The following is a 287,418-nucleotide window of genomic DNA, read 5'->3' on the forward strand; positions in this document are numbered from 1 at the left end:
CAACTCGGCGTCCACCTGCCTTTCCCTTTAGAAGACTAGCCCAGCAGGTGCAGGGAGCAGATGCAGGCGGGTGTCTGATAGTGAGGAGAGGAGACCCTGTGGAGAAAGAAAAACTCAGGGAGGGTGTGGAGGTCCTCCCTGCCCCTCTTGTGGTACCTCCCTCTTGCTCTCCACAAGGTTTTCTTTCGTCTTGGGTTTTCAGCATCAGCTTCGGTCCCAAGGAATTCTGCAGAACGTTCCACCCAAGACAACCTAGTGTCCACTCTGAGACTTGATTATTTAATAAAGGAAAGGCTTTTGGAGACTGGAAAGAGGAACAAGTGTTTTTTGTCCTTATTTCACACTTAAACAGAGAAGTCAGCTTATTTATAAATATTTTTGAACACCAAAATAGGAGTTTTTAAGTATGTACTAGGCTGAGTATGATGGTACATACTTGTAATCTCAGCTACTTGGGAGGCAGAGATCGGGAGGACCAAGGTTCAAGGCTGGCCTAGGAGAAAAATTTAACGAGATCCCATCTCAAATAACAAGCCAGGCATGGTGGTGCTGGTCTGTGTTTCTTGCTATCGGGAGATATAGGTGGGAAGAGCTCTGTCTGAGACCAGCCATAGGGAAAAATGAGAGACCCTATCCCAAAACTAAAACCACAAAAGGGCTGGGGGTGTGTGGCTCAAGTGGTAGAGCAGCTGCCTAGCCAAGTTCAAAGCCCTGAGTTCAAATACCACTACTGAGAAAGAAAACAGCATGGTCTATCTGGGTGTTCTAACTTAAGGCAAAGAGAAGTACAGATTCAACAATTAAAACTGAGACCGAGCCTTTCAGCTTAATCCCACCACCTGTACTCCGTCCCACACGGGTGAACGTCTAGTGCTCCGTGAGTGGATCGACACTCTGTGACGGAATCTACAATTCTGAAAGACGTATAAATGAGACTGATCTGCTTAACCTGACTTAAACATTGGCTCATAGGCCGGAGATGCAAGGCCCTGGGTTCTAGCCTCAGCACCGCCAAAAAGTCAACAAAGAAACCAAAGTTGCAACATTACACAATATGTACATAGTATTACGTAGTGTATATGTAATGTACAATGTAATATGTTGCATATGGTTATGCTACTCCACTAGCATGTATAGTTTTTATATATTATGTATTGGTTTAAAAAGAAATTTAATTAAAATAAAAAAGAATAGAAATTTATAATTATGAGAAACATGTGAATATGGGAAATTCTCTTAGGTCTCAGTTTGGCAGTTGGGAAGAAAGGGGACGCTGCAATAGGGCCGCAGCTTCTGTAAAGTAAGACCTAAATGGCTGTGACTGCAGCGTCCCCCCTTGGCTTGTTTTTGACCTTGGCAAAGCCCGTGTTGTGCTCCCTTATCTTGACACAGGGCAACACTAACATTGCTTGTGGGGAAGGTGGCGTGAGGCTGTGACTACGGACCCCTGGCAGAGTCTGGCACACGGAACGCACTCAGCATATGGGAGCTGTTTTTCGGATGTTCTTTTTTTAACCCAAAAGAAAGGGAAAGAAAGAAGACAGAAAGAAATGAGAGGACACGGGAAAGATGGACGCCTGGGGGAGGGGTGGGGGAGCGAGGAGAAGACGGGTGGAGTAGCAACTGGGAGGGGACACTTTCACCACTTCCCAGCATCCATCGAAGCTTGCCTGCTCAAACATTTTGTAAGATCCCTGTTCGAGGTAATGTTTGCCCCTTCTGAGTCCGGTGGCAGTGCTCCTGGGACAATCATTAACGCCAATTGCCTGTCTGCCTTGTGGGTGTATTCCCTGTCCTGGGACCCGGACGCACTGTCTTGCAGACACTGGCGGCCAGGCCTAACATGGACCACAGGGAGGTCATCCTCCTGCTTCTTTTATTTCTGAAATCAGGTAAGGACTGACGTTTTGGTTGTTGTTTAAGGTTAGTTTTTCCTAGCGATGTATTAAAAATCGATAGACCATGTGCAATTCATTTAATTGAGCTGTTGACTTATGAAATTTTTTTCAGTTCAAAAGCTAAGATTGGGGAATCTTCCAGACACAAACTTAATTTCCCTGTGAACACTGTTAGGGTGTGGGAGATGAATGGTCATAGGATAATGGGGAACTTTTCAACTCTAAATGATTGTGCCCACATGATGGTGATTTCCGTTGAAAAAAATTGCCAGTGAAACTAAAGGCCCAAAAGATGGTTAATCTCTTTGGCTGGCTCAGTTTAGTTAAGTTGTATCATTTTGGCTAAACCGTCATATTCCCACAACTTTTAAATTTAAGCAATGAAATACCTCTTGGAGTATATTTTATCCCTGACCATCTGTGTATTTGGACCCTGCATTTCTCTATTTTTTTACCATTTAAAGAAGGTTTTCTATGGTTGTATGTTTGTCTCTTATAAATGGAGAGGTCACAGGCATCATTTCTTTCTTTATTTTTGGTAGGACTGGGTCTTGAACTCAGGATTTCCTGCTTACCAAGCAGGCCTCCACTGCTTAAGCCACACCTCCAGTCCATTTTAGTCTCATTAGTTTGGAGATGGAGTCTTGAGAAGTATTTGCCTGGGCTGGCCTCAAACCACGATTCTCCTGAGCTCAGCCTCTTAAATAGCTAGACTAACAGGCTAACAGGCCTGAGCCACTGGTGCCGGGCTGCATCAGTTTTTGGAATGATGACTGTACATAGTAATTCAACATTTAGGGCTGGGGTGGACCAGGCACACTTTCATCAACACATACGTGTATGCATGTGTGTGTGTGTCCTCACGGAGCTGGTGGTATAGGTGGGTTATGTAGAGGAGGAAATCTGCGTTTAGGAAAATCATGGTTTTGGCCTGTTGATCAAATACCCAAATCAAGGAAATGAAGAAACTTGGATTTGAATCAAGGCCCTCCAAGAAAGAATTTAGTGTTCTTCTGCAATTTTCAACTTTTTTTAAACTTTAAAAAAATTCATCTATAAATGAAGGTGTTTGCTTTTTAAAATGGCTTTATTGAGATATAATTCACATAGTACACAATTCCCCCAGTTAAAGCACACAATCCAGTGGTTTTCAATATATTCAGAGTTGTTCAATCACCACCACAATACAGTTTAGAATATTTTCATTATCTCCCCCAAAAGAAATGCCACTCTCCTTAGCCATTACCCCCAGTCTTCAGCCCCCAAAAACCTTTGATCTACTTCTGTCTGTATGGAGTTGCTATTTTGAACACTTCATATCAAAGATATCATACATTTATATAAGCAAATCAATCCATAAGTTACCAGATCAAGTTTTCCAAGTTGTACTTTGTAGTTAAGTACATTTGAATGTAGTGGGAACCACTCAAAGAAACATCAAGGAAATTGAGAGCAAGAGAAGATTAAATACAGATTTTTGAGGAGGTTCAAGTGTCCTTTCTCAGCCCAAGGAGAGTAGGATTGGGCACACCATGAACTTCTGCTGGGCTACTCCCAAGGTTAGAACAAACTTCCCTGCAACAAGCTTAAATGCAGGTCTTAACCAACCCAGGGGAAAACTATTTCAGAAGCTCTATTTGAAAGGAAAGCATTTACTCTCGTTTTCTGTGGAAATGCCGTTTATCTTTCCAAGTATGCTGACTTGACAGGGGAGAAGAAAAAATTTCTTTTACAGCTGTCCTCAGTGAGAGGTGGCTAAACAGTTTGTGCTTCACAAACTATTGTGAGTTTTTTTTATACATACAAGTATGCAATCACACACACGCTGCAGCAATGAGAAAAGTCTCACATTACGAATAAAATGTATTGCTTTGATAGCAATATACATCTACATTTTCCCTATAGAATAAAAATGTTTTTCCTGCTAAAAGATTTGCTTAGTGTTTCTTTGTCAACAAACAAATTGTATTTAAGGCATTGCCACATGAGCCCTGAAACATTGATCCTCTTTAGAGATATTTCTTTGGGCCATCAGATTTTAAGGTAGATGCTGGACTGGTGCTCTACCACTTGAGCGGAGCCTCCGATCCTTTTTGCTCCGGCTATTTTGGAGGTACAGTCTTGCTTTTTTGCTCAGGCAAGTCTGGACTGTGATTCTCCTGTTTTACACTTCCTGCATCGCTGGGATGACAGGCATGTGCTGCCATGCCCAGCTTTTTTCTTTTGAGATGAGTCTCACACACTTTTTTGCCTAGACTGGCCTGGAACCATGACCTCCTATCTTAGCCTCCTAAGTAGCTTGGGATGACAAGTGTGTATGTCACTGAGCCCAGCTATTGGTTGAGATGGGGGATGGGGGAGGCCTCTTGATCTCTGCCTGAACTGGCCTCAAACTTTGATACTCCCAATCTCAGCTTCCCAAGTAGCTAAAAATTCTCTTTTAAGATATCATTCATACCTGCCCTTCTCAAGAACTCTTCACAAAGGTTGACTAAACTCCATAGAATATACTTTACGGATTTATTATGTATTTCTCAAACCACATCCCGATCTATAGAATTTACCAAAGCGCAGTGCTTCTTGAAAGTGAGAATTCAAAATGGATAAACAAGCAGCAAGGTGAAGACAGGGATGTGGGTCTGAGATTCTGTTTCTCCAAAGTCTTCCAGAGGCTCATCAAGTGCTTTGAAATGTTAGTGTTTCAGCCAACTGCTTGCTCTGTATCCACCATTCCAGGTTGGAGCATCTTAGATTGAGGAAGGTTGGAGCAGCAGAGGATGGACTTTGGAAGGAGAACTTGCTTTAATCCACTGTCTTCTCCTGTGGCTCCCACTTCCTATCCTGGTCACTCTTTAACCCACTCAATCTGGCTCTGGTCCCCAGTGCTCCCCTCAGTGGTCAAGGTTGCCATGTTGCCTAATCCCCTGGAAACTTTGCTATCTTCATTCCATTAACCTCCTCTGGCCTCTCGTCTCTGTGAAACCACCAGCGTTTACACTGAAAGGATGGAAATTGGTGTCTCCAGGCCTGGAACAGAGCTGTCAAAGCTAGGTCAGGCGCTGCATAGAGCCTCGGACCCAGGGACACTTGGCAGCCCTGTGGTGGGAAAAGGTCTGAAGGCTCCCTTGTCACAATCTGCAATGAGGGAAAGTCACAGAGTCTCTTCCTCAGTAAAACCAAGGCCAGTATTTGTCCCAGGCTCCACTTCATAATAATTTCCTCTGAAATGCCAGATGTCTGTCCTCATCACAGAACAATCATGTTATTGGAAAACACACACTGCAGGAAATCAAGAAGTGGTCCCCAAGCTCCACTTAATCCCGAGGCCTGGACAAATCAAAACCAGTTTTGGTAACACAAGTGCCACGGGAGGTTTTTTATGACAAACATATAAAAATTTTATTCATAGTTAAAACTTCATGTCTGTTAGTTTAGTACAGAAGTTGTTACAAAGTTTTAATCTACACTCTATTGAGCTAGTTGTTCTTTTAATACATTGCAGTCTGCTAATGAAACTGTTTTCCTTAGGAAATATTTTTATTCATGGCAACCCCCTGGGCTTCCAACTAAGTAGCAAGCTTTGCTTGGTGGATGTAAACCAGATAGATGGCACAGCCATGAGAATTGGACAATGGTGTTGACTAATTCGCTCAGTTATTCCACTTTATCTTCTGTTTTTAGGTCAAGGAGTCTCCCTGGAAGACTATGTAAACACCCAAGGAGCATCCCTGTTTAGTGTCACCAAGAAGCAGTTTCAAGCAGGAGGCATAGTCGACTGTGCAGTAAAGTGTGAGGAGGAAACTGAATTCATTTGCAGGTATTGTCACTGTCGTTGCACCAAGAAGCAAGCTCGCTGTTGGAGACACTATTATTTTGATGGCCAGAAATTTACTCGTGAATTTATTAACACAAGTATGATTTAAGAGGAAAAAGGAATTATGGGATTGGAGTTTGGAACTATATTTGCTCACAATATCTGAAGCCATAGTCACTATTTGTTAAGACTGATTCGTATTCCTTTTAGGAAAATACTCCAAAAGGAAGTTATTTATGTTTACACATGACATAAACATTACTAACTACTGTTTTGAGCTCCAGTTTACATTACCTTCTGTAAATACTTAGTGAGGAACACATCTGTTGTGAATGAAAGTGTTCTACGTAGCCAAAGGAGTAAAGAAGTTGGATTTGAGACCCGATGCCTGTTCCTTTGATTTCGAGTGTAACTCAAGATCCCAGAAATAATGACTTTAAAAAGGCAGCCAGTGTAGGGTATTGCTGAGAGCATAGCAATGCACACTCTACAGAGGTCTGAAGGAAAGAACCACTCCTGGGGGTTGAGACAGGTAGAGAAAGTTTCAGGGAGGAGCTGGGAGCTGAGCTTGGCTTTGGGGGACAGTGGGGTCTTGATAAGCACCAAAAAAGGCAGGGCAGCATTCTGGGTATGGGAGGGGAGAGGCCCAGCCCCACACCTGTGATAAGGACCAGGAAAAAGACCAAGGTTGTTAAAGCCAAGTCTTCACACGGGTGGTTTGCCTGAAGACATAGCTACTGATGACCTTGAACACCAGGCTGAGCCTCCAGCAGGACCTCATGGATAGGGTAGGGAGGTGGGAGGATTTTGGGGCCTGATTTCTATGGCTATAACAGAATACCCACAACTACTTAATTTATAAAGGAAAGAAGTGCATGATTCTGGAGGCCGGAAGTCCAAGTCTGGGCAGCCACACCTGGCCAGGGCCTCATGGGGAGCTATACAGCATGGCAGAAAAGTGGAAGGGGGACCAGGTGTGTGGGAGAAAGGGAGGTCAGTCCACTTCATAACAACCGCACTGATGGTAAACAACGCAGGCCCACAGGAGTGACAGCTCACTGCTGTAAGAATTAACCCAGTTCTCCCAGAAAGACATCGATCTGCTTAACAACCTAACCACCCCTTAAATGTCCTGCTACCTCTCATCAGAGGACCAAGCCTCACCATGAGTGTTGATGGGGATAAACCATGTTTGAACTACAGCAGAGGTGAAAGGGGAGGAATGTAGAGGTAAACTCAAGGGGAAATTATAGGAGTCTAGAAGTCAGCTAGGTAGACCAGCTGAGGAAAGGACTTAATGCAGAGTTGTTCCTCCCAACCCAGAATGCTGCCCTGCCCTTTTGGTGCTTATCAAGACCCCACTGTCCCTCAAAGCCCAGCTCAGCTCCCAGCTCCTCCCTGACAATTTCTCTACCTGTCTCACCCTCAGGAGTGGTTCTTTCCTTCGAACCTCTGTAGAATGTGAATTGCTATGCTCTCAGCAATACCCCACACTGGCTGCCTTTTTAAAGTCATTATGTCTGGGTTCTTGAACTACAGGCATCGGATCTCATATCTAACTTCTTTACTCCTTTGGCTATATAGGACACTCAAGAAAATGAGTGAGGAAAGGCCACAGCAATTTAAACAGAGAGAAAGAGAAAATTTGGAGAGGGAGAAGATAAAGGTGTAAGAGACAAGAGTAGCTACTATGTTGATTGATTCATTTTCAGAGCTGCACCCCATCAATCTGTGACAAAATAACCAGTAGTCAATGATTCTGAACTCACCGATCATTAGGAGATGCAATCATCTTTCAAGTGTATTGATTATTAATTAACGTTTGTTTCCATAAAGGAAGAGTTTCATGGTTTTTATGACTCTCTTCTGCAGGTCGTTCCAATATCACAGTAAAGAGCAACAATGTGTGATCATGGCCGAAAATAGCAAGTCTTCCTCCGTCATTAGGATGAGAGATGTTGTTTTATTTGAGAAGAAAAGTGAGTACATTTTCTTCTTCCCCTTCCTCCTTTGTACCTTCAATGTATGAGGTTACTTCAGAGAATGGAGGCATTATAGGGTAAGGGATTGCATTCTGAGTTATGACGGGATTTGGTACCTAGCCAGCTGTATTAATGTGAGCCCATTACTTCACCTTTCTGGTTTCATTTTTTATGTTTAAAAATGAAACAATTGGATTTACAAAGTCACTTTTATCTCTGTGACCCTAAAAGTAAGATATTCAAGACCTGGTTTTATTTTGAAGGGGAGATGGGGTGTCCAAACCCTCCTTTTGATCTTGACTTCCTATTCTGCATAGTGACCATGGTCCTTGAGCTCTAACTTCTGAACAAAAGCCTGGCTCAACAGAAATACTGAGATATTTTTAATCCTCAGCTACATTTAGATGGGGACACAAATCCTTATTAAATTTTCTGCTATTTTTGGTCATAGTCTATAGTTCCCTCAGACTGAATTACTGTCTTTTGAAAACATGCATAAGTTTCAGCTCCTTTTCCATAGTTCCTTTAAAATGTGGACCAGTTGTTTAGGATAAGAGATAGCCTGGATTCTGATGAAAATCATGCCATTTGGGGATACAAAAGTGCCCTTAAGTATGCATGAAGATTTAAATGAATGTGTTACACTTTAAATACACAATTACATTCTGTTGCTGGCTCGGTACTCCATTAAGCCTTAAGAATTCAACTCTTCAAATATTCTGTATCACAGTTACTACAGAACATCCAATTTCTTGTGTTCTTCACAGTGACTTCCAATATTGTTTCTAGTCTAACCAGAAAAACTCTAAATGAGATTTTTAAAGTGTTTCTTTGGATTGGGATAATTTCTGCACATTGATTCATCTTCTTGGGTGTAATGAGCCGTACTTCTTTTGGCCTCCCTTCCTTGTCTCTGCTTATCTCTAATTCTTGAGATTAAAGTGCAAATTAAATCTGAACCTTATCTGTTGAAGTTGTGAGTTCTTAAAAGTAGAGCATAAAGGAACAGAGCAGAAACAGGAATATGTAGAGTTGCCCAGATCTTTATAGAAAGGGGAGGCAGTGGGAAACTCTCTACACATGCTAACATTTAAACATGTCATTTGTAAATTGTTAACCAGAGGAACAGGGGGGCACTGATAGGCTTAGTTTGAAGTCAGGAGTTTGGAGGCTCAGTTTGCTTGTTTTTGAGGTAGCAAAAGGTTATATAAACTCTGGTGGGGACATACAAACAAGAGAGAGGCAAAAAGTCAAAAGTCAGTCACTTTTTGGTCCTTGTTTCTTTACTGTGGAATATGGACCCACTGCTGCTAGTTTATCAGCCAGGGTTTGCTGGGAATAATCAGGGTCAGATCACTTTTAAGCTTGCACTTACCACCATCTCTCCTGCTACCCTTGTCGCCAAGCCACCATCATGTCTATCTAGCCAAGGCCTTTGCAGTCATTGGTCCCCAAATTGTAGCTGCCCAACTGACCTCTTACCAATGCATTTTCCCAGTACACTTAGAATAAAATCCAGGTAACTGCCAGGCACTGTCAAGCTCCATACTATGTAAGGGCCACTGCCTTTTCTGTTCCTTCAACTCATCAAGTCTCACCCCTCTTGCTGGACTGTCTTCATCTTCACCTCTCTTCTTGCCATGCCAGCCCCAATTTAACTCTTCATCTTAGTGCAAACAGCACCTCTTTCAAAAGCCTTCCTGGCTCCCAGGCCTTCATTTCTCAAAGCACCTTGACCTTACTCTTCTGATACATTAGAACACCCACTGCAATAGGATATCCCAAAGAAGATACAGGGGCAAGCCTTACATGTCATGTTTTAAAGGCATTTGTCTTCTAGGGGTGTGCTGGAAGTACTTCCCAGAGACTAATCAATGAATCAGAAAACCTGACTGAAGTAGGAAACTTAACAAATGGCACAAATACAACTGTGAACATTGCTGTATGTTTTCACTGATGTCGAGCAGGCTTTCCCCTGAACAGCAGTTCTCTGCATCTCTTGCACAGACTAGGCTCCAGTGCATTATTTGCAACAGTCAAGTCACTTTTTTCATTTTTTTTGTTTTTTGCAGTACTAGGATTTGAACTCAGGTCTTCAAGCTTGCTAGGCAGGGCTCTATCACTTGAGTTACTCCACCAGCCCCACTTTCCTCATCTTTGGGGCAAAGTGAGATCTAGACATTTGTGATCACTTGGACTCTGTAATAAATACCTTTAGAAGTTTATGATTTTCCCTCGAACTCATTTAGTCAATGGTACAAGTGGGCTGCCTCAGTGCATCTAACAGCAATTTTAAAATGATTCGACCCTTTCATGCCTAAAAAGCATTCAACTTAGTTACACACAAAGCAAGAGTGTTGTCTCTTTTCACGTTCATTTCTCAGTTTAGACCATAATTTAGTGTAACTGTTTAGGATTGTTGGACAACACAAACAAATGACTTAGGAAGCATATAGCTCAGAAGTGGTGGCACACTGCTAAGGGGCCTTCCAGATTTGGGGGCCCACCCTGCTGCTGGTGGACAACAGGTGGCACCTGACTGTGAATTGCCCAAGTGAAGGCTGACTGAGAGCATGTACTGCAAACATTTAAAGTAGACATGGTTTTATAGCACTGTTCAGCCCTTTCCCATATTACTAGGAGCCCGAAAGAGTAAATGTGACTTGGGTCTCTTTGTCTCTGAAAAGCCCCCTCTCCCTACCATCTAAGGACCCATCCTCTCTCTTTCACTCTCCCTCATCGCTGTTGTGTTCTCTGTAACACACATCGCTATGAAGTGAGCTCATTTCAAAGTTTTTTCCCAGATCCCTTTGTCAACGTCCTGCCCCACTAGCACGTGAGCCCCAAGAAGGCAGGGCCTTGACTGTTTTGTGTTCCATGTGTCCAGCCCCAGCCCATTGCCAGGCACCAGGATGGGCCCAGGAAGGAGCTTTTGAATAAACGAATAAGTATGAATCGTCTGTTTCCCACAGCCCTTCCACTGGTCCCTCTTACGGCAGGCAGGTGCTGCCTTGCTTGTGAGTTCTCTCTCGGTGGGACTATGCTGTGCAGACCTTTGTTAAATTTCTTTTTTTCTCATTTTTTTAGGTTTGAATGTAGGCCCTTCTGCTTGACCACTGGAGCCATGCCTCCAGCCCTTTTTGCTTTGGTTTTTTTTTTTTTAATAGGGTCTCTTTATGCCCTGGCCAGTCTGGACCCTGATCCTCCTATTAACTTTTCCCCCATGGCTGGGATGACAGGCATGCACTGTCACACCCAGCTATTGATTGGGATAGGGTCTCTTGAACTTTTTGCCCAGGCTGGCCTCAAACTTTGATCCTCTTGATCTCTGCCTCCCAAGTAGCTAGCATCACAGGTGTGAGCCACTGCACACGACATTTTTGTGAAGTTTCCTTTTGGGATTTTGACACTGTGTGGATTTCTTTCAGTGTATCTTTCAGAGTGCAAGATTGGCAATGGGAAGAGCTACCGAGGTACCATGTCCAAGACGAAAAGCGGTGTTACCTGTCAAAAGTGGAGTGCCTCTTTCCCCCACAAAACTAAGTAAGACGTTCTCTCAGCTTTGTGCTCACTGACTGCATTTAGAATCATTCCGTTACTTTCAAAGTAAACCAGAATATATGACTGAGCAGACAGAGAGAAACTTTTGGTGTGGCTGCAAACTAGTTCAATTATTCATAGTACAAAAGCTATAAGTGGTTGCTTTCTGCTTGTCTGGTTTATAGTGCTTTCTGAAGGAGGCCTACATTGCATCCAAGGCTACATGTGAGAAAAGACCAAAGATAACTACATTTAGGCCATCTGTGTCTTAACCAAACCTATCAACTTAGAACTCTCACTGTATGTCCACCTCACAATCGTGGAGCGAGCAATACATAAAATGTAAAAATGAAAAGTACATGAGATATAAAGTGTATAGCTTGCTTGTTATTTCTGTGTCATTCTGTGTGTACTTTCCATGGTTTGGTGTTAGATGGTACTAAGTTCCCTGTCCTAAAGCCTGTCAAATAGGAACTTAGTGTCATTTGCCCTGACCCCACCCCAAGCAAGCTGCATTTGCTGTGTCACTGAGAGAAGAGTAGACCGAGAAGTCTTCATTCCATGAAGTACAATAATTCAGCCAAATGTCCAAATCACTGGATGTCTGGGGCCTTTGCAATAATCCCAGCTCATCTATCTGGGGAAACTGAGGTCTAGAGCACAGAGGATTTCCCAAAGCCATTACCTAGAAGAAACAGAAATGGAACTTGTCTTGTTAGACTCAAGTTCTTGTGCTTTTTATCTAATTTGTTATCTACATGACAACTCATCCCTAGAACTGAAAATAACCTTAATTCTTCCTCCTCCACCCATTAATTCAGGTTAGATTTCAGGGAAAAACCTGGCGTTTGGAAGCAGAGGAGACTTAAATTCTTGACCTGCTCCTTACTGGTTTTCCAAGCTTAGGCTTGTTTTGCTTTACATTGCCGGTCTCAGTTTTCTCATGCATCAAATGGGAATAATAATACCTTCCCCATAGGGATTTTATTAAGACTAGGTGGGAGAATTTCTAGGAAGATTTTAGTGGAAGGTCAAGTGTGTAGTCCACAAAAATTTATTGGCTCCCATGATTCTTACCAAGAGTAAAGGCCACTGACAAAAGCAGGCATTTGAGGCCTTTGTATTTCTGCTGTCTTCAATGAAGATACTGTGAGACCTGGCTGTCCACAGAGTAAGGACAATAGGATGGGCTGCTGTGCCAGAAACAGCCTGACAACAGGAAAATGAAGACTGTCGCAACCCAGATGTGACAGCCTGTAGTTGAAATGCACTTGGATGACAGCAATTACACCCCAGATAGGAAACAGAGAGCCTCCTTCTGACTTGCTGAGATACACTGGCTTTTAGGACACAAAGTGCTCCTTTTCTGTCCTCCACAGCTTTTACCCTGAGAAATATCCCACAGAGGGACTGGAGGAGAACTACTGCAGGAACCCTGACAGCGATGAGAATGGCCCCTGGTGCTACACGACCAACCCAGACCAGAGGTTCGACTACTGTGACATTCCTGAATGTGAAGGTCAGGAAGTCCTTTCCTATCTCCCTCACCCATGAAGTACTTTGCTGCAGAGCCATTTCCCACAGGGGTGTTATTAACAACCCACCAGTGCTATGTGTATTCCAAAACTGAGCACCGCATCACCTCTTGGAAAGGAGAGATTTGCTCAGTCTCCCAGTATTGACCTGAACGATTCTTATTAGAATGATTCTTCAACATGTACACAATAAGACCAGATCTAAACTCTACATACATACTTCTTACGCTTGATATTCTCACACAGTGTAAAACTCCAACCACCTTTGCAATTAAAGAGTCAAATTAAAATGATAAAATCAGTAACGTTCAAAGAAACAGTATTAATTTCATGTGGATGATTTTATTGTTTAGTTGAAGCTAAGTAACGAACCAGTTTTTGTATCAGCAATCTTTATTTTAATGGGCTGGTTAATTTACTAGTGTACTTCAGAGGTCAATGTTAAAAAATAAAAATATCAGGCTGGAAAACATTTCTTCATTTCATATTTCCAGGTTCATTATTAGAGTAAGGAGAATAGGTCCAGGTGGGATTTGTGTGACAATGTGAATATCATACCAGGTGACAACTCACTCCTCCTGTCACCTGTCTCTTGTGAAGAGTGGAGATCCTTTATTTGAACACTGTCACAAGCAATTTGATCTTTATATGTCCCAAATGCATGATTTTTGTATGAAGTCTATAGGTGTTTTCCTTATTACCCCAGAGAAGTTATTGTTGTATATACTCTCCCTCTCCATGTGACTTCAATAATTCCAAATCAAAGTTTCAGTGTTTAAATAAGTTAGACAACAAAAATCAATCACTTTCCAACTAGAAAAAAGGAGAAATCTAGACACTTTAGGCGAAGGTTGTTCTCCAGTGAGGTCATGGCACAAATGAAAACTCCAGCCAGAAAGTACTAAGATGGTGTCAGTCACGGGATGATCAAAATAATTTGATAGAGTTTTTGACAATCATTACTGAAATGAGATGTCCAATATTTAAAAATCCTCATGGGGAACTTACAGGCTTCTGAGGACAAGTGCCTCCCAGCTTAAGGACATGCATTATGTACTTTCTGAAGTTGGTCATGACTATTACAGTTAAGGTGGTGTTGACCAACATATGCTAATTATACCATTTGAAAAAAAACAACATTTTGGTTTGTGTTAGATCATTCTGAATTTTTATCATGAAGTGATTTTTGGAAATTACGTGTGAACAGGAACATTTAAGACGTCTCTACTGGGATTTTATTTTCTGTTCTCTGTTTTGTTTCACCTACTTGTCTTTTTCTTCTTTTCCCTTCCTCCCCATGCTCTACAGATGAATGCATGCATTGCAGTGGAGAGAATTATCAGGGCAAGATCTCCAAGACCATGTCTGGACTTGAATGCCAGGCCTGGGACTCTCAGAGCCCACATGCTCATGGATACATTCCTTCCAAGTAAGTCTCTGTGCTCAGGGCTCCTCAGATGCTTAGCGTGCCTCAAGAGATGCACACTGGTGGTTTGGGATTTCAAAGCTGGTGTCCTCCCCTAGGCTGTGAAGTGCTCATCCCGGTTGCTTGCTGTGTGGTCCATCATCTGAGTGTTTGATAGAAATGCAGAATCTCAGTCCCATCAAGAAGAATTTGCATTAAAACTAGATCCACAGCTGCTTTGAACACATATTAAAATTTGAACAAGATATCTTATTTGTGTGTGTTCCAAATATTTCCCTCTCTTCACTTCATACCTGTGAGATACAAGACTTCCTAACCTACGATCCATAGGTGAACACCAGGCGTCTTGTGAATCCCAGATATTTTTTGTGTGTTTATATGGGAACATTTTTCTGGGACAAGGAGTCACAAATTTCACCAAATTCTCCATGACCGTGAGTTGAAGAGCAGGGGTAGAGAGCAAGGATGAGGATTTTACTTCCTACTCATTGCCCTGGTAAATAGCCCTCCCCCACTCACCCAGCTGCTCTGCTCTTTCTCATTCTCTGCTGACCATAGGACAGGAACAGGACTTCTGAGAACTGTGGGAGTGAGGTCAGCCACCGCTTCCCCTGTGGAACGGACGCCACTGAATTTTTGCATTTTACATTCCAAATAGCTCACTTAACACACTTAATAGCTGTTGTTACTGTCGCTCAAAGGCCCGTGAATAGGTAAACTCACCTCCAGGAAACTGGGAGACAGGAGTGAATAGGCCACAGCTGGCTGCTCTGTGCATCCTAAGCCTTCATATTAGGGAGGGAGAGAAGCAGCCCAGAGGGACCGGGAGTGGTGCACACCTCCCAGCGGAGTCCCTGGGTCCCTGCCCAGGAGGCCTCACTGGGCAGCTGCTTAATGGACCATGGCTTCTTCCTATCCATTTGTCTAATGTTCTTGGAAGTGGCAACAGGCCTGGTAGACCAGAAGGACGAGAACTTTGTGACATGAAGTCACCAACTTCCAAGCTGACTAGGTCACTAGCTTTAGACAGTGAACATTTTGTATTTCAAAACTTGCTATTATTTGCAGTGGAATAGAGGTTGTTTACATCACATCTCCAGATGGCCCAAATGATAAGGCAACTGGTCCCATTTAGTGGTTTTTACACATGTAAACTGTTACAAAAACAGTCCTTGGAATGCTGAGCTCATCTTTCTTCCTAGATTACTATCTTTTTGAGGACAGCTTTCATCCAGCTACTTCCTCCCTTGGGTGCCTGACTGTGCCTAGCATACAGCAGATGCTCAATGTTTGCTCACCATGAAAGATTCACATCCATAGCTTGGTGCTCGAAACTCACACCTTTAATCCTAGCTACTCAGGAGGCAGAGATTAGGAAGATCACTTTTTTTTTTTTTGCAGTACCGAGGCTTGAACTCAAGGCCTACACCTTGAGCCACTCCACCAGCCCTGTTTTTGTGAAAGGTTTTTTGAGATAGGTCTCACAAACTATTTGCCCAAGTTGGCTTCAAGCCGAAGTCCTCCTGATCTCTGCCTCCTGAGTAGCTAGGATTAAGGCGTGACCTACTAGCGCCCAGCAAGATCACAGTTTGAAGCCAGCCCCAGGCAAATAGTTTATGAGACCCTATCTTGAAAAAAATACCAACACAAAATGAAAAAAAAAAAAACCAAAAACCAGGGCTGGCAGAGTGGTTCAAGTGGTAGAGCGCCTGCCTGGTAAACCTTAGGACCTGAGTTCAAACCTCAGTACTGCCAAAAACAAACTAACAAACAAAAAAAGATTCACATCCATGAATGTAACTGTTCAGGAGTATTAAAATCCTTTTTGTCCACTCAGATTTCCAAACAAGAACTTGAAGATGAATTACTGTCGGAACCCCGATGGGGAGCCCCGTCCCTGGTGTTTCACTACCGACCCCAATAGACGCTGGGAGCTCTGTGACATCCCTCGCTGCCGTAAGCACTGCTCACACCTGGTACTCGGGGGTCCACACCTGCTTGGCTCTTGGAATCAAGAAGGAGACACGTACATGGTGTCTGAGAGTAGGGCCAAAAAAGTGACCCGCAAGTCTGTGGGATGTTATTGCACTTTATTGGCCTTTAAAACAATTTACTGACCATGCGAGGTAATTGATCAGCTGTGGTCAATCCGCTTATCATGATTTTCCTATCAGAGACTTCTGCCTCGGATGAGTGCACTGAGACGCAGGTTGCTGGATGACAGCTCCAACCTTCCACTTTTCCCTGTGTTAAAGCGAGGCCACACGTGTGCTGTGTTCACAGACTTCACAGGCAGAGTTCTTTCTAACCGTTGCTTTGTGAACGGGAATCATCCGTGGGCATCCAGTTTTTCAGCATATCCACCTTGGGGAACAGTGAGAAAAGAGTCCGTAAGAAGTTGAGATGGAAGATCTAGTAGAAGTGAAGTGAGGTGGAGAACACAGTTTTATCCTCTATTCCTTGTCTGAGAATTTGAACCAGGAAACTGAAAGTTTAGACAGTCATGATGGTTAGAAAGATCCATTGGAGGATGGCTTCCTTCCTTCACTCTTCCTCGGGGAGCTGAGATTTTAAACATCAGTGTCTTTATGAATGTCACTTTGTCCTTTTGTCTTTTTTTTCTTCTTAAGAGTAGCTTGATTTCTGGTCACACACACTTTTCCTTGACGACATCCTTTTGCCTTTTTTGTTGGGCTCTTGCTCAGTTTTGTGGCTTTATGGTATATTCCTTCCGTTATGTTGGCTCAGTTAATAACATATTCTTCACAAAAGAGCTTGAGTCAAAGGTGTACGTAAGGAGTCGAGATGGGAGAGGGACTGCACACTGATCCTTCCCATGAGTGATGAACTGACCCACAGACTATAGAAAGAAGCAGTAAGCCCAAGGACCCACCCCTGGGGAAATTCCTCATGAGATGGTCTCATAGACATAGATCCTACCAAATTGGCTTTTCTGAAAATACTGAACAATTTTCAAGTGCCCAATTCTAAGCAAAGAAGCCAAAGAGATGACAGGCTGAGCATCCAGAATCCATCCTCCCATAACCTTAACGTGTGCATTCTTGATTTGAAAAATATTCACTATAATTTATTTTACCCATCCAAGCAACTCCTCCACCCACTTCTGGTCCAACCTACCAGTGCCTGAAGGGAAGAGGTGAAAGCTACCGAGGAAAGGTGTCTGTCACCAAGTCTGGTCACTCCTGTCAGCGCTGGAGTGAGCAGACCCCTCACAAACACAACAGGACACCAGAGAACTTCCCATGCAAGTATGCTGGTCCCGTCTCCTTCCTCCCTGCTCCTTTGGACTGTAAGTCCCATGGACTTGGTCTTCATTTTAGTTGCTATAGGAACCCAGGATTAATGGAATCTGGAATGACAACTGATCAAGTCACAGGCAAGGGAAGTGAAGTTCAGGAACACATTTTCCCATAAGTCTTTCTCAGACTGTGGTCTTCCAAGACAGTGACATCATCACTAGAAATCTGCTAGAAATGCAAATTCTCAGTCCCTACTCCCAGCCTTCTAAAACATAAATGTCAGGGCAGGACCCAGAAAAATGACTGGCAAACCGTCCACCAAATGCAGCTAAGGCTTGCCAGGCACAGCTCTGTAACACTTGAACTCCATGTCAAGATGCAGAGGCAGGTACCGTGTGGGAAAAACCCATTGTGTTCCTAGCATGTAACACGGTGTCCAGCACAGACAAAAGGTCTATCTTACTGGACTCTGTCTCAGTCATTTACCCAAAAGAGCATCTGTGCCATGACTCCATGGAATCCTGTGCTCTGCTTAAGCTCTGCCTCAGTTTCCTTCCTGACCCTGTCGTTCAGTTCATATGATTCTAAAGCGTTAGATGGAAATGTTCCAATATCACCATTAACAATTGTGTGTGTTCCTTGTTTTTTAGACTTTTTGAAAAATCAAACTCACACTTCTTTTTCAGAGATTTGGATGAAAACTACTGTCGGAACCCTGATGGAGAAACAGCTCCCTGGTGCTACACAACTGACAGCAATGTGAGGTGGGAGCACTGTAACATTCCTTCCTGCGAGTCTTCGGGGCCCACTCCCGATCCTGCAGATACCTCAGGTAAGAGCAGGTCACTTTTGTCCTCCAGTGACATCATCATGACATACAGTAGTGCTGATCACTCAATCCTGGTGGGCTGGAGCACATGTTCTGAATGACTTCAAGGACAATTTTCAATTAGTTGAGTTTGCTTCATGGCTCTGAATATAGTCATTCTGGAGAATGTCTCACATGCTCTAGAATGTGACTTCTGCTGTCTTCTGAAGGTCAGTGAGGTCAAACTGGTCATTACTGTTGGTCTTCTATACCCTCCTGATTCCCTGTCTCCTGTTTTATTGGGTACTGAGGGATGAATGGTGACATGTCGGACTTTAACTCTAGGTTAATCCAGTTTTCTTTTTGGTTCTAACTCTGTTTGCCTTATTTATTGTGGTGCTCTGTCGCTAGGTGTACACATTTAAAACATGCATGTCTTCATGATGAAATGACCCCTTTGTTACGACATAGTGTCTCTTGTCTCTGAAGATATTCCTGCTCTGAAATCAACTTTTGCTGGTGCAAATGCAGCCTTTGAGTGCATTTGCACTAGTATTTGGGTACTGTATCTTTTTTCAGCCTTTTATTTGAGGTATTTAGACAATCTGCATTAATTATTTGTTAATATGGTTGCATTTGGATCTACCATCAAGTTAGTTGTTTTTCTTTGTCCTCTGTGGACTCTGTTCCTTTTCCATCTTCATTTGGAATGAGTACTTTTGCAATTGTTCTTTATCTCCAGTATATACTTATTAAACCAGTTTTCCTTCATAACATGCTGTTTTTTTGTTGTTTGTTTTGGTTTTTTTGGCAGTACTGGGGTTTGAATTCAGGCTTTGAGTTTGCTAGGCAGGCACTCTATCTCTTAAGCCATGCCTCCAGCCCTTTTTTCTTTTAATTATTTTTCAGATGGGGTCTCCTGCTTTTTGCCTAGGCTGGGTTTGGACCCAGATTCTCCTACCTATATCTCCTGCATAACTGTGAGGTCCCACTAACTTTTTTTCCTGGGCTAGCCTCAAACCATGATTCTCCTTTGAGTAGCTGTGATTACAGGTGTGAGCCACTGTGCCTGGCCCTCACAACATACATCTTCAATATATCCCATTTCATTTTCAAACAGTATTATTCTTGTTGATATATTATAAAATAAGGAACTCACAACATTGTTCTTCTACTTTCTTACTCTCAAAATGCTGTTCCATGTTCTCTATAATAGATGCTTGCTTCTAGTATGTTAAAAATCTCACAATTGACACTATTTAGTTTTTACTATTTGCCTATGGTCAGTTGTGTTTTAAAGAAATTATAAATAAAGTCTTCCTTTCCCTTTCCTTCCCTTCCTTTCCCTTCCCTTCCTTTCCTCTCTTTTCCATTTCTGGTGCTTGTCATTCCCTTTTCTATGTCACTTTTCCTTCAAGAAATGTTACCTGTAGCATTGTATATGACACAGAGCACATATCTGCTGTCTTTAAACTTTTGTATATCTGTAAAAGTCTTTGTTTTGCTTTTAGTTTTTAAAAATAATTTCAGTGGCTGTGTATACTAGGCTGACAGTTCTATTGCTTCTACCACTTCAAAGATAATACTTTGGCCAGATGCCAGTGGTTCACTTCTGCAATTCCAGCTACTTGGAAGGCTGAGATTGGGAGGATCACAGTTTGAGGCCAACCCAGGCAAACAGCTCAAGAGACCCCCCTTCTCCAAAATAACCAGAGCACAATGGACTTGAGGAGTGGCTTAAACAGTACAGTGCCTTCTTTGCAAGTGTGAAGCCTTGAGTTCAAACCCCAGTCCCACCAAAATAAACAAATAAATAAATAAAAAGACAATACTTTGAACAGTTTCTGACTGAAAATCTTATCTGTGTATTCAATTTTTTTCCTGTCTGCTTTCAATGTGTTCTCTCATCTTTGCTTTTCAGAAGTTTGGCTGGGTGCCTACAGGGGAGTATGTGCACGTGTTTGCATTTATTATGTTTGGGGTTCTCTGAACTTAGATTTGTGGTTTGTGATTTTTATTATCTTTATAAAAATGATCACTGATACCTCTTCAGGCATTTCTCTCCTTCCTTCTCCTGCTTGGATGCAGCCATTTCCTGTGTCTCAGGACCTCTTCTTTGCTTCTCTTCCACCTGCTGCTTTTTCTCTTTGTGTGTCAGTTTAGAACATTTCTGTGAACCATTCTTCAACTTCACCATTATTTCTTTGCTTGTGTCTTCCCTGTGGATCAGTTCAGGAAAGGAATTCATCTGAAATTCTGAAATTGTAGGTTTTGTTCTAGTATTTCCATTTTACTTGCTTTTTGGTGATATGGGTTTTGAACTCAGTACTTCACCCTTGCTAGGCAGGTGCTCTATGCTTGATCCACAGCTTCAGCCATTTTTGCCCTGGTTATTTCTGAGATGGGGTCTCATATTTTTTCCCCAGGCTGGCCTGGACCACTGTCCTCCTATTTTTATGCTTCCCACTGTATCTGGGACAACAGGCACCTGCCACTACACCCATTTTTTTCCAGTTGAGATGGGGTTTCAAGAACTATTTACTGGGGTGGCCTCAAACTGTGATTCTCCCCATCTCAGCCTCCCAAGTAGCTGGGATTACAGGCGTGAGCCCCTGGCGCCAGGCTTTACTAATTTTTTTTTATTATAGTTTCCGTCTCTTTGCTTAACTTCTCCGCCTGTCCAGGCATCTTGTCCACCTTTACCAGCAGAGTCATTTACGTGGTTATTTCACGATCCCAATCTGATGGTTTCCAGATGTGGTCATCTCTGAGAAGCAACTGACCTTTGCCTGCTAGCCCCAGTGCAGGACCATTTCCTGCCCATCCCCCAGAAGCTCGAGTGTTTGGCTATGCAGGAGTAAAGAGTCTGCAGAATGCACAGGGTGCCATGTGTGCCTCCCTCATGAACACTGGGTAGAAGACCAGACATGGCACTCTGTGCTGGGTCCACTTATAAGCACTTTGATCCTTTTTCCCTCTCCTGAATTTTAAATATTTTCAAGAAAAGCTGGGTTATTGAAGAAGTTCTAGAATGCTACAAATCTGTTGTGTGTGTGTGAGTGAGTGTGTGAGTGAGTGTGTGTGTGTGAGTGAGTGAGTGAGTGTGTGTGTGTGTGTGTGTGTGTGTGTGTGTGTGTGTGTGTGCATGGCCTCTTATGGTTTTTGCATGTTTGTCTGCTGGCTGATAGGAACAGTGCCATTGCCCATGTCTCTCTGCTCCAGTCCTTACTTGGCTGGATTTCTTCTGTTTCAATTTCAGCACCACCAGAGGAGACCCCTGTGGTCCAGGATTGTTACCAGGATAACGGGCAGAGTTACCGAGGCACGTCGTCCACCACCATCACAGGAAAGAAGTGTCAATCATGGTCATCTATGACCCCACACCGACATCAGAAGACCCCACAGAATTACCCAAATGCGTATGTCTGACTTTAACTCTAACACGAGAAATTGCCAACTTAAATTTCTGTTAAATGAGTTATGCTTTGAGCTAACTTCCTAAGACCAGATTTCTCGGAGATCTAAAATGGAAGGCTAAATGTCTAAAGCACTCTGCTTTACAGCAAAATATCTGGGAGAAGAGGGCTACAGGCAAGCTACCTTGCCTGAGTGGTTTTGTGGAAGCAGGGGGAGGTCACACTAGTGAAAAGCTCAGGAGAACAAACGACCAAAAGCCTAGGGTCAGAACCCTGGCATGCACTGAGAGTCAATGTAGTCTTTCAGCTACAGAATTTGATCATTCAACCTCAAACCCTTAAAGGGACGTTTGTGTCTGCTATTGTGTCTTGGGTCACAAATTGATATTTGTATCTGTATCTGTATCATCTGTGAGCTCCCCTGGACAGGCTCCCTGGGTGTGAAGGGAGATGTTTCTAGAAGAGTCAAAATAGGAAGGCAGCTGAGAAGCAGGAAGCAAACAGATGCTGAATAGTAAAATGGGCAGGGAGAGGGGACAGGCCAGGTCTGACCAGACAACCTTTCTGTCAATGGCCTCAGCTGTGCAGAAGGAACTGTTTTCACAGGCAGCACCGGACTGAAAGCCAAAGGAGATGGAGCCTATAGGACTCTGGCCTCCTTCCTGGAGACACTTCCTGCAGTGCAGTACAAGGAGATGGAACCAAAGCTGATCACAGCTGTCTCGCTGAACCATGGGCAGTGGCTAGAGTTTGACATTGCAGGGGTTCTGGGGTTCCCCAGGCTGGTAGTCATGAGGAAGGCTCTGTGAGAGAAGGGGCTCCAGCCATCAGCACAGAGGCCCATCATCGCACACCTGCAGGGAGAGATGCCACTAAGGAAGCAGGACTGGAGGAAGAACGTCTGCAGGCATCAGTGAGCTATGCAGAGATTACAGAACTCACAGCCCCAGGAGGGAGCATCTTGGGTATTCCATGGAGACCTCAGGAAAACCAAGCTTTGGAGTGGGGTTAATGTATAAAAGCTACACTAGAAACACCCTCACAAGGCTTAAGGGCATACTTAAGGTATCAAGATGACCTCCAAGTCAATTAACTGCCTGCCAGAGAAAACTACAACACTCTGTAGAGGGAATCAGTAAGATCAAGTCGCTCAGTACCATGGCATCTACCCTGCCCAGTGTAAAATTCAACTTACTAGAAATTAAAAACACAAACATTAAATGTGGCCTACGTGGACTCAGGAAGTAGAGATTGGATGATCATATTTGAGGCCTGCTCTGGCAAAATGTTAGTGAGACCCGCATTTCAATAAATAAGCTGCGCACAGTGTTAACCTTCTATAATCCCAGCTGACAGGACATATAGGTAGGAGGATTGTGGTCCAAGGCCAGCCCTGGGCAAAAATGTGAGACCCTATCTGAAAAATAACAAAGGCAAAAAAGGGCTCAAGTGGTAGAGGCCCTAAGTTCAAAACCCAACCAAAAAATACCCCCAAATAACAACAACAAACCCACATGAAATGTGATGTACAACAAGGAGAAAAATCAGTTAATACGAACAGACCCAGAAACAATAAGAATGATAGGATGAGAAGGAAAACTTTAAGAAAGAACTTGAATTTGCGTATGAGTTTAGAGGACAATATCACCCTAAAAGACAGAAATGGCTAACACTAAGAAAAAGGAAAATTGCATATGAGCCAGAAAAAGACCCAATGTATTGTGAACTAAGTCTCGGCTCAAGTAGAGCACCTGCTTAGCAAGTGTGAGGCCTGAGTTCAAACCCCAGTGCCGCCCAAAGCAACAAAGAAAAAGCAAGTCACCGAGATAGAAATAAATATATTGGGACAAAAATTACTTGACACAATGGTGGCTGAAAATTTTCCAAATATGAAAAAAATTGTAATCTCAGATTCAAACAGTTCACTGAACCAGAAGAACTAAGAGAAAACAAAGTATGCAGTTTACTCAGGTACATTATAATTAAATTGTTAAAAAAAAACCAAGGATAAAGATAAAAATCTAATAAGAAGCCCGAGGAAAACAGAAACATTTGCATAGAAGAACTGTGATAAAAATGAAGATGCTTTCTCATGGGAAATTCTGGAAGCCAGAAACAATGGGATAACGTCTTTAGTGAAATAATAAGAAAAAAAAGACTGTCAGCATAGAACTCCTTAAGTAGCAAAACTATCATTTGAAAATGAACGTTCCCCAACAAAAAGTTCCCCCCAACAAGTAAAGATAAAAAATAAGCCGGAAGAATTTTTCATCAGTAGGCCTAGATCGTAACAGATGTTAAAGCAAGCTACTGAAATCAAGGAGCAATCGTACCAGGGAGAACTTCCATGGATGCTCAGAATGAAGAGCCTGGAACTGGTGAATGTAGACAGAGAAGACTTACTGATCTCACTTCTTCAGGAGGTAATGGATTCCTTGAAGCAAAATGATAATGTCGTCATGGAAACAGCACTGGAGGTGAGGCAGGCATAAGTGGAAGTACACTGTTCTAAGCTTCTCACTTTAGTTTGGAATTATGCAATCTTCACTTATAGCTGAATGTGCTAGATGAAAAGGGGGAAATTGTAAATCCTGGAGCAATTCAGACCTACAGGAATAGATAATAATAAGAATATTCAATAATCCAAAAGGAAATTAAAAGGGAGGAAATAAAGAATGAAGAAGACATGATACAAACAGAAAATGATAGTCTTAAAATGAGCTACATAATAATGATGTTAAATGTAAGAGGATTAAGTGCATTGCTTCAAGACTGTTTTGTCCCAATATTATTTATTTCTTTTTCAAGGACTTGCTTTTTATTTTTTGGCAGCACGGGGGTTTGAACTCAGACCTCACTCTTGCTAGGCAGTCACTCTACCACCGGAGGCATAGATCGTCAAATTGAATGAAAACATTAACTATAAAAAACATAATTTGAATCAGGCAGCCGTGCTTCATGCCTGTAATCCTAGCTACTCACGAGGCAGAGATCAGGAGGATCTCGGTTTGAAGCCAGCCTGGGAAAATAGTTTGTAAGACCCTATCTCAAAAAAAAAAAAAAAAAATCACCAGAAAGAGCTGATGGAGTGGCTCAAGGTGTAGACCCTGAGTTCAAAGCCCAGTACTACAAAAAAACCCGTTTTAAATATATATAGATATATATCTGTATCTATCTATCTATCTATCGATATCTATATAATTTGAGCTTTCCATAAAATGAAAACTGCTCAGGAAAAGTCTTTGTTAAGAAAATAGACAAATACAAGGAGAAAAATTCCTCTCAGTCCACAGATCTGACAGATGGCTTGTATCCAGAGCATACAAGCGTCCGTCCCACTCACTAATAAAGACAAACAATCTAACAAAATGTGCAACAGCCTGGAATAGGCATTTCCCAGGGCAAGATGTGCAAATGGCCAGTAAGCACCTGAAAAGAAATTCAACATCTCAGCCATCAAGGAAATAAGAACTACAACTCCAGTGAGCTCCATTAAACACCCCATGGAAATGGTTACTCTTAAAAAGACAGGCAGCGTCAGGGGCAGCAAGGGTGTGCAGTGCACTTGTGTGTGCCATGTGGAGTGGTCTAAGTTAAAATTATACAACTACTTTCTGGCTTCCCATAAGGTTAAATAGACATGCATGCACTCTACAAACCTACGATTCTATCCCTGAACTGGGGAAATGAAAACACAAGTCCTCAACAAGAATATTCATGGCAGCTTTATTCATAGTAGCCCCAAACTGCAAACAACTTCAGTCTCCAGCAATACGCAAACGATTCAATAGTGTGTGGCCCATTCATACCACGGATGGCTCAGCAATGAGAAGGAACGAGCTGCTGGTTTCTCACATAGCAGCTGTACTAAGGAGAGAACAGATGTGCGTACACTGGAGGAGTCCATTTATATGAAGTCGAGAAAGAGGCAAAGCAGCTGTGGTGAAATAAACCCGTCTCCTCTGCCTCTGGGAGGGCAGAAGAGGCTGTGTAGTGACACAGGAAGCTTCTAGAGTGATGACATGGTCTATGTCACGCTCGGGGTATGGCTTACACAGTGAGTGTGTTCATCCATCTGTGACATGGAGATGTGAATCACCAGGTGTAAAGTACAAGTCACCTAAAGGAAAGAGCAGGCAGATGTCTTCCAAATGTCCTTCACCCCCTCCCATTGCTTAGTGATCCACTGACTGTCTTCTTCCTACCATGGGCCTGGCATCTCTCCACACATGGGCTGGATTTCCAGGTCCCTCAGACAGTGCAGGCGTGGCTCGGAATGGAAAGGGTCTCTAACACTGAGGATTCTGAGAGCTTGGGGCATTGATGCTCCTGGAAGTCCACAGAGGGGCAGCACCTCCAGTATCCCCCAAACCCTCACCTGCTATGTCTCTTTCCTTTTCTGGTCCCATCACGATCCCTCAGAGCCCCTAGTCTGTCCAGACATCCCCCTTACTCCTCCAGTCTCGCCGTTCTTAATCTCATCCCGCATTCCCTCAGTCCCTGGGTGTCAATGGCTGGTGGAAGATGGACCCAGAGCAGGAGTCCTGTCCACAAACTCATCTTGTAGAAACAACATCCTGCCTGGGAGCTAGTTTTCTAAGCCAGCTTTCATAAGTCTTTCCAATTCAAACCCACTGGATCAGCGGGATACCATATTTATAGTGACATAATTTTAATAATTTTATTTTATTGTAAATGTGCAGCATTTTAGCTACATTACAAGTAAATAAACCAAGAGACCTGGCCTGGGAATATTATCATTTATGCTATTGCTTCCTGTGGCAATAAGTTTTATTTTTAGCTTATGCTTCTCTAGGTAGTCAGACACAGAGAGATTCAGATCGATCTGCATGTGCTTAAAAAAACCTAAAATTACACTTTTAAATCTGTTGATTATCCTGACGGGTATATTTGGCAGGCCGTGGAAGGAGGATAAGCTCAGTTTTTACATGGATACAGCGTATATGACTCTAGGTGAAAAGGACCATTTGTGCCTGTGATGTTATCAATGTATCTTTAATGGGAATATTTCAAAGTCGCTTGTTCAGATTTTCTGTTATAACACTATTCAGAGGAGCTTCTCCCCCCCACTTCTAGTGACCTTCTTGTTTTGGGGTTTGCAGTGACTTGACAATGAACTACTGCAGGAACCCAGATGCTGACAAGAGCCCCTGGTGCTACACCACCGACCCGAGTGTCAGGTGGGAATTCTGCAACCTGAAAAAATGCTCGGAGATGGGAGACGGTGTGGTGGAGTCACCTACCGTCACCCAAGTCCCAAGTGTGCAGGCCACTGCCGAGCCAGGTGAGAGGGCTGTGACCAGGCATCTGCAGACTTGGATATTGGGGTGGAAAGAGATGGAAAGTCTTACTGATGTCAAAATTCCCAGGCTCCAGGTGGTGCTGGTGTGGGCCGAGGGTCTCCTCCACGAAGGAGCGTCAACAGCATCAGCTGTGATTGGAGGAAGGTGGGCGGGCAGATGCTTTAGGACTCAGGAAATTCTCCAGGATGTATTCTGTCTTGTTACTCACACTGTTGTAAGATGACGTCATTACTACCCCCATCAAAATTCCCTTCTAACATCCTGCAAACTTGTGATTATGTCCCCTGTGATTTTCAGCATTCAGTGTTCTGAGGGATGTGATACGAGGTCTGTCCCCTTAGAGCAACCCAACACACTGCATTTACTCTGTGTCACCCTGGCTCCATGCACTGGCCCATAACCACCTGCTTTCTTTCCCACAGACTGCATGTTTGGGAATGGTAAAAGGTATCGGGGCAAGAAGGCCACCACTGTCACTGGCACTCCATGTCAAGGATGGGCTGCACAGAAGCCACATGTACATAACATCTTCACCCCAGAGACAAATCCATGGGCAGGTCTGGAAAAGAACGTAAGACACTTTGATTCAGAATCTGTTTCGTCTTTTGCTGACCAATCTTTGAACAGAATTCTGTGTTTTGGGAATCAGCCTGGATGACCTTTGGTGTTGGGGGGAAACAAGGGGAGGGACAAATCGGAGAGGTTTTGAGGGAACAAAGCCTAGACTATGTGGGCTCACTCCCTGGAGAGCAGTGAGCACAGACGACTGTCTTCTTGCATCTAGGGCCTCTTATTTCCCTTCTGTGACAATTCCTGCGTGATTCTTTTATTGTGTGTGTCTTCTAGTTTCTAGTGGTTGCGCTCTAGGTTCTAGTGACCACAACATTTTAGTCAGATTTTTCTAGAAAAAATCTTGGGAAAGCCATCAGAACTCTCCACAGTAGGGTTTCCCTTAGTCTCACACTTTCTCTGGGATGGTTTACTTTGGGAATATTTGGGGGAGAATCTCTGAGAAGTGGGAAGAACCAAAGTATTTTCCCACTTGCTCACCCCTCAACACAACAGTTCTGACACCAGCTGTGAGGAGGCACAAAGGCCAAGGCATGGGGGAAGGGGTAGGAACTTCCATGTCCTCTCTGAGCCACTACTCTCCAGCACCTCCATGTGCTCAGCCCCTGGATTCTCTCTGAACCTTGGGCTTTGTTTGTTTGTTTTTTAATGGAGGCTTCATTACATCAGTACAATTGGTTCCAACATCGGCCTTTGGTGATCAACTCAACTTTCAGTCACTCTTCCTTCCCTGGAGGTCAGAGGGTGGGGCTGAGAGTCCCAGCCATCTAATCACATGTTTGGTCCTCCTGGCAAGCTGCCCCAACTTGAAGCCACCTTGGAGCCCCCCAGGAATCACCTCAATAGAATAAAAGGTGCTCCCATCACCCATGAAGTACCAGGAGTTTGGGGAGCTCTGTGTTATGTTATCACTCAGGTAATTACAAGGTCTTAGGAGCTGTGTGTCAGAAACTGAGCAGCAGAGACTCATTATATTTATGATGTCATGACATTGGAAAAGGCAGGGGACCCTCCTGTCTTGGTCCCCTGGACAAGCGATTCCCCCTGTCCTCCATGGCTGAGCTTCTCATTTCTCCCTGGCCCAGGCTTCTGGTGGGAAGCCCATTTAACATTTTCTACACCTTCAGACTGTTCAGAGTTGCCACTCTCTGTCCAGGGCAGATGACCTCAAAGCTGGCACTTTCTTTTAACAAGGAGCCAATAATCAATGGCAATCTATGATTCAGAGGCTCTATAACACCTAGAAAAAAATAACTTTGCCAAAAAAATAAGAAGGAAAGAAAGAAAAAAGGAACACTCCCTTCTGTCTTGTAGGGACAGGAGTGAAATGTGTATGCCTCTGAACACTGTGTCCTTCCTTGGCCCTGGGGGATCGCATCTCAAATGCCTGTTTTTTTACAGTACTGCCGAAATCCTGACGGTGACGTTAATGGCCCCTGGTGCTACACGATGAATCCAAGAAAGCTTTTTGATTACTGTGACATCCCCCAGTGTGGTAAGTTGCTTTATTTTTTCTAAGGAAACTGCTTCTCAAATAAAGATCTGCAGAAAAGAGACAAACAAAACCACAACAAACCCCAGACCCACGGTGAGTGCTTGTGGGGAGGATATGACTTTGTGCTTTCATCACTGGCACCTTGAACTGTCCCATGGGAACACCTCTCCTTGTCCCCCACCCCCAACTTAAGTAAATGAAACATTAACTTCCTGAGTGCAAGCCTAGAGGTGACCTAATCAGGCCTAGGATGGTCCCACCGAACTCTTTAATGTCTGGGTTGGGAGACAGGAAAAACAAGTTCAGAGTCACCTAGATAGGTGACTCAACAGCTGAGACGGAAGAAGGAATAGCCAGATGTGTACTGAGAGCCTACAAATCATCGTCCTAAGAACTCAGTGAAACACAAGGCAGATCGGTAGGCAGCCCTACAATTCCCTTCCCCTCGGGTTTCTGTTCATAGCCTCCTGACTTGGGCTCCTTCCTCAGGGCTCTGAGACTCCTGTAGGGAGGCAGAGGCTTGCATCAGGGAAAGGAGAGTTGACCATTGATCCTAAAAGATTGGGAGAGCAGATCCATGGGTATTTCTGGAACACAATTTTAGCCACTCCTACTGCGTGCAGAGAGAATTTGTCCAGGTTACAGAAAATCACCTTGGACTTCTGTGCAGTTTGGTGGCCTATGGAGGCTGCCTGCCATATGAAGGGGCCTGGAGTTGGGCAAAGGAGCTCAACCTGCAAGGTCTTAGGAGCAGTGTCCCTGATAGTTTAGGGCAGTGGTTAGGAGTGACAGAAAAATGGCTTTGAGCTGGGCACCGGTGGCTCACTATAACGTTAGCTCCTCAGGAGGCAGAGATCAGGAGAATCACAATTCAAAGCCAGACTGGGGCAAATAGTTCAAGAACCCTACCTCAAAAAAATCCTTCACAAAAAAGGGCTGGTGGAGTGGCTCAGTGTAGGCCCTAAATTCAAACTCCCAGTATAAAAAAAAAAAAAAAAGAAAAGAAAAATGGTTTGAGGCAATACTTGGTCTCTCTCAAGTGTTTGCATTGTTTCTGTTTTTCTTTAGAGATTTTATTGCTCATTGCCGGGGAATTTTAGATTTTAAGTGGGAAATTTCCTAACAATAATTTTCTTAAACTTTATTTTTAATTCATAAGGAAAATCACATCTTAAATGTGAAAAAGTACCATTAACCAACCCGTAAACTTCTTTAACTCACCTGAAGAATTTGTGTAAATATAAAGTGTGTTCCAACAAACAGCTCTGTGCAAGTCACAGGAGAGTATCAGCATAAGTGAGACAAGCTGAAATCCCGAGTGTAATCTGTCTGGCTCAACAGCCTCCATGTGGCCAAGCAGTGGTGTGGCTTTCCTCTTAAATGTTAACTTCAAAACATGCACGAATGCCACCTTGAGCATAAAATTTATTTTCTTATATTTAAAATTATATATTTTGTTGAATGATTTGAGTAATTATTTAATTTCTATTTATTAGAGATAAATAGCTACTTAATGAATGAAATAATTTATTTAATTCTAATAAATAACAAGTGAAATAAATAGAAATCTTCACTTTTATTTTGATTATGGAAAACCAGAGTACTGTCACCTCGGTGGTTGTTCTTTTAATACATAGATTTTGCACATGCATATTTTTTAATACAAATGTAAAAAACACATCTTCAGCATGGCTACGCAGGTCTATTTAATGTAAGGCCCAGTAGCAGAAACTGAGCTACATGTTAGAGAGGTGCATGCTTGCTTTTGGAAAAAGACTATATGTAGAGTCTAATTTTTTTTGTGGTACTGGGACTTGAACTCAGGGCCTTCACCTTGGGCTACTCCGCCAGCCCTTTTTGTGATGGGTATTTTCAAGATAGGGGCTCACAAACTATTGCCAGGGCTGGCTTCGAACCTGGATCCTCCTGATCTCTGCCTCCTGAGTAGCTAGGATTACAGATGTGAGCCACAGCACCTGGCTTATGTAGAATCTTAGAATAGCACAGCAAAGAAGAGTATTTGGAAAGTTCCAATTACAGCTTCTCTGGAGTGTGTAATCTCTGTTGACCAAGATAGAGGCTCTTGGGATTGTTATGAGAAGTTGCTTACATTGGCTGTACTGGGGTTTGAACTCAGGGTCTCCTGCTTGCTAGACAGGTGCTCTACCACTTAGCCACACTTCCAGACCTTTTTGTTGTAGTTAATTTGGAGATAGGGTCTTACTTTTCCCAAGCTGGTCTGGACCTCAATCTTCCTACTTTATACTTCCTGCTGTTGCTGAGATGACAGGCACACGTCACCATGCCCAGCTTTTTTCCATCAAGATAGGGTCTCACAAACTTTTTCTCGCACAGGCTGGCCTGGAACCATGATCATCCCAATCTTAGCTTCCCAATTAGCTAGGATGACAGGGGTGAGCCATGGGCACCGGCTCAGAGAAACATTTCTGAATACCTTTGTGGCCCCATTAATGGGGGCGATAATTACACTGACTCCAGGAAACTTGCAGGCTCTTCTGGTGAAAGGTGAGCAGGCAGGAGGCAGAGAGGAAAGGCAGGTAGAAGAGAGTGAGCATCACGGGATTGGTTAGCTGTATTGAAATGAGGTTCAACCTAGGATAGTCATCCTTGCTATCTACACACACACACACACACACACACACACACACACACAAGAAAAATACATCCTCACTGGTTTGCAATAGGGACAACTGTGGTCTCACCAAACTTGCCATGGTGTTGATGTTGATGGTGATGATGATTATGGTGGTGGTGGTGGTAGTGACTGTGGTAATGATGGTGGTGGTGGTGATGATTATTGTGATGATGGTAGTGGTGATGGTGATTATGGTGGTGGTGGTGATGATGGTGGTGGTGGTAGCGGTGATGGTGGTGGTGGTGATTGTGGCATGGTGATGGTGGTGGTGATGGTGGCGTGGTGATGGTGGTGATGATTATGGTGACGATGGTAGTGGTGCTGATGGTGATTATGGTGGTGATGGTGATAGTGATGATGATGGTAATGGTGGTGATGGTAGTGGTGGTGGTGATGGTAGTGGTGGTGGTGATGATGGTGGTGGTGGTGATGATTATGGTGACAATGGTAGTGATGGTGATGGTAGTGGTGGTGATGGTAGTGGTGGTGATGGTAGTGGTGGTGATGGTAGTGATGGTGATTATGGTGGTGGTGGTGATGATGGTGGTGGTGGTAGTGGTGATGGTGGTGGTGGTGATTATGGTGACAATGGTAGTGGTGGTGATGATAGTGGTGGTGATGGTAGTGATGGTGATTATGGTAGTGGTGATAGTGGTGATGATGGTGATGATGACAGTGGTGGTGATGGTGGTGGTGGTGATGATTATGGTGACAATGGTAGTGGTGGTGATGATAGTGATGGTGATGGTATTGGTGGTGATGGTAGTGATGGTGATTATGGTGGTGGTGATAGTGGTGATGATGGTGATGACAGTGGTGGTGATGATGGTGGTGATCGTGATTATGATGGAGGTGGTGGTGGTGGTGATGATAGTGATGATGGTAGTGGTGGTGATGGTAGTGATGGTGATTATGGTGGTGGTGATTATAGTGATGGTGGTGGTGATGATGGTGGTGGTGGTGATGATAGTGATGGTGATATGGTGGTGGTGGTGGTGGTGGTGATGAGGCAGTGCTCTGAGCATATTACATCAAGTCCGAATAACAATTACAAATACTAATTTGTGCCAATCAAGTTTGTCTCAGAAAAAAAATCTCATCCTAATGACTATACTGATTTATTTTATCACTTCTCCCCAAAATAATAAAAATGTTTATTTTCTCCAAAGGAGAGAGCTCTGTGTAGTCTACTACCTCTTTTGAAACTTAAAGAAAATGTTCCAAAAATTGCTTTGAGATGACTTCCTTTCATTTCCTGGCCACGAACCATGAACTTATCTTGAATTACATTACAGAATTAATGCCTTTGACTCAAATGTGACTTCTTTGTCCCACAGGATCAAATGAATTTGATTGTGGGAAGCCTCGAGTGGAGCCAAAGAAATGTCCTGGAAGGATTGTAGGTGGGTGTGTGGCCAACCCACATTCTTGGCCCTGGCAAATCAGTCTCAGAACAAGGTAAGAACATTGTCAGAAACAGTCATTTCCATCCTTCTACGTGAGCCCTGCAAAGCACACCAACCCACACAGCTGAGGTATCAGTATCTGCCTCTATGTTCCTCTTGGGAGTAAAAAAAAGCTATAACTTAAAAAAAAAATCTTGGTTCTTTGCTTTAAAAATGGCGAAAAGTGCAATTAAAAAAACCCAAAAAAACCAAAACCCTCTCTGGGCTGCTATCATCAGAATCTGTAGTCAGCATCCACAATCAAGCTCTGATGTCATTGGGGAAATACTGAAGATGCTTTGTGGGTTTGTGTAGAAACCCATTGGCTCATTGTAACATGAAAAGAAAGGGATGCTTTTAGAAATGTGACACTTATCTAGTCTATCAGAGACACGGACTTTTAAAAATCCTTTGCACATTTTGTGAGTCATTGAATTTAATGTTCTCCCACTTGGAAAACACATGATCAAATTATAGTTTGCATTCACCATGATTTAAGAGTGATCAGTCCAATCCTAGGGAACCCAGACAATGTGGGTTCTTTTTACAGTGGAACACACCTGGAATGGCAAGCTCAGTTTCCCTAGGCGTGTCTTATATAGCTCACGTGTGAAGCAGGCTCATCGCTGGCTCGCTCAGCTCACTTCCACTCCAGTGCACCTGTTCTTCCTCCGTGAGCCTGGGGTAGCATCCACGCATGCGAGCGCGTCTTGTTGCGCTCTGCCACTGAGTTGGTTTTTCTTCCTTATGGTTTAGTAACGCCTTGCTTTACAGAGCCTTTAGCTTCCACAGAGTTGGAACTAATTCTTTCCCAAACTGTGCAGTGGTCTATTTCCTGACCAATTATTTATTTCTTTTAGCATGCCTGGTATCGTACAATTACTATTTGTATCTTTTCCTTACATTCGGGTTCTAAGCTTACTTCATTATTATGAGCTGCTGCTGGGCAAAGTGGTCCTATAAAGCAGACGGCCATGGATCAGCACTAGTTAGGGTCACAATGGTTCCCTGCAGACTGATTCATCAAGATCATTTTGCTCAGATCTTGTTTATAAGAAATAGGGCAATTCCAAGGGAAGGCCTTTGGCTGGTGACTTCTGTCAGAGTCTAGGGTTAATAGGCCCAAGCCGTGTGCGTGTGGCTTCATCCTTGGAGCCTCCACCCCTGCTCCCTTGTAAACGGGCTGTGACCCAGACTCCCGAGAATGATGTAGACCTCCTGGAGAATCTCACAGCTGGGATTCAGTGTTCCTACCATCCTGCTGATGGGCTGAGACCCTTTCCTTTGAGGACTGGCAATCTTATCAAAATTATGTCAATGTGCCTTTCTGGTTGTTTTCTCAGGGAACAGAATAAACTGATTTGAACTAAAATCCTGGCTTTTTCTTTTTTCTCTAGATTTCGCCAGCACTTTTGTGGAGGCACGTTAATATCCCCGCAATGGGTGTTGACAGCTGCCCACTGCTTGGAGAAGTATGTCAGGGGCAAATGGGCTTCTTTGTCCTCCCTGCCCCTTCCCCTCTTCCCCCTCCCTCCCTGCCTTCCTCCATTCTTCTATGGCAGAAGTCAGGACAGCAGGTTAGGCTAGGAGGGAAGTGTCTCTAGAGAGAAACTGTGCCCAATGCAGGTGATTTTGTGGGCCTGAATAATCAGAGCTGCTCACTGCACAGGCATTACCCCCTGCCCCAAAGCAGGTCAAGGGCATTTCTTAGCTTCCAGGTTCAAGCAGATCATGAGTTTTGTTTCTTGCCACTCAGAAGTCATTGGTTTTAGTGACTGCAGGTTTTGGGCACAGAAGGGCACAGATGTTTCTGGCACAGAAGGGCATCTATGGAAGGGGCTGGACTATATTTTGCCAACTGCTGTCATTGTCACGTCTCTTCTAGATTTTCGAGGGCTTCATCATACAAGGTCATCCTTGGTGCACACCAGGAAGTGAATCTGGAATCAGGTGTTCAGGAAATAGAAGTGGCTCAGCTGTTCCCAGAGCCCACCCGAGCAGATATTGCCTTGCTGAAGCTAAGCAGGTACTTGCCCCCAAGCTGAGTGAAGTCATTTGTTTCTTTCCTGGCTTTTATGAGCCATAACTGTGGCGCAGTGATGGGGAGGTGACGTCTATAATGTGGGTGTAGGGCCCATCAGAAAACCAGGACTCAGCCCCAGACATGCCCCATACCAGCGGTGGGCCTGAGAAACACCCCAGGACACAGTTTCCTCCTGTTCAAAAAGTGTGAGTTCAAATATGAGGTTCCCTGTGGCCCTACAACTCTCTCACTTCACGTTCAGCAGCTCACATGCGCGTGCACTTATGGCCAGAAAATGATCTGTCATTTCAGGCTGACAAGCCTATTTCTCAGCACAATGTATTTGAGAAAAACAAATGGGATTATGTATTTCAAGACCCTTTAAAAAAACCACAGTGTAAAACAGTCAAGTGAAACATGCACAAACAATTCACAAACGCAGATTGTATCACTGCTATCCTCTTTGGTTTCATTTTTCCTGTTGAGGTGGTGTTTTATTAAACCTGATACTGTAATAAATTTGCTTTTGCCACAGAGTTAGGAACATTTGGGAACAGGTCCCATTAGAGACAGTTCACAGACAGCTATTTTGAGCAAAGCATGTTTGGGACAGTCAACAGGCACATGGAGCACATCAGCCATGCCTGACGGGTTCCAGATGACGATGTGATGATGCTGGCAGTGAGGAGGGTTGGCCTGGGCACAAGGCTGTGGGCAAGAGACCAAGTGCTGTTCTTCTGGTTCTGGTCATAAACACAGGGCAACTTTTCTCGTCTGTTAACTGAGAAATGATTTCCTCATCGATGCTCTAGAAAGAAAGGAAAGAAGGGGCCTTCTTGGCTTAGCCTAAAAAGCAGTCATTTCCTTCATTTTCCTCCAAAGACCTCCAACAAGTAGGCAAATACAAGACCTCTGCTCCTCATGGTCCTCAGAGACCTGTCAGGGTGACGTGATGACTTGAACAAGTAATTAGTAAACTTTGGGTCCTGGTAGTGGTCTCTGATAGTTTGATGCATTTTGACTTTTCATTACCCACTCCACATCGCTTACAGTCCAAGGGTCTAAGGTATTTAATGTCCTGTGAGGGACCCTATAGGTGACACCTAGGTGAGAGGCTGGGTCCATTCTGGTGCCTCTGGGAAAGCGCACCTGCTTTGAGGTTGGCGACAATGATGATTCTCAATCAGAATAGGGCACTCCTCATTTTCAATCTTTTTTCCCCCCTTGAACTTACTGAAGTGGAATCAGATATGAAAGTCAAAGTTCTAAAGCCTGTGAGGCCATGGAGCTACAGGCACATGAAAGGTCCATGGAAATCATGCCATTTTCCTGTGCAAGGTGTCAATCCTCTTTCACTTGGTCTCCAGCATTTTGCTAGATTCTTACAACCATGGCCTTGTGACATTTGCTGATGAAGATCCAAAAGATGTAGCAACTTGCTCTGGCCACACAAACATTTACTGCTACGACAGCCTCATGGCAGTGCTATGGCCAGATGGCCCATCTACAGAACAAAGCCCTCCTAAATTAATACAAAACAATGGTCCGGGGATAAAACTCCAATTATGCACGGGATGTACACACAGAGCGAGGCTCATGTCTGTTCCCAGAGGCCATGGCCACCAGCACTTTCTCAACACAAATACTTTTAAAATGAAATCTTACATTTGTTCAGCTTGTAGGGGACAGTAGACCGATGTGAGGCTGAGTTGTTTTCTACACATCTCTGTGCCAGTGAAGTGAGGACAAACCAGCTCAGAAGGTCCTGGGGCTTCCAGGCAGGTAGCCTGTGTTGTGGAGATGCACGAGGAAGGGCAGAAGCCCCCAGCAGGGCTGCACAATGTAACACTTGATGTTTCCCTTTCAGGCCTGCTGTCATCACTAACAATGTAATCCCAGCTTGTCTACCATCCCCAGATTACGTGGTCGCTGACCGGACAGTGTGTTACATCACTGGCTGGGGAGAAACTCAAGGTGAGGTGAATTCCAGGATTCATGCAATGAATTGGTTTTGGCCTACAGCCTACATGACAGAGGGAGAATCTTGCACAAAGTTATGCAAAGTCCTGTCTACAATCTGGTCCCACCCTGCTCCTGCATTTTTCTGGGCACCAGCCTGTCTCCATAATCAGTCGTTAAGGGACAGGGGCAAAGGGAGAGGATTATTTTCTCCTTTGACTCTCTTAACCTATAGATGCAATGTTGATATTGCTTCCCCAGATGAGGATTCGGCACAGTGAGTGGATTATTTTTCTTGTGAAATTAGCCATTCTGGGTCTTTAAACACTCCCAAATATCCATGTCTCATGTGTGCGACAGGCTGACAGCTGGGAAAGGAGAGAAAGGCCCTAGGTTTGTGGGATGGCATTTGCCATTGGTTGATGAGGTGAGGGTATGGGAAGAAATCTTCGTACAGGGACTGAATCAGCATCGTGCTTCACTTTGGGGACCCCATCTCTTTGCACAATGCCCTGAACACAATTAGTCCATCAGGCAGGGCCTGTGAGAAGACTAAGGATGTCTTAGGATCTCTGCCTCCTTCTCAGAAGATTTGGTGAGGGGATCAGCTCTGTCCCAAGCTGAAAAGACTGGTTCTGAAGAAAGGTCTTATGGCTTATGAACAGACATAAAGCACCACTGGCCTAGATCACCTCGAACCTGGCTTCCCTCATCTCACTGATTTCCTGTTCTGTACTATACTTAGGGGCTGTGGCATTGAGGCCAAGGATGGGGAAGCTTGGCAAATGAAATGTCCCCTGTGCCAGGAGCTCCTGGTGTTCTATGTTACACATTTTGAAGGATACAGAGCCCTGTGAGATAGATATTATTGGTCCCTTTTTCAAACAAGGACTCTGAGGCTCAGAGAAGGTGGGGGATGGTGTGGCAGAAACTGCGTGTCCCTTACTGGGGTCCTGGAATCCAGTCTTATCCAACTTGATTGTGTCACTCTTGCAAGTGACAAAATCCAACTAAGAGTGGATTAGGTGAAAAAGAGGAAATTCATAATAAGCTGAAAGTCTGTTAGCTGTCATGATGGCCTGGGCCTTGGGCCCCGTCCTGCCACCATCTAGGTGTCATTCTGGGTACACAGGTGGCCTTTGTGGCCACAGATGCTGTGCTGGCTCTCTGTCAAGCAGAAGAAAGATCCCTTTCCCCACAGTGCAATCCACGTGGAGTCTGCGCATCTCAGAGGTCAGACTCAGGTCACATGCCCACTTCTGAACCAGTTATGACCGGCTCACACCTGCATCACCTGCTCCACCCTGTAGCTGGGACAAAGGGCCAATCCATCAACAAGATTATGGGATGTGAGATGGATGACTGACTCCTAAGCAACCTGAAAAAAACAATATATGTCCTCTACAGTATCTTAGTTAAAGATGGAGCCCAAGTCTTAGAATCTGGGAGTGAGGATCTGGCTCGACTGTCTTCCATGGGACATCGGGCAGTTATGGAACCTCTTCAGGGCTCAGTGTCCCCATCTGTACTACCTTCTAAGGTCATTCTGAAGATTAAGATTCTGCACCACCACCAGCAGCACTATCGACACCACCACTATCATCACTTCCACCACGACCACCATCCACCTCAGCGTCATCAATAAACATCACATAAGCAGTGTGGAGCAGAACCTGATGGAACCCACTCCTGCCTGACGCCGAGGTCCACTCATTGTTTCTTCTGTCCCATCCCACCCACATATCATTACCACTATCCTACACCAAACTCCCTGTCATTTCTGGTCCTGTCACACATCTGCTGAGAACATGAGTCTCAGAATCTTAACTGGACCAGGAGGACACACATAACATAACTCAGGCCTGCCTATCAGTTTTCTCCATATCATTAATGACCTAAAGTCAATCAATGTTCTTAGCTTCTCAATGAGATGAAAATTCTCTCTCTCTCCCCCTCCTGTCTCCAGACTTTCTCTGACTTTCCTATTCCAAATGCAAAGTAAGTGCTGAGTGGAGGTGCTCTTCCAGGTCAGCTGCCCCAGCTCTTCCTCCTCCGCTGTCCCTGGAGGCTTTTAGAGATCCTGCTGCTGCTGGACTTTCTCTGTTGCCCCCTCCTCACAACCCCACCAAGGCTCCGGTCCTAAGGTCACCTGCAGCCTCCAGGCCTCCAGAAATGCCTTCTCTACATTGGCCACAGGATGGCAGCACCTCCTCAACCGCCTCACATACCACACCAACTTCCTGCTACTGGTAGCTTCTTCACTTCTGTCAGGATGTGTGTTGCTTAGAGAGCAGATACAAAAGTGGTGGCACTGGAACCGATTGACTTTCAGAGAATTTGAGAGGATTCTCCGCTGTCACGTCTACTCAATTCCAGCAATGCTCTCCCTGCCAAATACTTTGGAAGTCCTGCCCTTCTTCCATGGTGGCTCTGCCCAGCCAGGGCCCAGCTTGGCTTTGGACATGACATTTAGATGAGCCTTTTAGGAGCTCCACTAATCTCCAGATTGAGTGTAAGTTCTCTGAACCCAAGACAATCATCTAAGTCTAGTCACAGTCTTGGGCAGGAATAGTATATCCCTTCTTGGCTGTTCCATGCTAGCAAAGACATGTTGCAAAACTCTGGAGAAAGCTGTGCTTGCAAAATTGGAAAACTGGATTGTCTGTGAAAACACTGAGATGGCCCGGGTGTGTCCATCTGGAAAAACAGCATTTCTTCTGGCAGTTCCACAATACTCTCCTTCAGTTCACAAAGCAAAAGTTTTTCTCAAAAAGAAAAATACGAAGAGCAAAACAAGCATCTAGGAGAACATCCCCTCTCCTTAATTATCGAAGAAATGTGAGAAAACAAATCAGGATCACTTCCACCTATTATGTTAGCTAAAAAAAATTAAAGTTATAATTTAATAACATAATGTGGACATTTATAAGGGGTGTGGTAGAATGACATTTTTCTAGTGCATTTTACACCATCTTACCCTTTTAGAAAATAATTTGGCAATACTACTGGGAGCCATAAATATGTCGATATAATTTCTGGGAACTTAAGAAAATATTCTGGAAGGAAAAGAAACTACAAACAGAGATGTGGAACATTGCAAGCCAGAGTAGGGGCCAAAGAGCTTGGTGATGAAGCATTTGGGTAAGGATTTCCCAGACCCAAGGTCAAGGTAAATGACATAACCTAAGCCTCAGTTTCCTTAACTATAAGAGGAATGATAAAGGACTGGTGTGAAAATTAAGTAATATACACTGTATTATGAGCTTGTGTCTGCAAATGCTGATTCTCAGCAAATGATAGCTATATTTTTCTGCAATAATAAATCCACAACATAAAATGTACTGTTTGAACCAATTTGAAGCGTACATCAGAGTGGCTCTTAGGTGCATTCACAGTGGTGCACTCATTACTACATTTCCAGACTCTTTTCCTTACCCCTAAAGGAAACCTCACCACCATTAAATAGTTACGTCCCACTAAAATATTCTGAAGGTTGTAGCATTATTTAAGAAGTCCTTATACTACAACAGTGTTTGAAAAACCAGGATTTGAAATTGTGCAATATGATGTAGGGAATATATGAAGCATAAAAAAGCCTGAAAAGGAATATACAAAAATAGTAGCAATTGCAATTTTCAAACCTTCTTTACACATTAAAAATTTTTGTTTATAGTTTTAAAGGAAAAGCAAAAAGTGTGAAAACAACAACCCCCCAGATACTATCAAGAAGTCTAGAGTGTTAAATTGCGTTCTTGGGAATAATAAGCAACTTATATAAGGTTTACACTTGCAAGGACCATAAAGATTTCTAACAGTGTTAGGTCTGGTTCCTCGTGTTACTCAACCACACAAGGTCTATCACTGCTGTTCTGTTGTTCTGGAAGTTTCCTTATGACCATGTGGTAGGCCTGGTTACCATTTCTTTACTCTTTCAATATAGGGACATTTGGTGCTGGCCTCCTCAAGGAGGCCCAGCTCCCTGTGATTGAGAATAAGGTTTGTAATCGCTATGAGTATCTGAACGGAAAAGTGAAATCGACAGAGCTCTGTGCTGGACATTTGGTTGGTGGCACTGACAGTTGCCAGGTAAGAAAAGACTAAGAATGGTTTGGGACTGGCCTATCTCTGCCCCTTGGACATTTCAGCCCCAAAGTAGGAAAGTCAAGGCCTTATTGACCCAAGACTCCCCATCTCAAGGCTACTGAGAAATCCTCTGGTCTACCCCCCTGAATGCACAGGCAGATAATCTAAGGTGGTTTCTCATGCCTTGAGTTCTAGATGGGCAGTCAGGAGTGGTCAGTATTGTAATGTCCTCAGGCCACACACCTCCATGGACTGTGCTAGAGGATGGCGATGAGGGTTGGAACCTTTCTTGCATCAAAGGAGGTTGAGGGTCCAGGATGGGGACCAACTTCTTCAAACACCCTTTTTTTCTCTTTGGCAGTGTGAGGGTTTGAATTCAGGGCTCCCTGCTTCCTAGGCAGGCACTCTATCACTTGAGCCACGACACCAGCCCTTTTTGCCTTTGTTATTTTTTCAATAAGCTCTTGCATTTTTGCCAGAGCTGGCCTGGACTACAGTCCTTCTATTTCTATCTCCCATGAAGCTGGGATGGCAGACATGCCCAACTTTATCAGTGGAGATAGGGTTTCACAAACTTTTTGCCTGGATTGGCCTAGAACTGTGATCCTCCTGATCTGATCTTGGCATCCCAAGTACCTGGGATTACAGGCTTGGGCCACCCCACCCAGTCCCCAACTATACTGAGGGCCAACCAGACCTGAAAGAAACCCCTGGCAGGAGGGAACAAGGACAGTATTTACACGGGGTTGTTTCCCAGGGAAAAAGAAACTTGTGGTTTTGCAGAATATGGTTTGCTAAGAGTTTGAATACTGCATGTGCTTAAATTATAGGTTCCTAAGTTCCTTTCTGATTACAAAGACTGGGAAATCTCATGCATATTTAATAGAGGATGACATCCCATAATAAAAGAGGGCAGCTTAATCCTCATATGGACTTTTCCCTTCCTTGTCCAGGGTGACAGTGGAGGACCTCTGGTTTGTTTTGAGAAGGACAAATACATTTTACAAGGAGTCACTTCTTGGGGTCTTGGCTGTGCACGCCCCAATAAACCGGGTGTCTACGTTCGTGTTTCAAGGTTTGTTACTTGGATTGAAGAAGTGATGAAAAATTACTAACCCAATGGGAGACAAAGAGAAGCATCAACTTATCTAAAAGCTGGAACTTGGGTAGAGAATTTAGAACGCTCAGAAATAGTGGACAGTAATCAAACTAAGATGCTGTACTTATACCATCTACCACATGCCCTCAACATTTTTTTGTATTATTGTGGAAAAGTTTTTTTCTGTCCATGGACTGCTATAATAGTAAGGCAACATAGCTATATTTGTTGAAAATAAACTCAGTACTTACTTTGATTTGAGTTAATTTTTTGGGGGGGAGGTCTTTGATATCTTCATGTTCTTCAGCCACACTACCCCTTCCAATGACCAGATTGAAGTGATTTATCTCATTTCCATAATGAACAGTTGTACCCAAGACTAAGCAGCCTGCAAGGTCATAGAGAAGGGAGCTGAGAACTCTAGTAAGTCACTTGTCCATTGATTTTTGTCAGCTGAAGATGGCCTGCCACATGTAGGGGGAGTCAGGAGAACAAGTTCTATTCTTGGGAATGAAATCTGTTACTGAAGACTCAACTTTAGCCGAGCCCAGGGGACATGGAGCGGAGAGTTGGTATAATGTGGCATGGACCAGGCAGTGGCAGCATAACACAGCCCATTTAAGGGTCTGGAAGTTATCACAGGTGAAATCCGAGTGCAAGTGTGGTGCCAAGAGCGTGCAAAGAAAAACAACCCCGGGTTGATGGTGGATTACTTATTTTCCAATACTCATTAGCCGCCCTGTTTGGAAATAGCACATAGCACACATTGCTTTGTTATGGTGACACACGTCCAGAAGAAAATGATGAATTTTTAAAATAATTTAAAATGTTTTATTGATGCCAAACAAAAATATCAATTCAAAATATAATCCAAAGGTGAGTTTCAAAGAGCAACAGCCATCTCACAGCAAAGAAACACAAAAAAAAGCAAAATTGCAAACATCTATGAATACAGGGCAAATCAGTCTTCCAAAAGCTGTGTGTGCTCTATTGATGACTAAAACAGTCACGTTCAACTCTGATGTGCTGGAAGGATTAAGAAACTTATTTCACATCAGCACACGCATCTCGTAAACTCCTCACACACTGTACGTATCTCCTCCACATATAAATGTCTTCCTTGTTGGCAAGGTTTCCCTTTGGTACCCATTTTGCCTGCCCATACAAAGCTTTTCATTAAAAAATTCAGCATGAGATATGTACTTGAGTCTGAAGATATAACAAATGCAACATACAAACACATAATACTTAAGTTCCACATTTCACAAGTCTTTACAACAAAAGAGGAAGGTCAAATCCCTCATTAGTATGTCTAAAGTTGCTGCTAATTCTTTTAAGCACGACTATCACTGACCTTCCCTCTAAGCAAAAGCATAAGCTTTTCCCTAAGATAAGTCAAAATTGCCAAGATCGAATGAGAACTTTTCTTTCTTACACTTATCCATGGGCACCATAGGAACTAAACTCACAAATATAACATTTGTTTTTAAACTCCTAAGACCCAGCAAATCGTAATTCATGGGTTTTGTTCAGTAAAGAATGGAATCTGTGTCTTTTGATGTCCATTAAAGAAGAACCAAAAACATCCCAAATAATCTCTATAAATAATAGAGCTGAATTCCAATTGCATCACAGCTCTGTTCTGGCTTATGGAATGAGGCCTAAACCCAGATGCTGCAGAGGAGGTGGACAGGAGAGACACCTGACCTGCTCACACTCTGAAGGGTGTGGTACTCAAGGCAAACAGAAAAGGTGGAACCTCCAAACCTTTATTCTCCATGGACTCTTCAGAGCTCTCAGTCAGGTGCTCATCCCTTGGTTGGGTTGGCTAAACGATTTTTGTACGTCCATCCTAGATCCTTGGTTTTCCCATCAACCTGCCTCTTGGTGGAGCTGTCATGAGACTCAGGTGGAGGCCTCTTGTCTCTCTTTAACCCTGTGGTCAGAGGCACCGCTCCAATGCAAGAGAAAACCTAGAAGGACTGTGCACCTAGAGGCGTTTTGCCATACCAGCCATGTTTTTTGTGTTCCCCAGAACTTCAATAGTGTGATAAATCGTAACTCATCCAATATCATATAAAAATTCTCTGGATAATGTGTCTTTATATGGTTGTAAAGATGTCTGGAATGGCACCATGGAGTAGAGCTGAAGCACCCAGGCACATCCCTGCCAGACTCAGCTTCTCCAAAGGGTTGGCGCCACACAGCCCCTTCCTTCTGGCCTTGCAGAGGTCTCAAACATAAGAGCTGGAAACCTGGATTTTCTTTTTCCTGCCACATTGATGAGAATGTGAACTGACCAAACAAAGGAGAACAGGTAAAGTCCTTTGGAAGATTATGCAATCAGTTAGAGGAAATAGCTAACTTATACAGTGATCTCATTGTCCTGTTTTCTGACACTATTTTGAAAAAAAAAATACTGGTTAACCATCCCCAGAACCTTCGTAAGGATATAGATAAATAGATAGATGATAGATAGATAGATAGATAGATAGATAGATATAGATATAGATATATCCCCAGCCATATCCCATTGGTTGCTTACTGGCAAGATGGACAAATCAGAAGATAGGAAGAGGGCGTGACATGCTTCCCTTGTCTCTATCTATCTATTTAGCCATCCATCATCTATTATTCTATCTATCTTTAATCTATCAATCCATCCTCCATGTAGCTAGATTAGTCTATTTGTAGTAGATATGATAACACATTGCTCGTGTTACTTTGAAATCATTCTTGAGAAGCTTCCCAGGTGGCTCCAAAAGACAGGCCCCAACTCTTTCCATGTCTGAGGAGTAATCCTTATTCTGAATATCTTTCCACTCGATCCCTATTAATACACATTTAAGTTGTTTTACTCTGTCACATCATCAATCTGTCCCTTTCTTTAGATCACTTCTGACTTTCAACACCTTACTTGGAAATGCTTCTCAATCACACTTTAAAAATAGCCCATATTCTTTTATAGCTTTTTTTTTTTTTTAAGCACTAACCTCTTAAATCTACTTTGAACTTTTTTGCTTAGGACATGAGATGAAGATTTAATGTGTTTTCTTTCCTGCGAATATTCAGTTTTCTCAATACCATCATTTCCCCCATGACTTAAAATGCTGCTTTTAGTCTCATATTTAAGGTGTGTTGACTTGTGTACCATACCTGCCAAGTTTTTCTACATCGTCCACTGTCTCTGGCAAGGCGATACCTTTGGTTTCAGGTAAAAGCATCACGAGACCACCACAGACAGAAGCCAGGACACCTATGGAATGGGGAAGGCACACAGGCTGACCCATGGACACACAGGCCCCCTCCTGCCTCCCTGCCCTAGACCTAGACCTCAACAGCAACACCCTCTTCATAATCTGCTGTTTCAGGATCTCAAAAGTTCTCCCTCCTCCTCAAGTCCTGCCCAGTCCCATGAGCTCTGTGCTCTTGGCACACTTTCACTATTTATTCATTTGGCAATTAATTGTGTGTCATGTACGATGAGGACAGATTCTGAGAAGTGAGTGAGAACTCACTTTTAGGTGATTTTATTGCTGTGGGAACATTATAGTGTGTACTTATGCAAATGAAAATGGCTGTGATGTCACTGGGTAATGTAACCTTATGGGGTCACCGCTATAAATGCTGTGATCTTTCTGTGGTGCACGACTGCGCTTACTGAGAGGAGAGCCCACCAAGTGCCAGACACCCCTGGCCTCACCTCATGCCTCACAGAGAACACAGAAGGCAGCAGAGACTCATCCTCCATTTCAGTTTCCCTACGTCATAGCTTCATTCCACTCTTGCCCTTTGTCCCTCCTGTCTTGTCACGCTCTGACACTTATCACCACTTCTGCCCAAGGACAAGGCTCACATACACCTGTCTTTTTGGGACTCCTCACTATATGATCAATCCACTCTCTCCAGCATCTTCAAGCTGTCCATAGAGGCATTCAAACACACTCAAACTCTAATCTTCAAGGAGCCTCTGTTAACCTCATATCACTCTCCTGTTACCATTTCCATTTTCTGTTCTTAGAGCCAAAATTCCTGAAACAGCATCCTCTCCTAGTTTTTCCATGCTAGTAAATGTTTACCACTAGCTTTGGAAAATAAAGCCCTAACTGGTAGGTAGCTTTGTCCATTTCCGTGGTGTAGACATTTCAAGCTACCAACACTGCCTCGATGAATGTGGCACATTGGGAAGAGATGAGGGGTAGCACTCTAGTCTATGGTATTTCACCATAAAGGTAGAGCAGTGCTAAGTAATCTCCAGACACTCATTACAGGAAAAAATGTAGAAACTGAGGTAGCGACTGATGAAATGTATTTATTACTTCTGCTTTTAGTAGCTTTTATATACCATAATTTTCAATGATGGCTCTATGTAACTGGCTCACAAAATTCTTGAAAATGTCACATTTGGCTCTGGTAAGCTGGGACAAGTTGCTCCAGCACCATCTTACATCACACTCATGTCAGACCCCACCTCACCCTACTGTAATATGGGCTCTGCTCCATGTCCTCCCTGGTCCTGCTCTAGCCAGCTCACTAACCACCTCCTCCCCCCAGATCCAGTGGTACTGCTGCCAGGTCCTAATCACTGGTCCGGTCTCATACCCACTTCCCCTCAACCTCCCTGCTTTGCTCATCGGATTTCCCTCCCCTCTTCTCACACTTTCCCCAGCTCCTGTGTTCCACTTTCTGTCACTGCCCCTGCCTCGCTGGGATCTGCATCCACACTGATCCCCAAGTCTGAGCCTCCTCCTGGGCTCAGAACAGCCTCTTGGATTCTTCATTTTTTACCTTGGATGTGTAGAGGCACTCATTCTGTCATGGCCTTCTGCAGATCTGCACCAGGGCCTTTATTCATCTGTGGGACCATGTGGGAGCCAGGGCCTAATTACCTAACACCTCTGCTGCCATGTTTCCTATCCTGCCCACCAACCTGACTCCTAATGTGCTTCCTGAACCTGTCTCTACCTCTCCATTCTCACTGCCATTGCCTCTTAGACCAATGGGACTGATGGTTTCTTACTCACTTACATCTTTTTTCAGTCATCACTGTCACCTCCCAATTCATTTGCATGTCTAAGAGGCAAATCCAGCTGTGCTCTCCCCAGCACACTCTCCCCAGTGGCTCCTCACTGCCACTGGATAAGGAGCAGAGCCTGTGCCCATCTGAGAAAAGCCTTTATGAGCTGTACAGTCTTCCCCTGGTGACAATGCCCTTCCAACCCCACTTTACACACTAGACTCCACCTTATAATGACTGGGGTAAGAGAACACGGTCTTCCTCTTGCTCCTGGCCTTCCCACCACTTGGAAATGAACAGTGCTTCTACCAAGACCTTGTGTCTTTCCTCCCAACCTTCTCCCCTTGGCCTAATGGCGCTAGATGTTCTTGTGATGTGATTTCACTATTAGTCACATTGTATTGGTGCTGGGTTTTAGAAACTTGACTCTTTTCTCAGCCCATTTTGGGAGGGAAGGGCTTGCCTCACCCCCTGGCCAGTTTGGGCAGCAATTATCTGTAGATCGAGTTGCAAGCTCCAATAACTAAGCCAGTAAGTCTCCTAAACCATTCTGTCCTGGATGGATTATGTGTCCTCTTTGTTTCTCCATGCTGGTCACAGAATGAACAGCGATCTTGATTATCAAATCCCATAAAATCATTTGAAATGAACTTGCATGAAGCTCTCTGGGATCAAGTGGTTAGAGTTGACTTTCTTTCCCTAGCATCGTCAAAGGAACTTCGCCTGAATCAGAAGTATGTACTCATGAATTTGATGTTTTCATTCAAATCTCAACTGTTAAACAATAAATGAAAACCTTTTTCTATCAAGAGCAATGAAGTGGAAGTGGAGGAAAGGCAGGGGAAGCAAGGGGCCCACTTGTGTCCTTTGTGCTAAAGAGGGTGGTGGTGGTGGTGGTGGTGGTGGTGGTGGGTACAGATGGGACAGTGGACCAGAACTGGAGAGGTGCTGCACCAAAGTGCTTAAGGTCCCTCCAGCAGTCTATTGCTTCCTGAGTTCTACAAAGATTGGAGAGGAAGGAGGTGGAACTTGAGGGCGAGGGTATAGTAGAAGTGATTTTATGTCCTCTTTTCTTTCAACAAAGTGTTTTTAGCATCAAAACAAATTAAGATCTGATGGATAGTGAACATTTAGACATACAATTATTCTTCAGGCTAATTTTTAAACATAACAATATGACGATCCAATTTGGTCTGAAAATGTGTGTTTCCATTCCCTAATGTTATAAAAACCTTTCATAGTGTTTGATTTTAACTCAGAACCTAAACAGAAAAGGCTAACATGAACACTGTTTAGTATCACCCTTTAATGTAACTTACAATCACTTAGCATTTCAGATTTTTCTGTAATTAGATCGACTCCTCAAAATTGAAACAATGACCATAAAAAGAAGAAATAGGTATCATTAGCGTCAAACCTAGTAATCGTTACAGGTTCTGTCAGTGCACTAATCGGTAACAGCTGAGAGTGGCATAGACAAGGAGTTCTTACCAAAGATGATCAGAGGTAGTTCCAGCCACACGGCAGCCAGTCGAAAGAGCAAAAATGGTGCTATGATTCCCCCAAAATCACACAAGGCTGAGCACAGTGAAACTCCAAAGTTTCTACAAAATGAAAAATAGTTTTAAATGAAAGCAATTTACATAAATTTGAAACAATTAAAATATTCAGACATATTAAGTTACAGAAATGATAGCACTTTGTCTCTATTGCTTTTAACTTCGACAACCACCACCATCTTGGACTCTGAGCAAACCATCTCCATTCTGCACTGTTTTGCAGGAAGGGGGTGGAGAAGTCTGCAGTGTCGGTGGAAAGACTTTGACCCATTATCAGCTCAATCGCCTGTTGTCAACTTGGTACCCGGCAAGGTGTGCCAGCTGGAATATCCCCTACCCAGGGAAGCCAAGTTGTACGAATGCATGCATGCTCTTTTGTGTATTCATTCAACAACCAGTTGCTCACAAATGCAAGACATGTGATGCAGTCAGAAGAGAGATCACAGCTTTTAAACGGGGTGGTGCTGAGGAGCACAAACTTAGCCTGCAGTCTAAGCAAATACACCAAGAGCCCTCTAGTTCCAAGGTTAATGACTCTCCACAAAACTACAGCTATGTCTGAAGACACTGACAGAAAAATACTTCTGCCACAAAATGTACAGATAGCAATGCAAAAAGCAGCTATAACTCAAAGCATATCTTCATTACTGGCCAAATTCAGCCCAGGCAAATGCATCACAACGCATGGAAGCATTTAGCTGCAGAGTCACTTATGAGAAATCATGACATATATGTTGGAATTACCGTAACGTTGTTGGGTACAATTCAGAATTTACCAAATAAACAATTTCAAAGGCCATGGTTATCCCTAGTCTTCCCAGGGTAGCAACTGTGGTCCTCAGCCATGGTAACCCTGCAAGCACAGAACATTTGGAAGGGGAGAATTAGAGGTCTGATTTCACTAACATTTTACAAAACAACAAAATGCATTTGCATAGCATTCCCCAGACTTAAGTCTGCAAATTTTAAGTACACAGGCTAGAAACTTCCAATATTTTAGACAAGCTTCAACAACGACCAGGATGATAGCTAATCTTTAGTGTGTTAGAGTTGGCCTTCTGAGCAATGATAGATTACAGAAATACAATTCAAGGACCATTTATTGAGCAGTCAATACATTGAAATAATGTTCTAAGCAGTGCCTTCTTAGAGAACCCAGGTCCACTGGTCTTTGTCTGGAAGCTAGTCTCCCACTGTGCCCTTGACAACCATTACCACTGTCAGATGCCCACCCATTCTCTTTCTGCACAGACCAGGGAAATGGCTCTCCTGAGCTGACTTTGGTTTTCACACAGTAGTAAGGCTTTGAGGACTGGGATCTTTGGAAGGGGATGTCAATTCTGTGTGCTATCCCTAAGGCATATGTCACTCCTTGTCTTCTTTATCTCCAGTCATGTGACTTCCCCAAAGAAATCGTCAGAAAAGAGCCAGATTCTTACACACCAGTTGGCTCATCTGTTTCAAAATAGTAACTATGGGAAATGCCAAACATTCCTATGAAACATCACTCCCTCACTTCTCCATCCCTCCCTTCCTCCCTTCTTTCCTTCCTTTTTGTTGACAGGGTCTCACTATGCAGCCCAGGCTGGCCTGCAACTTTTGAGCCTCCACTCTCAGCCTCCTGAGTGCCCGGTTTATAAGCACGTACCACCATGCCTGCCTTCTTTCTTTTGTCTTGAGGGCAGAAAGAATTCCTCATTTTATTTCTAAAAAGTCAGGATTCCAAATTTCTTGAGAGTCGTGCAATTTGTCATCCTTCCAGAGGACTTGGTACGAGGACCTGTGATTATCCAAACAAGGCCTATCTGCCCTCCAAAGCAAAGTTAGGGATGCTCAGTGCTCATGGTGCTCAACGATGCTCAGTTAGCACCAGCTCATTCTCAGTCTTCTAGAGAATTCTTATACCTTCCAAAATGCACTTTTTTTAAGTAAAAAAGTAGGTATGAATGAGGATGAAAGAAAACAATCAAGCTTAGCTGTGTTTATGCTTGTTCTCCCTAGAGAATAGTCAACAAATCAAAAAACCTAGAAATCCACTCAATAAAACAATTGTCAGGAGGGCAAGCAGAGGAAAAGATGGTTCAAGAGTCCAGGTTATTGCTGGGAAGCCCTAGCTTCCTGCACTTTAATTGCAAACTGGCTGAGGATGTCCTGGTGTACTTGACGTCTTTCCAGACGAGAACACCTGCAGCTGTCACACTGACGGTTACATCAGGGAAAGAGGAACATCTGAGTTACACTCACGCACTGGACCACCATCTGCTCTGGCACAGAACAGTTTGTAAACATGTGTTTTATTTAGGCTGCACTTTGTCATGAAGGCCAGGGAGGGACTGGGAAATGCATTCCACTTCTGTCCTTGGATGAGCAGGTGCTGCTGGGAGTGCTCACCCAATTCCCTGGGTCCCAGCCTGGTGGGCTGGGTCCCCCTCCTAGGGGGCTTCTGTGGAAATAACTTCGTTGTCCAGGTTAGCTGGTCAGAGGTCTCTTTTCTACCAAACCAAGACTGATTTCTCTATCCGCGAGTCCCTTGCATAAGTTCAATGCCTGTTAGGTTTACAACTGAGGCTAGAACTGTTTGATGTGGAAAAAATGAACAAAAATCAAGGAACCAAATTAACATACACACACGATAGAGAGTGTGGTTAACTCAGGAAAATATGTGGTTAATTCAGTAAAACAGAAAATGCCATGAGGTTGACAGCCATATGGGAGATGTGTCTGTCCTACATAGTGACCTTAGTCTAAAGACTCAACTCTTTCCCAAGCAGGAGATCCAGCTCTACTCTGGAACGAGATTCTGTTGAAATGTGTAACAAGAGAAGTCCCAAAGGTACTGAACTCACTGTTCATTGACTGAAGAGTGGAAAAAAGCCAATTTATTAACAGGTATAAATTATGTGCGAATAACTATGTAGACATATGAAAACCTTTAGCGATAGGCTAAATTCGTTTTAAGGTGACAATAGTTTTAAGGTGACAATAGGCATCTTTTGGTCTTAAAGAACAAAAAAATTAAAAGTGAGCTGAAATTATCACAGTTGTATGTGAACATAGACCATGATGTTCTTCCGGGAATTTGCTCAAGCTACTAAGATTATTGAAAGCAATGGCTCATTTCTTGAAGAAAGGACACAGAACTTAAAATCTAATTTTCAGCCTCCTCTGAATGTGCCATCTGCTCTGAGTTCTGAAATTACACGTAGTGAAAAGGCCTAGGAGAAATGCAGATGGAGATGCATGGATTTACTTTTCTCTTACAGAGAAAAAGTAAAAGACAACTTTTTCATTTCAAAAAGACTTACCTAAACTGTTAATTCTGTATCCATCTTAAACAAATTAAAATTTAAAATGACAGATGGCTACAGATAAGGCAAGCTCTTTATTTTCCAGACTTTAATTAGAGTTCAGAAATGTATGCCCAAAGCAGCAAGTCTTAGACGAGGACACAGCCAGAAAGACAATTTCTTCTTCCAGAATGTTATTCTCAGACTATGAAAAGTTGGGTTCAGTGGAGGGAGAGCCAGCTAAACTGTTTTCTGTGACATTATTTCACAGCTGACTTCTCCAAAAGGCTCAGCAGCATTCTGGCCAGGGGGGTGGTCCTGCCTACTGATGTTTAGCAGGGCTTGGAAGAACAGCTTTCGCATGCTAATTTGACAGTCCTGGTTCTCAAGTCCAAAAGCATCTTTAAATTGCAAGGACTGCTCCCTCAAGGGAAGAACTTCTGTTCATATCTGCAGCTCATGTTAGGGATCAGTCACAACTGATGTGACTATAAAAGCAGTCAAGTCTGCAGAATTTACGAATAAAATGTGTCCAGAATTCATTTGCAGTCTTGCTGAGAAAACTGACTGGACCAAGCAGAAAAGTTACCTCTTTGCCTTATATTCTCCAGTGTGTTCTCAGCAAAATACCTCCATTCCCACCCCACCCATTTGCTTTGACCTTGCTTGTTGTGTTCTGGGATCATGTCGAACTCAGCAGGCACTGAAACCATCCCAATCACTCTAGTAGCGCATTACTGTCGGGTGATTGTTCATGGAGAAGCAATTGGCCCCACAGACAGCACTGACCTTTCTCCCAATTTCCTGGCTCCATATGCAGTGAAGATTTCATCTCTATTCCACATGTGCTGAGAGCACAAGACCCCATCTTAGGGAAATATATTTTCAAGTTAAATCCAAAAGCAAACAAAAATAGAAAGACAACTGAACTCACTAATGGTCTTTCTCCTTTCCCCAAACTTTTATTTAAATTCTACACTTTGAATATGTCTATATTCTTCACCCCTCCACCCACCTTCTAGTTTAGTGGCTGACCATGAATACTAAGTAGACACACACTGATGAGTAGCTATTGTACAGCTACCCCAATTCTTAGACTCTGTTAATTTTATTAGGGAGTTGAATAGGGTCCCCCAAAATTCATGTCTCCTGGGAAACTTGGGACGGGACCATATTTAGAAATGGGGTCTTTGTAGATGACAGAGACACAAAGAGGACAATGTCATGCAAAAGTGGAGGCAGAGCTTGGAGAGGTGTCAAGAAATGAGAAGGCTCGTGCTGATGGAGTGACTCAAATGGTGGAGCACACCTGCCTAGCAAGTGTGAGGCCATGAGTTCAAACCTCAGTACTGCAACATTTGGATTTTGAACTTCTGTTCTCAGAATGTGGTGGGAGAATCTGCTGCTGTTTCAAGACCTCGCTCGTGCTGCTTTGTTACTGCACACACTCAAGGAAAATAAGATAAACCTTTTGTTTGTCATCAGGTATTCCAATGTGGCAGGGGAATTGCACATCCTTCTTTTTCTGTTCTGAAGATTGGTAGTTCTGTAATTTTGCTCAAGTAAGTTCTACCTGATGTCTTGGAACCCCACAAACCTGCATAATTAATAGTGTCCTGTAAATGTCCTCCCAGTGTTTCGACCTCTACAATGTGTCTTCTCTGATTCTCGGGAGTCTCCGGGAAGGACAGCCTCCTGTGCAGACACAGAGGATGGTCCAAGAGCCCAGCTCTCTGTACATCCCCACTCCACAGCCAGAACACAGAAATAACTTACTTGCTTGAATCCACCTGTCCCTGGGGAGTTTTAGAGGCTCCCTCTTTCCTGTCGTGTTGGTGGCAGAGGTCACCTGTGCTGTGTTGATCATGCGTTTAGTCTCCTCTTTCCTCTCTATCCTGAACCCCATCTCTCAGTCCTCAAGCTCTGAAAAACTTTTCCTTTCCAATATCTCTGGAAGGAAATCCCGCTCTCCCATCCCAGCCTTACTGACCCAACCTTATCCTGGCTCTCGGCATCTCTTTCCTCCCAGCAGCAGCCATGACCCAAACTGCTGCATGCAGTTCTGCCTCCTCCTGAGGCTCATAGGACAGGTCAAGCTCCTGACAAGGCCTGCAGGACAGGCATGTTGGGGACTGATGCCCTCAGGCCTCCTCTCCTGCACTCCAGGGATAACAAGAAACCAGTTTCTGAACCCACAGAAGTTTTCATGCTTCTGGGAATGTGACAGGCACTAAGAGACTCCACACTTGGGCCCGCAAGGTAACCACAAGCAGTACAAAAGCCTGATGTCCCCATGGTCAGTTTTCAAGAGTCACCTTTACTTCAGTGCATGTTAGCCAGTCTAGGGGTGCCTGTCTAAAAACTGGTTATACCCCTACCTATCTCATTCCCCTTCAAGGCTGAAGACACAGTGGTAAGAGTAGCCGAGGTCTCTCACTGTCAGCTTTTATAACCTCCTGTTCTAGACCCCTGAAAAGACACCTGGAAGTCTCCAGTCATTGTCCTAAGCCTTAGTCACTTTGGAGTCCAGAAAGAGCAGAGTCTCACAGACTCTCATCTCCTGGTGGGATCACCCCCAAGCAGGAGCAAGCATCTTGTGAGAACCGGATTGTCCCCTCAAGCATTAAGGACTTCTTCTGACTATCTTATAGAACCAGACTGAGATAAGGACCACCCAGACCACACTTTGACCAAGGCTGTTTAGTTTTGTACTCCTCTTACCCTCTGCTCCAATTCTTTCTGTTTTTAAACCTAGAGGTCATGTCAATCCCCAAAAGATGGGCTGAAATGCTTAATTTCTGTCTTCCAAAAGTGGCCATTTTTATTAAAATCCTTTCCTGCCCTTTGATCTTTCTTTTGTTTTCTTCCTTTGAGGCAAATGGCTGGACCTGACATGTTGGAACCTGCGTCAGACCACTGGCCTAATACTGTGGTTACAGAACCTTGGAAAAATTGCTCCTTTCCTTTCTATCTGGTATACTTCATTCTTTGCCCAAACCTAGTTCTCACTTCTGGGAAGCTTTTCTGGATTCCCTTATCTCCAACTCCCTGGATTAATCAATAGCTCCCTTCGTCCCCACCTTCCTCCTCCCTCCCTCCCTTCCTTCCTTCCTTCCTTCCTTCCTTCCTTCCTTCCTTCCTTCCTTCCGTTTATGTGTCTAAATCCTGTATAAATTCTGTTAGCTCATTTATCACCATGGTTTATGGCAGTATTAAAGAGTGTATATTCCTTAACATGTCATGAACCATTCAGAGCCAAGAACCACATCTTCCTCTTGTCTGAGGTGTCCATGTCTAGCATGGTGCCAGTGACATGGGAAAGGCTCAGGAAATACACTAAACAATGTCAGTCATATCACAAAAGGTAGTCAGACAGAGGTGACTAAAAGTAACCCCATCACTGTGAGCTACATTTGACACAGTGTCTATTTCACTAAAAAATGAGCTTCAAAATTGAGAAAAGAGAGAAATCTATAGAACCAATCCCTTATCTTCAGTCTTTACATTGATGAAGCAGCAAATTGAGTGACATCACCAAACCTTGCCTGGTGTCAAGCTCGTGATGCACTGGCACAGTTCCTAAAAACAAGTGACCCCTGCCCCCGTATTTGATCGTTTGACTTCAGTTTTTACAGATTCTTCAGAAGCTGCCAAACAAGTTGAAGATTACCTTCTGGTAAGAACGCGGTGACCAGACATGCCACCCCAGCCACTATATTGCTTGCTGCAAAAGGGAGGCGGCGTCCAAGGCGCTCAATGCTTAATAGGATCAAAAGGGCTCCAGGCAGCTCCACGAGTCCTGAGATGAGGAAGTCTAAGTGCAGGTTGCCTCCCACAATTCCCAGACGCATGACAAGTCCTTGATAGACCACTGCACTTGTGAACCTGCAGCAACATTGGTGGACACCAGAGAAAGGCAAGTAAGAGACAGAACCTTACCCAACTCGAAGGAAGGGCACACTGTAAATTTGACACAAGCTTTGAAATCCATCACAAGTCAGACTTACCAAGCAAACATAAGTATAAGTGTGCACTTCCTCATTTGGGGAGTTCTCACCAGATCTAAAAAGGATGGATTACTAATTTCCTCATCTGTACCAGTGATCTACACAAGAAAAGCAGATTTCAGTAGCAGCAGATAGCAAGAAACACCTGCATAGAATCATTTTCTTATGAACTAGATTCAAAGCAACAGAATAAAATTATCTTCCTGTACTGCCTGGGGCCTTTCATAATTATGTCTTAAAACCTACGGATGAAAGAGCTCATCCTCTGGTGTTTTGAATGTCAAATCCACAAAGATGTGATTACTCATTTGAGACTCTGTTCTTAGGATAATACACAGCATTTAGGCTAAACTGCTCTGTGTGAACAAGGAAAAAAAGATGTGTTTTAAAGTAAACCTCATGCATACTTATTAAATTGGGTTAAAGTGGAATAAAAGTGGGTAAACAAATGAGAATCCAGTCAAATATTTATATAGCAAATCCTCAAGTCTTTGACCAATAAAATAACAAGCCCAGGAACTTGCACCAAAGATATTGTTTTCTTTTGTCATTTATTGAAATCTGACATCTTTTTGATCCAGGAAAATTCAGTTCATCTCAACTTGGCCATCCAAGAAGTTGGCATTTTCTTCACTTCAGTTCAACAGAGACCGTTGTTGGCCTACTGTGTACAAGACACTGCAAAGGAAAGAAAGCCAAAACCAAACCTCTTAGCCCCATCCTGCTTCCAGTCTGGTAAGTTGTCACAGCCCAAATCCAAGCCGTGACCACTGGCCCACAGGTTCACATGCCTCACAGTCTGTACCTTTGATTGGATGGCCTCACACCTCCTCGGTTCCAATTCCACCCCCTCCCCCTGGAACGGGACTGCTGCCTCCTAGTTCTGTGCTTCTACTCCACAGCTCCATCATGGCTCCTATACAACTGCTTTCTCTGATTAAGCTATTTGTCTTTTCCCCCTAGGAACTCTGGAGCTCCAGAGAGGGGTGGGACTGCATCACAGTGTCTTTGCTTAGCGGTCAACAACTGTTTGCTTAATGATGGAATGTGGAAGCAAGAAGTTAAGTGCCCTGGTCTAGGTGTTCCCTCCTAGTGTTGCCCTATTATTAAGCAAGAACCCTGACTACTAAAGACAGGACCTCTTCTGGCTGTTTACTCATTTACTCAATTCCAGGTCTGACTCAGAAGGAGTGGAAATCTAGATACATTTCCCCAAGCCTTTGAGCCAAGCATCTCCCCACCTATAGTCACAGAATTTGACTTAGAACAAATCCACACTGAGAAACCTTGTCAGTCACCTATTCTAAACATTAAATTCAATGGGCCCACAAGTGCTCCAGGGAAAGCCACCCATACAAAAGAAGACTGAAAATGACAGTCTTTATATCACTTTCTTTGCCTAAGTCTTCCCAATAGAATATTTCTTCCATACCAAGTCACATTCCCCCTTTACCTCCTCCGGCACATTTTAAAATTTCTTAAATTTTCTGATAATCAATATGTCAGCTTAAATAGCATGGTTTTTCTTCCTTAGTGATACATAAAATGATTATGCATCCTAAAATCAATCAGTGCCATAAAGTCAACAAGTCATAGTTTCCATGACATTTTTGTGGAAGACTCTTGATGAGTTCCACTGTCCACTCTTTCCTTCTGTCTTATGATAACAGAATCTATGGAATTGTAGTTGAGCACATGGCTGGCTAGCTAGTCTTTTTCCTAGCCTTCCAATTATGGTGGTCCTGTGACTGAGACCTCAATAAGGAGGTGGTTGTGGCTGTCATGTGCACAAGTGTCAGGCCCCATCCTTTGGAAGGACAAACTTGTCCTTCATTTACTGTCTTCCCCTTCCTGAAGGACAGAAAAAGAAGTGAGGTTATGGTGAGGTTCAACCCCATAACCCATCACAGGTGATGGTGGAGAGACAAGACAAATGGAACACCTCAAAGAACCAAGCCACTTTGTCAGAGCAGGGCTACTTACCTCTGGGGGACATGTTACAGAGAAAAAAATACTTTTCTCTTTTCTGTCACTACATATCTTAGGTCTCTTGATTCAACAGGAAGTTGACCTGGATTCTAAGCAATACAATGCTCATTAAATGGTCCTTAGCTAACCTTTTAAATGTAAGACACCAATGAGGGCTTTTTCTTTATGTTCAGCTTTTCTTCTCCAAAAATAAGCCAGAGATCAGATAAGAACTTGGACATTCCAACAATATACTTTTTTTGTTTTTGGTGGGACTAGAGTTGGCAGTCAGGGCCACATGCTTGCTAGGCAGGTGCTCTACCACTTAAGCCACTCTGCCAGCCCCTCTAACAATATACCTTTACTTTTATATGGTTTATTACCAGAATGTTTCCTACAGTGAATTTCTATACATAACCTACAGTAAAACGGCTGACACCTAGGGAATGGTGTAAGTCGTTAGATTCGGACTATGTACGTGGATTATTTCAATCACTTCTCATCAAAGCTCTTTAAAGTTAGCACTCTTATTAATTTGAATTTATAAATAAAAAAAGCTGAGGACATTAAGGATTAAGTAGCAGGAAGATAGCTGAGTTAGGACTTGGAACCAGACAATTAGAGACCCCTGTTCTCACTCCTCACATAGCAAGGCTGAATACAGGAAAAGCTGTGATTCCTCAAAAACTCTGTAGTTGACCATTTCTCTATATTTGTAAAGAAAGACACCATGAACTTGACTAAAAAAACCCTTTAGTTCAAGCACTGTTTTATGAAAAAGTTAAATTTGATTAGAATAATTTAGATACATTAGATTTCAGTCAAATAACTTAAGGATCTTGAAATCTGGGATTAAAACAACCAACGAATGGAAGCATCATGACTTAACTCATGGCACTGCTTCTTGTCTTTCCCTTCAGGCTCTTCCACAAGATCTGCTGGGTGTGTGAGACTCAACTCTTCTCTCTCAGGACTCCCTGATCAGAGCACCAGCTCCACTGTCCACCCAGCACACACAGAGGCAACAGTCTCTTTTTTCAAAAGCATCATCACAACAATTTATTACAGACTCTTTCTCGTATTTTCTCTTCAGCCTATTTATTTTCTGCCTACAGCTATGACTTGTATCCATAGATAAGACTCTGAACAAAGTCACTTTCATTCAGGCCCAATGTCAACATCCTGGAGTTAAAGGGAAATCATACATCATATATTTCATTCAGCTAATTATTCATGTGCAGATCAATCAGCTAGTTATGCTCTGCAGCCATTTCAAAGTGACACGGTCATGGGGCATCTCTCCTCTTCACACTAGCTCTTTGGATGTCCGTGTTTCCTGGCCAGCTCTCCAGTCATCGGACAAGCACAGAGCTAAGACATCAGATGGTGACAAGACAGTAGAGGTCCTAAGGTCCAGCCAAAAAGTCAGCAAACTTTTTGTGCAAAGGGCCTGATGATAAGTGTTTTTTGGATCTGTGGGCTCTAAGTTCTCTGCTGGAACTGCTTAACTTTGCCATTGTGGTATGGAAGCAGTCATAGACAACAGGTTCCAACAAAACTTGATTTACAAGGACAAGTGGAGACTGGGTCAGGCCTGCAGGCTGTGGTTTTCTGAACCCAGAGCCAGAGGGTTAATGCTGGAGGAATTTACACAGATCTCCTGCTGCTCCCATTAGAAAGGAAGCAGTTGATGCTTAGGAAAGGCAAGTAGCTGAGTAGGATGTGCAGACAATAAGCATAGGAACCAGGAGCCTAATACCAAAGTCTGTATTTTAAACATTATTTTGTGTTATGTCTGCACTATGAGTAATGATTATAGGTTTGTATAATTTCATTCATGGTTCTTATGAGATAGTGGAATTATGGTGCTTTTACTTTTCTTTTTGATTATAAGTTATTCTCTTAAAATAAAAGATAAAATCTATATTGCTCTTGTAAATCATCTGTAAATCCATTTAAAGTAATGGATTTAAATTAAATACTAATTCACCTAATTGTTGAGTCAGTATTATACTTCTTTTCTGTTAATAGAGACCCCTCCCCCATCCATAGCGTCATAATCAACTCATGTTCTCAAGTGAGCTGTCCCTGCCTCCTGAGGCCTGAGAGCTAAGAGTAATCTTTTCCTCTGAGTGGTCATGTGACCCAATTTGAGCTCCTGAGAAGTGGGCATGTGACCTAATTTGGACCAATGAAGAAAGGATTTCTGCGAAAGTCCTTCACTCTTCTTAATTCAGAGGTTCCTGAGGAAATACTTCTCTCACTTCAGGTAATGAGTGAGAAAATGGTGGCCCAAAGAGATTGCAGCAACCACCCTACGGCCATGAGGGAACCCCTGTCAGCAGAGTGGAGAGAGGGAAAAGCAGGCCTGATGGAATTGCTGAGACCCTGTTAGGCAGACCCTGGACCCTGCTGTGAAAAGAATTCCAGACACAGGAGCCAGTGAATGTCCTTACTGTGTAAGCACATTTAAGTTGGTTTTCTGTTACTTGTTGCCCAAAGCAGAATTATCTGAAGAATCCAGTCCAGAACAATGCTTTTTGCATTAATAGTTGAATATTTTTGGCAAAGTAATTTTACTTTTAAAATAATTGCTTCAATACAGCAATTCGTTCTGCAAAATTACTTGTTAGGAGTTTTAATTTCAAACTTTTGAGATTTGCAATCAAGCAGTAACATGACCTCTGCTTTTCCAAAGTACAAGTTTAATGCTTACTAAACAATCCTCTTCCAGAAGAATATTCACTGTTGATAGCAAGAGAAAATAATTGAGACTATAAACCCAATCTCCTCAGTCCAGTTAATGAAAGGATTAATAGTACTTCCAAGTAAGTAAGTATTTTGTTACATTTCAGAACAAATCCAGCTGGTCTTCGATTTTACTACCATCTTCTCCAGAGTGACGCAGATATTCTGAAAGATGACCCACTTTCTGGGTGTCCAGAGACCTCGAGAGACTAAAAGCTGTATCTTGGACGGAATTCATCCAGTCAAGTCCAGCCAACTCATGCGCAGTGCCCACTGCCACCGTCGTTCTTTTACATAACGTCTTGTTCTCCAGCTGCTGATTTTCTATTGCCAAAGGGTTAGTAGATTTTGCCTAGGGTGAGTCAGATATGAAAGAACCAAAATGCTACTCCAGGTTTTGCTTTACTATGATATAATCTACATACAACATAATTCAGCAATTTTAAGTGTAGTCCTCAGTGAGTTTTGGCAAATGTATAGACTACCATCATGGTAGGGAACATTTCCATGACTCTCCAAAACTCCCTCATGACCCACCCCAAATTTCCTGAAGTTAGTTCCCTCCACCTCCTCTGGGTCATGCATGGCCAGGCTGATCTGCTTTCTGTAGTGAGTTTTACTTTTTCTAGAATTTCAGACATAGAACCATGCAATACGCTGTCTTCTACGCATGGCATTCTATTTTGTCCTATCTTTTATGCCATCCAAATGGGGCATGCCAGCTCTGATTTGGAGCAAAGGAAGCAGGGAATTGCTCTGGATGATATTTGTCTGTTTGGAGGCCTGTTGCCTAGTAATACCACTCACTGAACAAGGTCTTGCTCAAGGTCCCATTGGGGATGGCTGCTTCCTTATTTATTACCCAGCTGAATTGCTATTTGAGCTATCCATCTCACTGATTGTCTTTTAATTCTGCCAAGACTTTGTTTTCTATCAACAACAATGTACTCCATGTTAAAAGAGTACTTTGTTCATCTCTTTCTCTGATTAGTTCAGCTCTCTTTAAATTCTTCCTGGTGCCTCTCCGAAATATTTCATCAAGTTGACATTTTAATTTAAATTGCCAAGGAAGAGAAAGACACTACAAGTAGCCATCTGTTATGAAGATGGTTTTCAGAGACCACCCCCACCACATACACACATACACATACACAGAGAACTGGTTTCAGGTCAAAACCTGACAACCAGCTGGGCTCAGGCCAGAGACATAGTATTTTGCTCAGAACATTTTTTTTCTAACTGACATGTCATTAAAATTCTGAACCTTGGTTTTTCTCCTGAGTAAGACAAGAATACTGATATTCCATTAAGTATTTTGAAGATTCAATTAGATAGTATATACATGAACACACACACACCCCAGTACAAAAGTAAGTACTCAATAATGGAGGCTATCAACATTAGCATTATTTAAATAACATTTGGGTGTCATCAACTTGCAGCTGATAATTTAGTTAACACTGGTTTGTAGTTGGTGGTATAACACACAAAAAAATGTTGCAAAAAGGTGTCCTGTCATGAACCCCTTTTCAATGACAACTGTCACTGTACCTTTTTTTTTTAAAAAAATATTTCTATATGTGTCTTTCTATGCTGTATTTTCCTAAATACACCAGGTATACTTCACATGGATTTAGCATCACTGATCTCCCAAGCTAAAGGCAGGGTGATTGTCCACAAATGTGCTGTGCACAAGGAAATAATACTTTGAGAATCTTAGTTCCCAAAGGATGCCTCAACCTACCACACCTAGAGGCTCAGTAAGCCCGTCCTGCCCAGAATCTGCATTTTAACAACATCCCCAGAGGACTAACGTGGGAAGCCCTGAGTCAGTGCACAACTTAGTTCTTCCTGGCGCCCTTGAGTTGGGAAGAAGTGTGAGTCCCACTAAGGAGGGAAAGACACCTCTCATGTGCAGGCGGGGTGAGGGGACAATGCCAGCATTCCTAGCCTTGTAAACTCATCTGGTGATTCTCAGTAGGTGACTTTTTCACAAGGTCCCATTTCACAAGGAAAGATGGCCCTGATGAAGAGCTGTGATCTTGCTCTGAGTCCATCATGGTGATTGATCTGGTGCCTGGACCAACACAAGTTCTCTACAGGTTCTGCCTAAAAGCTTCTGATCTCCAAGAAATCTGTGTGAATAAAATATTATGTGAGAACTTGAGGACCATGGATCTGGAGAATATGGAATCCCTTCATGCTAACTTGCTCCTAGGTCTTTCAAATGAGTACCAAAAATGGGGGGCATGGTGGGGCTGGGAAGGTACCTGGAGACATGGATTTACTGCGGGTAAATCCATGGCCTTCCAACTACTGCCTCATGGGTGACCCAACTAGTCACATCAAGGTCAGCCCCAGAAGGGCCAGGACTCAGTGTCTATATTACAGAGCTGTAGCCATCTTCCGGGCAGAAATAGCCTTACCCAGTCTCTATAAAGGAGAATTTGCCAAGTTACGGTAGTGCTTTGGCAACTTTTGAAACTCCCATTATACTCTAAAACAAAAGTAGATAAAATATTTTCTATGCAAGAGCTCATAAAGAAATATTTGTAATAAACTTTGTAGTACAATGATCATAAATGTTCAAGCCCAGTCACCAGGGACAGGTCTGCCCAATAAACATATTGCATGAGCCAGGAAGGTGACACTTTCTAGTGGTCACATTAAAAACAATAAAAACAAGCAGCAAAATTGATTTCAATACTATATCTCATCAAATCCAGTCTGTCCAAAGTATTGTCATTTTCACGTGTAATACATGTGAAGTCATTCATGAGATGTCTTATATCATCTGTTTCAGATGAAAACTTTGCAATCCATTGGGCAGTTTGCTGGCAGGGGACATTCCAGTTCCAATGAGCCATGGTTCAGTGCCTCAGTGCACATGAGGTCAGGGGCTACAGTACTGCACAGAGCAGGGGCAGACAGCAGGAGGCCTGAGGGTCTTCCTGAGATCCTCTGTGGAGCAAGCCTTTCACTCCATGAGCTCCACTTGTCCTAGAGGAGTCCTTCTCTCAACTCCTGTGACTTGGCCTATGGCCCAGCACCACAGAACAGCCAAAGGCCGCCATCTGAGAGGCCCCACGGGGGACCTGAGCGCAGCCTCAGCACTAGCAAAATCACAGGCTGCAGCTGTGGGCCATGTGTGAAAACATCTCTTCATTTCTTCAAAACAAAGCTGAGGTTTTATTTTTAATTTTTGCAGGGGGTGTGTGCAAAATTAGGGGAGAAGAAGCAGGAAGGAAAATGCATTCTTGGTTCTAAAACACTAACTGGGGAGACTCAGAATGGGGGTGAGTGCACCAAACCTCACGTTAGCATGGACTAAATGAGGCATGTTATAAAACTCACCAAGAGCACTGATAGTCCTTCCAGAAATAGAAAAGTTCTCAACATCAAACGGTAGCAAGTACAGACACAATTTTTACTTCTATGAGTTGGCAAATTGAGTAAGATACTAGTTAGCCAAGGATTGGTTGGTTTGTTTTAGAAGAGGGAGAAAAATCTGGCCATAAAAATGTCAAGAAGGCAAATTGTCTGTTGTATCACAAATAAAAATTAATGCCATTACACTACCCATCACAGTTCTCAGGGCCCCTTCTTCCTAGCCTCCTGATGCTTCAGGAGGACTTTCCTTGAGAACATGGTCCTCAACACCCTGACAAGTAGCAGGCAAAGCCATCGGGTCATCTCCTGCACACTCCTGAGGTCATTTGCTCCAATTGCCCAGGTGTGAGCAGGATTCCGGTACAGAGGCAACTTGCCTCTGCTGGGCACACAGGGCTCTCCTGAGCCTATAGGATAGCAGCACTTTCTGCACAGGCAGAGGACAGCCAGGGTAACAGTCAGGCACTGATCACAAAGTGCTTGGGGCAATGGTGGTAGGGCCAGACCAGGCCAGTGTTCTCAGGGAGCCAGCAGGTGGGGCCAGCTGCCTCCTTACTCCTGCCAGCCTTTTCCTCAGGGGACATTCCCTCTCCTCCTTTCCTTCCTACAGTTTTTACCAGCTTCTTGGCCAGCCAGCAATGGGGCCTTGTATGACCCCCAAGTGTCCCCCACCCCTTGGTTCCCAGGTATCTCTTTCAAGCTCACAGCTGGGTTTTGTCTCCCTCCAGCTCTTTCCTGGTCTCTGCTGGCCAGCCAGGCCTGGACAGTCCTGGGGACTTTCTCTGGATTGCCTCTGTTTTCTACACGCTCCAGCAAGCCCTGTCCCCTGGGCACGGCCTTCCTTCTGCCCTCAGCGTGTGGCAGGGAAGTCATGGGTCTTCATACTTCTTTCCATAGGAACTTTTAAAACTGTGTTTGTGCTTTGACCAATTATATTTTATAGCAGTTGTAAAGTCCAATCTTAATCTTTGCAGTAATATGAAGCGTTTTCTTTACCAACTCTTTGTTCCTCACAGTATGTATTTTCAGTAGTGTTTTTTTTCTTCGAAGAGAGATCTGACTAGTCATCATTAACACTATTTGACAAACATTTTTGGGTTCCTTCCTTCTTCTCCACCTTACATGGCACAATAAGATTTCTCCTCTTGGTCCCTCATGATTAAATGGGGCCACCCTCCCAAATCTCCTGATGGATTGTGAATGTACAGCTGGCGCACCTAACCCTCTAGAACAGATCTTTTGGGGCAATGGTCCAAAGATGACAGGGAAGGAGCCCTGTGAACCTATGTGGCATAGACAAGAATCAAACCTTGACTGGTTTAAGCCACGGAGCTTTGGGCAGTATTCATGACACACATAACCTAGGCGCTCCCAAGTAATAAAGAGTCTGCAGATTCCATGGCCCATTTTTGGTTTTGGCAGTACTAGGGGATTGAATTTGGGGTCTCATACTTGCTGAGCAGGCACTCTGTCACTTCAGTCCACTCCCCCAGCCATTTTTGCTTTGATTATTTTTCAGGTAGGGTCTTGCTTCATGTCCAGGCTGACCTGGACTGAAATCCTTCCATTTGTGCTTTGTGACAGGTGGGTGCTATTGTGCCCAGACATTGGTTGAGAAGGGGGCCTCAAGAATATTTTTACCTTAAACAGCAATCCTCCTGATCTCTGTCTCCCAAGTAGCGAGGCATAAGCCACCCTGCTGGCCACATCTTCTTCTTGATAGGAGTTTAGTATGCTTAAGTACTAAGTTTCTATTTTGAAGTAACCAAGACTGTTCAATTTAAAATTTGAAAAATGGCAACTTTTATGATTTTGTTTGTTTCTTGTAATTAATATCTTTGACATACAATCACACCATTAAAACTCCTGAAAAGAAACAAGGATGACTATATTTCTACTGCAATTCCAATTCATAGGCACTAGTCAGTTTACCAAAGAAATACCCTGGGCAGAATAACCCTGGGCAGAGCTGCCATGCCATCCATTTTGACTTCCAGCCACAAGCTATGCCTCTGTCTGGCCATAAGAAAGTCAACAAGTCAAATTTCCATTCCTCTAGTTAAACTAACCAAGGGATTGGTGAGTTGAAAATCTTACCATCTCCTTTTACCTTTATGAAATGTACTCATCTCTTTTTGAGAGGTGTGCATGGCAGGCATTACTGATTTCTTAAAAGAAAAGCAGCAATTCTCATTCTTAAAAGAAATATTTGAGTATTGCGGGGAGAGGAGAGGAGCCCCCTGTCTTTCCATGACAGGTTCCCAGGCTTTCCTGGGAAACATGCTTTAGAGGATAAGAATTTGGTCTAGCTCCTAACAAAAAATCTACTCCTCCTCAAAGACCACATGGGGGAAGAATGACAGCTAGGCATGGGTACCTGGGTCTGAGGCTGTGCACACCTTCACACCTGTGTCCCATTCCCTGGTAACACCTGCCAACTGTCTGAGATCTGCAGCTCAGAAATGCATATTTAAGCTACTGATTATTGAACTCCTTAAAAATAGTTGGCAGATTTTAGGTTGTAAACTAGTTTAGACTCAGCATGGGAGCTAGGTGCTGATTCACTGTGCTCAGAAGACCACCTCAGCATCAGGTTCCTCCTCCCTCTCAAGACAGTGCTGGACTCGAATGACCACACCATGCACAGAGGGGTGTGACTAGCTCAGCTCTGCCCCTTAGAGCAAACAGCAATGGTCAACATCACTCACAGGAATTGCCAGAGCTAGTCTTAGAATCCCCTCCTTTTCAGTGCTTCCACATTTGCCAAACGCCTAAATTTTTCCTTCCTCATGTGATTCAAGAAACCCTGAGTTTCATTTGTGTATGCCAAGAAATTCAGGTACAGTTGGAGAGTTTAGAGGTAGTTTACACACTCCTCAGCAAATGTCACAATGCTTTGATGAATTCTGGGACTTACAGCTCTTCTCTTGTCTGAGTCTTGACTTGCAGAATATTTTCTGCATATGGTAACTCGTTCACTGGTATGTCCTTTGTTAGGGCAGGCTGTTCTTTAGAGAAAGATGAGATGCTTTTATGTGCAAGCCGTGATCAGATGGCACAAGCCATTCCTGGGATTCCAGATCTGAATATCATTGATAGTGAAGTGTGTTAGCCACATAGCTGGCCTCTGGATCACAGCAGTGGGCACTGATGTTATATTGTGTACACTACTTACTCTAACTGCGAGCTGTGACTTGATTTACTGCATTCCAACAGATAGATGGATTCATTTCCATAATGAACAGCTATCCTGACCTAGATTTCTATTTTAATGTCTTTATTTTCATACAGGAAACAAAATTAAAACATACCAAGATTCAGTCTGCTTTTCAGCTTCAAGTGAGAGGGAAAGCTTACATGTTCTGTAAGCTTATATGTTCTGCTGAACATAGCTATAGATGAAAGAATGGATCGCTAAATAAAGAACAATTATTAATAGGGAGAAACTGAAAGCAGATCAAAAAGAGAAAAGAAAGGAAGGCAGCCCTAGAGCACTGGAGAGAAGACAAGGCATGAGTGCATATGGGGAGACATTTGTAAAAGTGAATGTCACACTGAAGCTATTTAAAAAACAGATGCATTGAATACAGAGCTCAGTAACTGCCAAATCCATGGAAGAACACATGAAGATAACTTAGTGCTGTAGTGTATGTCTCCATACACTTTTGTTTAAAATGGATTTTCCAGACCATAACAGATTCTGTGACTTAGCTTTTAATGTGAAACATCTTGTAATTGCAATGATTAACACTCAGCTTATTGAACTTGAGAGGCTGGTAATTTTTAGTTAACAGAGTATACCAAATTGTTTACTGAATTCTGGGAAGACAGGCGATTATTAGCAATCCTGCATGAAGTGGTTCCTATATTTCACTCAATTGACATAAAAAGTCTGTCCCCTGCTAATTTTAGAGCAGCCTGTATAATTATAGATGTAAACTGTGGTGAACTTCAGAGCAGTTGAATTGTCCTTAGTAAATCTGTCTGGGTCAAGTCTCAAAGAGACAGTTTAAGCCTGGAGTACAACACATACCAATCAAAACCTGAGTAAGTGCTTCTTCTCGGCCTCACTCTGTGCCACTAAAGCTGTTGTGCTGACGACACTCAATAGCCTTTCTCCCCAGTCTAAGCTGTGTGTTGGCTCTGAAATGTCAGCAGGAAAAGGAAACAAATTTCACCTTTGAGAGATAGTGAAGCAATTGTGAACCCTGTTACTCAACTCTTCCTGCTTAACATGGAGAACATGTCTTAAGGCCAGTAAAGGGTTAGAATATAATGAACTCAAGTTTACCTTACGGAATGTGAAAAAAAAAATAAAGGGTTCTTAGAAATTGTCAAGAACTCTGTTTGTCAAGACTGCGTGGGGTCCCTCAGCTTTTCCTAACAGGACTTTTGAATATAAGGACTTCGGGTTAATGTCAAAAAATTTAAAGGTTGGTAGGAATTATGTTTTTAATTTCTGGTCATTGAGATCACATAAAGACACAAATTTCCTGTGACTTAATAACACATTTCAATGCATTAATAATTATTTACAACTGTATTTACCTTTATCTGAAGAAATACATGCTTATCACTCATTCTACAGATAAGGCTTGGTTGTGAACGGTTTGTAGACCTTTGCAATAAGCCCATCATCTGTGAGGATCTGTGGCCCACTGGCTACATTGGCTTTGTGATCCTTCCATAAACTCTGGAAGGTTTAGGTCAAGGTTACAGCTGCTGGAAGACAGAAGTGTGAACAGGAACCCTGCAACCCACTGGTTCAGGGTCTCTCTCTGGTCACCCTCTATGCCCATCACTAGGGAAGGTGACAAAGTTTCGCTAACACATGAAAGAGTACTCTAGGGGAAAAAAGTGTCCTCAGTGCTGGTCACTTTCCTAACACTTCTTAAGTTCTTTTCCTGCAAAGGACTTACAGTTCCTTTAAAGGGGTCTGTATACAGTTAAATTAAAATATCAAATTCAAAGACTAGACAGCACAGCCCATATTACTTGTTTCAAACTGAGAAATGGAGCCATATCTGGAATGTTTTCAGGAGCGGGCAGGATCACCGTCACCACCAACGTGGGGAAGCGGTGCCATGCCAAACAATCCAGATGTCCTCCATCCAGCCATCTATTAGGGATTCTGGCTTTAGTTTTCATTAGGGAAGACAGGACTCATCCCATGAAACCTAGCCCCGATGCCTTGTTTACTGTCTTCCTCCTGGGACCCGGAGACATTAGAACTCTGTGTTTTCTCTCATACCCAAAAGAGTGTAAATTCCTCCTGTTTTTGTCTTCATCAGGGGATGCAGTTCTTCACACTAATGCTCAATCCAGTTCTGGGGAAGTGGGATAGATTTCACCTACTCCCCAGCCACATCTCTTAGGGCGATTTTACGAAGAAAGGCAATTGTCCCAAAGGGTCAAAGATCAAGCAAGCGGGGTTGTCAGGGCAATAGCAGCTCTGGATTGAACTGTGCTAGAGGGCCTGCCAGGATGTGGCTGGCAGGGCTGTGGACGCTGAGTTCCTCATTGCCTCCACAGAGCGCTGGGCATCTAAGGAGACACATTTTCTCATTTACTCGTAGTAGGGAAGCATGATAATTTGGATTGCAGAAACTGGTTTTGCTGAAAACACAAGAACAGGCCAAATGACACAGGAACAAAACACTTGAAAAGGCCCCATCTTTATCTCACAGTTGGAGAATGAAGATTCAGAAAAGGAATGAGAGGACTGTTCCCTGGGCAAAGACTCAAAACAGAAAAATGAAAGGCTAACTCACTCCTCTATGCTATTAGACACAGACCCAGAATTAAAATAATTGAATTTGGTTCTTTCACAGTTCCCACAAAAGGGATCAACCAATATTAATGGAATAGAATAAGCCTGTGTGGCTTATTCGTCTTGTTTTGTATGTTAATCTGTTTGTTGGACCATGAGGTCTTGGGCTGGGCCAGAAGGAGGTAGAGGTGTCTCTGCACATGGACGGTTGTTAGGGTTGGGAGGAACCCTTCTTCTTAAAGGTCACAGGGACGGTCAGCCATTGAGGAGGTCAAAGGGAAGACCCCCTGCCTCCAGGTTTCCATGGCTAATGAATGTCTAAGCCCTAAATGTTACCATGTAAAGTGTGGAACTCTTCTCTTCCCCCATGGTGCAGTCACACAGATCTGCCAGAGGTTTGCTGGACTCAACGGCTGGAGAGCAGAATAAATGATTAACCAAAGGGATTTGGCTCTGGGAACAACCTAACAATGGGACTAGTTCCTCCACATGGAGAGGCCAAAGGGAGGAGGTACCTGGGTCATCTGCAGGTAGTACTGCTGATTATGTCTCGGGATTCATCTGGAGAATGAGCTCCCAGCAGCATTGGTCTCTACACAGAGCAGTTACTGTCACTTAGAGGTGCCAGCCCCTTGCTCTAGGACGAGGGATGGGTGAGGATAGAAGTGACCCAGTTCTACTTTCTGAGGGAGGAACAGGCAGGGATTAAGCAGGGGACCATGCCTAGTCAAAAGATTTAGGATTAAAAAGCAGATTCAGAATGCAAGAGCAGAAACAGATGTTGAGGAAGAAGGGCTGAGGAAACTGGTAGGTACATGGGACTCCACACCTAGTACCCGACACCAGGATCTGTCGGGCAAACCAGCTCATCTATCATCCTCCAGGCAGCCTGGGAGTCCCAATATCTCCACCTGAGCCACAGGATCCCTAGGATGGGCTACAAGGGGACACGAGGTGTGCACATCTTTGGTATCGTGCTCTGAGCATAACTGGGAAGACCAGTTCCACCCAGGTTGCCTGAGACATTCTCAGTGCTGGCTAAGATACTGCCAAGTTCCAGGAATAGCCCAGATCTGGGCAGGTAGGGTCAGATGGTCAGCCTATGAGTCACCCCCTGCCTTGGGCCCATTCGTTGTCTTGGGATATGTCAATACAAATCTCTACAGGACTTTTTGTGTATCAGACACCAAGGTCACACATTGGAGCTCCGAGAACAGCAATGCTGAGAGCTCTCCTTGCACAACTTTGATGAGTATTTTTCAAGCTTTAACTTATATTAAAAGGAAATAGAATTTTGACAAGGGTGTGACCCAGTTACTTCAAGAGGGAAGATGAGTTTGAGTGGGAGTAAAGGCCTGCCCCCGGGATGCTCACAATTCTGATCTTTGGCAAGGCATCCTAAAGCCCTCCTGTCACTCTTTAAGTCAATGACATTTGAATTTCTAATTCAATTAAAGCCATATGATGTCCTAGAACATCTTCCCCTCGGTGTCTGTGTGGCTGAGTGAGGGCCCACTGACCTATAGGCTGCCAGGCAAAATTTTCTTTCACGAAAGAATAATAAGAATCAAGAAGCCTGGGAAGGGAGTTTGGGGTCTTTGACATCTCTGGGTCCCACAGTTAATCAGTCCTGTTTTCAGGGCTACTTCATTGCAGCATAATGAATGTTCCCACTTTGTGCAACACAGTCTTATTTTAAAAAAAATTTAAAACATGGGAATTGTAGATATAGCCCATTCACAGAGCTCAGGCTGTCCCCAGGGTGAAGTGCCGTTAAATTAATTCTTGACTGCAAAGACCCATTCCATGTTGGGTCTAAGAGGTATCCTGATACTTCCTATGCATTCAAGAATATTCTAAATTAAAGCAAGTGTGATGATGCATATGCCACAGTTATCATTTTTGTGACGTCCTTGTGGGAACAAGGGCTTTGCTAGTAGAATGGCACATTCACTCTGTGAAGTGGAAGGGTGAAGATTTCGCTCCAGATGGGCCTCCAGTGACTTTCTTTCCAATACCTTCACTGGCTTCATGGCTCACACCATTCTTGTTTTTGTCACAGGACTGACCTAGAGACCCCTCAGGCGCTCCCTGGCCTACGTTATATGCTCTGGGCCTTTTGAAATGCATCCTACAGAGCTTTCAAGTCTCATCTCTGAACTAGCAATCAGACACAGCAGTCTAAAAGACAGCACAAAAATTGGACTGACATCCCACATAGTCCCCACGGGCTTCGTGAGAGTCGGCGTCACAATGACATTTTCACAGAACAAAAATTATGTTCATAAAAATCCCCCTTTAAAGCAATATCTACATCAATATAAAGGGGGCTTTCCAGATATTCCCAAAGCTGGAAAGTCCCTTTCTGCAGCAAGATCAGTATTTATGTGACAATCCTTTAAAACATGGGATAGAGGGTAGTTATTAAGAGTTAGAAGTCTCTCTGGTCACTGAGACCAGAGATTACACTTTGTAGGTTTTAATCTTTCAAATTTTTGAAATCAAAGAGTGGGATCATTGGTATTGATAATGGGCCCAAAGAAGTCCCTTTGGGATCAGAAAGCTGAATGTCACCTAAACATACCTACTTTGGGAACTGCCCATAAGCACAGCTGTGAGTGAACATGTAGTGATATAATGCCTGGAATTCAATTTTAATATACTATAGATTAGCTATAAGTAATGAGCTATCTGGTCATATCATAAAAATAAGGAAATTAAGGCTAAACCTTATGGGTTTATTGAGTCAGTGTAACATAAACATATCACTAATGCACACCGACATATTCAGTTCTGTGATATGAAAGGCTCTTTGTTAGCTAGAACTGCAACCTACCATATTCTCTGACAGCATTTCCCATGCAAAGAGGGGTGGGGCTTGGGGAAGGAGAGGGATCTTTAGGTTAAAGACTTTTAAAATTCTTGAATAAAAATTGAAACCCCGACAGTTACTCCTATGAGGTTGTACAATCCAGTTCAATCAGTATAGCAGTCAGCTATCAGCAAACAGAGCTACATAACAAACATCACTTTTTTTCTTTTTCTTTTTTATGCTGTACTTGAGGTTGAACTCAGGATCTGTGCTTGCTAGACAAGCAGTCTACCATTTGAGCCACACCTCCAGTCCAACAACTGTCAATCTCAGTAGCCCAAAAGAGTAAGCATTAGTTTAGCACATGATTGTGGGTGGTTGGGAGACTTCTGATTTAGGTTTGGGAAATCTTTGTTAGAACAACTCTAAATTCTCTGAGTTCCTTGGGACTAGCAGGTAAGCCTGGGAATGTTCTCCTCCTGGCAATGCCTGAAGCACAGAGATAAGGTCCAGCCAAACGAGCACATTCAAGCTTCAGCTGCACCACATCTGTTAACCTACCACTGGCCAAAGCAAATCACATGGCTAAGCCCAATGTCAGAGGGCAGAAAGCACATCCCACCATATTGCCAAAGCAATCTACACTGCCACACCAAGTATCAATAGAACCAGAAATATTTGCATTCCATGGAAATGAGGGAGGATGGCATGAATATGTCCAAATAGTAGCCTACTCTACCTCAATCAGAAGCACTTGAATAACAAAACATATGCTGACCCCTCCTCCGGTGATCAAACAGTACTATTATGACCAACTACATCAGCTAACTATGGCTGTGTGGACAGACACCACACATCTCTGTAGCACACTGAGACACATTTGGCATGCTATGGAAACAATGATTTCCTGGCCATCATCCAGTCTCCACTGTGCTCCTTCTGAGGCCCATGGTAGGGAACAGCATCAATGTGGGGTGTGCTGTCTTTGGGCAGATAGGAAGGGCCAGAAGGATGACAGAGATTCACGATGCCTCTTAAAGCTTTGCCCTGCATTGATGGAGTCTAATCAAGGCAGATGGCCAAGTCTGACACTGGGTGGGGAAGTATATGTGCTGTAAATCACATGGTAACGGGTGGGGCTGGTGTGCACAATACTCTTACAGAGAGTATGTGAACATTTGGCAACCTAATATAACTTATCACAGATAATACTGCTTCATGATAAGAAATGTTTGCTAAGAAACAATCCCAGCTCTCCATTACTTGCCAATAGACCAAGTCTACTATTATCAAAAATATTTGCTCAACTCCTTTTGTACCCACAAGCATTCAGCACCTAGCAATATCCTCAGATGAGTGTTAGCAATGAATGCTCTCCCCCACCCCCATCAGGCACCCTCCACTCACTCCTGTAATTTTGTAAGAGTACAAAATTGAATTGAATCATTAGTGGCCAGGTGTAAGGCAAGAAATAGCTCACTACAAGTGACAGGAAGTAATTCAAACTGATAGCAAAGGAAAATGTTACAGTTCCTAGAATACACCAGAACTTTCCTGTATAAGCAAAAGGGGGTAAGGCCAGGGCAGAAGCAGCTCTCCATGTACTTACTCCCTTGGGTCAGTGGAGGACTGCGTGCTTCTAAAAACATTGGAGGACCCTGCCATTCTGTAACTGTGCCCACGCTACAACTGTAGATGACCAACAATTGGGGCTTATTTTCTAAGAAGCCTCAAAATTTTAATACGCAAATGCTAAAAGTTGCTGTCTAAGCCAACCCTTCTTCCGCACTGGGTAACAACTCACTGTTAAAATCTGATCTGTCCTTTGATTCTCTGCATTTTCTCCAAACTTCCTATGAGCTCAAACCACATGCCTATTTGATACTGGATTTTGCTTTTGGGGCTTCTCTTTTCAATAAATGATAGTTATGCTGTCAGTCTATTCAGATCACCTATATTTTGACTTGATGGCTATTTCTGCAACAGGGCTAGAGGGTCAGCCAGGAAGTTTGGCAAATGGAAACCCAAGGACAAGTAGGCTAGAGAGACAGAGTTTGTCTACCCATGAATGTGAAATATAACTGAGATGATTTACTGTATAACAAACCCACAGAATATTCTGCCTGGTTGAATGTTGGGATCAAATCCATCACACCTAGTTCCTCCTATTTCTTTTATCCATCTACTAGGCCCTGGGGATTGGCATGATCCTACTTTGTAGTGAATTTAGGTTATCTCCTGTAATCCAGAGTATCCTTGGGCTAGGTCCTCAGGATCCCCAAAACATCCAAGGACCCTGGGGGTCAGCAATGGGACCCACTAGACTTGGCAGGTGGCCAAGGTCCTTGTGAAGAGAGGAGCCAAATCTCCTAGGGCTGATTTGAATCCTGACAGATTCTTTCAGATCTAGTCTAACCTTCTCTGCTCCCTGTGATGAGTACCTCAAAGGAGGTGGGAACTGGAACAGTCTTGAAGAATGGGGCAATTTATATACTAGATAACTTACAGAGTCAGGATTTACTGAGATGAGGTTCTGTGAAAACTAGGAGAGTGCTGGCTAATTCAGCCTTGGGCCGGAATGTCCTTGAAATTATATCCAGAGTGTGAGATACGGGCAAACACTAAAGTATGAAGTAACTGTGTAAACATAAGGTTTCATGGCAATCCCAATATTGTCAAGAACAATATTTATTTGAGTCACTGAAATATGAGTAATTAAGTAATTGATAGAGGCCAGGCCTATCATTGACTTAAAACCTATGATAGGATTCTGCTTTGAATTTGGAGTTGGAGTTCAAATAAAATGCCTGGACTGCTGGCCAGTATTTCTTGGTTATTATAAGAGATATTTTACATATTATTATGCCTAGTGGAAAAATAAGGACCTGTGAAATAGAAAATTGTGGTTTGACCTGTAGTATGACTGAATATGGCTATTAGCAAGGTGATTTTCATTGAAAATGTTAAATCCTGATGTTTTTGAGACATTTTCATTGAAAATGTTAACTGATGTTGTACAATTAGGAAGGTGGAAATGGCTTCAGTTTGAAGACATTTATTTTGAAAACCAAAGCACCTAGACAAAAGGGTGGTTCCAATTGTGAGACTAGAATTTATAAGAACTTACAATATGAGCCTGGGCAGAAGTGAGACACCTTACCCCAAACCAGTCTCCAAAATAATCAGAGCAAAAAGGGCTGGAGGTGTGGCTCAAGTGGTAGAGTGCCTGCCTAGCAAGCACAAAGCTCTGCGTTCAAACCCTAGTACCAAAACAACAAAAACCTCCACATAACTCATTGACCAATTGTGGAGGATGCAGAGAAGCAAGTCATTATTTTGAAAAGAAAAACTTGTACATGCATCCTTCCATTCCTAGATGAATATGTCTCAGGGTTACAAAGACTTGACAGGAAAATTTAGTCTCTATGTAAGCATTCCAGAAATAAATGAAGAAGTAATGAAAAAGCAAGAATACTGCCATTTTGCAACTTCTTCTGAGTTAATTCATAGAATAAATGATGATCAGTGGCAGTCAGTGTCCCCAGAGAAGACATAAGCAGACAGGAAGCAGCTCTAATGAAAATGTACCAAGTCACTTGTAAAGTAGGTTGCCACACCATCAGATTAAACCTGATCAAACTCTAGCTCAAGCTACCAACTTACAGGGAACATGAAGACAGAGGAACATGTTCAAAGATCCTAAGGAATGCAACCAACAAAACAGCCTATGGGAAACTCTACAGAATTCTTCACCCTCAGCGTTGTAAGGAAAAGAAGCAGGAACTTATGGATTAAAGAAATCTGAAGTGGCACCTCAATTAATATATACACTCCATGATGGGTCCAAGGCAACAGAAAGCTATGAAATATTGTAAGACAACAAAGAAACTGGAAACACTGGCTTGACATTTGATATTAAGGAATTATGTTTCTTTTTCTTAGAATAACAGTATTGAGATTATATCTATATGTTACATAACACTGTTCTTCCAATTTGCTTTCACCATATCTATCAGTCCTCACAACCATAGCAGAGGTCTGATTCCTTATATCACTGCTTTAGAGAGTCAAATAAATATTGCTCATTGGTCATTCAGCAGTGTCCTGAAGACAGTGCACACAGAGTCCCAGAGATAATAAATATGTACGCATGTCTGGGTCAGAGGAGAATGCTACAAGATGAAATGACAAAATGGCTGGATAGGATTCGTAATTAGCACGTAAGGGGAAAAAGTGAAATATAGAAGATACAAGATTGATCATAGGCTGGCAAATGGTGGGTCTGGATGATGTATGTATAGAGAGTTGTTAAGTCATTTTCTCTAATTTTAGAATATGTTTGAAAATTTCTACATTTTCAAAAAATGTTAAAGTAAAAACTCATTGGAATAATAAAAACAGATACCAACAAACAAGAACCCCAAACTTAGCTTTGGGGAAACTGCCAATGGTGTAGGTAGGGAGCCTTAATAAATTCTCTAGGGAACAAGTCTGGCTTAAGCCTGGCTTTTGAATGCAAACCACCTGGCCAATGGTTTAAAACTTGAGTTATACTGACTTGGAAGCCACTGGACCCACAGTTCAGAATCTGTTATGTGTAGAACCAAGTAGAGCACGGAACACTTTCCTGTTGGAAAGAACTCTGCAGTACTTGCTCATGTGCTGGACTTTGAACCAGACACTCTACAGCAGCTGCTTCTGGGATCAGACTGGGCTCTGAACAATCCTCACCATGACACATGCAGGGTGGCATTTTATTTCAGAAGCCATCAGCACATGGCTGTTGTTTCTAGCTCTTACACCTCTGGGACTATGTGTGCAATATCATGAGGGTACTACTAAGGGAGTAGTAAAAATAGTCACTTGATGATTAAAACCAAACACACATAATCTTAGCCTTGATCCAGCTGTGAGGACCTACAGACAGTGATGTGGGAGCAAGGTGGGAGAGCTGCAGAGTATTTCCTTCCTTAAAAGGAATTCACAGCTCAGATGTGTTCACTAGTGGCTCAAAAATGTCATGTTTTATCTTAGTCACACATTTCACAACTGTAGACCTTAAGGTTCTGTTTTGGGGGGAGGGTATGTACGGGGGATTGAACTCAGGGCCTGGTGCTTGCTAGGCAAGCACTCTATCCTTTGAGCCACACTCCAGCCCTTTTTGCTTTAGTTATTTTTCAGATAGGGTCTCAAGTTTTTGTCTAAGACTGACTGCAGATCACAGGTGTGCACCAACACACCTGGTTTATTGGTTGAGATGGAGTCTTGCTAATGTGTTTGCCCAGGCTGGCCTCAGACTACAATTCTTCTACCTCCACCTCCCTAGTAGCTGGGATTATAGGCCAGGTCCACCAAGTCTGGCCCCAAGGTTCATTTTTAGCCAGCTTGCAACAGTGACGACAGGTCTGTTGAAACATTTGTAAACAGAGAGGCTACTGCTTGCCATTTCCTATAAGAAGGAAGGGAGAAGGCAGAAATCAAGATATGTCTGACCATATCCTGGAGGGCTGGGGAGGGGGATGATAAAACCAACAAAACCTGTTGCTTATCAGAAAGTTCTCATCAGAATGTTTCTGTTGAAACAAACTGAACACTACAAGGAAAACAATGTTAGCAGTCTAACATTCTTCAAGGTTTAAATCAAGATTTTTATCTTCTAAAGATTCTTGTCTATATTCCTTTCATGACAATCCTCTGTTACTTTGCACTCATTCGCTTAGCCTTAGCAGCTGAAAGCATTGTGGTGTATTTCTTTATATGCTATCCCTAATTATTCACTATGTGTTATATCTTCAGCTGCATATCACTACTTCCAAGGGGCAAAGGATGGACTTTTCATTTTCCACCTATTCCTCTTAGTGCAGGAAACAGAGGCATCCAAAAGCCTTTGCTGGAACAAGGGAGGGGGGAAAGAATAAAGGAAGGAAGGAAGGAAGGAAAGAAAGAAGAGAGGGAGGAAAGAATAAAGGAAGGAAGGAAGGAAAGAAAGAAGGGAGGGAGGGAGGAAGGAAGGTAGGTCGGTAAGCACATGTATGTCTAAAGCTGAAATATTACATTATTGCTCAAGTTTTATATAAGTAACATTTCCAAGACTAAATTTAAAATCAAATCTTTAGACTAAGTTGAATATCCAGAACACATTTAAAGGGTTGGGGTCAGACTTCTGCAAGATGGAGACTAGAGGGAGGAAGCAGAAAGCATGCTTCCTAAAGTAAAATCTTGGAGAGACACTGGAGAACACCTTGCAGGAAAAACCACCAAGAAGAGGTAAAACTCCAACACCACCACACCCTCAGTCTGAGAAGAGCATCTCCACTCCACGTTAAATGCAGAAACCAGGAGGGCTCTCATGCCGCCAGATGCCAGCACCTAACCGGCTTGAGAGAAGCAGACCACCAGGTGAGCTAAGTGGTACACGGTACTCCCACAGACAACCCTGGGCCAGATCAGCATAGCCCACTGGACAGACCAACCCCCACCAAGGGAAAAAAGAAAGAAACAAATTGAATAACAATAAAAAAGACACATAGCAAAGAGGGTGGGGCACCCTGAGCGCCAAAGAGGGGGAGAGGGGCAATCCCTTACGGAACTGTAAATAAACAAGCCCGCCGGAGAAGGCAGGAGCAGTGGCACATGCCCAGCAATCAGGAGTGGGAAAGCTTGTAAAACCGGTGGTGGGAGGAAAACTCCACAGGAGAGGGGGAAGACCCACTTCCCACATGAACTGTAAATAAACATGCTGGCCTGAGAAAGCGGGTGCAGTGTCACCTCCCCCAGTGCTTGGAAAGGGGAAAGCTCATAGCAGCGGTATCACGCACAGAACTATGAGTAAAAAAGCCTGCAGGGCCAGGTGAGTGCTAAGCTCACCCTAGAGATCTGCATAAATAAAGTTTCCAGCAACAGCAGGCTGACAGCAGCAGGCAGGCAAGCCACAGCCTCAGATAGACATTCACAGACCTGTCTCCAGACTCTTTTTTTTTCTAATCCTTTGATGAGACAACAACCTAACTACACCTGCATGCTAAAAAACTTACTTAAACTCTATTGCACCTGAACTTGGGACACTTTGTTGTGTTTTGTTTTTTTTGCTTTTTTGGTTTTTTTCCTCTTGATGAGACAATGACAGAACTACTTCTGAGACACCATCTCCACGATTGGAGGCTGAGGGACTAACACCAAAATTATTACGACTGAAACTTTATCGCATTTGAACTTGGAGATTTTTTTTTAATTTTTATTTTTTAAGTTATTTATTTTTATCCTCTCTCTGTCTCTATAATGCTTGTTTAGCTTACTGTTGATTAGTACACTATCTCTCCCTGTTTATATCTTTGACATGGTGTTTTTTGTTTGTTTTGTTTTTTTTTACTTGTTTGTTTATTGGTTTTTCCCTTTTTCTTTATCTTCTTTGGTTTCCCTCTCCTCTCACTCTTCCATTCTAAAAATCACCATTGTTATTATTACAAGACAGAAAATACTTAATTGCACACAGAACAGGGACAATACCTGTAACAATACCAAGGGCAATGATGGGAAGACAAAAAAAACAGAGAAACCAGTTTTCCCATGGCAAAAAATTAGTACGGGAACCAGAGGGAAATGAAGAAAACAGATACTCAGATCTAGACTCCAACAAAATGAAGATAAACTATGCCAAAGAACCCAGTGAAGCCCACAAGAAAAATCTGAAAGATGAAATTCTCCAAGTAATCAATGAGAATTTTATAGAGATGATACTGGATAGGGTCAACCAAAATGTACAGGAGGCACTCAAGAAATTCCAAGAAAACAAAAATAGAGAATTTGAGAAAGACTTCTCAACAGAAACATTAAAAGCAAGAAGAGCTTGGGGTGAGATCTTCCAGGCACTGAATGAAAATAACTTCAACCCCAGGATACTCTACCCAGAAAAACTATCATTCAAAATAGATGGAGCAATAAAAGTCTTCCATGATAAGCAGAAACTAAAACAATATGTGACCACAAAGCCACCACTACAAAAGATTCTTCAAGGGATTCTGCACACAGAAAGTGAAACCCAACTTAACCATGAAAAGACAGGCAGCACCAAACCACAGGAAAAGAAAAAGCAAGACAGTAGAGAGTAACCTCAACTTAGGTACACACAATCAAACCTTCAAACAACTAAGACAACTAAATGACAGGAATCACCACATACCTATCAGTACTAACACTTAATGTTAATTCACCCATCAAAAGGCACCGCTTGACGAAATGGATTAAAAAGGAAGATCCAACAATTTGTTGCTTACAGGAAACCCACCTCACCCACAGAAATAACTGTAGGCTTAGGATGAAAGGCTGGGAGAAGATTTACCAAGCCAATGGACCCTGAAAACAGGCAGGGGTGGCAATACTTATCTCTGACAAAATAGACTTCAAATGTACATTGATCAAATGAGATAAAGAAGGACATTCCATACTAATAAAAGGGGAAATAGACCAAAAGGAAATAACAATTGTCAACCTATATGCACCCAATGTCAATGCACCCAATTTCATTAAACATACTCTAAGGACCAAAAAGCATATATTAACTCCAACATAGTGGTCATGGGATAATTTAACACCCCATTATCACCAATAGATAGGTCATCCAAACAAAAAATCAATAAAGAAATCCAAGATCTAAAATATACAATAGATCAAATGGACCTAGTTGATGTCTACAGAACATTTCATCCAACTTCTACACAATATACATTCTTCTTAGCAGCCCATGGAACCTTCTACAAAATAGATCATGTCCTAGGGCACAAAGAAAGCCTCAGCAAATATAAGAAAATAGAAATTATATCATGCATTCTATCTGATCACAATGCAATAAAACTAGAACTCAACTGCAAAAATAAAGACAAAAAACAAGCAAACAGCTGGAAACTAAATAACTCATTGCTTAATGAACAATGGGTTACTGATGAACTAAAAGAGAAAATTTAAAAGTTCCTGGAAGTCAATGAAAATGAAAACACAACCTACTGGAACCTATGGGACACAGCAAAGGCAGTCTTGAGAGGAAAGTTTATAGCCATGAGTGCATATATTAAAAAGACTTTAAGATCTCAAATCAATGACCTAATGATACATCTCAAACTCCTAGAAAAACAAGAACAAGCAAATCCCAAAACAAATAGAAGGAGAGAAATAATAAAAATAAGAGCTGAAATCAATGAAATAGAAACCAAAAAAACCATACAAAGAATTAATGAAACAAAAAGTTGGTTCTTTGAAAAAATAAACAAGATCAATAGACCCCTGGCAAACCTGACTAAAATGAGGAGAGAAAAAACCCATATTAGTAGAATCAGGAATGTAAAAGGGGAGAAAACAACAAACACCATCAAAGTCCAGGAAATCATCAGCGACTACTTTGAGAACCTATATTCAAATAAATTTGAAAATCTTAAAGAAATGGGCAGATTTCTAGATACATATGATCATCCAAAACTGAACCAAGAGGAAATTAATCACCCGAATAGATCTATAACACAAAATGAAATTGAAGCAGCAATCAAGAGTCTCCCCAAAAAGAAAAGTCCAGGACCTGATGGATTCTCTGCTGAATTCTATCAGACCTTTAAAGAAGAACTGATACCAACCCTCCTTAAACTGTACCACGAAATAGAAAGGGAAGGAAAACCGCCGAACATTTTATGAAGCCAGTATTACACTTATCCCAAAACCAGGCAAAGACACCTCCAAAAAGGAGAACTATAGGCCAATCTTCTTAATGAACATTGATGCAAAAATCCTCAACAAAATAATGGCAAACCAAATTCAACACACATCAAAAAGATCATTCACCATGACCAAGTAGGCTTCATCCCAGGGATGCAGGTTGGTTCAACATACGAAAATCAATAAACGTAATAAACCACATTAACAGAAGCAAAGACAAAAACCACTTGATCATCTCAATAGATCCAGGAAAAAGCCTTTGATAAGATCCAACACCACTTCATGATAAAAGCTCTAAGAAAACTAGGAATAGAAGGAAAGTTCCTCAACATTATAAAAGCTATATATGACAAACCTACAGCCAGCATTATACTTAACAGAGAAAAACTGAAACCATTCCCTCTAAAATCAGGAACCAGACAAGGATGCCCACTATCTCCACTCCTATTCAACATAGTACTGGAATTCCTAGCCAGAGCAATTAGGCAAGAAGAAGGAATAAAAGGAATACAAATAGGTAAAGAAACTGTCAAAATATCCCTATTTGCAGATGACATGATCCTATACCTTAAAGACCCAAAAAACTCTACTCAGAAGCTTCTAGACATCATCAATAACTATAGCAAGGTAGCAGGATCAACATAGAAAAATCATTAGCATTTCTATACACTAACAATGAGCAAACTGAAAAAGAATGTATGAAAACAATTCCATTTACAATAGCCTCAAAAAAAAATCAAATACCTAGGTGTAAACCTAACAAAAGATGTGAAAGACCTCTACAAGGAAAACTATACACTTCAGAAGAAAGAGATTGAAGAAGACTATAGAAAGTGGAGAGATCTCCCATGCTCATGGATTGGTAGAATCAACATAGTTAAAATGTCTACACTCCCAAAAGTAATCTACATGTTTAATGCAATTCCCATCAAAATCCCAATGACATTCATTAAAGAGATTGAAAAATCTACTGTGAAATTTATATGGAAACACAAGAGACCATGAGGATAGCCTCAGTAAAAAACAATGCAGGAGGTATCACGATACCTGACTTCAAACTATATTACAAAGCAATAACAATGGAAACAGCATGGTACTGGCACAAAAACAGACATGAAGACCAGTGGAACAGAATAGAGGACCCAGATATGAAGCCACACAACTATAACCAACTTGTCTTTGACAAAGGCGCTAAAAATATACGATGGAGAAAAGACAGCCTCTTCAACAAAAACTGCTGGGAAAACTGGTTAGCAGTCTGCAAAAAACTGAAACTAGAGCCATGTTTATCACCCTGTACCAGTATTAACTTAAAATGGATCAAGGACCTTAATATCAGACCCCAAACTCTAAAGTTGGTACAGGAAAGAGTAGGAAATACTCTGGAATTAATAGGTATAGGTAAGAACTTTCTCAATGGAACCCCAACAGCTCAGCAACTAAGAGATAGCATAGATAAATGGGACTTCATAAAACTAAAAAGCTTCTGTTCATCAAAAGAAATGGTCTCTAAACTGAAGAGAACACCCACAGAGTGGGAGAAAATATTTGCCAGCTACACATCAGACAAAGGACTGATAACCAGAATATATAGGGAACTCAAAAAACTAAATTCTCTCCAAATTAATGAACCAATAAAGAAATGGGCAAGTGAACTAAACAGAACTTTCTCAAAAGAAGAAATTCAAATGGCCAAAAAACACAGGAAAAAATGCTCACCATCTCTAGCAATAAAGGAAATGCAAATTAAAACCACGCTAAGATTCCACCTCACCCCTGTTAGAATAGCCATCATCAGCAACACCACCAACAACAGGTGTCGTCGAGGATGCGGGGAAAAAGGAACCCTCTTACACTGTTGGTGGGAATGTAAACTAGTACAACCACTCTGGAACAAAATTTGGAGGCTACTTAAAAACCTAAACATTGATCTACCATATGATCCAGCAATACCACTCTTGGGGATATACCCAAAAGACTGTGACACAGGTTACTCCAGAGGCACCTGCACACCCATGTTTATTGCAGCTCTATTCACAATAGCCAAGTTATGGAAACAGCCAAGGTGCCCCACCACTGACGAATGGATTAAGAAAATGTGGTATCTATACACAATGGAATTTTATGCAGCCACGAAGAACGAAATGCTATCATTTTCAAGTAAATGGATGGAATTGGAGAACATCATTCTGAGTGAGGTTAGCCTGGCCCAAAAGACCAAAAATCGTATGTTCTCCCTCATATGTGGACATTAGATCAAGGGCAAACACAACAAGGGGATTGGATTTTGATCACATGATAAAGCAAGAACACACAAGGAAGGTATGAGGATAGATAAGATACCCAAAAAACTAGACAGCATTTGTTGCTTTCAACACAGAGAAACTAAAGCAGATACTTTAAAGCAACTGAGGCCAATAAGAGAAGGGGACCAGGAACTAGAGAAAAGGTTAGTTCGAGAAGAATTAACTTAGAAGGTAACTCACATGCACAGGAAATCAATGCATATCAACTCCCTGTATAGCTATTCTTATCTCAAATAGCAAAAACCCTTGTTCCTTCCTATTATTGTTTATACTCTCTTTTCAACTAAATTAGAGATAAGGGCAGAATAGTTTCTGCCTGGTAGCGAGGGGTAAGGAAGAGTAAGTAAGGGAGAGAGTGAGGGGGGGTAAGGGAGGGGGCAGTGTAAAGGGGGGAGAAATGACCCAAACAATGTATGCACATATGAATAAAATAAAAATTTTAAAATAAATAAATAAATAAAGGGTTGGGGTGCAGCTCATTGGTGGAGCACTTTGCCTAGCAGGCACAAGACCTGGGTATAATTCCCAGCATTGCAAAATAAAAGATCAGAAAACTAAAAACAAGAACAGATTTAGTTTGTGCAATCAAAATGAACTGGTAAATAGTGGGGGTGGGCTAACAGCGGATAAATTATAATAATTCAGATAACCTGGTGCAACTATTAAGCTAGGACTGGAATGATCAATTTTCCTCCACTGAAGAAGATATAGTCAGACATTGGGTAATACACATATACTTTTAAGAAGCAAAATTAAATGCTGAAGTGACAAAAATTAATTCACCCAATTTAACAGTATTCAACACTGGTAAAGAATAGAATTACCTCTGAGTAATTTGGCGAAAGATACTTCCCGTTGCATTTTGCAATTCGCCTCAGAATTTGCAATGCTTTGTCCCCTTGCTTCCGAGTAATCAGCCAGCGGGGAGATTCAGGAACCACCCTGGACAGGAAACAAACTTTTCTGAGTAATGTTAGTTATTTCAAAACTTAAAAGTGTATGACTTGAGTTTCTCTAACAAAGTGGATCTTGCGATAAGGTACAAGTTGGGGCAGTTCTCAGAGCTGATAATAAGCTCTCTGAAATACAGATTATCTTTGCAAATTTAGGAGTGGAAAATGATGACTTGACAATGTTTGAATCATTGCTTATAAAGATCATCGCTATTACATTGCTCTTGCAAGGCTACCCTTTACTGCCACGTCTTTGATTACAAATATGAGAAGAACTAATGAGTATTTAGGAAAGGTTAAGAACTAGATTTATGTAAATTGATTTGCCATATATTAAAATTTAATGAGAACGATTGAGATATCTTTGTGCCAGTAAAACACAAATGTATGCACTTGAAGCTTCTTGGTGATTTAATTTTCTGATGCTCCTAACATTTTCTTATTCCTCAGAGAGCTCCTGAGTAATGCTAATTTATTTAATAGAACCTACAGTGAATCAAGTCAATTTCATTGCACTTGATTTGCATTTGAATACTGGCAGCTATAGTTGGTTGCCTCATAGTTTGCACGAAAATATTGCAAAACAATGAAGCATAATGCAACATTCTGTTTAGTATATTGTGGTTTTTGTATTATATTTTTAGGGACAACTATTAATCGAATAACTCATAATTGCTGTACATTCTCAAATTCTCTGAAACTTCTCAAAGCCCATTAGCTGTTCTGGAGATGTTAGAAAATCTCCTTTATTCCTTTCATTTTCTTGTTGGTTTGGATTCCCATTCCTGAGGAATAAGACTATAAATACAATAACTGCCAGCACCACATTACCAGTAGTAAAGGAGGAAGAGAAAGTTGGGCAGCGTTATGGCGAGCTGTATCCCTTGCCAATTGGGGATGAAGTAGGCGATTCCAGGGAGAATTATGATGCCGAGCGTGAAGAACATTTGGATCACTATCCCTACAATTCTCCTTTGTTTTGAACCTACGATTTCTGTCACTGAAGGAAAACAAACACAAGAGGTTAGGGGAGCTCACGATCAGGTCCACAGTAGACAAACAAACACCGAGACTTTACACGTGGAATCCATCAGCACTGCTGGACACCCTGGAAATCAAGAGCATGGATGTTCCCACATTTGTTGAAGCACTGGAGGCGCATTTTCCAGACACCTTGGATGCTTTCCTCTCACTCTCTCTGCCATTTTTCTTTTCCTGTGCCCTTCTGGGCATGGCCAGGGATACAAAGAACGTACATGTTGGTTTTAGGAAAGCTTCGATGACGTCTGTCTTGGAAGGTAATTGTAATTGTCAAAACAGAGGTGTAGCAAACCAGTTAAATTCCATCACTGTATCTCTAATGATTTGTATATTACAGTCTCTTTGGGAGATTCATTAACAACTTCAGTCTCTGCAAAGACTTTTCATTATCACAAGTTAGTTTGTATTAAATGATAATTCACCCCAGAAGTGTTCAACTTGTCATTTATGTGTGTGTTTTTTCTATGAAAATAATTTATTAAAACTTTTATTGCTGGAATCCTCTGTCCCTTTCCACTAATTGTTTCTTCTATTCTGGTCATCCTGGAATAAGCTACCTTATTTTCAGAGCTTTGAGCATTCCCATAGACTTGGGTTTCCTTAAAAAATGCCTCACATTTTCAAGTTATCCCTTCAATCCAACCAGTGACAATCAGTCCCTCTTAGTACCCTTTCTCCTTTTCCCACCCATAAAAAGATCTTGAAATGGTTTCTTAAGTAAGCATTGCTTGGGTCTTATACAGCAGTAATGGGGGCGAGTGGAAGCCCAGTAGTGAGGAACAGTAATGGAAGGTAAACATTCTCATTTCCTTAGTCTTGATTCCACCGTGATGAAAGTCAGCAATTGGTACTGTGCTACAAACAAGAGTCAAAGGAGGTAGTAGTAGTAGTGACTTCTCCATGTAATATCAGCAAAAGGCAGAGGGAAGATTTTCCTTCTTTCATACTCAGAAGATCAAACTTTCTAGTTTTGGGAGGCAGTAAAGCTCACAAATAAACTTCCCATGGTTAGGATGTATCTCCCACTTGGTAAAAAGTCTCCATATATATGAAAGGAGAGAAAAGAAATAATATGAGAACACAGGAGAGTAACTCAAACTATAGCACAGATAACACACACAATGCTTGAAAATGTTGTTTCAAAGATCTACTTAAACTTTGATGGAAACTAATTGTAATAAGACAAAGTTAGAAGATGTGATAACTCCCCTGAGAGTGCTCAGAAGCAGGTTGTCCAGTGTTTCATGTTCCATGTTTGATCCCCACATTAAAACAGTATCAGTTTCTAAGACAGAAAATGTTCCTGCAGCTGCAATGAGGCCTCCAAGGTTTATATTGGGGATGACCCAGAGAGGGCCACCAGGCAGTAGATCTTGGCAATATGGCCCTGGTTCGCATGCAGAAGGAGGTGAACAACCAAGTCTTACCAATCACGAAGCATGTCATCCACGTTCCCTTTCCAAACACACCTTGCAGGAAGCGGAAGATCACAAACACAGGGAAATTTGGTGCAAATGCCACCACGACACCAGTGACGCCAACACCAAAACAGGATATTAAGTAAATGACTATCCTGCCATACCTTTTTGAGAAAAAGAGAGAAAAAGAGATCACCTGAAACCCTTTCTTCAGCATAGTAGGGAAAACTACACTTCAGGGTTGTTAAAAGAAGGAGTAAGTACAGAACATGTATTTTCTGCAACTTTAATATTACATTAAACAGCAATAATATTACTCATTATTTGATAATATAATTAAAGGATTGTGGAAAACCCCAAGCTTTATTTTATAGCAAAACCAGAGCGAGTAAAACATGTGCCCATGAAGTGAATTACAAAATTTAAAGCACAGAACATGTCCTTTGTGACTGCAGTTTCCCCACAGGTGACACTCCTAAGACTGTTGTTTCAGGCTCCCTGGTGGCACAGAAATGACACTTTCTAGCATTTTTGTAGGTGCGGTCACAGGGAAAAAGGGGTAGAAGGAAGTGCAATGGTATATTACAGCAAGGAGGCCTCCCTTTGAATCTTGCCTCCACTGACTACTAGTCACATGACACTGGGCAACTTCCTAAGATATCAAAACTCAGGTTTTGTTTGCTTGCTTATTATTTTTTTCCCAGGCCTTTTCAGAGTGGGGTAGTAGACAGTATCAAGTGTGATGCTAGTGTAAAAGCTCTTTATAAACTATAACATTCACAACCAATCTGAGTTGCTTCTAATTTTTTTGCCATTTATATAACTATTATTAAATAGTTTAGGAAAAAGATAACAGGATATTGTGTACAATAGTCCAGTCTGGTGTTAATTGGTTCCATAGAGTATTGTCAAATTATTGGCTGGTGAAAGTTGGTTGTCAATGACCTTTGAGATTTGAGTCTATGGTATTTTTCCATAGACATTTCCACAAAAGTCATATGCCCTGAGCAAGCTATGTCAGCAGCATAGTCAGACATGTTTGTATTCTTCCACAATGTCAGAAGTTATTAAATAACAATAAGTCCACAAGTTATGCCAATTTTTTGGCATTAATTTGCCAAGTACTACTGATATCACTTGACAGACATGAACCATTGGCAAGCAGGTTCTTTCACTCCCATCTTAAATGTAGAGGTTACAGAATTGCTAACAAAAGGTTAAAGCAAGTTTAGGGTTCAAAGACACCTTGTGGAAGGCAAGAACCTTAGGGCTGATATAGTTGCAAAGAGGGTTCTTGCTGGTAGTTGAATAAGATATTAACATAATACCCATCACAGAGCTGTTGAGGTGTAGTGATATCAAAGTGCAGAGCTAGATCAAAGCTCAATACTGGTTCAAGGCACAGAGCCACTTCCAAGCTTAGTGGGTCTGGAGTGGGGTGGGAGGTGGGGTCAGTCCATGATGCATTCACTCACCTAATTGTCTAATAACATATATTGGGGTACTGTGCCACAGTACCCCAGTACTTAGGTGTCCCTCTGTTTATATGGTTCTGGTGAGAGGGCTGCATCATTACATGGTCTGGTGTGAAGGATAAGCCTAGTTTTTCTGATATGGGCATGCTTGATTTAATTTGGTGAGTTCATAGGTGGTAATCTTATTTGCATAAGTGTCAGTCTGCCTCATGGTTTGGGCTGGACAGATGGGGGTTGTTACTTGCATAAACAAGATGTAGAATTGCTCTTCCTCAGCATTTGCACTCAAAATGAGCAAACTGCTGTTTTATAAAATGGAGTCATTCAGAGCAAGACAAAGGCTGAAAGCTAGTGACTGCCCTGTACGATATGGAGTAACAGAGCAGGGCACAGCCTACACCACATCATACATATTGAATCTTGCTTGATCTGCAGTGTAGAGACGGAAATGGCCTTAGTTTATCCAGATATTTTTAAGTGACTTAATTTTTTTAAAAGCAATTTTAGGTGAACAGACCTTACTCTCACACACATGTACTCCGCCCATGGAGTGGTACACTTGTTACAACTAACAACCCTACACTGACACATCCTTACGTGTCTATAGTTCACACTTGGGTTCACTCTTGGTGTTGACCATTCTATGAGCTTGGACAAACGCAGAATGGCTCATGCCTACCATCTCAGTGTCATACGGAATAATTTCACTGTCCTTGAGAAAATTTGTGCTCTACTTGTTCATCATTACCAGGCTGCTCCTAATCCCTGCAGTGCCTGACCTTTTTATTGTCTCCATAATTTTGCTTTTTCCAGAACATTACACAGACGGAATCATACAGTACATGGCCTTTTCAGATTGGCTCCTTTTGTTTGGCAGTGTTTGAGGTTCTTCCACATTTTCACGGATAGTAGCTTATTAGTGCAGAATAATATTCCACTGTCTGGATGCATCATGGGTTCCTTATCCATTCTCCTACTGAAGGATATCTTAGCTGCTTCCAAATTTGGCCAATTAAAAATAAAGCTGCCATAACATCCATGTTCAGGTTTTTGTGTGGGCATACATTTTCAGTCCCTTTGGGCAAATATTAAGGACTGCAATTGCTAGACCATATATGTTTAGTTTTGTGAGAAACTGCTAAACTGTCTTCCCAAAAGGCTGTATTGCATCATTCCTACCAGCAATGAATGAGCATTTTTATTTCACAGACTTTCCAAAATTTGTCAGTGTTCTGGGTTTTGGCCACTTATGGGTGTATAGTGTATGTCCTTGTTGTTTTAATTTGCATCTCCCTGATGACATATGACATGGAGCATCTTTTCGTATGCTTATTCACCATCTGTGCATCTCTTTTGGCAAAGTCACACATGTGGAACCAAAATCCATTTTCTTTTAGTTAGGTTGTTTATTTTATCCTTGAGCTCTCAGAGTTCTCTGTATATTTTGCTGGTTTTTTTGTTTGTTTTTTTGCAGTACTGGGGCTTGATCTCAGGGCCTTCACCTTGAGCCATTCCACTAGCCCTATTTTTGTGAAGGCCATCCAGCTCTTTATATATTTTGAATAAGAGTCTTCTATCAGATAAGTCTTTTGCAAATATTTTCTTTCAGTCTGTGCCTTACCTTTTCACTCTTTTGACAGTGGTTTTCTTAAGAAGAAAATTTTAATTTTAATTAAGCATAGCTTATCAATTCCTTCATGGTTATGCCTCTGATGTTGCATTTAGAAAGTCATAGTCCCTGTGCTGTCCTCAAGAAGTTTTACAGTTTTGTGTTTTACATTTAGGTCTGCAATCCATTTTAAATTAATTTTGTTGATGGCTTTGTATTGGTTGGCTTTCTTATCACTGTGACAGAATGTCTGCCACAAACAATTTAAAAGGAGGAAAGATTTATTTCAGCTCATAGTTTCAGAGGGTTCAGTCTATGGTTGCTTGGCCCTACATGCTTAAGTGGAACATCATGGTGGCAGGAGCATGTGGACAAGAAGGCTGCTCAATTCTTGGTGGACAGAAAGCAGAGAAAGAGGAATACAGGAATACAGAAAGGGGCCAGGGCAAGATACAGCTTCCAAGGACTATAGCACTATAGCATCCAGTGACTGACTTAATTCAACTAGGCCCAACTTCCTACTTTTTATCATATCCTAATAATGCTATCATATTATGAATTCATCAAAGGATTAATCCCTCATTAGGTGAGAACCCTCATGATCTAATCATCCCTGTAATAGCCACCACAGCCCCCCTCCTTTACCTTTCACATATGTGCATCTTTATATGCAAAGCAAGTTTCTTGTAGGCAACACATAGTTGGGTCTTTAGTGTTCATCCACTCTGATAATCTGTCTTTTAATTGATGTATTCAAAGTGATTATTGATATAGTTGAATTAACATCTACTATATTTGTTACCATTTTCTTTTATTTTTCTATTTTGTCTCCCATACTTTTTCGGCCTTTTGTGGTTTTAATTGATTATTTTATGTGATTCCATTTTCTTCTTTCTTAGAAAGAAGAAAAATACCTCCTTCCCTTCCTTTCACTTATTTTTAGTGGTCTCCCTGGTGTTTGCAGTATACATTTACAATTATTCCAAGTCTACTTTCAAATAACATTAAACAATTTCACAACTAGCACAAGTACCTATAATAACAAAATAATCCTATTTTCCCCTCCTGTCCCTTGTACAATTGCTGCCATTCATTTCACTTGTACATAAGCATAAACAAACATATACATATATGTGATATTTATGATAAATATGTAAACATATATAATCAAATGCATCACTGCTATTATTATTTTTAATAAACTGTTATCTGCTAGGTTAAGAATAAGAAAAATAAAATTTTTATGTTACTTCCACTTATTCCTTCCCTAGTACTCTTCCTTTCTTTATGTAGATATGAGTTTCTGGCCTATATCATTTTCCTTCACTTTAAAGAACTTTTTAATATTTCTAGCAAGGTAGGCCTACTGGCAACAAATTCCTTCAGTTTTTGTTTGCTTAAGAAGATCTTTATTTCTTTTTCGATGGATAATTTTGCAGAATACAGAATTCTAGGTTGGAAGCACTTTTCTTTCAACATTTAAAATATTGTACTTCAGTCTCTTCTTGCTTGCAAGTTTTAAAGGAAAAGTAAAATGTAATTTTTTTTATATTTGCTCCTCTCCAAAGTAAGGTCTCCCTACCTTCTAGCTTCCTTCATGAATTTTTCCTTACTTTGATTTTGTGTCATTTGAATATGATAAACCCCTGTACACTTTTGGGGAGCATTTATCTTGCCTGGTGTTCTCTGAGTGTGCTGAATCTGTGGCTTGGTGTCTAAGATTAACTTGGGGAAAATTCTTGGTCAGTATTGCTTCAAATATTTCTTTTGTTTCTCTCTCTCTTCACTATGCATAGGTAGCTGCCTCACAGTTATTGAATATTCTGTTCTGGACTTTTTTTTTTTCAGTCTTTTTTGTGTTTTCAGTGTTGAAAATTTCTGTTGAGATATTCTCAAGGCCAGAGGTTGTTTCTTCAGCCATGTCTTCACCCAGTGGCAGCAATTGGGTTTCATCCCCAGCATTCCTCTTGGTTCTGAGACTTTCCATATCTTTGTTTCCACTGGCCATCTGTGTTGGCATGCTGTCTACTGCATCCATTAATCCTTGCCATATTAGCCATAGTCTCAATAATTAGCTCAATAATTACAATACCCTTACTACATCAGAGTCTGGTTCTGATACTTGCTATTTCTCTTCAAGCTGTGGTGTTTTCTGTTTGTCTGTCTGCATTTTAGTATGCCTCTTATTTATTTTTTTTTTTAGCTGGATGTACTATCCTGGGTTAGATGAACTGTGTAATGGGTCTTCAGTGATATGACGAGAGGTAAATGGAAAGAAGACGTGTTCTGTAGATTATGGTCAAGTCTCAGTGATTTCATGAGCTCTAGACTTTGAACATTACAAGTATTTTCTTCCCTTTAGTTGGAACCAGGTGGTTGGAGTGGGCTGGATTTGGGTATTTCCTCTCCCAACATGGCAGGCTAGTGCTAACTAGAGTTGGGTGTTTCCTTCCTCCAGCTCTTCAATGCCCTGATAAACCCCAGCAGGTTAGGTTCTGGTTAACTTGTTTCTCCTGAGGCCAGTCCTTGTTAAGAAAAACAGAGTGCTCTGACATATTTTGAAATGGTTCTTTTCACTCCTCTTCCTTCACTCTGCTGGAAACTGAGGGGATTTCTCTTGATATTCACTGTGAGAACCTGGTAGAGCTCCAGGAGGTTAGAAAAAAATCACAAATACATGGGGATCTTTCCATTACTGGGTGCCACTGTAGTAGTTCTCCTCTCCCTTCTGCTCCTCCTCTTCTTTTGTGGTGCTGGGATGGAACCCAGGCAAGTTCTCTACCACTGAGCCACAACCCCAGCCACCCCCTGGAGTTTTTAACTTTTGGACTTGTCCACACTCAGTCCAGGAATTCACCAATTCAATTTGGGTTTTCCTTATCCAGCAATTTCTCCTCAGGTGAGTTTCAATTCTCTGTATCTGCCTACCTGCCTTTCCAATCAGTGGTAGCAGTTTACCCTGGGACCTCACCCCTGACAGAGCTAAGAAGAGCTACTGACTTTTCAGTTTTCTTAGCTTTACACGTGTTGGGATTGAGTGGCAACTTCCAGGCTCTTCATCTACAGAAACTGGAAGCCCCAATCTAGGCTTTTAAATTCAGATTATGCCCCTGTACACTTTCCTCTCAAATGTATGTGGCCTATTAAGTGATTTCTGGTCCTTTCATTCAAGGATAGAAATCACAGATGCAGAACTGAAGGAGTTGAAAGGCGGCAATGCTGACAGGAGGCAGAGCTAATTAAGGCAAGTCATCTAGAAGAACTATATCTGGGCTGGGGACCAGTGGCTCACACCTATAATTCTAGCTACATGGGAGACTGAGGATGGGCAGGATTGCGGTTAGAAGCCAGCCCAAGCAAGTAGTTCATAAATCCCCATCTCCAAAATAACTAGAGCGAAATGGACTGGATGTGTGGCTTAAGCGGTAGAGTGCCTGCTTTGCAAGCATGAAGCCCTGGGTTCAAACTCCTGTCCTGCCAACAAAAAGAAAAAGAAAGAAAAGAAAAAAGAACTGTGTCTACTTCACTCCTGACTAGAACACAGATTTTCTCCTTCAGTAGAGTTACTTTGGTGTGAAGATATGTTTATTGCTTGTAAAGGAGAAAAATGCAAAACAAGCAAAATCTACTTTAATATTCTCTAGCTAGGCATGGTGGCATGTGCCCTGATAAAAGTATTTGGGAAACTAAGGAGGGAGAATTAGGAGTTCAGGGTCAGTCTTGGCTATGTTGCAAGACCTGGTATCAAAATATCAAAATTAACCAAACAACAAATTCAAATTAGAAAGAGTAAGAACAAAATAAAATAAATAAATATTTTAAAAATGTAACCCAATTCCAAATTTTAGCCATCTAGGAAGAAAGTGATGATGAAAGCAATGATGAAGTTTGAAAGCTTATAAAGAGAGAAGGAAAGGAGGAAGAGCAGCAGACACAGAAGGGTAAAGGAAAAGCCTGGGTGCAGAAGACAGCACAGGGAAGGATGAGAGAAAAGAAGAGGGAGAAAGAGAAAGTGACAAAAGCAGAAAGGAAGGTCTACCACCAGAGAAACACCAGCTTGTTCAAACTTGGATTTTTAATCGGCTCCAACATTGGGGCATTTTACTGTTGAATTAGCTAATTAATTGCTGTTTACAGTTCTCTAAAAGGGACCCTGTGTGTCATTCACTGAGTGGTGGGTCCACAAGGACAGGCACCAGAGAAGTATTAGGCCATACTTAGCCAAAGACTCCCATTCTAAGGTGTACAGAGAGAATGGTTCCAAGTATTTTTGTAGCTAGAATTGGGAGAAAGGAAAAGAGTTGAACGTGGATATGAAGACCAGTAACAATAGCGTCAGAAACCAGAATATTCCAGTAGAAACCAGAATATTCCAGTAGAAAGCACGACTATCTTGAATAGACACACTCACCACATCTGCCTCTAGCCAGTTACGTTTATGTATATAAAATAATATGTAAGAATCCTTTAACAGTTTTGGTAAGATTTATTTTTCACAGTTTTAAATTTTGTAGGATAAAATATAAGGATTTCTTTTTTTTTAATTAAGTGAAATAAATTGGAAGTGGGTGAATTTTAGGACTAAATTAATCAATCTGCAACCACTGAATTGTTACTGAGACACAGTGAATCAATTCCACTGCATCTGGCAGGCCACCTGTCACCCAGCCACAGTGCCACTGCTTTCACCTAGAAGTTTTCAAACCCACCAGGGACAGCTTTACCTTTTTTTGTATCCATGTGCATATGGTGTATTACAGTGACATAAAATAGTTGTCACATCTGTACATACCTGTCTGCTGCATAGCCCAAGGTGAACGCCCCAGCAAGGAAGCCCAAGTTTAAGATGGCTTGAGTGAGGTCCAACATCCATGCGTTGACACAGACAAGATCAAACTGGAGAAACAAAGAAACACACATGGAGACGCATGCGGCGGAGGCTATCCTGAAAACACCACACTCTCTTGTGCACACCAACAATCTCTAAGCATGTTTGCTTCCAGACAACTTTAATGCGTTGTAAAATGTATCACACACACGTTTGTGTTTTCTTTGTTACTTTAGGTAACTACAAAGGATTTATAGTATAGCATAAATGCTGGCATCTGAAATAATAATATTTAAAGTAATGATGGTACACTAACCTATCAAGTACGTCCAGTAGAATGTAAACACCATAGTGACTGGACACCTGTCATCACCCAGTAAAAGCAAAGTCACCACCATCCTTCCATGTACAATACAGTAGAAACTGCACATAAAATTGACATTTAACTTTAAAAAGTTTCCTGCGAAAGAAAGTCTTTAAATATTACAAGTTTTTCCAACTGAATTAATATTATCATCACTTTCAGACCATAATTGGTAAAATATAAGCTGCCATGAATTTTGAAAAATAGTTATTACAGAGGAGTAATGTTCTGATGGGAGTGTACCTTTCCATTTTGGGAAGGATGTTAGGAGAGGACAGGCTTTCACAGTTAGGTTGTGTAATCGGTAGAGGAATATGGCTTATTACTAGAAAGAGCAGAGCTCAACATCAAGTCTGTTCCTGTTTTTCATTTTTATAAATTTACAATCCAAGAAACCTTGCGTGTATATACTAATCAATGGGAATGGAGGGTTTTGTTACAGTTATGGTACTCAGTTCTTTGTCGATCTCAATTACACACCAAACTTTGCATCCTCACCTGTCACCAACATCATTTTTACTTTTCTAACAGCCAACGCAGCCTGTAAGTCCTTGAACAATTTTACTGTAAGAAAGAAATGGGAACTGCCAGAGTTAGAAAAAGATTTTAATCATGTCATTAGTCACTTTCTTTTTTAACTACTTTCTGAATATCTAAACTAGTATTTTAAATTGTTCACAGTTTGATGACCTGTGGGTGGCAAAACCTCAATCAAAGCAACACAGTAAGACAAGAGAGTCTATGATTTCTTTCCTCACCATATTCCTGTTCTCAGGCAAATCCATTCAGGAGAAGACAACGTTCATGAACTGAGAATCTGAAAACTGATTCTCTTAGGAGCTTTCAGCTGCCCCCACTGTCTCTAAGGGGTACCATCATCCCTGCCTGGACACCCCTGCTTATGACCACAGCATGACGCAAAAATCAATGTCACGGGAGCAGGAACTGGGAGCAGTTTCATAAATTCATTTTCCTAAGCGAACTATATTATTTATTTGTAAGACCCAACGTCTTGTCTTGACTCTGTAGCCAATGGCCTGCTACTTCACACAGCCTGAAAAAAAAGGTGGGGCAGGAATAGATGGCACAACTCAGAGTGGCTGAGAAGTTCATTTGACATGCAGAGTTTTACCTATTTACATGACAGTAGTAATGGAATACAGTTTACCAGATCGTAATTATCAGGTTGGGTTTAGGAAGATATGAGTTCACTTCAAGTAGGCATGTGGATGATTGTCAGGAATAATTTTCCATCAGAATTAAACATGTGAAGAATGCACTTAAAATAAAAACACATAGAATCTCAGAAAGCAAATGGATGATTTAATTACCAGAAAAAAGCCAACATTTTGCTTTAGAAAAGTATCAACCAGAGTGAAATATAAAAACCCACAAGTGGAATTTGCTTCTTCCAGCTGTACTTCAAGCAGTTGGGTTGTAGTGTAGAGTACAGGTCTTCCATACACAATGTAGGGAGGCCCAGCAACAGCAACACTTTTGACATGTTTGGTCAGCTGCTTTTGAAATCTATGAGTTGAAATGGCCCTAGATAGTCGTTAACCACTCAAAATATCCTTTAATATCAAACTAATGGTCTTCTTCACTTTTCCATCAGAGCAGGACTGCACACGTGCTAGGCAAGCACACTCTACCTCTGAGCTATTGACCCCAGCACCCCAGTTGTGGTTCTGATTTGCATTTCCTCAAAGGCTGACCGAACAGGGTGTTCAGCATCTTTTCACTGGCTCATTGTCCACTCTCTGCGTATCTGAGGATTTTCAGAAATTTAAATTTTCATATTTAAATAAAATTAATTGAAAATAAATGTCTAAATGGTTAAGGTGCTGTGATATCATTTTTCTAAAGTACGTGGGCCAGCTCTTTCTGCCCTTTCATGTTTTCTGCATGCTAGGGTGCTGAAGGTGTGGACACTGCATTTTTCTGGACACCTTGCCAGCAGGAGCAGGGATCTGTTTAGGTTTAAGAAGCTAGCACAAGATCAGAAGGCAGGAGGAGGGGTGAGAATTCTGCTTCTGGACTTAGCACCAGCTCCAGTTCCAGTCCTGGCAGTGACAACAGGGGTTGGTGGCTGCAGGAGTCAGCCGGTGCTTGTGACCACTACCTGGTTACTTGGGGGCAAAGGCATCTGGCTTCACATGTGTGGTGGGCTTTGAAATTGGCCATCAAGAAGAGCAGGAGCTGACCACCAAGACCCTGTAAGAACTGTCCTTCCCAATCTCTTTCCTTTTTTCCAAACCCTTCTGAAAATCCTTTTATTAAATCCCTTTCTGCTTAAAATACCTAGGCTGGTTTCTGTTTTTATGACTGGGATTCTGCCAGTTTTCAAAAGTACAAAATAAATGAACTTAAAGTATGCATGTTTAGAGAAATGCACACAGACACGCACATATACACTTATGTTTCCAGTACAGGGAACATTGCAGACGCAAGGATTCCAGAGCTTGGTTTTGACTTGCACAGTCAGGGGCAGCCTCCCACCCATCTCTTTATTCACTACCTGCTGCTGCAAGAGTCTGGGCTTGAAATATGTTTACTATGGCTGCACAGGCAAGGCCTTATTCCCCAAATAAAGCTTTCTAGAGCTCTTTGGGAGACCTAAACTCACCTCTTGTCAAAGGGAGGGAATTGTGGATCACCAAAAATCTACTGAAGTCTGAGTCAGAGACACAAGGATTTGCCTTTAAGTCAGTCTGCACAGAACAAGACATCTGCATTTTTCTTCCAAAGGGTACACATGCAAGAACATTAAAAAAAATTATAATGTTCACAAATCTATGTGCACCCATCCTGTTACTTATTAATCTTCAAAATCCCTTTACACAAAAAGAATAACTCTCTGTGGCATGAGCAGAAAGTCAATCTGATAAAAGACTCAGGCAGCTGTTCTCAATACCAAGAGAATTTCAAGACTTTGTTCTAGAGATGGCACACGCAATTCCAGAGAAATGAGGTGCTTCTGAAGGGTTTCCTCTCAGGGCTTTTCTTAGAAAAGAAAAATAGACTCAGTTGTTTAAATAGATTTTATGTGAACTTGAGTTTAATGGTAAAATGCTGGGGTGAGTTGCTGTGAGATATATGTCAAATTTGTGATTTCTAAGTTATTCTTAAAACTAAAGCAACAAAATAGCTCCAATATATTAAGGCCAAAGATGAGAAGTAAGGTTAAAAAAAATTCAAGTGTTAAGAAGCCTTAGAAATTAGGGAGGGTGCCTGGCCTGCTCCTCAAACTATAGGAGAGCATCAGCGGGATTAAGAGTTCATCCTTCTTAACCAAACTCTCACACGAGAGTCAAAGATTAGAGGTCATCACAGCATTTGACTTCAGGCATGAGTTGTTATTTGCATTGTCCTGGGAGAATGGAGGGCTCTGATGTCATGATATCCATATGCCTCTGTTTCAACTGTTTTAAGGATGACCCATCTTATGGTTTAGGCATGGCTTATTCCCCAAAGGTTAGGGTGCTAGAGGTTTGGCCTCCAATGTGGTAGTATTGGGAGCGGTGGAACCTTTAAGAGGTAGGGCCTAGGGTGAGGTATTAGGTAATTAGGGGCACACCATCAGGAGAAACTAGTGTTGTTCTTACAGCATCCCAGTTAATTTCCTTGCTCTAAAAAGAGTGAGCCTGACCCCTGATCATGCTAGCTTCCTGTCTTGCCATCTGATCTCCACCTCCCTCCCCCACTGTCATGCCTTCTATTATGCAGCCTTCATCAGAGGCCAAACAGATAGGGCTACCTGAGCTTGGACCTTCAGTCTCTAAAACTGTGAGCTTAATAAACTCTTTTCTTTGTCAGTGCTCAGCTTCAGGTGTTTTGTTCTAGCAACAAAAAATGGACTAAGACAAGTTATAAATGGAACCATTCTTAATCAGCTCTGAGGTTGAAATCAGGAGCTGCTAAACTCTTCAATCAGTGTTGGAAACACCAATGACAAACAACTCTGACTTGACTCCCAGGTGTGGATGTACCTTAGGCTACATTTGGCATTGTCTAAGACAATCAGATGTTGGCTTCCATGGGCAGAGTCCATTTTTTTGATCAACAACAAGACCTAATAATGGTTTAAAAATATAGTAATCATATAGAAAAATAATTTGAGTTGAGTCCCATGAGGAGAAAATGTGCCATTCTTAATTATGGCCATAATGAAAACATTTTAAACAGGATCTGCTGGCATTATTTGGGCACCTTCATTTATCTCAAAAAGCTAATGTTTTCTTCATTTAAGATCAGAAACATCATGATGAGCTGCAGGTGTAAAAATGAACCACATTTGCTTGCAGCTAACTCCAACTTGTGGGCTTCACTTTACACAGAAGAGGCTGTGAAAAACACCAATGTGTGCACGCCTACTTTCTGCCTCCACGAGGAACTGTTTGTGTAGTTTGGGAGCTGAGTGGGTTTATGCAAAGCAAATGTAGAGCAATTCAGAGCTAAGCGAATATCTAAATGTGAGAATGAAATGCTTGGTGAGACAGAAGCAGCCAGATACATGCAGAGCTGGATTTAGAAGGAAATAAGAGGTGGTGAGACTGCATGGGGGTGCAGTAGGGTTTGTGTAGCACCTGAGTCACTTGTCTCTCACCTGTGTGGGGAAGAGAGGCAGGCCTAAGCCTGGGACAGTGACTTTATTACCCAGGAAACCAGAGGCATAAAGGGAGCTCAGGACAGATGGAGGGTCTAGAAGGTTGCAAATGGAAGGCCCAGAATGGAGCAAGAGTCCAGTCCAGAGTGAGTGGGAGAGACAAAGAGTGAGAAACTGTGGCCACTGTTCAGAGCAGTGTGTGAAAAGGCACCATGTGGGATGGAGACTCACTCATGGATCCTCCAGGGCTTAATGGATTGTTAAGTAAATAAGCTTTGAAGGAGGTGGAGAGGTGTCTTAACTGCAGAGCATGGGAGAAATGAAAGTATTAAATCTATTCTAAGAACAACACCCTTTGTTCATTACTTTGTGTCCTTCACTGTGGAAAGTGGACTACATGAGCACAGGTATAGCCAATAAGCTGCATGTCTGAGTTTGGCACAGCCCCAAACCTCAGAAGGGAGCAAGCATAGTTACGCCCAATAAATTGCACTCTTGAGTTGGCACAGCCTCAGCTGCAGAAATGGGCAAGATGCAGTACAGCTATTTTTCCTAAGATGTTTATGTTCAGAGAGAAGTTGTCACAGGTTCCTCCTGTTCCTGAGGATTACAATGTCATGCCCCCTCCCCCGAGAATCACCTCTCCACCTCGTGTTGCCACTGTATATAATAAACTCGCTGGAGGTGGAGGGGGCTGGTGTGTCTCCTTTCCAGCACCCAGCCTACCTTCCCCAGCTTTATGCATGTTTGGTCTTCTGTCTGTTGTCTTTTCTACATCTCCCATTGCCCTCAGTTAGGTTTATAGGACAAACTCATGCAGTACATCTGGTACACTGGCCCCTCTGCTGAGGCTGTTTTACTTCTCCACAGTGAAGATGCACAGTTATTCATCTTTCTCTAAATAACTGAGACTTTAAAGGGGCCAAGGAGCGATGGCTTAGAAGTCAGACAACCTAGAGCTCTTGGCTCTGCCACTCCCATCAGTGTCCTCTGTTGATTTTTCTTAATGCTGAGTCTGGGTTCCTATTTATGTGATGAGAAGAATCACCTTGCTGTTATTGAGATAGTACATGGGATGCAGTAAGCCAACCTGGAGACATTCCAAATGGCCAATAAATGCTGCTAACTGCATTATGATCAGTGCTACAAGGATGATGATGATGATAATAAATAACACGACTGATGATTTTAAAAAGTGGTTTTCAACATAAGCTACTCATTAAAATTATGTGGTGCAACTGAAAATAATGCCTAACCCCACTGCAGACTAATTAAATCAGAATCCAGACTAATAACTGATACCTAGAGGCTATCAACTATTCAACATCTCCTCAGGGACAATTAATTGCAATATATTTTATGTTAAGATAAGCTGATACTGAGGAAGGGTAGGTCCTAATCTAATGACAGTTGTCCTTGTAAGAAAAAAGAAACAGACACACATTAGAAGAAGGTACATGAAGGATGGTCTACCAGCCAAGGGGAACCAAGAATTGCAGGCAACCACAGAAGCCAGGAGAGAGGCCTGGAATGGAGCCCTTACTGGAGCCTGCAGATGGAGCCTGGCCCTGCACACCCACAGACAGAGCCTCACCTTGCATGCCCACAGACAGAGCACAGCCCTACACAGACACAGACAGAGCCTGGCCCTTCCTGGTCGCTCCACAGTCTTGCGCCTAATCGCAACACCCAGCAGAACAATCCGCCATGCAAGAAGTGCACTTTCTTAGGGCCATCCTGGACTTCCCAGGGTGTTGGCTTCCTAAGCAGGAGTGAGCCAACATCCTCTATGTGAAAAGGGACAGACATTAACCAGTGGGAGATGTGAGGAGGTAAGGGAGCTGTCCATAGCCTCCTCCCAGCTTGTAGACCAACTCCCTCCTTCTGTCCAATTCTCTGCCCTGTCAGTTCCCTTTTGCCTCCCATTCACCCTACTGGCCAGTTTCCAACCTCTACAAAAAAGAGGTTGTATGGCCTTTGTGCATCTGTAGGTTTTCCTGGCTCCACATACCCCTTGCCTTGGCATCTTGCTCTGTGACAGCTCCTCAGTCACCAGCAAGGCCCCTTGTCCTGATCCCCCACCCCCTGGCTTGCTGTGAGGTGGGGGCTGAGTAGATGGCCTGATGCCCCATACAGGAGCCACAGACACCCCCGACAGGCTCGCCATGATTCTGACTCCTTCCCAGTGCTCGGAGTGAGGATCAGGCTGCCCCAGTGGGTGCACAAAGTGGTGGCCAGTTACACCACCTCCAAATGTGCATGGTGACCATCAAGACAGGGGCAGGAAGGAGCAGTGCCAGATGAACTGCTCTCTGACTCCTCAACAGACTCCAGTCCCACAAGAAACTCCACAGCAAGAAGGGCCCCCATGCTGAGTCCCTCTGCTTTCCAGCCTCTGTCCCCTCCTCTTGCCTCACTCTCCTCATAGAGTGCCCGGCAGCTTTGCCCCCAATTCATTATCCAGGCTAAGGGAAGTTTGGAAAGACTTTTTGAAATTTTAGTAGAATAAGGACAAGACTTGAAGATCATCATACTTAAAGAGATACCTTAAAACTAGAGCATTGCACTCGAAGAATGCAACCAGAATTAAGCCAGAGTACCACGGAGCACTCAGGCCCATCATCCTCACACAGTTTCTTCTTCCTTCCCTTTCCCCACATCTCCAACCAATTAGAGTTCCCGGCCACTCCTGAGCCACTCCACACACAAGTGTGTGTCTGTGCGGAGGGGACCAGGCAGACAGCTGGACAGCATGGCAGCTGATCCAGAAATAAACATTGGCTTCTGATGCCTCAGGTCCCACGTCACAGGTTTGAGGGCTCCTCACTCGTTTCCAACCCAATGTTGCTCCAAACAATATGGTGATGAAAATTCCAAACCACAAACACACTTGAAGAAAGTCCTCCCCCTGGGTCAAGGCTTTGGGAAGCTTTTTCAGGAAGTAAATATGTGTGAGTAGAACCAGGACACTGCCCTGCTGCCACTAAACCCATCTGAACTGACCCATGGTTTCCTCCCTCCCTGTCTCCTCTCTGTCCCTCACCATCAACAGGTGGGACCGGGTCTTGAGGAAGTGTGCAGGGTGATTCTGGGTGTCCAGCTGGAGCAGGGCATGTTGCTATGTGCACTGTGGGGGAAGGGGTCACCTCTTTCCCCAGCTGTCCCAGCAGCCACATTAACCCCCATAAGGAAAAGCTACTAGAACTCCTGAACCCACGGGCATCTCCTCCCAGTCCCACACAAACCAGAAAAAAAATGACAATAACCAGATCTGAAAGATCTGAAGAGGCACTACATGTCCCCTGCCAGTGCCAAAGAACCTCCCTCTATAAACTTAAGTAGAACTAGGAGAACAGCCAGGCAGGGAAAGGATCAGGATTCAGAAGACCAGAACTATCTGAAGATGTTTTCAAGTTAAGTAGTCAGCACAAGAAACAAGAAGTAAGGAACCTGAAATTGTAGTGCACACCTCGAATCTCAGCACTGGGGAGGCAGAGCCAGGAGGATTGGCTAAATGGCAAGACCCTATTTCAAAACAAAAACAAGGCCCTCCTGACCTCCATAAAGTCATGGTTTGGGTGAGGTGCAAGAGTCTGTTGCATTCGTAAAACAAGAGCAATTTGTTGTCGAAAAGGAGCATCCCAAAAGTTAATAGAAATTGTAGAGAAAATTGAGAGAAATGGACAGCGATCAGCAGATTGAACTCAGGAGAAAAATAAATTGATGGCTGGAGCACTGGTTCCATGAAACTTTGGAGGAAGCTGAGGAGAAAAGATGAAGGAGGGGAAATCTGAGGGAAAAGAAGTGAGCAAGGAGAAATCCAAGGAGTGAATACTGATTTTTTCCTTAAGTGGGAAACAGAAGAGGCGCCTTTGTGAAAGGCCAACAGAGCAACTGTAAGTGGCCGGGCCTCACCACTCCGCCAGCCCCTGCCCTCAGACACCCTGGGTCCAGGAGGGGCATCCGGTCCAGCTCGTCTTCTTAAAGATACATGGATACTTCTTTCCTGTTCAGCCCCCTGGCAACCTTGCCTGTGGAGGAGCCCTGTCTTTCCTTGGCTATAGGGTGGGACCTTCTTCTTGTTATTTCCCAACCCCACCCCACAATGCTTTTGTTCCCACTTTCCACTGCTGGTGTCAGATGCAACCTTCTCTGCTGAACAGGGTCAATCATGGCCTATATTTGCTGAGTAATTATTTATATTCTGAATAAAAATAAAAAATCAGGTTATGAAATTAGGCCTATGATCCCACTGTTGTAAGGTAATCTGTATTTGTGCGCATACACTGAAAATGTCAGAAGAGGAGGAAACCCCATCAGCTAATCTATAACCTAAACTTGTTCTGAGAGGTTGGAGGATTGGGGATTTTACTCTCATACTTGCATTTTATCTCCTTTTTGCATTGGATGTATATTATCTTTATGAATTTAATTAGAAAAATTATAAAGCTGTATCTGCTTTAGAAAAACAAATTCTATACTGAAAGCAAAGCCATATATTAGGGGGTGGGGGAGGGGTTTTCATTGGGGAAAATAAAATGCGTATGATAGAAAGAGGGGAGGGGGCCCCCTGAATTAGATGTAATGGTCTTTCCAAGTCTGGTTTGGGATACAGGGGTGTGGGATGCTTTTCCTAACAATAATACTTGAAATAACTGTTAGAGTGGAGTCAGGGGGAGGTAGGGGATGGGGAGACTGTCTTCTCACTTGAAATTTAGTAAATAATTTAAGTTCTGAAAACACTGAGAGCAACCCAGAAGCCTCTCCATGCATAGATAAATTCTTTTATCTCCCAGCTCATCCCTCTGACCCAATTCTGCTGAATGACCTTTCCCAGCCTAGGCAGCAACCACTCACGATCATTCACACATTATCTGAAGCCTGATGTGCAGGTGAACTTGGATGTTGTGTTCTGGACTCCGGGATACTGTTCTTTGGGTCTGATATGACATTTATTTGTCCTCGATTTTGATTTCTGCCTTTGCTTAGGCTGGGTCATTTTCATTTATCTGTCATCACCTTCCCTTTCTTTACTCTTTCTTTAACCTCATTCCCTGTGCTGTTGAACCCATCTAGTAAATTTGTTATCTGTCATTGCACTGTCTCAGCTGTAGACTTTCTTGTAATTGTCTCATTTCTCTGCTGAGACTCCCTAATCTATTAATTCATTGAGAACATTTTTTCCTTTAACTCTTTTAACATCTTTTAATTGGGTGAGCATGTTTATAATTGCTGCTTTGAAGTCTTTGGTTGCTATTCTAACATCTAGGCTCACTCAGTGAATTTCTAACTGATGGCCCTTCTCCATTCTTCCTAGTATTCCCCACCAAAAACTACTGCATTTCCTGTTTCTTTGCAGGTCTTACTGGTTGAGATATCAAAATACAGGGCAGATAATAGTCACTTCTGCTTCTCTGGCTCTCATTACCCTCTTTGGTGATTGTTGACTTTTGTTCTGCTAAGAAGTGGGTTTACTCAGACTTACACTTCAATGTGACCCACAGCCCCCCTCAGCATTGCAGCTTCTGGCAGGTGCTTTCTGTTTCAGCTTCATCCCCTGGCGGTCTTCCCTGTGCTTGCACAATAGGTTGGTGGCCAGCCCAGGATTTGTCAAGAGTTTATATTCTAGTTTTGGGGCCCATTCTTCCTGCGGTTTTCCCACTTCTGAGGAAAACTAACCCCTCATGGCAGCTGTTATCCAGCTGGGACTCTGTTCTCATGCCTCTGAGCTTAGGGAGCCTCGGCTGTCCATCAGCCAAGCTGTACGTGGGCTGGGAATTCACTCAGTGACCGAGTGATACATGAATCTGGGCTTTGTTTATTTTCAAACAAACCAAGTGGATAAAATTGGGATTCAGGGGGACTGGCAGGGGGCTCAACTGGTAGAGCACCTGCCTAGCAAGTGTGAGGCCCTGAGTTCAAACCTTAGTCCCACCCTCCAAAAAAAAAGTTAAAAAAAAAAAGAATCTGCATACTTTATAATATTGCCCCTTTCCACACTTTAAAAATCACATGAAACACCCTTCTAGACTCTAACACTTTCTAAAATGAATGCCTTATTTTATTAAGAAGACTAAACAGCTCCTGCCATTATGAATCTGCCTGTTAGGAATTTTAATTTTTTCTCTACTCCACTGGACTTATTGGGAATATAATTAATGAAGCATTATTGTCACCATGTGCAATGCCAGATTCTCAGGGGTAAGGTGTCCCAACCTCAACACATTCTTGTGAGTAGGATTTTGGGTCAGTTTTCCAGATAGGTAGAAAATTATGGCCACAGATACACATCATAATAATCTCTTTGAGTCGCTCTTCAAGGCTCTATTATTCCTCTTCCTAGTTGTAGGATATATAATTTAAGAAAATAAAAAAATTTACATTAAATTTCTCTCTCAAGCTTAACTAAATGTGGAGCTCAAAGGTTTATGTGTTCAATTTTGAAAATTTTGTAGCAGAACTGAACTATTAGTGTTTGAGGCAACCTCTTCCATACTGAACAGATCTGTGTGTTTTCGCCTGTGTTCTCGGTCCCAAAGAACAGGTTCACCTTGAATACTGGGGCAGAGCTGGCTTCTGTGGTACCTGTTCCACTACAGCCATCACACCTCCCAGTACCTGAAGCTCAATCCTCAGGGTACATCTTCCAAAAATGGGTCTGCTGATACACTTTAAAAAAAATACTGCATCAGGATCAGGCATGGTGATGTGCCCTTATAATCTCAGCTATTCAGGAGGCAGAGACAGGAGGATCAAGGTTTGGTTCAAGGGCCTCCCAGACAAATAGTGAGACCCTATGTCAAAGAAGAATTTGGGCACGGTAGGGCATATCTGTAATTCCAGATACGCAGGAGGCAGAGGCAGACCCAGCCAAAAGCACAAGAGCCTATCTGAAAAACAAGCTAAAAGCAAAAGGACAAGGGCATAGCTCAAGTGGTACAGTGCTTACCGAGCAAGTGCAAGGCCCTGAGTTCAAATCCCCAGTATGCAAATATATGCATATGTATTTGTATATATGTTTTCAAACGTAAACATATGTGCATATATGCATATACATATATATGTACGTGTGTTTGTATATATGTGTATATATATAATATCAGTGTAGCTATAAAGGACCTTTAAGAATGTAACTATCTGCCATACAGGATAACAGCTTCTGGCTATGGTATTAGGGAGGAATATCTCTTTCTGGTTTTTTGCTTTGGAAATAAAATTACCTTTTCTTTAGTTAAATGCTAACCTCTCAATAGCTCCCACACTCACAGAATAAAATTCAGGTCACCCACCTGTCTTCACGTTTCATTTTGCCTTTAGGCACTTCCTGCTGCTTTCTGTCTAGCACACCGTTTTCCCATTTCTTCTCTGCCTGGTAAAGTTGCTCTTTAAGATCTGATAAAATGTATCCACTGGGCTGGAGATGCCCTACCTGTCAGAGCCTTCACAGATACAAATAGAAGATAGATTAGCCTGGATTAATTACAGTGATTGCAATTTATCTTGTAATTGACTCTATATCCCTTGTATAATAATCTCCTGGGACTCAGCCCCTAAAATAATTAGGAGCTGTGAAACTTTTAAAGGGACATGATAAATACATAAAGTGACTCAACATTTTGGAAGAAGGCTGTCCAGATGAAATAAGGGTAAAAACAAAAGCTGATGACATGCGTAATCACGGCAAGTCACCTATCTGCACATGGGCAGGTAACAGGAAAGACAGAATAAGCACAAAGCAGGGGCCACAGCCCCTCCCTCTCTCCTGTCTATCCCAGGAAGATTTGCATCTGGACACACACCACAGTTAGCAGACACAAGGCCAACTGTTAGCACCGTTATCGAGTTACAGCTAATGATAACAACAGAACGTCTAGCTACTTTTCTTTTCCTCAGTTTGGGAAAAGGAAGGTACCAAATTAATCTACCAGAAATAAGGACACTCAGGCACCTGACAGGTGCAGGTCCAAATAACAGATCTGTCACATGTGCCTGTCATTTTGAAAACAGCACGGGGGGTATTTTTGTTGCTAGAAATATTCTTCAAATGCACACAAAGCATATTTGGCACTTCCTGAGTTCTCAGAGCCCACGGAACGTGCAAGAACGAAGCCACAACCATCCAAGGAGAGTGAACCAAACAGAGGAAAAGTATTAACAAGTTTTTAAAAATTAAAGCATGTCCTTCAGTAAGTTTAACTATTCCTTTTGAGGAAAGTAAAAATACAGTCTTTTCTGTCCAGCTGGCCTCCCTCCACCTCCATGTGAAGAAGGCATGACATGTAGTTCTGTGTGCAGCTGGGGCTAGTTCTAGAACACTTGGGCTCCCATCTCTTTTAGGAATCTGCCATCCTGAGATGCTGAGGATTTCCCCGTTGGTGTTCTGTCCACCAGACATTCCTAGAAGAAATTCTAGGGTGGCGAGTGAGACCCAAACCTTCTTAGTAGATTTTAGTTTCTGTCTTTCAAAATTATCGGTAGCTCTTTCTCTCCACTTGGAAACCACAGGTGCCAGAGATCTTCAAAATCTCATCAGACCACGCAGTGACACGGGCACCTTTTAAAGTCTGCCAAAGCCAACTTCTTTAGTAAGGCCACACTCTTACGACATAGTCGGCTAAGCTGATGAAATGTCACCACCAGCACCATGCAAAAAAAAAAAATCTGACTTTTCCAGAATGTGAAAACTAGCCTACAGAACCAAAATTTTTGCTTTCTTCCCCTCCAGCTTAACAACGGTCTTTTAAAAAGATTCTAACTAATAGAATTTAATATATTAAAAAGCTGGATCCTAATTCCACTGCCACATTTCTGATTTGACATACCCTTTTGAAGAATCTTTCTAGACTCTTCTCACATCACGTTAGAGAACACTGAGTACTTTTGTAGCTCAGGGTTATTGTTTTGACATTTTGACTGTGAACGTGTGGGAGTGTTAGACACAACACTGGGTGCTTTATATCACTAAAATGAGTATTATTAGATTAGAAGATAAATAAACACATTGAAAAGTTTTGGAGGAGAAACATAACATTAAATTAGGCCAGAAGCTGCTGCTAGAATTAGCTGACAAATGACCACAAGGTCAAAGCAGTGAACTGACTCAAACAGACGGAAATCTTTGAGCCAAACCTCAGCAGCCCATGTGGATGGCCTTCCTTCCTGAACAGTCTTGTGCTCAGTTTTACTTTGTTTATTGTTCTGCTCATGCTTTGTATTTGAGAGCAAGAGTAAGTGTCACTTGGCAATAGAATTATTGAAACATTTCCAATTTATTAGAATCAGAAAGAGATGTGAGAAAGCTTTTAATCTTGGAGGATTTGGGCCAGCAGTTTTGATAGAGAGCTTCAAGGACGTCCAGGCAGCCATAGGACAATGGAGTTACTGACTGAAGTCCACCTGGATATCACAGCTTCACTTGGTTAAGACTGGAAAGTTTGTAGTTTGTGGCCCAAAGAGCAGACCAAACTTTGTCATTGAACTCTGAATAGTTCCACAGTGGAAGGACCTTGTTTTTTGTACCTTGATCCACTCAACAGTATCTGGGATACCCCAATCTGTCCTTGCCCTGTGGGGAGCATGACAGGAGAGACCTGGTCTATTGCACAACTGGGGTGCATGTTGACTCTGCCAGCTAGGGAAAATTAATTTAGCATTAAGTTTTGTCTTTCTAACTTGTCATGGGACCAGTGATCACATTGCAAGAGTGTGCAAGATTGTACATGGAAAAACATTTGCTTCTTAATGCATTTTACACACAAACTGTTTTCATTATGATGACTTGGAATTATTAATGCAAACAAGAAAACGTACGCGGAGTTCATCCTGACCCTGGCCATCAGAGATCATCTTGGAGCACTCACAGACCAAGTACACAGGGACAGCCAGCCAGCAGCCTTCAACAGCTGGGCAATTTTTATTCTACATATCCAAGAGTTCAGGTGAACAAACACTCCGAGGGCACCTTGTGCCATGGCATACTTCCAGTCTGAAATCTATTGGCTAAAATTTGCTTGGACAGGCTTCAAATAGTTGTTTTACACACACTCTTTTATGAAGTTCTGCTAGCACCCTGTGAGGTAGACATGATTACCGTCCCCATTTCACAGATGAGGAAACAGAGGCCAGAAGAGATCAGGAAACTGATTAGAGGTTACATGCCAGACAGTCAGCAGGGATGGGGACAGGACCTGAACTCTGCCTCTATGTCCACACCCTTCAACACTTCAGTCTACCCTATAGCCCATGCACAAAGAATATGTTCTTTAAATACATAAGGCTTCCTTAACCTATCCCTTTTTAGCATGTGATCTACTTTTGTCATATTTTCACCTATTGAATATTGCCTTGTGCTTGCTCTAAAATTATCTGCAACTGGCACAGCACAAAAAATAAGACTGATACCAGGCCATTCTCGTTTTTCTTTTCCTTCAAGCATCATTCTCTTCTTAGAACCAATGGGCAGGGGAAAAGGTGCCAGCTTTTGAGTGCAAGCTTTATGCTTCTTGGTCTGAAAATTATGTTTGCTTTGCAAAGAAGAAAAGGTTTTAGAACAGTGTCATCCTAGCAGCTTAAATGTCTTTGTCTTCGCTCAGCATTAGGCTAGACAAGAGAGAACTTATCATTGCTAAGACTGTGTTGATTCTGTTGAAACCAGTGGGCATCCAGCAAGGCAACTGTCCCAGCTGGGTGCACAGAGGCAGGAACTGGCTTTCCGTGAGCCTCCTGCCCTGCTCATGCTACTTCATTCAGCAAATGCAGGACCAAAGATTCAGATCTGGTTTGGGGTGACTGTGTGTTATTCCTTGCACACTTTTCCACCTTCCCACTTGGGAAAGGAGGAGCTATTCCAGAGCTCCTCCTTCAGCAATCAGTGTGCACCTGCTCACTCTCCATTCCTCCAGGGTGCACCTGGGAAGCAAAGACCCTGCTTCCAACACTGCAAAATTTGCACGTTGCTTACATAGAAAGTTGGCAGCCTTCCTAGGAAAGACCCAAGCAAGATCCTTATGCCAAGTCTTCCCTCCAAACCTTCTGGCTCCAAACTGGATAGCAAAGACCCCACAGATGAGCACCTTGCTATAGAGGAGGCACAAGTCATGGGAAATGTCCCTGTGAGAGAGGCCAGGGTCCCCTCACTGCATATTAGTGAGCAGGAAAGATTTTTGTCTCAGTTAAAGCACTTAGAGATATTGCATTCCCCACAACTGGAGACAGGTGTGAGTCAGCTTAACACAGTAAAAGGATAGTTCATTTAGTCACTCATTCAAAAGACCTTCAGGGCTTGCTCCTGGATGGACGAGGTGCTCTGCCATGCACTGAGGGGGCATACGGACTGGGTTCTGGCTCTGGCTGAACATCAGGGTGGTATGTAAAGTAGAATACAAAGTGGAGTGGTTTAAATGCAGCAAGAGGTTCATGCAGGGAAGGCTTTTGGGAGGAGGCAGAATTTGAGCCAGGCCTATGGGAACTGGTTGTGTTTTGACACTTGGAGGTGAGGCAGAGAAGAGCATGGGGCAGCAAAGAGGTGAGAAAGGGAAGGGGAGGCTAGGATGACAATATTTAACTAGCTTACTAAAAAATCTAATGGAGAGACTCAATGGTAAAGGGCACATTAGTAGCTCTACACATCCCACAAAGCATTTCCTAGCCACTATTATTTGATCCACAGAAAATATGAACTTAAGTCTTAAGATGTGATTCTTATTTCCTTTTCAGGAAGATTCAACTGAAGGAATAAATGTGAGTAAACTGAAAAGTCACAAAATGCTACATGAAGAATATGTTACTTAGGACCAATGGTTAGAAACTACTAGGAAATAGAGCATAGTATAATTAAATCAGGTGTATGCACGTAAATGTGTCTTCCCTCGCCTGGCTTGATAAACAGCAGTATAAAGGCAAGACAGTGTGTGGTTCTGACATGGGATGACACAGCTCTCTCTGACTGGATTCTAGATGGGAGAGTAGTGGTGAAAAGACATTCACTGGGGTGCCCACATCTGTAGGAAAACTGTACACAAGGGACCAGAGGCCCACCACAGAGTGGATGTCCCTGAGAAGGGAGATTGGGCTTGTTGTCTAACCCAAGATTCCAAGACCTCAATTCCCACCCCACAGGCTCTTCTGGAGCCTTGACACACCTGAGCACAAGGTGGAGTCTGATCAGCCTTCCCTTGAGTCTGGAAGGGCTTGGGAATCTCCTGAGGATGACATAAGGAGCAGAAGTGGTGCCCTGTGGCCTCCAAGGGCAGGTCACGAAGGCGATGCAGCTTCTGCCTTGTGGACAAGACCAAATTGGTGGGGCTCTGAGCTGTGATGTGAGAGTGTGGGCAGCCATGCTAGGAGGAAGGCCTGGCCGTGGGAGAGGTCGCGCACAGTTGTCCCAGATGTCAGCAGGTGCCAGAGAATGAATGAGGGTGCCTCCGTGTGACTCCTGCTCTGGCCCCTTAGAGGCCTCCTGCCTAAGGCTGCCCTGTGACGCAGACACATGATGCCCTGCCCTGTGACGCAGACACATGATGCCCTGCCCTGTTCTATGCATTCTGAGCCTGACCCTCAAAATCTGTGAGTTTGAGAAGATGGATGTCTTAAGTCACTAAATTTAGTAAGTGAAACTTCAACTTCATCCCTACAATTTCGGTTTTAAAAATCTATTGTAGCCAGGCAGTGGTGGCTCGCGCCTGTAATCCTAGCTACTTAGGAGGCAGAGATCAGGAGGTTCGTGCTTCACAGCCAGCCCAGGCAAATAATTCGTGAGACCCTATCTTGAAAATACCCAGCATAAAAAAGGACTGATGGAGTGGCTCGAGGTGTAGGCCCTGAGTTCAAGCCCCAGTTCCGCAAAACAAACAAACAAAAACCTGATGTCAATATGACAAAATGTTCACATTTCCTCTTTTTTAGGTGGTGGCTACATGAATGTTGGTTGTAATTTCCCTTGAAAAAATTTATATTTTTAGTTTGGAAACTTTGTGACTTAACATGAAATGCAAATTGTTGAAATTTCCAATAAGTTCTTAAGTACTAATGTCAAAAATTGGAAAAAGTCCAAAAGCATCCCATGTAAAGATATTTGTATTTCACTTTGTTCACTTAAGGATTCAAAGATGAAGATGAAAATACTGCAAAGAGGCAGAGAAAGAGCAAAGAGCAGGTTACCACAATAGCTGCAATAATCATGGTTCTCCATCACTACAAATTCTGATGCAGCTTCACAAGGCTTATAAATGGATAAAAATTTTCATCATAGTCTAGAACATGTTAGCAAACTACAGCTATGTTAGTTCCATGGTTTTAAAAAATGCTAAAGGAAGGAAAGGAAAAGAGAATGATACGGCATCAACAACATGAAACATAGCATCTGGGAAGGTAGAGGATATAATTATATGTATTGAAAGCTATTGAAAAATGGGGGATGGGAGGGATGAGGTAAAGGAGAGTAATGGAAGGACTTGAACTGACCACTTGTAAAGCATACTCACAGCAGGCATACATGGAGAAACCCCTTTGAACACTGACTTAGAAATTAATATCAGAATACAGGACTGTAAAATAGGTACAGTGTGTTGGGGGTATATTTGTGGGAGGGGTGAGAGTGAACAAAAGAGACTAAGGTAAGGGAATATGGTTGATGGACTTCATATACTTGTATGAAATAGAACAATGAAACCTTTTGCAGTTGCTTTAAGTGGGGTGGGGAAGGGGATGAGAGGGAGAGATGGTGGGGGCGATCTAAGCAATGTACAATATAAACCTACTTGTCACAATGAATCTCTCCTGTACAAAGAATATATCCTAATAAAAAGATTAATGAAAAAAAACACACAGAAAATGCTAATGGATTTTGGACTGGCTGAGGAGGTTAAAGTGAACATAAGCACCGAAGGAGGATTTAGCAACTGGTCAGGCTCTAAGATCTGTGTGGTTTACAAGCAGAGTGTTACTGAAAAAATAAAGAACAACAGGAAAATGCTTCTGTTGGGCAGGACTGAGAAGGAATTCACTATCTTGATGAAGACTCAATCTTTTCTTATGCTTTAATTTTTGCACCTTTAATGTGTGTCAGAAATCCCATCTGGTTGAACACAACTGTGGCTCTTGTTAATGTCTGCTGCATTTGGCCCTTGGTGCTCAATGTGGCGCCATCAGAATTTAAGGCCATCTCATACCTCCTTTGGTGCAGCTTTTGGTAAAAGAAAAATGCAATTAGTTAAGAAACAGTAAGAACTGCCTCCTTCAAGGCCTTCCCCTGCTCAGGGTTAGGACAAATGGTCGAAATCATTCAGTGTGTGCACATGGATGTGCTAGCCTTTAAAATGATAGCCTCAACATTTCTACTTTGTTACTCCATAAACATAGTTTGATCATCTCTGTACTAAGTACATCAGATGGCTGGCCAGATTTAATCACAGTCCCTTCTGTTCCACGCCCGTGTTGTTCACTCGTGGAACCCTTCATCACTTTGCATCTTGCAAATTGGTCTCTGTACTGGTGGAATGCTTGGGTAATGGACTGTTCCCATCTGCCTGGGACTTTCCTGGCTTTCATGCTGACACTTCCATGTCCCAGGAAATTCCATCAGACCCAGGAATGCCAGGACAGCTGGTGGGCCCCTTAGGAGATTTCCAGATGTGAACAGTAGAAGGGAGTGGGAGCTGGTCTGCTGGACATGGCACCCTAATGGAAACCTCCACAAAGAGGGCTGTTCAAGGCAGCCCCTTTGTGATGGGCAGAGACACAGGGAGTTGAACATGACATTTATGAACAAACATGGTGGCAGGGAACACAAGACAAGCATGAGTTTGGAGGCAGGGAAGCAAAAGCCTGGCAAGTACAGCCCTGCTGGGATTTAGGCCAGGGTCTGTACTGTCTGTTCTGGGGGGAGTGGGCAAGGGTGCTGCCTTCTCACCCCACCAGATCAGGGAACACAGGAGCCAGCTCCATTTGGCTTTGGGGCCACGCTGCAGGGTGGAGACCAGTATGGAGATACCTCGACAACTGGCCTGGTAATAAAGACTGAGTATCCTATTTCCAATGCCCTGTGCTTCCTGCTGAGAGGCCTTGTGTACCTGGGGAAGCACCAGCCTCACTCACCTTGCCAGCTGGCCAGCCACACACAACCAAGACTCTTACTAGACAAAATGTCACTACAGAGCAAGAGGAGGCCTGGCTGCTGCCTGCAGCCACCTCTGGGCCCTGCTCTCCTGTCATTTCCCTCACCTGGAACATCCTGACTGCTCTTTCAGCCCCTCCCACTTTCTCCTTGAAACATCTCTGCCCTCTTTCAACCTTTTCTCTGCCCTACTGCTCTTATGAATGGAGCCATCTCCTTTCAGACCCTCAGGAATGCAATTTGGTGTGTGTGTGATCTCAGGGATGTGATACTGATCCCTGACAGTCAGAGCCCAGCCCAACTCCTTGACAGCTGTTCTTGTGGGCATTGCCTGTGATATTCTCAGTGTAGGGACAGCCCCCTCAGCCCAGAGAAGAGACTGGCAGGAGTTAATGACTGATGGGTCCCTCTGTGGGATGCCCTCAGTCTTCTAGGCTTCTGGTGCCAACCTGTGGGAGCTCTGACCCCTCAACACTGGTACCACCTCACAGCTCCTGGCCTCCTGCCTACCTGCCTCCAGCTTACATGGTGACATTGCAGTGGGGCTTACCAGGCACCCACAAATGGGCCACCTGCTAGTGTGAGGAAACTAATGTCTTAGGAACATTTGATGCCCAGTGACAAGAAGCCAAGGATTGACGTTTCCTTTCTCCCTCCCTGCTCTCTGCCCACTTATACTCCTACACCCATAGGGTGCTGAGTCCTGTGGTGCTGCACCAATTCACTACACTGAACAGGAAGGCAGGTGACAGGTTCCCCTTCCCCTGTTTCTTCTTTTCACCCCACTTCTGTTCCCTGATGGCTTAGTAAATAAAATAGTTAGTTGATCCTTCTCAGGCTCTGCTTTCCAAAGGCAGGACCAGCCTGCAGGACTAAGAAGGTGACCAGAAGGTGCAAAGGGAAGTGACAAGGGGCCAGCTCCTTTTGTTTCCGGAAAATGTGCAGATTCACCTGCTCAGGGAACTTTGAGGACTGAGTCCCCTGATGGTTTTGATCACCTGCTGCCTTCACCTTTCCTAACCAGGAAGGGGGTGTGCTTCTTGCCTGCAATTCTGTATCTGAAAACACACAAAAGCATCATTAAATCTATGGCTTACCCAGGAGAAAATGTGGGGAATGCAACAATGAAACTTGGGAATTGAATCCTTAGTTGCATCAGGCTTTCAGATGGAAACAGACATCTTCCACCAGCTGCGCTCAGGAGCAGTTTCTATGTGTCCTCCAATGGTTGGGACCAGTGACACAGCTTGTGTGGGTGCAACTGTCTGTCTGCTGTCCATTCTTGTCCTGCTTCCAGTGAGATTCCCCAAAGGGACGCAGCTCCTGGGAGGCCTAGGGCAGCTCTCAGAGGGATGGTGCAATCCGTAATGGCAGAAACTCGGCACAGATTTCATCTACAAGATGCAGATCTGAGTCTTGGGTTTTCTGTAGGACATGTCCTTGACTCCTGTGGTTTAACAGGAAGCTGAACGAGCCTTGGAAAGGAAGGCTTCCCCAGTGCTGCTTCCCTTCAGATACTTAGCAGCCTGTTGGGTTTCCACTCATGAAAATTGTCTGTGCCTTTGTCTTTTCTATGAGACTGGCTTTTTCTTGTTGATTTGCAGAAGTCCCATTCATGCTTATGTCTACAGACATCAATGAACCTCTTCTTGTTTTAGACCTTGCAGATAACTTCTCCAATTCCGCAGCAATTCTGTGGCCCCAGTCTTGGGGCAGTGATGTAATCCCTCTCTGCAAAATGGGGATCCCCACATGCACCTTACAAAGTCAGTAGAGGTTAAGTGAGTTAATGCATGTAAAGTGCCTACAGGAGCACATGGGACTGAGCAAGCACTACTGAAGAACCAGGTGTACACAAGACTGTCTATGCAGTGGAACTGAAATGGAGTCTGTGCTTCTACCCAGTGTCATTCTGTCACCAGTTAGTTATTGTCTCCAATGCCTGCCATTAAACAATTCGGACCTAATTTGTCTTAATCTAGATAATCTATTTTAGGCTTATAATTTGCATGTTTAAATTTTTATTTAAAAAGCCATTCCCTGATCTTGTCATGTGGTCCTATATTTTCCTATGTTAACTTTACCATTTGCTTTGACATTTATGTCTTCACCTCTTTTTTAGAGTAACTTACCTATTTCAGACCTTTATTCTCTCAAATAAATACTAGAATAACTACATTTGCTTCTTCTTCTATAAACTAATGATAAATAGGAACATATGTCCAGTTCAATGATTGCCCTGTATTTTGTCACCAAGCCAATGGGAGACAAGGTAAAAAGGCTACATTTTGGGGAGCAAACAAATTAAAGGCATGAATCATGTAACTGCACAAATTCAAATGCTTTTGGGAGAAGGAAGCAGAGAGAGTGGCCTTCCTTATAAATGCATCAGAAAATGTGGCTTGGGAGAACATTCCAACTTGACTAATGTGGGACTTCCAGGGCTTTGGTAGCTGTTGTTCATTTTCTTAAGGAAAAAGTCACAGAGACACTGAGAAGATGGAAAAGGCAGTTAACATATAGTTATTTAAAATGTTCAGTCAAGTGTGGTGGTGCACATCTGTAATCCCAGAAGGACTGTGGTCCAAGGCCAGCTTCAGGGAAACAGGAAGACCCTGTTGTAAAAATAACTAAAGTAAAAATGGGCTGGGGGTGTGGATCAAGTGGTAGAGCACCTGCCTATAGCAGGTGAGGCCCTAAATTCATGCTTCAGTACCATAAAAAAGTACAAGTAATTTATAGCCTATGTACAGTTTTTATATCGTGGCAGATTGAATGGTTAGAAAGTCACTTAAGTGAAATGTCTATCGAAATTTAGGAAAAATATCTAATTGCCATTAAACAAGAATTGAAAGCTGACTACAAAAGAAGGAAGGACTGCTACAACTGTAAGTGCTTTAAAAGCATATGAAACTATGCTCTTACTGTTCTACTAATGCTTGTGACAGGATGGTGAATTAATACCACGCTGCATTAATGTGAAATCCAGAAGACCAGCCAGGATTAATCTTTCCTGGACTCTGTTTGTAATAGTTATTACAGTTCTTTCCAGAAAATCTTCAAATATACCCCCATGTGCTCATAAGTAGACTATCTAGGGTAGAGGTCAGCATCTTCCTTGGTGAACAAGAGTGAGTTTCAATCCTATGCCCAATTTTCTGCAGTATTTATTTCTTGGTAATTTGTCAAACCACAGGTGGGATTTAGTCACAACTTTCTGTAGCTTTATAAGATAGTCTGTTTAAGTCTGGAGAAAGGCTCAAGTGGTAGAGGGCCTGCTTAGCAAGCATGAGGCCCTGAGGCAGTCTGTCTGGTGTTGTCAGTTCACTAAACTGCAGAGTTTTATTCTGGCTGAAAACTCTATATGTCTTTTTTTTTTTTTTTTGCTGAATGAGGTACACTCTTTCCTTAATTTAAAATTTCATATGACCAGTTATTAACTTTATTACATTTTCATTTATTACTGTAGGGTCCTCAGTCCACTGATGGGAAGAGCGTCTTTGAAGTCAGATTCTTGTAGCAGAACCAGAAAACTGTGATGTGATATTTTAACGGCTTCTGTGGCTATTGCAACTGTCCCCCAAATATGAGGTGAATTTGTCTTATTAGCTTAACTAGAAGAGAGGCAGCAGTGAGATCGGTGCCTTCCTACCCACGGCACCTTTGGGCACCTGTAGATGTCCAGATTTATTGAAGTGTTTCTGGTGCTTGTGAGAACACATTCAGTGGTGAGAGAACTCTATGTTAAAATGATGTCCTCACTGCAGAGAGCCTGGGGAGGGAGAAGCAGGGTGGACAGTGCATGCACACCTCTGAGCTACCAGGTATGGGAACTCTCTCAGAGGCACACAGCCCATGTAAGGTGGCAGCTGGCTGGGTCTGGGTGCTAAGCTGCCATTGTGCTGGTCAGAGAAGAGGCATTCTGCACTGGATCAGAAGGCCTCGACTTGTGCCTGGGCTCTGTCCTTCACTCACCAGGGACTCTCCTTGGCTACAGCCCCCTTCCTGGGGCAGTGGAACACACCAGTTCCACAACATTGTTCAGCTGAACTCTCACTAAAATGCTGTCAGTAAGGAGCTCTAAGCCCACCTAGAAGCAAGCTCAGGGAATTCTGACACCAAATTGGTATCAAATGTCTACAAGATAAGAGGCATTACAGTATTTCTTACACCCTTTGGAGGGAGGTCTGAGGTATCTAAGATGCCACCCCTGCCTTGAAGAGACCTGAGACACCATAGTGAAGGCAAAACTAGCTCAGACATAGAACAACTTAGACTGTAGCATCAGAGCAGGGGGTATGAGGTTGAGCTCTGGAGAAAACTTAGTTGACTTTTGGTTCAGTCACTTTGCAGCTGTGTGATCTCGAGTAAGATGCACCACTGTTCTTTATTTGGGCTTTTGTTTTCATCCATGTAAAATGGGCAGTAGTATTTATATCCCACAGGATTCTGGTAACACAATTGAGAGCTCACACAATACCCAGTGCCTAGGGTAAATGCCATCTTGCAAACTTCTATGACAAAGGTGAGAAGCACAAGTGCTGCAAGATTGGAGAGGTGGGAGTAGCCTTCTGGGTCACAAGAACAGGAGAGTTTCATGTGGACATGCGGTTTTGCTGGGGTCGGCAAAAGCAAAGGAAAAAAGAACAATCGAGGGAAAAGAGGAAGAGAAAGAAAAGTCAAGGTGGGTTCAACTTGGCTCAGTTGCATCTGCAGGAGAGCAAGCCCCTTTTCAGATGCTTTGTGGGTATGTGGGTGGTGGACTCTGGCAGGAAGAGGTCTGGTTCATGCCCTGTGATCTCTATGGCTTCTTCTTCCTCCTTGGGTTCTGTTCTCTGGTCCATTTTCTGCCTGGGTCCTCTCTTGGGGTGTGTCACAGGAAACACTTGCAAGCACAAGGAGTCCTACAGGGTGGCATGTGACTTGGCCCACTCATTGTGGTATGATGTCCACATTAGGCTTTGAGACCAAGCCTTCGTCACACACAAGTCTCCTGCTCGCACACAGCTCCCCGGGAACTCACCATTGTAAAAATGGCACACGGAAGATCTTTGCTCCCATTCTGTCCTTCCTACAACCAAGTCCAGCAGATCTCTCCACATGGGCAGAAGCAACAAATGAGCCCCAAAAATGAGCTGAGCCAAGGCCATGAAGGAGCTCAAATTACACACTCAGGCTCCTTGTTTAGGCCCTTCTGCTCTGGAAGGCTGAACGCAGGGCTAATGGAGTCAGTGAGTTCTTTGAGAAGATTAAGAGTTGAGCATCTGGTTTCCAAGACTCAATGACAGCAGGGAGCAGGGTCGAGGGGGATGCAGCACAGCCTCATTCTTGAAGAACTTCTCACCTGCCAACTGTAATAACTATGATACAGAAAGCTGGCCTTTGCTCCATGTGATCTGAACATCTTCAGCCCAGACTTCAGGCTCCTTGATCTATGATCTGGCCTAGCCCTGGGGCTTCCTTGACCATCCCAGCATCCCTTTGCTGGCTAGATCTGGGCATAGGGATATGGAGTCTGAATTCAGCGACTCCAGACCAGACCAGGCAAGCTGCAGACTTGTACAGCACATTTAGTAACAAAGAGCAAGCAGGGGGATGAGCGTGTGCCGAGTGCCCTTCATATGCTCCTCAGTTCACCACCCTGTCTGCCAAACACTTCCTCAGGCCTAGGGGTTACCATCGCCCCTAATTTCCAGGCTGGGCTGAGTCTACTTCCTCGGTCTGATGAGCAGCAGTATCATCACCAGTCACTCAGTACAAAGGCATGCCAGCCACAGGGCCAGGGTGTCACAAGCATAATTCACAGGATGCTCTCCTCAGGGGCACCAAACAACATGATTCTGATTTTGTAAGAACCTGGGCTCAGAAGACCTCAAACTAAGCAATGTGCTCACAGCCAGGAAGCCTGCATTTGTAGCTGCTCTGAGCCCCTGTAGTGGGCTGCAGCAGCTCTGATCTAAATTTTGATCATTCCTTTGCAAAATTTTGCAGCAATAAATCATAATCATCCAGTTATCAATAGCGTTAATGTACTCAGTGACAATTTTGTCTGGCTTTGTAAAGTATTGGACTAGGTTGAGTTTAAACTCAATAGCCTGGTCAGGTGTAGTGACTCATGCTTGTCATCCCAGCTACTCTGGAGGCTGAGACCAAGATCAAGATTAGACCAAGAAAAGTTAGCAAGACCCCATCTCAACCAATAAGCTGTACATGGTGGTATGCATCTGTCATCCTAGCTACACAGAAGGTGTGAATAGGACAGCCACAGTCTAGGCTGGCCCAGGGAAAAAGCACAAATCCTATTTGAAAAATAACTAAAGCAAAAAGGGCTGTGGGGGGTGGCTCAAGTGGTAAAGTGCCTGCTTAGCCAAGTGGGAAGCCCTGCGTTCAAAGCCTAGTACTGCCAAAAAACTAAAAATAAATGAAAATGTTTCTATATTAGCCCTGAACACATACCAATTGGATAGGGGGTCATAGCAACCCTACAAGGATGCCGACAAAAGGAGGCCTCGGATAAACCAGTCCCACAGTTACTAAGTAACTGAGACATGACACCCTGAAAGATCAAGAACCGCTACGTGAAAGGTTCTTGGAATAGTTTCTTCCTCTCCAGAACTGAAATTTCTTTACTTGATTTTTAAAGTTGATGCCAAATTATTTTACAGTTTCAATCTACTTTTCTCCTCTACCCTGGATGTTTAACTTTTTGGCTCTCCATGTGACTTTCCTATGATGGCCTGCTTTGAAAACCCACTTGGGAGCAAACAGTGAAACCCAATTCATCTCTAGGTAGGCCCTGGCAAAGAACTGCTTTCAGTGCCCCATCGATAATCAATATTAACTGTACACAATTTTGCCACCTCCCCTCCTCCCCGTGGATGTGTTACAATTGATCTTCAGAACAGGAGCTCCTGGCATTGGGTCCCTTGTGTTTATGACTCAGAGGCATCAGCTTACGGAGTCCCTCCCCACAGGGCTGGAGACCCACGTGTTACTTTTCATCTTGAGCTGTCCATCACCCAGTTCTTCCAGTTGGCAGAAGTGTGGTGAAATCAGAGCCATCCTGTGTGCATGCTAGGCTAAGCCACAAGGGAAAAATGCACCTGAGCCATGAGACGGAGGAGCACAGAAGGGGATGAGGCTGTCCTGGGGCCTGGGGTGGTGGGGGAATCATTTACTAAGTGCCTTTCTGACAACGGAGGTCCTGACTTCTCTCAGGAGGGACAGGGTACCCTGAGCCCCATTACTGCCTGACAATTGGGATTCAACACCACCAAAACTCAGAGTCCATGGCTTCATTAAGCCCAATCTGTCTCACCATTCCTGTTGTCTGCTTTCTGTCTTCCATTCAGGAGGAGACTGCTCATGGCTGGAGCCCATCTAAGCCTATTAAAGGCCTTACCTGGGTGCCTTATTCTGGGTACATCTATGGTCATGGCCCTTCACGGTAAGCCACAATTACTACCTCCACATTCCACAGATGAAAATGAGGAGTCTCCAATGACCCCAGAAGCTGTATACAAATCTCCATTTTTGCATTAGGAAACCTTAAAAATCAAGCAATTATAGCTCAGCAGAAAAGTGCTAAGGCAGCTGCATCTAGCGAGAAGGATAAAACACTGCGTTCCTGTGGGTGGCAGAGGGAGATGGTTGCATTGCTGTCTGCCACACAGCTGCAGCAACTCCCCCACCCCACCCCTTCCTGGGAAACAGCTAACCTCTCTAATTATTTGAAGTCCCCAAATTTCATCCCTGAACTATTTCTAAGGAACAAGAAAACAGTGTCCCACACTGTTTTGCTATAAATAAATACAACATAAGTTATCAACAAAGCCCCCAAAAGAAATGTCATACTAACCTCCAAACCATACAAACTTACCAGACACCTGCGCATTGGAGCAGGTAAGGAAAATGAAGGTTCATATTAAAGTGCTGGCAATCAGCTAGTTGAGTGTGTGACTGTGTGTGACAGTGGCTGGACTTCTGAAGTACCAGTTTGCTTTTCCATGCCACTGGCTCAAGTGTCCCTTCCCAGCCAGCACTGTTACAAGGGTAAGCCAGAATCCTTCAAGTCACTTGGTTATCTCCTCTGCCCTCCAACAATCCTACAGGAGAAGTCACCTGCCTTCCAAGACTGCCTCTGAGAGTGGAAAAAGCACCTGTGTCTCTGCTGTGCCCATGCTGCCTCCAGTCACATCATGTGTGTGGCCTGTGCCGCCTGTGGCAGATGGAGATCCTCACAGAGATCAGGAAGGCAGGACACACACCTTCTCCAGAGAGACAACACCAGATCCTCATCAATTCCCCTTTCCTCCTGGTTGACACCATCTGCAGCACAGCAAGCCCAATAGGGAGAAAGGCTGAACCCAGGAAGCCTCTTTCTGACTTCAGGGATCCGGTGCCTCCCTGTTTAGGTCAGCTTCATTCTAAGCCATCTTCCCATACTTGCACAGATATGGCAACCCTAAGTTCAGTCAGGAATTAAGTGCCTGAGGGAGCTGAATACTGACGGCTGTGGAGTGGTGCAGAGAGAGGAACCTTGGTTCAGCTGACAACTGGCTGCTTTTCTCAGAGATCAGAGGGAGGCCCAGTGTCCCTAGTCACACCCAGGCAATCTGTGCAGTTCCTGCACTTTTTCCACCACAGCCCCTGCTTCCCTGATTGGCCAGAGTCTGGCATCTGGGGTTTCAGAAGCTGTTCAACAGTGGGCACCATACTCCTGTCCTGACTTTCATTTTTTATTCCTCCTCAGCCCATTAAAAAAAAAATAAAAACATTGAATCAACTTTGTTCTTTGAGGTTTATGCTGTGCTTGGCCCATAACATCCATAATTAAAATTATTGCACAGTTTAAACAGGAACTTTTAAAACCACATTGACTTACCTTTACAATTTCACTCCTCACTGTTTTCCCCTATTATCATACATGTACCATCCCCAAAAGTATTTCATTTTATTCCAAACAGAGAAGGAAAGCTGTGTTTCTGATCCCTCACCCAGACCAAAGGACACTGGTCATCACCTGACACACTCGCTCACCAAGCCTTCATTGTTCCAAAAACACTGCACCAAGAATGCTAAGGAACGTCACTGTTTCCTTGCAGAGTGAAAACAAACTCCTTTCTTGGTTATGGTTTAAGAAAGGAAAAAAAAAAAAAACAAAGCTAAGGGAGAATGTTGGAAAGGTTTCATTTTGTTATGAAGGTAGGTACAACCTTGGAGGGTTGAGGTGGTGTCTCAGCACCGTGGGTGCCAGGCCCCCACACTCCTTGTTGCCGGCCTTTGCCTGTGCTCGGCTGATGACAGCGGGCCGCTGAGGAGAGCCAGGACAGCTGAGAAAAGCCTCCTCTACACAGAGACGTCAGCACATAAAAATGATGGCCCTGAGGAGCCAGCAGCTCTGCCCTTCCTGCTCCTTTCATGTGCTAGGTCACATCCCCCAAATTAGGCTCCCACAGATGACAGGACCAACATGTAGACAGAGTCCAGTGCCGTGGGGACCTGTGTACTCTGTTCCCGAGGCCTGATGATTTGTTCTACCTGATTGAACCGAGGAGGAGAGAGACTCAAGGTCACAGCGTAGTGAGTCACTACGAAGTGGCACCGTTAGGGGAAAGGGGCTTGGGTGAGTCTGTGATTGTCAGTTTCTGGGCAGGCCTACTCATATTTATTAAAAGGGTTAAGTTTGTCACTCAATCTCTTTCCATTCACTCATGAATTTAATCACAAATATTTACTAAATACTGAGTAGAGCAGTGGGAGGCAAAGTGTCTGCCCCTCCGGACACTCATGAGAGACAGCTGCTCACACCATCAGCACACAGTCAGGTGGCAGTGCAGTAAATGGAGACCAGCCCCAAACCCAGCCCCAGTGTGGAGGTGGGGGTTAGGGAAGGTTTTTCTGGACAAGAAAACTCTAAGCTGAATGTTAAAATAAAAAAATGGATTGGTCTCATGAAGAAAGACATTTTGAGAAAAGGAGAGGACATGTTGAGAACACGTGAGGTTCATGGGACTCAGGGTCACCACCTGGAAAGGAGTCCCAGAGGTACAGAGAGTAGGCAGATAGGGTCGTGGGTGGCCTATGTGCCAGACAAGAGAACTCACTGTAAAGTGCTAGCCCCCCTGCCATTTTGTCAGGTGCCTACAACCTGGTGATCTTTGCCCTACCAGGAGGCATACGAAGATACATCAGGCAGGATAAGGCAACAGAAAGAGCTGTAACAAACAGCCCCTCAAAGAACAGAAAGTTCACATTCCTATACTCCCATGCAGGTTAATTGGTGGGGAGGAGAGGGACCAGGGGAGGGATGCTATCCCAGAAACCAATTCTTTTGCATCTAAGGACTTCCCCGCCTCTAGGACTTCTGAGTTCCCTACTGGCAGGAATGGGGAGAAGGAAAGGGATGGGTTAAAAGGAGAAAGATCATTTTGGTTCTGGCCCTGGCAGTGTCACTTGACACTCTCCCTAACAGCACTGACTAGAACTTGGACATATGGTCCCATGAGATGCAAGGAAAGCTGGAGGATATGACCCAGCTGTGTGTCCTAGAGGAAAAGGACTGGCATTCTCAGCTTCAGGGGTAAATTAGTGACCAAAAGATTTTCTAAAGGCAAATTTATTAGTGATTTATTGTGCTGGGCCGGGGGCAGTAAATTACAGTTCCAGGGTAAAATGTGCCCCTCAGCCTGTTCCTTCTCTGCTCTTCTCCCTGGCTGCCACCTGGCTCAAGAGTCTGGAAGCAGTTATTTTGAGCACCATCCATGGTCACGTCCAGTGGCAGGCACTCTGCATGCATACACTGGAGCAATCACCTCGAGGGCATTACACCTGCCCTAGATCTCAGCTACCGAGGCACAAGTGGCTCCTACAATGTCCCACAAGTTAACAGATGAGGGAGGGGAGATTTAGAGCAGGGTCCATCTAACCCACAAGGCATACATTTTCTTTCCATGCAAAGCTGCTTAGCCCATGAATCTTTAATGTGTAGACATCAAAGCCACATCTGTTGTTGTGCCTCCTTCCTTGTTCAAACGTCTTCTCCAGGGTTTGCCAAGATTCCCAGGGAGTATGGGTCAGCAGTGGGCTCCCACCCCAGTCAGTTATAGGATTTTATAACTCAAAGGTTTCCAGAAATAAACAGCAGTGTTCCATCAGATAAGATTTGGGATTCATGCCTGGTGATAAAGCGATGATGTATCCGCCCCAGGGATGGGATTTGACTTCCATTCTAGTTGTGATATTCATCACTTTCCTCATTAAGAAATGCCCAGTACATCTCACTGGGAGGTCCACGGACCATCTGCATGGGCTCTGGATGGTCATAAAGAATGAAGATTCCTAAGCCCAGCCTTCAATGTCGGATCCAAACTCTGGGGGTGGGACCGAGGAATGCACCCCAACCACTGCTCAGAGCTCCCAACAGATGCAGAGAATAGGATGAAGTTGAGAGAATGTGAACAGAACATCCCTTTCCTCATATTTTCATCTTGGACTCCTCCTGGTCCTCTGAGGCCAAGGTCAAGATCAATGTACTTTATTTCCTGGTTCAGCCTTGAGTCCCATCAGAAGGCAGCACCCCTCCACCACTCCTTCCACCACACCTATCATATTGGTATCTCACGGAAGTTCTCCCGGAGGGGCCTTGAACTGGATGGAAAAAGAATCTCTCTCTTTGTGTCATGCTAGCCCAGTGCCTAGCATGTACTAAATGCACTCAACTGAGCTACTGCTGATAATCCAAAATATTAGCTGCCAGTGAGAAGCAGAGACACTCCCATCTATTCTCCACCTGCACACTTTCTTTGGTGTTGTCCTGGGATCCACAAATGTTACTATGTGAATCTGTCTGCCCATCTTGTACTCAGGTCAAGTAGGAGATCCTAATGGGGAAACACCACTCATTAGGATTCTGTTTTTACTCCATCAAAAAAAACACCCTAGTAAGCTTTTTTCATCTGCAGGAAGGAACAGTTTGAGGAACTCATGCAGAAAAACAAAATTCAGTATAAAATACAACTTTTGTTGGATGGCTAGTCTTTCTAGAAATAAGGAAAAGTCTATTTCCTAATAAAAACAAAACCCAGCTTCAGTTGTTTTAGATCCAGCGAGGCACTCTGGAAGAGAGAGAGGATTCCAGGACACTGTTGTCCTCCAGTTCCCAACAAAACAAGTGCACATCCTGCTGGAGGGAGCCAGGTTTCCCACAGAGGCAACCAACTGACCTGGAGCTCATGATCAATATACACAATACACAGTAAGCTACAGACAACAGATTGAGAACACCAAAGATGTAAGGCAGTTATCAGATACAAAATATAGAGTAGTCGTGTAAAACACTGAATGAAATTGAAAAACAGATACACAGAAGTGAACAAGAAACAAGAGGCTACCAAAAAATGATCAGGTATATTTGAAAAATAACAAATATGCCTTTGGTAAAAGTGTTTTAAAAATAATAAACTTTTAAACTATGAAGTTCAATGGATGGATTAAACAGCACATTTGATATTGTTGAACACAAAGTTAGTGATCGGTAAGAGAGCTCTGAAAAAAATCTCTAGGCCATACCTATAGACCCAGAAATGGAAAATGTGAGAGAAAGTCAAGAAAGAAAGAAAAAGAAGGCCCAACTTATGTTTAATTAGAATCTCAGAAGGAAGACTAAAGTCAACGATAAAGAGATAATGGCTGGGAGTCTCCCAGAAATGATTAAGCAGTCAAGATCACAGAGCAAATGCAACACTCATACAACAAATATCATTGAGGGCCTAATTTATGCCAGATGTTTTTAGAGGCAATGTACACCATGCCGGACCAGTTTTTAAAAAAACATTTGTCTAGACACAACCTTAGGGAAGCTCTCCTACAATGGAAGGCGAGTTGAATAAAAGCAGGCTTCTGAAAAGCAAAGTGAGAGGTGCCTGATGGACCGGCCTGTTCAAGGGATTACATGTGCATAGAAACTGCTTTTGCTGAAAAGCAATGATGCCACACTTGGCCCGCAAAGAAGTAGCTGCAAGCACAACAAAACCTGGCATCCCTGCCTTTGTTTCGCTTCTATCACCTTCATTTCACATCAGGCTCCCGCTAACTCTGCATGTAGGCACGCTAGCCAGTCCAGGGGTGCCTGTCTAAAAACTGGTTATACCCCACCTATCTCATCCCCCTTCAAGGCTGAAGGCACAGTGGTAAGAGAAACTAAGGTCTCTCACTGTCAGCTTTTACAACCTCCTGTTCTAGACCCCTGAAAAGGCACCTGGAAGTCTCCAGTCATTGTCCTAAGCCTGCAGTCACTTTGGATTCCAGGAAGAGCAGAGTCTCACAGACAGATCACCTCCTGATGAGATCACCCCCAAGCAGTAGCAAGCATCTCACAGTAACACAGCTGTCCTTAAACAACAGCACTTCTCTAGGTTAAGTTGAAGTGGTTCTGCCAACTTGAAGATCCAAAATTGAGCAAATGATCGACCAGTCAGTTTGTGCAAGATTGCATAATTATACGTATCCTGCCCCAATTCTTTCTGTATTTAAACCTAAAGGTCATGTTGGTATGACCTGAAGATGGGCTGAGATGCTTTAACTCTATCTTCCCAAAATGGCCATTTTTACTAAAAATCCTTCCCTGCCTTTTCACCATTACTTTTTTTTTTAGGTACTAGGATTTGAACTCAGGGCCTCATGCTTCCTAGGCAAGTGCTTCTACCACTTGAGCCACTCTGACAGCCCTCAACATTACTTCTGTTTGCTTTCTTTGAGATGAATGGCTAGACCTGGCATGCAGGAACCCAGCAGCAGTCTTCTGGTCTAGAACTTCAGTTACAAAATGACATAGAACTATTTACTTAGCAAAACTAGCTTTCTAGAAAAACAGTAAAATAAAGACATTTCTATATAAATGAATGCTAAAACTTTTATCACCTTTAGACACACACTAAAGAAACTTCAAAGATTTATCTCAAAAAGGAAGAAGGAAATGAGATAGCATATGGAACAATGATGCAAATACAGTGTATACATAAGTCCAAGCAGCCAGGAACACATCAAAATCACAGGCCCATCATAAGAAGGACAGGCCTGCACTGCTGGCTCTCAGCACTTACAATACAGGAGGAGGAGTGGATTTGAGACACTTAAACTGCTTAGGTGGAGGTCACAGCATTAAATTCAGGCTCTGTGATGTAGCTTGGTAACATTTCTAAGAGTAACCACTACGAAAATTGAAATAAATGAGCTAAATTCCAAATGAATAAAGGAAGGAATAAAATAAAATGTGAAAAATAAATAAAAAGCCACTTTTAGAGGGAGAAAAAAGGAGGAGACCATGGAAAGGACAAGATTAAAAAATATAGTATAACAAGTCCAAGTCTGTCAGTTACCACAATGAATTTAAAGACAAAATAGTGCAGTACTTGTTTAAAGAAGTGAACTGTCCCCCAAATGACTATGTGTTAAAGGCTTGGTTACCAGCCTGTGATGCTACTAGGGGGTAGTGGAACCTTTAGAAGTAAAAGCAAGTTAGGTAACTGGAGATATGCCCTTGAAGGCACCTGCTCCTCCTCCCCTCTATCTTGGTTTTCTTATCAACATCTTTCACCATGATGTGCTGCTTTGGCATGGGGCCAAAGCAATATAGCCAAGCAACCATGAACTGAAACCTCTGAAACTATGGGACAAAATACACCTTTCCTCTTTATAAGTTGATTAGCTCAGGTATTTTGTCACAGTGATGGATAGTTGACTAACACAAGGGGCTCATGAGTCACAATAAGCTATTGGAATATGGGATGTTTGAAAATCAAGGATAACAAAACATGTTATAAATGTTAGCTGAAAGAAACCTGGAGAGGCTATATGAACATCGAATAAAATAGATATTAAGCCAAAACACATCATGGATTTGGATAGGGCCCTATGCTATACTAAAAGTTAACTTCAGTATCAAGAGTTTTTAAGACTCTAAAATTATATGCACATACATTCAGTGAAATTATCTCTTAAATATAAAAATTTTAAAACTAGAAATACGAGGAAAAACTGACAAACTCTCCAAAATCATGACAAATTTTAATGTTCTTAATAGTTATTGATAACCCAAGCATGTGAGAAGTTAGTTAAAATTTAGGATATTTTAGTAGTACAACTGACAAACTTCAAATGTGAACATCTATAAAACCCTACACCCAATAGCTAAGGGCCATACAAGCATGTATGGAACATTTATAAAACTTACTTCTTTAGGTCTGTAAAGCAAATGTCAATAAAAGTCAACCAGCATCCTATGGAACACATTCTTTGACCACACCAGTTAAGAACTCAACAATAAAAAGAAAAGAATTGGCATACATTTGAAATTTAGTAACAAACCTGTATAATAAATTGTGGGTCAAAGATGAGATAACAAGAATGGAAAAATAATTAAAATACACTTTTCAAAACTTGTTGAAGCATAGTCAAAGAAGGTTCACAGAAGCAAATGTGTAGCTTTGAATATGTGCACTTTTTAAAAGCCTATAAAAATTGGGCTAAGCCTTCAACTGAACCTAGAAAAGGCAAACCAAGAGTAAGCCCACACAACAGAATGAATAACAAAGAGGAGGAATTAATGAATTAGAACACAAACAAAACCATAGTTGGATATAACAGATACTCTAATGGTGAGATTAATTCTTCAAAAAAAAAAAAAAGGCGGGGGGGAGGAGGGAATGCACTAACAATAGATATAAAACCAATACTAAAGTTTGCTCTTTCTAAAGTGCCCACAGCAAATCTGAGACTACCCGACTAGAATTTGAGCCTGGCTAACTCCCTTCTCCAGCATCTACCATAGCTCATTATGTGCTTATCAGATGCTCGTGAACACAGGTTAGGCTGGCACCGAGTGGCTGGCCCACTGGGTTGACACATGTCTTGGGATGATTATGCAGGAAGCCAGCAGGGCCACTTGAGGAATGTGGATGACTCCTGACAGCAAAGCAGCCGACACTCTTCCACATTCACATCCTTCAAACTGACCTTCTTTTTATCATGGAAAAAATTAACTCTAGAAGGGAAAAGCAATTGTGATTCTGTTTGTTTGTAAAAGTGCTCTGAAGCCTGCGATAGTCTTTTTCTTCTTCTTCTTTTTAATCTCTGGCATACCAGCAAACATCAAAATCCTAGGGTCAGTCTTGAAGACTTTCCTCCTGAGCAGTGAATTGAAACATTTGGCAGATAAGGTTCTAGCTTGTTTGCTTTCTGCATTACACCAGGTTTTACTCTGCCCAATGTCTGATAATCACATAAAGCTGAGACTTAGATGTCACTAAAATCTATATTAAGGAAGTTCAATGTGGATGAGAAATCCCCTGCCTTCGCTTGAGCAAAAGACACTGGGTAGCTGGCTTGAAACAGCCAGCACTTAACCTTGACCCGGACTTAGATTCTTGGCATTATTTTCAGTTGCAAGCTGTGAAAAGGGTGGATGGGATGTAAGTGACCATTTTGCAACGTTTGTATCAAGAACATAGAGAACCATTCTCACCAAATGCAGGCACAGCCTTCCCAAGAGCTAGCAGCATTCTCAACACCACCAAGTGAAACAAAATAGCTGGTTGGCCACAGACCACAATTACACAGTTACTACAAAGTTACAAGGGTTCCTGCAGGTGACAGTGTGTGGTCCCAGTATCATGTTTCATGAAGTTGTATGAAAGATTTACAGCACTGTGAGAAGGGAAAACACTGACTTACAATCAAGACTCATGGATTCTAATCCACTTTGTGTACATGAAGGGTGGGGACCCTGGCAGATCCTTAAACATCTGAGCATCAGGTCTCCCCTAATAGCCAGGACCATGACACCTTACCACAATGGTACTAGGATTAAGTTTAAGGCACATGAGAACATTCTGGAAAGTGGGCAGCCTTAGACTTCAGGAGTATGAAAAGACGTTGGGTTCATGGCACTGACTGAAGATAGAACCACAGTTTCATTCACTTTGATAGAATTTGAGGGAACCAAAATGAACTGGTTCATATTCAAAACCAAAGATGGACACATCTCACCCTGTGAGATTCTGGGTGACTTTGCGTGATTGTACTTCCTGAATAGATGCGAGTGGGGGCAGAAATTCCTCTTAAGAATCAAAATACACAAGACAAACAAGCCAAAAGAAGTACAAAACTATTTGGAAGTTACAAATAGTATATTAAAAAGAAAAACAAAACTCATGTGAGGCTTTAAGGAGTGCATTGCAAGTATCATCTTAGTTTTCTCTGGAGATGTTTGATCAGTGCTCTGAGCAGTGACTTTCTGGAGACAACAATGGCATTTGTAGTGTTGTTAAGGGCTTAATCCAATGCCTACTTTCACACATGAGAAAGCTAAGCTCAGAGAAGTTAAGTGGTATGTCCAAGTCACACATCGAAGCTAGAGACTATATCAGGACTGGTCCCTGACTTTCCACCATTCTACACTGTGTTTTAGGAGCCACTGATTTTTGCAGACCTCTATACACTGACCTCGACTCCCCATCTTGATAAAACCCTATGGTGTTCCTCACTTTGAGACCCCAGAAAGTTTCTAACACATTTGCCAGGGTGTTGACTTACAGACTTCATGACTCTCTTCTGTCATATGCAAGCATATGCATGCATGCAAACCTCACTGGGGTGTGTGTGCGCATTTTGCTTCTAAAGGCTTGTTTTGCTCTCATTTTTAAATGTCTTCAAAAATCAGGAGTTCACACTCCTCTGGTTCAGTTGGGAAGTGAGCGAGCACTAAGCAGCCTGGGTGAGTGGAGCAGAAGTAGACACAGACATGCAGTGCCTGGAAAGTGCTGGGAATAACACCCTCTCTTACTCAGGCCTTGACCTGTCCATTTTAATCCTAAAATCCTGAACCAGAAGACCACAGCTTAGAAAGCAGTCCCTGGTCTATGCAGGCATGAAGTAGAAATTAAAGGACCCAAACACACACACTGCCCAGCTGGGCTGCCATGGCCCTATCCCCAGTACCCAGCATGGGGCTGAACCAAACAGCATAACCCAGTGAGCTATATCCCAACTCCAGAGATACATGGAACGCCATTAACAGTGGCAGAAAGGGTGCTCTGCCTTCTACCCCAGGGTTTCCCCATTATCCACACAAGTGCCTTAAAAATGTTTTTTGGGGGGCAGGGTGCAGTGCCTCATACCTATAATCCCAGCTACTTGGGAGGTGGATATCGGAAGGATCAAGGTTTGAGGCCAGACCAGGCAAAAAGTTAGTGAAACCCCATTTCAACAAACAAATAGTGCATTTCTTTAATCCTACATGGGAGGTAGCAGTATTGTGAACTGAGGCTGGTCCCTGTGTGTGGGGGGGGGACTGGAGACCATATCTGAAAAATAACTAAAGCAAAAAAATGCTGGGGGTGTGTCTCAAGTGGTAGAGCTCCTGCCTAGAAAGCACCAGGCCCTGAGTTCAAAACCTCTAACCCACCCCAAAAAATGTTTTGACAAAAACTAATGTTTTGACAAAAAAAAAAAAAATGACAAAAATTTTCTTTCTCCATTTACCTGAGCACAATCATCTTGTAAAACTTAAGCTGAGCTGTATTTATTGACCAAGTTCACTAAGAATTGAGCCAGGCACAGTTAAAGCGGTTTCTGAGCTGATTCTTACAAAGTTCAAAGCCACAGGACACAAGCAGCCCAGCAGGATCCACAAACATACCTGAGGCCAAGGAAGGAAGCCCCCTGACCTCGGAAAGAGCTGCTGACCAGACACACCCAACAAAATGTGGGCTTGTCCCCACCCACTGCAGCAGCCACCGCGGGGTAAATCGCTCTTGCTGTGTCCCTGTAAATTACTAGCAGGAAAAGCCAGAAACACTTATCCTACACTTAGGCTTTCCCAACTTCTCAGACTGCTGCTCCTTGCCCCAAAACACTCTACCAAAACACTCTACCAAAAAAGGTCTTGCGACCTTTGTCCCCTTGTGTTTCAGATAATCATTTGGGCTACTGGAAAAAGCTGTTTTGCCTTCAAACATTGTTTTCCCCTCTCCTGTTCCCCCTGGACACCTCAAATCAACCCAGACCTGCCCTGCAGGAGTCGACCCCATAATCTCCAATCCTGCGCCAAAGCATCTCAGATAACGCGCATCTGCTGGGATCCTTCAATGCTGGGCAGGTGTGTTCGGAGTGCCGGACCTTGGCCTCTGTCAAAGTTTCCTTCTCACCTGAAATCACAGCATCCCTGTTAACGCACGAGCACAGGAAATACACCAAAGGCCTTTCCCGGGCTTTACGATCGCGCAGCATCTCCAAGTGCAGCATAGATGAACCTGCCCGGCCCCCAAGATAGCCAACAGGTCTCCATCTCCATGGACCTTGCCTGGTGGCCGACTTGTCACATTCCCGGTGTCCGCGGGGAACCAGAGCGTCCTCCTCCCCGGGCCCGCTTCCCTAGGCTGTGTCCCCGCTCCGGACGCCCTTACCTCGCTGACGATGGTGGCGTGGGTCTGGACATAGCGCCAGCCGCCGCTGCAGGGCACGAGGGGCGCGGAGCGATTGGGGAAGGCGGCGAGCGGGTCTGCGCAACTGAGGGCCGCGGCGGCGCTGGCGTTGGCCGCCTCCAGGAGGTAGCGCTGGCAGTGACCGTGGCCGCGGCGGGCGGGCGCCGTGCGGTTCCACTCCTCCTCGGGGCTCCAGGCGCAGCGCTCGGCCAGCGCGGCGGCGCTCGGCCCGCGACACCAGTAGTGGTCGGGCTGGCTGCCCAAGAAGACCACGCCGACGAAGAGGAAGGCGAAGGTGACGCCCGTCAGGCACAGCAGCAGGAACACGCGCCGCTGGAAGCGCCCGAACTCGCCGGCCCTGCGCAGCGCCTGATCAAAAGACTGCATGGTGCGCCCCGGCCGGCCGCGCCACCCCGCGAGCGCGTCCCGCCCGCCGCCGCCGCCGCCGGGCCTCCGAGTGACCCGCGCGCTGCGCTGGCCGCCGCTCTATACCCGCCGCCCCCCCGCGCCGCCCGCCTCAGCCGCCTCACCCGCCCTGGCACCGCGCCCGCCCCGCCCGCCCCGCTTCCGAGGGCGCCCCCAGCAGTCCCCGCCGAGGGACTGGCGGGCTCTCCGGCAGGAGCATGCGGGGCGGTCCGGTCCGGACCCACCCGGGACCCACCGGGTGCCCGGGCAGCGCGCCTGGCCGAACGACACTGCGCGCCAGGGCCCCGGCCCGGGACTGCGAGTGACGGGCACCGTCTTCGGCCTGGCGCAGAGTTCCATTCGGCCCCTGCCAGCAGCCTGCGCGGCGAGGCGTCCTGGGTCGGGCTCCAGGGCAGGAAAGTTCCAAGCTCACTCGGCCCCTCCCGGGGCGCCTCGGACTCCCGAGTGCAGCCCGTGGGGACTAAGGATGCGCGCACGGAGACCCCGGCAGCCCTGCTCCTCGTGGGCGCAGAAGTCACTCGGCTCCGCGCACCTCGGGGCGGGGTGGCCGGCCGGCTCCGGGAACAGAGCTGCTCATCTGCCCTGGACTGGTCGCAGGGCTGGGACCATGCGAGGTTAGACGTAGCACATCTCAGACATCGTCCAACTCTCTTACGAGGACGAGGACGGCGGGCGTCCACAGAGGCAAGCCATTTGCTCAGAGCGCTGGAAGGTCAAGGTGAGAAGGGACCAACCACCTTCTAGCCAGGACTTCCTGACCGTCAGTAAGAATGGCAGGGAAAGAGTATTTCTTGCCTCATTGACTTGAACCCATAATTTTACCTTCTTTATTTCCCCCCAAAGGCCTGCAGAACTGGTGGGATGCCGACTCAGGGCCTTTGCTCTTGTCCAAGCTGTCCTCTGCCCTAGGACGCTTGCCCCTCTCCCGCCACTGGTTACCCTCTGCTTCTTGGCTGAAGCTTCTCAGGTCACCCCATGACCACCTAGCACAGTGGAGAGCAGGTTCACTGCGTTAGCCTGGCCTCCTGCCTCTCAGTTCTGAGAATTTCCCCAGCTCTTCTTCCCACTCTCACCCCCAAAGCTATCCGCCCACCTGTGTCCTAAGCCCACTTTTCTCAATGGGTCAGAGAGGCACACTTACCCCAGAGCCGGGTCTGCCCATCATCCCCTCACCAGCTCCTGATCTCCTGACCTTGCACATTTTAATCCACCAGCCCCAGTTTTGCCTCCTATGAAAGAAAGCTAACAATGTACATAATATACATCCTCCTGTGAGGACCGCATGCATTCATAGGTGGAAAGTGCCAGCAAACAGGTTCACGTTGTGTACTCAATGAGCCTTAGCCCTTACTGCAAAATTCTTTGCTGCTGAGTTAATGACTCTGTGGGGTTGGCCCAAGGATTACAGAAACTGTGCAGAATGAAACACTTGCTGGATGACAGTTTCCAGTTCTAGTGTTCTCTCTCTCTCTTGCCCCCTCACCCCCCACCAAGCTCAGTTGCTGGGACACATCTGTCCCCTACTCAGCAGTGACTTCTGTGCCTACATGTTGCTGCTCAAGAGTCTTGTCCATATTTTGAGCTACCTGCTGGACCCCAGATGAAATCTGTCCTCCCAACCCATTTCCTCCTCTGCACTGCCTTTGGTATAAACACCTTTGACACCAGACTCAGAATCACTGTGATATCTCAGCTTCCTTCATCCCTCAGGCCTTTAATCAAATGTCACCTGGGGGGCAGGGAGCCATCCAACCCCTCTCCCACCCGACGACCAGCCTCCCTCCTTTTCCTGCCTTGTCTCCAAAGCCCTTACCTCTAGCAAATTTCTTTCCACTTGCTCTGCTTTTGTTTTTACTTATCCTCTTGTTTATCCATCTTACCTGTGCCCCTCCACTGCAATTCAAGTTCCACAAGAGCGGAAGTTTTGTCTGGTTCATTCGTGTCTATGCCAATGCTTGGCAGTAGTAGATGCCTGGTGCTCTAGGTGCTGGGTCAGCCCTCAGTGCTTCCCTGCTGGACATCTGTCCTGAGCCCATTTATGCCTACCTGAGGCCAGCGTACACTCAGGATGGTCTCTTGCTGGCATAGTCCAGAGGGCCTGCCTTCTGGCCTTCCGTGGCCCCACTCCCTTTCCAAATTAAATCCTCACTTCTCACACCCTCTCTCTTGAAGTCCTCATCCATGTCTCTTGCCAAGTGGGCCCCTTATGAACAGACAAACAGAACTACATGCTAACCTTCAAATCCTTGAATTTTCCCAGGTCTATGACTATGCACATGAGGTTCCATCTTCTTGGAATTTCACCCTCCTGCCCCTCCCTGCTCACTGCCCATCAAGGCTACTTCCAAAGCCAGTGCCTCCTCCAAGAGTCCTTCCTCAGCAAAAGCTCTTGGTAACTGTCTTCAGTCATGCTCCCCAAATACCCAAGAACCTGCTCATGGAGTTCCTCTACATTTTTGCATTGTGCTTGTTGGGGTATTTTCTTTTTAATTACCTTATTTTCAATGACGTAGTCTGATCATGTGGACATTCAGATCCTATGAAAGTCCTGTTAAGAGTGTGGACTCTGGAGCTGGACCCCTGGGCTCACATCCCCCTCCTCCTCATCACTGAGTGACACTGGGCGAGTTATTTAGCCCTCCTCTGTAATATCAAGAACTAATGGAATGTTCTCATTTTTAAAGCAAGCCACTTCCAACAGTCCTTGAAACACAAGAGCTCTATAAGAGTTAGCTATTAAAGGAGAGCAATAAAAATTCCACCCTCTCCCAGAATCAGCCCATGGTGTCTTATTGGTTTGTTTTGAATACGCTGTTACAAAACACTAACACATCACAGACACAGTTGGGGTCTCCTTCCTACCCCTTCAGCTCCTACCCCCTGTCTCTCTGCATCCTCCCTGGGGCAGCCACTTGACACTCGCTTTAGGAGGTAAATCCTGAAAACCAGCTTCAGGACACTGAGCAGACATCCTGGGGGGCTCCAACAGTGTGACTGGGGTGGGCGAGGGAGTGTGTGATAGGCATCTAGCTGGCCTAAATGGACCCTCCCCAAAGGACCTGGACTCTCTTGCTCAGGTGTAATTAGTCAGAAATTTTAACCACTCTTCTTGGCTAGGTTTTAATCCTTTTAACTCAAGAAAAATTGTGAATAAACGACAGAGAGTATTGGGAATGCTTTAAAAATATACATAAGCCAGGCAGGGTCGCACAAGTAACCCCAGATACTTGGGAGGCAGAGGCAGAAGGATGACCAAACTGACCCTGGCAAAAGCACCAGGTCCTATCTGAAAATCAAACAACAGAAAAGTACTGGGGATGTGACTCAAGTTGTAGAGCGCTTGCCTAGCAAGATCAAGGCCCTGAATTCAAAACCCAATACAGCGCCCCCTCACCCCGCAAAAAAAGAGAAAATTTACCTAAATGGAACATACTCTTTATTTTTCAGTTGCTTCTCTTTTCCACATCACAGTGTATTTTTGAAACCTGTTTTTGGTAAGTACAGAACCAGCTCACTGACTCTGAGGGCTATATGTCCTTCTGATCTTTTTTTTCTTTTTTGCGGTACTGGGGCTTGAACTCAGAGCCTGCACCTTGAGCCACTCCACCAGCCCTTTTTTGTGAAGGTTTTTTTTTTGAGATAGCGTCTTGAGGAACTATTGCTGGCTTCAAACCTTGATCTGCCTGAACTCTGCCTCCTGAGTAGCTGGGATTGCAGGTGTGAGTCACAGGTGCCCTGCCATGTCATTCTATTGAATGGTCATGGCACTGCTCCTTTACTGAGGGACATTCAGCTGGTTTTGAATCCATACAGTTACTGATTGTGCACATTTCCCTGGGTGTTGTGCAAGAGTCGATCTAAGGCAAGTTCCTAGAAGTAGTAGCTAGACTATAAAGCGCACGTATTGTGAGCTCTTCTAAACATTACTAAATTGCTTTCCAGACAGAAGGCCCCAACTCACATCCCCCAGCAACACCCTAGCTTGGCCACATCCACGCCAACCTTTGGTCTTGCCCATCTCTCTCAGCAGATGCTCTGGGCATCAACAGCAGACTCCTGGTTCTGTTTACAATGTCCCTGAGTTAGCAGGTCATTTGTACTGTCACATTCGTATGCCATTCACCTTCTGTGAGTTACATCCTCCTGCTCTATCTGTTATGGGGGGGTATTAGATTTGGGGGAAGTTGTTTGTATATTTGTGTATTTTCTCCTTTGCCAGGTAAATGTGTCCTATCTGTTTGGTCTGTGGCTTATCCTAACTTTCTCATGTCTTGGGAATTACAAAAAAATTTAATTCTGATGTAAAACTTCTCTTTTCCCTCACTTCTGCTTTTTGAGTCTTGCTGTAAAAATCATGGTCAGCTGAGATATTATATCTTTCTCTAATATATTTTTATTAAATCATGTTTTTGAGTTGAATTTTAATATCCCTGGAGTTAATTCTGTGCAGAGTGTGGTGGAATCTAATTTTACTTGTGTTTTCCATATGGTCAATTGGTTTTCCAAACTCCACATAGCTGAAGAATCTTTCCTTTCCCTCAGATTTATGGACCTGCCTCGATCTTATGTGAGGATCCCACTCTCACTGGAGTCTGATCTGAGCCCTCCATTCTGGTCAACATACTGCTGTCTGTCCATTGGCAAGCTGATAATCCACTGGTCACTACTGTACTTCGGTAAGACTTTTTCCCCCTGGTGGTTCCAGGGTTTGAACCCAGGGCTTCACACTGCCCCTTAGCCATGCCTGCAGCCCTGTCTGGGTTTTTGTTATTTTTTGAATAGGATTTCATGTGTCTGCCTGGGCGGGCATGGACTGTGATCTGCTAATTTACACTTTCCCTGTAGCTGCAATGACAGGTACATACGTCCAGCTTTTGATTAGATGGGGGTCTCATGATCTTTTTGCTTGAGTTGACCTGGAAATGAGATCCTCTCAATTTCAGCATCCTGAGTAGCTGGGATTACAGGTCTGATTCACAGCACCCAGCTCTATAAGAAGTCCTAATATCCCATTCAAGCCTCACCTCTCCTTTCCCCTTATATTGCTCCTTTTCCAAATCACCTGGGCCATTCTTGGGCCCTTTTTCTCCCATATAAATTTTACATTTTACTAAGGTCCACACAAGTTGAACTGGATTTTGATTTAAAATCATGTATGCACTTTATCACTCCCTCTTGCTTTGCAGGAATTTTGAGAGAAAAACCAAGTCACCTTCACCTTTCTATCATCAAAGCATTGATAACTGTTGCACATTGGCACCAGCCAGTGTGGGGCCCTCCAGCCCCATGCCGCTGTTTAAATTCACATTAATTAACACTAAGTCTCCCATCAGTCACATTTCTAGTGCCCAGTGGTCACTGGTGTCAATAGTGTCTAGTGGCTAGCACATGGACTATGCAGACAGAGAACATTTCTGTCATCACAGAAAGTTCTGGTGCACAGCATTGACCTACGTGCAGTGATCAGCAAATGTTGGCTGAAGTATAGCGATTCCTAAAAAACTGAATACAGAATTACCTGGACCCACCAGTCCCACTACGGAAACAGATCCAATGGAAATGAAATGTATTAAAGAGACTCCTGAACTCCATGTTTATTGCGGCACTATTCACAATAGCCAAGTTATGGAAACAGCCAAGATGCCCCAGCACTGATGAATGGATTAAGAAAATGTGGTATCTCTACACAATGGAATTTTATGCAGCCATGAAGAAGAACGAAATGTTATCATTCGCTGGTAAATGGATGGAATTGGAGAACATCATTCTGAGTGAGGTTAGCCTGACCCAAAAGACCAAAAATCGTATGTTCTCCCTCATATGTGGACATTAGATCAAGGGCAAACACAACAAGGGGATTGGACTATGAGCACATGATAAAAGCGAGAGCACACAAGGGAGGGGTGAGGATAGGTAAGACACCTAAAAAACTAGGTAGCATTTGTTGCCCTTAACGCAGAGAAACTAAAGCAGATACCTTAAAAGCAACTGAGGCCAATAAGAAAAGGGGACCAGGAACTAGAGAAAAGGTTAGATCAAAAAGAATTAACCTAGAAGGTAACACCAACGCACAGGAAATCAATGTGAGTCAATGCCCTGTATAGCTATCCTTATCTCAACCAGCAAAAACCCTTGTTCCTTCCTATTATTGCTTATACTCTCTCTACAACAAAATTAGAAATAAGGGCAAAATAGTTTCTGCTGGGTATTGGGGGGGGGAGAGGGAGGGGACGGAGTGGGTGGTAAGGGAGGGGGTGGGGGCAGGGGGGAGAAATGAACCAAGCCTTGTATGCACATATGAATAATAAAAGAAAAATGAAAAAAAAAAGAGACTCCTGAACTCCATGTTTATTGCAGCACTATTCTGAATAAGCAAGATGCAGAATCAACCAAGGTATCCACTGGTGAATTCGTGAAAAACGTGAATAGAATATATTTACACAATGGAATATTACTGAGTCAGAAAAATGAATGAAATCCTGTCACTTGCAACAACTTGGATGGCACTGGAGGACATCATTTTAAGAGAATAAGCCAGATACAGGAAGACAAATACCCATGTTCTCACTCGCTTGTGAAGGCTTAAAAAAATTGGTCTCCTCAAAGGAGTGGAATATGGTTGCAGGAGCCTAGGAAGCATGGGGGGATGGGAGAGAAAGAGGTTAAATGATGGGCACCAGAATCCAGCTATATATCAGGAATTAGTTCCAGTGTTCTAGAATACAGTAAGCAAAGGCTCCAACAATTTTGGATATATTTCAAAATAAGTATGAATCCAAAGGTTCCCACCATGAGGAAATGATAAATACTGAAGGAAAAGGAAATACTGACTAGGCTGACTCGATCATCACACATTGATATGTATTAAATTAACATGTAGTCTACCCACAAATATATGTTAATTTTAAAAATAAGATAAATGTTGGTTGAATATAAATAATAAGAATCAATTGTCCTCCTCCCAATCTTTAGCTTTTGTGACACATCTTGACATGAATGCTTTTTGAAAAAGATAATTGTTTTAGCTAATTTATCTGAAATTTTACAGCTGGCATTTTTATTGCACATAGGATTGGCTCTTCGAGGTGTTACAGCATCTTCACCCCATGGTGAGCTTCCAAAGGAAGCCATTTAAGTGACATTTGTGCTGCTTGGGCACAGTAGAGCCCGATGAAGATAACTTTGTTTTGGAATACTATAAGTGTTAAAACTTTTTCTTCGAAGTTCCATTGGAAGAAAACTTGGCAAGTGGATTGTGCATGTGCTCCTACCTAAAGCAACACAGGAAGGAATCACATTTTCTTTTTCTTTTCTAACAAGTGGGTAAGAATGGCTGAAAGACTCGTCCTTTGGTATTTGGCATGGAAGAGCTATTTCACCTTCACCTGTTAATGTAGTAAGAACTATGAAGGATTTGCATGACTCTATGGACTACAATTAAACCCTACTGTTGACTTAAGTTAGTCATTGACTCAAATTGACCAGTATTCATAATTATCTTTAATTTGCCAATTGGTTACAGTTATTCCTCTAGAGAAAAGTTTCTGTTTGGGGAGGAAATACTGCAGATAATATATCCTTTAAAAATAGATGCTTTCTTTGTACTTGAAGCCTAGAGGGCTTAGATAATTTATATTAATTTGGGGTGGGGACAGAACTGGGGTTTGAACTCAGGGCCTTGTGCTTTGCTAGGCAGGTGTTCTACCTCTTGAACCACACACCCTAGCCCAGGTTATTAGATGATTTAGAAGGTGGTAGCCAAGAAAAAATGCTAAGTAGGGCTAAATATTCCAGAATTGGGTTATGACAAGGTAAAAAAAACTTAAGTGGGAAACTTCTGAAGTTCATATCTACCCTATAAAATATAAAATAGCAAGTCTTTGCTTTCCTTTTCAATGCTTGTGGTGTTTGCACTACTCTATTAGGCACAGGGTGACACAGGGCAGCTCTGGAGCCCTGGTCTTCCCCATGGCTGAGGGCAGGATGAGAGGCAGGTTCTTCTCACACCCCACCTCCATCACTTGGTAGGCACTGCTTACAAAGATGGTGTTGGGAATAACTGAGGTGGCGGGAAAGGAGGCCACAAGTGATTAGGAAGATTTACCATGGGTAGAGAAGGGGGAGAGGCAGAGGGGATGTAGAAGAGTGGGCATCCTTTTGTTGGTCAGAGCAGTCTGGGAGGAAGCAATTGCCATTGAACCTTTTCTCTGTCCCCACAACTCTTAGGGCCTATTGTACCTTAGAGCGTTCTCCCTCCCCCTCTCCTTCCCTCTAATGAATGGTATTTCTTCCCATGAAAACAAAAATTCTACTTTCTAATGAAATTCCCTTGGAATATTCCATTTATATACAGAAAGTAACTTATAAAGTCACTTTATTTAGGCCACATTTTTGTCAGCTCAAAATTCAAGATCAGGTGGCCCCATTGGTTTGGCCTCTCAGAAGGACCTTCAGCTACATCACAACGAATGGTATCATGGCAGGAGTGCGTGCAAGGAGACAGCAGGCATGCACTGAAACAGCAAGCAAGATTCAGGGCTCCAGCTTGCTCTTTCCATAATACTGCTTTCTCCTGAGAACGAAGGCACTCCCTGAGGCCAGCACTGATTCCTTCTGAGGGCAGCTCCCACCCCCAGGACTTATTTACCTTGCTCTGGGCTCCACCTCTTCAAGGTTCCACCATCTCAATACAGCCACACTGGGGACCAAGGTATGAACTTTCAGAGGACACTCAAGCCGCATCCCAGCCCCAGCTGTCTTGCATGTGGACGAGCTCCGCACGGATCCTCTCCCCCCAGGCTCTGCCCTTCTGCCCAGAGGAGAGGAAGGAGGAGAGCTGTGGACGAGGACAGTGTGGTGCTCTTACCTGGGCCTCACTGCCCGGCCAGGGCTCTGGGACTGAGCCATGGGAACTCCAGCAGTGGCCTCTTCCTGGGACCAGCCCTGGATGTGCCCTTGTGGTGGCTTCTGGACCCTGGCTTCTCTCTGTGCAGAGAGACACTTTCTTGCCCTGGTTCTCCTGCCCTGCTGTAGATTCTCTACATTGCTGCCTGCTATCTTCCCCAATGTCTCCTCCTTCATCTAGTGGGATTCACGTGATGTTTATTGGATGAACGAATGCTGGGTGACGTCTCTTCTTTCAACCAGTGTTTAAACTCAAGTGCTTTGTGCTAAATTGCGACTCTCTACATGCATATATTGAAGCCCTAGCTCCCACTGTGATGGTATCTGGAAATTAGGAGTTTTGGAGAATTTAGGGTAAGATGAGGGAATGAGTGTGAGACCCTTGTGGCAGGATTGCAGTCCTTTTTATAAGAACACTTGCGCAGTCTCTCTGCTTTTGAGGAGGCAGCCACCTGCAAGCCAGCAAGAGAGCTCTAACTAAAACTCAACCATGCCACTTCAAGCTTGGACTTCCAAATTCGAGAACTGTGGGAAAATCAACCTCCACTGGTTCAGGCCCCTCTATGTGTATCCCATATTGGCAGCCGAGAACTAAGACAGGTGGTGTCCAGTTGTTCCCACTGAGAACACTGATTAAAAGAAATGGAAGAAAGTTAGTGAAGAGCCACTTTCAACTGTGTAAAAACTGCAGTGTTATTTATTAGCACCCTGAAGAGAAATGCCTTAAGATTTGGAAGTAGTGATATTGCTAATAGAAAAAAAGATTTCTTGTGTAGCTTTTTATCAGTCTTGGGAGAAAGAGATAGGTTACAACAGTTTGGAAACCTGCGTCTGTCCACTCAGCGCTTGTTTGTATTGTAGAAATCACACACACAATATAGAGCTTCATCTTCAAGCCTGGTGGCTTGCTGTTCCAGTGAGTACTTATGTGAAAATGGGTTTCCTCCCAATGTGACAGATCTTCTGTCTTCCAGCCTGGAGTGTCAGAGTCCACCTTTGTGGGGCCATTAGATTGCAAACTGCAAATGCTCTTTCTCAGGATTGGCACAAGAGTAGCAGGCAGCTTATTTACCACACTGTAAGGTTGCAATATGAACACTTGATAAAAAATACCAATGGGACCCTTTAAACAAGTGTAATTAAATTTGTCATCCTATTTGAGATTACTTTCCTTTTGGACTTCATTTTTGTTTGTGTCTTTGAAATTATAGCTATTTCTCTCCCTAGCTATACTACATTCAAAGCATAATTTCTAATTCTGGAATAAATCAATAAATAATTTCTTCTCAAAGCATGGTAAAATTAAGATCATCAGACCATCTCCCAGTTGTAACATGCAATGGATTCAAGTTCTCTTCTGCTTTAAATACAAAAATAAAAGTATATATCATGGTAACCCAGGTCATTGTTGGTGTAGTCTGCACATACTCAGGGAGGCAGGTGTCTGGATGCAGTATATGAATGCTGGAAGATTAAACATGCAATGGCCTTGAGTGACAGCAAGTGCAAGACTATGTCTGAGGTCCTGCTAGGAACACTAGGAAAAAGGCAGGGGAGACCCAAGCATTATCAGAGTGGGAGGGAGATGGGGTGTCCTATTGCCTGTTTTTATATTAAGATGTCTTAGCAGACTCTTCCTGCAAACCAGAGTCCAAGTTCTGATCTCAGATTTACAGTAAGATTGCAAAGAATGTGGGACATGTTTGCTTTTCCTAAAAACTGACTAGACAGCCTGCTGTATGCGTTTCTGCCTCTCAGAGCCTCCTGAAGGTGCAAGGCTTCTCTCTCACCTAGTGAGAAAGTCCAGTCGCCTTTCTCTGTTCAGCCAAGACATCAGGCAGTATCCATGTTCCCTGCCACATGTCAGCACCATATCTCCTTCTCCTTGTCCTCAGCAGGTTTCCACAGAACCCAGGGCCTCCCCCACCTAAGCTAAAGGCAGGCTGACTTCTATCCAATCATCTGACTTCCCAGGTTTTGCTTCATTTCCTACTCAAACCTAACTCTGTAAGGCAGATTTCTGTAGCTGTAACAAAATACCTGAGATCATTAACTTTAAAAAAAGAAAGGTTTATTTTGGTTCACAGTTTGAGAGGCTCTTTGTCCCCTGGCTTCTGGGCCCTTGGTGAGGCAGCACATCACGTGTGAGCATGTGGAGGAGGAGGCTGCTTACCTTGTGGCCAAGACTTGAAGAAGAGAAAATGACTGGTTCCTCATAGTCCCCTTTAAGGACAAGCCTCCAATGACCTAAAACCTCCCACTAGGCCCCACTTCTTAAAGGTGTCCAGCCCTCTCCAATGGTGCCAAGCTGATGACCAAGTTTCCCACAGAAGAGCCTCTGGGAGACAGTCCAGATCCAAGGTACCACACCAACAGGCCAGGCTCTCTCTCACATTCATGGAGGGAGACTCTGTGTCAGGGCTCCTTCCATAGGCTCTGGAGATGGTATCCTTCTTCATCCTGGGGACCACACCAGTGAGGAACTCTCTGGGAAGGTTAGCATTACTGCCCAAAGGTCACACAGCCCAAAGGGGCTCCCAGGGAATCCAGACAGTGGCTCCATCAGGGTCAGCAGCCACCTGTGACTCCTCAACACCTCACATTCACATTGCCTCTGATTGTCTTTTGTCCTTTTCTCATGACTTTTAAGTGAGTACAAAACTTTCTGCTTAAATTACAGCTTTTATTTGTTTTTAAAATAAAGCCATTTTATGTTTTCTATAATGATATTTATATATCTTTGACATGGGAGTATTATAGTATTTTTTTTTAGCTAGAAGAAATTTTAGAAGCCATGTTATCTAATTTCCTTATTTTACAATCAAGTAACAAAAGACCAAACAAATTAAATGACTTAACTAAAGTAACCTCATTCTGTTCATGGCAACAAGTGGGACCAGGACTCAGGTCACACATTGCTATAAGCATGCTGACTCAGATGTAGCTGGGTGATAGAGCACTTGCCTAGAATGGGCAAGGCCCAAACTTTGATCCCCAGCACCACAAAAAAATGAATAAGTAAATAAATGTGTTAATACGAACTCTTAACATTAGATTGCAAATATAGTATACTAAACAAATTTTTAAATATCATGCCAAAGTGAATTTGTGTGAATATAAAATATAAAATATACTTCATTCAGATTAACACTGTCAGTTTAAAATTTTTTATGATGAAGAATGGAAGGTTTTGTTGCAAAAATAAGGATTTTTAGCATGTGTAACATGCTAAAAACATCATTTAGATGAAATGATCTAATGACTTCAAAGCATTCCATTTGTTCAGAAAGAATTAAAGTTAACTTGCTAAACCTCTATAGGCTGTTTGCCTCCTAGTGTTGTACCAACACAGACTTCTTGGTGTTGATCATGGACTAGGGTTATGTAAGGTACAGTTGTTGAGGAAGCAGAGTGAGGGCTCATGGGAACTCTGTAATGCTTTTACAACTTCCTGTGAGTCTTAAACTATTTCAAAATAAGAAGGTTTTCTAAAGTAATGATACATGGATGAAACAAGTCACTGAAAAACTTGTGCCAAAAATGATCATACCATTGAGCTCCTCCTTTGAAGGACATGACCGTCCCCAAAGAGCTCCAAGTCCAGCCCCACCTCCCTGATCTTACCCCATCTCAGGCATCACAGCTTCCTGGTGGCTTTTGGTTCATTCCAGAACTCAGGGGGTTAAGAAGAGTTTTATAGACCAGCCTGAGGGAAGGATTCCTTCTGGGCATTGTTTCTATGGGAAACCCTTCTGGGTTTCAAAGAGCCAGTTTATAAGTGGCCTCCTGGAGCCCAGCCTGTTTGTAAACTGGGTGTTGTCTGTGGGCTTGCTGTCATGAAAGTGACCTTGGTTGGGTTTGGCATAAAGGACAAGTGAAACTAGAGCCACAGGCCATGGATTTCTTTTGCTTTGAAATAAGCACTTGTCTTTAAATGGGCAAAGAAACAGGCATTACCAATATGGTGATCAAACATAACTCCCCAAGCCAAGTCTGATTTTTCTTGTTTGTTTTTGTCTGCTCTCACTATTTGAGTCTGGTGTCAGTGATCTTCCTGCAAAGACTTTCTGTCTTTGCTCAATGATACAACACGCATGGTACGAGTTTGTCTGTGCACGTCCCACGTAACCTCATAACCATTTGTATTTAAGAACCCTGCTGTTCCGGGCATCCCCAGCCCATGCTCACAAATGCAGCCCCTTCAATGCTGCTGTGTGAGTCTCAGTAGTTGTTAACCTGTCCCGTTCCTGCAGGAAGACCCTGTCCTTTCAGTGTTCTCATACCCAAGAATTTCTGGGAATCCCCACAGACTGACTTTTGTGTGGACCACTCTCTCCCCAGTGCCATTTTGACACTTCTCTACTGTCGTTCCTTGTACCTTTTCAGGATTCTCTCAGACAACAGTGGGTGTGGTGTGTTGTGTACCGTGGAATTGCATCTTACTTCTGGGTCATGTTCTCAAGTCAGAGCATAAGTGTCTGGTCAAAAGTCATACTTGAAAATCTTTTCAGCAGTCTGGAATGTGACTAGATCATGGTGTCTCTGGTTGAGGACCAATGAAGCAGTTGATTTGAGCTCGGGGATGTACTTGATGGGTAGTACATGTGGGCAGACTGGGAACAGCAGGAAAAAAATGTTCCCTGGCTCACCCTCACTGGGGCCTTTCTTTCTTGGCTGGAAGCTGGAAAGGACCGGGTGCTTTTCTTCCAGCTCAGCCCACAGGCTTCCATAGTTCCCCACCTCCAGCTTGTCCCTAAGTCTGCAAATATCTGAACCCCAAGTGCAAAGTTCAAGTTCTTTCCCACAGTTCTCCTGGGCAACAATGAAATCAAGGGACAGTTTTGGGCGTCTGCATTGGTGTCCCTAAATATTCTGTCTGTGTGCCTAAAGCACAAATTATGGTGATCACCTGTTTGACCAGCCAGTACACATCTGAATGTCATCACCAGACAACTGTCACATGCTAACACTGACCTCTCCACTGAGGTCTTACATAACTCACCATCTAACCCTTCCCAGAAAGGTTTTCTTTATCAGTCAAGTGACTTCATCAGCGCCACCCACGCTCAGGCCAATTCCCCCCATTGTATTAATGCTTCATCCTTCTTTCTAATCTGAAGTTCTTTCTCTTATCATTTCTGCCTACACCACTATATACTTGTGCACATTTTTACACATATGCAGATCTACTTTCACACCTGAGAGAGTAACACAACTAGTTGTTGTGGCAAAAGATGGTTAAGCAGACAGCTTCAGCTTCAGCAGACAGATTCCATGCTGTGGAATCCCGCCTCTGTGACTTATTTGCTGTGTGTCTTAGACACACTGTTTATCCTCCTTGAGTCTTAGTTTCCTCTTTAGAGGAATGGGGACAGATAGCAGAAGTCATTCCAGAGGATCGAATCCTAAGTTGATTGCTTAGTTAGTATCAGGCAACTAAGGGTTTGGTTGACATTAACTATTGCTCACATTTCTTTCCATTTCCAGACCATACTCAACCCTGCCTTCCTCAGACCTGTTCTCTAAATGCTGCTTGTTTTTCTTAACCCTTAAACACTCATGCCTAAGTCACCACTTAGCACTCAAGAGTCACAATCATAACTGAAATTATTACAGTCTTCTGCATCTTCTTATTGGTGACAGGGACTGCATTACACATTTCCCTTATAGGCAAATTATCCAGTGTAGTGCAGGACACATTACTGGATTTACTGCCAATAACTTAGTCACTCTCTGAGCCACTTTGAGGATACCCAATCACTCGCTTGGTGATCAGTTTAGAATATTCATATTTTCTGAACCTCTTTTTTTAATGGCTGGTCTAATAATACATTTCCGCTACACCAGTGGGAAAAATAAATCAGGTCTCTCTGTCTTCCCAAAACTATTCCTTCAAGAAGGCCATGATCTCACCTTATCAAAATGGGCCCAGACGCCTGACGCAGCTGCTAATTATTGTCCCACTGACGCTTTCTGACGTGCCTCTGACTGGCCTGTCATGAGCTGGTGATGCCAGCACCATAGCTTGCAAAGGAAACTTGGCCAGGCAACAGCTGATGGAGGCTTTTTTGCCTTCACAGGTGGGCATGATCAGGAAAGTCGTTTGTTTGTGCCGCTGGCAGGCATTTGTGGGGTGAAGTGCATTTTAGATCACAGCTACAGACAGAAACAAGCAGACTGAAGAAATCTGTCCACTGGATGTTTTATGACTGTGAAATCTCCATTAGAGAGCATCAGACAGCTTTCTACAGATGTCATGTCTGAAGCTATTTATGTAAACTCCACACAGTTATAAAACGACAAAACACTGAGAATCACAGCCCTAAGAAGGATTTTTCAAGTGGCTGAAAATTTAGGAAAGGGGTGTTGGAAAAGCTGAGTTTTCACACACCAGCTCTCCTGATAGATTTTGATTGTGGTACTATTCTTCTAGGAAAAGCAGTGCTAACGACCCTGGCCATGGGGAAACATGTCCCCAGATATGAGTGTGCCTGGCTTTCGCTGAAGTTTCTGAAGGGTCACGTAATGCTGTTCCAAAGTGCTGTGACATTAAAGCAGACTGCTTGATGGTATTCAAGTTCACCTGTAGAAACCAGCTAGACAGATGGGCTTTCTGCATGACCAAGTGCCTTTAAAATTAACTTGCAGATGAGCATGTATTTCAGTACAAGATGTGGCTCGCTCTTTGAAATCTCAAATTTAAAAACATGAAATATCCAGATTTAAGGCTCACCATTCAACACATGCTAGAAAATATTGTAACTCACCTCTCTCTGTAGTAACTGGAGTGAAATCCTAAGAGGAAGCAAAACCTGACTTTAACCCACTTATATTTCAGTTAAGAAATAAAAAACATAACTTCTATACATCACATTTCAGCTATTCTCAAAAAGTTGTGATGAAACTAAAGATTTTCTACCAAAAACATAAATTTCACAAAATAAAGGAAACTTTTTCTAAGCATTGATTTTCTTAACTGAGAAAAAAATCATGAATTTAGAAAACATTTCAAACTCAAAACCCATATTTATTTGGAAATCAGATATTGCAAAACTGCTTATAGCATTTTGTTTTCTAATGACTCTGGAGGAGTCAAGTAGGATGTGTTAACTAGATAAATAAATTGCAAAGTTACCATCATAGGCCAGCACTTGCCAACTTTAAGAGATATTAAAACTTCAAAGTGTGACTTCAAAGAAAAAGTTTCCATTGCCAAAGTTTGGGAAGCCTTGGCTAACCTAATTAAATATTTTTACTATAAATTTTTTCAGCACCTCGCCGGGCATTGGTGGCTTATGCCTATAATCCTAACTACATGGGAGGCTGAGGTCAGGAAGATCAGGGAGGAAAAAGTTTGCACAACCCCATTTCAACATCGGGCATGGTAGCACATGCCTGAACAAAAAGTCAGTGAAAGCCAGCCTGGACAAAAAGTAAGAGCCCACCTCCAAAATAACCAGAGCATAAAGGCTGGGGATTTGGCTCAAGTGGTAGAGAGCCTGCCTCATAAATGTGAAGCCCTGAGTTCAAAGCCCAGCACTGCCAAAAATAAAAATTCAGCACCCTTGAGGAGAAGGTGGTACACTGGTTCCAAAACTTATTTTGATCTTGGGACTCTTTTCTCATAGAAGATCTTTTTTTTTCTTTAGCCCAAAGTCACAGGATGCAGCCAACTGTCTGTGGCCCTTTAAGAGGCTCAGCTGTCACCTCAGGAAGGTGTCCCCCACTTGGGTTCTCACAGAACATCTGAAGGACTGGAAGTGAACTTTGTGAGACTCAGGCACAATGGCAGGCAGTCCTGTAAATTCTCAGAGAGTTCTGTGGCCTGGATGGAGATGAGAGAGAGAGAGAGAGAGAGAGAGAGAGAGAGAGAGAGAGAGAGAGAGAGAGAGAGAGATTAGATGTCCATTTTCTGTTGCCCTGTAAAGCCACAAATGCTGGCACACGCCCCACCACTTGCTCCAGGATAGTAATGCAAGTGATGCCTTTTCAAGCAAAATCTGGACCAGTTTTATATCAACAACAGCACATCTATTCCTGGAGAAAAAGCATCCAGATGACTTAAGTCAACCTTTAAATATCCCATCCTTCCCTGTCATCACAAACTTGGGAACAAAACCCAGCTTGGCATGGGGGCTTCCTAGTGCTGCCAGAGTGGGTTTTATAAAATCCTGAGACACAAGGACAGCCAGGGGTTCAGTGGCTCCAGACACCTCCCCACAACTCCAACAACTTCAGCCCAGCCCATACAAAGGTGTCCTCTTTTTTTTGGTGGCACTGGGGTTTGAACTCAGGGCTTCATACTTACTAGGCAGGCACTCTACAACTTGAGCCACTCCATCCAAAGATGTCCTCTTTGTGGGCCGGCACCTGACATCCAGATGAGGAAGGTGGACCAGAAAGGTCCCAGGACAAGGCTGTAGGGCCTCCCCCACTTCCTTTTTCACTCAACCTCTACTTTGAAAATATATTTGACTGCGGATTGCTCAATTTAAAAGTGTTTAATTAAAATGCATCCACGTGACAAAAAAATACAGAAGAAACATGTAAAAACGACCAACTCCCGTACACTCTTCCCCATCCCTGGTGTCACTTCCCACAGTACAGCATGTTTTCAGGATCAGTTTCCAACCCTCCTGGCAGCTACTGACATAACTCAGGCACTAAAGCCCACTCTTCCCTTTCTTGTTTGGCAGCCCTGATAGAACCTAGTGACTCCTCCCAGGATCCTCTGTGTATTGACTATAGATTCATTTTGAGTTCTTCCACATGTTAAAGTCATTACATCTGTATTTCTTGTTCTAGAAACCCTCGCCAGGCCATCACTGTGAAACACAAGATTATTGCACCCTCCACACCTGCTCTTCTAGCCCTCACTCCTTCTTCTGTAAAGCTTCTTCTGCCGAGCTTTCTTATGTGGACAGTGAGTGGAGGACGCCTGAGTACTGCAATCAGTTTCACTGGCCTTCAGACAAGTTCACCCCCTGCCAAGTCCTTGAGGGGACCAGGCAGCATTGGAAAAATGAGGGTTCCGCCATTGGACTTCACTCCTTAGCCATGGTTATCTCAGTATTCACTTTGGCATTTGTCTGCTTTAAACAGAGTCACAAGTAAACATGTCAAGAAGGCTTTTTTTTATCTCCTGAGAATGTGGAAAGCTGGAAGGGTGGACTCAGAAAATATCAGGAGGTCACAGTATAGGGAATGCACCAGTGTCCTGGTATTGCATTAGCAGAGGACCACAAATTTGGGCCTCAAACCAACCAACATCTATGCCCTCCCATGAGGCCCTCTGGAGGCCAGAAGTCCAAAATCAAGCTGTCAGCAGGGCCTGTCTCCCTTCTGAGGCTCTAGGGGAGGGTCTTTTCCTTGCCTCTTCCATCTTCTGGTGGCTGCATCACTCCGTCCCCATAGGCTCTCCTCCCCTCCCCTCCTCACATGTCTCCCTCTGTATCCCAGACACTTGTCATTGGCATTGAGGCCTTTTAGCTCTTAACTGCCATGTCAGGCCCTTGGCACTGCCTCCTACCATACCCTTGGCTTTCCTACGGTGGCAGAGAGCCCCCTGCGTCCTTAGGAACAAGTCTGATGAGTGTTCTGCTCAGGCTCCCAGGTGTTTCCCCATCACCCCCGCAGCTAGTGTGTCCACGAGTTGCTGCCCTACTTTGTATTGCTAGCACCAGAGCCCTGGTCCTGGGGCCTGGCATGCCAGGAAAACAAGACTGCCCTTCACCCTGTGCTGTCATGAACCTTCTGCTTAGAGTCTCAGAGTCTCTCACAAAGGCCCTTCATCTTCTGTCCACCCCTTTCCTCACAGGCACCCCAACATCGGGACCAGCAGGAGAGGTCCATCCCAACTTCCAATATCACTGGTCATTTCTCTTGGCTTTTCTTAGAAGCACTAAAATGCTTTCTCAAAAATCCTCCTCCCTCAGCCAAAAAGTAAAACCCCATGAACTCCTGAAGCAAACTCAGCCCGGGAGCCACTGGGACATTCTACTATGGGGAAGAATTGTAAACACCACACCACAGTTCTATGGCATGGCTGCCAGCACAGCTCCACCACCCATGGCTGACCTAGGGTCCAGAATGGCTCCCTGAGTTCCCTTCTCCATGTGCACTTCTTCTCTCTTTGCAGCCCCATGAGGCTTAGCGAAGTATTTTCTCTCAACATCCTTTCCAGATCCACGTGGGTCTACATTTCTCTTTCCTCACTGGGAATATGATTCCCAAAATACCCTGGAAAGTCTTGAGTTTGCGCCATTGCCAAACCACACAGGATTCCACAACTGGAGACTCGTAGACCCTACCAAAAGTAGGCTGATTCTGAGCTCCGATTAAGAAATATCAGTTATTGGGTATCCACGGCGCATTGGCGTTCACACACAGGCCATACGCACATGAGGACGTTCCAAGGATAGACTGCAATCAACACCTGACCTTCATTTTCCTGTTTGTTTTGCAGTTCCTCACTTTCCAAGCTATCCATTTTGGTACTCTTGTTATATAAAACAAGAACACAAAGGCTTTTGTTGTTTGTGTTGCTTTCTTTGTTTTCTGGTAATTTCAGCATTACCAATGCCCTGAATCATTTAAGCACTGTCTGCAAGTCTTGATCTGACACAAGTTGGCAGAGGTATGTAGCCAATGAAGTATTTGTCCACATCCTTCCCAGGGAATCAATTGCTGATTAGAGATATCAGGAACTTCACTACATTGAAACGTAATCAACGAGAGATTCCTTTCACTAAGCGCCATGACTGAGTCTTGTCCAGGGACTTGGAAGGAAGGCTGTCTTCACTTTAGAGTTTTCTAATAAGCAGAGTACTCAAGACTCTACCTGTCTTGTGAATGCAGAAATAAAAGTGAGATAATACCCTTGGGATCAGCCAGAGACTTCTTATTAATATCTGTTTTGGGGAGTTCACCAGAGTATTTATGGCTGGAACTCTATTTTCAAAGAAAATGTAGCTGTGTGAAAATACTTATCATATTAGTGCTTTGTTAAAAAATAAAATCAGTATCCCAAGTTGTATCTACAGTTTTGTTTCCAAAGTATCACTTACTTGGTTCAGAAATGCTTAATTTGAAAACAAAGGTGTTTATTCCATAATTCCCCTCATGGCTTAAATATCCCCCACCCCCAAGAAGAAAGACAGTTTGTAAACCTGTCACACCTGGTGGGGAACCACAAGTGGGGTCCCTTCCTGACCACACCATTGTGACACAGAACTAAACAGGAAGCCTCTGAGAGACAGGAAGGGGGGAGGAAGAGATGAAGAGAGCCTTCCCATGGTGGTCACAAGAAGTCCCCTAGACCAGCTTCCCATTAGTGGAAAGCAGTGAGGACACTGACCACAGCACAAGAATCTGAGACCAGAAGGAAAGGCCTGCTCCTGCTACACCTGGAAGCAGAAGGGGTCAGGCAAGAATCCTTCAAGACTCAACACTCTCCAAAAGGGATTCAGTTAACCCCAGAACACTGAGCCAAAAGGAAGCAACCATGTCACTTTGAATTAGCCTGTTTGAAGTCCCTTCACTAATAGAAAGAGGAAAGCTGAGTAGACAAACAAGAAATTCTAGGTAAGTTGCAGAAAATAAAGAAGTTGCATTTTTATACATTTTTCTTATGTATCTCAACCCCGTTAAATATCTTCTGTGAGAAGGAAGGTGTTCCACATTCACCTCTGCTTTCATGGATCCATCCCGAATCCTGCCCACAGCTGACTTCCAGTATTGGTTTACTGAATGAGTGCATCTGATTTATACCAACAAGGTAGCCAGGTAAGAGCTAGCAAGTATCGTCTGCACTTCATTATGTTAGACATCTCCTCCCTTATTCCTTTCCTCACTTATCTTGGGTCCTAGATTTTTCAGTGCTGTGGAATGATTGCTGAAAGGACAATATCTAAAATAAAAATGAAGAGACTGATAGGATCCCACAGCATCAGACTCCAGGCCCAACCCTCTGCCAACCCAGCCCCCACAGACTAAGGCTACAGGTTTTGCTTCAGAGCCAGGGCAACCCCAGTAATTCCAGGCTACATACCATCCTTAATACCAGGCCAGCCCCTGAAATCTTGGTCTCCAAGCTAGCACTCACAGACTTAGCCTCCTGATTGGATACAGGTAATAGGCATGTCCAGTGCCAAACCAGGCCCTGCAGCTCCTTTCTCCAGGCCTGCACCTGTAACCCAACACTCCAGTAGACCCAAGGACAAGGCCCAGGCCCAGTAAATTCCAGTACTAGACTGGCCCAAATAGATGCAAGCTCTAGGACCACTCCTGTGGACACAGATTCTAGGCTGACCCCACCCCCCACTTCAGGCTGTCCCTCACAGACCTAGTTTCCAGCCCACCTTCAAACCAGTCCCAGTGGACCTAGGCTCCAAGCCATCCCTCAAGACTTCACACCTCAGGGCAGCACCCATAGATTAAGGTTCCATGTCTGCCCCAGCACAAGGCCATACCCAGACTCCAGGCTAGTTTCTGTGGCCCAGGCTACAGTAGATTCAGAGTGCAAGCCTGCTTAGGCAGATCCAATGTGCTGGCCTACTCCAGTAGACATTGGTCCCTGTTCTCAGTAGACCCAGAGCCAGGCACATCTCAGTACCTGACTGACCCTTGAAGACTCAGGTTTGAGGCCCATCCCAGTGCAAGGTCAAGCCCTATGGACCCAGCTACAGCTTCTGTGGATACAAACTCCAGACCTTCTCTTCTGGATCCAAGCCCCAAGCCTCCTGGACATAATCAACAGGTCAACTACAATGGACCCAAGATCTAGATCCAACACAGATCCAATCACCAGGCTAGCCTGCCCAAAGAAGCCCATCTGCAGTCCACTTAAGTCCACCTGCCCAGAATCTCTGGATGAGTAACTAGAGAAGGGCTTGTTCAGACAAGGAATATAAGTTCCTACTTCTCCAAATGCACAGGCATCAATATTAGGCAACAACAAAAAAATGTGGAAAACCAAGGAGATAAAAAGAACACAATAACCTACCAGTGTTGACCCCAAAGAATGAAGCAATACTACCTGCCTAACAAAGAATTCAAAAATGATTGTCTTAAGAAAGTTAAGCAAGCTTCAATTCAATGAAAGCACAACAAAAAGAAATCAGAAAAACAATGAAGGATTAAAGTGAGAAAATTAGCAGAGATTGAAATTATGTTTTTGAAAAATCAAGCAGAAATTCCAAAACTGAAAATGCAATAAAGAGAAGAATTGGTCAAGTAGAAGAAAGAATCTGTTAACTTGAAGATAGTTTATTTGAAAATGTATAGTTAAAAGAAAAAAGAATGAAAGGAGTAAAGAAGGTTTATGAGATGGCATAAAAAGAGCAAATAAAGAAGCTATGAGAGAAAGAGAGGGAGAGAGAGGTACAAAGTTTACTTAAATACATAAGAGCACAAAAATTGGAAACTTAAAATAAAAGCTATAAATATCAAGATGCAGGAAGGCCAAAGATCTCCAATTAGATTCAATCCAAACAGGACTACACTAAGATGTAATCAAAACAAAGAGGATCCTGAAAGTGGTGAGAGAAAAGAGGCAAATTACATTGAAGGGAGTTTCAATAAAGCTAGCAGCTGATTTCTCAGCAGGAAACTGACAAGAGAGAGGAGGATAATATGGTCAAAGTACTGATGAAATAAATTTTTTAATGAAGAATATCATACTTGCTAAAGCTGTCCTTAATGATGAAGCAAAAATACTTTCCCAGACAAACAAGAGTTGAAGGAGTTCATCACCACCAGATTTGTCTTACAAGAAATACTAAAAGGAGTTCGTCCAAATAAAAGCAAAGATCACTGAGTAACACAAAAATACATGAAAGTATAAAACTAACTGGTAAAAGCAAGTACACAGTCAAATTATGAATATTCTGGCCAGCCTGGGCTATATAGTCAGTTCAAGTCCAACCTAAGCAGCATAACAAGACCATGTCTCAGAAAACAAAACAAAACAAAGCAGAAAAACTTTAATACTTTAATTTTAATGTGTAAATCACTTATATTTTTAGCATGATGGCTGAAAGTCAAAATTATTTAAAATGATAGTAGTTGTAATACTTTTTAAAGGATATACAATATAAAATATATAAGTTGTGATATCAAAAATTTTAAATGTGAATAAGGTGGGAAAAATGTAGAGTTTGTGCTATAAAACTTAAGTAGTTTTCAGCTTAAAATAGCCTTTTGTAACTATAAATATTTTTTTAAGCTTTGTGGTAACCTCAAAGCAAAAAATCTGTAGAAGATCAACAAGGGATAAAAAGGAATTAAAGTATACCATGAGAGAAAAATCACTAATTCACACAGGAAGACAGTAAGAGATGAAGAAAGGAGCAAAGGATCTAGAAAACAATGAAGAAAATGAGAATGGTAAATCCTTACCTGTCAATAATAATTATCTTGACTGTACATGAATTAAATTCTTCAATAAAAGACAGAATGTATGCCAGGCGCCAATGGCTCACCCCTGTAATACTAGCTAATCAGGAGACAGGGATCAGGAGGATCACAGTTTGAAGCCAGCTGGTGCAAATAGCTCATGAAACCCTGTCTTGAAAATACCCAACACAAAAAGAGTTGTTAGAGTGGCTCGAGTAGTGGAGCACCTGCCTAGCAAATATGAGGTCCTGAATTCAAACCCCAGAAACCCCCCCCAAAAAACCAGACATAATGGCTAAATTAAAAAATATGATCCAACTATATGCTACCAATAAGACACCTACGTCACATATAGGGACACACAGACTAAAAGTGAAGGGATAGATAAAGATTTCCCATGCAAATGGAAACCGGAAGAGATCAGGGTACTTATATTAGACAAAATGGAATTTAAGTTAAAAACAAAAAGATCATTACGTAATGAGTTGGATCAATTCTTCAAGAAGATATAAAAATTGTTAATGTACCCAACACTGGGGCACAACCTATATAAAGCAAATATTAATCAGTATGAAATGTAATACTAGGGGACTTTGATACCCAGAACACTGGGCAGACCACACAGATGGAAAAGCAATAAGAAAGTATTAGATGTAAGTCACACTTTAGGCTTAATGGCCCTCAGAGGCGAATAGAGAACATTTCACCCAACTGAAACAGGATACACGCTCTCCTCAAGTGCACATGTCACGTTCTCCACAGTAAATCATTCACTATGCTCCAAAACAAATCTTAGCAAATTTTAAAATTCTATTTTAAGAATAATAATAAAATAGTAAAAAATAAAATAAATTAAAAAATAATAAGACTAAGATTAAAATAATACTATGGGGTTTTTTTTTAACACAATGGTATGAAACTAGAAATCTATAACAAGAAGAATATCAGAAAATTCACAAATACATGGAAAGCAGACAATGTGCTCTGGAACAACCAGTGTGTTGAAAAAAGAAATTTTAAAGGAAACATAAAAAAATCTCTGGAGACAATAAAAACACACATATGGCACACCAACACCTACAGGCTGTGGTAAAAGCAGTTCTTAAGAGGAAAGTGTATAGCAATAAATGTCTACATCAAAAAAGAAGAAAGACCTCAAATAAACACCTAGTGCTACACCTCAACGCATGAGTAAAAGAACAAACTAAATCCAAAGTTATTAGAGGGAAAAAATAATAAAGATCAGGGAAGAAATAAATGAACTAAAGTCTTGGAAGCAATTGAAAATATCAATAAAACTGAAAATTGGTTTTTGAAAAAATAAATGAAATCAACAAACCTGTAGGGAGACAAAAAAATTGCTCAAATAATTAAGATCAGAAGTGAAAGAGGAGGTATTACAACAGATATTACAGAAACGTAAAGGATCATAAGACACTGCTGTGAGCAAATTATATATCAGCACCCAAAGAGAAATCTACATCCCATGTCCATCGCAGTATAACAGCACAACATGGAAGCAACCTGTGTCTGTCGATGGATGAGCAGAGAAAGAAAGTGTGGCATGCATGAAGGATTGATAAGTATTTAACCTTTAAAAACACCCATGCACAGGAAATCAATGTGAGTCAATGCCCTGTATAGCTATCCTTATCTCAACCAGCAAAACCCCTTGTTCCTTCCTATTATTGCTTATACTCTCTCTACAACAAAATTAGAGATAAGGGCAAAATAGTTTCTGCTGGGTATTGAGGGGGAGAGCGGGAGGGGGTGGAGTGGGTGGTAAGGGAGGGGGTGGGGTCAGGGGGGAGAAATAAACCAAGCCTTGTATGCACATATGAATAATAAAAGAAAAATGAAAAAAAAAAACAATAAATAAAAAGAAGAAAATCCTGCCATTTGCAGCAACACAGGTGAACCTGGAGGACATGCTAAATGAACTAAGCCAGGCACAGAATATCCAACACTGTAGGATGTCACTAGTACATGAGAGCTAACAACCTCACAGAAGGGGAGAGTAGAGCCAGGTTGCCAGGGACTGGGGTGGGGAGATGTTGGCCAAAGGATAACAAAGGAGGAGTATGGTCAACATGTTGACCTAGTCAATATGTATGCTGTGTTCTTGGAAACTGCTAAAAGAAAAATTGTAAGCATCCTCACTACAAAAGTTTGTGAGTTACTGCTTATGTTAATTAGCTTGGCTTAGCCATTCCATAATGATATGTAGTTCAAAGCATCATGATATACAATGACAAATATATATGGAGTTTTTATTTGTCTCTCACTTGAACAATGAGGGGTGCAGAGAAGGAAGAGCTCCCACAAGCACTAACACCAACTCATTGTGTCACCTTGGATAAATAGTTCTCACCTTAAGCCTATTTCCTCCTCCATGAAACAGATACCACCTGCACTGCCCCTCTCTCCCTTCCTCCCTCTCTTCTTCCTTCATTCAGATGTTAGTTGAACTGGCAAATACCTGGCATGGTAGCCATGAAATGTGCTGGTCCCTTTACTGGACAGCTGCACACTTCCTGAACTTCATGGGATCATTTTGGGGGTCAAATGACAAGGCAGACAGGATGGAGTCTGGGTCAGAAGGGACTTGTCAGGCACAGAGCATGATGGCTGTCTTTTAAACATTCTTATTTTTAAGGCAGAGCTCCCTTGACCAGTGTACAGTATGGCTATTGCCTATCTGCAGGGAACAATCCTGCATTTTGTTCTGCTGGAAGCTGAATAGGCCCCTGTGTTGTCTGGCTGGCCCAGAGTGGAGGTACAGATCCAGCCTGGCATCTGGTAGAGCCACCCTGCCTACCCCTGTCACCTCTCCACTTCCCCAGTAGAATGACACAGCAAGCAGGTAAGCCAGGCAAGATCCAGGCTTCCTAAAGCCTCAGCCAGGCTTGGTTGGAAAGTCATTGTCCCTTATTCTTCCAATCATATATGCTTCTCTTCTCCATCTTAATCACTTTGAGGTCCTTCTTCAACCTCAGTGGTCAGTTCGTGATTGTCAGGACAATCATGAAAGACCTCCATGAGCATATCTGTTAGGTGAGGAGATGGACCATGTTGTTTAGCCTCTATAGTTTCATAATTCTGTGAGTTTAATTCTTAAGTTTCTAGAGCACAGAGTATTAAAAGCTCCCAAGAAACTATACAATAAAGGTTTTTTGCTAGCACCTCCCTGCCTCTGTCACCCCTGGCAAATAAAAGCAAGACACATCCTTTACTCTCAAAGATCTCACTAAGAGCCCATGAATGTTGAGCTGTGCTGTGATTCTCTACAATTCTAATTTCTGAGATGATTTCTACCATTTCCGGTAAACATGTGTTCTTTTTACAAGTCAGGGTAATAGAAGATGATTTGCTTTTGCTGTTCCTTTAGTTTGTTTGTTTGCTTTGACTGTCTTGCTGATAAGGCTGTGCCAGTTATATCATTTTAAATGTCTTTTTTGGCTCACAAAGTCCAAACCTGAATGGGTTAATCAGGGATTTCTTATTTGAGTCCACTGTGTTGTTTCCAACCAGCCTTGCAGTATCTATGTCAGCAATTAATCGAAACATTTTTACCATGACCTTAGCCTCTTACCTTTCTCTTTTCACCCAAACCCTAACACACACCCTCCATTCCAGCTACTGATCTCTGAGGCACCAGAGAAGCTGATCCTCTCCCTCCTGGGACTTCCCCCTTCCCTCCAAACACAGGTGAGGGCTTGCCTTACTCGCAAACCGTTCAGGGATGTCCCAGCCTGTTCCAGGCAGCGTAATCTAAGTGATTAATAACCTGATAACATTAATGGGGAAACTAGGAATCACTTGAAACAATGTATTCCAGTAAATACACATTTCTCTTTTTCTCTTCAGCAGTGCCTTCCTCTGCAAAATACTACGTAACTACCTTCAAAAAGCTACTAAGTCAGAGCACATCCAATTGGAAGTAGCCTCAGAAGTTAAGTGACTTGCCTAAGGCTAAATCTGGCTCAGGGATGAGCAAGAGCCAAGCCCTTGTCATCTGTCTCTTCTGCTGGGATTGGTGATATTGGTCACATAGCCTTTTTGTCATGATTCCTAGGGGAACTTCTGCTGGTTTAATGCACAAACTTAACCCCCAGTGGGCAGTTTCAGGATTGAACCAGTTGACAATTCGCTGTTATATAAAGGGCACTCAGAGATTGGGGACCAACCATAACAGTCTCCTAGAAACAGCCTCTCCACAGAGTTTATCAAATCTTCCCAAGCTAGCCTTTTCCTAAGCAGGTGCATGGCTGGAGCCTGGAGTTACGCACAGTTGTGCAGGTGTAGGGTCTGCAGTGGAAAGAGCAGGACTCAGAGTCTAATGGTTTCACAGCAGGCCTGCACAGTGTCCCCAGGAAACATCTTAGCACCAAACATCCCATCACTTTACACATTATGACTTCCCCGAAACATGAATGTAATTTTACTTATTTCAATTTGAGATAAAGTGGGACTTCTGTTTAGACTGCAAAATACTAACCAAAGAAAATGTCTTTAGAGTTCTGCTTCTTTGACAAGTTGAGTTTAAGGGGGGAGGACTCAGAAATGCTGGGTGCTTGTATCAGTTCTCAGGTGGGTGATGACTGCTCAGAGGACCGTGCTTGTCCTGGGAGAGATGCTGGAACCTCAGCCACTGCCTAAGGATCCAGCAGTAGGGATGCTCATGACACCTCCCCATTCATAGCAGTGCTAGCTCTACAAGGTCTGTTTAAAGTAAGCCAAGTACACCTCAAAGTTACTGGAAAGAAATGTCCCTCCCCTCCCCTCCCCTCCCCTCCCCTTCCCTCCCCTCCCCTTTCCCCTTCCCCTTCCCCTTCCCCTTCCCCTTCCCCTTCCCCTTCCCCTTCCCTTCCCTCCCCTCCCCTCCCCTCCCCTCCCCTTCCCCTTCCCTCCCCTCCCCTCCCCTCCCCTCCCCTCCCCTTCCCCTTCCACTTCCCCTTCCCTCCCCTCCCCTCCCCTCCCCTTCCCTTCCCCTTCCCCTTCCCCTTCCCTTTCCCTTCCGTTTCCCTTCCGTTTCCCCCTTCCCTTCCCTTCCCCTTCCCTTCCCTTCCCTCCCCTCCCCTCCCCTTCCCTTCCCTTCCCCTTCCCTTCCCTCCCCTCCCCTCCCCTCCCCTCCCCTCCCCTCCCCTCCCCTCCCCTTCCCCTTCCCCTTCCCCTTCCCCTTCCCCTTTCCCTTCCGTTTCCCTTCCCCTTCCCCTTCCCCTTCCTTCCCCTTCCCCTTCCCCTTCCCCTTCCCCTCCCCCTTCCCCTTCCCCTCCCCTCCCCTCCCCTCCCCTCCCCCTCCCCTCCCCTCCCCTCCCTTCCCCCTCCCCTCCCCTCCCCTCCCCTCCCTTTCCCCTCCCCTCCCCTCCCCTCCCTTCCCTTCCCTTCCCTTCCCTTCCCCTTCCCTTCCCTTCCCTTCCCTTCCCTTCCCCTTCCCCTTCCCCTTCCCTTCCCTTCCCTTCCGTTTCCCTTCCATTTCCCTTCCCTTCCCTTTCCCTTCCCCTTCCCCTTCCCCTTCCTTCCCCTTCCCCTTCCCCTTCCCCTTCCCCTTCCCCTTCCCCTTCCCCTCCCAGGAAAGTCCTTGCAAGCCCGAGGATGGCTCAACTTGCCCCCACTGCATCCCACCTCGGTGGGAAGAGAAAACATATGGAAACTTCCTTTTCTCGTTGCATGGGGCTGTAACTCAATGCTTTAGGTTGGAAAACAAAACCAGGAAGAGGATGTCACTCATGCATCCACTCTCCAGCAAAGCCTCAGGATGGCACAAATGACATTCAGCAGCCAAGGCCTCGCAGATGTCCATTGAAGGATGTTGCTCATGTCCCTTGGCACCTCACTGAGCCCCGTGATCTGGGTTCTGTGGGTGCTGTATGTTTATCTCCCAGTATGCCACAGTGTGGGGGAAATGCAAAGACCAACACTCACTTCACCTCAATGGACTGGGTGCCAAGGTGTGTTGCTGAAGGGGCAGATGCAGGGACTTGGTAAATGCTGGCAAGGTGCCTGTGCTCTGAGGGCAAGACATAAAGCTCAGCAGCCAAGGAAGCTTCCAGGATGAGGTGGGAGCCAAAATGTGGATTTTCCTATAGAGAAAGGCAAAGGGGCTGGTGTGTGTTTGGGGGAGGGGCGGAGGAACAGAGAGGAGCCAGACCAGGTGAGTGAGAGGTGAGTGGGGATGGGCTCCACTCTAGAGCATTTGGAATCTGAGGGAGGGGGCATGGGCTTCATGTTTCCCGTGTGGACTACACCCAGCACCTGTTTCTCCTGTTACACACACCTGCCCTCTCCTTTGCCAGGCTGGCACTGGCTTGTCCTTCAAGACAAGAGTCACATGTCTCCCTTCTGGAAAACCCTGACTGCCCCTGACTTCAAGGTGCCCTGTCCTGACATCCCTGAGTACCTGGCAATGCTGCAACAAGAGGAGTGGTTTGTTGGCCTGTGACCTGCAGGCTGTGAACACCTTTGGCTGAACACAGTGCCCAGTGCTATGGGCAGCAGAGTCAGCACAAGTCACAGTCTGCTGGATGTGGACCTGGAGGAGGAGGCAGAGCTGGTGACTTCTGAAGGTTGGGGGTGGGGTGGAGTCCCTGATGGGAACTATGGGAACCAGAGGGATGCTTTCCTGGTCTAAGTGGCTACTGGAGAGTATCCCATCATCCTGGACTTACGCACCTGCACTCTGAGCCCTGCCAAAATCTGCCAGAGCTCCCTGGCTACTAGGGAAATCAGACACCTCTCAGTGCCTCAGTGTCCCTGTATGAAGAAACAAACACCTCAGCTTCTCAGAGACACCACAGATTTGCCAAGTAGTATTAAAACCTTTAATTTTGATCCAGTAATCCCACCCCTGGGAATCTGTCCCATAAAAATAAAGCATATTCTGGTACCTAGGGGTATATATGAGGGTAGTTATTCCAGTGAAACCCTGAAAACAACAGGAATGCCCACCACTGGAATGTGGATGATGGCCTGATGGCACAACGGCACTGTGGGAAGGGTGGTGTCACCCCAGTTCAAAGGGGGTGTTAGCCCAAGGGCGTGGGGAGAACCTGCTTACATGGGCCCCTTCATATAAGGAGTCAGAGGCCGGGGGACAGGAGGGGTCCTGCAAAAGGGGAAGCCTGGCCTGGGGTCTCTGTAACCTAGCAGGTTACAGAGAGTGCTCACAAGGTGGTGTTCCAGTGCAGGGTGGGAGCCCAAGAGAGATTAAAAGGGCTCTATTTTGGGGAGAGCCCAGTGAGGTGCTAGGACCCAAGTGGGGGAGGCTACCTGAGTGGTGGAAATTTGGGGGTGCAGCTTATGAGGGCTTCAGGCCGGGGTGAGGAGGACATCTCACAAAAGCACAATGGAGACTGCTTTTAAACAGGGGCATCATCAAATGAGCAGCTAGGTTAAGGACAGTGGGAGCAAGGGTCCTCACTCAGGTCCCTCCTTGCACAGGCAGGGAAAATACAAAACCTAGAGTCAACCCGTGGTATGAAATTGCAAGCCAAGGCTTCTGCATGAACCCGTAGTTGTCGATAGAGGTATAGACTCACGGGTGTGTTTGTTTAGATGTATTTGTGTGTGTGCGCATATGTGTGCATGTGTTTGTATGTGTGCATGATTCACTTTACAGACTGTGACAGCCTGAGAACAGAAACCACCAATGGTGATGACAAGCACACAAGGCCTCCAGATCTTGGCTTATAAATACCATCTCCTGCTGAAGGAAACCAAGGCTCTGCAGAGCTGGGAAGGGAACACTCAAGAGAGTGTGTCAGCCAGCTCTTTATATTAAAACATGAAAATTCTTGAGGCACATAACTTTACACAGAAGATTTATTTAGTTCATAGTTTGGGAGACTCAAGGTCATAGCAGCTGCATAGGCTCTGCTCTGGAAAAGGCTTTCTTGTGCCTATCATGTCATGGTTGAAATGCATGTGTTCAGAACAGCTTCTGTTGTCAAACAGGAAATAAGAGAGAGAACTAGTTACCTCCCACTGGGCCCTACAGCCCAAAGACCACCTCCCAATAGCACTACACTGCAGACCAAGACTTTAGTCACAGTGGACTTCTAGAGGACACAATTAAGCAATTAAATCATATCCAAGCCAAAACAATAAACCTGGAACATCTTCTATCAAAAAGCAAGGAAGTAAGGTTGGAGAAGTAAGGTTCAGTGGCAAAGCACATGCTTAACATGCATGAGGTCCTGGGTTCAATTACCACCACCACTACTAATGTTATTAGTAGTACCATTATTTAAAAACAATGGAGTGTTCAAATGAGGAGGACATGTCAAAATGGCAGACATGAGACACTTTGAGCATCAAACTAAATGATAGTAACAGATAATAACCCCATTCAGTATAGAAAAAAAATGAGTCCATAATGAAATAAACAAATGAATAAAATGAGTTTGATAAGGAACAGGAGAGTTACATAGTATCATTGTTATTCCTCATAAACTACTTATTAATTTCAAAAACAAAAAGAGTGAGTCATATAGCTTTAAAAGAATGGCAGATGTCACCTTCATTAAAGTACCTAAATGAGCATCATCAGTGCTTGAAGCAAGCGAGCACCAGCAACAGGAGCCCACAAGGAGCGGCCAGGACTTTCCTGCACTATTCTTGCTTGAGATTGCAGCTGTTTGTAGGAAACGCATGCACACCAGAGTGTTCAGGGGTGATGGGTGTCAGGTCAATAACTATATCTCTAATAGTTCAAGATTTTAAAAAAGCCACTCAGGTGTTTTGTGTAGTATTTGCAGCTCTCCTGTAAGTTTGGGATTGTTTCAAAACAAAAAAGATACAGAAAGTAAGCAAAACAAGATGCCAAAAACTATGTAGAACAATGTTAGCTTCTCTTCCTTCTAGGTGAAGTGTGTGTGTCTCTTCCCTCTAGGCATGTGTGTGTGTCTCTATATAATGACATGAGTAAATTGCTCGTATGGGTTACCCCAGGTTTAAGCAGCAGGAAAGAGGAGAGAAGGAATCACACATAGGAGGATAAGAAAAATTCTACATTAGAACTAAAAGCTTGTATTGTGATTGCTAGCATGGACTTATGTAAAGCCGTGTGTATGGAGGGTGGGGTATGTGCACACGCTTAGGCTGTCCTAGCAAAATATACAGAGACTTAGTGGTTGAAATATTCGTTTTCTTGAGTTCTGAAAGCTGGAAGTCTGAGTTCAAGCTGTTTCTAGGGTTGGTTTCTCTCTCCTTGGCAGACAGCCACCTTCTCTCTGCATATGTGCATTCCTGAAGTCTTTCTAGGTGTCCAAATTTTCTCTTCTTAGGACAAACCAGTCAAATTTGATTAGAGACCCCACTAGCAGCCTTATTTTAACTTAATTACTCCTTTAAAGGCCTGTTCCCAACTAGAGTCACACTCTGAGGTCGTGGAAGTTAGAGCTTCAAAGTATGAGTTGAGTGGATATAACTTACCCAGCCCATAACAGTGTGGAATTCGTGTGTATAGGGGCATATATGTATGTGTTCACATGTACCTGTGTGTGTGCCTTGACTCTGGTCATGGTGTGCATTCCCAGTCATGACACACCTGCCCACCCACCCCCCACTTATCCTCTGTATCACTTTCCACAGTTTCAGTTACCCATGGTCATCTGCAGTCCAAGAATATCAGGTAGAAAAATCCCAGAAACAAACATTTCATAAGCTTACAATTGCATGCTATTTTGAGTAACATGAAATCTCACATTGCTCTCATCCTGGAATGTGACTCGCTCCTTTGATCAGCGTATCCATGCTCTATGTACTACCTGCCTGTTAGTCACTCAGAAGAGGCCTCAGGCGTCAGGTTGACTGTTATCACATTGAACTGTTTGTATCCACCTACCCTTATTTTCCTAATAATGATCCCACAGTGCAAAAGTAGTCATGCTAGAAGTTTAGAGATGCTTCAGAGAAGCCACAGAACACTTCAAGTGGAAAGAACAAAGTTCTCCACTTAACAAGGAAAGAAAAAAAATCTCCAATGCCAAAGTTGCTAAGAGCTATAGTAAGAACAAATCTTCTGTTTTGTGAAACTGTGAAGAAGAAAAAAGAAAGTCTGCTCATTTTACTGCCACACCTCAAACTGGAATAGTTACTGCCGCAGTGGGTAACAAGTGCTTAGTTAAGATGGGAAGGCAGGCCTGGGCTGGTGACTCATCATGGTAATCCTAGCTCCTTGGGAGGCCAAGATCAGGAGGATCGAGGTCAGCCTGGGCAAAAACTTCGTGAGACCCAATCACAACCAAATAGCTGAGTACTGTGACACATACTTGTCATCCCACGCTACATAGGAGGCTGGTATCAGGAGGATCACGATTCCAGGCCAGCCCAGGCCATAAAAAGTTTGTGAGGCTCCATCTCAGCAGAAAGTAAAGGGTGGGCATGGTAGTCCACACCTGCCACCCCAGCTACAATGGGAAGGATAAAATAGGAGGACAGCCCAGGCAAAAAGCAAGACCTTATCTCCAAATAACCAGAGCAAAAACAACTTGGGAGTGTGGCTCAAGTGGAAGAGTGCCTGCCTAGCAATAATGAGGCTTTGAGTTCAAACCCTAGTACTGCCCTTCCTCTCCCAATAAGATGGGAAAGACATTAAATTGTAGGGTTTGATACTGTCCAAGGTTTGGGGTGTCTCTTAGTGACTTTAGAATGTATCTCCCTTGGATAAGGGGAGGCACCCATTATTACTGCTGAGGTGACTTTTGCTTTTTAAAAAATATTTTTATAGTGTCATGTTGTTTGCTGAGTTTTCTTAACTCCTGTCAATAGTAGCAATGGCTCTGTTTGTTTTAGGTTAGCCCAGTCTTTGTGGATGGTGTGGCTTAGGACGGCCCCCTCTGATAACAGGACATTTATTGAATACCACAGTCCTCTTTCCCTTTGTGGTTGGTCAAAGGAAAAAAATCTGGCCACGCAACAATAGCTTACTTTTCATGAAAGGCATACCATGTCCCCATCCTTTCTTTGTCCCTGTGTCATTCTGTGACTTCTTCAAGTCTGTTTCATCCCACCCACATTTATTTTTCTTTCTCCAATACTGTTTGCTTTTCCTTACTTCAGTCCCACACATCGGGGTAGTCTTCCCCATAATGAAGTCCCACAACCTACTGAATACACAACCCAACACAACCTAAACAAAGAGCATGTGTGTCACCCACAAAGCCTGGTTTATGAAAAGAGCAACTATGCTTTCTTTGGAATGCCCGTTGTGGGTTTGGCAAGGTGGCATCTCACTCCCCTGCCTGCCAGACTCACAGAGTTATGGGAAGGTTTTTCTTGCTCTCCAAACACCTTGAACACACCTTGAGATCCTTGCCTTTTCCTTTTCTTCAATCTGTCAAAACACCAGAAATAAAGTGCCATGCAGTAGACCAAGTTGTACTGGTGATACATCATATTATCTTTCAAACCAAATGCCAGGACCACAAGAGCAGACATTTTGCAAGGGCACAAAGTGGGAGGCTAACAGCTCCTACAGTTTATTCACCGACCTGTAGCTAAAGGAGTACCAGGCATTGTCCAGTCCACCCTGCTTCTCAGCCTCTGGGGGACCTCACCAAGTCTTCCCCACCTCATCTGTCCAGCTTCTCACCCGTGTTATGAGACAAGGGAGCTCCTGCTAGGTCCTCCCTGGGCAGCCAGTTAAGCTCAAGCTCATGCTACCAAAGTGGTGGAGTCAAGGTGGCATGGAAGGTTGGAAGGTGAGACATAGCTTTCTTGTGGCAGTGATGAGAGGCTGGCTTGAAGGCAGGATGTCTGGGTGACCCTCCCTACTTTCCTGTGAACCTCAGACTTGGAAAGGCAACCTCACAGCTGCTGGAGGTCATTCAACAGCTGTTCTCTGGGACTCCAGAGCAGTGTTCTATAACCTCTCACTCCAGAAGGGAAAAGTCCATCTCCCTGGGAACTCTGTGCCTTGGGCTGGGATTGCAGGATCACTGTGTCTTCAGCTCCAGGGAGCATGGGATCCTGGCTTTCTGCAGACCAGCCCTTCCTTCTCAGTCTTCTTCTTCTTAAAGGAGATGCCCAAAGGACCTCATGCTGGGCATCCACCAACAGGTGCCTCTTGCAGGCTCAGTAGCCAGCCTATCCCTTCACCTTGCTGCCTGTCAGGTTTGCCAGGGCTCAGTAGCTGCCACAAGGTGGAGTCAGTGACTCAGCATCCCTCAGAGCTCTCTCCAGATCTGAGTTCAAGCTTCCTGTCGAGCGTTCCTACCTCTCTCAGCAAGTACCAGATAATGGGGCAAGCTTGGAGTCTCTGACCACCCTTCCTATCAGCCTAGAGCAGATCTGCAAAGCTGGCTTAGTCCAGCAATGCCACTTGTAGGAGCATCCAAGGGGGATGAAGTCAATGTCTCAAAGAGACATGCTCCATGTTCATTGCAGCCTATTCGCCTGGACATGGAATCAACCCACACGTCCACTAACAGATGAACGGGTAAAGAAAACATAGTTCATATACTACATGTGTGATGAATAATATTTAGCCTTTAAAAAGAGTTCCTGCATTTGCAGCAACGTGAATGAACCTGAAGGACACAACGATGAATAGATACAGAAATAAAATTACCATGAGATCTCACACATTATAGGATCTAAAAATGCCTAACTCAAGAGAAGCAAAGAGGATACTAGTTGCCAGGGGATGTGGGCAGGAGTGGGGTGGGATGTTGGTCAAAGGACACAAAGGGTACCGGCTTTTATTTGTGCAGGGTGACTATGTTCGGGAGGTCAAATGCACAGTGTGTGAGTATAGTTAACAATGCTGTACTGTACCCTTCAAATTTGCCGAAAAAAGAGTAGATCATAAGTGTTCTCACCAAAAACTAGCTATGAGGTGAAGGATGTATTGATTAGTTTCATCGTGGTAGTCACTTACAACATATATGGGTATTGCCACATCTTGAATCTGTACAATTTTTATGTGAATCTGTACAATTTTTATGTGAATCTGTACAATTTTTAGCTATTCCTCAATAAAGCTGGAAAAAACTGAACAAGAGACCATCTGTCAGCTCAGAACAGTTATTCACTCATGCCTTTGTTGAAAATCACCTTATTTATTCCAGCAGTGTGCTGAGGTCTGTGCACACACAGATTAGTGAGACCTCTGCTCCTTGGGGAGTTGATGATCCAGCAAGAGGTGATTCAGATGACACTGCGGGCTTCCTATGAATACCCACCTGGTGTGCAGATATAGGATAGTTTGCCCACACTTTGGATGCCTTCCCTATTCATGTGGAATATTATCTTTCCACCGTACGCCAGCCAAACATTCTAGAAAAACAAAACATTTAAGGGTACAGACTGTAGTTAGGGAATAACCTAGCCCAACAGATCCACGTGAGAAGTCAGGTTTTGATCTCCATCCCTTAAGGCCAAGTTTCAATAATCCATGAGGGGATGTGACAAAGTTTTAATACCTGTACTTAGGAAGGACTGAATACTGTTTGTGAGTGAAAAGTCACACTTGGAGTTTTCTGGTTTCACTGCAACACATAACCTTTTCCTCTACTTGATTAGATAAGCCAATGAAGGTACAGATTCCATGTACCTTTGAGGAGTCTGTGTTCCTAAATTCTTAAGGAATAAATCCATCACCAGAACACTGGCTCCATGTTAACATAACAAGGGCTTACTCAGCTACCCAGAGCAGGAAAGCATGAAAACTCCTGTTTTGAGTCCATGTTGGGCTGGGTGAGCACTCTGGAGGCTCAGGTAAGGATTGTGAGTTTGAGGCCAGCCTGTGCTGGAAAATGAGACCCTGTTTGTTCGATTTTCTTTTCTTTTTTTTTTTCTTTTATTATTCATATGTGCACACAAGGCTTGGGTCATTTCTCCCCCCTGCCCCCACCCCCTTCCTTACCACCTACTCCACCCCCTCCTTCTCCCCCCCACACCCTCAATACCCAGCAGAAACTATTTTGCCCTTATCTCTAATTTTGTTGTGGAGAGAGTATAAGCAATAATAGGAAGGAACAAGGGTTTTTGCTAGTTGAGATAAGGATAGCTATACAGGGCATTGACTCACATTGATTTCCTGTGCGTGTGTGTTACCTTCTAGGTTAATTCTTTTTGATCTAACCTTTTCTCTAGTTCCTGGTCCCCTTTTCCTATTGGCCTCAGTTGCTTTTAAGGTATCTGCTTTAGTTTCTCTGCGTTAAGGGCAACAAATACTAGCTAATTTTTTAGGTGTCTTACCTATCCTCACCCCTCCCTTGTGTGCTCTCGCTATTATCATGTGCTCAAGGTCCAATCCCCTTGTTGTGTTTGCCCTTGATCTAATGTCCACATATGAGGGAGAACATACGATTTTTGGTCTTTTGGGCCAGGCTAACCTCACTCAGAATGATGTTCTCCAATTCCATCCATTTACCAGAGAATGATAACATTTCATTCTTCTTCATGGCTGCATAAAATTCCATTGTGTATAGATACCACATTTTCTTAATCCATTCGTCAGTAGCGGGGTATCTTGGCTGTTGATTTTATTTTCAACCCGACAGTAGAAGCATATAGTGTATAGTGTTTATGTGTACATGTTATCCATATTCCATAGACTAGAGATGAAAACACATAATCACAATGATCAGTCAAGAAAATAAATGATCAAAACTACTTAAAATTGCTTTTCATAAATGTCTGTTACCATCATAGCACTATGGCAGCAAATGGTGTGGCATCTGAGCTAAATCGTTCAGAACCCACCACCCAAACCTCTGCATGAGGATTTTCTGCTTCCAAAATCTAACACCTCAATAAGTGTCCTCTCAATAAGTGTCTTGATTACACTGTGACACAGACACAGCACTTTCCACTTCACTGAGGAAGCTGAGGAAGAAGATGCTCAGAACAGTCAAGGTAACACATCCAACCCTGGTGTTCTGATTTAGCTCCCTGTTGTTCACTCCTTCATCACCTGGGCACATGATACATACAAGGGCTGCTGTCCTTATTGTAATATACATACACCTTCTGGATGATTCCACAGGCTTCATGTCTAAGTAGTGCTTGACACTCACAGGTGACAAATAGAGCCTGTAACCATGTGGAAGCCATCTCTACTTGCTGTCACCCAAGCTTAGGTCGTGAAGTCGCCTGATGTGTGGACCAGGCTTTGCACAGCCTTTGTAACTCCAAAAGTCTTGGGCACACAACAAGCTCATTCTGATGTGCCAGTGAAATTCATGAAAGTTTTCTGTGAAGGAGATTCCACCCTCGTCACCTCCATGTGATGCTGTCCTCAGTGGGGGACTTGGGCACACTAGAGCCTGGGGGACTCAAGTTGCATTTCTCACCCCACAGTGTTACTCTCTGTGGGCTTTAAGGCCATACCTGGACAGAGTAAGGAGGACAAAAGTGTTCCAGGGTGGTGGCAGATGGGGAGAAGTGTCTTGTGTCACCTCTCTCCGATCTCTGGGCTCACAGAAGTCACTTTGCAAAGCTGGCTCCAACAGGGGATTAGATAATAGCACAGCAAATAGATAGTATATGCTTGCAGAGTTTGTTAAAACATTTTAGTGGCCTTAAAAAAACAGGTTCCCACCATGGCCTATTCCTCTGCAGCTTCCCAAGTTGCAGTCATTCCCCTGTGCCACCCAGATGAAGAGAGGGCTTCCACCTGAAGTTCTCAGTGTGTCTGCATTGGCCCTTACTGACACTCCTGAGATAAGACTGATGTCACAGGCTGTATGTGTAGGAAACAGCTAGACAAACCATTCTGGGGAGCAGGTAGGCCCTTCCTATCTGCCTCTGCTCAGAAATCAGCTGTGTCCTTCTGAGACAAAATGGCACTCTGGTGAAATCACTTATGAGAAAATTATAGGTCACAGAGGGGAATGTTACTGTAATACATTGGAATTTTGATGACTCCTCATCAAAAGTAACATCACAAAGGTCATATGTCAGGGACTTTCATTCTCTGAAAACCAGAGTTATACTTGGTATGTCTGCAGTTCTACTTCTTTCTAAGGAATAATCACATCACAAGGATATTTTGGAAGTTTGGGTGTAGTGTTCTCTTTTTGTAATTCTGGATTTCATAGGACTTCCTTGGATTCATGAAACAGAATCACAAATCAAGAGTGCTAGGAGTTTGAGTTGACCCATTGGTTAAAGAACATACACAAATTCATCCAAAAACGCCAAGAAACTATTAAAGAGACCTAATGGAAAAGGTATAGACATTTATAGTTTTTCTATCAACCAGCGAAGATCAACTACAGAGCTTAAAGTTCCTAGCCACACTAGAAATAACAGCAAAACAGGAACTTGGAGAAATCCTGTAAAAACTCAGAGGCTCAGCACATGTGATACATAAGTACATCCACATATATATACACAAATAAGTGTGTCCATGCATGTGCACACACGTGTAAGGGCATTACCAAGGTGCAGCTGAGAGGCGAGGTATTTCTGAATATCAAAACTCAGAAGATTAAAGTACTATGAAAATACTTCTCCCCTAATAATTGAGATTTTCTGTTTAAATCTAAAGGAAATTTTAATGGTATTTTTTTGAACTTAAAAGTTGAACAAAAAATGTATCTGGAAAATTACCTGGATAAGAACAGTCAGCGAATAGGAATCTAATGCTCCTTTTTACACGAGGTCTCTTCTATCAGATTTGAAAAGATATTTTAAAGTTAAAATGTTTTAGAGTAGCACTAAAGAGGTGTAAGATGAAACAGGAAGATGAACAAACAGTAAATATTGATGCATGGCATATGGCTACTATTGGTCTTTATATATGAAACATACAAAATATATGTATATAATATAAATATATATATAAGTACAATATAAAAATACAGATATAAATCTGCATAAGCATTATATAATTTGAATTTTTGGAAGCTTTAGCTGTGCTATCAACTGGACAAAGGTATCCCCATTTGCTGTGTTGAGTTGGCATTGTACAGAAAATAACAGCCACCTGGGACTAGAAACGTTAAGTTTGATCCTATTCCAATTGTTCGGGGGTAAGGCACTGTGTTAAATGTGTAAAGACTTGCACCTGTCCAGCAAGCACAAAGCCCTGAGTTCAACCTCAGAACTCCAAAAAAAAAAGGGGGGGTTTAATTTACATGGGTTTGATTATTGAAACTAATGAAAAAAAACCAACAGAACTGAAAACCCATTAAAAAGTTTTATTGTACATAAGAAGTACATTTATAAAAGTGGCATTGAAAATTAATGGATTTGGTTTTTTTTAAAGAAATGGTCTGAGACAATTGTTGGAAATAAATAATATTAGTTTCTTAGTTCACACCCACAATACATTCCACGTGAATTAAGTAATGATATGCACAAAATAACCCCTTAAGATACTAATAATATGTATTAAAAGCTTGTTCTGATCACAATAAGGAGATTGCCAGAGTATAAAAGCAATGGAAGAAATGAAAGGAAAGAATCTAGTTAAATTTTGGCCACCTTTATAGCTCAAAACTCCTTAAAACCCAAAGGTCAAAAATAAGCTGGGAAAAAATCATCAGCACAAATTTCCAACTTCCTAAAATGTACCAGGTTTTCATTGCTCTCCACTCTGCAGGGAACAGGCTGTTTCTGGGCTGGTGAAGCTCACTGGCTCCTATTTCTGTTCCCTGACCTCTTGTGCCCAGCACTAGAGACATGGGAGGACCTTGTATGGAAATTCTACTGCTTACTTAGAGCACTTATTGAACGTCTACGGAAATGTCAAAATGTCCCGATACCTAAGGACGGCATCATGCTAAGTGTGCCTCTAGAAGTACTGCTTCAGGCTGTGATTTTAAACACTGGAAATGCGATATGTTCCCTGTAGGAGAAGTCAGTTCATACAATTCTCAAAGGAACAAAGATGGAATTTCAAGGAGTGAGCTATTCCAAACTTCAAGTGGATGCTGGATGGAGCAACAAAGAACCCCAGTGGTCCAGCTAAGTGAGGGTGAGAATTACAGCATGTGTTCAGTACTTCATCTGCTATGTCTGGTACAAAAGCTGGGGTCAGTTTTAGTTCAGAAATATCTATTCTAGGTGCACAATGAAAGCATAGGTGTGCATGAACACTTGTTAGAGGAAAATAAAAGCTCAGCCATTTGCAACTTCTGCTTCTGACAAAGGTTGAGTAGCAGAGACCAGATTCTCCTGACTGCAACAATCATCTTTTCCTTTTTTTTTTTTTCAGTACTGGGGTTTGAACTCAGAGGCTTGTGCTTGCCAGGCTGGCACTTTGCCACCGGAGCTACACCCTAAGCTCTCTGCTGTATTTTTCAATAGGACCCAGCGTTTAATTCAGAGCTAGTCTGGATCATGATCCTCCTATTTATGCTTCCTGAGTAGATGGGATGACAGGGACATGCTACCACGTCTGCTTTTTGTTGTTGAGATGGAGTCCCTCAACCACATGCAGATCTTAAACCACAATCCTTCCAATCTCCACCTCCCAAGTACCTAGGATTACTGGCATAAGCCACCATACCTGACTCCATTCATTTTTTCATGAGCCTGTATTAGTTGTGCAAAATCATGGCTTTCATAATAACATTTTCACACACACACACACGACGTTCTGTGGTCATATTCACCCCCATTGCCCTCTCTTACCCATCCCTCCTGGCTGGTCCCCTTCCCCTTTCCAAACAGTCCACCTTCTACTTTCATGCTTTTTCCTTTTAATCTAGATTCTGCATATGAGAGAGATAATGTGACACTTGTCTTTCTGAGTCTTGCTTATTTTACTCAGCATCATGATCTCCAGTTCCACCCTTTTTCCTGCAAATGACACAATTTTGTTCTTCCTTGCATAATCTACCTTGTGAATTTACACCACATTTTCTTTATCCATTCATCTGTTGACGTACACCTAGGCTGACTCCATAATATGGAGTTGTGAATTGTGCTGTGATAAACACGGGTGTGCAGGTTTCTCTGTTGTGTGCTGACTTTGATTTCTTGGGGTATGTGGCCAGAATTAGCTTATCATCATCATATAGCAGTTCAGTTTTTAGTTTTTTGTGGAACCTCTGTGCATTTCCTTGGTGGCTGCACTAATTTACAATCACACACCAGCAGTGTATGAAGGCTCATTTTCCTGTATCCTTGCCAACACCTGTTGTTTCTTTTCCTTTTCATTTTTTTTTTTTTTTTTTTTTTTTGCTGTATGGGAGTTTGTACTCAGGGCCTCACACTTGCTAGGCAGTCACTCTACCACTTGATCCACTCCACCAGACCTTTTGTGTGATGGGTTTTTTCAAGATAGGGTCTCATGAACTATTTGCCCAGGCTGACCTTGAATCACAATCCTCCTGATTTTTGTCTCCCGGGTAGCTAGGATTACAGGTGTGAGCTACTGGCACCTGGTTAGTTGTTTGTTTTCTTGATGATTTCCATTTTGACTGGGAAAGAAGGAATCTCAGTATAATTTTGACTTGCATTTCCCTGAGGACTAAGGACGCTTAACATTTTTCATGTATTTATTTGTCATTTCATGTATTTGGAGAACTGTCTGCTCAATCACTTGCCTCTTCATTGCTTGGATTATCTGGTCTTTTGGTGTTTAATTTTTTGTGATCCTTATATATTCTGGATAGTAATCCCCTGTCGGATGAATAGCTGGTGAAGATTTCTTTCCCTTCTGCAGACTGTAATTGTTTTCTTTGCTGTGCTGAAGCTTCTGAGCTATTGGAGTCCTAGTCAGAAAATTGTTTCCTATGTCTTGTCTTCCCCATGTTTTCCGCCAGTAGTTTCAAAGTTTCAGGTCTTTGATCCACCATGAATTGATTTTGTAGAGGGAGAGATGGAGAGGCTCTGTTTCACTGTTCTGCACGTGGACATCTAGTTTTCCCAGAACTATTGGTTAATGAGGGTGTCTTTTCCTCAATGTACATATTTGGAACCTTTGTCAAGAATAAGATGACTCTTTTCTCGGTCCTCTATTCTTTTCCATTGGTCCACGTGCCTGTTTTTGTGTCATTACCGTGCTGTTTTTATTACTTGGCTTGTAGTACAATTTGAAATTGGGTATTATGACTCCTCAACATTGGTCATCTTCTTCAGGACTTTTTTGGTTATTTGGGGTTTTTTGTGCATCCATATAAATTTTAGGATTGGTTTTTCTATTTTGTGATGAAAGTCATTGTAATTTTGATGGGAATTGCAAGGAATCTGTAGCTCTCTTTGGTAATATAGCCATTTTCACAATATGCCAATCCATGTACATGGAGGTGGCAGGGGGTGGTCTTTCCATTTTCTACTGTCTCCTTTAGTTTCTTTCTTTGGTGTTTTATAGTTTCACTGTAGAGGTCTTTCACCTACTTGGTTGGGTTTATGCTTAGGTACTTTTTAGGCTATTGCAAATGGAACTGTTCTCTCTTTTCTTTCTCAGCATGTTCATTGCTGTTATAGAGAAAAGCTGCTGATTTTTGTATATCCTTTTTATATCCTGCTGCTTTGCTGAAAGTGTTTATCAGATCTAAGGGTTTTCTGGTGAAGTGTTTAATTTTCTGCAAATAGGGATAATTTGACTTATTTCTCGTTTATATCCCTTTTGTTTCTTCTTCTTGGTACTTTGCTCTGGCATTATATTGAATGAGAATGGACAGAGTGGACATTGTTGTCTTCTCCCTAATTTTAGAGGACATGCATTCAGTTTTCTCTGCTCAGTGCGATGTTGAGTATAAGTTTATATACATAGCCTTTATTTATGTCATATATTATTGTGTTGAAGTATGATCCTTAATACTAGTTTTTTCAGGGCTTTTATCATGAAGTGATGCTGAATTTTGTTAAAGGTTTTTTCCTGCATCTTTTGAGCTGATCATGTGACTTTTGATCTTGGTTCTTAATTGTTCTAGGCACTCATAGATGTAAACTTCCTTCTTAAAACTGCCTTTGCTCTATCCCTATGGTTGTAGTAAGTTGAGTTCTCATTTTCATTTAATTCTATGATTTTTTTAATTCTTTCCCTGATTTCTTCAATGACCCATTGATTGTGGAAGGGTATGTTGTTCAATGTTCACATGTTTGTGTAATTTCTGTAGTTTCTCTTGTTGATTTCAAATTTATTCCACTATGGGCTGCTGAGAAGATGGAATATTCTGTATATGTTTATTAAGTCAATTTGCTCTATGGAGTACTTCAACTCTGAAGTTTCTTTGTTGACTTTCTGTCTGGATGATCTATTGATCATGGAGTATTGAAGTTACTCACTATTATTATATCTGAACTCAATCTGTCCTTTTTATCTGGTAGGTATGTTTTATAAAATTGGGAGACCAACATTTACTGCATATATATTTACAATCATTATAATTTCTTGATGGATTTTTCCCTTTATTAATGTGTACTTGACCCCTTGGCTAATTTTGGCTTGAAGTCTGCTTTGTTAGATATGGGTACTCCTACTACTGCTTGCTTTCAGATTCTTTTTACATTCTATATTATTATCCAATCTTTACTTCCAGTCTATGTGTGTCTTTTCCAGTGAGGTCAGTTTCTTATAGACAATAAATATCTGGATTGTGTTTGTTAATCCATTCAGCCAGTCTGTGTCTTTTAATTGGAGAGTTAAAACCATTTACATTTAAGATTAGGATATATTTCACAGAATATACACTAACCTTCCTCTTAGAGGTTTGAATAATGTTTCATTTTTCCTACCTCTTGTGTGTTTATCTATTCTTGTGAGATTTATTCTCTCTAAGATCTTATGCTTTTCTTCCTCTCTGTGTATAGGATTCTTTTACGTATCTTCTGCAATTCTGGCTTAGTGGTCATGAATTACTTCATTTTATGCTTATCACAGACAGTCTTTAGTTCTTCAATTTAAAGGGTCATTTTGCTGGACATAGTAGTCTTGGTTGGTAGCTATTTTGTTTCAGGGCTTGATGTACATCAGTACGTGCTCTCCTGCCTTTTAGGGTTTTGCTATTATTTTGATAGATTTGCCTTGCTGCTTCTTTCTTGCTGTGTTCAGTGTTTTGTATTCTTGGCATTTTAACTATAATATGTTGTAGAGAGGTTCTTTTCTGGTCATGTTTTTTTAGGATTCACTCATATACTTGGATGTCCATTTCTGTTCTTAAATATTGGAATTTTCTGCTATAATTTTATTGAATAAGTTTTTCTCTGCCTTTTAGTCTGTATCTTGGTTCTCTTTTACACTAGTTTTGTAGGCTTGGTCTCTGTGTCCCAGAGTTCTTGGATATTGTGGTTTTATTTATTGGTATCTTAATTTAATCATCCTCAAACTTACTGAAACAATCCTAAAAACCAACCAAAAGATAGCAAACAGCAGTTTTTAAGGCACTGGACATCAGGCAATATAGAACAGTAATCATAGGAAATAAACAAGTCAGCCTATGATCACCCCAGCTTGCTGCAATGAGAGGCTTTCCAGGCCATGTGGATGGAAAGGGAATTTAGGGGACACCCAGTGGACTCCCTGGCAAGCAGAGCTGAGGATGTGGGAGACCAAGGCACCAGGAGTTTTGAGATAAAAGTATCAGAGAGGACAGAGTTACGTGAACAGTGAATTCCTGAGATCTATGAAGGATTATCCTCAAGACCTCAGTGAACACTGACATCACAGGCATGTGAGGAAACTGTCCAAGGCTGGGGAAGAGCTATCTCAGAGGATTAGAGAGAAAAGCCTGGGACAGACATGGGGCCAAAGTGTCTCTTCCTACCAGCAAAACAGGAACGCCTCATAATTAAGGTGGCTTTTTCTCTTCAGCAGTGTGGAATAACTAGCCTACAATAAAGTGCTGTTCTTCTTAACTAAACAAACAAATATTTAACACTGACAAGCCTATGAGAATCATGCTGATGGCAAGCTATAAACAGTTTTGAATGCTGAATGTAATTTGAGGGAAGAAAAGAAGAAGACGTTATCTGCTGCACCTACATTTAAATGTGTGTTCATAAGACTCCTCTAGTGGTGTCTTGATTTTTATTTTTAAACCTGGAACATCTTGACTAAAGAACTTGAACCCTGGAACTAGACTGTGTAAGGAGAAGAAACACATTAGGAGCAAAGAGGAAGACACAACATCCGTACCTTCTTAGTCTTTCGAAAGTGAGTAGCAAATGAGGCACTGTTTACAAGAAGGAAGAGGTCAGAGATGACAGGTAGAATTTCATTTGGTTTATGTTTCATAAAGGGTAGATAACCACAGTATCTCAATGGCAAAAATAAAAATTCAAGGTCGTCTTAGGAAACTGAAAAATGTTAAGTATTGCACCAATTACTTTTTAATAATATATATGTAATTAAGGTACCCATTTTAGGGCTCATTAAAATTATTTGTACAGCCACTTCCACTTTTAATATAACTTTATGTCTTTGAAGCACATAAAAAGTACCTTTGGAAGGGATCAATAGAGGTCACTAAAAATAATGCCAGAATTGCCATGAGAATAGAGTGGAAATGGAAGGTTGGGTAGATAAGGAAATTGTGTAGTAAGAGCAAAATGATTTTTAAGGTTTCCTGTCCAAATAATGCCACAAGATTATATATTTTGACTCAATGCCCTGGGCTGTGGAAGTGACCAGGAATGAGAGGATATACTAACGGTCCCAGTCTTACTGTGGCTCTCTCAGGAAGTGCTGGTGCACACACTGCTTGGGAGAGGTAGCTGTGTTGGGGTGGCTGTCTATTCCACTTTGTTTCATTCAAGAACACTTTTGAAGGGCTAAGAACCTCCAAAAATCAGCAGAACAAAGAACTTGGGTTATAGAGATTCACAGAATAATCTATGAGTGACTTAATTGGGAGTATGTTATCAATCACTTTTTTTGAGATATAGAATGGGTCTATGAAGAAAGAAAACTTCAGTGCCCTTGTGCATCCTAAATTTCCCTCTATTGGTCACAAGGGTTTTTGAGAAATCTCACCTTTAAAATAATCTTCATGTTTCATTTCAAATTGCCCTTTCTATTAATGTTGTTTAAAATTATGCATCAGTGAGAGTAGTCAGGATTAGGAGAATTTGTATATAGAGAAAATTTTCTAATTAGAACATTTCAAAAAGACTATTTTAGATATTTATTTGATGCTGCAAAGGTGGCCAGTTACCATAAAATATCTTTTCATCATAAAACTTCCATAATATTAAGGACTTACATAATCAAGAAAAAAAAAACTAGAAGTTTTTTTTGCAGCATTGGAGTTGGAACTCAGGGCTTCACACTTGCTAAACAGGTTCTCTACCACCTTAGCCACATCTCCACCCCTATTTTGTGTTAGGTTTTTCAAGATAGGGTCTTGTGAACTATTTGCCTGGGCTGGCTTCAAACCACAATCCTCCTGATCTCTGCTTCCCCAGGTAGCTAGGATTACAGACGTGAGCCATCAGCACCAGCTAGAACTTTTGCTGTTGTTTTTGACCTGAGCACTAATTCTTCTAAAAAGGTCCTCAAAAAATCTTGAGTAGAAGTATCATACTTTTCAATGAAGAACTCAGTTCTTCAACACAGTGCTTACCTGTTTCGTGTAAATTACACGTGATAATTTACAAGTGGTACCAATAGTATGGACTTCTCTAATGAAGGATCTCTCTTAGGCAGCATTTCTACCACCATCCTGAAAGTGTCACAGTCTTGTCGGTAAAGCTGTTCAGTTTCTTGTTTCTGATGCTATTGCTTTAGAGCAACTGTAACTGACTAAGTAATTCTGTGCCATCTATTGTGTTTGATGTGGGTTCTTCTGGCTAGTCAATAAGTAAGAAAGCTGTGGAGCCCATCCCAAACTCAGAAATGTCAGGCCAGTTACTTTCACCTGACGTGTCTAGCCTTTCAGCAGCCTCAGCAAGTTCCTTTTCGGTGAGCCTCCTGGGCTGCCAATCGCCTTTGAGAAGGAACTGCCAAAGAACTTGAGGGTGAAGAGGCTTTCAATGTTTTCAAAGACTGGATGGCTCTCTCTTGACTTCTGCAATTGAGATGGACAGAAAGTGTTTTCTTTGCTCTGGAAAATAGCTTCTAGGCTGACCTTGGAGCAGAAGGGATGGGGAGGGGGCTTTCAGCCTCCAGGTGCTTCTCTGAAAAAACGCTCATCCCATAGGGAGACCACTCTCTCAATTAATGGGAAGAGAGGAATGTTTTCCTTCTGCATCTCTCATGATCCTGTAATCGGGCTGTCAGCTTGAAGAATGATTGTCTCTTGTCCATCTGTTCCCATTCATCTCTGTGAGGTGGACTGCTTCTTCCATCATGAGAAAATCTGTGGTCCTCCTCGCACTCTTAGTGCTCAAATGACTCTAATGTCTACCAGACGTGTGTAGCAGTGGTATCTGTTCTAGCAGGGTGATGTCTGTACAATGCTGACCACTCGATGGGAGCCATCGCTGGGGTGATTCCAAGGATGTACTCATTCTGTTGGAAGTCTTTCAGAATCATGTCATCCTTCAGACCACATTTCATCTCTTCTGTAAAGCACGAATCTCGGTGGCAGGAAAAACCTGTGGATGTAGCTGTCCACTTGCCACCACTATCCCCCAAAAGCTGGTTCTTGGAGATAAATAAACTTGATAAACCTCTAGTCAGACAAATCAGGGGAAAAATAAAAACAACCACAAGAAGACACAAATTCTCAGTGTCGGCAAGGAGAGAGTGGCATTAATATAGCTAATTTTAAAAATAAGAGAATATTATGGACAACTTCGCGCCTATAAATTCAACAACTTGATGAACTGGACAAATGCCTGGAAAGACACATACAACCAAAAGTCAGTCAAGTGCTGGTCACAGGTGGCTCACGCCTATAATCCTAGCTACTCGGGAGGCAGAGATCAGGAGGACCACAGTTCAAAGCCAGCCAGGGCAAATAGTTCATGAGACCCTATCTCGAAAAACCCTTCACAAAAATAGAGATAGTGGAGTGGCTCAAGGTGAAGACCCTGAGTTCAAGCCCCAGTACTGCCAAAAAAAAAAAAAAAAAAAAAAAACTTACTCAAGAAGGAATAGATAATCTAAATGGCCTTCTAGCTATTAAAGAACTTTAATTTGTACATAGTTAACACCTTCTCAATAATAAAACTCCAGCTCCAGATGGCTTCCTTAGTGAATTCCACCAAATATTTAAGAAAGACATTGTACCATTTCCACACAAATTCTTCCAGAAATTTAAAGAGGAAGGAATACCTCCCAACCTTTTCTGTGATACCAGCATTATCCTAACGCCAAAACATAAAATATGTAGTATTGAATTCATGTAATATCATTATATTACAAGAAAACCACAGACTAAATTCCCTCATGAGTATAGTTAGCAAAGTTGTATTTTAATAATCCAAGTCCAAAGCTCTATCAAAAAGAAAATATGTCACAACCAAGGAGATTTCTTCAAGGAGTGAAAGCTTGGTTTAATATTTTTTAAAAAATGAATCATTCAAATTTACCATGTTAGCAAACTAAACTAAAAAACCAAGTAATCATTCCAACAGAGGGAGAAAATCATTGAACAAAATCCAATATCTGTTCATGACAAAAATGCTTAATAAACTCAGAATAAGAAAAAAAGGAAACCTCCTTGGATTCAGATGGGGAGTCTATGAATAACTACAGTTAATATACTAACTAGTGGTGAAATACTTACTGACCTTATCATGCTTAAGACTGATGACAAAACGTCCACTCTCTCCATCTCCATCTCCATTCAGAATTGTACTAGAAGGTGTTATGATTGAATATGAAATGCCCCCCTCGGGCTCATTTATGAACGACTTGGTCCCCAGCTGGTGGCACTATTTGAGAGGTGCTGAAAACTAGGAGATGGAGCCTGGTTGGAGGTGCATGCCTGTGAAGGTTGACTTGTCCCTGGCCCCTTCTGTCTCTCCCTGTCTATGTCTTAGCCCTAGTGTCTGAGAAAATAAATTTGCTCTTCCACACCCCTCACCATACTGACCAAGGACTGAAATCTGTGAAACCATGAGCCAAATAAATCTTACCTCCCTTAAGTTGTTTTCTTAAGTTTTTGTCACAGTGATGAAAAGATAACTTACACAAGAGGCAATCCTGTTCAATCAGGCAAGAAAAAGAAATAAAAAAAATCTTGACTAAAAAAAAGTAACTTGTCTCTACTTGAAGACAATTTGATTGTCTATGTAGAAAATCTGATGGCCTTTTGGCGACAACAAAAACTTTACTAAAGTAATAGAATTTATCGTGGATACAGGACACAGGATAAGTATACAGAAATTATGTGTTTCTATTGAAATTAAACAGCTTCATGTAAAATAACATACACAAAAAGAAATAATTTGGGGAAAGTCTTACAAAAGATATTTAAGGCTGACCACAGTGGTACACACTGATAATCCCAGCTGCTTGGGAAACATAGGTAGGAAGATCTCAGCCTAAGGTCAGCCCCAGGCAAAAACACATGACCCTTTGTGAAAAATAACTAAAGCAAAAATGCTAAGAGAGTGGCTCAAGTGGTAGATCACCTGCCTAGTAAGTACAAGGCTCTGAGTTCAATCCCCAGTACTGAAAAAAAAAAATTTTGGCAAATGGAAAAATTCTTATAGATCTGCAAAGGATCTAAAACAGGCAAAACTACTTTGAAAAAGAACAAAGCTGGAGAGCTGACACTACTAGGATATGAGACTTGTTGTGACACAATGGTGTTGACATAAAGGTAGCTAGTAGATTGACAGAAAAGAATCCATACATTTATGGACACTAATTTTGACAAACATCTAAAGGCATTTCAGTGGAGAAGGCATAACCTTTTCAACAAATACTGCTGAAACAATTAGAAAGAGAAAAGCTTCATGATCTTGGAGTAGGTAATATTTTGTAGGTATGACATCAAAATCACCACCCATAAAAGAACAAATTGATAAATTAGACTTTATTAAGAATAAAATTTCTGACCTTTGAATGAAAGATACTCTTAGAAGAATGAGAAGATAAATCACTGATTGGGACAAAGTATTTATACATTACATACCAATAAAAGATTGTGTATCCAGAATATTCAAAGAACTCTCAAAATCCAACAGAAAGAAAACAAACAATAAAAGATAGGCAAAAGATTTGAAGAGACATTTCAAAAAGAAGATATGAGGGTTTATATGGTGGATGTATTTTGATCCATATGTGAAAACAGAAGAATGAAACCAGTTGAAATTGTTCTAAGAAGGTAGGGAAGAGGGAAGAGGGAGAACAAAGGAGGGGGTAAGTCCAACTAAGATATATTGTAAATATCATACATATGTAAATATCACAATGTATCCCTTGTACAACTATTATATGCTAATAAAATATTAAAATTAATAAATATAAGCGGGTGCCACAGGCCCAAGTTTATATCATACAGGGTCCAGCCACCTCAAGAACTATCAGCCCTACAAATTGGACTCTAGTTATGAAAATAAGCCTAAGTGGTCAACCTAGAATAGAAACAAAGAAAATTAATCCAAAACTAATGAAATCAGGTGGACTGTAATACTTCTAGTCCCAATTGAAAACTCAGCCTTAACATTAAGTGATGTCTCCAGTATTCTAGGGAAAATTGTGAATTCCCCTTCTTTCCTCATCATTTTGAGCTTCAGCCATTTCTTGGTGCTTTAGTACTTCTGAGACTCTGCTTAAGGAATTCTGGAACATTTCTTAATACAAGTTACAGTCTTTCATTCCACAACTGGAATGCTTTTAAGTGCAGATGACCTGATAAAACACTTAAACTCATATTTAAAGGTACACAACTGGTATTGGAGCTTCTCTGGGTGATAGCAGTGTTGAGTGCATATTTCCCACATGCTGAGAGAGGAAGAGGGTGGGAGAGATGTGTACCTATGAAAACTCAGTTCCTAAAGCAAGGACGCAGGTGAAATTGGGCAGTGAAGATTAGGTGAAGAAAAGGAGACACATATACCCAAGTAAGTTGGAAGCAGCATTTCAAAGAGAGAGGTGCACACTGCCATGGCACGTGGGCCGGGAACTTGGCTCTCAGTGTGTTGGTGTTGAGGTGGTGGAAGCTCCAAGAGGTGGAGCCTAATGGAAGTTGGTTAGGTCACTGGGGTCACCATCTTCAGAAAGAATAAATGTGGTTCTTATGGTCCCAGTTAGTTCATCACAAGAGCAAGTTGTATAAAACGAATAAGCCTGCCCCTGAAACTCTACTGCCATAGGATTTTTCTCTCCTCTGTCATGTATTTCTACCATGATACTTAGTGCACACTGTGTTGTGAGGTAGCCAAAGGCTGAACCCACAGGGCTGCCCAATCTTAGGCTTCCAGCCTCCAAAATATGAGATAAATAAGCCTCTTTTCTTTACACATTGAAAAAGAAGGTACAGATGGCAACCAAGCAAATAAAAAGATGTATGAGATCAAAGCATTATTAATAATTTAAGCACATGCAATTTAACCCTGTGTCAACTGTGTCTCAAGCGGTATTAATCACTAGAGAAATGCAAATTGAAAGCATCACAAGATCCTACTACATAGTCACTTGATTGACTAAAATTTAAAAAGTTGACCATCCCTTGTGTTGGCCAGGATGTGAAGGAATTAGGCCTTTCATTCACTAATGGGAGGAATACAAAAAATGGTTTGGCAGTTTTCTTTAAAAAAAGAAAGTGAAAATAGACCCATCACTTGAACCAACCATTCCCTCTCCTGGCCATTACCCAGTGGAAATGAAAGTACATGTCCATACAAATATTTGTTCACTAATGTTTACAAGGTGTACTCATTGCTCCAAACTGGAGCTAACCCAGATGTCCTTCAACAGATGAGTAAGATAAATGTGGAATACTATTCACAATAAAAATGGGTGCAATCCTGACGTACATGACATGGATGAGTCTCAAAATAGTCACACTGAGTGAGCAAAGCTGGGGGAAGGCAGAGCGTATGATTTCATAAACGCTCTAGAAAATGCAGGCTAATCTGGAGTGACCCTGGATAGATTGGCTGTTCTGTGGAGATTGGTGGAGGGACCAGAGGGGAAAATTATAAAGAACTTTGTGGAAATTTGGGAAGGTATTGGATAATCCATGTTCTCGACTGTGCTAATGTTTGCATGGAAACACACAGGTCAAAACTTATCAAATTTTACCCTTGAAATGTGGGCCGTTTATTGTACACCATTTTTTACATCAAAAGGCTGGTTTATTTAATCCTCTGAGATGACGTTTGAGAATCTGTCTCCACGATACAGAGCTTTTGAACAGCTGGCGAGTGTGACTTGAACCAAGGACTGCATTGCATCTCATGTTAGTGAGCAGGCATTTGAAAGTAAGCCAGTTTTTACAGTAAAATAGAGAATGTGGGTACTAGCCTAGAGTAAACTTATTCATGAAGTCACTTAAATATTCACAAGTGCCTACTAATGCTAAGTGCCCCTCTGGGCAATGATGACACAGATGTGAACAAAAGATACCCAGGTCCCTGCTTGTGGAACCTGGGTTCTGAGGGGGGAAGACTGAAAACAAGCATACCTACATAAATATGAAATGAAAGGTGAACTCATAAAACAAACCAAGGCAGGGGAGTACTGAATACAGTCCTGAAGGAAGGAGGGATTGTGTACAGAGACGACGGAGATAAGCCTGCAGGCAGAGGGAACAATACACACAGTGTTTTTTCAGGGACTGTGGACAACAGGAAGGAGGAGGGGAGAGTGTGGGTGAGAATGTGTGGGCATGGGGGAGGGGTTTGAACCATCCAAGTATTATTCTTGGGAGACAAGTGAGAGCAACAAGGAGGAATGGTGGGGGGTCCCTTTGGCTGCTGAGTGACAGACAGAAGGTAAAGGCCCAAGAGGGTGGCAGAGAGGCCAGGAAGGAATCTCTTGCATTCACCGGGTGAGAGAACCTGGTGGCTTGGACCAGCAAGGTGGCAGAGACAGTGGAGTGAGGTGTCCAGCTCCATATAAAGCGAAAGTGTTGCTGAGAGAATGCATGAGTGTATGGTATGACTAGGAGTCAAGGTTAGCATCAAAGTTTTTGACCTGAGCTACTTCAAGAATAGAATTGCTGATGACTGAGAGGTCAGCTGGACCAGGTTGCAAGCTTGCTTCAGAACAACTTTAAAAAATCTGAAACTCAGAACACAATCAAAAGAGACCATCGGTAGAGATAGCCCAAGCTTAAAAATAAAACAGGTTAATTTGCTACTGGATTAGTGATCTGCCTGAAAATTAGTACTAGCCAAAGAAAATGTAACGAAGCTTTTGAAAAGAAAAAATGAGTCAACATTGTTTCTGGCAGTCAATGGAGAGAGTGTCTGGTTTCAGCTGTAGCTAAGATGGAGGCAGTTTGTGCTGATGCTAGGCTTTGCAGGAGCACCACCGAGAAGCTCTGCCTTGTATGGTTTAACATCCATTCTCACTGGCTTGCACCCATGTGAACCTGGAGGAAGAACTGTGGAGAACCAGGGATCCCAGCTGTGGTGGTCACTTCAGCCCCCAAGAGAGGGCGCTGTGGAGCCAAGACCAGCTCTCCTGAAGGAGGGCACCTGACTTAACCAGAGAGGCTGAGTGACCAATCAGGAGCAGCTGATTCTCAGGTGGACAAAGTGCCAGGAGAGGGGTGCTGGAGAGAGGGCAACAGGTCAAGAGTAAATTCCCTAACATGGAGGGAGGAGAATGTGGTTTGCTGTTCTCCAGCCCCTCACTTAGCATTCACAGAATGCATCCACAAGGATCAGATTATTGGTGAGACCAAGAAAACATGTAGCCCTTCAAAGGAAATGATTCTCAGAGTTGAAAAGACGGCCTACACATGGGAGAAAAGCTTTGCCAGCTATTCATCTGACAAGGGATTCAGATCCAGAATATATAAAGAACTCCAGAAAGTAAACACCAAAAGAATAAATAGCCCAATTAATAAACAGGCAACTGTTGAACAATTTTCAAAAGAAGAAATACAAATGGCCAATAAACACACGAAGAAATGCTCACCATCCTTAGCCATGAAGGAAATGCAAATTGAAATGACACCGAGATTCTGCTTCTCTCTGTTCAGAAGGCATATCTTTAAGAAAACAAACAACAACAAATGTGGGGGACAAGGAACTCTTAAACACTGTTGGCAGGAATGTAAACTAGTGCAACCACTATGGAAGTTCCTTAAAACACTAAAGATAGAACTACCTATGATCCTGATATCCCATTCCTGGGCACATACCCAGAGGAATATGACAGTACCCAATAGACATCTGCACATTCCTACTTATGAGGCACAATTCATAATAGTCAAGTTACAGAATAAGCCTAGGTGCCCAATAACCAATGAATGGGTAAAGAAACTATGGTATGCACAGAGGAGTATCATTCAGCCATAAAGAAGAATAAAATTATGTTGTTTGTAGTAAGATGGACAGAAGTAGAGGTCATGTTAAGTGAAATAAGCCAGACTCATAAAAAACAAATACAGCACGTTCTCTCTCATATGTGGAATCTAGATCCACAAATACAGAACAAGAAAACCTTAAGTCGTGAGCCTAAATTGAGCAGCATCTAGGGGGAAGGAGGAGGGGGACAAGATATGGTGATGGGAAGGTGACAGGATAAAGCATATTATTTGCACATGTGGAAATGTCATAATGGGACCCATTATTTTGTACAATAGAAAATTTAAGAGAGAGAGAGATGTGGGCCTTTACAAAGTCAGGCAGGCACTCAGCCTGTAGTGTATACAGTCCAGAGGTGTAAACACAACACCTTCAGTATAATACAGAAACACACAGCAGCCACCCCAGTCCAGGGAAAGCCCAGCTGCCAGTTATTGTAACCTCGCTGTCTAGTACGGAGTCACTGACTATGCGTGACTGTATAACATTACGTGTATGTTGGTTAAAATTGAAGAGAACTGGAAATGCAGTTCCTGGCCCATAATTTCAGCACTGAAGAGGCTGAGGCAGGAGGATCTAGAGTTTGAGCTACATAGCAAGACCCTGCCTCAAAAAGAAAGAAAAGAGAATCCAGTTCTTCAGTACAGTAGCCACATTTTGAGAGTCATAGCTACAAGTGACCAGGTGCTGCTGCCCTGGGCAGCATGAATACAGAGCACGTCACTCGTGTTCAAAGTGTCTCTTGAGCAGTATCTGTGGACCTCTGCTGAGAGTTCTGTCTGGCAGAGGACACCAGTGCTCAGACCCCTCTGAACTTGAGTTGCCCCAGTCATCTTTGGCCACCTGCTCTCCAATCTGAAATGCGCTGTCCAGAGGGACCACGCGATGTGCGGGGAGAAGGGGGGACCATCAGCACCCACAAGAATGGGGACAAGGCCCGGCTGGTGAGTCCCTGGCAAGGACTTCATTTAACCCAGGGCTAGCACTTGTAACTCCTCTTTGACCTTGAACCTTTCAGAGCAAAGAATTGCTGGTGTTTCCACCCTCTACCTTAGTGATGAGTGCCATCTCAGTATAGAGAACAGGCAGAGTGGAGGGCTGGGGCTAGGCCAGCTCTTAAGGAAAGCCGTGGCACCAGACTAGCGGGCTGCGTGGACTGCCTGGGCTTTAGTAAAGCATCTGGGATTCAGTTGGGGAAACTATATTGCATCAATCTCACCAGTGTTGGAAGCTGAGGCCCCAGCCAGATTCCCAGAACGGTGAATGGTGCTGGGTTTACAGGTGGGAACCTAGGAAGCCAGAGCTAGCCACAACCAGCACATCCAGGGACTGCCCATCTCAGGACTCTGGGAGTCAGTCGTGAGGACACAGTGAAGCAATGAGGACTCCCAGCAGCTGAGCTACCTGCCCCATCCCATAAGAGCTATCACAGTCACCACAAGCAGAATCAAAATTTTGTAGACTCACAGTGAAATGTCTCCTAACTCCACCAGGCTGCCACATGGAGTCCAAGAGGCAGGGCTGGCCCCACAGGTGACCATGCTAGTGGGAGTGCCCAGCTTGTCACAGCCACGATTCTGGGAAGAATGCAGTAGCCACAGTGCTTCAGAGGACAGATCACGGCTCCGAGAGGTCCCTACACACCATGGGGGGATTTCTTTACCCCATCAACTTGACTTAGTTTCCACCCCGTTCTCTAATTGGCATATGGGTATTTCTGGGTTCTGCACACAGCTGGTCGCAAATTCCCCATCTGGCTGCAGTGCAGAGACTCAGAATCTGGAAGGCTGTTTCCTTTTGCTGGCAGGCAGCAACTGATCCTAGCTTTCGCTGGTCATAGCAGAAGCTGGTAAGGGTGTTGACTCGCCCAATGGCGTCAGCAGCATTCTCGAGTTATCTCCTGGAGCTGCAGGTCACCGCAACAACAGGCAAGGAAATGCACCTGCCATGGCCTCTGGCATTGGCCATGGGTAAGGATCTGTCCATCAGGCAGACACCACAGCCCTGAGGGCCAGTGGAGTTGTGAATTTCGTCACTGGCACTCTGACATAAATTGAGCAGAGCTTGAATGTCACTGGCTGTTTGTTGGCTCTGGTGGTCTCCCCCAGCTTCAAGGCTCTGGACTCAGAATTCCAGTGACCCTGAGCAACCTGGGGATGAGGTAGCCTCAGTGGTGATCAGAAAGGGTAGTCTCACAGCAGGGTGACCCCTGAGAAGAGAATTCTGGAACCTGTTTTCATTCACCCTTTGTTCTCTTTCTCTCACACACACTCGTATATCAACATGGTGATTAAGAGGCAGACAGCAGGAACACAGAGTTTCAAACATGTGAATTGATTCTCACCCCCCACTCCCCACCCCCACCACCCAGGCATCTGAATAGACTGACCAGAAGAAAAGGTCCCAAATAAAACCGGATGTTTTCATGAAGTGAACTTAAACTTTGCAGAGATTACACTCAATGATCAAAAGAACAAAAGCTGTGTGTGGATTTGTTTACTGCCTGGCAAGCATTTGGTCACCGGATCTCCAGTTCCATGGAAAATGACCAAGTGCACAAAAAAACCCCTGGGACTGGCCCAAGGGATTTGTTTTCTTACAAGGAGATGGAAAGACAGATAAACACTTTCCCAAAAGAAAGTGTGAATTTGGGAGTTGGGAGGGGATTTTGGTTAGTTAGAAAGAACTTGGTGAACATCATTGAAATTTCACAGAAATCTCAGTTCTTGAGTGAACTGGACATGATGGGAACTGGGAGCAGCACAAGCTGGCCTGAGCTCAAGTCTCCAGTGGAGGCCATGGCATTCCATGTGGGTGAGCCCAGGGCCCAGTGCATAGAGGACCAAGGGGCTGGCTAGCATCAGCCAGCAGAGTTTGTTATAACTGATTTTCGTGGAAGGCTCTCTGACAAAGGTAGCAGCAAATCTGGTGTGTCAATCCAGGGTCTGATGGAGTCATGTCACCTACTCTCTCTGGGCCTTCATTTCTTATCTCTAGAATAAGGATTTGAACCAGCAGTTCTCATCAGGGGACGCTCAGTGTCATGGCTAAGGGGATGGAAGGCAGGATAGAGACCAGAGATGCTATAAAACACCTCTGAATGTGCCACACAGAAAGGGCTTACCCAAAATTTCAGCCACATTGAGGTGAAGAAACCTGGTTTTAATTCCATGGCATGACATTTCAGCCAGTGAGATCCAGCTCAAACACACTCCAGCGTTACTGAAAGCTTTGTATATTTCTTCCCTTCCACAGCCCTTGTTTTGCCCCATCTTATTTATTTTCTGTATACGTAATAACTTTTACACCTTATCAAAAATATGTGGATGGCAAGCACTGTTGCCATAAAAACAAACAGAATAAAGCTTAACAATTCAATCTTCCAGGTTATAACCTATATCCTAGCAGTAAAATTAATTTTGGGAAAGCTACCTTAATAATTGTTGGGTGATGTTCTGTAAAGAAATGACTCATCCTATAATCTTTGGTGCTGAAAGAAAGCACCTAGCTCACAAAAGCCCCAGACTGTGGGAGGGCAGAGGCCAGGATGTCTGTGTGAGGTCGTCCTTATTAGGCCTACACACAACCTTCAAAAAGAAAATAAAGCTCAAAATATTTCCTTCACAAAATGTCCTTGCACCTTTTCCAATAGAAGCTTTGTTCGGAAGAAGATGCATTTTCCTTGCAACCTCCCCACCTCCACCTCCCCCAAAAGCTTGAGTCAGAAGCTCCTCCCTGGAGCTTCCTCAGGACTCTGGATCATGGCATTTCTTAAGTTTTATAATTCATGTTGCCTCACTTATCTGGCTGGCCCTCTGGACTTAAAGTTTCTTGAGGGAAAAGACTGTGCCATGTTTGCTTGTTTCCTCCATGTCTATCCCGTGGACATGCAGTAGGAACATCAGAAGTAACAGTTGGCTGGTCCATCTGGCAGACGTCGCACATCCAGCTGCCTCTGGCACAGAGCAATGCTGACCACTGTTGGAGAAAAACTCAAAAGCAAGAAAAGGACCCTCCCCCGCCAAGAGCCAGAGTCATAGAAGGGCTTGGGATCAGAGAGGTGGCTCTTGAGTTTTCAGAGGACTAGAGGTTGTGGGGGTGTGGTAAACCCTTGGTGCTAGAGTTTAAGGCCCAAGAAAGAACAGAAGTTGTGACCTTGAGCCTGTTGGTGAAGAGCAGTTAAAACTGAGTTCCCAAAAGAAAGCTAAAGGGGCAGGAAAATTCACCCCCAGAAATACAGAAATAAGGAATGTTAAAATATTTTTAGTGGATATGTTTCAAAAGTTTAAATACATAGCTGACTGTGGTGGTAGACACCGTAATCAAGGAACTGAAAAGGATGAGGCAGCAGTATATCAAGTTCAAAGCCAGCCTGGGCTACACAGTAAGATGCTGTCTCAAAGAAACCTAAATAAATTTATGTATTTATATGTGTGTGTGTATATATGTGTGTATGTATATATATATATATATATAGAGAGAGAGAGAGAGAGAGAGAGAGAGAGAGAGAGAGTATTTGAAAGCATAATGCAAGTATACAAAATTAAAGAAAACAGAACAAGCTGGTGGAGTGGCTCAAGTGGTAGAGCACCTGTCTAACAAGCATTATCATTATGCCCTGAGTTCAAGCCTCAGTACCACCAAAAAAAGAAAAAAGAGCGAGGATATTGAAAAAGCTCCAAATATAGATCCAATCGTTAAATAAAATGCTATAGACAGTTAAACTGTAGACTAAACACACAAAAAAGAGTTAAAATACATCTGAGAACATGACGTAGATTTTAACACAGAAATATAGAGATGGAAAATGACTGGAAATGAAAAGAAATGGAGGTGTCTTGGTCCATTTTCTGCTGCTGTAACAGAGTGCTTGAGACTGGGTAAATGATAAGGAGATGCTGATTTTTTTTTCCTGATGTTTATGGAGGCTGGGGAGTCCTAGACGAGAGGAGCTGCACCTGGTGAGGGCCTCCTTGCTGCATCTCAACACAGAGAGAGCAGGTCCTGCCCACAGCACTGGATCTCTGCCTCCATTTCAGGCCTCTTTCTGGGTGTCTTGTCCTCTCCCTGCAAGGACTCTAGTCTCATTGGACTAGGACCCACCTACTCCAGGATGAGTTCATCCTAACTAATTGCATCTGCACCACCCTTGTTCTAAATGAGTTCACACCCTGACATGCTGGAGTTGAGACTTCCCTTACTATACTCGAGGGATATAACACAATAGTCACCTTCTGTGTGCTTGGGGGGTTTTCCCATTGTAAGTATGACTGAAAGTCTTTCAACAGAAAATCTCCTACAGAAGGAAGGACCAAAGGAGATCCAGCCCTCCTTGCCCTTGGGCTTGAACGAACTGAGTCCCCAGTGCCGGGGTGGGTGGTGGGGGCTGCTGGAGGAGAAACACAACCAGCCCACTGTTTTCTCCTGCAGCCCTCTCCCAGTGCAGGGCACTGCAGGGACAGATGCGTGGTTTTCCCAGTCATTCTGAAGCTTCCTATCTGGACTTGGCATCAGACCACACCAGTTAAGACTGTGTCCTATGAGACTGTTAGCCCTGCTCCCAGGCTGACTGCAAATCTAGGCCCCCAGAACTTCTGAGAGAACAGCTACAAATTGAGATTTCCAAGACTCTTTATGTTCAGTTAATTTGCTGCAGTGTCTCACAGAACTCAGGGGAACAGTTTATTCATACTTATTGGTTTATCATAACGGACATTACAAAGGATACAGATGAGCAGAGGCAGAGGGTGAGGCACTGGGGAAGTGATGGAACTTCCAGAACACCACCTTAGCACCTCCACCTGGTTGCCAGGAACTCACAGGAATCAAAGACCAAATATCAGAATAAAAGAGGCCCCTATCAATCAGGAAACTGCAAGGGTTTTCAGAACTCTATATCCTAGAGCACAGAGACAGAGAGAAAATATCTATTTCTTGCTACATAAAAGTCCATCCACTGGCCTCTGGCCACAGACTAAAGCAAAATGATGTACAGATCAAAAGAGACGGGCACACTGTTAGACTCCCAGTGGTCATTATTAATGACTCCATCACAGCCTTTGAAAATGTCCACAAGGACAAAGCCACTCAGGTTTGCAGGCTTCCAGTCCATCTTGACACATTCCAAAAGCAGGAACGGTCTTGGTAAACACAGAGCCTCCCTCTTTTAGGCTCTGGTATGCTTGAGCTAAGAGACAATATCATCTCTTTGAGGTGTTAATGAAATATGGATTCCCCTGTCACATAACCCATTAGTCATTCATTTGCCTTCAGTTACTATTGCTCCTTCTCCCTGTTTTTACCCAAACTTTTCCACCTGTGAAAGGGACATTAAGATGATGGTCAGGGCTGGGCTGGACTGCAGGCAGCAGTGCTGGTCTTGTAGCTGTCCTGTTGAGTCAGGCCACCCTTATTCAGATGTAGGGGTGATGGGTGCAGAGGTGCAATGTTTACCACCAAGCCACATAGCCACATTCAGTGTCAACTTTGATGTTGCCAGGTGGGATGAAGGCACAACCCACTCTCATTAGGCCTTTAGGAACTGTGATCTAAGCTGCAGTTTCGTGTTTAGGAATCATCTTGATCCCAGTGCTTGTAATTCCAGCCCTGGTTCTGTAGCCACTGTATCAGGAAGGAGAAAGCAAGTGGAGGTGATGTGGAAAAGAAAGGAAAAGTGAAATCACAGCCATTATACCAGAGTACTCCTCCCTTAGAAAGAACTGCAGAGTCAGTCACGCCAGCACGCCCCACCCCTTCCTCAGATCCCCCAGGGAAACAGACAAAGAGCTAGTGGGGTCTGCCCTTTGGTCCCACTCACTCTTCGTCCAAGTACACACTCAGAAGGCATGTAAGCTAGCCCTTCATGCTTCTAGCTCCCTGTTTCAGACAACCAGTGTCTCAATTGCCTGAAACATTTCTCTGTCCAATTATTACTCAGAGGAGGCTATCCCTCTGCCCATGGTTGGACATCATGGATGCATTCACTAGTCTGAAGAAATGACATTCGACCATCCAAATTGGTGCCAATCTCCCGTTGTGTGTTTCTACAGCACTCTGAGCACTTATATCTTCCAACATACACACTAAGCCCAGCTCAGAGTCCATGTCTATTCCTTGAAAAACCCATCTGCAGCAAACTAGAGCCTTTCACACAAGGACTATGCCATGTGGCCACCAGTGGTCTCTGTCTTTTGCTGGCAAACGGTACCTGGTTGGCATCTTGTGCCTAAGAAAGTGCCAGAGGGACCTGTCCCCCTCCACTCAGCCCATCTCTGTCCTGCTGGAGCTCCTGTGTCCACCCACCTCACAGGCCCAGGTGGTTACCATAGAGGAGCACACAAGGAGATCTGCTTATGGATTCCTGTCATCTTCTGAACCTGAAAGGGGGTTTTTCTGATGACATCACCATGTTCTACTTTAATTCAGCCTACAAATTCCCATAAGACTGTGCTCCATCCAAGCATCCCTGATTAGGCTGGGTGTCTATTGCCTATTGGTCTCTGTCAGTCAAAACCCAAACAGGGACTTAGACCTCTATTCAGTTCTTCAGCACGCAGTACAGCTGGCATGCTGGCTTGTTTTTAATCTTCTTTGATCAGAGTGGTGGCCATCAAAACAGATGTTGTCCACTCTCTCTGAATTGCCATCTGAAAACTGAGTCATTCTTGGTTGGTGAGACTCAGCTCTGGAAGTAGAGGCTCCCTGCCTGGAGTATCTCTCCCTTGCACTCGTGATCAAAGGATATGGTAAAATTTATTATGGAACTCTTTTATTATGGAACTCTTCTGCCACCCGTGAGAGTGCTGATATCACCCACCATCTTGTGGGTATTTCAAGTTTTAAGATTTTATGTCCTTTATGGCTTTAATTAATGCCTAATGGGAACCAGTAAATGTTTCTCAAGTGGAAATTTCCTGAAGTCCCAGAAATCATTGTTGGAAGGCACTCACAGGATTTGTTCCTAAGCCTGACTATAGTTCATGTAGCGCCACCACTCAGCATCATCTGTACCAGCACATTAGCTTCCAGTCTACACCATGGGGGCTCAGGGAACTTTACTGGTGCCCCTTGGCTTGTCCAGTTAATATTGGTTGGAGGGTGGCTTTTAATGCCTTCTGTTTTACTACCTAGGTAGGGGAATATTCCCTAATCAGACACAATGTCCATCCCATAACACAATCAGGGAAAAAAGAGACACACCACTCATATGGCACCTGTACAACCATCCTCATTCCTGTACACACTTACAGCTTGATTCCCTCAAGCCTTACCTTCCTAACCATAAACTCCACTAGGATTCTATCAACAGGCCTGTCTTACAAAACTAGACAAGAGAAATGTCCTCCAACAGATGTAATACCCAATCCCATAAAACACGTAGGAAAGGAAATGCAACTTCTTTACAGAATGCTTGTCTAACATTGCAGCTTTCATAGACCGATCAGCATTTTCCTTTTTTATGTTCCCCCGATCGAACTGCAGTCCAAGTCAGGACTTTAACAATGGACTGTGCCATCACAGAGTGCAGGGCGGCTCCATATCAAGGAGTCCTGGGGCCATCTGTCCTCCACCCCCTGGTCATTTTACACCAGTGTAGTAATGTATCTAAGTGGACCCTGGCCCTGTTGCCAATTGTTATCTTTATCTTTTTTTTTTTTTTTTTGACAGTATTGGGGTTTGAATTTAGGGCCTCGCACTTGCTAGGCAGATGCTCTACCTTTTGAACCACGCCCCGAGCTGTCAGTCTTCATCTTAATTAACCTGCCTGACAATGAGCAGGTTAACCAAGCCATTTCTGGTTGAGTTTCTTGTTGTAAACTCTTTCTGTAGTTCCTGCCTAATTTTGCCCTTGAAGAGTAGCTTTGAGATAACAAAGATTTTTTTTGCTTGGCCAGACTTTAGTAAAGCTTCTGAATTCTCTGCTAGGCCTAGCGGTTTGCTTCCTTGAAAAACCTAGTTTTAGCTCATCAGCTCCTCCCCCTACCTTCCCCCACCTCTACCACCATCATCTTCAGCATCTGATCATCCTGGGGATGAGGTGTGGCTCTAGTGGTAAAATCTGAGTTCAAACCCCAGTACCACAAAAGAACAAAAACAGAAAACAAAACCTCTTATCATCCTTAATACCTGGCCAGCTTCCTCATCCTCCACTGTGGCTGGTCACCCTGTCCTGTCTTCAGCAAGAATACTGTAAATTCATTTTAGCCAGACTCCCTCTGACCTGTGATGTTACTTCTCAGTAATCCCCCATCCACAGGCCCCTAAGAAAGTTAAAAACCATTCTTTAATATCATCTAAGATTCAGTCCACATTAAAAAATTTCCAATTGCCTCAAAGATGATTTTTATGATCCACGTATTGTGTTTGGTTTTACATCTCTGCCGTCTCACTGATTTCTTGGAGAAACTGTGTCCTCGGGAGAACATCCTACAGTCTGCATTTGGCTGATTGCTTCCTTATATACCATTCTCGGTGTGTTACTTTATCCTGTGAAGCAGAAGGCTGAGCCTTGGTTGGGCTCAGGTGTATGTTTTAAGTTGAGAGCTGTGTATTACCTGTCATAGTGCCACACATGACCCGGCAGTTAATTACTTTTCATTACTGTGATAAAGTGAAAAGATAAACAACATAAAAGAAGGGAAGATTTACTTTGGCTCACAGTTTCAGGTTTCAGCCCATGGCTCCTTGGCCCCATTACTGTGGGCTTGTGTTGAGGTAGATGATAGGCAGTCAGGAACATCATGGCAGCCAGATGAGAGCAGAGCAAGACAGAGAGGAAGGATCCAGGGACAAATTACACCCTTCAAAGGGGCACTCCAGTGACCTACTTCCTCTAACTAGGCCCTAATAGTCCATTCAACAAAAAATTCATCAAGGGAATGATTTAATTAATTAGAGCCCTCATGATCCACTAACTTCTCAATAGCACAACCAGCAAGGGATCAAACCTTCAACACAAAAACCCTTGGGGACAATTTGTATCCAAGCTATAGTACCCATCAGTGAAGTTGTCGTGCTTTTTAAAATGTTTTTAATTGACTCATAGTGTAATTGTACATATTCTTGGGGTAAGCTATAGTACCCATCAGTCAAGTTGTCGTGCTTTTTAAAATGTTTTTAATTGACTCATAGTAATTGTACATATTCTTGGGGTAAGATGTGCTGTCTCAATGCATGCATACATTGTATAAGGATCACATCAGGGTAATCGACCTATCTGTCACCTCAAACATTTATCGAAAATCCTCTCTTGAACTCTATATTATGGTTAGCAGTAGCCATCTGCTGTGTGACAGAACACTATAACTTATTCCTCCTTTGTACTTGTAACTCTCGCACTTCCAGTGACTTCAGATAATGTCAGCCTGATCCCCCCAATATGACATTCCTCATTAGCCTGTCACCTAATGAACTTAGTATCTGTTGAAGACTGATGCTGACTCATTATTTCATGGCATTTAGAAAACATCATTATGAACTCACAGATTTTAAAATGCACTTCATGTGTCTCAATTTGTCACAGTTATTATTCTTTTCGATGTCCCAATTGTCCCATTTTGGTTAATGGAAACATCTTCAGATGGCCTCTTTGTTCCTTTGACAGGACCACCTTCTGGTTTTCTGGCCCAACTGGATGCCACAGGCTTTTCCTGTTGATTTTCATCAAATAAAAAATGTAATGGGTCTTCCTCTCTAATCAGATTTCTTTGTCCTCCCTGACCAAGGAAGGAAATTGGTGGCTAAGCCAAACTTTAAAGAAATGAGAGCTGAGAATGATGGTAATGAATGCCTTTGTCATTCTCCAATAGTGCTCTGTGTAAAGGACCGTCTTTCTATCCCTATAGGAGTCCCTGTTTTTAAAGAAAACAGTGCAGTGAAGAAGTTGACTGGATCCTGGAGTTCTGAAGAGGTGAAATGCTTGAGAAAAATTCTAATCGTGTTCATATTTTAACAAGGAGTTTGCTTTGGCAAATGAAACTGTGTGAAGTCTTGGCACTACCCAATCAAAAAGCTCTGAAGAACGAGGGCCTGTCCAGCTGTCTAAGCTCCATATCTGACCTATCAGAGAGAAAAGGAAAAGAATTCCTCAACCACTGCCTGGTTCATGGTCAAGGTCCTGTAACAAAGACAGACTACCAAGAGAAACACATACAAATATATTTAATATAAGTTTTATATGATACAAGAACCTTCAGAAATGAAGATTCCCCCAAGACACAGGGAAACTTGGGAATCTCTATGCTTAGGTTTGTCAAAGAGTGGATGATTGCAGCGGTGTGATTGACAAAGTGGTCTAGTCTGCTGGTAGTACACTGGGGGACTCAGCAAGGCCTGTGTGTCACATCCTGTCTACGTCCTTGTGTCTTCAGAGAGAAGGATGCTCCCTTCCTTCTGGTATAAGCTCTCTAATGAAGGTCCATGACCTGCTTCCGGGGAGCAGGAAGAGGGGAAGACAAGAATGGCCTTCCGACTTCTGCTTTCTCCAATGCTCAGGGTGGCATGTCCTGAATCCATCACTAATTTGGAAGCCTAACATCAAACTAAATACTGTGCACCTAATTTTACATAAAGTAGTAATGTAGAAAGACCAATGCTGTCCAGACAGAAGGAAACCTAGCCCTTAACTGTCCTAGTCTTTTAAATATGATTATTTAGAGCTCTTCATAATTAAACCTGTGAATCTGCTGGGTTACCTTTGTGGTTTCTGAGACATTCAAAACCCTGTCCTCTGACTATTTTGAAATATAATATATAGTATGGTTAACAGTGGTCATCCTATTATCTAATAGAACACCAGAACTTGTGGTATCTCTTAAAACACACAGTCTAGTCTTACATCTTTTTCCTTTTGTGATGCTGAAGGGTCCAGTCCTTTCATGACTTCTAGTGCTACTGGGCTTGGTTTGAGGCTGAGAGCAGTACAGGAAAAAGAAGATGTGATCCTGGAGAGAGGGATCCGAGGCCAGCAGCCAGCGAGCCACCCTTGTTCCTGTCTGTTCCTCCTCCCAGCGATGGTCACTCATCAAATCACTAGTCTAATTCAAATCTCCTAGCTCAAAAGAAATCCACACAGAGCTCTCATTTTGATGGAAAAAGTGAACAAAGTGAAAGATCATATTGGCGAAGGAAACCCAAGGAGTAGTCTAGTTGGCCATCCTTCCGCAGGATGGCCATTAAAGCAGGTGTGCACGACACAGGGAACTTGCAGGTGGTGTGAATCCTAGCCCTGCTTGGGAAGATAACCCCTGTTCTGCAGGGCAGGGGCAGACCCTCCCTGATTGGTCCCACTGAGGCCAGAGAGAAACCATCTCAGGCTGCCCTTGGGGAGGAAGAACAGTGGTGTTGGCTCTGGACAAGACAAGATACTGGGGTCAAAGGAGTGGTCTTCAGCTATCCACAGTTCCATGTAGGAGAGTTTTAACTTAACCTGACTCCAAAAGGGAAAATGATGTCTGAACATGCGGAAGGTTCTGGAAGATGAATCTTGATGCACTATGACAAGGATTTTTTCCAGCACTCAGTCATTTCCAATGATGAAATGATTCCACAGTTCTGAGTCAAGGCAGACTACCTGCTGTTGTTTGGGAGTACAAACCCCATCAGGCATGGGTGTCAATGGGCAACAGGGAGTTGAAGAGACAGGAGTTGGTGGGGTGGGAGAAGGGAGGAAGAAAAGAACAGAGGAAAGGAAGGACAGTAAAAAGTGTCCCCTTGTTTGATTGGCAAGCCAACCTGCTGAGTAGTCCTGTGATCAAACTCACCAGCTCTGACTTAGGTACAACTACCAGTGTGCCAGAGGAGTTACAGAGCTGCCTGGTGACAAGGATATGTGGGGGCCTAGTTGGACTGCAGACTCCCTTCCTCCTGCTTGGCCAGCTGCCATCTCTCTTCACCTCAGTGACAACACAGTCTCCATCTCTGAGACAATCTGCTCCAGCCATCTTTGTGTCAACTCAGCTGAGCTAAGGGGGTTACACTGACTCCAAGATATCAGACCTCAACTGTTAGAACTGTCTTGCATAACAAGTGACCACATGCTCTTTTTCCATTACTGTGGACACACTGCTCTGCCCTTTCATCCTGTAAGTGTCTGAGGCCTGGCTGACCTTTGGCTAGGACTCCTCTGTTCTAACTCTCCACCTTGACTGGTCCTGCCTTCTGGTGTGGGGGAGTGGAGGAAGGTAGTCTGGGCATGACTGGCTGTCCTCTGGCCACACAGAGAATTAAAACCTGGGGACAATGTTTATTTACATTACAAAAGAACCTGATAAGAGATTGAGAAATACTTCCGACTTTAATTACAATAAATTACCAGATTATATGAATTAAATGATCAGCATTGGATCAGGTTACCCTCTGGTCACACTTCTGAATATGTAAGCATTCCATAAAATGAAATAACAAGGACAAGAGATAGCCAGATTGAAAAGCAAGCACAGAGTAAGCACCTTAAGCTGTACCCCTTTCCCCACATGATCTGCCCTGCAGCTTTGCCTTAAAGTCAAGGATGTCATCTAATCCTGATTTTATAACTGCTCTACTGTAGGCTTCACTCCTGGGTTAGGGCCTCCATGAAAAGTGTCAAATGACTATGTGAACTAGCTGCTGTAAGGGATCTGAGGTCTTACCTGTGCCTTATCTGATTGTTTCTCTAAGTAATTCATGATAGATTTCAACATCACTTCTTGGCACCTGATGCTCTCCTCGCCTCACCTGGAGCCCTCTTGCTCACAAAATGTAGATCTGGCATCTTGATATGGACAGTGTCCATAAGTCAAATCCAGGTGCAAGTGTTTGTTGTGAGAGGTGGTCAGGGTCATCTCTGGTCCCTGGGGGTGGAGTGAGGTTTCACAAACGAAGTCACTTTTAACTCACCCACTCCCACAGCCTTCCGGTGAATAACAGAATCCCGGATGGCAGACAGACATGGCCTCAGCTTCTGACTCATTCACTTAGGACCCTGGCCACTGCTGAGGAAGTCCCTAAGCTGCTCTAAATCCACTCAATTAGCAAATGACCAATGAGCTCACCAGAGCCCCTCTGTGAGGCAGACTGGGCCATTGGAGGTATCGGTGGACGTCCTCACTGGTGGCTAGCTTGCAGCTACTGTAAGGAGAGTCTGCTATGGGTCACTGAAATACCAACTGACTATTTCACAGAGGAGGAGGAGAAAGATGAGGAGTGGGAGGGGGGAAGAGAAAGCAAGCAAGCTGGATTAAATTTCTGGTGTTTTATCATGCAGATGTATCAGCAAGCCACCTCCTGTGCCCTAAGGATCCTTCTGTCCAGCAGGAAAGGCAGAATGTCCCTTTCCCTTGCATTTGGATGTCTTCACCACCATTCTAAAGAGATACCCCTAAACCACAGGCACATGAAAAAAGACCATGGTGTGAAAACACTCCTGCCTGCATTTGCACTTCAACTACATGTGCAGCCAGCACGCAAGTGGATGAAGGAGGATACTTCAGGGCGGCCACAGTGTGCCTCCTGAGCACACTTATTTGTAGAAGGAGCAGAAGTAGACTTTGAAAGCACTTTGAGCTGAACAAAAGTGCTGACCCAAGATCCCGATGCACGCTGTGCTGGACACGTGCAGCCGAGTACATGTGGCCTCTGTCCTGCAGGAAAGGTCAGCTGTGTGGGTGAGATAGCATATATTAATTTCGTGGACACTCGGTGTGCTGGAGAAAGATTAACAGATGTCGATACGTAAAGGGGCTCAGATTTCTCCCTGTGGGACACAGAGAAAGGATTGTTTGTGGTGCTGGTGTGAGGCAGACAAACTCATAGAATGATGCTACAGTGAACTTGACATTGCACCCCAGGGGCCTGCCCCGGGCACTTCGCTGGCAACAGGACCTTCCCCTGCTGGAGAGGTATACAGTTTGAAGTTGGCCCGCCCCAAGAAAAGTCCAACCTGAAGGCTGGTCCCTTTCTAAAGTAAACTAACTCTCACCCTTTCACTCTTGGTCGAGAGTTGTACCGAGTTGGCCGAGGCTGCTCTACCAGCATTTGGGACTGAGCAGCAGAAGCATCACGGCCACTGCTTCCAAGGAACCATGCCCACTGTGGATGACATTCTAGAGCAGATAGGAGAATTCCACTTTTTCCAGAAACAAATGTTTTTCCTCTTATGTCTGCTCTCAGCTGCCTTCACCCCTATCTACGTGGGCATCGTCTTTCTGGGTTTCACCCCCGACCACCGCTGCCAGAGCCCTGGGGTGGCCGAGCTGAGCCAGCGATGCGGTTGGAGCCTAGCAGAGGAGCTGAACTATACTGTGCCGGGCCTGGGGGCTGCGGATGAAGCCTTTCTCCGCCAGTGCATGCAGTACGAGGTGGACTGGAACCAGAGTGCCCTCGACTGTGTGGACCCACTGGCCAGCCTGGCTGCCAACAGGAGCCACCTACCTCTAGGGCCCTGTCAGCATGGCTGGGTGTACGACACACCTGGCTCCTCCATTGTCACCGAGGTAAGTGAGCTCAGGAGTCAAAATGCAAAAGCAAATAATGGAGCTTTTCTTAAGGAAGAAACCAGGAAAGTCTTGATTCTTCTAACTGCTCAGACATGCTCTTTGGACTGAGGTAGCTTACAAAATCCGAGTTTCCAAGTGAAAACATGCAGCTTCTAATTTAAGTAGTGAGTTAAAACTTCTCACAATAATGATTCTAGTCTGTGCGTGTGTGAGCAATGAGAAACAAGCAGATGCATATCAGAATGCCTCAGAGGGATTCTTTCCAGCCTCCTTGGTTTGTGAAGGAAACCTCCCTATTTCACCTCACTACTGTGCCATCATAGAAATGATACCAGAAAGCAATGCGACTTATCAGAACTGTGCTTTGCGTGTGACACCATGTGCTTTTCTCCAGACAGCTGGGGGGGGGGTTCCCTTTAATTTGCCCAAAGTGTCCATATAAAAGAAAATCTGTTTGTGAAGCCTTGTTCCAAAAAGAGAAAAGGAAATTGGAGACATGTGTTGGAGGCAAAGAGAGTGGGGAGGTCACTTCTGCAAATGCAGAGAAAGCTGCTGTCCAGCTCAGTTTGAAAGGACCGGGTGACCTGGAAATCCTGTATGAATGCATGGTTAGTAGAGGAGAAGGATGGGAAGGAAATAGTTCCATGGACTTAATGTCACATGACTCTAAGAGGCTCTACAGAGTGCTAATCTCATCCCATTGCATGGAAATGAGGAAACTGAGGCCCGGAGCAGAGCAAAATTTTGCACCCAGCCCCAGAGTGAAAGACAACTGAGTTAGCTCTAGATGCTGGATCAGTGGCTTCTAGAACAGCACCTTGACTCTTATTCCAAAAGAGAGCAAATGAAATGGCCCTTAGCAGGACACCCTAAATCCTCCACTGTTAAAAAAGACAGTTAAGGATGGTCAGAGCCCAGTCTCCTCCTGGCTGCATGTCTATAGTGCCCACTTCTGTTTGCCTCTGTGTATTAACACTAGAAAGGGGGAAATGGATTTGTCTATAAGCAGAGTAATTACTCACTTTCAGCTGATAGAGCCTGCACTTCAGCCAAATGGCACACTGCCATTTGGACTTCAGAGCAAATTATCTGGTGGTGTAAAGAAAATTAACATGGTCAGGAAACCTTGGGTTATTGCCACTTGGCCACACTGGCTTTGGTCAAGGAACATTCAAAGAGTTCCCTGGGCTGAGATGTGGCTACTGGGATTTGATTCTAATGGGCTTTTTTCTTTCTGTCCTGGCTTGGAACACGTCTCACATGTGGACAGTTTAACCTGGTGTGTACCAACTCCTGGATGCTGGACCTGTTTCAGTCGGCAGTGAATGTGGGGTTTTTTGTCGGTGCTGTGGGTATTGGCTACCTAGCAGACAGGTAGGTAAAGCACCTGTGGGTGAATTTAAATAATCCCACAGGTTCAGACAACATCTGCTCTGCTTGCACCCTCCTTTTCCCCCAAACACACAGACCACTCATACCTCCAGCCTCCATGTTGACTGTTTTGACAATCTCAGGCTTCTGCTGCTTTCACAATCATGGCCTCATCTTTATCTTCAAATTCTCTGGGGTCCTAAAGGATGTTTCAACCCTCACAGCACTTTTTTCTTGTAGTCTGTCCAAACAGTTTAGGGTCAGAAGGGAGAGTTACAGATGACTTAAGCTCTTTTGTAATTCCCAAGTTATTCTTTGGCCTCATCACATCCCCTGTCCCCTCCCCCCCCACTCCCCATGACTGTGAGCCTCCAGGGCCTGTGGGCTCCATCCATTCCCTGCCATCTCTTATACCCAGTGGCCTCTAGCACCAGACCCAGCTTGGAATCCACCCATTGCCTGTTGGATGGCAGGATTCCCAGGGGTTGTGTAGAACTCAGGGTGTATGAATCTAATGAAAGGGGAGCAGGGTCTGTCTATACCAAGAGAGGTGCAGGCACTTCCACCATACCTGTGTCCCTGGAGAGCAGAAGGAGGGCCTCTTCCAGGAGTCCATGTCTCTGTGTCTCCATATTCAGTGTATACACTAACCAAGCTATCCCCATATCTCTATTCACCCATCATTTTGGAGTCCCACTCAGTACAGCAAGTTCCTGATGACAGGCATGTTTGCTCAGCTGAAGACCATGAGACATTCTAAGAATCCTAAGAGAAAGGAATAGAATCCTGTGCTTCATGCTTGATGAGAACTTTACATTACCTTCATGGCTAACTCTCTAATATTCACGATGCCACTGTGTAGAGAGGGTTTTTCATGAGCCAACATTTCAGAAAGTATCATTCTCTTGACTCATCGATCACCTCATAAGATAGCAAAACATAACTACATATAATTACACACAGTCTGTAAATACATAATTAAATGTTCGTGTATGAAACATAACTATACATTTAACTTCGAAATAAGTGGTAAATACACTTTGTGCTCACTCACCTTCCCACATCCTCCCTAACTACATCTATAATATAACCCAGACCTGTTATAATATTAAACCTAAGTAAATGTTTTCTCTGGTTATATGATATTGTCAGGCATGTTCAAGTTTCCTAAGGGCCTGAGGCCCACCTGGCAGCAGGTAGGAGGAAGGATAGAAGTGGCGGCACTGGCCCCATGGTGGCTCCATGTGTGTTGGTGACTATCTGCTCAGCCTCCCTGTCAAGGCTCTTCCTGGCCCTGGCTGTGCCATGAAGAGGAAGGTCATTTGTTTTTGTTATTACTGCAGAACTGAGGGCAGTTGTTTGGAGGCAGCCCATTAAGTCAAGACAGACACATTAACAGTAAGGTCCAAGGTCCGGCCTCACTCCCTGGGAGGCTGGCCTGGCAGCTCCTTGCTCTGTCAGCTGCCTCCTGCACAAGGTGGAGGCACTAACACCCACTCACTGGAGCAAGTGAGCACAAGGTAACGGCCTAACCCAGCAGGCTGGAGGAATGAGCTAATTCTCTCATCCCACGCAAGGAGAAGGAGGTGGTCCCAATTCCCTGCAACAGTACACTCCGGAGTTAGAAGCCCATCAGTTACCCTCTTCCTCAGATGACCACATCACGCTGCTCCTATGGTGGAAATCTCTGGAAAGCCAGTTACTCATTATTGCTCCCCAAGGCTGGGCACAGGCTCTGTGTCTTTTTCTTAAGCTGTCTGCAGTTCTGTCGGTCACCGCCCCAACTTCTGGTCTACTGAGCATGCATGCAAGAGGGAAAGCAGAAAGGCAATCCCCAAAGGGCTCAAAAAAAAAAAAAGTTTATCTTTTGCATACTTAATGCCTACAAGCTTCAGATTTTACACAAAGGGACAAGAATTTCATGGAAACCCATTTTAGTGACATACAAGAATACTGAAAAGAAAAGTAGAGAAGAGTAGAGGGAAGAAAGGAAGGAAGGCAGGAAAGGGAGGGAGGAAGAGAGGGAGAGAGAGAAGGAAAGAAGGAAGGAAGGAGAGAGAGAGAAAGAAAGAGAGAGAGAGAGAGAAAGAATGAAAGAAAGAAAGAAAGAAAGAAAGAAAGAAGAAAGAAAAGGAAAGGATTGTTTTTTTCAGCATTGGGGTTTGAACTGAGAGCCTTGTGCTTGCTAGGCTGGTGCTCTACCACTTGAGCCACTCCACCATCAAGAAAAGATTTTAAAAAATTGCAAATCTTATAGCAAGTCAACTTTTCCAGGGTCAGCTTTGCAAAGCAAAAGCCTTATGTTAGAGAATTAGAAATCTTTAATAAGCTATCCAATTTTTTTTCTTCAATGGCTGGTTCTCTGTGGTCCCCAAAGTGAACTCACTGGACACAGTGGTGCTGGAGATACACACCATCCCATAACCTCTCCACTGCACATACGGACTAGAATGTCTGTGACATTTGTTTTTAATGTGACTTATTTAATTGTTAGTGTGTGGAATTTGATGTCAACAACGGCTGTGCTTAACAACTAGCTTGCAGATTTTCTGAGACTCAGTGCCCACTGCCTACATGTCCTGATGGAACCAGTTCAAAGCAGAGGCAAAGCCCTAGTGGGCTGGCGTCAAATGTTCCCAGCCACCTCTCCACTCACTGCCATGTGCAAGTCGTTTTATTGGGCTCCTTATTTGTTATGTCTCATTTAGGACCACAGCAGCCTTTTAAAGCAGATTTTATTATCCATAATTTACAGAGGAGGAAACTGAGGCACAGCGAAATCAAATCACAGCTCCCCAGATGCAGATGTGCTTGTAAGTCACCTGGGATCTTATTATAAGTCAGGCTCTGAGACAGTCAGCCTGGGTAGACCCGGGAGTCTGCATCCTTACCCAGCTCCTAAATGATCCTCCTGGGTCCCATTCTCAGTGGCAGCAGATAAAGGACTGACAAAGCTGGTCATCCTGGGTGTCCACCCGGGTCTCCTGTTTATCTATTTGTTTTTCACCACACCTTAGTTTTTAAGTGGCGTTGTAGCTTTCATCAGATCACATCCCTCAGTGAAGCTTCTCTCTGCTGGAATTTGATTTCTTTGCTTGGGGTGCCAAGGGATGTATACTTCCTCTCCCTTCAGTCCACAGGGTGTCATCCAAGTTCAGGGGCCTCGTTGTGGTGTTTACTGTGTCTGAATCAGCTATGGATGTTAAGGAATTCTCCCCAGAGCAATCGTTTACAGATAATAAACTCTGAGGAAAGGGTTTATGAAGAGAGTAGGAAAAAAGGCTAAAAATTAAGTGAGACATGACTTTGGAAGGTTTTGAACTAAAAGCCAAGGGGTTATATGTGACAATGGGGAACCCCTGAGGGAGAATGAAGAAATGACATGCTCAAAACCGTTTTAAATTCAGTAGCTCATGTTTGTTACTAACAAGACCACTTGACTTTAAATTTCAGATGTAAAATATTAACATCCTAAAATAATTATCAATGATGTTGTGACTTATTTTCAAAGCTAGTTTTCTAAACAGTCACTAGAACACGGTTACTAATTAATAAGAGAAACAAAGGTGGCTCAAATGGTAGAGCACCTGCCTAGCCAGCACGAGGCCCTGAGTTCAAATCCTAGTACTAAAAAAAAAATACATAAATATTCAACCACCATTAGAACTCTCAGTTCTAATGATAAACACCCATTCTAGCTGAAGTGGATAAACCAAGATTAGACAAAGTTTTGTTTTCTACAAAATAGTTTTAAAGCAGCAGTGAATTAGGGTGTCTTTCAGAACACTACAGGAATTCATGATGAAATTGTGACTGAGCCCCAAGAAACTCTCGAAGAGCCACCTGTGTTAGTCCATTTTCTGTTACTAGAATGTGTAGACTGAGTGGCTCTAGAAAGACAGGAGGTTTAGTGATTTCACAGTTCCAGCACTGGCACCAGCTCAGGTCTGGTGAGGACCTCACAGCAGAGGTAGCACAATGGCAAGAGCCTGTGTGAGAGGGGTAGATCACGTCACAAGACAGATGTGGCTTGCTCTTGTAACAATTCACTTTCTGGTGAACTAACTCAGGGTCCCACAGGAGCTACTTTAATCCCTTCTCAGGGTGGTGCCCCCAGTGACCTAACAACCTCCCCCAGGCTCCACCTCCTAGAGGTTCACCAACCCCCTTTAAGGCCACACTGAGGACCAAGTTTGCAACACATGAATCGTTGGGAACAATCACATCTAAACCGTAGGGTCAGCTCTGCAGGCAGAAGGAAGAAAGTCAGGGAAGGCCAAGGGTGAGCTCTTACCTGTCACATCTCACTGAATCCTCTTTTCAGCTGGTCGGTTCGGTTTTCCCACATGAAGAACTGAGCTAGACAGAATAACTTGCTCAACATTACAGCGAGCAGTGAGGCCGTGATTGCACCCAGTTTGCCTATTCTTTCCTCGATTCTATGTACTGGGACAACTCCCCAAGTCCCCAAACTGATGAAACCTGTGTCCTTCAAATAAAAAATGAAACCAACCTACCAGGGTGCTCCCAGCAGAGGTCCTACGGAGAGTAACATGGGAAACCACAGTTTCTGTGGAGAAAAGCAAACACCACAAAATCCAAAAGCTCTGTTGAAAATGGATGAGGATATAAAATAAACATTAAATTTAGTTTTTCTCCAAATAAACCTTTCTTGGCTGGGCAGTCAGTTGAAACTTAGTGGAAAGGCCCTAGCTCATGGGATGGTGTGAGACCTGGCGAGGTCACAGGGCGTTCAGCACTGGGTGGCCTTGGGGGATGAGCCTCTCCCTGAACACCCACCACGGTGTGCCACAGAGGAAGTGCTCAGCCCTGGATGGGGGGTTACATCTCTGTAATTTACAGCTAACCCCTGATTTTGATTAGATTTCTATGAATCTTCTCCAACAGGTTTGGCCGCAAGCTCTGCTTCTTCGTGACCATCCTTATCAATGCCGTCTCTGGGGTTCTCATGGCCGTTTCCCCATCCTATACGTGGATGCTGATATTTCGCTTGATCCAAGGCCTGGTCAGCAAAGCGGGCTGGTTGATTGGCTACATTCTGAGTAAGAGTGCTTGGGACTGAGGCAGGGGACGCAGGGACTTGCTGCCACAGTACAGTCAGGTGGGGGGCGGGCACAAACACGGACCCAGCTTCAAGATGATGCTGAGAGACTTTTATTTTGTATCAAAAGACTTTTGTAAACCTTATAATCGACTCATCCTGCATTCTTTCTATGAAAACAGAGACATGAAGACAAAAACAAGGGTAAACACCATGCCATCAGATTCCTACATAACTTCTGAAATTTTTGTATTGTGGACCCTGGACTGTTATGTGGAGGGAAAGTCTAACTTTTCTTGCCCATTCAGATAGAAGATTCAATGACAATGCATAAAGGACTTTATCACTTTGCATCCATCCATCCTTGTAAACTACAATTATCCTCAACTCATGCAAGGGAACGGCATTGTGGTGGATCAGCAATGTAGACCGAGAATATAATTCACCCCTTTTTCATTACAGTCAAGGTCCATGGAGTATAAGAGTATATTTAGGTTCTAAGAGCATAGCATCTTTAAAGCAACATTAATGAAAATCACTCCTATAATTAGATCATAGAATTAACTTCATCATTACTTTCTCTTTGGTTACATCCAAATAGCATTTATACGAAGGGAAACAGACACTTTGAAGTTAATATAGCAAAATAAAGCTCTTGTGACAAATGAGAGAGCTAGAATATGGGTGCTGACACAGTTTTACCTAAGAACATTAATTTGGGGGGATTTCATGGCAGAAAAAGGACACAGTACTTAACGCTATTCCTGCCAGTGTAGGCATGTAATCAATGTTTGCTCAATGAAGGAATTAGCATTAACAGATGTCCAACCAATAATTTGGTTTTTATAACACATAATGTGTAGAAATATGTTGAATTCAATTGTACACATGTAAATTTCAGCAAAAGTTAACCTAAACCTCCTCCAATTCATTTCTTCCCCAGTCCCTCTGAGTGTCCTTGAGTCTTGGATGAACACCTTGTCAGGCCACCTCTGCTTACCCACCTCTAGCATCTTATCCCTATTCCACGTGTGTGGACCTCATGCATTGGCCTTGACGCAATCATGGTTCAGGATAAAGTGCGTTGTGCAGTGATGTACACGGTGAATTGACTCTTGGAGGAGAAAAAGCCCTGATTCATAAAGTTTTCTGATTTCCAATATGTGAACACTCCCTTGTGGCCGGTCTCAAGATAACAATGGGTTTAACAACCTGTTCACAAAATTCCTGAAATTTTAAAATGAATTCTTGCCAGCCAACACTAGCGATTCCAGACCATTGCTGGATTTCTAAACCACTCACACAAATGCACGGGAACGCAAAGAAGATGTTTAACTCTCTAAGAGAGCAAGTTCCATGCAGGTATCCATGTATATAAAAATCACATACAGTCTAGATTCAATTTTTGATTCACTTATTTCTGTCCTGAGTCATTAGGTCAAAAATTTGCAGTTATCTGAAATACAATTGCATCAGTCCCTCAAATTATTCTATAGATCAAACATTTTTTGCTCTTGTGGCGAGGCCTTTAATTTTAGCTAATGTAGGATGATAAGGTTTCTGTTTATTAATACAATAGCAATAATTATAACAAAATAAGCCCCCAGGGAGCACTTTCAATTGCTCAGGGAGCTGAGTTTTTGAGGTGGGCATTTCAGGTTGCTTATAGTTCAAAGGCAGTCCACTGTGGTGCTGAAATGCACTGACCATCAGATTCTCTTCTCAGTTACAGAATTTGTCGGGCTAGGCTACCGAAGAACAGTGGGGATTTTTTACCAAGTTGCCTTTACGGTTGGGCTCCTGGTGCTGGCAGGGGTGGCGTATGCCCTTCCTCACTGGAGGTGGCTGCAATTCACAGTTACTCTGCCCAACTTCTGCTTCCTGCTCTACTACTGGTAAGTCTACTTGGAACCAAAAGGAGATGCATCAGAGTAATTAAATTTGTTTTTTTTAAATAGTTTCTGCCTGGTAGCGAGCAGTTGGGGGGGTAAGGGAGGGAGTGGGGGTGGGGCTAAGGGAGGGAGGGGGAAAGGGGGAGAAATGACCCAAACATTGTATGCACATATGAATATAATAAAAAAAGAAAAAAAATCATCCTTCCCTATAAACATCCTTCACCTTCCAGATCTGTTTCACAGGAAGCCCACTTCCATGTTTCAGAGATAAAAATCACACCCTCCTCCCTGGAAATCAATTGTCCTTTCACTTGGGTGTAAGACTTTCCTGACCTGAATCTTGCGTTTCTCATTTTATTTGGTGTTTAAATTTCATCTCAGTAGCTAGGGTACAATTTGGACTGCAGATCCTTCAAAGAGATCCACAATATTATAGTCACTATGCTCTTCCTCCTCAGTGGAAACTTTAAGATGCAGAAGGCAGAGTATGTCACTTATGTCACCAGTTCCCCATACCCAGGTCCAAGGCAGCCATCCCCAATCAATTTCAGCAGTCATTATCTCAAGCAAGTTCAATGTGGCACCCCAAACAGACTATACTAATCAATCAGAATTACCCAGGCAAATAAAATGTATTTGCCCAAGGGAGACATGCATGCCCACATGTCAGGGGGCCAGTCCTTCAAAAAGAGGAAGAACCAAAGATGGAGAAGGCTGTAAGTCCAGCTGTGGACACGTTGACGTCGAGGTGCTGAAAGAACACCACTTGTAGCTATCCAGGACAAGTGACATGTAAGGATCTAGAACTCAAGTAAACTTCATGTATGTCCTTGTTGTCACTGTGGGGACAGAAAGTGAGTAGAGTTGGAAGAGGAAGAAGATGCGGCCAGAACTCAAAAAATCACCAATAGCATGCTGCCAGCTGTTTGAGGTTGAGTGGCATTGGAGCCCTGTGGTCCAGTTTCCTATCTCAGCCAGGATTCCCATTGCAATGCCACAGAGGATGACTGTCCAATCTTGGCTTGACATGGATAACACTTATGTTACGATTAAACAAGCCACTCTACTGTAGAATGCACCCAAAGCTGCCATGCAGGGGACGTGGGGTTGAGCTAGAATTCCCCCTCTTGTGGTTTTTATCCGGTGTTCCCAATGCTCCAAACATTCATTTCTATCCATTCAGTGCTTCTCTAGTCGGGTAAGCTCCAAGTGCACCCAGTCTTCCTACCCGTAGGGTGCTGGAATTCCTGACTTCTTGGACTTGGTTCCCAAGATCCCCACCTCTTTGGTCATCCCTAGCTCAGACAACACAGGTCCAAGCTGACCCTGGAGTTTTGAAGTCTGGGCAGCAGGAACAGCTCATGGGCACCAGGTGGCAGCTGGAAAAATGGCCCTGCAGCATCATAGCCTGAGCACCAACCAAGCTCCCTACCTTCACCCCACGAGGTCTGTGAGAGCAACGCTGTCTGTGCCCTCCTCTGCTTCCCCTCTTTTTCCCACCCACCCTCCATCTGGCTGCTTCAAGTGCTCCCAGACACTTAGAGTCCCGCCCAAGGACTTGCAAGGGCTCCCAAGTCCAGATCAAACTCAAATCATGCAGTCCAGCTTTTCCCTACTCCCATCACCTGACCACAAGTGCTTGCCTTAGTTGTGGGGAAACCAGCTTTCAGCATAATATATAATATGTAGCCAGGTGCCGTGGCTCACAGCTATAATCCTAGCTACTCAGGAGGCAGAGATCAAGAGGACCACAGTTCAAAGCCAGCCTGGGCAAATAGTTTTCACAGTACTATCTCAAAAAAACCCACCACAAAAAGGAAAGGGCTTATGGACTGGCTCAAGTGATAGAATGTCTACCTAGCAGGCGTGAGGCCTTGAGGTCAAACTCCAGTACTGACAAAAAAAAATGCGTAACATAATAATATAATATACATTGTATTTATATACACACACTTGCTTTGCCCCATGTTGGCCTGCCCACTCCCACCTCCACCCTTAGTTCCTTCTGTGGGTTCCCGGGTTTTCACAAAATCTAGCCCCATGGACCGGCCTGTTCTCCCTGCACAGGTGTGGGGCAACTGCTTCCTGCTTTGCAGCACCTTTGCTGCAGCACCACCTAGAAATCGCTAAAGAGGGAGCCTGAGGCTTTCTAGACAAGGCCGACTTTGAGTCAGATGGGGGAGGAAAGAACCCCACACCCCTGCAGGTCATGATCCTTGCCCCTCTGCAGGGGTGTGACCCTGATAGAAATCCCTCTGTGAAATGCTCCCCTGCACTGACGCTGTCCCTAGGTGCATACCTGAGTCCCCGAGGTGGCTGCTCTCCCAGAACAGAAGTGCGAAAGCCATGAGGGTAATTCAGCACATCGCAAAGAAAAACGGGAAGTCAATGCCAGCCTCTCTCCAGGTGAGCCAGGGCCTCCCTCAGGTATCAAACAGGGGACAGGGAAAAGGGAGAGTGGGGGAGCTATGAAAGCTAGGGATCCTAACAGGGAGCAGAGGAAGGGACCACCAGCTTGCAAGCTTGGCCCACCTCTAGAGAAGTGTGATAGAACATTTCATGATTCCATGGGAGAATGCTTTAAACAGATGGTAAACATCAAACTCAAAGGGGATCAGAAATCACTGAAAAGTCAATTGGGGCCAGGCACGGCAGCTCACTTCTGTAATCCCAGCTACTTGGGAGGTGAAGGCCATCCTGAACAAAAATATTAGCAAGACCCCCATCTCAACCAGCAAGCTGGGTATGGTGGCACACAAAGCAGTCCTGATGGGACCCTTAGAGACACAGGCCTCTATGATACCCTGCCGTGTGTACAAATCATACCACTTTACATCTGTGCCATGAGTTGCCTAACTTCTCTGTAGTCCAGCTCCTTTTCTGTAAAAGGGGGTGAAAAAATAAATTCTAACTTCTAGGATTTTTATTAAAATTAAATAAAACAAAATGTTCAATGCTATGTAGGATTGGGCCAGTAGTGGGTACTCAATAAGAATAAGGTAGACAGGTGCGGTTGGCTCACGCCTATAATCCTAGCTACTTGGGAGGCTGAGATCAGGAGGACTGCAGTTCAAGGCCTGCCTGAGCAAATAGTTCATGAGACCCCATCTCCCAAAGAAGCAGAGCAAAAATGGACTGGAGGAATAGCTCGAGTAATAGAGCATCTGCTTTGCAAGCATGAAGCCATGAGTTCAAATCCCAGTCCCACAAAAAAAAAAAGAATAAGGTAAGGTTACTATTCCCTGTAGGACTCAAGGATGCCAGCCTCAATAGACAAGCCCTTCTTACTGTTCACTCTGCAGAGCCTGAGGGCAGATGAGGAAGTTGTTGAGAAGCTGAATCCCTCATTTCTGGACTTGTTCCGAACCCCTCAGATAAGAAAACATACTCTGATCTTGATGTATAACTGGTAAGGTTTTTGTCTGGTTTTACTTTAACATCCAGCCACACTCATTTAATCACAGTCTCCCACGTTAAGGGAGGGAGCCAGGACATCGCCAGACATGACCCAATCCGAGTATTCACATCTGTAAGACAGCAACGTGTGGCTCACAGGTAGCAGGGTTTCCGGGAGCCGTGTTTCTCAATTGTTCATGTCAGTTGACAGTTTGTAAGTGAAGATCAGGATGGTCTCAACCTTGACGTCACCTTAGAGTCACCTGGGAAGTTATGACATACAGAGACCAGACCCTCATCTTCAGAAGCTGATTTAACTGGCCTCAACTAGAGCCCGATAGCCAATAGTTTTGTGTTTTGTTATTGTTTTAATTCTCCAGGTAATTCTAACACACAGCTAAAACAGAGCTGTCAGTATAGGTTAACGACTTGAGTGTGGATCTCTTTAAGAATACAGGGCTGGCAAGGACAAGACCTCACCTTTTTCTTGTGTACTGGATAAAATAAATAAACTTAAGAACAAAAACAACACACAGTCCAGGCCATGAGCTTATCAGCGCTTGCTATGCCCAGGTTGCTCTCAGCAACCTCCCCTGGAGGTGGGCTTCCCTCAGCCCTGCTCCTCACCCCAGCACAGGAAAATCTGTCCTCAATGGCAGACACACAGCTCATCCTGGGCAACTTTGAGCTTTGACCTCGTTGGCCTTCTTTCTTTTACTAAACAATTGTGTTCTCTCTGGTCACCCTCCTATTTTTCAGTACACATAACTACTCTTGAGGGTCAATAAATCTAGACACGTTTTCAAAACAGCATTTTCTTCAAGACAGAAGAGAACTCACCCAGAAGGGAGATTTGGTCTTCCATTTCCTGAGATTTGAATTACACAGTCAGTCTTTTTGATCCTAAATGCTTTAGAAGACCATAAAGAGAAATGATCCACAACCACTAATAACTTCATATGGTTTGATTAAGTAATTCACTCCATTAGGACATTCTTCTTGGTTTCCACTTGGTCAAGAAATGTCCTAATTTCTTCCCTGTTCTTGGTTCTTGGGTCACAGTCAGTCACCACTGAAATGGACCAGCTACTGTGAAAAGGGATGAGATGGAGAGGATGGCAGTGAGAAGGTCACAGGGTTACCTACTCCCAACTCCCATTTTCCCAGAAGCCTCTCCTTTCAGCGGTGTGCGTTCGGTGTTCATGTTGACCTTGGCTCTCCTCTTTGCTCAGGTTCACGAGCTCTGTTCTCTACCAGGGCCTCATCATGCACACAGGGCTCGTGGGGGACAACATCTACCGAGATTTCTTCTACTCTGCCCTGATGGAGTTCCCATCGGCCATCATCATCATCCTCACCATAGACAGAGTTGGTCGCCGTTATCCTTGGGCTCTGTCAAATCTGGTGGCAGGGGCAGTCTGTCTAGCTTCAGTTTTTATCCCTGAGGGTGAGTTTTAACCCAAACTTTGCTCTTGTCTCCAAGGCCTTAAGAGGGGGTGTCCTGGCCTTTTGATAGGAAGACCATGTGATTTGTCATGCAAATTCCTTTGGAAAGTCAGGGGGCAATATCGGGGACCTTCCCGAGCAAGCCCATCTGGCCAACCTACCCTCAACAGCAAGCACGTACACGCAGTTGTGCCCTGGTGGGGAAGAACACAAGAGGCTATGAAGACCACAGAGCCAGCCAGCCAGCCTAGAGCAGAGGGCACAGGCTTTGGGGAGAGCAGGTTCAAGGTCAAAGTCTCACTCTAGAACTTTCCAGCAACCCCTCTGACCTTTCTACATCATCCCACAGAATAAATGAGAAAGCTTACAATAAATGAATAATTATCCAGTTTATAAAATGCTTTCTCAATGAAAGCTTATGAAACAGATTCCTTCTAGCTCAGGGGAGCTTTTCTGACTCCTTCAGGGATATGCTTATTTTAAAATATGTCCACACTTTGCTGTTTCTCTGAGGTGACCTCTATAAAGTTGTCCCAGTTTTAGAAGCTGGCACAATTTTGTTGCCATTAACAACTGAAGTCTAAGGAGAGTCTTAAAGGCAAAACTGTGAAGAACGGGGAAAGATCAGTGGGTGTCAAAAGTTGGAGGGAGTCCTGTGGGGGGTAGGAAGAGGATTTTGGGCAGCAGACACACTTGTGTGATCCTACAATGATGCATAAGGGTCATTATGCATTTGTCCACATCTTAGAATCTTGCCACCAAGAGTGGTCCCTAATGGAGACCGTGGGCTTCCAGTGGCTGTGACAAGTCACTGTAGCTTCATCAGCTGTAACAGAAGGGCAACAGAAGGGCAACTCTGGGAGGTGCAGTGATAATGACGGACACCACGCTCATGTTAGGGAGGGGTATGGGGGGCGGTCTGTGTACTTTCCTCTTCATTTTTCTGTGAACCTAAAACTACCTTAAAAAAAATAGTCTTGCCGGGCATGGTGGTGGCCACCTGTAACCCCAGCACTTGGGAGACAGGCAAGAGGATCATGAGTTTGAGGCCAGTCTGGGCTATGTAGTGAGACCCTGACTCAAAAAGTAACAATTAAAAATCAAGTCTTTTTAAACAGAGAGAGAACGTTAGAATTTCCTCTAAGATTAACCCAGCAGGCATGTGGAGGGTGCTGCCATTGTTTTTGGAAGATGGAATTGGTCCTCACAAAGCCCACTCTGCAGCCCTGTTTAGAGACAAGGGTTCATGTGTGGTGTGGATACGTGCCGTGTTCTTGCCCTCAGGTCTACACTGGCTGAAAATCACCGCGGCATGCTTGGGTAGAATGGGCATCACCATGGCCTTCGAAATTGTCTGTCTGGTCAGTGCTGAACTGTACCCCACATTCATTCGGTGCGTATGAGGGGTGGTTGGAACCATCATGGGGGAAGAGGACACCCTACTTCTCAAAGAACACGTGGGGGAGGCAGCGCCAGCGCCAGCAGCTCGCATCTCGCTCGGGCAGGCTGGACGAAGTCCAGAGCTGTGGGGTGGGACAGAAGTTAGGGTCACCAGGTGGCTGGGAGGGAGCAGCAGGCACAGCACGATCAGGTCCTTTGAAATGCCATGGGGAGACCAAGGAGGGGAGGGAAAAGTCAAAATTGCTCCCTGCGCAGTCTGCAAAACGGACTGTGACTGGCAGTGGGTGTTGTCACTTTTGCACATTGAAAGCCACATGAGCCATGCTTTTCGGCTGTGAGACCCTTTAATGACTTGGGGAAGTGTCGGGGATGGGGTAGAAGTTGTCTAGAGCCTGTGTTAAGTTGAAAAGTTAAATCATTTCCTGTGGTTCAGGAATCTCGGCGTCCTCGTCTGTTCCTCAATGTGTGACATTGGTGGCATCATCACGCCCTTCCTGGTCTACCGCCTCACTGAGGTCTGGCTGGAGCTCCCGCTGGTCGTGTTTGGTAAGAAATCTAGATGACTTTGAACATCTTAAGATAGGCATCATGCCCATTAGTAACTACTAATTACTTGTAATTAGAACTATTGTTAGAAATGCTGGTTAGTAATGCTAGTTTTGTAACACTACTAGTCATTACTAATAGGTAAGGAACTCCCACTTGGAGGTACAAACTGAACAAAAGGTGACATGGAAGGATATTCCCCGCAGTGCCCTTTTTTTCTCGCTCACTCTCTCTCTCTTTTTGGTGGTACTGGAGTTTGAACTCAGGGCCTCATGCTTGCTAGGAAGGCACTCTACCACTTGAGCCCCTCTGCCAGCTCCCCCCCTTTGCTCTTTGCTCTTTTCTGCTCCAGTTCTACTCTCTGTCAAAGAACTAACATTTCTAGCCTCGAGGTCTAAATGTAGTAAAATATAAAGCTACCTTACCTCATCACTTCAAAGATAAGTAGTTAAAATTTTGCAAAGGTTGTTAAAATTTCAAAACCCAGGCTGGGAGTAGTGGCACAATCAATCCTATAACCCCAACTATGCAGAAGACAGAGATGGGAGGGTCAAGGCAGGCCTGGGTAAAGAAGTTAACAAGACCCTGTCTCAAAAAAGGAGCTGAGAATGGTGGTGCGTACCCATGAATTCCAGGGCCTGGAATCCACTGCAGTCCAAGGCTGGCCCCAAGCAAAAGTTTGAGACCCTATTTGAAAAATAAACTGAAAAGCCAAAGGGCTGGGCAAGGAATGGGGGTGTGGCTCAATAAGTAGAGTGCTTGCCTAGCAAGTGTGAGGCCCTGAGTTCAAACCTCAGTGCCCCCAAAATATTTTTTTTTCAAAACCTAGAGAAAACAAAATCCAAATTCAGATGTGTCTGCATAATAGGTCACCTGTGTTGGTATTAACCCTCCTCTCATTACTTAGGACAATTAGACTTCAGGACAGATGGCATTTCTCCTTCTCCTACCGCCAGTGGAGCTAGGAGTGGGTCGGAATGTCCAGGCAACAGTCCCTCCCGGCCCCTCCCCTCCCTGCCTGCTGGATAGAAGGTAGCAGCATCCCTTGGATGCTGTACGTGGACTCTGCAGGGTGCATGGACCCCGGGCTCCTCTGCTCATTCACCGCACACTGCCTTTTCCCTGGCTGTAGACTGCGGGACCCACGCTCTCCTGTGTTCCCACAGACATCTGGGATGTGGGTGCGATTTTAGATCTACCTGCACACAGTCACCTGCTCAGGTGAATGGGAGCACCTGAGGGCACGGTTTCAGTCCGCTGCTGATGTAAATGCGTGCCCCTCTCCCATGGGCACCACCCTGACATGAGCTGGACAGAGAGGGTCGACCCCACAGGGGATGTGCACAGGGAAGCTCCACGGTTGCTGTCCTCACACTTACCCATCTCCCCCCGACTCGCCCAACTCGTCCTTCCCTTCTGCTCAAAGGATTTGCTGGGGGGGAAGGGGTTCCACTGCTATAGATCTGCCAGCAAAAGCCCCAAACTGCTGCTAGAGCTCCCTCAAAGAGAAAAGGTTCCTCTACCTCCCAAGTACCTTATGACATGCCGGAAGTGGTAGCACACAAGCCCATGATCCTGAGATAACCACGGGGTGGTCGCAGAGTGGCTGCCCAGTGGCTATGAAGCTGTGTCCCAAATCCCTTCCTCCCAGAGCCCTTTCCCCTAAAGAGATGACGCCCTGGACTTTGCAGCCTCAGCCTCTCCTTTAGGTGGTCAGTGGGTAACTGAGGGGTCAGCTTGATAGTTCTAGGTAGCAAATAGGTACTTTGAGTTTCTCTAACTACGATTTACCAAAGCCATGCAGTCCACACCCAGAGAGACCATTTGACCCTTGCCTGTGCTCTGCTTTCCCCTGGAGGAGGTACAGGATTCTAACTGCATTCCAGGATTGATTGAAAACCTGAAGGCAGTCCCAATTTCACTTTGCAAGCATTTTAGCTTCTTCCTCCACAAACTTTAATCTGGTAGTTGCAGGAAGCATAGCTAAGCACTTCATCTTTAACTTCTGTTCCCTTTTCATGTAGGGCTAGCATGCTATTTGTGGGCTTGAAATACCTATAAAGCCGTCGTCCAAGAAGCCTGGCCATCCTAGAAAATGGAAAACAATTACTCTGCTTAATTAGGCTTGTCTTTGCAAATATAAAATGCTAAATGGATGACAACTGGATGCATCCGTTGTTCATCAGAATTTACTTGCTTCAGAGAGTCTGAAGCTAGCAAGGCTTGGTGGTACACACCTGTAATCCTAGCACCGGAGAGACTGAGGCAGGAGGATTCCAAATTCGAAGCCACCTTAGGCTACTTAGTGAGAATGTCTCAAAACAAAATTAATAAAAGAGAGACTTAGGTGCCAGCTGGCTGCACTTCTTGCTTGCATTCATTACAGTTCAACACCGCCTGACTTAGGAGATCTAGAGAGGTTAAATATTCAGGAGCCTTGTCCTCAATTCGTCCCCTAAATCAGGTGTTAGAAAATTCTAAGAGCTTGGCAAGTATTACTCGATTTAGCCTCAAAACAAGCCTGTCCCATGGGACAGAGGGGACCTCAGGACTTCACCAGACCCTCAGGCCAGAGAGGGACTTGAAGTCAGACGCAAGGGCTCTGTGCTGGGCTTGACATGCAATGTTCTGTGCCATCGGTTTCTGCCATTTTTGAGGGCAAATAGAGCCAAGTGGTTCCTTGAAGAACTGGCACCTTATGTCCTGCATGCCAAATGGAAAAAACTTAAAAGCATAACTTAGGAAAAACAAACTTTTATTGAAATTTAAGTAAATAAAAATATTAATGTGGTTGCCATTAACGATGGTAACTGGAGAGAAAAAGAAGGAACACAGGAATTTAGTCAAGGTGTGAATTTGAGCTAGGTGACCTAGGTGCACTTGTGAAGGTCTTTGTGCAGTGATGCATGTGCTCGTAATGGTCCAAGCTTCTGGGTTATTTTCATCGCTCAGTGCTTTCTATTGGCAGGGTTATGCTCTGCCTTTTCATACAGTTAGGGTTTTTTCAGAGTTATTTCTAACTCTGGATACTGTGACAATGTCCTCTAGCCTAGAATAACCTTGACTTTAAATGTGAAGTATTTCATTTCCCTAAAAGGAATAGTAATCCAATGGTGTTTGGAATCAGCCTAATATTTATGATGGAAAATCAGGCAGTTGGAGATGGCAAAGGGATCTATAAATAAGTATAGGAAAACATCCCCCCCCAAAAAAAGAGAGAGAGAAAGAAAGAAGGGGAGCTCTAATCACAGGGCCTGCCCTGCCCAGGCTTACTGTGATGGCCTGTGTTTGTCTCCCAGCCGTCATCGGCCTGGTGGCTGGAGGGTTGGTGCTGTTGCTACCAGAGACCAAAGGGAAGGCTTTGCCCGAGAGCATCGAGGATGCTGAGAACATGCAGAGGTAAGAGGTGGAGGTTCCCGACGCTCTGTTCCATAAATGGCAAAATCTATACCTTGTATCACACATTGAGAGAAATTCTTACTAACTCAAACACTCGAAAGGTGAAAACAAAAACTAAAATAATGAAGACACCATAGGACAATTCCTTTATACCTTCAAAATGAGGAAGGTCTTTCTAAATATGACCGAAAGAAAAATCCAGGGCCCATAGAAGAAAGATAAATTTATTTGTGCTCACAGAAAATAAAAGGTTCTGCATGGAAAAACCATCATAAGTTAAAATAAAATGACACACCTAGGGAAAATATTTACTACCCTATAAAGGGCTAATTTCCTTTACATATAAAGAGCTCTACCCAACAGAAAAAAAAAAAAAAAACAGGCAAAAGGACTTGAGCAGCTAATTGAGTGAAAAAGCAATGAAAGGGCTTGACCTTAATAATTAGAGACGTGCAAATTCACCCGGCACTGGTGTTCCCGTGGCTTGTCAGAGGGCAGATCAGCTGGAGCACACGGTACTGAGAAAGACTGGGGGAAACTAGCAGTGTCCTAAGGTCTTGTGGGACAGCAGATTTGAACCCTCCATGATGGTCAACATGACCATCAAGATAAGCATGCAGATCCTTCAAACTTGCAGAAATTTACATGTGCAAAATGATTGATCATTAAAGCATTTTTATAAAGTTTTTATTAGGATGTACTCATGATACGGGGGGGATTCAGTGACAATTCTGATTAGGTTTATATTGTACATTAGTTACACTGTCCCCATCGTCTCTCGTCCTCAACCCTCTTCCCGCCCCACTGAAAGCAATTGCAAGAAGTTTCTTTATGTTAAAAAAAAAAAAAAGACTAGAAATAACCTAAATGCCCATTAGTTGGGAGATCAGTCTAAGAAATTATCATATGCCATTCAATAAAATGCTATACAGCCCCTAAAAGAATGAGGCAGCTTCATATATACTGATAAGGAAAAATCTCCAAGATAAATTGTTAATAGGAAAAAAGCAAAACATAGAAAAGCACAATTTTACCATTTGGGTAGATAAAATGAAGATATGTAAACATATGTACACATATATAGTAGACACCCCCATACATAGTTTTGATTTCCATGGTTTCAGTTACCTGTGGTCCCCTGCTGTCCATTATGGTATGAAAATATTAAATGGAAAATTCCAAAAGAAAACAATTCATGAATTTCATATTGCATGCAGTTCTGAGCAACATGACAAAATCTCACGCTGTGCCTCGACATCCCCACCCCAGCGGCATGAATCATTCCTTTGTCCAGCACATCCACACTGTGTGTGCTACCCTCCCGTTAGTCACTGAGCAGTCATCTCAGTTATTAGATGCACCATCAAGGTACCACAGTGCCTTGGTCAGTAGCCCTTCACTTACTTCCTAGTGAGGGTGGTGATGCTGTCAACTCCGACATGACTAAGAGAAACCATAAAGGGCTTCCTTTATGTGAAAAGGTGAAAGTTCTCTACTTAGCAAGGAAAAGGAGAAACAACACAGGCTGAGGTTGTTCAAGGTACTTACTGCAAGAACAAGTATCTTGTTTATAAATTAAACTTTGTCATATGTGTGTATGTTTAACCGAATCATAGCACCCATAGGGTTCAGACATGCATGGAAGGTGTCCCCAAGAACAAGGGTGTGTGGGGTGCATGCAGATGTGTGGGTTTCCTGGTATCTCTGGAAGAACGAGCAAATACCACACATTGGTTTTCTGTGGAATTTGGTGGCATCGGCTGTAGGTGTGTGGGGACTTTTCCATGCATTTCTTTTTGTAATTTCTGAATTTTAAATCATATGAACCAATTTGAAAGTCTAAATAAAGAGAAGGCTGTGTGACGCCCTCCCTGTAAGTGTGTTGGCACGGTATGCCTACACGATATTTCTCTGCCTATGGGTGCCGTGAACTTCACTGAAACCTACAAAACCTTTGTGTGCAGCGTGGCCCACACTTAAGCACAGCGTTGCTCAATTACAGTGCACTGAGGCTTTTCCTAGAACTTGATCTTACAGGCACAAGAGGCCTTTTAATCCAGCCCAGGTCACACACTGGACACTAAGTTCTCATGTGCTTTCTTTGGCCCTCAGAGTATTTGTTAATGGGGGAAATGCCACATAAACTAGACTTCCGGGATCGGTTACAAAATCAGATTTGGGGACACTGAGCAGGCACATTCCCTTGTTGACAATTTGTGGGCGCTGGGTGGTGGCTCTGCTCTGTGAAGGGCGTGCCCTCTGGGGTGGACCACCATCTCCTCCGCTCCATCTTATCCTGCCTGGTACACTGCCATCATCTGCCTGGCTCATATGAACATCTGAGTTTGAACTTTTAATCTAGGCCAGGTCCCCTTGAGGACGGAGACTATGCCATGCGTCCTGCTGCGTCCCTAGAGCAGAGCACAGTGCCTGGCACACACAGGGCAGGAGCTCTTCAAGTATTTGCAGAATAAGTACTTCAATTATTTTTCCAGGTTTTTCTCAGCCAGAGTCAGTGTCAGACACAGGTGGGGAGGAGCACAGACCATAAAATCTGACAGACGGGACAGACAATGTCTCCCCTCCGTGCAGGCATGGTGCCCGAAAGCCTCAGTCTCTCCATCTGTAAATGGGGATGCATACCACACAGTTTATTGGATTTCTGTGACCACAAATGAGACCACACGTGTGAAGTGTGGAGTACTTACAGATGCCCCAGAGTCACTGTTACGATTCAGAGAAGCTTTCGTAGCTGTTCTATAAAACATTAGAAATCAGATTTTAAATCTGTTTGAGCCGTTTTGGGCAGAAGTGCAGCTCAGTGACACACACACACCTACACCTGGAGTTTTCAGAATTCACCAAGTTGTTCGAGCAGGCTGAGGAGGCATTTCCAAAGAGTACGCCTGTTGTGATTGTATGTTCTACTGTGTGACCTGCAGGTACTTCCAGGACAACTTGCACTTTGCTTGTTTCTGTGTCCTGTAACCAGTCTGCCTGTCACAGGTAGAAGGAGGGTCTGTGTGAGGCTTGGGAAGTTATAGGGGTAGACCTGCTGAGATGGCCAGGGCAAGGCCCATGCAGAAAGGCAGATGCAAAGGTATCCAGGAGCACCAGGGCAGATACCAGCTGGCACAGAAAGTGGAGCCCTGGTACAGTGTCCCTGACGCAGAGAACAGGGCAGGGCAGGAGCCCCTCCCCCACCACCCAAAGCCTAGGGTTCCCACGGACACTGGACACACCCAAGTTACGAGTAAGCCTGCCAGACCTACCAATGCACACCTTGTCCCATCTCGCACGCCTGGTTCTGTTTCTGTAAAATGAGAGAACGACAGCTAATGTTTGCTAAGGGCCTGACTGCTGCTTTCCACATGTGCGTTCCCTCCAACAACCAACGAGACAGAACTTCTTAGCAAGCCCACTGACACCTGAAAGCAACCAGGTTCACAGAGATGGACTTGTGCAGAGTCACACAGTCAAAGTGACAAAGCCAAGGTGCCCATCCTGCCAGCCACATCCAAGGCCCATGCACTCTCTCGCCCTCAGACAGCTGGGCACACACACGGGACCAGGCAGCAAAGCAACGGGCAGGATGTCACTCTGCAACACTGCTGTGGCTCTTGCTGCTGCTGCTGCTGTAGCTGTTTTGTTGGAGTTGCTGAACTTACTGATGTTTACTTACTGTAGTGTCCGAGTGGCTGCTGCAGCTGTTGCTGCTGTTGATACAGCCCTCCGGCTGCAGTCAGTGTCACTGCTCGTCCTACTGATACTTCTAGTCTAGCTATTTTACCATTGCTGAAGTTATGCTGCTGTGCTGGTGTTACTTCTGTGGCTGCTGGTGGTGTCACTGCTGCTGCTTCTGATTGTGTCGTTTCTGCTATTGCTGCTGGTAGTGTTCCTGTTGTTGCTGCTGTTGCTGCTGCCATTGCTGCTGCTGGTGGTGTCACTGCTGTCACTGCTGTGATACTGATGCTGTTGTTGCTGTTGGTGTTACTACTGCCATTGCTGTTGAGGGTGTTACTACTACTGTTGCCGGTGGTGTTGCTGCTATTGTTGCTGCTGGAGGTGTTATTGTTGTTGCTGGTGGGTGTTGCCACTGGTGGCGTTACTGTTGTTTCTGCTAGTTGTGTTACTATCGATGCTGGTGACGTTACTGCTGGTGGTGCTGCTGCCTTTGCTGCTGGTGGTGTTACTACTGTTGCTGCTAGTCATGACACGGTTGTTGCTGGGAGTGTTACTGCTGCTGTTCCTGATTGTAGTGTTACTGCTGTTGTCGCTAATGTTGGTGTTACTGCTGCTGTTGCTGTTAGTATTATTGCCATTGTTGCTGCTGGTGTTGTTACTGCTACTATTGGTGTTGCTGCTGCTGTTCCTGCTGGGGGTGTCAGTGCTGTTGCTGCTGGTGGTGTTGCTGCTGTGGTTGCTGCTGGTGGTGGTACTGTTGTTACCACTGGTGGTATTGCCAATGTTGTTGCTGTTGGTGGTGTTACTGATGTTGTTGCTGCTGGTGGTGTTACTGCTGTTGCTTCTGGTGGTGTTGCTGCTGTTCCTGCTGGTGGTGTTACTGCTGCTGGTAGTGTTGCTGCTGTTGTTGCTGATGCTGGTGTTACTGGTGTTGCTGATGGTGGTATTACTGGTGTTGCTGATGGTGGTAGTGTTACTGCTACTATTGGTGTTACTGCTGCTTCTGCTGATGATGATACTGCTGGTGGTGTTGCTGCCGCTGTTGCTGCCAGTGGTGTTGCTACTGGTGATGTTGCTGCTGTTCCTGCTGGTGGTGTCACTGGTGTTGTTGTTGCTGATGGTGGTGTTACTGCTACAATTGGTGTTACTGCAGTTCCTGCTACTGTTGCTTCCAGTGGTGTTACTGCTGCTGTTGCTGCCAGTAGTGTTGCTGTTGGTGATATTGCTGCTGTTCCTGCTGGTGGTGCTACTGCTGTTGTTGCTGATGCTGGTGTTACTGTTGTTGCTGATGGTGGTATTACTGATGTTGCTGCTGATGGTAGTGTTACTGCTACTATTGGTGTTACTGCTGTTGCTGCTGCTGATACTGCTCGTGGTGTTACTGCTGCAATTGTTGCCAGTGGTGTTGCTGAAGTTCCTGCTGGTGGTGTCAGTGCTGCTGTTTTTGCTGCTGGTGGTGTTACTGGTGTTGCTATTGATGGTGTTATTGCTGCTATTGCTGCTGGTGGTGTTGCTGCTGTGGTTGCTGCTGGTGGTGGTACTGTGGTTACTACTGGTGGTATTGCCACTGTTGTTGCTGTTGGTGATGTTACTGATGTTATTGCTGCTGGTGGTGTTGATGCTGTTCCTGCTGGTGGTGTCACTGCTGTTGCTGCTGATGGTGATACTGTTGTTACTACTGGTGATATTGCCACTGTTGTTGCTGTTGGTGGTGTTACTGCTGCTGCTGCTGCTGCTGTTGTTGCTGCTGTTCCTGCTGGTGGTGTCAGTGCTGCTGGTGGTGTTGCTGCTGTTGTTGCTGATGCTGGTGTTACTGTTGTTGCTGATGGTGGTATTACTGGTGTTGCTGATGGTGGTAGTGTTACTGCTACTATTGGTGTTACTGCTGTTGCTGCTGCTGATACTGCTGGTGGTGTTACTGCTGCAATTGTTGCCAGTGGTGTTGCTGAAGTTCCTGCTGGTGGTGTCAGTGCTGCTGTTTTTGCTGCTGGTGGTGTTGCTGGTGTTGCTGTTGATGGTGTTATTGCTGCTATTGCTGCTGGTGGTGGTGCTGTTGTGGTTGCTGCTGGTGGTGGTACTGTGGTTACTACTGGTGATATTGCCACTGTTGTTGCTGTTGGTGGTGTTACTGCTGCTGCTGCTGCTGCTGCTGCTGTTGATGCTGCTGTTCCTGCTGGTGGTGTTACTGCTGCTGGTAGTGTTGCTGCTGTTGTTGCTGATGCTGGTGTTACTGGTGTTGCTGATGGTGGTATTACTGGTGTTGCTGATGGTGGTAGTGTTACTGCTACTATTGGTGTTACTGCTGCTTCTGCTGATGATGATACTGCTGGTGGTGTTGCTGCCGCTGTTGCTGCCAGTGGTGTTGCTACTGGTGATGTTGCTGCTGTTCCTGCTGGTGGTGTCACTGGTGTTGTTGTTGCTGATGGTGGTGTTACTGCTACAATTGGTGTTACTGCAGTTCCTGCTACTGTTGCTTCCAGTGGTGTTACTGCTGCTGTTGCTGCCAGTAGTGTTGCTGCTGGTGATATTGCTGCTGTTCCTGCTGGTGGTGCTACTGCTGCTGGTAGTGTTGCTGCTGTTGTTGCTGATGCTGGTGTTACTGCTACAATTGGTGTTACTGCAGTTCCTGCTACTGTTGCTTCCAGTGGTGTTACTGCTGCTGTTGCTGCCAGTAGTGTTGCTGCTGGTGATATTGCTGCTGTTCCTGCTGGTGGTGTTACTGCTGCTGGTAGTGTTGCTGCTGTTGTTGCTGATGCTGGTGTTACTGTTGTTGCTGATGGTGGTATTACTGATGTTGCTGCTGATGGTAGTGTTACTGCTACTATTGGTGTTACTGCTGTTGCTGATGATGATATTGCTGGTGGTGTTGCTGCTGCTGTTGCTGCTAGTGGTATTGTTACTGGCGATGCTGCTGCTGTTCCTGCTGGTGGTGTCACTGGTGTTGTTACTGGTGTCACTGCTGTTGCTACTGTTGGTGTTACTACTGCCATTGCTGTTGAGAGTGTTACTCCTGTTGCTGCTGGGGGTGTTATTGCTATTGTTGCTGCTGCTGCTGTTGCTACTTCTCCGATTGTTGGTACGGCTGAGATGACTGCTGCTATTGTTGACACTGCTGTTGTAGCTGCTGCTTTTGCTGTTTTTGGTGACACTACTGTTTCTGCTGCTTTTTTTAATACAGCTGTTGCTGTTGAGGTTGGTGCTGCATTTGCTAATGCTGCTGGTCACATTGTTGCTGGTGTTTTTTCTGATGCTACCATAGCGGCTTCTGCTGTAGTTGATGCTGTGATTGTCATTAATGCTGTTGATGTTACTGTTGTTCCTGATGCTGCTATTGTGGCTGTTGTTGCTGTTGCTGCTGGTGACACTGCTGCTGTTGATGGTGACACTGCTGCTATGCTGTTGTTGGGTGTAGAGGCTCTGGGAGCTCAGCAGATTTGATTGTCCCTCCACCTGGCCCCAGAGAAGACTACAACAATGCTGAGTTATTTGCTGGGCTTCTGCTAACCCCATCTCAGATTGGCCTGGGCCAGAAATGGAGACAGGACCAACTCTGTCCAGGTGGGATGATTGTGTGAGGAGTTGGGGGGTTGGGGCAGCCCACACCTGATTCAACAGAAGCAGGAGCAAGTGCAAAGGGCAGGTCTGGGAACAACACAGCAAAGACAACAGCACTCCTCCAACAAGTACCAGCAGCATCCTACCATTCATAGAGACAGATGCTCGAGAAGACGTGCAGTCTGAGTAAATGTAGTATTGCATTCTTCACTCACTTTTTTGTTGAAAAGCAAATGAACGTTAGTTTAAAAAAAATCCCAATTTCTATTTGAGAACTGATGACAATGCCTGGATTTTACAATGATATTTAATTGATATAATGTTATATTTAGCCTTTACTCACATTCTCTATTACAGAAGAGGGTGAAATACTTAAGAAGGGAATTTATTTGAGGCAAGTTCCACTTGTAGAAAAGAGTTTTAGAAACACTCCATCCTAATAGTTGACTAAACTCTATCCATTATGAAAATCACCATTCATAACACACTATAAGACTAATCTTGGACAAAATCTATACCAATTTTCTGTTTCATTCACTTATTATGTACTTTATTTGTTTTTTCAGCTTCCTCATAATTTCTTCCTCCCATCTCTAATTTTATTTCCTATTGCAGAACAAGAAAAAATAAAGAAAAGATGATTTACCTCCAAGTTAAGAAACCAGACCATCCACTAACCTAGAGAGTGAGACCAACCATGACTGCTGTGGCCTTGCTTTGTTCATGCCAAGTCCAGAAGCAGAGAAATCTTCACTCATCACAAAGCCCATGCATCCACCCCTGCTCACCTTTGAGCTCTGTCATCCTGGAGCTATAGCCAGAGGAGTTTGTTGTGGTACAGGATAAAAAATCACCTTTGGTCCAGACCTGCCAAGAACTTCCAGCTCCTTCTGTTCTCAGCACTCCCAGGACATGGCCACTGGTTTGCTGAAACTTTCTCTATTTTTGTATTTCTTTATTTGATTCTTTTCTCCACAATGACATCCAACCAAATTCACAGGGGAGCTGTGAGCCAAGGAAACCAGATAGCAAAGATTTGAAAAACAGTAAAGAGAGTCTATTTTCTTAAAGACATAAAACACCCAAAGAACTTTCAAGTTGTCCAGAATATATGTCAAGAACTTTGAATGGGGCCTTTGCCTCACCTTTTCCAATGAAAAAAAAATTAATTACATTGATTTTTATCTGGGTTGGATTTGCAGGGAACCTCAAATGATAGAATCAGATATAACTTGACACATCCCTAAGTCCTCCCACATTCACACGGGGTAACTACAAGTGTGTGCTTCCTATAAAGTCTACAGGAGACTTTGGTGAGGAATGTTGCTGGCATTATTAAACCATTGATGATCATTTTCAGTCTGGTAACTTTTTTCTCAAAATTCATGTGTCTTAAAAATTATATTATTATTTTACCAAAGTAACATAGTAAGATCGTTTTTTAAAAGCTAAATGCTGTGCTCACTTGGGCAGCACATAAACTAAAATTAGAATGATATAGAGAAGATTAGCACAGCCCCTGCACAAGGTCATGAAGCATTCCATTTTTTACTTCCTATACAAGAATAACTGTAGAATTTTTAAACCTGTTGAAATCATCATAAGAAGGGGACTAAGGTAGAAAGGAGAAAAATAAAGAGTATGAACCAATTCAGGTTATAATACAGATATACATGGAAATGTCACAAGGAAACTCCCTGTACATGTACCTTAAACAAACAAAAATGTCATTTTTTTTTTTTTAGAAAAACAGAACAGGAAGGTAATCAGGTCCTGTCTGGGGGTTGGTACCAGTGGGAGGGGTGAGGATATAAGGAAAGGGGGTAGGAGGTAAATGTGGTGGAAATATTATGTATTCATGTAGGAAAATAGAAAAACGAGACCTGTTGAAACTATTCCAGGAATGGGGGGTGGATAAAGGAGGATGATGGAGGGGTGAATTAAAATATGATAAATTGTAAGAAATTTTGCAAATGTAACTCCAGTATAGCAATAATAAAATAAAGTATTAAAAAATAAAAAAGCTAAATGCTATAATCCTATAATGAAAACAAATGTTCTTTGCCATACTCCACCTCTACTTACCCTTCAGAGAAAATTTCCAACTACTTCAGCTATGTTTTCCCCTGAAATTTATCTCCACACACCTCAACAACATTCTATGTTGGCAATATTTGATTTTCATTTAAATATTATCTGCTGACTTAATGTAAAAGATGAACATTTGGTCTTTGCCTCTCCACTCATCCCAACACAGCTTCTCTCTTCCCTTCACACTTTGCATTCACGTTTTTATTAAATGACAGCATTGTCATCAATACAGTTACGTAACCACTTTTAACAGCTGAGCCACTGTCTTCTGATTATGTTGCCTTTTTTTCATGACCACTTGCTTTTCTTGAATCTTGTTTTTTTAATTGCTTCATTTTCTATTTATTCATCATCAATTTTCCCCAAAAAACTCTCTGACAGAACAATAAATCTGATCTCAATGTATTCAGACACATCACACACTGCTTTCTTTTCTTTCCTGTTTCCCTGAGAGATACCCACCTAGAGCAGTCACACCCCCATCTGCTGGATCTCTTGTGCTCTCCTTGAGCACATTCATCACCTCTTTCTTGTGATGGATTTCCCATCTCTGGATCCTAAGCCATCCTTTTTTGGTTTTCTCCTGCATTTTAAAGAAACTCATCTTCTAATAGTAGTGTATTATTCCATTTTCCATTGCTATAAGAAAGCATCTGAGATTGGGTACTTTATAAAGAAGAGAGGCTTGTGTTAGCTCACACTTTGGGAGGCTGAAAGCCCACACAGCACAACACTGCATCACATGATGCAGATGGCACCATGTGAGAAGGAGAGATGATGTGATGCAAGGGAGCAGTCTTGCTCCTACATAATTATGCTTTCGTGAGAACCAGCCAGGGTTCCACAGGAACTACACCAATTCCTTCCAGGGTAACAACCCCCGTGACCCAACCACTTCCCATTAGACCCCACCCCTTAAAGGGCCCATCTCTTTCCATATCACCACACTGGGGATCAAGCTTCCACGCACGAAACAGGGGACACACTGAAACCATCCCAAGCCAGTCGAGAGAGTACACAGCTGGGCTTCTCCACTCGCTTCTGTAGCCTCAGGCTGTTGAAAACCTGTAACTGAATTCCCCAGGCGCTTTACCACTTGGCTTTCTCTAAGGTTCTGTCATGGTAGCTTGAACCAAAGGTAGAAAGACAGGAGCAAACCAGAAGCCATTTTCCTTGTGATGTGAAGGTGTCCTGGGCAGCTGCCGGACGGGCAGAGGTCCTGTCCCTGTCAGTGGCACTGGTTCAGCAGTGCAGCTGTGGCAGCGGAGTTGCCTCTATCAACATCACAGAACAACAGGTCCTTGGCCTCCAGCCAGGAGCAGCTGCCACTCCTGGACTTGGTGTGAGCATCCTCTTCTCACTCCAGGACCTTTCTCCCTTCGTCTCTTCCAACTGTTTTGTAAACAAGAGTCTGCATTAAATTGCTTCCATGGTGCATTTGCTCTTTACTCACCGGTTAATACTCCACCTGGTGCCGTGGGTGGACACAGGAAGCGTTGTAGTCAGTCAGAGGATTTCCAGTTCTTACATTCTGGTTTGGAAGAAGCAAGCAGAACACTTGGATGCAGTGAAGGAAATGGTGGAGCTCGTTACAGTGAAGGGGAGGAGATTACAGGTGTGGACTCTGCCAGGCAGAATGGACGAGTCCTGTGAGGAACACGAGAGATTTTTGGTTTTATACCATACTGAACTTGGAGGTGGGGAGAAACCTGTGTCACTCCCTGTCATCTCCAATGGACTTCAAGGGGGTAGGGGATTGGGGGGAGGCAGAAATTTGGGCAGACTCATGCATACACCTATGCTAATTTTCAGGTACCCTAAATCCATGCAGAAGGAAATTTCCATTCTTTCTAGTTTAACAAAGAATTTGCAATTGAAAAGAAGCTGTCTGGGCTCAGAGGGAATGAAGAGGGAGTCTAATGTGAGGTGCTTTAAATTAAGCTATACAGCTTTAAAAGTCTGGAATGTTCCCTAATTCTATCTGCCTCATCCTCTTTGCCTTGTTGATTACTGGTGTACAGCTAGGAATCTGGTATTGATGCAATTAAGATTAAACTCACAGATGACCTTAGCGTAAGTGAAAACCAGGACAAGCCTGGGGAAGCCTCACTATTGACTATGTGGATCCTGGGTGTGGGGTGGAAGAACACAACATAAATTATTAGCTGTGATTACCTGATATGGAGCGCCTTAACAGAGCCAAACTTTGGGGAACTAAGTGATCTTGAATTTGATTACTACTGTGGGAATTGTGACCACAAAAACTCTGGGATAGGGCTTGCTGCTTCTGACTCCATTGAAGAAATTATAAAAAGAAAATAAAAACTGTCATGTTTTAAAATATCAGATTGAGTCTGCACGTGGTGGCTCAAGCCTGTAATCCGAGCTACTCAGGCAGTGAAGATTGGGAAGATCACAGTTCAAGGCCAGCCCCTGCAAAAACTTAGTGAGCTCCCATCCCAACCAAAAACAGCTGGGCTTGGACAAAAGCGAAAACTTACCTCAAAAAATTAAGCAAAAAGGGCTGGGGGGTGTAACTCAAGAGGTAGTGTACCTGCCTAGCAAGTGAGAGGTCCTGAGTTCTAACCCAGTGCCACCAAAAAAAAAAAAAATCAAATTGAGACATTGTCAGAAAATAAAAGAGCTCACTGCAGTGGCCCTAAAAAGATTCCTGAGTTTTAAGGAGGCGAGTGCTATCCCCCACCCCTGGTGTCTAGAGCAGCCCCTACCATCTGTTCAGGAGGAGAAGTCAAAAGTCTGAGTAGGGAAGATAATGCTTACACATTAAAATAATTTCAAGACTTGGGCACATATCAGCAGAAATGGGAAATTTAGGAATGAATGGCAATGGTGCCAGACTGGGGAGCACAGTTTTGGGTCAGGCCTGATGTGTCTGTCCATCAGCCCCCTAATCCAAGGTTCTGTATTCAGCCTACTAGCACAGAAGCCACTCCTCTTACCTCCTGATAAACCCATCGTAAGTTGAAAATATCGTAAGTCTAAAATACATCAGATACATTGATGCTACAGGACATTAGCTTAGTGACATGGCACACTGCAGAATATTGCTTGTTTCCCCCTGTGACCATTGGGCTGTCTGGGATTTGCAGTTCACTGATACTGCCCAGTTGGATACAAGAGCAGGTCACATATTTCTGACCCAGGAAAAAAACTCAAAGCATTTTCTACTGAGTGCATTTCACTCTTGCACCATCATAAAGCTGAAAAATTATGTCAAACCATTACCACCTGTAATACGCAGACTAAAAATTTTCAAAAGATATAAAGGAGTATTGTCATAATTTGCAATAAGAGAGAACTTCTTAAGCAGGACAAACATAGAACAAAAGATTGATCAACTTGCTATATGAAACAAGAGTAAACAAAACACAGCTATCATACACACACCCCAAAAGGAAACTCAGTGGATGAGCATCAAATATGGTGAACTATTTGCACCATATATAAAATACCTGTAGGACTAATATCCAAAAGAAAAAAATCAATGAATACAAATAATTACTTACGGAGATAACATAAAATGATCAATTAAGTTATAAAAAAGAGGCATGCCCTCATTGAGAATGTGGGATTCAGAGAACACCAGTGAAGTTGTTTACTCATCAGATCAATAAAATAATGTCAATAATATTGAGGGAAGATACCACACTTCACACATTTCTGGCAGAACTATTGATTTTTTTCTCTTTTTTATTAGTGTATATGAATTGTAAAAGGGGTTTCATTGTGGTACTTCCATTTAGGGGTATAATGTACTTTGATCAAATTCATGCCCTCTACTACTCTTTCTTATCCCCTTTCCCTTTAAACAATTTTAATGGCCTTCATTTTCCTGTTTTCTTTTCTTTTTTGGGGGAGGGGGTAAGCTCAAGACTTTGTACTTGCAAAGCAGGTGCTCTGCCTCTTGAGCCACACCTCCATTTTGCTCTGGTTATTTTGGAGATGGGGGCTCACAAACTATTTGCCTGGGCTGGCCTTGAACCAATATCCTCCCGATCTCAGGTTCCCAAGTAGCTTCATTAGTCTATTTTCATACATGAATATGAAGTACTTTGATCATATTCAATCCCCTTCAATCTCTCTTTTCCCCTACTCCCTGCTGGTTCCCACCCCCAACCCTCCCCCCATTTTAGACTTGTGTCATGGGAAGCCTGGGAAGAGATTATTAGAAGCCTATGAGAACTTGTCAAAAGCACAGCTGTGCCCAATAATCGGCAGGCTGAGTTTGGCATGGCCCCAGCTGCAGAAGAGTGCAAAATGCAGCACAGCTGCTTTTCCTAAGTTGTTTGCATTCAGAGAAAGAAGTTGGAACACAGGTTTCTCTTCTTACAATGTCACACCCCTCCCGAGAACTGTTGCTCCACCTCCTTGTTTACCACTGGATATAACAGACTCCCTGAAGGAGGATGTGAGGTTTTTTGATGGGGGATTGATGGAAGGTTTTTTCAATGGGGATTTTTGATTGGCTGCCGCTGACCCTGCTGTGTCTCCACCAGAGCAGGTTTCTGCACTGAGAACTTTATACATAGGCTTTAGAAAAGCTAAGCTAAAGAAAAGCTAAAGAGAACCTGGGACAATGCAAGTCTAAAGACCAAGACTTTAAGAGTTAGCCAATTCAGTTTTTAGATGGGCTGCTGTTGTTTGTCTGCAAGTCCGAGGACCAAGACTTTAAAGGGAACATGGAACAGTGCAAGTATGAGGGCAAAGACTCTAAGAGAGATCATGCTAAAGAAAAGCTGAAGAAAACATGGGACAGAGCGAGCCTAAGGAAAGAGACTTTAAAGAATAGAAAAGAAGCAAGGTTTTAAAGAAAGACTTTGGAAGTAAGGCCTTAAAGAACAGAGAAGAAAAGAAGCAAAGTAAATGAAGAGAAAGATAGAGAAAAGAAGCAACGAGGCTGTTGTGCATCTCTATCAGAGCGCCCAGCACACCTGGCCCCAACTTTAAGCATGTTTGTCATTGATCCTTTGTCCTTTCTGCATCTCTAGTCACCTCCAGTTAGGTTCAGTAGAAGAGAGCACGAGAAAGCTCCCTAGAGGGAAGTCTTGATTGACAGGGTCGTTTAAGAAGGCAATTTTGCAGTGCCCATCAATATCACAAGCGTGCATGACTGTGACACAGTGATTTCTCCCCATGTACCTCTATTTGTGTACAGAGAGGCACTAAGAGATACTTGTTGTACTGCTGATAGGTGAGAGCAAAATAGGAAAGAACCCAAGCCCACAAAAACAAGGAATGCTTAAATCAACCCTGGCACCTCCACTCATCGATTAAAAAGGAAGGAAAAAGATCTATCTATATAGAGTCTCCATAGAAAACCGCCAACCTGAAGGGCAATGCAAGTGTCAGAATGCAACACAGGACTGGTAGGACGTCACCCAGATGATGGCCTGTGTAGGAGAGGGCTGGGCCTGGTCAGCACACAAGGAAGGATTTGAGAATTTTAGGTTTGCAAGTATGTTCCTGTCTTATGTTCATGTTATCCTTAAAAATAAATGATAATTCTGCAAAAATAGTTTGCCAGTTTCTTTTAAAAAAATACAAAAACTGAACAGGCACCTACCAAATGACCCAGCAGCTCAATGTTCAGCGTTTTTCCACAAGAAAGGCACACGCATCTCCACAAAACCCTGGCCACAAGTTCATGGTGGCTTCTCTGTCAATGCTAAAAGCTGGAAGCCACCAAGACATCCCTCCAAAAGTCATAAAGTAAAATTAAAATGGAGACTGGGCCAGAAGAACCTCTGAGCAGACCAGCCAGTGAGGCCTGGTCAGTGACCCTAACCCTGCCTCACTCGCCAGCATAAGTGACACCTGAGCTGCTTCTTGTAACTGCTTACTGTAAAAACAGAACTTAATCCCAACCAACCAGAAGCAGCCAACAAACCTGCAATTAAACAACTAAGGACTTTTCAATGGGATGCAGCAAATAAGGCAATTTTGTAACTGTGGACAATCAAATTTTTCTTATTACTTCTGGTTCATGCTATTGAAGACTGTGCCTCTGCTTCTTCCGTGGAGCCCTTCTGCTGGGGATCCATCAAGGCCATGAGTCACAATTTGCTTAAATGAACTTGAACATCTCACTGTGACTTACTCTACCTGGTAACAAGCATATGGTTAGACAACTGTGGCATATCCAGGCCAGGGGTGGCACTCAAGGTATTGGAAATGCACACACACAACTTGGGCATCCCCCCTTGGTCCCTTGAGGCACCATGCTGAGTGACGAGAGACAGTCAGAAAACCTCCTTCTGAAACAAACATCCAGAGTAATAAGTGGCCATGGTAGCATCACATAAATCTGTCCATGTGATAAAGTGACAAGAAATAAACTCCTTGATTGCCCCAATGTCAGCTTCCTGGTTTGATATAGTATTGTAATTATATATGCTGTGACCAAATGGGGAAACCAGAAGAAGGGTGCTAACGTCCTTTCTATGCTGGCTTTCCAGTTTCCTGCCAATCTATAATTATTTCAAAATGAAGTTTTTAAAAAAGAAATAAATAAACTTATTAGTTTTAAAAATTAATTGCTATGGGGCCCAGAAGAGGCCATTTCTCTAAAGAAATTTGTCTTAAAGCTATTGATCATGCTAACCAAGTATGGTGGCATACACCAGTAATCCCAGCTACTTGGGCTGCAGAGATTGGGAGGACAGAAGTTCAAGCCCAGCTCAGGCAAAAAGTTAGCAAGACCCCATCCCAACCAATAAAAGCTGGGTGTGGGGGTGTCTGCCTGTCCCAGCTACGCAGGAAGCCTGAGTAGAAGGATCACAGTCCAGGCCCAAGCAAAGCAGGCTGGGGGCATGGCTCAAGTGGTAGAGCACCTTCCTGGAAAGTACAAGGTTCTGAATTCAGACCCCAGTACCACCAAAAGAAAAAAATATATTAGTCATGCCTTTGAAATCAAAAGAAAACCACAGATCCTTTCCTCGGAAAAATACGCAGGCAAATTTGCACACATTCTCAGACGTTCTTGATCACTTACTCAGTTCAGAGTTCTTGCTGTAGACACGGAGTCATCAAGAGATAGTCCATGGGCCAAACCCAGCTCTCTGCTTGCTTTTTAAATAAAGTCTCGCCGGCACACAGACAGCCTATTCACGCACACATCATGTGTGGCTGGTTTCCCTCTATGGCAGCAGAGCTGAGTACTAGCTGCAAAGGCCTTCAGGCCCACAAAACTGAAGATATGCTGTCTGTCCCTTTATGGAGCAAGACTGCTGACCCCTGCAAAGAATCCCACTTCATAACCTGAAGGACATTGGAATAAGTGATAATGAGCAAACAGAGAAGGCCAATACCTTGGCCAGCCTGAAACTCAGCTGATAGATGGAGGTGGGGAGCTAGAATGTGGCCAGCTGGTGACAAGACCAGCTGGTTCTACAGGACAGGTGTCCTGGTAGCGGCTGAGCCTAGGCTGGTGGTATTCACTCTCTCAAGCTCAATGCTGACAAGTCAACAAAGCATAGAGTTGTTATTTCATTGTCCTCAAAGCTGAGGACAATGTGTCTAACGTACCACCCCCACCCAGCCCCAGGAAAAGCCTTGCTTCCTCTTTCCTTGATGGAGCTCTGAGCACAAAATGGTGACACATAGGCTTGGAGACAAAGTTGGCCCAGGGGACCTCCTTAAGCTCTGGAATCAAAAGTGACAGGGCAAAGACAACTTTCCCCACACAGGTGGCCTCTGCTTATACCATGGGACAGATGGGTCTTGGGCTTGGCTAGGTCCTCAGATGTTCCTGGCAGTGACGTCTTCAAGGCAGGAAGGTGTGGAGTAAGAGGCTGCACTACCGCTCTGGCTCCAACCCTGTGATTTTCAGGAGTGTCCTCATCCTGCCCCTTCCTTGGCTGCTCTAAGACATGAGGTATTTTGCACCTTGAGTGCTTTTCCTAAAGCTTTGCCCTTCTGCAAGGACTGGGTTTGAGGAAACTGAAGGTCTATCCTCCGAGTCCCCAAGTCCGCTGTCCCAGCCATCTCTTCTCCCTCCAGGTGCCCTTCTGCCCCAGTTAATCCCCGCTTTCCCCTGTGACACCACCAACCCCCACCACCACCTCTGGCCTCATCAAGAGATTCATGCACCATGACTCAGAATCTGAGGGCTGTGCTGTGAGAGACGTGTGGGGCAGAGGACGCTGGCCCTGTAAACTAACCCACCGTGTTATGGAAACCAAGTATCAGTGTCCAGAGCCCAAGGCCCTTAAGTTATCCAAGGCTCGTGAGCCCAGAGGCTCCTAAAAAGCAATGGCCCTCTGAGCCAGGCACCTGCTGTCAGCCATATTGATGGCTGGAGCCCAGAACAATCTTCCCAGCACTGGACTTTGTCATTAGATGTCCTGAGGGTTCTTGTGGACGCCATTTGTCAGTGGAATTTTACCGCCAGTGATGAAAACATTTGTTACCTTTGTATCTCGATAAAAATACTGAAAAAGTCCATATTTATGCTTTGCTTGCCTGTTTTCTAAGCCATCTCTCATCCCCAGAAAGGCCACAAGTACCCAAAAAACAGATATCATTGACTATTTTCAGATGTCAGGCCTGGGGACACAAGGAGGAATAAAGCAAAGTCGGGGCTCACAGTCCAGGGCAGAACTAGACCTGCACTGTGTGCAATGTCCCTGGAAAGTTACCCCCAGGAGGCCTCGGTTGATCTTTTCTGTTGAGAAATCACTGGCTTTTGAATAACAATGCCAGCATTTTACTGGGCATGGGGACAAGATGAACAATTTGGATATGGGTTTTGTTTTCACAAGGGACAGAGCAATGACAGCACAATGTGATCAAAGCTGCCGGGGAAAGAGGAAGAAAGAGCCTAGAGCTCACAATGTCAGAGCTGGGTCCTGCCTGCAAAGCCGGGACAGTCTCCCTGGGGAGGTGACATTTAGCTACAATGCCAAAAATCTGAAGGGTTTGCCAGACAAAAGGGCCATGGGGAGAAGGAGTGATAAGAAAAGGATTTAGGGTAGTAAAAATGATGACAGATTAGACGTTGGGACAAGGCAAGGACAGCAGTAAGATATATCCCATAATGATTTGCCAGGAAGCGAACAAGTTAGAGACTGACCCAAATGCTTGGCAGCCTAGGGACACTGAGTAAGGGGCAAATATCCAGATCCAGCTCCACAGGACCTGACATCCCGAGTACCTTGGTAAGTCTGGTACACAAAATAATCAGGAAGCCTAAAACGGGTTTGAGTTCATTAAAAAGACTCTTTCAAAAGGCAAGGAAAAACATAAGACGTTTTCAAAACAGTTTCATCCAAAATAGTTAAAGAAGCAATAAAGTTAAAGATGCAGGTAATTCTAACTTTTCTTCTTTATACTTTTGACATTTCTCAATTTTCTATAATGTATGTATTTAAAAATAAAATTGTTAGGGTTGAGGGTACCTCAGTGGGAGTGTCACCTGAGTCCTGGGCCAGGGGCCCAACTCCAGGATTCCAGCTTGTCAAGTCCGGGCATTTGCCACTCAGTCCAAAAAAAAGCAAACAAAATAATGGTGACTAGGCAGGGAAGGAGTTTAATAAAAACGGTCATTCGGGAAGACAGAACTGAACCATTTCAGTCCGTCTTCAGGGTGCAGACATCGATTTAGGTTTAGAGGAAGGGTGGAAGCAGGAGGGCAGAGGTGTGCATAGTTAAGCAGTCTTGGCAAGCGTGTGGCCTGGTTGGTCATTATCAGAGTTTTGTTCAGTCTTGATACCAAACATAGCCTGTGTTTTGCCGGAACTGTTATAGAGGGTGCCATTACTCCATACAGGATCGTCCTGTGATGTTTTTAGTGGGTTTTATATGTCCCTGCTCCTGTTAATTCAAATTGGTGCTGTTTTCTGGGGTTTGTGCTTTATACACAATGCTGCTGTAAACATTCCCAGACCTGTCCCCAGGGTTGGTGCCAGGTTTCTGTGAAGCACACATTTAGAACAAGAATTACATGGTCATTAGATGTGGGAATGGTCAGGCTCGGGATGGCTCAGACCTGTAATCCTAGCTACTTGGGAGGCTGAGATCAGGAGGATCTCAGTTTGAGGTCAGCTTGGGCAAATAGTTCATGAGACTCTATCTCCAAAATTACCAGAGGAAAATGGACAGGAGGTGTGGTTCAAGTGGTACAGTGCCTGCTTTGCAAGTGTGAAGCCCTGAGTTCAAACTCCAGTTCCACCAAAAAAAAAAAAGAAAAAACAAACAAACAAAAGCCTACAAAAAGAGGGAAATGATCAAAGTCTTAAAAAAGAAAAAGATATGGGAAGTTCATGATTATACTAGAATTCTAAACTATATATTCCTGTCAGGTCACATCTTCACCAACATTTGGTGTCATGGCACCGGTTGGGAGAATTATGGACTTCTCACTTTTTGCCACTGAGTGAGAACACCAGCACCTCAGTCCCATTCTGGCCTTTCTTTGCATTTCTCTGATTACTAATGAGGCTGGGCGCTCTGCACGTGTTCGCTTTTCCGCGGAACGCTTGCTCACGGTCGTTAGTTTGTATATATTCTGGATGCTGATTTTTGTCCATTGGATGAAGTGAAATGATCTTTGAGCTGGTGACATGTCTTTTACTTGCTTTTTGATGACTTTGGCTCAATGTGCCAAACTTGCCTTTCAGGAAACCTCCTAGGCCTAGGTCATCCATACATAGGCACAGTCCTCTAAAGGCCTCCAAGGTCTGCCTTGTGCATTCAACTTGTTGCACCCGGATTTCTCTCTTGTGTGTGGTGAGAAGACCTTTCCCCTTCCTCAATAGCTTGCTCTTCCACCTCCGTCTTAATTCAGTTTCCATGGATTCATGGCCCATCTCTAGCTGTTCTTCTCTCATTCCTCCATCATTAAAACCACTCTGGCAAGACTGTTTGCCTGTATGAACCTCCATGTCTACAAGATCAAGTCTTTTCTTCTTCAGAAGAGTGTCACTTATTCTTGGGTCTTTGCTCTTCTCTATTAATTTTGCCAAGTTCCTCTCAAAATCCTGTTGGGATTTATTAGAATTGTCTTAGAGTTATAAATCAATATTGGGATAATTAATGTCATTGCAATGTAAAAGCTGCCTATCAGTAAGTAGCATTCATCTACACATGAATTGAACCTTCTTTAATATTTTTTTCACAAGCATTGCAAATCTTAGGTTTATTTTTAGGAACCTGGACTTATTTTTAGGTATCTCAAGTTTCCTGATATTGTTTTAAATGTATAGTTTTGAGATTATGCTCTCTCTGCTGTTGCTGGTACGTAGAAATGGAGTTGTTTCGTTAATTTGTCTTCTTATTCCTAGTACTTTGTTCTTTTTTTTTTTATTTAGTTTATCTTTTTTATTGTTTTATTATTCATATGTGCATACAAGGCTTGGGTCATTTCTCCCCCCTGCCCCCACCCCCTCCCTTACCACCCACTCCACCCCCTCCCTCTCCCCCCCCTCAATACCCAGCAGAAACTATTTTGCCCTTATTTCTAATTTTGTTGTAGAGAGAGTATAAGCAATAATAGGAAGGAACAAGGGTTTTTGCTAGTTGAGATAAGGATAGCTATACAGGGCATTGACTCACATTGATTTCCTGTGCGTGGGTGTTACCTTCTAGGTTAATTCTTTTTTATCTAACCTTTTCTCTAGTTCCTGGTCCCCTTTTCCTATTGGCCTCAGTTGCTTTTAAGGTATCTGCTTTAGTTTCTCTGCGTTGAGGGCAACAAATGCTAGCTAATTTTTTAGGTGTCTTACCTATCCTCACCCCTCCCTTGTGTGCTAAAGCTTTTATCATGTGCTCAAAGTCCAATCCCCTTGTTGTATTTGCCCTTGATCTAATGTCCACATATGAGGGAGAACATACAATTTTTGGTCTTTTGGGCCAGGCTAACCTCACGCAGAATGATGTTCTCCAATTCCATCCATTTACCAGCGAATGATAACATTTCGTTCTTCTTCATGGCTGCATAAAATTCCATTGTGTATAGATACCACATTTTCTTAATCCATTCGTCAGTGCTGGGGCATCTTGGCTGTTTCCATAACTTGGCTATTGTGAATAGTGCCGCAATAAACATGGGTGTGCAGGTGCCTCTGGAATAACCTGTGTCACAGTCTTTTGGGTATATCCCCAAGAGTGGTATTGCTGGATCATATGGTAGATCAATGTTTAGCTTTTTAAGTAGCCTCCAAATTTTTTTCCAGAGTGGTTGTACTAGTTTATCTCTTTTATTTTTTATGTAGTCTATCATGTTACCTATGACTTATGACAGCATTTTTCCGAATTTCCCCATATTTTCTCTCGAGACACTGGTCAGAACCTACAGCAGGATGCTGAAGCAGTCGTGAGAGCAGCACTATTGTATTGTTAGGATTTTAAAGGACTAATTTGTGACATTTCATGAGTGGTTGCTGTAGGTTGATGACCAATATTTATGGAAGGTTTCTCATTTGGTAAGACTTTTGCTTTCTTGATCTTTCAGTGTGGTTTCCATTAGCCCCCTTATCTGAAATTTCATTTTCTGTGATTTCAGTTACCTGCAATCAACCATGGTCTGAAAATAAAAAACTTACAAGTTTTAAGTTGAACAATATTCTGAACAGAGCCATGAAATCTCACACTGTCCCACCCAGGACATGAGTCGTCCCTTTAGCCATTGCACCCACGGTATATACACAACCCTCCCGTTAGTGACTCTGCCTATCTGGGTTATCAGAAGGACTGTCATAGTATCACAGTGCTTATGATCAGGTGACCTTTATTTTACTTAATAATGATCCTGAAGTAGGAGAGTGGTGACACTGGCAATTCAAATGTGACAAAGAGAAATATAAAGGACTTCCTTTAAGTGGAAATGTCAGAGTTGGCAAAAAAAAAAATCTCTCCTGGGTTGTTAGGAGCTATAGTAAATCATTATTACTCTCTTATTGTGCCTAATCTCTGTTCAAGTTTATCACCAGTGCACGTGTATAGGAAAAAGCAAAGCATGCACTGGGGGTTTGGAACATTTTCCACAGGTAAGAAGGGGCCACTGTCATTACGTTTGTAGATCGTCTAGTGTTAAATTACTCTCGTGCTTCTCAGTCTTGACATTGTAATTTTTACTAGTTATTGGACTTGGTTTGCTGGTATTTGCTTAGTGAATAGAAATACTTTCTAGGTTCACTTTTCATTCTGCCCACAGCTGGTTTGGGGTTTGTGCCTACCACACAGGTCCACAGGCTTCTAGCAACAAGAAGCAAAATTAACCAAGGCTGTGGCTGGACTCTGAGACTCATCGCTACGAGTACCTGAGGCCTCCCTCCACCCAGACTGCTCCCCATAGTTAGGAGGCTGTGGCACTCCATTCCTGAGAGGTTCATCTGACTCCAACTTTGCAAAGCTCTTGCCAAATCTCTTAGCCCACCCAGGAGTCTACACTCCACCCGAGGTAATACCACAGGTACATCCCTGATAACACCTGTGTACTTTGCCTTGGTGTTCGCTTCTCAGAAGGCTCAGTGCAGTACTGGCTTTAGAGGGAAATCTTAGCAAAGGCTGTGAAATCTGCTCCCTTAAAGCTTGGTGGCCCTGCCAACACATCCATTTAGCTGGTTCTCCTTGTGCATTTTGCTGTAATGAAATATCTAAGATTGGCTGCTTTATTAAGAGATGTACTTGGCTTTGATGCCAATGGCTGGATAGTCCAACAGCATGGCACCAGCGCTATGGCCAGGGACCCTGGGCTGCATCACATATGGTGGAGAAATGAATGCATGCCAAAGGAGTTAAGCACATGAGGGTGGAGCTCATTTTATAACTAAACCACTCTTGACAAACTAATCCCCTATGTGAGATGAACATCCATCTCTTCCTAGGGCAGTGTACCCATGACCTAATTGCCTTCCATCAGACTCCACCTCTTAAAGGAGCCACCACCTCTCAACATTGCCGGGCCAGAGGACCAAGCCTCCAGTGCATGAACCTTGGGAACATTCTCAAACCATAACCAAAGCATGCAATGGTTTCCTGTATTTTCTGGAGCATCAATCCACTCACTTATTTTGCTTTATTGTTACAGTATAGTCTAGACTGTGTACTTGAATAAATTTGATATCAAGGTTTCCTAGGAATCTGTCCATTTTGCTGTTTTCTAATGCATTGGTATAAACTCAGTCTTCTGTCTTCATAATCTCACCCAGGTCTGTGCTTCTGCCCCTTTCCCATTGTGATAGATAGATAGATAAATAGATGATTGATAGATGGTAGATAGATAGATAATAAATAGGATTTTTTTTTTGGCAGCCCTGGGGTTTGAACTTGGGGCCTCATGCTTGCGAGGCAGATACTCTTACTGCTTGATCCACTCCACCAGCCCTTTTTTTGCCCTGGGCATTTTCAAGTTGGGTCCAGTGAACTACTTGCCCTGGGTTGGCTTCAAACTGCAATCCTCCTAATCACTGCCTCCTGTTATAGTCCCATTGTGGTATTTATTCATGCCTTCTCTCTGTTTCTTCCTTCATCTCACAAGAGTTTTGTCTACTTCATGGATCTTCTTTCTAGAAGTCAACTTTTGACATCCTTGTATTTTCTTTTCACCTTTGTTTTGTATTTCCTATTTTCTGTTCTTTGCCTCTGTTTTTCTTACTTTGGGCTTATTCTACAGTTCTTTCTCAAATTTTTATTCTATGAGATTTGAAGTGGACATTTTCCAGTGTGTCATTCATCTACTCTCAGAAAACTAAGACACACTTAAAGTGAAAGGAAAAGAGCTGTTGTTAATTCAGTATCGCTGCCATTTCTAGGCTTTATCTTTTCATTGTAATTCATCACTTGGGTTATAAATCCCTGGCACAGTATTTTTAGGGCAGCACTTTGTAGCTTCAGTGTCTTTGTATTTATATACAACTGAGCCTTTCTTGGCCATATTTGATCCTGTAATTGTGGCAAGTGGTCACCAGTAGATTTTGTTGAAGGAAAATATAGTCCCTAACAGAATAGAGGACAACTTACTTACTAATGAAGGCAGTTAGTAACCAAGAAAAGATCTTGCACGTTCTTACTCAGTGAAAGCAAATGACCCAAAGTAACTTAATAAATGTGTATCTGGAAAAGGAAACCCCTGGCTGTTTACATGTGGTTTCTTTGGTGGTTGCAGAGCCCAGTTCTTTTGGTCTGTTAGGAAATGATTCTAATTCAGTTGACCCAATAACCCGATAATCCTTTTTTTAAAACCCAGGAGCGGCAGATGAAGTAGATTATTTGTTTTCATTCATTCAAACCAGATGGTGACAATAAAAAAATCTGGTAATAACTACTTGAAAATGTGACTTAGAATAACATATCCTCTTTCTCCAACATACTTTAAAAAAACAAAAGTTGTAGCATTTAGAGTGGAACAGAACTGTTACTTGCATATGTTGCAACCTAACTACCTCAATGAGATTGAAAAAAGATAGCAAGAGGATTTCTGCTAACCCCAGAAACCCTAAAAAAGCAAAAATTCACCCGCAACGTTTTAAATGACCAGCTTTACTTGCTAAATGAGCAACTATCCTGACAGCTGCATCTGGGGTTAAAGCTGCAATGAGACAAACCCTTCAATTACCCCATGCCCTGCCAGGCTCATCCAGCTCTGGGATTAGCTGACATGAAGCTTGCAGAGGGTCCCTCTGCCCCATGTCCATAACAGGAAAAATCTAGAACTTCCCAATTCCCAAATCCCCAGACAACATTCCTCCATCCCTCAGTTTGGGTCCCAGGCACATCACCTTCATTTTGCCTCTTCCCCTCACCCAGGGTTTTTGCCTCTCATTAACCTTTTTGGCTAAGTGTAATTAGTGATTGGAGTTCAAATGATTCCCTCCCATTCTATTTAATAAAATGTATACATACTATTTCAAGCACATATAACTGATTATTCTAAATCAATAATTAAGGCTGCTGTTTCAGCTTCCTCAGCGGTGTGCTGTCAGGACCCTTCATGGTGGGCTTCCCCTCGTCTATCAGGGTCTTGCACTCTTTGCCCTGGGCCATCAGGACAGTGGGGAGGAACCTTTGGCAGAAGGAATCCCAGAGTTTTAACAGCTCTGGCTTGGGATTTAAAGTGCCATGTGGGGCTTGTCTACACAGCCAGCCCTCTGATCCATTATTTCCCACCTGTGGGTCCAACCAGCCACAATCGAAATGTTCCATTGCTGCTGATGTGTGCTAGGTAGGTAGGCCATGGTGGTGTCTGCCCTAAACATGTTCAGACTCTTTTTCTTGTCACTATTTTCTAAGCTCTACAATACAATAACTATTTATAAAACATTTAAATTGTACTCTGTTATAGGTAATCTTGATTTAAGGTATGCAGGAGGATTTGTATAGGTTATATACAAATACTGGGTCATTTCACATAAAGGGACTTAGTCATCTTCAGATTTGGGTATCCTAACAAGGGATGGAAGGTTCTGGAACCAATTCTTCATTCTTCATCATGGAGAGACTGTAATTACTGCTAGGAGTATGATACGTGAGATTCTACCTCACGTTCTCTCCTCATACAGGAATTGTCTAACTTCAAAATTTTCAGAATGGACCAAGCAGCTGTGTCCTTTTATTTATTAACCTTTCAATGTGATAAGCAGTGCTGTGATTATTTCTGATCAAGGCACAACTTTGCGCCTGTTGGACACAGCTGAATGTGGGTGCTGTGAACCCCTCTCTCTGCCACACACCCCTCCCACCCTGCAGAGTTCAGTCTTCCCGTGTGGGACCAAGCAGGTCTACATCTCTTTTCCAAACCTATTTTCTTCAATTAGGATTGAGTCCCTGAAAGATGTGACCTTGGTTTCTAGGTCACATTAATTCTGGGTAGTCAACATATTTTAATGTAAACTGATCAAATCACTGTCATTTATATCTTAAGCATGCTTTAATTATCCCCGTCTTCATCTGTTTGTTTATTGGCTGTGATGCTGATCTACCCTGAGCAGAAGTCTCACGAGTTGTGCTGAATTAACAGAACAGCTTATAAACTTGATGGGAACTCCTATGTATCTTTTTGTTGGCATGAACCCTGTGATTTTTTTCCTTTGAATATTGTGGATTTGTGGCTCCTTTTATAGACTCCACTCGTTCCAGTTCATAATCACTGTCGTCTTTATGAGGTTGACATTGTCTCTGCCTGGCCCTCAGGAGTCCTCCATATTTAGGCATCTTTGTCTGTTTCATACCACCCTGGACATCTCTGAGTCCTTGCTCTTTGGCAAAAACATTTGCCTGGCTTCTTGAACTTGGCATTTTTCTTGTCCTCAGACCTAGGAACAGCAACCCTTCTTGGAATCTTTTTTCTTTTTATTTTTAGCAAATTATACATCACAAACTAAAAATGTGGGATTCACGGACTTTGGAAGTAGTTAAGAGTCTTCGCAGAGACAGCCTTGACCCCTGAGTGGGAGGGGGCTTCAAAGTCCTGAACACGTACTGACTTTCCCATCAGACTGACTTTACCAGATCAATAAGTGTCATGTTCTCACGTGAAAATAGGTTTGTTTCTCATCTGAACTGTCAACTCTTTTTCTCACCTGTGCAAGTTATGATGTGATCCAAGCTTCATAAATCTTTTCTTTTTTTCTTTTTCTTTTTTTAAGATATCATCTAATAAGAGAGAGACCATTCAGTAATCCAAAGGTACAGGGTTATCACTGTTACTAGGTACTGACCATTGTACACAGGAATGGGACAGCAATTTGAAGATAAAACTAGGTTTCCATCATGATATGCTTAAGCTGTCTTATGTACAAATGAGAAAACATCCAAACAGAAGAAAGTGGGATGGTCAGGGGAACTAGTGTAACTCTTCCAAGCTTTTTCTCTCTTGGGAGTGAGGTAGAAATTCCCTGCCTTTATATAAATATGGGAAGTGAAAAATAAATACCCTCCTCTTTACCCTACACAGCACCATAGCTTCACAAACCGCAGAAGGCAGAACAAAGCCCTCTCCAGTGGCCCAATGCATCCCAGTCCCTAACCTCTGAAGAGAACTGAATTCCCTGCACTCACCCAGCGTCCTTTCTAGCTGAATGTTCTGCCTTGGTCAGCAGCAACTAAGTGGTGACTTTTGGCTGACTTCAGCCATGTTCCTATTTTCTGTCAGTGGCTTCCCAAGTCTTCCTTAAGGTATTTATCCATTCTTTCATCTTTCTTCTTGGTTTTGTTCTGATCCTCATCTCTCCTTCCAGACAGTTCATCCATCCCGTCTTCAGCCTCCATCTCATGCTGTGCTTACCCACCTGACATGAGCTCTGCACTCCAAAGCCAGCACCCCTGACATCTTCGCCCAAATGTCTCATGAGCAGCTCACCCTCCAAGCTCTGCACAGGTGCCTCCTTCCTTCCACAAAGCCCATCGTTTTCTGAATAATACACCACTGGCTTATTTTGCTTTCATTTGTTTCCCCACTGAAAACTAATTTCCCTAAGGGCAGAGGGTTTCTGTCTTTGCGTCCACCATTATTTTGAATTCACTGTTGAATCCCATTAGCTAAAAGAGTGCCTGGCACACAGTAGGTACTCAATGAGTATTTTTAAAGTAAAGCATCAATAAATGTGTGGGTGAGAGGGTTTCATACTTGGGTCTAGGGAGAGGTAAAGTCTGGGTAGTTAGTTAGTGAGGCATCAATGAACCTCAGGGGCCCTCAAGGACCACAGTCACACACAAAACCAAGTTCTTCTCCCTCCTGAACTGGAAGGGGACTCTTAGTAAGTATCCAAAAAAAAAAAAAAAACCACATGGTTAAACAAGGCACATTTTCTTCCCTCCTTTTCTAATTGCTATTCGATTTTGAGTTGTTTTGTGTTGTTCTGTTTTGTGGTACTGAACCCAGGGCCTTACACATGGTAGGCAAGTGCTCTACCACTAAACTACATCCTGAGGCATAGGGGCAGTTTTTATGATGGCTAAACAGAGTGAAATTGCAAAAATAAATTCAGCACCTCCTATCTGAAACCTTTAGTAGAAGAACTGTTTTGAATTATGGATTTGGGACTATTCGCATATACAGAATGAGATTTCTTGGAAATTCCCTATGTGTGGCCTCATGTTGGCACTCAAAAAGTTTCAGATTTTGGAGCATTTCAGGGATGAGATTTTCAGGTTAGGAATACTCAACCTGTACTTTCAAGACACTCAGAATGAAGGACAAATTAGGACTAAGACTACAATGAGGCTGCAGAGCGTCAGAGTCAACCACCAAATGTTTACAGAGCTCTTTTAGTGAGGAACAATTCTAGATATTATTAATAATGCTAATGACTGGGACTGTGATGACAGAAAAGGCAAAAATGAAACATCCTTTGGACAGTAAGATGGAGGTCTGGACCTCGGAGCTGACACTGGAGTGAGTACAGAGGTTGGTTTTACAAGATCTGTGTTTAGGGTCAAAAAGAAAGTGCCACCAGTCCTTGGCAAAGAAGTCATAGGGATGGGAAATGAGGGGTGCTGATTGCCAATCTAGGCCAGGATGGTGAGGGGGTTATTCATAGTTGGAGATCCCTGGAAACATAGATGAAAATTGAGAAGGTCTCTGAACTAGTGTAGCTGAATGACCACACACACCCTCTGAATAGCTCAGAGGCTCCACCCAGCCCAGGGCTAGACAAGAAACAGCTAACCTCCGGTGTGGAGAGGACAGAAGTGTGCTGTGTACTATTAACTTCTTATGGTGGCCACTCTTCTCCGTCACTATCCTCCTGGGACCAGCAAAAAAAATCAATACAATATCCCCAACCAGGGTCTGCATGAGAAACACAAAAACATACAGTTAATTTCTTTTGTGCCATTTGGCAATCGTGATCTTGTGTTTGACAAGTCCATCTATCCCTGAAATCAATTACGTACCCGCCAAGGGACAGCAGCACTGGAGATGATGACATTCCCCATCCCTGACACACACATAGTATACATCCCTTGAGGGCCAGGAGGCGAAAACACACGTTCTCGTGCCTCTAAAATCTCAGTATATCCCTATGGGGAGGGGAGTGACTTCATTAAGACAGGGCAATGCTTTAAATGATATGTTGGGAAATGTCCCTATTGAGAGATTCTGAATACAGTTTTGTATGTTTGGGATCATTTTATATATAATGCAATGTAAAATGTAATTTATAGAGAGAGAGAAATGAAACAATAAGTTTGTAGATGAGACAAACAGAGTACTGCAAGAAAAATATGTTTTGCACACAAAATACTTAGAGGTACAGAGGAAGAGTCTGTGAAATTTTGGTGTTGACGAGCACAAGAAAGTGGAAGCTGCTAAGATGGAGTTTATGTGGTGAGTGCTAGGCTCAGGGGGTCCTCAAGGGACCAGAACACTGCCTGTCTGCCGTCTGTGAAGTGGGCAGGTGTCATAAGTACCCAGGACATACAGGAACCTGTGCCCATCTGCCCCATCCTGTTAGGGTAAAGGGTACTACCACAGGAAGGATGTCCCAGCCGGGACACAGCTGGGTCACCAGTCTTAGTTCAAGGGGCCTGGATAACTAGGAAGGGGATGATGCCAATCTGATTGCTCCCCCTGGCCACTATCAAGGAGGGTTGGGCCACTCAGAGGGAGTATGGCAGACAAAGGTGGCAAGAGAGCCACAAACAACCCACACCTTACACACAAGAGAAAGGAACCAAGTTCTAGGAACAGAGAGGTGCTCCAGCAATGTGGCTGGAATAATTCAGATCTAATTGTACCAATATGGGAGGCAGTCACCCCAAAAAGCGAGCTGCAGAATGGATTTATGGCATGACTCTGAATTCTCAAGCCACAAAAGTTAAATATGCAATGTAGCCTTGTTTCTCTGACTTTCTATTTTTAAATTTTAAATGACACATAATTATACATATTTATGGGGCACAGTGTGACATTTTGATCCTTGTATAAAATGCATAATGATCAAATTAAGGTTTGTTTGTTACCTCAAATATTCATTGTTTCTTTGTGTTGGAAACATTCCAAACTCTCTCTTCTAGCTGTTTTGAAATGTACAATAAATCGTTGTTGATCACAGCCACTGTCCTGTGCACCAGAACACTAGGACGTACCCCCTCTAACTTACCTATTAGCCATATCTGCTCTACCCCTCCTCAGTACACCACTGTTGTACTGTCTAGTTCCAGAAGATTCACTGCTTTAGCTTCCATATGAGTGAGAACATGGGCTGTTCATCCTCCACTCCTGACTTCCTTCACTTAACATGAAGGTCTTCAGGTCCACACATGTTGCTGCAAATGACAGGACTTCATGCTTTTAAGTCTGAATGGTATTCCACCTGTCTACTGTCACTTTTTCTTTGTCCATTCCTGCCTCAGTGGCCACCCAGGTCAATTCCTATCTTAGGGCTACTGTGAACATCACTGCAGTCAACATGGAGTAAGGCTGTCTCTTTGGCACATTGATTTCAGTTCCTTTGAATTATGCCCACTAGTGAGATTGCTGGATCATACATTATCTCTACTTTGAGTTTTCTGAGGAAATCCATACTCCCCTCCAAAATGCCAAGCTACACGCCCACCGCAATACATTTGGGCTCCCTTTCTCCACATCCCTGCTGGCAACTTTTTCCATCTTACGATGCTAGCATTCTAACTGGGGCAAGACGGTACCTCCTTGTGATTCTGCCTTTCGTCTCCCTCATGATGAGTCACGATGAGCATTCCGTCATACACCTGCTACATATTCAGATATCTCCTTTTGAGAAGTCTATTCAGATCACTTGCCCATTTTTTTTACTGCTGAATTGTTTGAGATTCTTATATAGTCTAGATATGGATCCCTTATCAGATGAATAGTTTGCGAATGTTTTTCCCATTCTGTAAGTTGCCTTCACCCATTGACTGTTTCCTTTGCTGTGCAGAAGACTTTTAGCTTGGTACAGTTCCGTGTGTCTATTTTTGCTTTTGTTACTCCTGATCTTGAGATCTTATTCAAAAAAAATAAGTAAGTCTTTCTCATTCCAATATCCTAAAGTGTTTCCCCTATATTTTCTTGTGGTGATTTCATAGCTGAGGCTCTTACATTTACGCCTTTGATCCATTTGAGTTAATTTTTATATCTGGTGAGAGGTAGGAACCTAGTTTCATTCTTCTGCATATGGATGTCAAGTTTTCCCAGAACCGTTTATTGAAGAAACTGCCTTTTCTCCAAAGCATGTCTTAGTGACTTTGTCAAAAACCAGTCGGTGTTAAGTATGCAGACGTATTTCTGGGTTCTCTGTCTTGTTCTCTTGGGTTTTGTGTCTGTTTTTATGCCAGTACCTTGTTGTTTTGATCACTACAGGTTCGGGGCACATTTTTATTGTGATGCTTCCAGCTTTGCTCTCTAGAATTTTTTATTTCTGTGGAAGCATGACAATGGAATTTTTATGGGGATTGCATGGAAGGTGCACATTGCTTTGGGTGGTACAGGCATTTTAATAACGTAAATTCTTCCAGTCCCTGAACACAACACCTTTCTGGCTGTGTGTGTGTGTGTGTGTGCGCGCGCGTGCGCGCATGCATGTCTGTATGTGTGCATGTGTTCAGTTTCTTTCATTGGTGGTGTATAGTTTTCAATGTAGGGATTTTTTCTTCTTTTATTAAATTTATCCTAGGCATTTTGTTTTATTATTTTATAGTTATTATAAATGGGACTGCTTTCTGACTTTTTCAGGCAGTTCATTATTGGTACACAGAAATGCTACTGATATATATTATTTTATTATATATTTATTTTATATATATATTTGATGTGAGGCTGAAGATGCAATGGAGGCCCTGGCACCACCCCAGCAGGGCAGTGAGTATTTTTTACATTTTTTATTATTGTACAAAGGAGTTTCATTGTGATATTTCCATACATGTATATGGTATACTTTGATCAAATTCAATGCCCCCCCCCCCATTATTCTATCAGCTAACTTTTTTGGTGGTACTGAGGTTTGAACTCAGGGCTTTGCACTTTCAAGGCAGGTACTCTACCACTTGAACCATGCCTCCAGCTTGCTGTGCTCTGATTATTTTGGATATGGGGGTTTTGCAAACTTTTTTGCTCAGGTTGGCTGGAACCTTGATCCTTCTGAGCTCAGCCTCCTGCATAGCTTGGGATGACAGGTATATGAAACAGATATTAGTTAAGATGGGGTCTCAGGAACTTTTTAATCTGGTGGTCTTGAGTCCTGATATTCCTGATCTCAGCCTCTCAAGAAGCTGGGATTACAGGCGTGAGCCACAAGCACCTGCTCTGGCTACTGATTTTTAATGCTGATTTTGTATCCTTAACTTTACTAAATTTTCCAGTTCTCATAGTTTAGTTTTGTTTTGTTTTTGGTGGAGTCTTTAGGTTTTTCTGTACATAAGAGCGTGCCGTATGCAAACAAGAAAAAATTTTCTTCCTTCCCAATTTAGATATCCTGGGTTTTTTTTCCTCTTGCCTAATTTCTCTGGCTAGAACTTCCTGTGCTACACTGAGTAAGAGTGGTGAGAGCACAGGAAAGCTTCCTCCTCCTCCCTGTTCAGTACAGTGGGAGCCGTGTGTTCGTCATATATAGCTTTTGTGTTGAGGTAATTCCTGCCATTTCTAATTTGTTGAGAGTTTTTATCATGAAGCAATAAAGATTACCACCAAATAATCTTCTCTGTGTCTGTTGAGCTGATGATATGATTTTCCCTCCATTCTGTTGATGTGATGTATCATGTTTATTGATTTTCACAGGTTGACCTATCCTTGCATCAGGGATAAATCCATTGTGTTATGATGTAGAATCTTTTTGGGGCACTGTTGAATTCAGCTTTCTAGTATTCTGCTGAGTTGTACATCTATATTTACCTGGGATATTGGCCTGTAATTTTCTTTCTTTTTTGTTCCATCCTTGTCTGGTCTGGAATCAGGACAACACTAGTCCATAAAAAGAGTTTGGAAGAGTTTCCTCCTTTTCAATCTTTTGGAACAATTTGTAAAAAAAAAAAAATGGTATTCTCTTCAGATGGCTAGAATTCAGCAGTGAAACCATCTGGCCCTAAGCTTTTCTCTAAAGGGAAATTTTATTGCTACCTCAACTTCTTTACTTGATACTGCTCTGATTTCCTATTTCATCTTGATTCAGTCTTAATGTGTTAAGACTGTGTCCAGGAATTTATCCCTTCTTCTAGATTTTCTAGTACTCGTGGTCGGTGGTGTGATTGTGGTTCTGTGGTATCAGTTGAAATGTCTATTTTTCAATCTCTGATTATATTTGAGTCTTCTGTTTCTTAGTCTAAAGGTTTCTAAAGTTAAAGATTTATTGATTCTGTTTAATCTTTCCAAAGAAATGAGCTTTTGTTTCATCTTTTGTGTTGCTTTAGTCTCTATTTTGTTCATTTCTGCTCTGATCATTGCTGTTTCTCTTCTTTTACCAGAGCTCCCAAATGCTCGCCACCTAAGAGAAAACAACATAATATAAATTAAAATGGAAAAATGAATGACTCTCTTGTCCCAAACTGGAGAGACAGAAATTCTCAATCTGTCTCCACTTGTTTGTAGCACTGTTACAACTTATAGAAAGAAGAAACAGAAGCCCAGAAATAAGCATGTAGATTTCGCTGGGGCCGGGATTACTGGACCCAGGGATATGGTCGGTCCCCAGGAGATGAGTCTTCCTCCTGACCAGGGCTCTTGGGGCAGCCATTTTCACTCCCACCATGACATTTCCTGCTGGGATACGACCCCTAGGATCCCTGCTACAATTTCTCCTTTTTTCTTGTCCATTCCTCAGTCTTGACAGATTTAGGACACTGTATCATCTGGTTGGCTACCTGTCACTGGATTGGTGTGTAGCGTCCATCAAGGGCACCAGGAGCTTGTAAGTTTTAGGAAAAGAGTCACAGTTCTGGGCCTGAAAGAATCCCATGAACAGAACACAGGCAGGAGCTCAGGGCGGGAAGGTGTCTAACAGCGCCCACAGTGGTAGAATAGGAAACCGCATAAGAGCCCGCTTTCTAAAATCACTTCTGTCCTAGTCACTGCTTTTTGGCCAGGCATTCCCATCTTGACCATTTTCCCCTTTGTCTCTGAAGGAATTTGGCCCTTTGGCTAAATTTAGTTGGACTCCACTGTTGAAGCAACAACTAGCATCGGAACAGAAGTTGTACTCCCTGCAGAACTGCCACAGGGCAAAGTTACAAAGTCAAAACCAATTTGTCAGTAAGACAAGCTTAGTTCTGTCAAAGATTACATCTAAGAGTATGCTTACATTACCATTTGGGGAGAAAGCATGTCATTTTGCATTTCACAAGTTGTAAAAACAACTAGGAAAGTAAAAGCAAAAATTTAATTTCTCTGAGATTTTAATTAGGCAAAATATCAAGTATTTAATAAATACTTTTAGATAGTCCATGAAATTTAAGGCATCAGGCAGCATAGTCAATATCGTAAATCATTTCTTTGCCACAGGAACCCCCCCCCCAAATCATTATACTTATATCATAAGACAAAGCAATACATGATATTAATTTATTGGGTCCATAGACAGACAGTTAAATCCAAATTATATTTATAACAAACCAAACAAGCTGAAGCCACTTGGTCCCATGGCTAAACCTTAAAATTTGCGAGCCCTAGAAGTCTTGGATCAAAATTTTTACATAGCAATAGCTTGTTTTGTTTTTATTTTGTTTTTGCTTTTGCTTTTTACTTTTTTTCCCTCTTAGTTGCAATCAGTTGGAGCTAATTCTCCTGGTGTCTGCATTGCTGGCAGGACTAATAAATATCAGTCCTCCAGGTAGGTTTGAAAAACAGGTAGAAAAGAAAAACCAGATAGAGAATGAGCCCAAAACCTCCAATCATCCAAACAGAAACAAAGCAAAACAAAAATACATGCCAATTTAGACATGCAGAATGAAAAGTGGATTCATCAGGGGAAAAAAAACCTCATGAGTTCAAAAATGGCAAGAGCAGCCACAGATATTGCAGCCACCGTTACCTCCAGGAAAACAGCTGCATCGAATCACCACACTCTCAGTTGCATAGACCATTGGTGCCACAAGAAGAAAACCATAATCTAGATGCTGTAGAAAGCCCAAAACAGAACTAGTGGGTCCATTCTCATCAAGCCTTAACAGAGGTTCCCAAGTACACCTGGTTTTCTAAGCCACTAATGTCCTATATACAGGTGCCAGGTGCGAAGCACAAAGAATCCACATTTCCTTGTGCATCAAGCTGTGTGAGAAGAACCCCAATTGTTTTGGTTCAAAAAAGAACCCCAGAAGGTTCACAAGAGGTTACCAACTGACTAAAAGCCACAAATGACAAAGGAAAAAAGAAGAATCCAACTTTCCTTATCAAACAAACAATCCAAGAAGAACCCCACCACCAACTGGCTGAAAGCTACAAATGACAAGGAAACAAGAAGGAGGCCAGTGTGGCCAGCCAGCAGTTCGGGGGAAATGAACTTGGGGTTGTGGAGTCCAGAATTCATGTTTCCATTTACTACAAGAAATGCTGGCTAAGAGGGAAAACAAGGTAGAGACAATGCCAGGGTCACAGCTGCAGTGACAATCCTTATTCCCCCTTTCATCGAGGCCTGGTGAGAGCCACAAGCTAAAACTCTGGGAACCTCACACCCAAAACCCCACCAGATGCTATGCCTGCGTGGTCTCCCAAGTTGTTACCTGTTGGAAATGTAGGCTCCAAAGTGACCACGTGGAGAGAAGTGATCTGGCTAAGAGATTCTTTATTGCCAGGTGGGAGAGGGAGAGAGCCAAGAGAGAGAGAGAGAGAGAGGGGCAGGGGCTTAAATATCCCTCAGTGGGACTCAGCATGATCTGATTGGTTAGGATCTTGTGGTTCATGCTGACTGGAGGTTGGGGAAGAGGGAGGATTCAAGCTAGACTTGAGGCAGGACCGTGACCCTGGAAAACAGGAGCTTAAGGGTGCAGTAAGAACCAAAACCTATCGGCGCCATTATTGCCAACATTCGCTCCCTTTTTTGTTTGTTAAGGAAGGGGGGGCGTTGTGTTCGCTCTGGCTTCTTCGAGCTGGCAAGGGGCGGCGTAGGGGAAGGGAGGGTCAGTTGGCAAACAATGTTGGGGTGGTGAGCTTCATGATGGCGTACACCCAGGCTCCAAAAATGAAGATTTTCTCTTCCCTGAAGTTGATGAAGGTCCCTTGTAGCCATAGGTCATAAATGGCCTCGAGCCAATCCTCCGACCTCTGCATGGTGGGTGTCAGCCAACTATCCTCGCATTTTTGGAGAGGTTGGTATCTCTGGAGGTACAACTGGTTAAATTTTTGATTAGCAATAGCAGACATGCAGTGTGATACAAGGGAGGAAGCTTAAGAGTAGGAGAGCAAGAAACATAGGCGTTAGGAAGGGCATTGGCCAGGAGAACCACTGTGAAATGTTGTTCCCTAGACAATTTCAAGAGTCCTCCAACTACAGAGAGAGAAATGGGTGGCCATACATTATCTAAGACCCAAATAGGAACATTAGGAGGAGCATAAAAAGGTGTCTGTTCAGGGACTACATACCTAGGGATCTAAATTCTGCAAAATCCCATAACTGCCAGGAAAGCTGTAAGCTGTCTTATGGTATGGGGGTTGGGAAACAGAAGATTGGGTTGATGCATTTATGACTCGGAGTGAGTCTGTCCCTTTAAGGCCACACCTAGGTAGGTGACCTGTGGGAGGCAGGGGCTGTAAGGATTTAAATGTAACACTCTTGGATAAAAGAGAGCTTTAGCTCATTATTTTATATAAATTGACACTTTTAACCTTTTAAATGTTTGTACCATATGTAGATAAAGTATAACATAACACTGTTACAAGGTGGTCATTTAAGACACATAAGCAAATATGTAAATGAACTCTGATTTAGTAGTACTTAAAGCTTGACAAGATCAGCAGAAAATACAAATAATTTCTTTGATAAAATCTTTCTCTGTAATGTTTTTTGTAGATGTTACTCAGAGCAGAACAATATTAAGATAACCTTGTTATTTCATAGACATAGAGAATTTTGTTTTAGCTTGACATGACCCTAAAAATCTTTTAGGCAACTCTTAGATTACATTCAACTTTAACTTTATCACACACCAAAGCTTTTATTATATACTTTTCAAACTTACCCAGACATTCATACAACATACTAAACCCTTTGATCGTTTGTCCTTATCCTTCTTATTTGAAACAATCTTTAGGACAAACACTTCTTTACAAAATCCCTTCTCATCCATTTTTAACTTCCCAAAAAATACATTTATTACCTATCTATATCCTTTCCAGTTGTTTACTTTGTAACTTGTATTTTAAAATTAACTTTTATAAGAATTTTAAATTTATTTTAGGGGCTGGAGCAACTAACTAGTAGCCCTTGTTGTTTTAAGGAATTTATGATAGGCATAAAGCTTGAGGGGATATTGTTTTAGGTGTGGAAACTGTGAGGGATTTTTGAGTTTTATTTGAATAGGGAAGGCTGTCCTGGCTCACCCTACACTCATCTCATCAGTCCACACTGTGGAATCTTCTTTGTTCCTGAAGGAGGGGGCAGCAGAGATAGCTGCCTGGGGGGAGGAGAATTTGAGCTTTTAGTTGAGATAGTAAATCCTGTCCCAGCAGGGACACTGGAGTTTTAGGTACTATGAGGAAAGAGTGACAGAAGAGGAGGTCTCCCAAGATCAGGCCAGAGGCCAGGTAAACTAGTGCTCTAGGGGCTGGCCAGATTTGCCCCGAACGATAACTTTTGTCATTGGACCGGGGACCAGGAGAAAAAGGTAAAACAGAGAAATGGGCTCTGCTGTCTAGGAGGAAAATGACCTTTTGTTTTTCTGCCATTATGGCTCAACATTGATGCCAAGAAGTAGAGTGTGGACAGGAGGTGGGGACCCATCAATCCATAGGAGGAGGCACCTCGCCTTCCATCTGGAGGTGGGGGCACTTAGACCTCCAGTGGTTACCCTTGCAGAGGGCAGGGTCCCGGTTGGGGGCGGGGCTGTCTCCCAGGCTGTCCCCCCTTAAGCATTCTCTGCAGAAGTGCCCCTCCTGTCCACCACGGTATCAAGTTCAGGATACAGGCCCCAGTTGGGTGGGGTCCTCTCTGAGAGCAGCAATGAGGCCATGGTGTCTCTTATCTTTTTCTCTCCTGTTAGTAAGGTCCTGGACATACAGACACAGCCATAAATACAGACATGGCTAGCTGTATTACTTGGTTCAGTGACTTTTCCCTTCAGCCACAGTCTGAGTTTTTTACGAATATCTGGGGCTGACTGTTAGAAATTTATCTTTGAGGAGAACCTCTCTCACCTGTGACTCTGAGTCCACCGTGGTATGCTTTCTGATAGGTTGTTGCTGTAAAGTAAAGTTGTTATTTTACATTGACACCTGACACTCTGGAGAGCAAGTCTCTGAACTGTTCTGGGCCTCAGTTTCCTCACTTGAAGAATGAGGGATCTGGTCCAGGTTAAACTATGTTTTTCCACTATGAAATGGCTGAAGTGACATTAATGCCACTTATCTTCTTTACCATTTTTTTTTTTAGTAATACTGGGGAATTGAACCCAGGGCTTTGCACATGCTGAGCAGACATTCTCCCATTGAACTACTTCCTCAGCCCCAAATATTATTATTATTTTTTACTTTGGCTGCACTGGGCTTGAACTCAGGACTTTATGCTTGTAAAGTGGCACTTTACTGCTTGAGCCATATAATCATTTCCAACCTGAGTGGCCTGGGCCAGAACCCATTGCTTTTCTAATGAGATAAGTGTCTGGTCTAGAAGCATAATATCCTTTCATGTCAGTTGAAAGGTTTATGTTGAGGCCAAAGGTATAGAAAATTCTAAATGAGAAGTTTAGAGACCACAGTAATAGTAATGTCTATTTTGTTATTTCTGGAACTATAACCTTGAGCTAACAATTGGCTTACAAGGGCTGGGTCTGATGCCCTGAGGTGTGAGGTGGGGTAGGAGCAGGACTTGTGCAAGGTGCCACTCCCTCCACACACACCTGGGACAAATGACCCTGTCTGCCTAGGCCTGATCCTGTGGCCTGTCGCCCCTCCCCCCTTCCTGTGTACTCTGCGCACATTTATTCTAGGGGAAGTGGCAGTGGGCTGCAGCCATTGCTACGTGTGGCTGGTGGCCCAGGATTTGCTGGGTCCTCTCTATGGATTTTCTTAGCTAAGGCAGGCGTTTTTGCTGTGTCCAGGGTGAGCCTGTTTGCTTTCCCTCCTCCCCTTGTGGGGGCGGAGTTAGAGTGTAAGCATGGCAGCTGCAGGTTTTTGTAAGCACTTTTTGTAAAGCAGCTGACTTAAAGTTACTTTAGACTGAGAGGCCTGGCAAACTAGTTGGAATAACTTAAGTCATAAGGTACCATGCTACAGGTTTTTCATGGGAGGCAGGGTCCCAGTAAGCCCAGGGAGGGGAAGGCAGACAGAGACAAAGAACACGTGGTGAGACCATGGGGGAGGCAGAAAAGGTGAGCTGACATCTTAGGTAAGGGAGGGGAAGGCAGAATCTGGAGTCATGACACACGCTATGGGATTAGCCATCACCTGTGCCTCCAGGTTGCTCCCATTGATTGGTACTGGCAGGCTTTCAGGAAACGAAACCTCCACTCTCCAGTCACCAAATAAATCCGAGGCTTGGTCTCAGCCACAGGAAGGGAGCATGAGCTCTTCCAGAGCTGGAACCACCTTGAGGCCAGAATTGGCAAGGAGTGGCTTGCTTAACTCCATGACAGGGAAAGTTTTTCAGGAAGATAGGAGGAGATAGGTATGGTAAGCAGTGCAAGAAGTCTGTTTACGTGTGGAAGGAGGAGGTTTAGAGAGGAATTGGCTGATTTAGAAACTGGTTTACAGGCTGATAGAATCTGTGCAGGGGAACAGAAAGTACAGAGGGAGGGTTTGAAGTCAGAGAGCTGGATTTAGATGGAGGTATGAAAAGATTTGGACGTAATGGAATCTCTCCCCATCATCCTGATCGCTCACAGTAGTTATATGTCCTGTGAAAGGTTGGGATCTAAAGACCCGAAAAGGGGCCAGTGATTTTGGTTGTCTAAAGGATAAGTGGGCCAGATTTGAGTGCAAAAGTGGATTAAATTTTTGGTTTTATATCTGGGGTCAAACCCAAGGTGTCTAAATTATTGAGGAGGCATCTCAGTGGGGAGTCAGATGGCAGAGAAGATGTAGAGGCACCCATTATGAGGGACCCCATCCCAGAATGGGAGAGGAGGATATTATGTACTGTGGAGCGTCCTCGCGTGGCACAAATTCTGAGAAAACGCAGAGCACACAAGAATCAGTCGTCACTGAGTTCTGGTGGTTTGCAGGCCAAAAAGGCCCATGGAGGCTATGGTTCACCCGGCACCAGGCTTTTCTTGGAGGGTGGCCCGTGAGGGCTGAGGACAACAATAGATCCAAGCCCGTGGCAAATAGGGAGATCTTCCCCCACCGTCTGAGTCCCAGGAATGATCAGAAAAGGGAAATGTTGAAACCCTAGAGACACTGAAGGGAGAGACCGCAAAGGGAGCCCAATAGGGGTGTGCGGACTGACCAAAAGGATGTCCAGTGCTGGATGGGAGCGAGGGCGATCGGGAGGATGAGTCCTGGCCAGTCACGTCCTCAGGGTGGTCATGGAGTGAGTCAGAATTGGGTTCCCACTAGGATTAGTGGGGAAACCCGCCCCGAGTCATGGCACCAAAATGTTGGAAATGTAGGCCCCAAAGTGACCACGTGGAGAGGAGTGATCTGGCCAAGGATTCTTTATTGCAGGGTGGGAGAGGGAGAGAACCGAGAGAGAGAAAGAGGGGGGGGCAGGGTCTTAAATACCCCTCAGTGAGACTTGGCATGATCTGATTGGTTAGGATCTTATGGTTCATGCTGATTGGAGGTTGGGGCACAAGGAGACTTCAAGCTAGACTTGAGGCAGGACTGTGACCCTAGAAAACAGAAGCTTAAGGGTGCAGTAAGAACCGAAACCTATCGGCGCCATTATTGCCAACATTACCTGAACTCCTGGCCAGAAATCCAAATGCTCAGCTGCACGAGAGAAAACAGCATAATATATATTAAAACAGAAAAATGAATTTATTTACTATTTTGGCCATAAAAGAGAGAGAGTCTCAATTTGTCTCTGCCTTGCCTATAGCTGAGGGCCCCACTTACAGGACCAGAGAGATAGTCTTTCTACTGGAGCCAGGATTCTTGGGGCAGCCATTTTCACTCCCAGAATGATATTTCCTGTAGGGATCCTAATTCCAAGGCCCCCATCACACTTCTACTAATTTTAGGTTTAGTTTGTTCTTGCTTTTCTAGTTCCTTGTGGTACAGTGTTTTAGTCATTTCAGTTATTAGCAGGCAAATTTAAGGCAGACTAACACACCCCTGCAGAGCTAACGCAGAGTCTGGAGTAGGCAGACCTAACTCCCTAGCTCTTCTCTCTCCAGACTCTTCTGCTATCTCCCCAGCCCAGAGCAATTTTGTCTCCACTGTTGACAGGAAAAACAATGCCTTTTTCTCTTGTCCTGAACCTCTGTCCAACTCCTTGTCAGGAGACCAAACCCTTTGTTCTTTGGTTCTCCTCTGACAACTGAGCTGCAGGCCACAGCTGCTTCTTGCGTAGTGGACAAAGGGAGAGTGTGAGGTTAATGCACGTGAGTAGGTGCAGATACCACTCCTCCTGGAGGAGGAAACTGGAAACTCCCCACACTGTCCATGAAGACTCCAGGAGGCCAGAGTGTGGGTTCCACCACAACAAAACTCTCTCTCTACACAATTCCTTAGGTGCTGGAATTTGAAGTTTATAATGTCCCAACTCAAATTAGCCTAACCATCTCCATTTTGTAAAGGACTCCATCTTGTCTGGCAGGAGGGCTATTTTACTTTGTTTTACAGAAACTGTTTTTCTGAGTGCAGGAAGAACCCCGCTTGCATCTTGTTGACAAAATATCTGACCTCATGATGTCATAGAAAAGATTGTACAAGCTAACAAACAACCATCCCGGCAAAATACTGAAAAACTGACCACCACAGCTGCTTTCTGGAGCAGTTAGCTAAGCCAAAAAACAAGATGTCAGCAGTATATTCTTTCTACATCTTAAATGTTTATAAACCCCAGCCCTAACCTCATTCTAGGTCAATACTTATTATTGCCTCTTTCCTTCCTTGGAAAGTGAATAAAACTTTGATTCTTACTTTCCTATGAAATCTTTCATACCCACATGGACTGGGACCTAACAAATTGAGTTTTACTTTTTTGTATGTTTTGGGGTATTTTCTGTTTGTTTTTGTTGTGGTGGTGGTTTGGTGGTATTAGAGCCACATGTCTAGTTTAACCTCCCCACACACACCTTTTTTTTTGCTTTGGTTATTATAAAATAGGGTCTTGCAATATACCTGGGCTGGCCTGGATCACAATCCTCCTATCTGTGCTTCCCCCAAATAGCTGGGGTCTTGGGAACTTTTCCTTCCAGACTGGCCTTGAACTGTGAACCTCCTGAGCTCCATCTCCTGAGCAGCTAGGATTACAGACTTGAGCCACCATGCCTGGTACTTTTAAATTAAGAAAAAAAAATCAATGGCTGGAAAAGTGGCTGAACCAGTAAGAGCACCTGCCTTGCAAGCATGAGGCCCTGAGTTCAAATCCCAGTGTCACCGGAAAAAAAAAAAAAAAAAAAAACAAATCAAGAGGTAGTGTCGCCAGATGTGTGATCTCTAAAGGTTCTGGTCAGAAGATCTCAGTTACTGGTGTCCCACCTGAGAAGAATTCAATCAAGAAGCAAAAATGTCATAGAGTTTATTGAAGATGAGGGCGAGTCAGCAGAGTGGAGGGCCCCAGCCAGGTGGAATAGAAATCCACACAGGTCTTTGTTTGGAAGGGCTTTTATGAATTGAAAGAGAAAATGACCAGGAAAAATCTGGGCAGTCTTGCCAGGGTAAGGGTGATGACAGATTTGATTGACAAGGTCTTGCCAACAACATGGGGCACCCTGCACAACTTGTGCTGGCTCTCAGGCATCTTAAGTACTCATGTGAGGAGTGATCAGTATTCGTGTTCTAAGCACAGGGCTTTTACCTGAGAGGTAATCAGGGCAGAATTTCCTCAAGGCTTCCTGTCTTACAACTGCCAAGGATGGCATTGTGTTCAGAGAGGAGGGGTCTAACATGAAATGCACTAGGAAAAGTTACATGGCACCTGAAAGTCCCATGGCTTCTTTTCCTGTTTACTAGCCTACCTCAGTAGGAGTCAGGAAACTGTAATTTAAGAGTAACTGGGGAGAACTCACCACACCCCTAGGTGTAGTTAGGTGTTGCAGTTCTACAGACAATGTGCTTGTCAAGATCACCGAAGAGAAGCCCTCACAGAACTTCCTGCCTGACCAACCAGGGAAGGCCTTTCTATGTCTTCTTCTGTCTTCTCTAAAAAGAATGACTTGGTTTTGTTTTGGGTAGTAACCACAAGGCCACCATGACTTCAGTAGGAAACATGCCATCTTGGCTAAAAACTTGGGTTTGGAGTGGGAGACCCAGGTTCTCCCACTTCCTACCTGGTGTTGGACAAATGACTTAACTCCCTGTACCTCAGTTCTGGTAACATTGCCCCACCAACCAGAAGAATTGGAAGAAGATAATACAACAAAGTGCTTAGTACATGGCAAGTTTAGGGTGAACCTGAGCTGTTGTTGTTTTATGGTTCCAACTGTGAGAAGCAACTTAGGTTGGGTCTTTTCTGTCAAAGCATTTAATCAGTAACCACCGCTGTTACAAATGTTAGTCTCACTAACTCACACCCCATATGCTCACTTCATGGACTCTGCTCAATCTGATAAAAGTTTCTATTAAGAACAAAGGGTTGTTATCCTCAGTCAGACAATATTCTGCTAGATGCCCTGGTTTCGGAGCTGATAACCTAAAACAGCTATTGCTTCCCTGAACTTTTAAATTTATTTGTCTTCAAAGTCCCCTCCCAATGTCCCCTTTTCTAATAGCCAACCGCATAGACTGTGAACCCAAAACCTGCCCAATCCAGGGGAGGGACAGCATTGTGTTAGAGATCAAACCCGAGCAGACTTCCCACCCAGTGTGCTTGCTATTTGTCTGTGGTGCACCATTCTGCAGAATTAAATTTTGCCTTGCCTGTTGACTTCTGAGTTGTGTCATCTCTCTGTCATGATACCCCAATATCTTAAAGATATTTCTAACACAACCTTGCCATTTTTCAAACTCCCAGACAACAGACTCTCATTTTTTTTTTCACTAAACAATGAGATTAGTTCAGGAAAATAGCTGTACCAAGGCCTCCATAAGCCAGTGGAGGGGAGTTACAACTCTCCCCTCACTCTCTGAAGCTCTGATCATTTGAGTCTGGAATAAACTGCAGGAGTGTAAGTAACCAGTGAAAAGGCACAGACACTTCCTATGTGTGGACATATGGGAGCCTCACAGGATATGACTGGAAGGAAAGCCAGATGGCTGAAGTTTATATAAAGCCTTAAACTCTAAACTCCTGAAAGGAATAGGGGCTTAGAGTTTCTGGGGTGGAGAGGTGGCTGTTTATGCAAGTAGGGGAGGAAATGCATGGAAACAAAGGCAGTCTTATTAATCAGAAACTCTCTCAAGTGGCAGCTCTGGGATAACAGGTGACAGGCTGTGACAGTCTCTCTAGGGAGGTAGGCACTGACCTTCTGTCTCCTTTCCTATGATGGTAATTAGCCTTCTCTGTTGGTGGGATTCATGACAGCCTCATTCCACCATAGGAACTGCTTTGGGTCAGTGGAAAGAGAGTCAGAGAAAGCCCCTCCTTGGCTTTGGGGGAAAGAGGGCAGACAGGAGCACAGAGAGACCTTGCTTCTACTTTATCCAGTTGAATGTGCTCAGCAGGTGCCGCTTTCTGGAACACCAGCCTTATGCCTGTAGGTAGCTGGGTGTGTGGGGGTATGCAGTATGCATATGTGTACATGTGTGCAATTTAGGTATGCACACCCTTTTCATGAATGGATGAGAACATAAAATACTTAACTACTCAGCCAGGAACCTGGAATAGGATGAACCTTCCGTCCCTGGTGAAGAGAAGGCTGAGAAGATAGCACAGAATACTGAGACACCATGCCCTGGGATGGGATCTTTGAACCCTGCCCCATGGAAACTGAGGGTCCTCTCTGCTATCTTCTCAGCCCTCAGGCCTGGGTAAGGAACAAATGCATAATCAGAAACACCAGGAACTGAGCAGCTCAGTCACAAGAGAACACAGCCTCTTGGAGCAGGTACCCTCCACTCCTCCTTCCTGTTTGATCTCCAGTCTGTACTTCTTCAGCAAGGGAAATCTAAATCCAGAAGATCTATATCCGAGGCCCAGGTCCCCGGCCCTCCCCCAGTCATTCAGTGTCTCTGAACTTAGCTTCCTCAACTTCAGATGCAGATAACATCTGCTTCAACATGCTGCAGTGGCTGCATGAGTTGATATTTATGAATGTGTCCCATGAGTGACATTTGGTAAGACATCTTCTTAATTGTCAAATACATCTCTTGTTTGTATGCTCTATCGATGTCTCAAAATGTGAGACTTGCAGGGAAGAAGTATAAACGGGATAGATGGTGGGACATGTGCCCTTAACAGCCAGATCTGGGGAGTGAGCATCACTGGAGGGCCCAGCTCTTTCCTCACTGGAAACACCGTAAGCAATAGGTGCACGAACCACTCAAAATGGAGCCTGAATGACTCCCACTAGCCAGCATGGGCTGGTGGCGCTCACAGCTTTGCATAAAGTGCTTCTCGCTGACTCCTTGCAAGACACCTGGAGGTTGGTGCTGTGAGGGGATGGAGTCTCCCCCAGGCTGTAAAATCAGTTGACAGTGACGGAGGTGCTAAGCCATATCCAGCCCATATAACATTGTCCTCCTGTCTACGTGGTGCCCTGCCACAGGCTGAAAGTGACAGCCTCCTTCCTAGGCCATCTCCCTGACCCTCTTCAGAAACCTGTCCCTGTATTTCTTTCCCCCCTCCGGTTGTCACCCAATTTGAAAGGATAGATGACACCCAGCATTGCCCCTACGTTGGGGTCCAGGCACCTCTGGCAATGTCTTCTCCAAGAGCTTCTAACACTTCCCCATGTCCAAGGCACAGCCACCATGCTCTCCAAGTCTCCAGTGCCATCTATCCCCTGACCAACGTATTTCTGCCTTGACATTGCTGTTGTGGGAGGCTTTTAGCTGAGATACAAGACACTGAGGCAATTTAGCAGGAAGCAATGTTTCATTGTGCCGGCACAGACCAAGTGGACTCATGTCCGAAGGCTGAGCCCTGAGAACAAAGGGGTCTCACCTTATGTACCCTTGCAAGCAGGTTACAGAGGCAATAAAATTAAAAATAGGTTTAACCCATTTTTTGTTCCATGCAATTCTATAGGCTACTTCAGCCTAGTGCTAAGTGCCCCTCTACCCCTAGTGCTATGTGACAGTCTTCACCTTTGAATTCTTTAGGTTTTTTCTCTCTGCTATGTCATCCCTTCCCACATGCCACCTTATCAGAACTCAGGCCTAGTTTGTTTTCCTCTGATCCTCCTCCCGCTACATTGCCAGATGACCCCCTACACCCCTATTTGTCCTAGGTTGACTTTGGTTCCAAGGAAGCCATAGGGAGGAAGACAAGAATAGAAGGGTTCCAGTGACACATCAGGCACCTTAAAATATGTTTTATTTCCATTTTGAAGCTGGTCCCTGGAATAGGCCTCCCTCCTGGGGGACAGAATGTAGACATGGGCCTGAGAGGAAGTCCCTCCTCAGACCCCTTCGCCACTGTTGAGACAAACTGCTTTGTCCTACAAGAGAGGCACGCCTTGTAGTCTGTCCCCATGGGCTTACAGAGCAGCAAGAAAGCTGCAGGGAATGTTGTTTTTAATGATGGCCCTTCTTTGCTTAAAGCCTTCCTCAGAACTTTTTCCAGAGGTTTCTAAAAAAGATTAGAGAGGATATTTTTTATACACATTTGGAAAATACTATTCCAAGACTACAGTTTACACATTTAGGACCAGTAAAGAGTATTGTTATTATGTGAAGATTAGACAAAGGGTAAGAGCTTTGCTATAGACAAGGTGAACTAAAGTACTAGGTACACTCTGTGTACCAGAATTAGGAAGACAAGTCCCCACCCCCACCCTTCCCCCACCCCACTTCAGTGTTGGATATCCAACCCAGGTAGACCAAAGTGCTACTTGGTACCAGTTGCCATGATCCCATTACCCCATGGCCTACGGTCATTGCTTATTTTAGCTGATCAAACCAGAAATGTTTACAATACACCCATCTGCATTTCATCAGGCCACCAATTCACACCAGGAAATTTCCCAATATATTCTAAAGACGGCTAGCATGATGTCTTTGTGGTTTGTTCCATAGGTGAAGAAATTGTAAATGAAATTTTTATGTCCTCCAGTAAGATCACGCATAGCATTCAAGAGGCACATACCTGGTGTGCCAGGTAAATATTTCTTTTTGAAATATTTACATGATACCTCACAGCTCGTATATGAGTGAGTCTTCTAGAATTGCCACCAAGAATCAAAACCAAGAGTGATATAGAGTAAGCTATTCCTAAAACAGGTGGGAGACACTTCTTTCCTAAAGTGGCTGTAGCACTTCTGCTCTTTGAATGACTATGTTTTCTCCCATCACATGTATTTAAACACCACAGGGATATGGCTTGCTGGGAAAGCACCATGTTTAAAAAACAAGTACCCTCCATGCAAGCTACAGGTTGAAATGCTTTTGTCAACATAAATACCTACAAATGCAGAGGAATTTTTTATCATAGAGTGAACTAAAACAATAGTTGTTCTAGAAAAACAGTTACAGAGGCCATTTTTACAATAATATTTAAATTCTGTTGGATCTTCAAAATACTTTAGGGAATTAAGTACTTGGTACCAACAGCTCTCACTAGAACAGATAGCTAGATAAAAATAGAACTTCTGAGGCAGGCTAGTTGCAGGGAAGGAGAAATTACCAGGGAACTCTCCTCAGAGCATTTCATGCTAAACTCCTTGTCTTGACTCAATGCCATCCTTCATAGGGTAACTTTCTTTTCAATTGTAAAATCTTAGCAGTTGTAGAGTTCTCTTCAGTTGCAAATCCTTTGCAGTTGTAAGTCTGGCCAAGGACAGGAAGCTTTGGAGGAGTTCTATCCTTGATTACCTCTCAGGTAAAAGCCCTCTGCTTAAAACATGAATATTGGTCACACCTCACATTTACTTTAAAATACCTGACTGTCAGCATAAGTGCATGCGCAAAGTGCCCCATGTTATATGACAAGACCTTGTCACTCAAACCTGTCATCACCCTAGCCCATCCTGCAAAACCACTCAGATTTTTCCTTCCATTTTCCCTTTTAATTTATCAATGTCCTTTAAAAGAGAGATCAGGGTTCTGTGCCATCTGGCCAAAGCCCAGTGCTTTCTCTTTCAGTGTCTTCCCCTCCCTGAAGGACAGACTGCAAGAGGTCCCAAAAGGTGACAGTTGGCCAGCGAGATACTTCTCCTTCCCAAGAAACATCTGTCTGCACCTGAGACATCTCTGCCCTCAGGCAATACAAAAAAGGCTATAACACCTAATCTTCAACCTGACCCATGGGACCACTGGTTTCTAGGTCTCCCTGCATGCCCCCCTGCAGCCTTTCCCTTCTTTTCTCTACAAATAAAATCTTTCTGACCTCTGCTGCTGGAGTCTGCCTGTGCTTTCATTCTCAGAGTGGACCCAAGAACCCTGAACACCTGAAAATTCCTGCATGTGTCATCTGTGCATCATATCTGGCAACCTATGAAGGGACAATTCTTCACCTGAGGTCAGTACAGGTTGTGCCAAACTGGAGAAGACTGCCTAGGAAGTGACCATGATTGTCTGGCACTCTGATGCTACATGGGTGGAGCTAAACTTCAATGAACTGAGGCTTTTTTCTTCTCAACTCTCCGCTCCCTCCCTCCTTAAACTCTCTCTTCCTTTCAAGATCTGACCCACTTAGGAGGAGGTCCAAAAACAGCCAGTGGAAAGGAAAGTTGCTCTTCAAGCTATAAGGGTACTCTGGCCGGGGCACTCCCCAGTGTCACCCAAAGGCTGGAGACGCAACTTCCTGACCCATCTTGAGGCCCCAAAGGTGGCTAAGTCTCAGGCCCTTCAAGCCGTGTCCAAGGCAATCAGATCTCTACACTTCCTTCATGGTTCCCATGGCCCGAGAGTGGAGGTCTCCCCTTGCATCCAGTGCTCCAGTATTGCCTCTGGCAGGATCAACCTGGACAGCAGTGATGACCAATATCTCTTGTGCATTGAGCCTGGAAACTCTCTTTCCCCCAATCCTCAGCTTTTCCTTCCTCTTTCCCAAGTAGTTCAGAATGAGTGGCCTCCCCCTTTTGTTCTAAACAGCAGTGGGATTCCTTCTTCAGCGAGTCTGAGAGAGATCCCTACATCCCCTGTGACAGACACTAGAAAGTGCTACTCTCTAACTTGGGCTTAACTGTCTTTGTCAAGCACCTGGTCTTCTGATTAAGCAGGTTCCACAGTCTGCCCTGGGAGTGTGGGGGAAGGAATAGTTAAAGGGACAGAGACCTCAAAGGTCAACTCTGTTTTTGTCCCTTACCACAGCAAAAAAAAAAAAAAAATGCCTTCAGACGTTCCCTCTTTTCATAGAAAATACACATGCCTTACAGGATATATAGGGGGACAAAAGTCTACCTCATCAGGAGTCCCTGTCCATGCCTCCTGAGGGGTCCTCCCTCTGACCATGTAAGCCCTCTTGTTACTTTGATAGAGTTGTTTCTAAATTCCAAGCCTTCATTTGGTAGAGGAGAACCAAGGCAAACAGGCAAAGCAAAACAAATAGATAAAAAAATTGATCAGGGGCATTCCGGAGGGGCGGCTGCAACTGGAATACCAAAATGTCTTCCCCACGACCTTAGCCACAGGTGGCAGTGGTGGGAAAGCCCTCCCCTACATAGAGTTTCTCCTCACCTGGAGATGCCTAGGTAAAAGGGGAAAACCTCTGTTAAGGTGATCAATTTTCCCTTGTTTCCCCCTTTTAAGTGGGGAATCAAGCTTCAAGGATCCAGGAAGGATCCCCCCTTGCCTGCTTATTAAAACATTGGAAAGACCTTGATCCAGAAAGTTCTCAATGGAAGTAACTCAAGTTTTATGGCACCCAGGCCTGGCCACAGTATCCTCTGGGAGATGAGGGGAAATGGCCAGAAGGAGGGAGCATTAATTATAATACCATTCTTCAATTAGAAGAGGGAAAGTGGACTGAAGTCCTATATATTCAACTTTTCTTTTTCCTAAGAGACCACCCAAAATGACTGAGCAAATACAGGCTAGATACCCAGACCATGATGATTCTTTACAAAAAGCCCCCAACTCCCTTGAAGAACCAGAACCAAAAAAGCCATCTGATGCTCCATCAGCGCCCCCTCTCCCCACTTACCCAGCTATCTCACACACCCGACATCATCCCATAGGACTCTACAGAGTAAGTGAACTTAAAGAAATAAAAAAGGATTCAGGAAATTACACAGAAAACCCAGATCAGTACATCCAAGCATTCAGAGAAGTCAGCCAAAACTTCGAACTGAGCTGGAAAGATGTAATGCTACTGTTACCTCAGACCCTTACTTCTCTGGATAAACAGCAATTACTACATCAGGCAGCTGGAACTGGGGATGATTATCACTTAGATAAATGTGGCCCTACAGGCCTATCTCAGACTGGGCCCCACAGGAGGAGGAGGGGGAGGGAGAAGAAAGACAAAGACACTGGATACCTAAAAAGGAACCTCAATTCCCAGTTCTGACAGGAATCAGGCAGTGCCTAGGTATGATCCTAAGTGGGACCCCAAAAATGACAAGGATGAATGGACCTGTAACCACTTCATCCACTGCATTCTTGAGCATCTAAGGAGAGCCAAGATAAAACCCCTTAATTACTTCCAAGTCATGGCTATACAGCAAGGACCCTTAGAAACCCCAGTAGCATTCCTACAGAGAGTTAATGATGTTTTACAAAAGCATACCAACATTATACCAGAGTCACAGGAGGAGAAGATTGTCCTAAGAGACAAAATTCTAACACAGTCAGTCCCAGATATCCATAGAAAGCTTCAAAAACTGGTGTCTGAAGGGAGCAGAGATCTAGACCAATTGGTCCATATAGCTACACCTGTATACAACAATTGGGACTTAGAAAAAGAAAAGAAGGACCTGGAGAGGGAAAAGAAAAAGGATAAATGGCAGGAGGCTCTGATCACAGCACTCAGCGAGGCTCCCCTAGGGCAGAGTCCAAACCTGACGACATCCATCCTTTCAAGGTGGACAGGTAGGCCGTTTTAGGAGGGAGTGCCCCTGGAAGAACTACCTGCCCCATTTTTGGGGGAAAACATTGGAAGGTACACTGTCCTCAGTTCCCAGGGGAACTGAGACCAGCACATCCCACCCAATGATGGGTCCCAGGACTTCCCATACAGGCTTCTCTGACCATCATAAAAACAGAGGAGCCCCGGGCAATACTTACTACTGAAAAGTACAAGGTCAACCTCCTTATCAATACTGGATCCAGCCTTTCAGCTATTCCTTTCTCTTCCGGACCCAGGTCCTCCAAGAAAATTACTGTTCAGAGCCTATCAGGTCAGCCCCTAGAGCATTGTTTCACTCAGACTCTAGCCTGCTCCTGGGCAGATTCCCATTTCTGTCACTCCTTTTTAATTGTCCCAGAAACCCCTACTCTTCTGCTAGGGTGAGACATTCTATCTAAATTAGGAGTACAGCTTCTTTTACCTCCAGTAGAGTACTTTTGCTTGCCCCTAAAAGAGGAACAAGTAGACCCCATGATGTGGATGGATGGACACGAACAGTGGTCCCAGTCCTAATTCATCTCAAGGACCCCTTTTTGTATCCCCATCAAAAACAATATCATTTAAAACCAGAAGTTAAGGAGAGGCTAATTCCCATAATCAAAGACTTTAAAGACAGGGACTGCTAATAGGATGCTATTTTCAGTGTCAGGAAGGGATCTAGCAAACGGAAGCTAGTCCATGATCTCTGCCTGATCAATGAAGCAGCAGCACCTCTCCACCATGTAGTTCCAAATCCCTATTTGCTTTTACCCCAAATACCTCCAGGTCCTGCTTACTGCTCTGTCCTGGACTTAAAGGATGCCTTCTTTTGCATTCCTTTACATCCTAAAAGTCAACCTATCTTTGTCTTTAAGGACCCCACATGAATGTTTGGACAGGTCACCTGGACTGTCCTTCCCCAGGGATTCAGAGACAACCCCCAGCTCTTTGGGTTGGCTCTAACCCATGACTTGGCAGAGTGGCAGTATCCACAAGCTAGTCTGCTACAATATGTAGATAGCCTCCTACTTTGTGAACCGATTGAGCCTGTCACTTCACGAGCCACTGAGTCCTTACTAAACTTCTTAGCAGATAGGGGATATAAAATCTCTAAAGAAAAGCCCAATTATGTCAGTCTAGGGTTACATATTTAGGTCTTGCCCTGGAGAAAGAAATGAGAAGCTCTAGGAGAAATAGAATCCATCCAATCCTGATGTTTCCTCTACCTAAAACTCTAAAACAATTGAGGACCTTTTGGGGGTGACAGAATACTGTAGAATTTGGATTGTGGGATATGCAGACCTAGCCAGGCCCTTATATCAAATTCTTAAGGAAGCACAGAAGGATACCAAGCCCTTTATTGAATGGGATGACAAGTCAGAAAATGCGTTCCACAGGTTAAAAAAGGCCCTTATGACAGCTCCAGCACTAGGTCTCCCAGTACAAGACAAGTTTCAATTATGTGTCTATGAAAAGGAAGGACTGGCCTTGGGAGTGGTGACTCAGCTCCGGGTCATCACTCCCCAGCAGTAGGCTACTTAACTTAAAGAGTTAGATCAGGTAGCCAAGGGATGGCCAGGATGCCTTAGAACAGTGGCTGCGGTAAGCCTTCAAGTGCCTGAAGCTCAAAACCTTATCCTAAAATGGAGAAACCAGGAGGGCTCCTGTGCCATTGCCAGACGCCAGCTCCCAGACCACTTGGGAGACCATCAGGTGAACTAAGTGGCATGCAGTACTCCCACAGACAACCCTGGGCCAGATCAGCATAGCCCTCTGGACAGACCAACCCCCACCAAGGGAAAAAAGAGAAAATGAATAAACGACAACAACAACAAAAAAGATGTGTAGCAAAGAGGGTGGGGTGCCCTGAGCGCCGAGGTGGGGGGAGAAGCAATCCCTCACTGAACTGTAAATAAACAAGCCAGGCCGGAGAAGGCAGGAGCAGCAGCCCCCACCCAGCAACCAGGAGCGGGAAAGCTTGTAAAAGTGATGGTGGGAGGAAAACTCCACAGGAGGGGGGGAAGACCCACCTCCCACACGAACTGTAAATAAACATGCTGGCCTGAGAAAGCGGGTGCAGAGTCACTTCCCCCAGTGTGCTTGGAAAGGGGAAAGCTTGTAGCAGAGGCTCAGGCACAGGAGAACTCTGAGTAAACAAAGCCTGTGGGGCCAGATGAGTGCTAAGTTCACTCCTGAGATCTGCATAAATAAAGCCTCCAGCAACAGCAGGCTGACAGCAGTGGGCAGGTGAGCTGCAGCCTCAGATAGACATTCACAGAACTGTCTCCAGACTCTGTTTTTTCTCTCTCCCTACCTTTGATGAGACAACAACTGAACTACACATGCATACTGAAAAACTTACTGAAACTGTATTGCATTTGAACTTGGGACACTTTGTGGGGTTTTGGATTTTTTGGGGTTTTTTTGTTGTTGTTGCTATTTTTCCCCTTTGATAAGACAATGACAGAACTATGCCTGATTGGAGGCTGAGAGACTAACACCAAAATTATTAAGTCTGAAACTTCATTGCATTTGAACTTGGAGATTTTTTTTCAATCCTCTCTCTGTCTCTCTAATGCCTGTTTAGCTTACTGTTGATTAGTACACATCTCTCCCTGTTTATATCATTGAAACTTTTTGTTTGTTTGTTTTGTTTTTTTACTTGTTTGTTTATGGTTTTTCCCTTTTTCTTTACCTTCTTTGGTTTCCCTCTCTTCTCACCCTTCCATTCTAAATATCACCATTGTTATTATTACAAGCTAGAAAATACTTAATTGCACACAATACAGGGACAATAACAACACCAAGGGCAATGATGGGAAGACAGAAAAAACAGGAAAACCAGTTTTCCCACAGCAAAAAATTAGTACAGGAATCAGAGGGAAATGAAGAAAACAGATACTCAGATCCAGACTCCAACAAAATGAAGATAAACTATGCCAAAGAACCCAATGAAGCCCACAAGAATAATCTAAAAGAAGACATACTACAGGTACTCAATGAGAATTCCATAGAGATGATACTGGATAGGGCCAACCAAAATGAACAGGAGACACTCAAGAAATTCCAAGACAACAAAAATAGAGAATTTGAGAAAGCACAAGAAGAAATAAAAGAAACCATAGAAACACTGTATAAACACCAAAATGAAACAAAGAACATGATTAATAAAGAGATAAATGAACTCAGGATGAAAATAGACAACATTAAAGAGGAAACCACCCAAGATATGGAAAACCTCAGAAAAAAGAACGAAACAGAATTGCAAAACAAAATGGAAGGCCAATCCAGCAGAATAGAACAAACAGAAGACAGAATCTCAGAACTTGAAGATGAAATGGTAATTAAAGGAAAAACCAAAGATCTATTGGTTAAACAACTCAAGACCTGTGAAAAGAAAATGCAAGAACTCACCGACTCCATCAAAAGACCAAAGCTGAGAATCATGGGCATCAAAGAAGGAGAAGAGGTGCAAACAAAGAGAATGCGTAATCTATTCAACAAAATAATAACAGAAAATTTCCCAAATCTAGAGAAAGATATTCCCATACAGATGCAAGAGGCCTCCAGGACACCAAACAGACCAGATCAAAATAGAACTACCCCACGACATATTATCATTAAAACAACAAGTACAGAGACCCAAGAAAGAATACTGAAGGCTGTAAGAGAGAAAAAACAAGTAACATACAAAGGTAAACCCATCAAAATCACAGCAGACTTCTCAACAGAAACATTAAAAGCAAGAAGAGCTTGGGGTGAGAGATCTTCTGGGCAATGAATGAAAATAACTTCAACTCTAGGATACTCTACTCAGCAAAACTATCATTCAAAATAGATGGAGCAATAAAAGTCTTCCATGATAAGCAGAAACTAAAACAATATGTGACCACAAAGCCACCACTACAAAAGATTCTTCAAGGGATTCTGCACACAGAAAGTAAAACCCAATATAACCATGAAAGGACAGGCAGCACGAAACCACAGGAAAAGAAAAAGGAAGACAGTAGAGAGTAACCTCAACTTAGGTACACACAATCAAACCTTCAATCAACTAAATGACAGGAATCACCACATACCCATCAGTACTAACACTTAATGTTAATGGACTTAATTCCCCCATCAAAAGGCACCATTTGACGAACTGGATTAAAAAGGAAGATCCAACAATTTGTTGCTTACAGGAGACCCATCTCACCGACAGAAATAAGCATAGGCTTAGGATGAAAGGCTGGAAGAAGACTTACCAAGCCAATGGCCCCCGAAAACAGGCAGGAGTAGCAATACTTATCTCTGACAAAGTAGACTTAAAACCTACATTGATCAAATAAGATAAAGAATGACATTCCATACTAATAAAAGTGGAAATAGACCAAAAGGAAATAACAATTATCAACCTATATACACCCAATGTCAACGCACCCAATTTCATCAAACATACCCTGAAAGACCTAAAGCATATATTAACGCCAACACAGTGGTTGTGGGAGACTTTAACACCCCATTATCATCAATAGATAGGTCATCCAAACAAAAAATCAATAAAGAAATCCTAGATCTAAAATATACCACAGATCAAATGGACCTACTTGATGTCTACAGAACATGTCATCCAACTTCTACACAGTAGACATTCTTCTCAGCAGCCCACGGAACCTTCTCCAAAATAGATCATATCCTAGGGCACAAAGGAAGCCTCAGCAAATATAAGAAAATAGAAATTATACTGTGCATACTATCTGATCACAATGCAGTAAAAGTAGAACTCAACAACAAAAATAAAGACAAAAAATATGCAAACAGCTGGAAACTAAATAACTCATTACTTAATGAACAATGGATCATCGATGAAATAAAAGAGGAAATTAAGAAGTTCCTGGAAGTCAATGAAAATGAAAACACAACCTACCAGAACCTATGGACACAGCAAAGGCAGTCCTGAGAGGAAAGTTTATACCCAGGAGTGCATATATTAAAAAGACTGAAAGATCCCAAATCAATGACCTAATGATACATCTCAAATTCCTAGAAAAACAAGAACAAGCAAATCCCAAAACAAATAGAAGGAGAGAAATAATAAAAATAAGAGCTGAAATCAACAAAATAGAAACCAAAAAAACCATACAAAGAATTAATGAAACAAAAAGTTGGTTCTTTGAAAAAAATAAACAAGATCGATAGACCCCTGGCAAACCTGACTAAAATGTGGAGAGAAAAAACCCAAATTAGTAGAATGAGGAATGCAAAAGGGGAGATAACAACAAACACCATGGAAGTTCAGGAAATCATCAGAGATTAGTTTGAGAACCTATAGTCAAATAAATTTGAAAATCTTAAAGAAATGGACAGATTTCTAGATACATATGACCATCCAAAACTGAACAAAGAGGAAATTAATCACCTGAATAGATCTATAACACAAAATGAAATTGAAGCGGCAATCAAGAGTCTCCCAAAAAGAAAAGTCCAGGACCTGATGGATTCTCTGCTGAATTCTATCAAACCTTTAAAGAAGAACTGATACCAACCCTCCTTAAACTGTTCCATGAAATAGAAAGGGAAGGAAAACTGCCAAACACCTTTTATGAAGCATGTATTACACTTATCCCAAAACCAGGCAAAGACACCTCCAAAAAGGAGAACTATAGGCCAATCTCCTTAATGAACATTGATGCAAAAATCCTCAACAAAATAATGGCACACCGAATTCAACAACACATCAAAAAGATTATTCACCACGACCAAGTAGGCTTCATCCCAGGGATGCAGGGTGGTTCAACATATGAAAATCAATAAACGTAATAAACCACATTAACAGAAGCAAAGACAAAAACCACTTGATCATTTCAATAGATGCAGAAAAAGTTTTTGATAAGATCCAACACTATTTCATAATAAAGGCTCTAAGAAAACTAGGAATAGAAGGAAAGTATCTCAACATTATAAAAGCTATATATGACAAACCTACAGCCAGCATTATAATTAACGGAGAAAAACTGAAACCATTCCCTTTAAAATCTGGAACCAGACAAGGATGCCCACTATCTCCACTCCTATTCAACATAGTACTGGAATTCCTAGCCAGAGCAATTAGGCAAGAAGAAGGAATAAAAGGAATACAAATAGGTAAAGAAACTGTCAAAATATCCCTATTTGCAGATGACATGATCCTATACCTTAAAGACCCAAAAAACTCTACTCAGAAGATCCTAGACACCATCAATAGCTATAGCAAGATAGCAGGTTATAAAATCAACATGGAAAAATCATTAGCATTTCTATACACTAACAATGAGCAAACTGAAAAAGAATGTATGAAAACAATTCCATTTACAATAGCCTCAAAAAAAATCAAATACCTAGGTGTAAACCTAACAAAAGATGTGAACGATCTCTACAAGGAAAACTATACACTTCTGAAGAAAGAGATTGAGGAAGACTATAGAAAGTGGAGAGACCTCCCATGCTCATGGATTGGTAGAATCAACATAGTAAAAATGTCTATACTCCCAAAAGTAATCTACATGTTTAATGCAATTCCCATCAAAATTCCAATGACATTCATTAAAGAGATTGAAAAATTTACTATTAAAGTTATATGGAAACACAAGAGGCCATGAATAGCCAAGGCAATACTCAGTCAAAAGAACCACGCTGGAGGTATCACAATACCTGACTTCAAACTATATTACAAAGAAATAGCAATAAAAACAGCATGGTACTGGTGCAAAAACAGACATGAAGACCAGTGGAAAAATAGAGGACCCAGATATGAAGGAAGCCACACAACTATAACCAACTTGTCTTGACAAAGGTGCTAAAAATATATGATGGAGAAAAAGCAGCCTCTTCAACAAAAACTGCTGGGAAAACTGGTCAGCAGTCTGCTAAAAACTGAAACTAGATCCCTGTTTATCACCCTATACCAACATTAACTCAAAATGGATCAAGGATCTTAATATCAGACCACAGACTCTAACGTTGGTACAGGAAAGAGTAGGAAATACTGTGGAGTTAGTAGGTATAGGTAAGAACTTTCTCAATGGAACCCCAGCAGCACAGCAACTAAGAGATAGCATAGATAAATGGGATCTCATAAAACTAAAAAGCTTCTGTTCATCAAAAGAAATGGTCTCTAAACTGAAGAGAACATCCAAAGAGTGGGAGAAAATATTTGCCAGCTACACATCAAAGGACTGATAACCAGAACATATAGGGAACTTAAAAAACTAAATTCTCCCAAAACTAATGAACCAATAAAGAAATGGACAAGTGAACTAAACAGAACTTTCTCAAAAGAAGAAATTCAAATGGCAAAAAAACACATGAAAAAATGCTCACCATCCCTAGCAATAAAGGAAATGCAAATTAAAACCACGCTAAGATTCCACCTCACTCCTGTTAGAATAGCCATCATCAGCAACACCACCAACAACAGGAGTTGGCGAGGATGCGGGGAGAAAGGAACCCTCTTACACTGTTGGTGGGAATGTAGACTAGTACAACCACTCTGGAAAAAAATGTGGAGGCTACTTAAAAAGCTAAACATTGATCTACCATTTGATCCAGCAATACCACTCTTGGGGATACACCCAAAAGACTGTGACACAGGTTACTCCAGAGGCACCTGCACACCCATGTTTATTGCAGCACTATTCACAATAGCCAAGTTATGGAAACAGCCAAGATGCCCAGCACTGATGAATGGATTAAGAAAATGTGGTATCTATACACAATGGAATTTTAGGCAGCCATGAAGAAGAACGAAATGTTATCATTATCTGGTAAATGGATGGAATTGGAGCACATCATTCTGAATGAGGTTAGCCTGGCCCAAAAGATCAAAAATCGTATGTACTCCCTTATATGTGGACATTAGATCAAGGGCAAACACAACAAGGGGATTGGACTCTGAGCACATGATAAAAGCGAGAGCACACAAGGGAGGGGTGAGGATAGGTAAGACACCTAAAAAATTAGCTAGCATTTGTTGCCCTTAACGCAGAGAAACTAAAGCAGATACCTTAAAAGCAACTGAGGCCAATAGGAAAAGGGGACCAGGAACTAGAGAAAAGGTGAGATCAAAAAGAATTAACCTAGAAGGTAACACATATGCACAGGAAATTAATGTGAGTCAACTCCCTGTATAGCTATCCTTATCTCAACCAGCAAAAACCCTTGTTCCTTCCTATTATTGCTTATACTCTCTCTTCAACAAAATTAGAAATAAGGGCAAAATAGTTTCTGCTGGATATCGAGGGGGTGGGGGGGAGAGGGAGGGGGCGGAGTGGGTGGTAAGGGAGGGGGTGGGGGCAGGGGGGAGAAATGACCCAAGCCTTGTATGCACATATGAATAATAAAAGAAAAAAAAAAGAAGAATTAACCTAGAAGGTAACACACATGCACAGGAAATTAATGTGAGTCAACTCCCTGTATAGCTATCCTTATGTCAACCAGCATAAACGCTTGTTCCTTCCTATTATTGCTTATACTGTCTCTACAACAAAATTAGACATAAGGGCAAAATAGTTTCTGCTGGGTAGCGAGGGGTAAGGGGGGTAAGGGAGGTGGTGGGGGAAGGGAGGAGAAATGACACAAACATTGTATGCACATATGAATAAAAAAAATTTCAAAAAAAACTTATCTTAAACTGTCCCCTAATGGTTTATACCCCACATGACCTGGGGGAATTTTACACTCAGAAGGAGAAGTTTGGCTATCTGACAGCTGTCTACTTAAATACCAGGCCCAGCTTCTGGGAGGGACAGAGATAACTTTAAGGACCTGTCAGAGCCTAAATCCTGCATCCCTTCTACCAGAGGCAGAGGGAAATCATAAACACTCATGTAAGGAGTTAATTATGGAAAATTATCCTGCCCAACCTTATTTAATCAATTAGCCCTTAAAAAGCCCAGATCTAGAATTATACACTGACGGCAGTTCCTTTGTCAAGAATGGTGTCAGACATACAGGGTTTGCGGTTGTAACAGAATTTGGCATCCTCAAATCAGGTCCCCTTCTTCCTAATACAAGTGCTCAGTTGGCAGAATTAGTGGACCTAACAGAAGCCTTAAAACTCTCAAAAGAACAGAGAATCAACATCTAAGTATGCCTTCCTGCTCCTGCATGCTCATGCAGCCATCTGGAAGGAAAGGGGAATGCTGACTACAGTGGGAACAGCGTCCCATAGAGATAAAAGGAAGACTACGCTAATAGTTTTAGGGATAACAGCATTGATTGCAGCCCTAGCTGGAATCATCTATGGGGTGATTGCCAATCATGTAACTGCAAAAAAAAAAAAAAAAAAAACCTAACCAAAGTGGTAGAGGACACTTAAGACCAGGTAGGCCTTGCCATTAAGGACATGCAAAGGTCTTTGTCATCCCTTGTCTGTATGGCCATGGACCCCTGCCTGGCCCTAGATTTTCTTTTGGCTAAACAAGGGAGGGTATGTGCCATGGCCAATACTTCCTGTTGCACATATGTAAACACTTCAGGCATCGTGGAGGAATGTATAGACTATATTCTCCAACGGGCTAAATGACTCCGGAAACAGTGCCTCGAACTCAGGTATCCACACAGATTTGGGATGAAATAAAATCCTGGCTCCCCTCCAAGACATGGTTTCTACCCTTTCTGGGGCCTATAGTTGCCATTATTCTCTTTCTTGTGTTTGGGTCTTGCATTTTTAACTTACTTGTCAAGTTTGTTTCCTCTTGCCTAGAATCCCTCAAACTACAAATGCCCCTGACGAAGAGGAAGAGGACCTAGTATCGTGGTCCCCTCTAACTCCTCTCTTGTGGTCAGCCCTGATGCTGTGGCCCCTTCATCACCCCCTGTCAGCAGGAAGTAGTCACTGAATAGACTTCATCATCCCTATCCCTAACAGCAGTTAGGGTGATCACCCAAAAGGTGATTGATCAAGGAGATACTTCTCCTTCCCAGGGAACATCTGTCTGCATCTGAGAGACATCTCTACCCTTGGGCAATACTCAAAA

At 43.4% G+C, this 287,418-nt stretch overlaps 3 protein-coding genes, 1 long non-coding RNA gene and 2 pseudogenes across 13 annotated transcripts; 4 read left to right on the forward strand and 2 right to left on the reverse strand.

Annotated features, from left to right (window-relative positions):
- Positions 1–1,690: 1,690 nt before the first annotated feature.
- Positions 1,691–42,589, forward strand: Plg (plasminogen). Its single transcript, XM_074070970.1, has 19 exons — positions 1,691–1,892; positions 5,580–5,715; positions 7,585–7,691; positions 11,123–11,237; positions 12,614–12,753; positions 14,078–14,198; positions 16,033–16,151; positions 17,302–17,464; positions 18,142–18,287; positions 21,523–21,682; positions 26,803–26,984; positions 27,426–27,574; positions 28,975–29,068; positions 33,062–33,182; positions 34,567–34,641; positions 35,055–35,195; positions 37,060–37,166; positions 41,092–41,237; positions 42,188–42,589. The coding sequence occupies exons 1-19, from the start codon at positions 1,844–1,846 to the stop codon at positions 42,347–42,349; spliced, it is 2,433 nt and encodes an 810-aa protein (XP_073927071.1). The 5' UTR covers positions 1,691–1,843; the 3' UTR covers positions 42,350–42,589.
- Positions 37,165–138,226, reverse strand: Slc22a3 (solute carrier family 22 member 3). 9 transcript variants are annotated; one of them, XR_012447227.1, is made up of 12 exons: positions 135,766–136,225; positions 96,185–96,288; positions 88,318–88,472; positions 86,681–86,849; positions 85,721–85,838; positions 56,204–56,301; positions 55,867–56,081; positions 49,654–49,762; positions 48,842–48,954; positions 45,490–45,589; positions 42,585–42,721; positions 37,165–40,030 (listed from the first exon to the last, which is right to left on the reverse strand). XR_012447227.1 is itself a non-coding variant. In XM_074071003.1 (11 exons), the coding sequence occupies exons 1-11, from the start codon at positions 136,168–136,170 to the stop codon at positions 40,022–40,024; spliced, it is 1,632 nt and encodes a 543-aa protein (XP_073927104.1). In that variant the 5' UTR covers positions 136,171–136,225; the 3' UTR covers positions 37,165–40,021. The 9 variants fall into 9 exon arrangements, 8 of the variants coding, with proteins under 8 accessions (XP_073927104.1, XP_073927140.1, XP_073927120.1 ...); XM_074071003.1 differs by lacking the exon at positions 45,490–45,589; XM_074071039.1 differs by lacking the exons at positions 37,165–40,030; positions 45,490–45,589; positions 135,766–136,225 and adding exons at positions 137,351–137,438; positions 138,090–138,226 and having other exon boundaries at positions 42,531–42,721.
- LOC141422582 (uncharacterized) lies at positions 136,344–142,405 on the forward strand. Its single transcript, XR_012447247.1, has 3 exons — positions 136,344–136,927; positions 140,752–140,885; positions 141,396–142,405. It is a non-coding gene; the product is annotated as an uncharacterized lncRNA (long non-coding RNA).
- A 41,421-nt stretch (positions 142,406–183,826) lies between these two features.
- On the reverse strand, positions 183,827–184,909 carry LOC109682988 (periphilin-1 pseudogene; annotated as a pseudogene).
- Positions 184,910–206,483: 21,574 nt separating this feature from the next.
- Positions 206,484–235,055, forward strand: Slc22a2 (solute carrier family 22 member 2). 2 transcript variants are annotated; one of them, XM_074071051.1, is made up of 11 exons: positions 206,484–207,260; positions 208,534–208,637; positions 213,543–213,697; positions 215,423–215,591; positions 217,883–217,997; positions 218,894–219,000; positions 220,220–220,434; positions 221,658–221,826; positions 222,268–222,380; positions 225,680–225,779; positions 233,634–235,055. In XM_074071051.1, the coding sequence occupies exons 1-11, from the start codon at positions 206,850–206,852 to the stop codon at positions 233,698–233,700; spliced, it is 1,725 nt and encodes a 574-aa protein (XP_073927152.1). In that variant the 5' UTR covers positions 206,484–206,849; the 3' UTR covers positions 233,701–235,055. The 2 variants fall into 2 exon arrangements, with proteins under 2 accessions (XP_073927152.1, XP_073927161.1); XM_074071060.1 differs by having other exon boundaries at positions 206,487–207,260; positions 221,718–221,826.
- Positions 234,476–234,569, forward strand: LOC141416300 (U6 spliceosomal RNA; annotated as a pseudogene).
- Positions 235,056–287,418: the final 52,363 nt, after the last annotated feature.

This window comes from Castor canadensis, chromosome 1 (assembly GCF_047511655.1).
Source record: "Castor canadensis chromosome 1, mCasCan1.hap1v2, whole genome shotgun sequence".
Lineage (NCBI taxonomy): Eukaryota > Metazoa > Chordata > Mammalia > Rodentia > Castoridae > Castor > Castor canadensis.

Excerpts from the sequence above, each read along its gene's own strand:
- Slc22a3 (XM_074070984.1), bottom strand. The coding sequence starts at position 136,170 with ATGCAGTCTTTTGATCAGGCGCTGCGCAGGGCCGGCGAGTTCGGGCGC. Across the intron at positions 88,473-96,184 it reads TTGGGCTATGCAGCAGACAG|GTATGGCAGGATAGTCATTT; the intron begins GTATGTACAGAT and ends TTTCTCAAAAAG. Across the intron at positions 56,082-56,203 it reads CTTATACTTATGTTTGCTTG|GTTCACAAGTGCAGTGGTCT; the intron begins GTAAGTCTGACT and ends ATGTTGCTGCAG.
- Slc22a2 (XM_074071051.1), top strand. The coding sequence starts at position 206,850 with ATGCCCACTGTGGATGACATTCTAGAGCAGATAGGAGAATTCCACTTT. Across the intron at positions 213,698-215,422 it reads GTTGATTGGCTACATTCTGA|TTACAGAATTTGTCGGGCTA; the intron begins GTAAGAGTGCTT and ends TTCTCTTCTCAG. Across the intron at positions 220,435-221,657 it reads TTCAGTTTTTATCCCTGAGG|CCCTGTTTAGAGACAAGGGT; the intron begins GTGAGTTTTAAC and ends CCCACTCTGCAG.
- Plg (XM_074070970.1), top strand. The coding sequence starts at position 1,844 with ATGGACCACAGGGAGGTCATCCTCCTGCTTCTTTTATTTCTGAAATCA. Across the intron at positions 33,183-34,566 it reads CAAATCAGTCTCAGAACAAG|ATTTCGCCAGCACTTTTGTG; the intron begins GTAAGAACATTG and ends TTTTTTCTCTAG. Across the intron at positions 41,238-42,187 it reads GTGGCACTGACAGTTGCCAG|GGTGACAGTGGAGGACCTCT; the intron begins GTAAGAAAAGAC and ends TTCCTTGTCCAG.